Consider the following 288,358-nt stretch of genomic DNA (forward strand, 5'->3'; position numbering starts at 1 on the left):
TTAGCACTTTCTCTGTGCCAGACATTGTTCCAAGGGCTTATATATGTTTGCTCATTGAAATCATTGAGCAACTTCACTTAGTCCTTATCTGAAGATATGAAACTGGGGCATAGAGCAATAAAGCACCTTGCCCAAAGCTTCCAAAAACTTCAATGACAAGTGGCAGAGAGGATTGGAAGCTCAGCCCAAAGGTTGTCTCTCCCCCCAAAAAAGACGCCCCAAATCAACAAACTTATGTTTTCATACAAAGAATCTCTCTCTCTTTAAACACAGGATCCTGCTATACAGCCCAATCTGGTCTTGAACTCATGACCCTCGTGCCTGCCCCTGTCTCCTGAAAGCTAGGATTACAGGCATATGCCACCAAACCCAGTTTCTGTGTTGGCACACATCTGTCTATTGAATCTGCTATCAGCGTCACGTGGAATACCATGTTTAATCCTAGCCTTAAAAGCTAAAGCCGCACTGAAGTCTGTGTGGTTTTAGCAAGTAGTCTTCTGTCTCTTCTCAGGAACAGTAAGTGACTCATACGGAGGAGTGAGGGCATTTCCTCTTCCCTTCTAGGAGAGGTTGGCCTCTGTGTTTCTAAGCGTTGAGAGGCCTTCCTTAGCTTTGAAGACACTTCCGTTCTGTTCATAACTGTAAATCCTTTTTGAGGAGCTTTGCCTGAAAGGACTTTAAAACTTTGGAGAGAAGAGAAACAAACTGACTATTTGCAGCCCAGTGTCAGGCAGGTTTAGGTCTGGAATGTTAAGAACTGTCTGGGAGGAGGAGACAGGATGATGGGGCCCTGGATCTTTGTCTATCCTTAAGAAGTCCCACCTGTGTCATGTAGCCTGGATAGACTAGGTCTGAATATTAAGATGGTGCCATTGGGGTTTTGGTAGAGTATCTGGGAGGGGGACTCACTGGCAGCTCACTAGTGTGGACTGAGCAGCAGGAGAAGAGACTGTGCCTGTCCAATCTGCCTAAACTCTTGGGAGAACTGCTTGAAATCCTGACTTTGTGAATTCCCATTCTCATGAGCTGCCCATCCCCCAGTGGGAAGCTTATTACTAAGTTCTCAAAGGATCCCCCCCCCACACACACACCCTGTTATTCTCAATCTTTTATTGTTGTTCTAATTTGCAGATTACTTCAAACTTTTCCCTTACTTCTTCAATTGGATTTCTGCATCTTTCATTTCCAGGGGCTCTCTTGGCTTTTTTTTTTTTTGGTTTTTCAAGACAGGGTTTCTCTGTGTAGCTTTGCGCCTTTCCTGGGACTCACTTGGTAGTCCAGGCTGGCCTCGAACTCACAGAGATTCGCCTGCCTCTGCCTCCCGAGTGCTGGGATTAAAGGTGTGCGCCACCACCGCCCGGCTCTCTCTTGGCTTTTTAAGAGTCTTCTTTTCTTTAAGAAAAAAATAACACAAAACACTTATTCTTGTTTCTGCAACCCAATTTTCTTTCTTACTTCTCTTAATATGTTTTTGTTTTTTGGGGTGCTGTGGGGGGATAGGAGTGACGGGAGCAGTTTTCTTGTTCCTCTCAGCTCTCTTTGTGTGGGTCTTCGCCTTCCATGTTCTAGGCACTTCTCTAGTGAAGGAAGATGAAAAGCTCCTACAAAACATTATTGAATTCTGTATCTCTACAAATGTGAATTCGCCTTCTTTTCAAGCAAATATAGAAATTTATGGAGCTTGATCATAAAAACTAAATTTCAAAGATTAAAAATATACAAACAACATTGTCTGACTATAATGCAGTAAAATCAGAGAATAAGAACAGGGTTTTTAATATCTAAAACTTCTTTTTTTTTCTTTATAATTTAAAAGGTATTCAAACACCTTTTTGGGAAATGAGTAAATAAAAAATAAAATTGCAGAATTTCTTGGAAATGATAATAATGAAAATAAGACAAAATCTTTATGCTAAAGCAATTATTATAGGAAAGTTTGTGGCTTAAACACCTGACAAAAAATGAAATGTAGTTATAAGTGAATTTAATATCCAAAATAAAAAAAACCAAAGTAAACCAAACAGAAGAAAGTAATAAATACAAAATTATAAGTAATGATTTGAATAATAGAATTGTAGAAATAAATCCAAAAGCTCAATATTTAAAATATACAAACTATTAGCTCGTTAAGTTTTAAAAGAAAGAAAAAACAAATATGCCAAAATAGATATGGCAGCATAAAAATAGAAAAAAAAGAACAAAAAATAGTTTGAATAATTCTATGTAAATAAATGTGACAGAAATAGGTATTTTAAGGCCAATATGACTTATTAAAATTGACCCAACAGTAGTGTTGCAGAATATTTATTTAACTATGCAAAGATGTGTTGCATTTGTTCAACTATGGAAAGATGTGTTGCTGTTTTACAAGGCATCTGCTTGGTTTAATAAAAAACTGAATGGCCAATAGTGAGGGAGTAGGTACAGGCAGGACTTCCAGGCAGGGAGAGTAAGTCGGAAGAGGAATTTAGGGAAAAGAGGAAAGAAAAAGAGACAGCAGGGAGACACCAGGGGCTAACCAGACACAGAGGAAGCAGGAAGTAGGACAGACAGAATGAAAGGTAAAAAGCCCCGAGGCAAAACATAGATGAATAGAAACAGGTTAAAGTAAGTTAAAAAACAAAAACAAAACAAAACAAAACAAAAAACTAGTGGGACAGGGCAAGGCCAAGCATTCATAATTAATAATAAGTCTCCATTTTTTATTTGGGAACTGGCTAGCTATCCAAAGAAAAGACCAACTACCAGTAGAGACAAAGTCTTTACACATTTCTGCAGAAGAAATAATTAAATAATTTGCCTCCACAAAAGCAAAGGAACAAGAAGTATGCACATGACACCTCCCAAATCAACATCTTAGTAACTTCTCTGCAGACATAATGATCAAAACAGGGATCTCAACTTGTTTCCTATCATGGTATGACACGAAGTTGGAGGCATCAGCCAATGTCATTTGTAGAGAATGTGTTTATATGTCTTAAGCAGTGATCATACCTAGGGACCACTGGAGGTTTGGAAGGAAAACTTACCTGACCACTAATTAGTAAGGGTTTGTCTTTATTAGTAAAATTTATAAAGTTTTATCAAATTAACACATAAAAGGCCAGGTGTGCAAGGAGCAGAGTCGCCCTGCTATCTGGTGAAGATGTACATTGGTGCAGATAATTATCTCCTTTTTGAGTTTGCTTTTTGCTTTTGAGACAGGGTCTCTCTAGGTAGCCCTGGATGTCCTGGAACTTGTTATATAGATCAGGCTGGCTTCAAACTCACATTGCTCTACCTGCCTCCACCTCTCCAGGCCTGGGATTAAAGGCATGCGCCACTACACTGGGAGTTAGCTATCTTCTTAATGGATCTTTACTTGGTGGAGAGCAGAAATAAAGAGCCTGTGCCTCCCCTTATTAATTTTTTAAACATTTATTTATTTATTTAGTGTGTGTGTGTGTGTGTGTGTGTGTGTGTGCGCGCGCGCGCGCGCGCGCGCGCTTACTATGCATCTTCATGTCGCAGTGTGCACGTCGAGAGCAGAAGATAACTTGTAGAAGTCAGTTCTCTTATTCTATCATGTGGCTTTCAGAGACTGAACTCGGGTCATCAGGTTGTCAGGCTGGGCAGTGAATGCCTTTCCAGGCTCACCAGCATAATTCTTTCTTTATAAGGGGACACTGATGGCTCCATGAGGGTCTCATGATCTTATTCATTCATAATTTCTGAAGACTCGTACTCTAAAGAGGCTCACAGGGGGAAGGACTTCAGTATATTTATTTTGAGGAGATGCATTCCTCTAGTATATAACATATAGGTATCTTCTGTCCTTCTTCTGTTCTGACAGAAAAATTTATAGTGAAATTGCATGATATGCTCATCAACTCTTCTCTAGACTCAACACCACACTGATCTCTGCAATTTATTCTTCTCTATTTCCCCTCATCCCCACTAGCCCCTACCAGACTTAATGCACACATTCTGGCTTATCTTGCTATTCGAAAGCTATAGTTTTTGTTTACATATTTTTTAACATTTATTTATTATGTGTGTAGGCACACATGTGCCATGGCACATGTACATGGAAGCCAGAAAATAACCTATAGGTGTCAATTCTCTCCTTTTACTATGTGATTTCTGGGATGAAACTCAGGTTGCCTGGCTTGGTGGTAAGTTACTTTACCTACTGAGTTGGCCCACCCATCATTGTTCATTCCAGTTGTTAACCAGCAGCTCCATGCTACAACCCTGCAAAATCACCTGGCTCTCTATCTCTGCTCTGACAGGACGCAGTATACTGAAAAAAAGCACAAGGGAGGGTGATCAAAGCATGCGCAGTCCTATCATTGCAGTTTGCACCATCGACCTCTGACTTTTCACCATCAGTCCTTCTTCCCAGCTCACGGACTTGAGTCATACCCTGGCTCTCTCAGCTGTTCCTTACTGGTCAAAGGTTGACACAGTTGTAATATTTTTCCACATGACATGTGACACGTAGACCCTTAGACCTTTGTGTCTTATCAACCCTTCAAGGGTTGGAGAGTTATCTCCACCAGCATGGCAGGTTGTTGCAGAGGTATTCAAGTCATGTGGTTCTCCATGTTTGATCCCTAGAGCAGCACTCTGAGAATCTGACAAAAATGCAAATTCCTGTGCCCCACCCCAGGCATGCTGAATTTGAGATTCTAGGGCTGGTGGCCAGCAATCTTTGTTATTTGGATTCTGAGGCATGTTAAAACGTGTGGACCAAATGCCCATCTTGGTCTGCCTTCTTACCCTTGACCTCAACTATATATAGCCTTTAGCTCCTCAGGTGTCAGCCTTTTTAGTCTTTTTCTATACATAACTCTAAAATGGTGTTTAACTATGTTTTCTTAGATCTTTCTATTTGGCATCCTAACAAATGGTGAGCATTGTTTACACTTCTCTTGTAACCCAGTTCTCATGAGCATGTAAAAAAATCCTATGACAGCCTCCAGCCAATCATAAGTATACAACTACAATCACCTCTTTGTCTAACTTTCACAAACCAAGCTTGTATTCTTCCTGATCTAAATAACTCATGGTCAGTTATCAAACAACTGGAGAGGTGTCTGTGGTTTAAATTTCTTTGACATTATCCACAATCGCCATTCCCAAGATATTCCTACTTCTCTCTGTTCATTTCCCACATAAATCCCAATAAAAGCTTTTGTCTGGATTTTCCCTCCACTCCCAACCAAACCCGATGCTTCTGCATATGCCCCTGCATGACATAAGCATTCCATCTTTCATGAAATGTAAGCAATAAAAATCTTCTTTCAACACATTGACCTCTCTGTGTCATCACAGCCATCTCGCAAATTAAAATCCTGTGTGAATAAATTGAAACAATAAATAGAAATAGAAGCGATGTGACAATCCATGAAGTGAGAAAATTGGGACAAAGACAAAACAGGAATGCAGAAAATTAGATGAAGCCTGGAAAAATTCATATGCATCATGCATCCAGGAAGGCTCCTGCTTCTGTAGAAGAAAGGGAAGTAGTAACTTAGCACTTCAAACTGCCAGAGAAAACACACAGTTACCTCAAATATTCAGGGAGTCACAAGACCACAGCTAGGTTGTCCAGAGCAGCAAAGCTCTTCCTGGTGGGGGGAACTGAGGATCACCCTACCCTTCCCAGATTCTTTATGGAGACTGTTGAAAATGGAGTGTTTTGCTCAGCTCCCAGGGACAGGCTGTGGAGAGCCACTTCTGTCCCATCTCTCAATTTAGATTGTAGCACAAACTCCAAAGCACATTTAGTAACCTCATCTCGGGAATGATGTACTTCAGTGGGAGTATTTCAGGGCTCTGGGTCAGGTGTTTCCTTACCTAATGATTTCCTTCATCTTGAAAGAAATGTAGACCTAGTCTTTTCCAGCATTTTAAATCAGGCCATTATCATCCACATAGTTACATCTCCCTACCACTATTCAATTGACCAATTAAAGAGACAAGTAATAATGAAACACATAAAAAGGAGACTTATTCAATACTGCCACTTAGGGAAGAGGAGGAAGCAAAGGGGTCCAGTGATCACCAAGTCTACCTTCAGGAGTACTGACAAGAGGTTTAAGTTCAAATGAGAGCAAGGGATAAACGTAAATTGATCAGTGCTGCCTAGTTAAGGTTTTCTTGCGCATCTCACTATCAGTGTCTCAGCTCACTCAAATCAATTCTGCAAAATGGTCTGAGAATTTGTCAGAACTGCGTGAAATCCTGGGAGGCAAGTTCCTCCTCTGGATGGCACTAGGCCTTCAGGGTTGTTTCCATTTCCCCAGGATGGGATGCCTCAAAAGTTTTTAATTCTTTGGAGTATAATGTTTCAACGGTCTGGTGGCCAAAGGGAGGGGCACAAGTGTCTCCTCTTCGCTTAACAGGGTAGTTACCTCAGTGGTCTGGAGAAGTGATTTTTCAAGTTCTCTTGCAGTGTTATTAATTTCAGTTGAGCTGTTGGGGCTCGCAAGCAGAACAGGCAGTCTAGGGCCAGATAAAGAGCACCTTCAATGATTTTAATAGACAGCCAGCTACCACAGGCTTGCACAGTGACTCTCATGGACTGGTCCAACCATCTACAACTGAGGGAGAGATGGCTTATGGAAGATAGAAGCCCCGAAGGAAGTGGGGAACTGGTCCTGGCAAATGGAATTTAGATCCACAGCATCATAGGATAGCTTGAGTTCTCAGCTCTCAGTGTCTTATCTCAATCTCAGCCAGATTCAGTATGCTTGGCAGAGGCCAAAACAAAATGTAGACAGGGTTGGGTGGGAAGTCATGCTTGCTCCCGTGTTCAGATCACTTCTTTCAGTCTGGAGAGGGAGCTGACAGGAATGGACGTGGTCAAGCAGCAAATCTGAATCTAGCAGGCCACCTCGAGGTGGTCAGCCATGACACCCAAGTGAAAAGTTAACCTCAGGAAAGACCTGAGTCAGGGGCCAAAGGAGCAAGGTCAGTGGAACGGGGCGGAGCCTGGGAACGGCTGGCAAGAGAGTGGGGCGGGTCCGGAGGCGGGGCCTAGCCCACTGAGGCTCGCGCCTGCGCACGGACTTCCCGGGGGGCGGGTCTACGCACGCGTAGTGCGCGGGCCCTGGAGGGCGGAGTCCAGGCGGGCGCCGGCCAAGGGAGGGGGCGCGGCGTCCGTGAAGTCCGGCGCTCCCTCAGGCCGTGGAGGCGATGCTGGCTGCTGCGGGGCCGGCGGCTGGGCGGACGGGGATGTGACGGGACTGCCCCTCGCCTCTCTTCCATCCTCGGGCCTGCAGGTCGCTGGGCGACCCGCAGCCGGGCGGCGGCCGAGGAGGCAGCGCGACCTCCGCACGGTGAGAGCCGGGGGTCGGGATCGGGGTCGCGGGGGCGCCCGAAGGTGCCCGGCTCGGGGGGCGCGGCGCGAGCGGGTGGAGGGCCGGGCGTCCTTGGCCGTCAGCGCTCTGGGGCGACCCTCGGAGCCCCCTCTCCCGAGCCGCCTGCCGTGCAGCGGGCAGGCCGGACGCCCCTGCCCGGCGGTGCTGTGACGGGAATAGGGGCCGCGGGACGCCGGGGCTGTAGCCTCCCTGCACCGGGAAATCAGGGCGAGGCTGAGAAGCCCTCGGATTTCAAAACCAGGATGCTCATGTTGGAAAGGGAAAGTACCTGACAGCCCGGGATGAGTGGTTTGGTTTTTTTTTTTTTTAAATCACTGAGTCAAAACAAAGACACGCCCTAAAACACGTCTTGAAAAAGAACTTTGGTATATTTATACCGTATCTATAGGTTCAGGTGCCTTTTCCTCCTCCTCCTCTCTCTCTCTTTTTCTGACATCTATTTTTATGCAGTTTTAAATGTACCTACTTTCTTGACAAAGTAAAGGGAGGGGGTATTTATTTGAGATGGTCGTTGGTGCTAAAACCTGACATTGGATTTCAATAATTGCAAATTCATCTCTGCTGCTACCTAGCCAATTAGGCTTGCTGATTGTAGAGTAGGCCTTGGCAGTGGAAATTACTGGCGCACGGACTCTTTGCTGTCCCAGATTGGAATGTCCTGTTTCACTTAGAGAAGCCAGGTATAGGTGCATGCCTTTAATCCCAGCATTCAGGAATCAGAGGCAGGTGAATTTCTGTGAGTTCTACGCTAGCCTGGTCTACATAGCAAGCTCGAGGCTAGCCTTAATTTTTTTGATCGAGAACATTAAGTACCAATAGATATATGTATTTAGATAGTTGATTACCATATTGTCATTTAGACTAAAAACACTTTAATCACATTTAATTTGCAAGGTAAGCACAAGATATGTCTTATAATGTGTAGTCTCTAATTGGTAAGGATGTAAACATTGATGAACTGTTTGCATGGATTCAGTCAGTCTTCTTTCCAGACTTTCTTGATGTTTGTGTCTCTTCATTTGTTAAAGCACATTGCTCTTATATGGTGGTTTTCGTTCTTGTTCTGAACAACATTGACCTCAATCTCTAGGTTAAAAATACTTCCAAACCTTAACGTGTAATTTGTATTGTTTCTTTAATATGCCATAAGAAAGAGCCATCCTGAGAGCAGGAACTTTTTACATTACCTTTCCTCAGGTAGAAGTTTCTGCTTGTTGCCTCATTGCTTTGACTGTGTTGGGGGAAGAAGAGAATTTTAATGTCACGCTTAGAAGTCCTTCAGTGACATCACAGTCTGTGCTGGGGATATCCAGTCTTTCCCAATTTCTGGAGCTTATCTCCATTCTCATTTCATATACAAGTGAATGCATTTTGAGGAAAAGGTCCAGGCTTGAATGCAGATTTAAGATAAGTGAAATATGTTTAGACTGTCTTTCAGTACCAGAAAACTTAGAAAAGAATATCATTTATTACTTTTTAAAAATGATTTATTTATTTTTTATTTTATGCATTTTGCCTGCATGTATGTCTGTGTGCAGGTGTCAGAATCCTTGGAACTGTAATTACAGACTGAGCTGCCATGTGGGTGCTGGGAATTGAACCAGGGTCCTCTGGAAGAGGAGCCAGTGCTCTTAACTGCTGAGCTCTCGCTCCAGCCCCAGCATTGCTACTTTTATTTGTTTAAGGATGAAATAAAAATTGATACTGGTTAGGGATGACATCCTGGTTATGATGGAAAAAAGTCAATTTTCTTCAAGATGGAGAAATGAGAAGATCATGGCCAGTAAAGGGTTGGTCTAGAACTTTATTTTTAGGTTCAGTGATTTGCCCGAAGTCCTATGGATAGAAAGGGACAGAGCTGGGAATACAATCTAAGTCTTTTGACCATTTTTTGGTTCACCTTTACTCTCCTTTATCCTAATTCTAAATCCAAATTTTTTTAAAATTACATTTATTGTGTGTGTGTGTGTGTTCACTTTCACACATACTCATGCTCCTGTGCCAGAGTGTGTGTGTATTATGATGTGTGTGGAGGTCAGTTGTAGGAGTGGGTTCCCTTTCCCCAGCATGTGAATGCTGGGGATAGAGCTTTGTCAGGCTGGCAAGCAGCACCTTAATCCACTGAGCCATCTTGTCCCCTCCTCCCTTTTGAAGAGTTTCACTATAACCTAGGCTAGCCCATAACTCTATGGGTTGCTCAGCTCAGGTTGACCTCAGATCTCTGCAGCCCCTGTCTCCGCTTTCTGAGTGTTAGGATAAGAGAAACAAGCCATCAATGCCTAAGACTGTAATTCTTAGTAGAGGTTTTACCATCATGGTGAGGTCTGAGAGAGGTGGATATTTATTAGAGGACTATATTAGTAGCTATTGAAGTTGAAAGATTTCACAGATTGTTTGATTCAGCGCTAAAACTTTTTCATTTTGAACAATCAGAGCCTGAAAAAGCAAGTAGCTTGCCTCTGTGTCCATTCGACCTCTATGTTGCAGCTCCTGACTTTATATTTGTGTGTTTCTCACTGCTCTGTGGAGAAGTCTGCTTGTGCTTCCCTCCTCCTCTGAGTCCTCAGCTGCCACTCCTAGGGACCTAAAGCCCTTGAGTGGCTAAGAAACGTGATACCTCATTTGGGAAAATGGGAGAAACTGGGCCCTTACCACTCCACTGGGCTGCAGCTTGCAATTTGGTGTTGGGTGCCTCTGGTCACCATATGGAGATCCTGCACAGTTCCTTCTGATGGTGAAGTGAGATTTCAATATAATTGGGTGACAGCCTGGTAATAGCATAGCTAAAATTACATGTGTAGCTTGCATGTTGTGAGAAAAGCTGCTCTGATTACTCCTGTAATAGTTTTTTAGTGACAAAAAATGATTATTGTAGATTTATGTTTCTAAAAAGTTGGTTTTTAACTATGTGCTTAGTGTAGTGGGCCTGACCAGTTCCAAAAGGCATTTTGTTTTACAAATGGTCAAAGAAATAAAATCAAAAGAAATTGTTCCTTGTTTCTTGTTAGTTCCATATAATTTTATATCATTGATTGATTGGTGTGTAAATGTAATCTTTAACCTGTACTTTCATATTTGATAGGTTTTCTTTTTTCAGTTTTTATACCTTGGGTTATTATACAATGTTATAGAGAGTAGTTACTTATTTCTAAGTGGACATGTAAGTTGCTTATTTTGTAAGTAGTGCAGTTAGTATTTAGGTGTTCTGGATGGCCTTACTAGAATACTGCTCCCAGTCCTGTTCAGGATTCTACAGTTACTATATTGCCACATATTCATCAACTTTTTTTCCTGTAGGCTAAAGGCTCATGGGAGGAATTACAGTATCAGAGGGTATCAAGGTTTTGTCAGTTTTAAAAGCTCTTGCTAGATTTACTTTAGAAAGATTTGTATTTCTTCCAGCAGAATTCAGTTGACTAATTTTGCCAATACTTCCATGGCCTTTTGTTTTGAGTTTATCTTAAAAAAAATGAAGGTAAGAGTACTTTCTGTCTTAACAGTTAAAGGCATATGCAGGTTTTATTTTCTTCTCTTTATGAATAGGTTGTCCTTGTCCACAAATTCACTGAACTATTCTTATTAGCATTAACACTGAAATATTATCTTTGTTAATCTTTATATTTATTTATTGAAGACAGAGTTTCACGAAACCTAGGCTGACCTTGAATCCTGATCTTTCTTATTCTACCTTCCATGAATTATAGGCATGTATCAACATACCTGACTTATTTTTTAGTACTAAAGACTTGGTAGCTTTTTAAAATTTTATTAGAATCATTGACTTTAAAAAATACTTTGTAATTTTGTCTTTTAATTGTGTATGATGGTACCCCACCATCTGAAGTATTGTGTTATTTGGCTTCTAGAACTGTCCTCCTATCTCAGTCCCCCTTAGGCCGGAATTATAGGCGTGAGCCATATTTCTGTTTGGTGCTTACTTTTGAAAGGTGAATTATGGGAACAAGTATTAATTAGAACATTTAGTAGGATGCTTCTCAACTCTTTAGTCTTATAATCTTGAATACCTTAATGGTTTTTTGCTTATGTGAATTATAATTTTTGATATTTATCCAAGTATAAATATACATTTATTTTTGATTGCTTAAAGTAACAAATCTGTAATATGTTAAAATTGTGATAAATTTTAAACAAACCAAAGCCTTCATGAATGTAGTGTACTTGTTTAAGTTTTTGTTTTTCAGGGTTGATTAGAAGGTCACTTCTGATTTAACTTGAATTGTTAATTATTTAAAAGCTACAAATGAAAACATTGTTAACTGTTATTTATTTATTTATTTATTTGGGGGAAGTGATGTATTCTAGACAGATAAGATAGCCCAGAACAATAGTTATCAGATATACTTCATTAAATACCTGACATTTCAGTCTTTACTACTACTCATTGGCCACCTAGAAGTATCGTTTTATTGGTGACATATAAAGCGATCTGCTGAAGATAACGTAGGTAGCTTTAGCAAGCAATGGGATAGCACCTGGTCAGTCTTCTCTTTAAAAGGCCTTGCTCTAATTGTGTATTATCTTATTGCTGTGCTAAAGATTGGACTTCCTCTTCTGGGCATTCGAAAGATAGAATTTTTAAAACCAAACCAATAGTTCCTGACAGGTGAAGTTTTTCTTCTGTTTGCCTTTTTGTGTTGACTAGTAGTTTAATTTGAATATGGCTGGAGGGTCATCTTTGAGGATTTGTTGGTCTTAAAAGTACCCTATGAGAGATGGCTGATGTAACAATGTAGAAATATATTAAGCTGTGTTTCTTGTAGAAGGTAATTGAAATAGATCCTATTTAAAATAAAGTCTGAACTTTGAGGGAGAAGTGGAGATTGCAGGTATTTCTTGAGAGGTAAAAGACAGAGTGAGTAACCCTTTATAAGAGGGTGGGAATTTGGAGTGGTGATTTGGAAAGAACTGAGATTGGAGTGTGCTCATAGTGCTTTGTTGTGTTTTTTTTTTTCCATTGCTCTGTGATATATTGTATCTAATCTTGTGGTACATCTAACCTCTGACTGATTGTGTGCTTGTCAGTGTTAAGGGCTGAGTAGGAAGTATGAGTGAATAGTGGATAACATGACACTGGAAGAAGGAAGAGACTTGTGGGAAATAAATCATCCACTTCAAAGGAGTGACCGAGAAAGCAAGCCCTGGAATATGACAGCCATAGGAGCATTGAGGGAACCACAAATGAGGAAGCCCAAGGACATATTCGCACACTCTGCATTGGAATGCCGTCCCAGGCTATAGTTAGTTCTGGTTGATGTGCCCTAACGTGACAGTTTCTATTAGTACTGACAGCCCTCCCACCCCCATATTTCCTCAGCATTCTGTGGCTTCCTGTCTCTTTTGGTTTCTAACTTTTGATTGCCAAGGTGCTTGCTGATGCTGGGGTGTGACTCAGCCTATTAAGAGATCAGCCAGTCAGAATGCTCCTTTCTTTTTGAGTGCATTGACCAGTCAGAAAATGTTATGTGTAGTCTTTGAGCTTAGCTCTTGTCTAGTGAGTTAGTTGCTTTATGCCTCAGAGTGAATCTTTTTAGAGATTTCTGGTTGCTTAAATTGAGTCCTGGAGCTATGAGGAGGTAGAGGATTATTAAAAGCTACATCCATGAGAACTCCCCCCCCCCATTTTTCTTTGTTGATTAGTAGCTTAATTAGAATATGAGGGGATCATATTTGAGGATTATTTGCCTAAAAAATGGCACCAGTTGTTGCAAATAATCAAGAATCTCTGTTTTCTTTGTATGAGCACATAAAATGTGTGGGAGACTGTTTTAAGTTTACTTGGTCAATTCCTATCCTTTTTTTTTTTTTTGAGGTGGAGGTCTACTTGTAGTTGTGCCTGGCCTGGAATTCAGCGGTCCACTTGCCTCTGCTTCTTGCTTGGTGAAGCAGACACATGGTGGTCCATAGTTTCTGTTTTTATGTTAGGCATTGAAAAGGCCAGATGATGCCTCATGTGTTACTAGATATTTTCTATTTCCCATTATTTTCCACTCTTTAAAATGAAAAAAGAACAATTTCTAATCCTATGGTTTTGGATTGCCTGCCTCCCCGCCTAGCCACCTCCCCACTAAGATACCATAATCTCTTGATGAGTGAGCTGGTAGTATACACTAGGGACGACAAAGAGGCAGCCATCAAAGGTTCTTTGACTAGTTCTTGTCATCATATTAATGATATTTGGTTGCAGCCTGAGTGCTTTGTGGAAATCTGAGAGCTTTCTCAGACCATTATGTCTTGGCAGCCAATGTTAGGGTTGAAAGTTCCAGTTTTCTCAGAAGACCACAGCTTAGAAAAGCAGGAACTATTCATAACAGCTCTTAAGTGTGTAGAATGGGGTTGGTGTTATTTTGGACAGAGTTGGTAGGCCAGCTTACAGGAAACAATCAGGTGGTATTTCTTGTCAAGGGATGGAGAAGCAGAGAAGGCCATTTTTCTTTTTTTTTTCTTTGCCCTCCCCACTTTCTGCTTCATCATAGTGTAGAATTGTTAAGCCTTAATTTTGTCCTTAGCTAGAGTTAGGTACTTTTGTGAGTGTACTGTCTTGCAGTCAGTGTTTCTCCAGGATTTGAGAACTTCTATATTGCTGATTTCTTTAATCCTGGCTTTAAAAACAGACCAAGTCCGAATGGAATCAGTCATCACCATTGAAGGTGGGTGAGCACTTGCTTGGCATAGTACAACATAGTACTTTTTGGAGCTTACATACAAGTGAGACAATATGAAGAAAATAACTACGTGTATCTGTAGTATCTCAGCTGCTACAGTCCTGTGGACAAAGGTAAAGCAGATTGAGGTGGAAAGAGCATGGGTGGGAATAGTGCTGTTTTTTACAGGATGGTTAGGCAAGGCTCTAATCAGAACGGATTCCTGAGCAGAGATTTTTAAGTAAAAGTGTGCTCTGTGCAGACTCTAGAAGAGAAACCATTTTTTTTATAATTAATATTTTTTTAAATTTAATTTTTTAGTGTAATATGGCAGGTGCTTATTTTCATGTGTGTGTATGTTGTATGCATTTGTGTGGAGGTCAGAGGTGGGGTGTTGAGTATCTTCCTTAGTTGATCTCCACCTTGCTTTTGAGGGAGAGTCTTTCGTTGAATCTGGAACTCATTGGTTCAGCAAGATCAGCTGGCCAGTGCGCTCTAGGGATCCTGTTGTCTCCACCTGCCCAGCACTAGTATTACAGATACTTGTTACTATGCCTAGCTTCCTATGAGGGTGTTGTGGATCTGAATTCAAGTCCTCATGCTTAAACCGAAAATGCTTTAGTGACTGAGCCATCTTCCCATTCCTTAGCGAAGAGAACATTTGATAAACATGGAACAGGGGTGCAGAGATCCTCTGCTGTATACTTGGTCTCTTTGCAGAGTAACAGGTATGTTAGTGGAGGCATTGAAGAGAATGATTGGCAGAAAGTGATGCCTGATAGGTGTGTTGATTTGGGGGAGTCAGACCATATGTGGTTGTGTAGACCCTAAAAATTCAAAGCCAGTGTAGAATTTCGACTGTACTTGCTTTGCTGGAGATTAAATTTAGCGCCCCCCCCCCCAGTTGCAAACTACTGAGCTCTATCCTTAGCTTTACTTATTTTAAATGGGTTTCTTTGCTGCTAAGTAGAGAATGTCAGCATTAAGGATGAATGAGATCATTTAGCCAGCTGCAACTGTAAATCTCGTTGGGTGATGGCATTGATTTTAGACAGGAGTTGAGAGAAGTATTATATTCTGCATACATTTTGAATACAGAGGCAATGATTTGATGATGGATTGGATATGGCCTGAAAAACTGGAATAGAGTTGACATTGATAAGACTGCATAAGAAGCAGATTTTAGGGGGAAATAATTAATGAGTTTAATTTTGGATATGCCAAGTTAGCAGTGGAGAAACTGTAGATATCTGGGTATATTTGTGTCTGCAGTTCTAAGCTAGAGATACAAGTTTTCAATGATTGGCAGATAATGTTTAATGCCCTGAGAACTGATTAATATAGGTTAGGGACTGAATGTGGCTGGGGAAGTCCAGAGATATTCCTTGAGATCTTAGAATGCTGAGAAATAGTGACAAACACACAGATACACAAGTACATATGCACACATTCACACATACATTTGAAAGCAGAAAGTAAGTGGTTCCAGGACAGCCAGGGCTATGCAGACAAATGCTGTTGCAAAAAACCAAAAAAGAAAAACAAAACAAAATTTAAAAAATGGGAATGGTGTCCATTAATTCAAATGAAAAGTTTTATAAGGGAGGAGGATGTAGTTGTTTGTTTTTTATTCTTTGACTCTTTTACTCTTTTGGGGGTCCTCCAGCCAGCTCCCAAATAAATCACACATGGAGACTATTATTACTTATAAATGCCCAACCTTAGCTTGGCTTGTTTCTAGCCAGTTTTTCCTAACTTAAATTATCCTATCTATCTTTTGCCTCTGGGCTTTTATCTGTCTTTATTCTGTATACTTTTCTTTACCTTTTACTCTGTGGCTTGCTCTGTAGCGGGGTGGCTGGTCCCTGATATCCTCCTCCACTTGTTCTTTGCTCCTTCTTTTTCTCCTTCTATTTATTCTCTCTGCCTACCAGCCCCACCTATCTTTTCTCTTGCCTTGCTATTGTCCGTTCAGCTCTTTAGTAGACCAATCAGGTGTTTTAGACAGGAAAGTAACACAGCTTCACAGAATTAAACAAATGCAACAAAAGAATGCAACACACCTTTGTTTCATTTAACAAATGTTCCACAACATAAACAAATGTAACATACCATAAAATAATATCCTACATTTCCCCCTTTTTGTCTAAATAAAAATGAAAGCTTTTAACTTTTAACATAGTAAAACTACATATAACAAAAACAATTATCAAGCAAGAATTACATTATTCAGTCCATTTGTATTAGGAAACTCAGAGAAAATACTCCATTATCTTAGTGAATCCAAAGTTTTACACTTAATTTACTTTCTATCATAACTAAGGAAAACTGCAACTGTAACTATTTAGTCTTCAATTCCATCAAAGACCCTCAAAGGGATGTACTATTACCTAACGAAAGAGACATCTTGCTGCCTGGACAGCCACCCAAAGTTCCTCTGCAGCATTGGGGCATCCATCTTCATTCATCCTACAGGCCTAGAGTATCTGGCAGTGAAGCAGGAAATTTGAAGGACTATCCTACCTTGTATTGGCAAAGTTCGTCAGTTGCTTTTCTCTGTGTCCTGCAAAATGTCTGGCAAACTCTTCCCTGAAGCAGGAACCCTGAAGGATAGTCCTACCTTGTTTTGGCAAAATTCAGCAGTCAATTTCCTGTGGGTCTTCCATGACCAGTTTATACAGCATACAGTTAGGAAGGCAAAAGCAGTTTGTTGCCCAAATGTGTAATCTTGCCACTTTGAAAGCAAACAACTATGCAGTTTCTTCAATGCCCATTTTCTCTGAAGTAAATTGGTGCTGCCAGGAGCAGATGTGGCTCATTGTCATTAAAAGCCTCAGATTATTAAACATCTTAAATGCCATATTCTCTAGGTCTTTGAAGTTTTGAAGACTATGTATGATCTTGAAAACATACCTAATGTGTTATCTACAGATTTGATTGTTATAGATGATTAACTACTAACCTATGTTTCTTGATTATCCTAAATAGTTTATAATAATAGCTTTCAAAAATTAGAATTTTAGGTTACATTTTTATATGAGCTACATAGGTACAATACCTTAAACAAGTGTAGAAATACACACACACACACACACACACACACACACACATAGTGTAATAAAAGTAACTAAATTTGTATCAACACACCAAAATTCATGCCAATATCAAATATCTGAGATTAATTGTTGTCTTTTTATCCTTTATGACTATATTCGCCTAAATAATAACAGACATCTATAAACCACTAAATAACCAAAGACCACCCATACCCCTCAACTCTTGGGAATGTGGGCATTGTTTTCTCTAGACTACTTCTTGTTGTCTCTGGGAAAAGGCATTTTTAGGGGTTCCTGAGAAAATTTGAGATAATGGCCAAGTCCAGAGAAGACCAGCAGTAACCTTTGTTGATATATATCACCTGTCAAGATTCAGGAGGTCTCCCTTGATCAAACCTGATCCATATTAACCCTGAAGGAATCTACAGCCTCTAGTCTCCTGTGGGAACAAAACTCCAAAACATTTTTGATTTTCATTTGACAAATATATTTTTTGACTTCTTTTTTAAAGTTAAAGTTAGCTCTAGGTTGGTTTAATTTTGCAGTCCTGTTCACAATCCCATGTCTCCTAGCAGCTGTCTTTTGCTCATCAGCATTAAAAAATTCAAAATTAACAATACTATATAAGATCCAGATTACCTGTGTATTTCCCATATTTATATGGCTTTTTTTCTTTTATATTACTTTTACTCTCTCTTTAAAGACTTTATTTTTTTTAAAGCTATTTCTTTCTGTGACTGTCTATACCCATTTTCTTTCTTAAGCCTATACACATTATAAAACACATTGGAACCTGTTTTGTAGCACAAATTTCTAAAAGGTCTTAATAAAAACAAATCTGGAGCCAGGTATTGGCTGGTGAACACTGCATGATCAGAGAACCAGAACAAGCCACATCCAACTTCATCTTGCCAATTAGTCAGCTGATCTTGTTTCCTCAGACTGAAAGCCTCTGAATCCTCATCTGAATGGATCTCAGCTGAACTGCTGCTAAAAGCTAAAAGCTAAAAAAACGGCTCTAGTTCCTGGTCCTCACTCCTTATATACCTTTCTGCTTCCTGCCATCATTTCCTGGGATTAAAGGCATGTGTCACCATGCCTGGCTGTTTCCAGTGTGGCTTTGAACTCACAGAGATCCAGATGGATCTCTTCTCCGGAATGCTAGGATTAAAGGTGTGTGCGCCACTATTTTCTGGCCTCTATGTCTGTCTAGTGGCTGTTCTGTCCACTGACCCCAGATAAGTTTATTAGGGTACACAATATATTAGGGAACACAGTATCACCACACTGTTTTAGGTTTTTTTTTTTTTTTTTTCCATCTGGACCTCTTTTACTACATCTTTTAGCCTTTTTTGACTGCATGGGCAAACTTTAGACTGCTGAGCTAGACCTGGTTCCTCCTAGTGGCCCTCGGCTGGTTCCCTGCTTTGGGGTTGTGAAAACCAAGTCAAAAGCTTATGGCCTGGTGAGAGGTGCATGGCTAGGAACTGCATGCATCCATCCTAGCTGTAGGAATGTGGTATCTACATTGCCACAGTGGTTTTTTTTTTTTTTTTTTTTTTTTTTTTTTTTTTTTTTTTTTAACTTAGCTTGCTGTTTCTATTTAGCACTGAACAGCAATGCCTCTTAAAGGAGTAATGTCCCTTTTCTTTTTTTTTTCTTTTTCTTTTTTTATTTCCAGCTTTCTCAGGCCCTATATGGAAATATGGGCCCACATTGAAATGCCAAAATATAGTTGCTTGTTTTTTTCTTTTACTTTTTTAAGGCCTGCCAATTAAATCACACACAGTCTTATTATTACTTATAAAAGCTTGGCCTTAGCTTGACTTGTTTGTAGCCGGCTTTTCTTAACTTAAGTTATGCCATCTACCTTTTGCCTCTGGGCTTTTTCCTTTTCTTCTGTAATCTTACTTTCACTCTTACTCTGTGGCTGGCTGGCTAGCTAGCCCTTTCTTTTCTCGCTCTTTGATCTCACTTGCTCCTTTTTCTTTTTATTCTCTGTGCCTGCTGGCCCCACCTATCCTTTCTCCTGCCTTGCTATTGGTTGTTCAGCTCTTTAGTAGACCAATCAGGTGTTTTAGACAGGCAAAGTAACACAGCTTCACAGAATTAAACAAGTGCAGCATAAAAGAATGCAACACACCTTTGTATCATTAAACAGATGTTCCACAGCATAAACAAATGTAATACACCTGTATTCCACAGCCGGAGGGAGTGATCAACTATGTCAGATTAATGCATAATTGATGATTGTTAGGTTTATGGGGAAGTGGTTGAGGTGAAACTTGATTTGATTGGCATAGAGGTAGTTGGCATAAAGGAATCCGATTCAGCAGGGTAGATAGTTTTGTAAAGGAATTTGTTAATCAGTGAACTTGAAAAAGTAGCAGTGGAAGCTTGTAGAGTCAAGCAATTGTTCATTTAAAAAATATAGATATTTTATAGTAAGTTTGTATATATACTTAAATTATATACAGTTAATGGAGTGATCCAATAGAGGAAAAAATGCAAGAGTCATTTCTTTGAGGCTCATATGAAATTAATTTAAGCACTCTAGCTCTATCATCACTACACTTGATCTTAGCCGAAGGGCTGAGAAGCAAACCAACACTCCTTTTATCATTGCTATGACAGACTACCTGAGAGAACAGTTAAGAGAGGAAGGGCTGAAATTGGTTTATGGCTTGAAATGGAACAGGCCATTATGGTGGGAAAGGCATGTTTACCAATATGCTGCAGGGCATATTATGTCACTTAGGAAATAGATTCGGGCTAGAAGCTTGGCTGGGCTGTATCTGGGCTGTATCTCACGGCCCACCTCTTCAGTTAGATACCATCTCTGAAATGTTCCACAGCTTTTCAAAGTAGCACTACTAGTAGTGACAAGTGATCAAATGTATGAGCCTGCAAGTGTGAGGGACATTTTATATCTACATTGTAACATATGTCCATGTGTATTTCCTTTTTTTTTTTTTTAAATTTCAGATAAACACAATGGCTAGTTAGCTGAGAGATGGGTGAACAAACACACCCTATTATTTTATTTTCTAATAGAGGATTGATGAATTATCATCAGTTTATAATTGTAGTTTCTATACAAAGGTGATCATATTTTAATAAGTAAATAGGGAATGAGCTTAGTAGCCTCATATTTACTGACTTTATTTAGCAGTTTTGCTTATTGTTTGTCCTGTTGTAGATAGTAAAGATTTGGTAATCTGATGTGGTAGTTTTACTCTGAGGTATCTCTTAAAAAAGAAATAAAAACTAAAACAACAAAATTTAATTGATGTATAAATGGTCTACGTTGTAGAGGAACATGTAGTGGCTTTTCTCTCCCCCACTTTTTTCCTAGTATCCCTGACATGTATATAACTGTGTGTGATTACTGAGATTATACCTGAGATGAACTCAGAAACTCTGTCCAGTGTATGTATTCCATTCAGCACTTTACAGCCTCCTGTGGTTTCTTGTTTAAGTAGTCAGCACTCTGCTGGAGCATCTTCCCACTTGCTTCCTAGTGTTCTCATTGGGCCAGTCTCCACCTTTCCTCCCTTAGCACTGACCCATGTTCTTGACTTTAGGATTTCTGAACCTAAGCAGGTCCTATTTACTGAGTCTTCTGTGGCTCCTTGTCTGCAGAAGTTACTTTTCCTTCTATTATGCCTGTTACCCATTTTGTGCCCACACAAGCTTTATGGATGAATGACCATTTCCTTGAGAGTTCGGATGTTTTTCATTTTAGGATTGTAAGATAAATACAGAAAATCTTCATATGAGCTTCCTTCTTTGTTTATTGTCTGTTGTAGTTCCAGGACGATGAGACATTGACATGGACATGCTTTTGCACATGCTAGTCCTCATTTTTTAAGCAGTCCTTCAGCATCTTAATATTGCATTAAATTGCTTACTCTTTTTGTTGTTGAGACAGTATCTCACAGTGTAGTTAATGTTAACCTTGATTACACCATCTGGAGTTACAGGCATCTTTCCAGGAAAGTTTGCTTTCCTGACTGGTTTCTGTTAGCTCCAGTATAGATACTCGGTAGATTTTTGTTCATTTTATAACTAAGTAAAATATCAATATTGATCCAGTTTTGATTGACACATTTAGTTGGACATTTATATAATTTAGTTTGTATGTAATACACTGAAATAAACAATTTGAATAACATTATTTGTGCACACATGAATGTGTGTGTGTGTGTGTGTGTGTGTGTGTGTGTGTGTGTTATAAGTGTGGGCAAGTATGTGCCACAGTGTATGTGTAGGTCAGAGGGCTTCTGAAAACTGATTCTTCCCTTTGACTCTGGGTTCTAGGGATGGAATTCAGGTGGTCAGACTTGCACAGAAACTGCTTCTACATACTGAGCCATCTCTGGCTGAAGTAACATTCTTAAAGACAGAGTTATGCAGAAATAATCTTAGGGAGCTAATTCTATATTTAAGTATTCTTGTCAGCAAATAGTAAGACTTACTGAAAATTTTATTATGTATGTCAGATCTGTTTGTGTTTGAGATTTTCCTTTGGCTGTTCTCATTCATATTCATTCTCTTCCCCCTTTATATTTCTAAAGATATTGTCCTTAGTCATCTTCCACTCTGAAATTCAGTCTGTCTTCAAACTCATTCCATAAACGTGATCTACCTCCTAACAGCTTCATTAGTGCTTGTCACCATTATGTAGGTCACTCAGATTTCTTTGCTGTCTCCTCTGTCTGATAGAGTTATTGTATTCCATTAGAATTCAGCAGACATTTTTTGGGTAACCTGTTGTGGTCTTGCCTTGTTAGTACCAGTAACGAGAGGCAGAATAAGGAGAAGGTCGCATCCACAGATGATTGTGATACCATGTATGAACCACAGTAAACAGAGTCATGGTCCAACATCTAGGGCACTGTGGGAAGACAGGAAACAGCCAAAGTGTGTTTGCTACACACCACTCGCACAACCTTTAACAGATCTCCTACAGTTTACTTGAAGTCTGACAGTGTCTGCCTGCAGGCAGCATCAGATCCCACCAGGTGAAGGTTTAGCTTTCTAAGACTTCTACTTCAGATGCCCATGACAAGTACCCCTTTGTGGCCTGTGCTTATGACTGACAGGTTTTACCTGATTCCCTCTTGGAGTTTATTTAATTTGCTTATAGATGCTATAAAGGACGTTACAAAAGATGTAGATGAATAACCAAATGACTAGGGCAAGCACATGGATATCGGGCTCATGGCCTTAATGCTCTTTTTGGGCATACCTCTCTTTAAGCAGCTCTTCATGTTCAGCACTCCAGAAGCTTGCTGAACTGTGTCCCCTGTGTTTTTATGGCAATGTCATAATGTGGGGCCAGTTGATTACATTGTTGGCCTTTGGTGATCAGCTTGACCTTCAGCTCCTCTCTGGAAGCTTAGGGGTAGAGCTGAAAGTCTAACTTCTAATCATGCCTTGGCCATTTTAGTGACTCAGCTCCTGTCCTGAGGTTATATAAGGGCACAGTCTCCCCATTAGCACACAAAGGAAGTACTCATCGCATCAGTGGAAATTCTAGGGGCTTTAAGAGCTGTTTGCCAAGAACTCGGGGCAGAGACCGGTTATGTATCTCTCATTACACCATAATGTCTCGGGCATCTTGGGGTAGTGAGTATCTTTCACATATTTTTCCTAAGTTTTACTTTTGTTGCCACCAGCCACTTTTATGTCTTTGTTGTTATTTCTAGATACTTTTTAAGTTCTCTTAATAGCTTTGGTCTTAATTATCTTGTCACCAAGTTTATGTTGAGAGTATTTTTCTTGCGGGGGGGGGGGGGGGGGGGGGGGGGGAAGCTATCTGCCTTCCTTCTGTTCAGAGAACCAGAGAACCACGTCTCCAAACACCAGCTAGAACTCTGTCTTTACCTCAGCCTCCCCTGTGCTTTGCTCCGTAAATGTGCAGCCAGCAAAGCCTTTTGCATTCTATTCCAAATGCATGCTGTACTCTTCCCGTTTGCCATTCCTTGAGTCACCTTCTCTTCCGTCGACAGTCTTCCTTTGCTTTCTCAGATCCACAGTGAACCTTTTAGTTGTTAGCACCCTCTCCCCCACCGTTGGAGGTCTCACCCAGTTCTCCTTCCTCCTTTTGTTTTCATTTGCTTTACTGTTCTTTAGTCCTATATTCAGTTTTCTCACTAGGCTAAACTTGATGCTGGCAACTCAGTAGCTCCTTGACTTTTGTTCTCTTGTCTCTCATTTGTCAGTACTTGTCAAGTCTTGATGGATCTGTTCCTTCTCCTTCTCCATTTCCTTGGACTGTCTCTGACAAGACTACTGTAAAATGCCCTTTCAGAGTAAATCTACTTAGTCTCTGGTTTTCTATATAATTTGTGTTTAGGAAATGTGTTGGTGATAGCTGAATACCGAAAGCAAAGTATTTTTGTGTTGACTCCTTAGAATAGTATTTGAGCCATAGGCTAGGTCGTCTCTGTCTACAAAAGGTTACTTCCCAACATCTCTATTAGACACATTGTTATAATTTCTCCTTTTTCTGAGAAGTTTTATTTCCTGATCAGGGATATTATTTGCTAAGATTATTAGGGAAAAGTATAGGATCTGATTTCTGGTTGGGGGAATTGCTGGAAAAATCTTAACAGAATTAAAAAAAAAAGATTTATTTTTAATTTCATGTATTTATGTGTATGCCTGTGTGAGTTTATGTGCACTGTGCATGTGGAAGGTGCTCTTAAAGGCCAGAGGGTGTTGGACCCCCTGAAGCTGGAGCTGTGAGAGGTTGTGAGCCGCCTGATGTGGGTGCTGGAAAACTGAACCTGGTTCCCTGTAGAAGCAGTAAGTGCTCGTAATCACTAAGCTCTCTCTCCAGCCCCAGCAGGCTATTTTTGTAGTGGAATGGAAGAGATAGTATAAGTCAGCAAGTAACAACTTTGCTCTTAGTGCCCTGATGTCAGGAAAGGACTAATTACCTGCTAGAAGGTTGTGAGACTGACAGGAGGCAGAAATGTGAGTGTTTTAAGTGTGGAGTATTTTAAGCTAATTCTTGAGGAGGACTTTGAAGAGAAGCTGTTTGGCTGTCAGTTAATAAGCAGGAGAAACTCCTTATGTGATTGTTGCATGTTCCTGGAAGGTACTGACATAATGTCCTGACACATGAGAGGTGGTTAGCACCATTATTGTAGCTCCACATCACCCTTCAGGTGAAATGAAAGCATTGACGGGCCTGAATTGAAGTCCTCTTGGAACCTGGAGGTAGGTAAAGAAAAGCTGTTTAGTTTCTGGAGACATCTCTTTGATTGCCAACAGTCTTACACGTAATTTGTCTGATTTGTAACATTGCACATTAAGGTGCTTTAAAATGTAAGAGTTGTTTGGCATGGTGGCACACATTAAATCCCAGCACTTTGGAGGCTGAGGTAGGAGTATTCAAGGTCTGAACTACATTGGGAGACCCTGTCTCAAAAACAAAAGGAGCGAAAACTTTGAGTTCCTTGTATTTGGAATGGCTTAGCACTTACTTCAAAATAATGGAATGTATAGTCTGAACATTTGCAAAGGATTTTTTTTTTTAATAATTAGCTTTTGCTGTTGCTTTCTGACCAGTACTCATTTTCTGATGGATTTATGTGTTCATGAGGCTGGCAGTAGATTTTCTCCTGGATATTACCTTGGAAAAATCTGTGAGTACTTTGGAATATATCAGTTTGAATTCAGAGGTGAGATGGAGGTGTTATTTGGGATTATATCAGTCTACCTAGGACCTTCTCATTGAAGCAAATGAGAGAGGGAGGAAAAAGGCTTCAGAGACAATTTTCAAGGTGGACCACAGTTGAGTGTCACTCCAGCCTAGGGAGTAATTCAGTGTGTATTTTGGTGAATAACCCTGAAAGGGTATAGTGTGGTCAGAGTTCCTAAAGGTTTGGGAGAGAGTAAATGAAAAGGAACACCAAAACCAAATTTTGAGAGGTTTTAGGAGGTGAGGGTGCTGTCTGTCTGTCTGTCAGTCTCTATGTGTACTTGTGCATGTTGTGCTGGCGATTGAACCTAGGGTGTCACACATCCTAGGCAAGTTGCCCTGTTATTCAGGTATATTCCCAGCCCCATTTGTATTTTTATTTTTGAGGCAGGGTCTGGCTAAATAGCTTCACCTGACCTTCAACTCCCTCCATAGTTGAGGTTGGCCTTGAACCTATAGTGCTTCTGCCTTAGTCTCCCAGTTTCTGGGAGATAGGCTGTGCCACTAGGCCCAGCTTGCTTTTGTAATCTTAGCTGCCCTCACTAATAAGCTGTGTGTCTGTTGATGGATGATGTTTCCTCAAGGATCCATTTACTTAAATCTTCGTACTCAAATTATCAACATTTTGTGAATGTGAGATACAAATAAAGTAATATACATACCTGACACACAGGTACCTAATACCAGCTGTGTTAGCATTGCTTTGAGACATTTGGAGTGCCACAGGGAGGCTTTAAGACCGACATGCTATAATTTTAAATATTAGTTCTGAAAAACAGAAAGAGTGGAGAGCTGAAGGAAAGCAAGGAATTAAGGTGGCTTGTGCTAGAATATAGGTTTAGTGATGGTAGGTTTGCGCTGGTGAGATAACAGAACCCAGATAAAAGTGGAAGGAGAGAACACACTCCTTTGACTTCCTGCACTGTGACATGTGACTTCCCATATCATGTGTATACACAAAAATAGTTGTGATAAGTAATTTTAAAAAAGATGGTAAGGTTCTATATTAAGAAATGAGGTGATGTTGGAAGGATGAGATGGGTTTGAGAATTCTTTTTCTTTTTTTTAAATTTAATTTTATTTTACAGTACAATTCAGTTCTACATATCAGCCACGGATTCCCTTGTTCCCTCCCCTCCCCTTCCCCCCAGCCTACCCCTCACTCCCATCTCCTCCAGGGCAAAGCCTCCCCCAAGAACTGAGATCGACCTGGTAGACTCAGTCCAGGCAGGTCCAGTCCCTTCCTCCCAGGCCAAGCTAAGAGACCCTGCATAAGCCCCAGGTTGGGTTTGAGAATTCTTATATACTGTCATACATTGTATCCCTTAAACTTGGGATTCTGAAGGATCTGGGAGAATTGATGGTAAAGATGTAGGCAGAGTACTCAATGTAGCATTGCACACTGTATTGTTTTTTGTATATGATTTTTTTTTACTTTAAAATATAATTATACCGTTTCTCCCTCCCCCTCTTCCCTCTATCCCTACCATGTCTGACCCCCTGTCCCAGTTCAAGGACTTGTCTTTATTTATTGTTGTTATATACACATTTTAAGTTAAGAAATCAATACATAAATACAACCTGCTGAGACTGTTCAGTATTACATTCCCATATATGTTTCTAGGCTGACCATTTGGTATCACATAACCAATCAGGAGTATTACTCCTGGGGAAGACTAATTCTTACCCTCTCAGCAGTTATTAATTGCCTGTGGCTCTTCATCTAAGGCTGGGGCCCTGTGAAATTTTCCACATCTACGTTGGGTTGGGATGTCACCTGTTGGAGTTGTCTTCTTCAGGTAGCCATATTGTTGCACTTGTGTGAGTGTAGCTTAGCTTTCCTGTCATAGCTAGAAAGCACAGTCTTACACCGGATATCCTGGTCCTCTGTTTCTTATAATCTCCCTATCTCCTCTTCCTAGATGTACCTGGATCTTTCATTGTAGGAGTTGTGTTGAAGATGTGGCAGTTGGGACTGTTTGCCCCATGGCCAGTGTTGTTTATATTTTGACTAGTTGTAGCTTTCTGTAATGGAAAGTTTCCTTCTGCAACAAAAAGAAATTTCTTTGATGAGGATGAGCTCTACACTTACCTGTGGGTATAAAGTAATTATTTAGAATGCAGTTAGGAATTACATGGTTTAAGAAAGTGGTGGTTAGATCCTCTTCTAAGAATCATGGCCTCATTGATCAGTGTAGTTGACTGCATTCTATTCCCAATTGGAAGAGCTGAAGTGGGTAGTTAGATGTGCTCACTATTGCCAAAGGCCTGTGAGTGAACTTGGTTGACTGCCATTGCCCAGATGAGTCTGGAGTGTGTCATAGTTGGGTAGGACTGTTGGTTGCTTCCTTCCTTTGGAAGTTTTCATGGTGCATTCTTGTACAATGAAAGCTAGTCCTTAGGGAGGAGGCTTTCAGGTCAGATCCTGTTTGGGTTCTCTGGGTCCTGTGTCTGAAGACATGGTGCCTTCACCAGTAGGGATATTACTTTCCACCTCTTGGGAGAGCAACCAAGGACAACAGCAGTGAGGCTTTTTATTTTAACATAGTTAAAGCCTTCCATTTTGCAGAGCTTACTACACTGTGATGGCCGCATTTAGCTAGTAACTGCTGTATTCACAGGGCAGATATATGGATTGGATAGAACAGTCATAGAATATTTACATTGTCTTCGGGTGTTTCTGGAACAAATACTGTGTGGGATAAAATTGTTCATGAGATTGGAGGCAGGTGTAATGGTGATTTAAGCGTATATACCTTTTGAGGTTTGAGAAGCTAAATCCTGAAGGTTGATTGACGCCTAGGTGGTGGAACAGGAAAGCCGGGCATTCAGTTCTTTGTATTGGCCATTAGGTGGCAGTCTCATCTCAAGTTAGTTGGTGTTTGGAGAAGTTTGTGGGCTATTGGGTCTTTATTTTTCAAGGAATACTCAGAAGGAAACAGTTTCTCAGAAATTTATATAAAAGGTTTCATGTCACATGTATTTAGATTTTACAGTGCTCAGTATGTTTAAAGGAGCCACATTTTGAAAGAGGTTTTTGGTGGAATAGAAATTAGTTGTTCTCAGAATAGTATGGCCAATCAACTCTGGATTGATGCCTGCTTTTTGCCACTTCCCCACATCCCTAGGAAGTACTCTCTCTGGTTGTGGTGCCTGTGAGGAAGACTCCCGAACTTCATAGTGCAGTGCGGTGCTCCTTCACACTGTGTTTGTGACTCCATAGAAGTGCATTTTCTGTGGTGTATACACAGACCTAGATGTGTAACCGAACTCACTGAAACATTTGCCTTACTGTGTATGATTCCCTTTTGATATACTCCAGTCTATTCTCGTTGTTGCAAGGCCCTGAAAAGACTGCTTCAGGTATATAAGAATAACTTTAAGAACAATTGAACATTTGTAAAGCTGCTGAAACTGTAACTGTCTTAGGGTCTGTGCTGATTTTTCCTTCCTTATGTAAAACACAAAATGAAAAAGGTTTATTTAAAATAAATTCTGTTGATGCAGTTGCCAATTTGTTATAGGGTTGCTATGACAAAATATTTTAGACTAATAATATAAAACAGTGGAAATTTATTGTTCGTAGTTCTAGGGCTTGAGAACTCCAAGTTTACCTACATCAGTTTACCTACAGATCTGCTGTTCAGTGAGAGCTTTCTTTCTCAGGGACTACACTATGTAATGATAATGGGGGAAAATCGGCTGACTTGGGTACTGGGAAGAACAGCAAGTGCTCTTAGCCCTGAGCCAACTCTCCAGCCTTCTTCTTCTTTGTTTAAGGGCCACAGACTATGACCTGAATAATTTGTCCGGTCTAATCACTTACAGTACCCAAAGAGAAGTCCATATGTAACTGGTGTCCTACCTCCATCTCATGAGGATCACAGGCGCCACCAGACCTTGCTCCAGACGTCTTTCTAATGGTCAAGCTGACTTGCTTTTCTCCCTCGGCATGTGTTTCAGAATTTTCTCTTACATCAGCGAGTTGTACTTCCATGTGTAAATTGTGCTCTTACAGCATGCTTCTATTTAGAAAATGGTTTTTCATTTTCTATTATTGATTTCTTAGCCATCTCTTATTTCTTGAGATGGCTAGAAGTGTTTTAGGCTTACTGTACCAGGGATAAATTCTTTTTCTGTTTGTAATAGTTGACATTTGCTTTTTATGTTCCATAGTACTGTATTTAGCTATGTTTGCATGAAGAAAAGTTATTTTATGGTAGTTTTGGGGGTGAAGCAGGTGGGTCTTTGTGAGTTCAAGGCCAGCGAGTACTACATAGCGAAACCCTGTTTAGAAAAACCAATATGGTTTCTGTCCATGTTATAATTCATTATCCACAAGTACTTCTGTTTCCTTACCGAGATGTTCTCTAATACACCTACAATTTATGTATCATTTGATTTTAAAATTAATCTGTGTGTGGGTTTACAAATGTGAATGCAGTGCCTGTGGAGGCTGGAAACGGGCAGCAGATTTGGAGTTGGAATTAGAGGCAGTTTTGAGTCACCTGACATATATGCTGGGAACCAAACTCAAGTCTGCTGGAAGAACAGTATATTCTCTTAACTGCTGAACCACCTCTCCAGCCCTTTAATTTAATAGAAATTACTTAGCCTCTCTGTGTTTAGTGTCTTCATTTTAAAAGTAAAGATATTAATTTCATAAAACAGTTGTGAAGATTTTATATACATTAATGCATAGGAAATTCTTAGAAGACTGGTTAACATGTAGAACTACAAACTGCTGTTGCAGTTGCTGCCCTAGCTCATGTAGAGAGCCACTGGCTTAGGTTCTGTTGCCCCAGCAGGTCCTGTATTAACATGGACAAGTTACTTAGCTCCTCTACTGTATAATCTATCAAAGTTACCTTTACGGTCTGGGGGCATGTGAGGAGGTAGCCACACCCCCACACTGTGCCTTTTGGCTTGGGTGGGCAGAAATCAACCAGTGGTTGGGTATCATTATAGTGAATGAGTACAGGGTGGAGAACTGGAAGAGAGAAGGAGGCAGAATGGTTTATGTGCTAGGGAGAGTGGCAGATCTTAGGGGGTGAGGATGGTGAGGAATGGGCTGACATGGATGGCCTGCTTGCTACCCAGGTCCATGGTGATTGCTGAACATGGGCTGCTGCCAAAGGCCGTGTCATGGGCTGTGGCCCTGACACAGCAGTCGGGGTCTGTGTTGATGTCTGTGGCACCTAATACCTCCGAGGGCCCTGTGGACGTCTGGAGTCTGGACTGCCCCCTGCGACCATGTTGATGTCCTAAGAATATGCCCCCACTGGGGTCATGCTAATATAGGTGACCTGCAGTGCCAGCTAGGGTCACAATGACATCCAGGCCCAGGCTGCTGCCAAGGATCATGTCTGAGTTCATGGTCCCTCTATAGCCAGAGACTGTTGACATCCATGTTGCTGTCAAAGGCCACATGAATGCCCAGGATCCATGCTGGTTTCTGAGATCTGTGCTGCTGACGGGCCCATACAGACATAAGTGACAAGTGCTGCCACCAAGGGCCGTGACATCATGTGGGCCTGAGCAGCGGCCAAGGCCATGTCTGGGTCTGTAGCCCTGTTGTAGCCAGGGCCTGCATTGATGTCCGAGGCTCCTGTTGCCATTGAGGGCTGTGCAGCTGCCTGGGATCTGTGTTGCCACCTGGGGCCATGTTGGTGTTTGATGGCCATGCTGTCACTAGGTTTAGGTCTAGATCTAGGTCTCAGTGACCTGCACTGCCAACCGGGGCTATGGTGACATCTGGGCCCAGGCTGCTGCAAAGGACCATGCCTGGACCCATGGTCCAACCACAGCCAAAATCCGTGTTATTAGCCATGGCCTGTGTTTCCATCAAGGGCCATGAGGATGTCAGGGGTCTGGGCCACCATGTAGGGCTATGTTAGTGTCTGAGGGCTGTGCCTCTGCTGAGGCCATACAGATCTGATTGGCCTTCACTGCCACCTGGGGCCATGGTGGTATTCGGGCCTGGGCTGCTGCCAAGGACTATGTTTGGTTCCATGGCTCTGTTGAAGTCCTGATCTGTGGCTCCTGTTACCACCCAAGGCAGTGAGGATAGGCTGCACAGAGTTGGTCCCACCCCTCACTGCTGCAGCACTGGAGAGAGCTGGCCCTGCATCTTGCCTAGGCAAAGCAGCAGAGCTGGTCTTGGTGGTGTGGATGTGAGAAAGGGCATGAGAACCAGAGAACTTGCTGCCTGCTGCATTGGGTGATCTAGCTGGGGTAGTATTGGAGAGCTCACCTGGCTGGTGATGGGTGGTGACGACAATGGAAAACTGGTGGACTGACCAGCCCAGTTGTCACCCAGGCCCAGAAACAGGGCTATGAGTTAGCCCATCTAACATCCACCTCATCTGTGAACTGCAGGAACATGTGAAGGGGCTGAACCTGCAGATCCAAAACTGCAGATTCTCCACAACACAGGATAACAGGCTATCCAAGAGGAGTCCCAGTGAGGGCTCATTATTGATAGTCTAACAGAAGCCAGTGACTTTGAAGCAGACCAATGACTCATAGCAGTGAACACTTATAAGTGAAGATGTATGGGCCTGCAGGTATACTGTGTGGCTCACTGGGCCACACTACAGCTTCCACGCTGAGATTTTTGTGTTTGTTTTTTTTTTTTTTGGTTTTTCGAGACAGGGTTTCTCTGTGTAGCTTTGCGCCTTTTCCTGGAACTCACTTGGTAGCCCAGGCTGGCCTCGAACTCACAGAGATCCGCCTGCCTCTGCCTCCCGAGTGCTGGGATTAAAGGCGTGCGCCACCACCGCCCGGCAAGATTTTTGTTTTTTGATTGTTCTTTTAAAATTTGTTTTGTTTTGAGGTTGCAAGGACAGAGGGCAGATGAGAGGGGACAGGGAGATGAATGGGATCAGGAGGCATAATGTGAAATCCACAAAGAATCAATAAAAAGGTATCTTTAATGACCTCACTGTCATGTTCTCTTGTTTGAAATCAGGGACAATTAGGCCCTTCCACTTGTTTGGTTGCATAAGACTAGAGTTTCTTGTTCAGGTGGTCACAGGGTCATTGCACAGCACATTTTCTACACATATTTCTGTCTGTTGGGATGTTGATCTGAGTGAGACTGGGCCTGATTCATTTGTATACATCAGTGTTTGTTGTGCCATAGTCAGTTCTAGAACCTGAGAATTTAAAAATGATTTTTTATTAAGCTTATTTTCTCACTGCAGCTATAACTTTGAGATTATTTGTATTGCTCAGGTCTCCATGTCCTTGCTGGTAGAATTTGCTCATAGTATTTAGTAAGACCTCATCCTTGCTTCCCCCAACCCCATTTGCTGCAGGCATTATTCCATATCCTCCAAGTTCAGATGTCCAGGCTACAGTATGTGAGTGGGGCCTGTTACTAGTGTTGCTACTCTAGGCCAAGATGCTCCTGGAGTTGGAGTCAGGAGCACCAAGCCATCAGGTTGACATGTTGACTTGTGTGTAAGTTAGGATAGCTCCTTCTTTTTCCTGTCTAGTATTCTATGTCTCATAATAGAACTTCATATCTGGTACCAAATGTTCCAAAAAAGTACTATACTTTTTATTTTTAACAACTTCTTTGAGTTCTTGTATCTAAAAAGGATAAAAAATTCAAAATTGAAACCTTCCTTCAGGTTAATGCCTAAATCTTTCTTGCTTTAAAAGAATAGGTGATTCTCGACTCCATTTCCTTATCTTTCATTCTTGAAGCTATCTCACTTTGTCTCCTTAAACTTCTTTGGCAAAAGGAGCTCATACTAAGAAACTATCAGGTCCAATCGTTCTTTCACATTTTTACTTTTTCTGTGGAATTTGACATGGCTTCTTCCTGTTGTCTTCCAGGCAATTTTTTCTTCTCTCTCTCTCTCTCTCTCTCTCTCTCTCTCTCTCTCTCTCTCTCTCTCTCTCTCCCTCCCTCCCTCCCTCCCTCCCTCCCTCCCTCCCTCCCTCCCTCCCTCCCCTCCCCCTCTCTCCCTCCCTCCCTTCCTTCCTTCCTTCCTTCTTTCTTTTTATGCTCTCCTTTGCTGTTAGGTTATTCATTATCAATCTTTTGTTGCCTACTGTGCCCCATGCTTCATCCATGATCCAGGAAGTTACCTTAAGATTCCAAATTCTCGGGCTGGAGAGATGGCTCAGAGGTTAAGAGCACTGACTGCTCTTCCAGAGGTCCTGAGTTCAATTCCCAGCAACCACATGGTGGCTCACAACCATCTGTAATGAGATCTGGCACCCTCCTCTGTATACATAATAAATAAATAAATCTTTAAAAAAAAAAAGATTCCAAATTCTCTTTTGCATGTTTTTCAGGGTGAGCTCCCTTGTTTTTTATGAGCACTTGATCTCTGTCTGTCCTGACAATTCTTAAGTCATTATCCTTCTTTCTGTCTTTGCTCTTGCTTTTTGGTTTCCTTTGCTTGACCAGGAAACACTATCACCTGCATACTCTGTAGGCAGACTCAGCTTGTCAGTATCAGCTTACCATACTAAGTTCAGGGCCTTGTTCTCTCGACTTACCCTTAATAAGGCGTTCCTTGTTGTCCAATTGGATAAATCTGGAATCCTTTCAGTTGATGAATTATTCATCTATTTATTTCCCCAAATTTGTCTAATGTGACAAAATCCCTCATATTTAATATTGGTAATCTTTTGTATTTATGTGTTTTTGCCACAATCCTTGCAGTATTTTTCTTAACCCATCTCCTTTTAAATTGATTTTCTTCTTTGACAGTTTGATACGCATGTATAATGTATTCTCATTACTCTCTCCCCTCTTCCTTCTCTCATCTCCTTTGATCCCTGGTCAGTGCTCTCATCCCTACAGTTCCTTTCCTAGATTTATAACTTCTGGTTTTATTTGTGACCCTTTTAGTTTAACCAGCACCATCTATGGGAGCTTTGGATTAGAACTATCCTTTGGGCCTGGTGGGATCATCAGTGGTTAACTTTTTCTTTTAGTCCATCCTCCATATGGAAGTCAGAGTGATTTTTCAAAATTTAGGTCACTTTCTTTTTTGTGTGGTATATGTGTCTGCATGTATTTATGGGTATGCAAGTATGTATGTTAGGCCAGGAGCTGATGCTAGGTGTCTTCCTCCATCACTCTCCACTTTATTTTTGGAGACAGTAACAGACCTAAACCTGGAGCTCACTGATTGGTTAAACTGGCTGGCCAGTGAGCTCTAAGGGTCTTCCATTTCTGTTTCCTACCCCCTTAAGTACTGGAGTTGTGTATGTGGCCACATCCATCTTTTTATTTGGGTACTGGGATTCCAAACAAAGGTTCTCATGCTTGTACAGTAAGCACTTCACCCACGGAGCATCTTCCTAGCCCCTCAAATTATTTTACTTTTCTGGTTTTAGCTGTTTTGGTTTCTTCACTGCTTTATGGTAAGTCTAGATTTCTATTTTTTTAAATGAATGTTTTTTGCTCCCATATATTTCATACATGTAAACAGTGCATCCTGATCATATGCATCCCATCTTCTTCCTCCTACTGTTCCCAGGCACTCCAACATGTCCCCCTATCCCCTTCATGTATTCTCTTCTTTTGTTAATAACCCACTGAGCCTGCTGTCTCTTGGAATGTTAACTGATCTTGTTGAACTGCCCTTGTGCAGTGATGTCATGAGTTCAGTAGTGCTGTCATGCCCCAGCATTTCACAGCACTCCTCCTCCTCCAGCTCTTACTTCTTCCTACCTTTCTTTCGAGATGTTCTTTGAGCCTTGAGGTTGGGTACTGAGACTGATATAGGTTTCCCATTTAGGATTGAGTACTCAATGGAACTTAATTCTCAACACTTTGACCATTATGAGTCTCTACATTAACTGCTTACCACTGCTTCGCTGGCCAAGGTTGAGGGCAGCACTGATTTATAGGTATAGACATAAATATTTAGAAGGCATTTTGACAACATGTGATTTAGCAAAACTTTAGTAGTAGGTTCCTCTGTAGGTCCTGAAGCCTCCTGACCCATGGGCTTTTGACCTAGATTTTTGTAGCACCAGGCTAAAGTCCTTCCTGTGGAACAGGTTTCAAATAGAATCCAAAGGTAGTTAGTTATTCCCATGACCTCAATGCTGTAATTGCACCAGTGAGCAAGACACATAGGTCCTTTGTAGACTACATTTTCTCTGTGTCCTCCTTTTCTTCTGATTTAGTTCTTTGAATATTGTATTATTTTCCTTGATTAGCTAATATGTGTTTTCTGAATGTGTCATGCTGGGTTTTGTTTATGCTTCTGACTTAAAATGTATTGTTTTCCATATTTAGTGTCTTTGTTATTATTTGTTGCTTCTTTTTGAGTTCAAGCATTGCCTCTTCTGTGAAGCCATATATGATGTCTCCCTCTCCTAGACATTTTTTTTTGTCCCTGTGTGCCACCCTACAGTAGAGATTATAGTTTTGTATTACCATTTCATGTTTGCATGGCTTTTTCTTTGGGGATATCTTATTTTTTCTGCAACTTCTATCACAGAACCTGATGTATAATGGGCTTTAAATAAATGTTTAATGAATGAGTAAGTGTATTTATGTCATTTCTGTAATGAGAGATTTGCTTTCTTTTCCCAGATCATAAGTCCCTTATATTACACCTTGTTTACCTTTCAGAGTCTTGTCTTAAAGTTCTGTTTAATAAAAAAGGCATTATGTTAATCTGAGATTGAAGTATGCAGTGAATTAAGTGGGACATTCCTTCAAAGGGGAAGATAAATTATGTTAGTCCAGCGCACAGTGAGATTATGTGTCATGCCTTGTGTCTCAATCACTTTATGGATGTGAATACTGCACCTCAGTTCAGTTGCTTTGGTATTTTGCAAATAAAGACATTTTTGCATTGGCAGTGCGTTGGTCTTCAATAATTTGAAGGTTTTTTTAAAATTTTTTGAAAACAATTTAAAGATGCTATAATATGGGTTTCCTAGTTTTTCTTAAGAATTGTATACTTGTCTGAATGCTCCATAATTATACCATACATGTGTTTAGCATCTAAAAAACACAGTCATACAAAGACTAACACTGTTGTCATATCTCATTTCTTTCATAATTTAGTATTTCTAAATGTGTTTTGTGCCCAGAAGTTTGTTTCTTAGAAAAATGAAAAAAAAAAAAAAATGAGGCACCATGGCTTTGAGTAGAAATTGAGACTGTGATTAGAGTAAATTTGTAAGCAAGAAGGCATCCATCATGGAAGAAATGGATTTTTTTTTTTTTCTGTGAGTGTTAGTAACCCAGTGTGGTTTCTGTAGTAGAGGTGAGAAAAATCAATGGTGTAAATTGGTACCTCTTACACTTAGGGCAACAGAAGCTTGTAAACCATTTTGTAGGACCTCAGAAATTAATTGAAATATTCTGCCAATTATGTGTTGGGCTTCTATGTTTATATCTATATATGTGTTGATTTTGTAGATTGAGGTACAGATGAGTAAAATTTTCAGTGAGACACCATTGCTTTCACTAAACAGATGTTTATTTATTTATTTACTTATTTATTTATTTTGGTTTTTCGAGACAGAGTTTCTCTGTGTAGCTTTGCGCCTTTCTTGGAACTAACTTGGTAGCCCAGGCTGGCCTCGAACTCACAGAGATCTACCTGGCCCTGCCTCCTGAGTGCTGGGATTAAAGGCATGCGCCACCACCACCCGGCTCCTATTTATAAAGCACCAGTATGTGTCACACTATGTCCTAGGACTTAACGTGAGAAAAAAAATGGATGAAAGTCATAGATTGCAAGTGAAGAATTTGGCCTCCAGTGGAGGGAATATGAACTTGAAGTGGTCTTGGTGAACTGACATGAAATAAGAAGACCATGCTGTGAGGAATGTGAGAAAGGTGAAGAATTGTATATTCTGAGCATGAGAGACTATACATGCAAACACATGAGGGGGAACCCTAGCACTCCCCAACAAATCATATGTAAGTGGTTAATGAAATAATCTTGGGCTAATGACCACTTACACTGTGTGTAGAAGTCTTGATTCTTAACTTTTTATTCCTCCACTGGATTTAGTTTTCAGTATATATCCCCATACCTCATTTTTATAACATGACTTATACTTGTGTGTGTGCTATAATGTCTACTCTTTGCTAGACCATTGTATGAGTATGAGACTCATGTGTACCATGTATAGTAATGATAATAGTAATAGCAAAATAAATGTATGGTAATATGAGTATCATTGTACTGGTGTTTTGGAAAGCAGGTAGTAATTCTGCCAGGAAAGAGAATGTTGTTTAATGTACATTTTTAGGTATGTATTTTAATTTCAGCCTATGTTTTATTTCCTATAGGTGGTAGAATTTAGATGTGTAGAACTCATAGAGAACGTTCTTGCTTCCTTTGCTTCCAGGGATTTGGGGAGATTATTTAACTATAAAACAAGACATCTTACTCCAGATTTCCATAGCACTAGGTTAAAAATCATGTGTTGTAAAAACTGCTCTTGAAAATTCAGAAAGTGACCTCAGTTTAACCTGGATACCATTTCTTACAGCTTTGGTTGAGCACCAGTTCAAGTAGTTATATACTTTCGTAAAATATATTTATGTTTAGATGCTACCTCGTACTTGGTAGTGTGTGTCTTCCGTGATAGGCATATAGAGACTGTTGAAGGGAAGATGAGTGTTCCCTCGTGTTTACTTGGAGTGAAATGATGGAGAGAATCATCTATACCTCTAATGTTTCTTTAGCTTCAGGAAGTAACTCTACTTTGTGTAAATTAAAATTTGTATCTAATTGAGAATCTGAGACAGATTATGAGTTCATGACCACCTAGGCTGCAAATTAATCTTTCCTTCTCCCACTTTTTAGTGTGATCCGACTCAGTCTTTGTTTAATTTTCCCCAATAGTCTAAAAATATCTGTTACTGGGAATTTGCTTAAATTAGGGATCCCTTGGGTTCTGCACATTCCATTTGGTTAATATGTTTCTTCTGAGTTTGTAACAATCCCTCTTCATCTGTGGAGGAAAAACTTGTCTTTTTCCTGTAGAAGATTTCTACAGTCTAGATTTAACTGGTTATGTCCTGTGTTGCTTAGAGTTTTTCTGTTCCTACCCTTTCTTGTAAACTGGCAGGTGTGACAGGTCTAGAGACCTGAGTATCTTCAGAGTTCCATAGGCAAGGGTATTTCATAGGTGATTCTGTACGTTTCTTTTCATTCATAACAGGATGTCAGGATTGATTTCACTTTATGTGTTCTTTTACTGTGTTGGAGCCTGTCAGAATTACTAAAATTTATTTTTCTGTGAAAATAAAATTTCTATGCATGTCTATCTGGATTTGGTAGGGTTCTCTAGGGAATGAGTGAATTGAATCTATGTACATTAGAAAAATATTTATTAGGTTGGATTCCATGATAGGGATTGCTGGAAAGGCTTAGAAACATATAACTGCTCAGTCCACAAAGCTGGATTGTTTAGCAGTGTCAGTCCAGTGCAGAAGGCTTAGAAGCTCTTGGAGTCTCCTTATTAGGTAGTTTGGAAGGCTGAAGAAGCTGAAGTTTGATGTCAGCTAATAGCAGCAACAGTGATGGACACACTTGCTCAGGGAGAAACGAAGGCAGGCAAGCAACACTGTCTTTTCCTTGGACTGGAAGGTATATTATCCTGGAACTTGGTCTGTAGACCAGGCTGGCCTTAGAGATCCACCTGCCTCTGCCTCCCAAGTGATGGGATTAAAGGCGTGCGCCACCACCTCCCGGCTTACAGAATGTTTCTTATTTAGGTATTTATTATCTATACTATATAGAACAAACTTAGTGGGGTAACATATACTAAATTGAATCTGCAGAGTGTGTGTGCTACTAGTGAATTCACATCCCAGTAACCATCTATCCATCTGAAGTCACTCGTATTACTATTCTCTTCTACACTTGACTTTTTGTGGCCCTGCCCTTACTGCTCATTTAATTAAATTTGGGGAACTTGGTTCTAGCAAGCCTGGTTAGACCACAATATTATAACTGTTACATGTTGAGATTTGACAAGCACTAGTGTATGCAAAGTCTGCATTTATTTGTCATGTCTGCATACCTCCTTATTCAGGTAGCTACAAAGGTATTAATAGGCTTCATTATTACTCCATCAGTGGTATCAGATTATTTTCCTAGGCTTTAACTTATAAATGCAATTTGCATGCTCCATAGTTTGCACACTTGAACTCTGGTAACACCTGGGAGGAAATATGTTTATTGTTTGGGCAGGAGAGCTTCTGATTCCATTTTCTATGCTAGTATTCTCCCTGCCCTCTCAATTCAAAATTCAGCAAGTAATATACTTTGACTTTACACTGACTAAAATGATGTTCCTAAATCCCAAATTCCCCAAGCCTAACTTTGGCAAGTTTGGTTCCATTTCACTAAAAATTAAGTTGTAGTAGAACAGAAAAGGTCAAGCTGATAAAATAATAATGGGGCTTTATATTGAACTTTGAGTATTCTTTTTAAAACTGTGAAGAACCTGGAATGAAATGTACAGTTTTAAATCTTTGGATGTTTCCTTTCTACTTAAATGCTGTAATCAAGCATTTGAATCAGCTTATGTTGCATATGACAGACAGGAAAAACTGAGCAAAGAGGATGTGAAGGGAAGTAACTGAATAATACGAATTAAAAAACAAACCAACAAGTCATTTAAAATTATGGTGTAGAGTCTGAATGTGAAAGCAAGTTTTAGACATGACTGCCTATGCCTGCTTAGTCATTAGCATTGTTCAGTTAATTGCCCCTAGACTAAGTAGCAAATTTTTGCTTATTACATCCCTAAAATTGAAGCAATTTGTAGCCTTCTGAAAAGCTACTAGGAGTACTAAATAAAGAAGGTGAGTGGGTGGCTTCTTAGAGGATAATGTAATGGATATGAATAGAGTTTGCAAAGGGGCAGGGTTGACTGTTCTCCTGCAGAACTTATCACCCCGGCCCTGCAGGCTTCATGCTTCTCCTGTGACATTAGCCTCCTACTTCCTTCCTTCTTTCATGCCTGTCCCTCACTGATGGTGTGCCTCCCAGTATATTTCATTCCTTTGTCATTGAAGGCAGTCTGTCCTGACCCTGAAATCAGAAGTTAATCCAATCCATCTTTGGTGGTTTATGATATTATTTTAGTATTTAGACTTGAGGTAGCTATGGGAGATGGGTAAAAATTATCACCCTATAATTATGGAGATTAAGTAATTAATGATAAAGTGATAAACATGGTGCTATGTATGTACATGCTCAACAATATTTGTTCCTACTTCCCAGTTCTTATTCAGCTGCAGATTCCTTTTCAACTAAGAAACTTTGATTTATTAGTCTTTCAAAAAGAGCTTATATAGTTTTGAAAATTCTTTCAGATGTGTCATGCCAATTTGATAATTATGCCATAACTTAAAAAAAATTATAGAAATGAACTCAGGGAATCTTAGACATTTCCAAGCTCTGTGCTAGCCATTCTTAGTACCCCACTGAAACTCAGAAGCAATGTTTATTAAAGTATCGCACAGATTATATCATTAGAGATGTAGCCAACATGAACTTTTTCAAGTGATTGTTAGTAATTGCATTTTTTTTTTTTTTTGGTTTTTCGAGACAGGGTTTCTCTGTGTAGCTTTGCGCCTTTCCTGGAACTCGCTTTGGAGACCAGGCTGGCCTCGAACTCACAGAGATCCGCCTGCCTCTGCCTCCCGAGTGCTGGGATTAAAGGCGTGCGCCACCACTGCCCGGTTAGTAATTGCATTTTTAAAGACACACCAGGTGAAGGAAGCTCATCAAAGACAGCATGGCTACTGTAATGAGGCAGAGTCACAATGCTTGTTTATTTCAGAGCTATATGCAAGGAGGAGGAGGAGACAGACGGTCTCCTACCAGTGAAAATAGCAGGACTCACACAGATACACAGGTTTAGGAAATTTACATGAGACATCAAAATAATTTTATTCTAAGACCACAGGTCATTTGTTCTGCAATCATTTTTATATTTAAAACTCCATAGTATTACTGTGTAGGTAAAAGTATATTCAGATTCTAACATTTCCCCCCTCCCAGTTGGCAAGTACTAAAGCACTTTGTAGTGACAATGTGTCTGGCTTTTGAGCACCTCTTTAGAAGCTGCTGGAAAATAACATGTATCATGTGTATTTTAGGCAGGAAAGCAAGGATGGAGAATTTAAAGGCTAGCATTGTCTCCTCAGTCTACTTCTTCAGGCAGGGGATGCTGTAGTCTTTCCCTTGACACTACATGAAGGAATCTTTATTATGTATTATTTAGCAATTGGAAAATGACCATTACATGTGCTTCACTATTGTTACCAATTTTCTTACAGCTATTCTAAAAGTGTTTGTGAGTATGGAAGTATGTTTTGTGATAAAGGCCACTATCAAAAATGGGGAAAAGCAGTTGTCTGGCATGGGTATTGGTACTGTGTCTTTTACTATGTACAGCAAACATAGCTGCTCAATCTTGACACCACTGCAGAATCTAATTTGAATTCATAGTCCTTTTAGTACATTAATGGCTCAAAGTAGCCACCATCAAGCATAGGTCCATAAGACACTTTATTTTTTTCAGTCTTCATGTACTATGTTTATTACAAATTTCAGAGATGGAGAGATGTCTCAGAGTTAAGAGCATTGGCTGCTCTTCCAGAAGTCCCAGCAACCACATGGTGGCTCACAATCATCTACAATAAGGTCTATATGCCCTCTTCTGGCATGCAGAAAGAACACTGTATACATAATAAATAAAAATATTTTTTAAAAAAGCTTAAAATTAAAAAAATCAATATTAGATTTATTTTTACATTTTGCTTATTTTGTATAGAATCATGAATAATTTTCTGCCTACAACTAATAAATACATACTTATATATCCATGTAATTATACTGATATAACAATGTTTAATCTTCTTTTTTTCTCCCCACAGATTCTGTCAACTTTTAAGAACAAATGCACCTTATAGCTCATGGAAGAAAAAACACAAATCAAGACGTTTTTGGGTTCCAAGCTGCCAAAGTATGGAACAAAACCTACGAGAAGCACACTGCAGCCGATACCAAATGGGACCCCTGTGGCTTTGTTAGGGACTTCCAAGAGTAGTAATGTCAAGAGTTACATCAAAAATAATGGCTCTGATTGCTCCCTGTCCCATTCGCTTAATTGGAGACAAGCAAATAAATACCAGCTTGGTTCACAAAATACAGCAGAACTTAACAGTATTCAAAGTACACATGATAAACTAATTGATCCTGAGCACCATGCTCCTGCTCCAGGAACGCCTGATGGGAATGGGATAAAGGGAGGTTTGAAAAGTGCTTCCTTGTTCACATCCAAGTTAGCAAGACCATCCACCATGTTTTTGTCATCTACAGAGGAGTTAAATCAAAAATCCTTTTCTGGACCATCTAATTTGGGTAAATTCACCAAAGGCACATTACTAGGAAGGACTTCATATTCTTCGGTCAATGCTAAGTCACATTTGAATACGTTTTATAGGAACCGATCACCTGGTAACATGCAGAAGCCAAGAGTGAACTCCTGTGCCACCAGAAGCAGTTCTGGAGAAAGTTTAGCACAGTCCCCAGACAATACTAAATCTATTACTTGTGAAAAAATGGTAAGGTCACAAAGCTTTTCACATTCCATTCAGAATTCCTTCCTTCCGCCTTCATCTATAACCAGATCACATTCCTTCAACAGAGCTGTAGACCTTACAAAGCCTTATCAGAACCAACAGCTACCCGTTCGAGTGCCTCTCCGGTCAGGTATGCTAACGAGAAATTCTCGGCAGTCAGAAGTACTCAATGGGAATGAACACTTGGGGTTTGGTTTTAATAGACCTTATGCTGCTAGTGGAAAGAAATTGGCTTTATCCAATGGCCCAGGTGTATCTTCCACTTTGGGCTATAGAATGGTTCATCCCTCTCTACTGAAATCTAGCCGACCTCCATTTTCTGGGACTATGACAGTTGATAGTAATAAAAATTCTCCTGCTGACATATGTGTAGAGGAAGAAGCTATAGTTTCATCAAAGGATGGCTCTACTGGTAAGGACCAAGAACTAGTTGAAAATGAAAGTTATCGAACAGACAATGATCAGACCATGAAGCATGATTCTAAAATTAGGTACCTGAGTGATGATGTGGATGATATTTCCTTGTCATCGTTGTCATCTTCTGATAAGAATGATTTAAGTGAAGATTTCAGCGATGATTTTATAGACTTAGAGGACTCCAACCGAACTAGAATAACCCCAGAGGAAATTACTCTCAAAGAAGAAAAGCATGACAACGGACCATCAAAGGATATATTTGATTCTCCTAAGGAAAGTGAACAGATCTTCAGTAAAGCTGATGAGTGGATAGATATCAGTGTCTCTGGTAAGTATGAGTATCCTTAATTTATGTGCTTTCTCCTAGTGATTATAGCAGAGCTAGGATTGTCCACTGATCGATTCCAAGATGCTATTTGACTGAGAAGACTCAGTCTAGGTAAAAGTGGAGCAGGATATCAGCCTTGTGGCTTGTTTTGATCCTGTTTTCATCTTGTCTAGGATAGACTAGTCCAAGCACTCTAAACTTTGCTGTTTTGGGGCTGTCTTCTTCAGGCTGATTCCCATGTAGTGTAGGCTGTGCTTCCAGATGATTTTCCCTGCTCTGCCTTGGAGTGGCTTGCCATTAAACAATACCATTCACTGTAGCCATCATTGCAATCTGCTAAGAGTAAAGCTATAGCAAACACCAATCAGCTAACAGGTTGTGTTCAATTGAATGCTTTCTATCCTAGGGGACACTTTTGGTTAGCAGTCCTTACATTTCAGTGAAGCATTATTTACTGAGGAGAGAGAGAGAATGCCTATTCAACATTTCTTCTTAGACTTGGCTGTATTGGTACTTACTGCAGGATGAAGGTTATTTGTTCGATTATCCTAAGATGAACACTGAAGGGAGTGCACAAAGGCATGCCTAGTCAAGGGACTAGGTCACATAGTAATGCACTAAACTCCTGTTGTTTGCAACTCTTCTAAAACGGAAGATGTCTGGGACACATTTTTTTTCCTTTTAAGGATGCATCTGTGAGGCTAAGTAGTTTACAGAGAGGGAGAGGATTTCCTGAACAGTGGTTAAAATTTGGTATCTTGGGAAATATTAAAGGAGTATGAGGATGTAAGAATTGTTGCAGAGTGAGTTTTATGTTTACCACAAAATGTTTCAGCAGCTTATTTTTAAAACTCCTATTTTGCCTCCTTTTTTAAGTTTATTTAGAATTTAGGAGCAAACTACTGTTAGGGTTTTTGAACCAAATGTTGTTATAATACATTGGATTATTAGGGCTTATATTTTAGAAATGAAAAATGACTGTTTTGTAAATTCATGTTTTTTTCTTTCTTTTAAAATCATCTGAAGACAGGAGTGAATGTACAAAGCATACCTCTGGAAATAACTTGATTTCACCAGATACGGATTACAGAGCTGGGTCTTCATTTGAACTCTCTCCATCCGATAGCTCTGATGGAACGTACATGTGGGATGAAGAGGGCCTGGAACCCATTGGAAGTGTCCATCCTGTTGGCAGCTATGAGTCCTCCGAAATGAACAGCATAGTATGTATGGATTTGTGCATCCTTTTGGAGTTTTCTTTTGACTCTGTTATACAGAGACATATGACACTGATAAATATTTTAAACCTAGAAATCAACTTTCTTATTTGAGAAGTAGCAATTCATACCTGTCTGTTAATGGCTTATAAAATGTGTAGCTAAAATACCAAGAGTATGTGACATTTGACTTTAATGAACACACACACACACACACACACACACACACACACACACACGTAATTTTTTATACATCCAGGCATTTGTGCATATTGTATTGGTCAGGCTAACCTAAGAATGTGGCTTTCAAAGAGGTCAAGGGCATGGCCTATAGACATTTTTAGTTGCTATATTGAGAAGTGCCACTTGGTGAAGGGAAGTCGGGGTTGGTGCTTTACACCAGTGTTCCACAGAAAGGGTGGGGAATTGATGGAAAAGTTGGTCTATGACCAAGAATTAGCTGTTAGGCTAATAGCTCTGTTAGGCTGTGTTGATGTACTTCCATTCCACCACTGTCTCACTGTGGCTTAATACAGTAGATGGGTTTGGCTCTTGTTTTTACAAAGTCTATTGTAGGTCTGGGTAGCTCTCAAGGCCAGTTGCCTTTAGTGGCCTAAGTTGCTCTGGCCTTGAGCTTGACTTTGTCCTTGAAGCCCCTAATTCCTGTGATAGAAGAAGACAGTATTTACAGTCATACTCTTGCAGTATTTAACTTGGCCTGCAAATGGCACTGGGTGCTTTCACTCACAACCTGATAATCAGAGCTTGTCTGTGGTCCCACATAAGTCCTCAGGGGATATGAAGTGTAATCAATCCCTGTTTCTGGAAACAGGGAACTAGAAGAGCTGCTGGGCACTAATGAATGGCTCTTTTACAAAACGTACAAGTAATGTGGATAATGACACATGAATAAAATGTAGCTGGTGTAATTAAAATGGCTTAGTGTAATTATTTAGGTTAAAATAGGAATCCTCATACAATCAAACTGGTTTGTAGATATACAGCATTCTAACTGGCTCTTCAGACAGCATAACTTTATATATTCATATATGCCTGTGACATGGACAAACCAGATATTTTACAAGAGTCTTTCAAGTTTCACAGACAAAAGGAAGCCTTTGTTTGTGTATGTAATTTACAGAGTGTCTTCATCTGATTAGGTCAAAGTCACAGTTTAAGACATCACTATGTTCTTTACTAATAGGCCTTTTAAATGTATAATCGAGGTGCTTATCAATATTTTGTCCAGTAGATGGCAGCAGTAGGTCACTTAGGACATTCCTTTTAATGGTTTATTATCATAACTAACAGAAGGCCCTCTCTGCAGAGTTTAGAATGTACATGGATGATGTTGGTGTTAAAATCCATGAGTTGGGTGTCTTGATGAATAACAGATGGGAAGCAACAAGTCTTCATACTACTTTAGAACAAGATGGTGGCCCCTGATTTTTCTCTCTTGTTTCTTTTTGAGTCGGGGTTTTATAACATAGGCCTGTCTGTCCCAGAACTTTCTGTGTAGACCAAGCTGACTTTAGATTCACAGGGATCTGCTTGCTTCTGCTTCCCAAGTGCTGGTACTAAAGGTGTACACCACCATGCCCAATTTTGATATTTTTCTTTTCTGATCCAAGGGGAAGACTGTCTAAGAAAGGATGGATGTATTGACAAAAGCATGTTAAGATCTTCTTTGATAGTGGACTTACAGTTTTTGATGGAAGTTCATATTTTTTGCTTTGGCTATTTTCAGCTTTCTTTGTTTTCATGATACATCACTTAACTGTTTGGTCTTCCTTGAACTGCTCTGGTTTGGCTGATGCATTTTGTCTTTCCTCTTTTTGCCCAGATATCAGTATACTTTCTCAGTTTTATTTTGTATATTTCCCCCCTTTTGCAGTAAACCTGCTTGATCCTTAGCAAATAATTTATTTAAAAATAATTTTGTCTTTTTCTTTTAACAAGGAGTTTGTACTTGCATTTGCATTTTTGATGTACTTCACTCTGACATCTTACTGTTTTTACTTAAATTGTCTTCCTTTTTCTATTTTTCCATTTTTCTTTTACTTTACTAAATAATTTCTTTTAATATTTGTAACTTAGCTCCAAATGAACTTTAACACGCTCTCTCTTTTCTTGAGCTTTACAACAATGTTAATTCCAGTCCAGGTTAATATAAGGGAAACTTCTCTAGATTGTACACTGGTTGTCACTGCTGATGCAGTTTAGATGAAACCACCCACCCTTCCTGTTGTGAATTTAGCGCAGGGTCTTGTGCATTCTGTGTAAGCACTCCAACACTGGGCTGCATCCCCAGTCAGCTCCTGTTTCCTTCAGCTGATGCTGCTTTTAGAGTAAAACTTTTGTTTTTGAAGGAAAAGAGTGCTAAAGACACGCGTGGAAGTTCTTCCGTTGTCAAGGATAAACAGAGAACTTTCAGACCAGCACTTCATAAACAGTTACCAGCTAGAATTTTGGCTGTTGGTTTACATGCTTAGTAGTACTTGTGTATAACTACATTCAGTAAAGCGCGTGAATTTACAAACAGCCCAAGGAATTTTGGTGGAGTTGTCCAGCTTGTTTTGGGGACTATTGCCATCACTTCAGAAAACTCTCTTCTGTTTCTTTCATTGATTCTCTTATTCCAGAGAAAAGACTTCTTACCACGAGAAAGAGAGGAAAGGATGCTGAAATGTTTCTTCTGTCACTGTAGATCAGTCGTCCTTGTCCTGAAACTGTATATAAACAGAGCTGGGCACATACTATTTTGTATCTGGCTTCTTTTAATGAGTTGTAGGATTTTTGTTTTATTGTCTGTTCTTGTGTGTTGCCCCTCCTCCTCCATGATCAAGTAAACATTCTACCACTGAGCTATTACAAACCTTGTCCATTCTTCTTGTTGAATCCTATTCTTTGTGTGAATGTAGTATGGCTTGTTGCATCCCCTTGAGTGGCTTTTTAGGTTGTTTCAAGTTTAGGGCTATTTAGAGAATTGCATTGTTGAGAATATTTTGTTGTATATTTTGTGAAAATTCATTTCAGTTGGCAAAATAGAAGAGGGATTCCTTTAATTATAGGTATGCTTATTTTTATAAGGGCTGCCAGTTTCCCAAAGGAATTGTGTTTACAGTTCCCATTGGCAGCAAATAACCTTTCTGAGATTTCTGTTTTCTTTTCTACACAGTCATGTTGTTTGCCTCTTTTGTTTACTATTCTGGTGGTGATATCGCGATCCTGCTTTGAGATTATACTTACTACCTGTTAGGATAGACTCTTTTGTGAAATGCCTTTTATTGGTCTATTTACATTAAAAATTATTTGTATGAATCCTTCACATGTTTTTGTTGGTTAGTTTTATGTCAACTTGAATCATTTGGAAAGAGGGACTTTTGGTTGAGAAAATGCATCCATAATATTGGCCTGCAGCCAAGTCTGCAGGGCCTTTCTTGATTAATGATTGATGTGGGGGTAGGGTGAGGGAGGGCAGTGATATCTCTGGCTGCTGGTCCTTAGTTGTATGAGAAAGCAGGCTGACCAAGCCACGAGGAGAAAGCCAGAAATTAGCATTGCTCCATGGCTTCTGCTTTGGTTGCTGCCTCCAGGTGCCTGCCTCCAGTCCCTGCCCTGACCTCAGTGATGGAGTACAACCTGAGAGTAGTGAGAAGAGACAAATTACTTCCTCCCCAAGTGGCTTTTGGTCACGGTATTTTACCAAGCAGTAGAAACCCTAAGACACATATTAAATGTAAATCTTAGGTACCTAGTATATGTTTGTGTATATTTTCTACTCTGGGTTGCCTTCTAAATATTTTTTGGTGATAAGTTAACTAGTTTTAATGTTATTCAGTTTACTTTTTTCTTTTGTTGTTACTGCTTTTGTCCACTGTGAAATCTTTGCTTACACTAAAGTCAAAAAGATGGTTTAGCCAGACCAGTGACTCATTGCAGTGAACACTTAAAGGTAAAGATGTGTAGATTAAAGGGTGCACTGTGTGACTTGCTGGGCCACACTGCACCTGCCTTGCTGAGATGTTTTTTTTTTTTTTAATTTGTTTTGGTTTTTAGATTTTTGGGGTTTTACTTTCAAATTTTATTTTCTTGGGAAGGTTGCAATGGCAAAGGGCAGAAGCTAGGGGATGGGGAGATGATGGGGTGGAGATGCAGGATGTAAAATCCACAAATAATACAAAGTTTAAAAAAGTTGTTTCAGTATTTTCTTCTAAAACCTTTACTTATATTTAAACTTTTACATTTAGATCTACAGTCTACCTGGAAATTTACTTTGTGTAATATGTAGGATAAAAGTCAAGATTAATTTTTTATGGTATGGTCTGAAATAGAGGTTCAATATTAATTTTCTTGCAGGGGTAAGGATTGGGAATCCATTTTCCCCCATTCTGCTACGAAAGGGACATCTTGGTCAAAACTCAGTGACTACATATATAAATATTTCTTAGCCGTTTGGAGTTCTATTAAAGTTTATAACAGTGGTTCTCAACCTTCCTAATGCTGCAACTCTTTAATATAGTTCCTTATATTGTGGTGACCCCCAACCATAAAATTACTTTATTACTACTTCATTAACTGTAATTTTTTTCTGTAATGTAAATATATAATGTAAAAAAAAAAAGATAAAAGTTTGCCAGAGGGTTCGTGACAAGGTTGAGAATGTTAGTTTGGAATAAGTTTCTATGAAGGACTCAGAGTTTGCATAGGATTGCACTGAATTTATAAATAAATTTGGAGAGAATCTAAGTATTTACATTAGCCTTCCCATTTGTGTCTGTGTAGTGTAGTCTTCCATTTATGTGTTTAAGATTTTTCTTTCTTTTTCTCTTTCTTTCTTTCTCTCTCTCTCTCTCTCTCTTTCTTTCTTTTCTTTCTTTCCTTGTCCCTTTTTGTGAACTGTTACAAATATGTGGTGGTTAGCAATGATTTTTCAAGTTGACATAATCTAGGTTCACCTAGAAGTAGAATCTCAATGAGGAATTGTCTAGATAAGTGGGCCTGTGAGGGATTTTTCGGGCTAAGTGACCTAGGAGGATCCAGCATGCATGTAGGCAGCACTTTTTCTAGGCAGAGCTCTAGAGTGTATGCATTAATTTATTACTGTACTCTTGACTGTGATTTGCAACGTGACCTCTTCTCTCAAGTGTCTGTTTAGTCCGCCACAGTTCATAATTTTACAGTAGTTCTTTGAAGTAGGTATGGATTGGTTACAACTTCCTATTTTAGACTGGGGTGAATTCTAGAGGAAGTGAGTAAATTGAAGTGTTCAGTCAGGAATTTGTTACTATGTTCTGTATTCTTGGTCTAATGTTCTTAATTTTCAGCCTTTTATATGTCCAGGATACCTAAGTGTATGTATTCTCTATGCTTTTAAAAAATTACATCTTTATTTAGTTTGTGTGCATATGTATGTTTTTATATATCTGTGAGTATCTTTATGCTGAGTCATCTTGCCAGCCTTTAAACTTTTAATTGATATTTAACTGCTTTGAAGACTAAATACAGTAATTTTTTCTGGTAATTTTTGCCATAATTTCACCCACATCTGCAATATTTGGAAATTGTAAACACAATGATTCATATTTGGAATCTTCTTTTCTGTGATGCTATGGTTATTAAAGAGAATACTACAGCATCATGATGAATGATGTCCTAACACTGATATTTGAGAAGTGATAAGTTTCAGCCATATGATATGTTAGATAGCTTTTGTTTTGGAATGCTTTTTTTTTTTTTTTTTTCAAATCGAGCATGGGAGAACTGTCCCCATTAGTCATTAGTCATGTGATGGCATGGGTGGGGAGTGGGGAAATCCCTACCCCCCCCACCTTGACCAGCGGGAGAGCTGGCCCTGACCACTACCAGCTGCAACACTTGAGAGAGCAGGCCCTGCACCTCATGGGACAGCACAATAGAGCAAGCCCTGTTGGCAGAGATGTGGGAGAGCCAGCACTGATAGATATTGTGAGCATGAAAGAGATGTCCCCCTTACTCACCTGTCATGTGGTAGCATGGGCAGGAGAGAGAGATCCTTCCCCCCCATCAAAGCCTAAGCCAGTTGGGAGAGCTGGCCTTGAGGTCAGAAGAGTGGGAGAGTTAGCCCTGCCCCTCATCTGCCGCAGCACTCCGGAGAGTGGTCCCTACGCCATGCCTGGGCAACACAATAGAGCATGATGTACTGTTCCTGAAAGTGTAGGTGTGGGGGATCCAACCCTGAGGACATGAAAGCAGAAGAACTGGCCGGCTTCTTGCTCATCACTATAAGGGGTGAACTCCAGTGTAGTGCAGGAGAGCTCACCCTGGTGGTGGGAACAAGGGAGAGTTGGCAACTACTCAGGCCCAGAACCAAGGTTATGGGTTAGTCCACCCCAATATCCACCCCATGTGTGATCTTCTGCAGCACGTGAAGGGATCGGTCCTGCAGATTCAAAGCTGTAGGATCTCCACAACACAGGGCAACAGCAGGATAACCAAGAGGAGTTCCGGTGAGGGCTCAGCATCGATAGTGTAGCAGAAACCAGAGGCCTCAAATCAGACCAGTAAATCAGAGGCTCACATCAGACCGGTGAGGGCTCATATCAATAGTGTAGCAGAAACCAGAGGCCTCAAATCAGATCAGTGACTCTACAATAAACACTTCCAAGTATATGGAAAAGGGGTTACTGTGTGACTCACTGTGTCACACTACAGCTTCCATTATGCAATTTTTTTTTCATTTTTTTTCTCTTAAATTTTACTTGGGGTGGGAGCTGCAAGGGCAGAGGGCAGATACAAAGGGATAGGAAATGAACAGGATTGAGATGCATGATGTGACAGACAAAAAGAATAAATAAAAAGAAAGTTTAAAAAATTTGGAGGTATTGTCTTGCTGTGTACCATAGGCCAGCATGTACTGTGAGATCCTCTTCACACTTCCAGAGTTCTGGTATTGAGGACTTGAGCTGCTAGCCAACCTTGAGTGATTAAAACAGGAATGACCAATGAGGTGTTCTAAGCAGTCGATTGTTGAACATGTTGGGTTTTGTTTGTGTTTTGTCAGCCTTGCCTTGTTTTCAAATAGTAGGCCAGTGTAACTCCTTATTTAAACCAGTTATTTCAATTTACAAGCAAATTACTTGACATTGACAAATAGTTATGCCTCCATTTGATGATGCTGACATATTTTTATTTCAAATGACTCTTTCTCTGTTTTCCTAGGAGCAAGTGGCTGCATTAGTTTTTTTCCTCTGGTGATTGCAGATAGACATCACTGAGACTTAAGTGTGCATTAGGTCTTATGAGATTCCTAGTAGTTTATGTGGCTTTATGAATGCCTTAGGTTGCTTGTAATAAATTTTGGATTTTTTTGTCTTCTAGAATTAGAAAAGGAAGTAAAAATATCTAATCTGATATGTATTTGTCTTTGAGGTTTAGAGGAAACTTAGGAATTTTAAAATTAATCTTTAATTAATTATATACGATCTTAGTCTCTTTTAACTTACCCTTTGCTATCTTATTTTAAAGAGAAGACCAGAGATACTTTGATTATTTCTAATGTATATTTACATATATTGCCTCAAAGACAGTGGTAGCTTGTTTCCATTCTACTAGTTTTTAATTCCATTTACCAGTCTTTTTAACTACTCATTGAACCTTGGTGAGGTCTTTATTATTTTTTTTGTTATTATTACATTTCCTTTCTTGGGAGGTTGTTATACTTGTATCTGTGTTCAGGAGCTCCTTGGATCACTACACCTTGCCAGTATCCTTGTACAAAGATCATTTGAGAGTATTTGTATTTCTTCAAATGTTTACATTCTGTCTCCTCCTACAAGTTGTGCTGGAACTTAGCAAGCCTTCCTTTCCGTGGTTCCTTTGCCTATCAAAGTTTGTTCACCCTTCAAGCTTGCATTCATACCTTTTTCTTCTTATCCCTGTAAAGGCTTGTGGTTTAATGATGAGGTGCAACCCAACACTTTTAAACCATAGCCTGTTTTTCTGCCAGATTGTGAAGACTCCTCATCTGCTTTACAATGTTAGTACTGACGTGTGGCTCCTTTCATTTTGTTTTGAACTAAAGTAGTTCTTCCTCCTTTGTTCAGCACTTTATCCCTGTGTGTTATCATACTACTTTATATTGATTTTCCCACTTACCCTGAAGACAAAAGGATTTTATAAGGGTCAGACTGTGTTTCATTTCTTTTTATACCAGAGGAGAACCTACTGAGTCTTTGAAATTACATTAGTAATGTAGATAAGTTAGGAAGCTAGAGACATAGTAGTGATCTGAATTACAAATTTTATTTTTTGTTAAATTCTCATCTTTGATACTTATTGTCCTCACTGCAGTTTTTTTTTTTTTTTTAACCATGAAGCCTATAAAGTTTGAATGTCAAAGTTTGGTTTCTGTTTTATGAGGCTATTTCTGGCTAAACCTCTGTTCTTAGGAGTTTTTGATTTTTTTATTGCATTTATTTATTTGTTTATTTATTGTGTGTGCATGAGAACAGCAATTGTGCATATGGAAGCCAGAGGACAACTTGCAGGAGTCAGTTCTCTCCTTCTACCATGTGAGTCCTGTGGCATAGATTCAGGTCCTCAGCCTAGGTGGTAAGCTCCTTACCACTTCCTGAGATATTTTGCCATCCCTGTTTTTGAATTTTTTTAGGTGAATTTATAGCCTCCTTTGTTTCTCTATTGAAGCTAATGTGGAATATTATTTTCCCCATTCTTTTATACTCATGATGTTACAATGTTAACATAACACCAATAACACGGTGGTAATGGTCTCTACAAAATGATGTACAACATGGTGTGGTTTATTAAAGAGCATGGCCAGATGCTGCATGCTTATAATCTCTCCATCTAGAGGCAGGAAGTTTATGAGTTTATGAGTTTGCTACATATAGCAAAAGTCCCTGTCAAAAAAAAAAAAAAAAAAAAAAAAAAAAAAAACAGAAGCAAAACAAATACCTTCCCTCTTGAGCCACTTGAGAGTAATTTCCTTCCCTGATGTTCCCTGTCCCTCTGATGCTTTAGTGTATATTTCTTAGAAACAAGATTGTTTTCCCATGTCCATAGAATAGTCATTCAGGTCATGAAATGGATTTGTTATTGTTATCTAGTCTTTGCATCTCACTCAGATTTCTCCACTTGACCAATAACATGTATTCTTTTGTAACACGAATTGCTAATTGGTCTTTTTAATAAAAACCCATTGCCTGATATTGGGTAAATGCTGAAAGATCAGAGAGACAAAGGAACAAGCTACTGCCACATCTAATCTCTAGGACCCCTCAGCCTGAAAAGGCCTCTAATTCCTGTCTCCTCACGCCTTATATACCTTTCTCTGCCCAGCCATCATTTCCTGGGATTAAAGGCCTGTGTGTTTCCCAAGCAAAGGCATGAGATTTCAAGTGCATGGGATTAAAGGTGTTTGCCACCACTGCCTAGCATCTATGTTTAATCTAGTGGCTTGTTCTGTTCTCTGAACTTAAGGCAAATTTTATTAGGGTGCACAATATATCACTATATTTCCCCCTTTTTGTCTAAAATCATAAAAGAAGTTTATAACTAATATAAGAAAAACTATGTACAATAAGTGTATATAATATATACAGTCAAGAATTACATTAACAATATCCAGTTCATAAACATTTGACAAATTTAGAGAAAATACTCCATTATCCATCCTATTTTGGTGAGCACAGAGTATTGTACCTAATTCATTTTCTACCCTAACTTGTATTATCAACTGAAAACTATCTTTTGATGTCTTTCAAACTTAGACTTTACACCTCTTTAGTGAGTTAGTATGAGCTTGAGTCTTGTCTCTTCCTGGCCAGTGAGTACTCCATGTATTTGGCTTTTGTGTTCCACTCTTGTGTTACTTTTCGAGTGCTATGTTCCTTGATTTCTCCTATAAGGTGGTTTAGTCTTTATTGTTCTTTGTTTCCTTGAACCCCAGAATTAGCTACATTTCTAGGAGCTCTGGTTCTTTTTCATCATACTTGGAATCAGAAAGCCAAGTTTCAGGGGCCTGGTATGCTAATTCCTGTCACAGAGTTGTTCCCAGCAGGAAATTTGTGTGTGTGTGTGTGTGTGTGTTCATGTACATAGGTGTTCCCCATGTGGCTTACTTTCAAGCATCAGGCTAAATCCTGACTTCCAGTCTTCCCTTTGTATGGAAGTCTTCATAACCCCTTCTATTCTCAAGCCTGATGTAGCAAGCCAACTAGTGTGGCGGCTCTTTCTTATTATATGGCAGGCTTGACCTTGTGTGTTAGGTAAGGCTTTTTGAGGAAGTGATGTAATTTAGCTAAGTTAACCCAGGAGTAAACTAGAATAGGATGGTACCTTGGATGAATGCTCTGTGTTTGGGAAATGGGCGGGAGGGATAGTATATTTAAGGAAGTGAGAAGGCTGGGATAGCCCAAGAATTTATATGGCGGAGAGACAGAGAAGAGCCTGTCAGTGCAGAGCTCTTACCCAGGGAGAGGATTGGATTTTGTTCTGTGAACTGAAAAAGAGCTACAGGAGGACTTTAATGGGAAGGAGCATAATTTGATTCACATTCAGAAAATGTTCTCTGTGAAAGAGTGAATTGGAATACATGAAGAGTAGTGGAAGCCGTTGTTGAAGGAGGGTGGTAGTGGCTGGCACTAAGGTGGTGGTGAGTGGAAGTGTAGAGGAAAAGACAGTTTGGAAAATGTTTAGAGAGCTACAATTGGCTGAACTTCATATCCGATTGATTGTACAGATGGAAACATCATCTCTTCAATTTGAGAAGTAATATTTCTGCTTCTATACATTCTGCCGAATCACCTACAGTTGCTGGTTAGACTTGTTGCCTCCCTGTTGGCTTCCCTCTCTCCTTGTAATGTGGAATCTGCTTCTGGCGTTCATCTTCCACTCACTTTACCCTCTACTTCCTACTTCTTGTCTTGATTATGGTTGATATTTTACTTTTTCTCATTGCTCTTTTAGGTTTTAGGCTCTAAGGTCTCAGTAAATCTTTATTGAAATGAATTCCATGAAAGGCCCCATAAGTTATTGCCATTCAATCACAAAATAAACAGAAACCCCTAAACTGCAGCTCCTGTTTATTGCTGTTCAGTATTTTCCATGCATATTGTGACATAGCGTCTTTAGAAAGGGAGTTTCTAAGGCATCCCGTGTCATAATAGCAAGCTGCCAGGAACTAAAAATGTGATGCCAGTGTAGATGGGCAGGTGAGGGGCGGCTTACAGAAAGTTGAGACGGTCTTAAAATAGGTAAATGGGAATTTCAAATTCATCTTCATCCCTCTAGCTGTTCCTTGATACTGAATCACAGAACTGGAGAGAATAGAAGTGTAGTTGCTACAGATATGTATCTCTTATAGTGAGAGGAAGAAATTTGCTCTTTCACCAGATATTTTCCCATATTGAATTACCAGTCTTTCTTGTCCCAGTAATATAACTCACTCTTGAATAAGCTTAAATTTATTAATATAGTTGTTTTGACCCTTTAAACATAATTATATTTTATTTAATAACAATGAATGTTTTAATACATTAGGTACATTGCAATCTGAAGTTTAATTCAATAGTTATTTTTTTTGAGTTTCTACTGTGTTTGAGGAATACTGTTAAATTCTGCAGACATTGATGGATAAAGTTGTCTTTATCCTTAATGAGTTTGGATTCTGGTACCATATAAACAGATGGTCACATGGATTAAATCGCGTGGATTTAAAAGTGATAGGTATTAGTGTGCATGAGGGCTACAAGTAACAGAAACGAGGTGTGACTCTGTTGGGGAGGGAGAAAAGAGAGAGGGAAAGAGAATGCATTTGTTTTAAAGAGAAGTGACATTAGAATGACATTTTGAAGACTATGTACAAAGTTGATCCATTGGCCAAGGAAACCATGAAGGTGAACATGTTAGCATAGGAAAAGCATGCATAGTCGTATGTGGGTATCACTGAGTCATGATGAGGAACAACAGCATAGCTGAATATAAGTGTGAGGTGGAGAAGAGTTAGGGGTGAAGCTGGGGGAATGAGCTCGGAAGGCAGGGAAAACCTGATACCCCAAGCTGAACCTACAGATATTTGCAAATCGTATATTAAAGGCACCGAGATTGATACAGTAGTAAATACTCTATAAATATTTCTATTTCAAATGCTCTTATATACTTCTTGCATCTGTGATATTATACACAGTATTTTTCGGAATATGTATTTCTCTTTTATAAATGCAGGGTTGTTGTACTATTTAAACTTCCAGGCCAAAGGCTCTGTACCAGAGAGAAGCAAACTTAAAAATAATTTGTTAGCTGGGCAGGGGTGATGCATGCCTTTAATCCTAGTACTCTGGAAGCAGAGGCAGACAGATCTTCATTACTTCGAGGCTGACCTGGTCTACACAGATAGTTCCAGGGCAGCCAAGGCTACATAGAGAAATCCTATGTCGAAAAAGCAAAACAAAACAAAAAGTAATTTGTTAACAAAAAGCAGTGTTCATAACCATCTGTCCGTTAGGTAGCTGTGGTCCCTAACATAGATGCATGGTTAATAAGACTGACCTGACTTCTTGAAACTGGATTAGACAGGTATTAAAAACTTGTTCAAGAGGACACCGAAGTTGAAAAGCTAAATGTTTTTCACTAATTGGATGGCTTTTAAGAGTTGCAAAAGTTGCTGTTCTATTCTGAATGAGCAGTTTATATTTTAAAACAGCCCAAGCTATTCTCTTTGATTGTTCTAAAGCAAATTCCAGGACCTACTGCCTCCAAACTCTTGGTTTTTAGGGGCATTAGGTGGCGTTACCCTAGTCTTTCATTACTCTCTTTGTTGAGGAGTCAGGTAGTCTGTATTCTCAGAACCTGTGAACTGAGTCCCTTGCTTTGGGTTGCATGGAGGCAGAGATTTTAAGGTGGTTCGTGGGGGCTTCCATCTTTTAATATATGATGCAGTGGAAAGTAGCCTAAGAACATTAGGCCACAAAGCAGAACCCCAAATTTTGACCCCACCCTAGAGTTCCTATCTCATAACCTGTAGTACTCTTCCCTCATGAGAAATTGCATCAAGTTATTTGGAGATCTCCAAGCACTGAAGTTGTTTAGAGAGGGATTCTTAATTTTTAATTACATTTTTATAGTGTGTGTGTGTGTGTGTGTGTGTGTGTGTGTGTGTGTGTGTGTGTACACGCGCGCATGCGCTTTTTTATAGCCCCTTTTCTCTTTTCAGTGCTTGAAAAATGTGACATTTGTTTGAATATACATTCCTTGCCTCAACAGTTTCTTATTCATTGTTTGACACTCTTATTAGTGTTTACTAAAATTTTATGGTAAGTATGAAGGGAACAAGAACTACTTCTCTGCCCAGAAAGTTTTATATGAGGTACAGCTTCAGTTTTGGTTTTGTTCTCTTAACTGATTTTGGGTTAATATAGATTTAAATGGGAATTTATAAAATGTTACCATATACCTTTGACATACCAATTCTCCTAAGATTAATACACTAAGTTGCTATAGTGCCATAGTTGGCTATAGATATGAACCAGGAACATAAGTTGAATTTAGTTCCAAATCAGATACACACCTTTTTTTGAATTTTGCCAATGATGCTGCCAACATCTGATATCTGTTCAGACTCCATTCCAAGGCCCCTCCTCCTATTTGCTTGTCCTGTCTCCCTAATTTATCTGACCTGTGTAATGCTAGGTTTTTTGTTTGCTTATTTGTTTTTGATTTTTGTTTTGTTCTTTTATAATTTTGGTATCTTTGAAGGGTATGGATCCTTTGTTTTCAGAATAATCTGTAGACAGCTGCATAAGGAGGGGGGTTTATAGTATGTGGCTGAATAAGGAAGTGAATCTAACTAATTGTAGTCAGTCTTTGTAGGGGAGCAGTCTCAGGCTGCAGTCAATCCCAGAAGAGGAAGCTATAGTTGATAGTTGCTGCCTGCGCTGTGAACATCCGTACATGGACCAGAGGAAGATTGGCAGTTCTTATGGGTCTAATGCATTGGGATCCTTGGCATAGCACATATTCCCTTAGGATTTCCTCTGTTCCTTACACGTTCATTTAGACTTTCCTCCACTCCCTACAAGAAGTCCCACGATTTCCCAATGATTTATCCTTTAACTTTACAGGTGCTACTGTGCTTTTGCATTGGTCTGTTTCTCTTTCAGCCTGCTGAGAAGCACCCCAGAAGGATTGGAAATAATGTTTAAACTATGAAAGGTATAGACAGTTAATGGCAATAATATTGGCCCTAAAACAGGAGAAACAGAAACAAATCTGGCTATAGAATTTGAGGAAACACAATAGATTGGTTTTCTCATGCTGTAACAAATTCCTACGACACAAACCTAATTGTCTTATTGGAAAATAGTGAGAAGCAGGTCTCAGTAGACTAAATCAATATGTCAGCATGGCAGCATGCCTTCTAGGAGTTTCGAAAGGGATCATGTTTCCTTTTCTCTTCAGCTTTTAACAGTTGCCCTTGGCTCGTGGCTTCCTTTGTCCATTTCAGGTGGCTGGGCAGTCTGCTGCTGTCCGTTATCCGGAAAGACTTTCATAGTGCTGGGTTATTATGAGAGGAGAAGGAATAAGAAAGGATATTGGATTGGAAGTCACCAAGGGCTGAGTGTTTTAGAGTTACATATTTTTACTCATTAAATATGCTTTAGGTGTCTACCAACTGTTAATTACAAGCAAGACAACAGCTGTAGATGAATTTCTAAATGGACTTATTAAATACAAAACACGGAAGCAAATATAGGGGTGAAAGCCTTAGATCAGGGAAATAGTTTGGAAAGCCACCAGCCAACCTTACCTCACCAACTCTGCAGCTTCCAAATGCATACTACTTCCTGTCTACCCATGCTTTTATTGCCTTGCTGTTCTGCCCTCTGATTGGCTATCTTAGCCCAGCTATCTCACTTCCTCTTCCAACACAGCTCTGTCACTGTCTGCCTGTCTCCACAGACCTCCAGGTCTCTATGGTTGGTACTGAGATTAAAGGCGTGTGTCACCACACTTGGCTCTGTTCCCTATTGTGGCCTTGAACACACAGAGACCCTGCCTGCTAAGTGTTAACAAAGGTGTGTGTGCTACCATTGCTTGACTTCTTTGTTTACTTAAAATGGCTTGCTATTTCCTCTGATCTCCAGGCAAACTTTATTAAAGCACAAATAAAATATCACCACAAACAGCAGTTTTGGATCTTTCTTAAGTAAATATTAAGTAAACAAGGATTTTGATCCATTGTTCTTTTCCAATTGGGAAATTTCTGTTCAATTATTTTTCTCCCTCCACTTTTGTTCCCTTTCCTAGGCCTTTTGTTAGTTGACCATAATATCTCCTTTGAGTCAGTTTTCTTTCTATTGGTTTTACTCTTTTAAAAGCCTGATTCTTCTTTTGGCCTGTTTCATTGAAGGTTTTCATAGAATTTATTTTCTGTTAACTTTTACAATAAGGCAGTTCTTTAACTCTGTATGGAAACTTCAGGCTGCATTTAAATCTAAGAGTTTATGACTTGTACTAGACCAGTCCCCCAGCTTTGCTAGCAATCAAATTGTGATTTATCTTGGCTCAACTACTACTCATTCCCAACCTGGGATTAATTGGAGTGGTTTATTTTTTCATGTGTGTGTATGTGGCGTACACACACAGGTTTTGACATGTAGAAACCCAAGACAGACATCAGGAATCAATCATCCTCAGAGGACATCCTCTCTGTACACATTGAGGAAGGGCCTCTCAGTCAAACCCAAAGTTCACTGATGTAGCTATTCTCCTTAACCACCTTGCTGTGGGGATTCCCTGGTTTTACCTTTGGAGGCTGGAATCGTGGGCCAACCAGTTCATATACATAGGTTCTGGGGATCCCAACTACTATCCTCACCCTTACACAGTAAGGGCTTTAACTGCTGAGCCATCTCCTCAGCCACATTTTATTATTTCAGATGTAATACAAAATATGCAGTTTTAGCCAAGGAAGCCTGTATTCCCAGCGTTTAGGACACAGAGATAGGAAGATCAGAAGTTCAAAGTCATCTTCAGCTACATAGCAAGTTTGAGGCCTGCCTTGCTTAGAGGTGATTCTGTCTTTAAAAGAGAAGAGAAGAAAGAGAGTAAGTGTATACTTACACATTTATTGTAAATATGTTTGAGATCTTTCCAGTGATTTCTCTTCAGCTGTAAATACCATCCAGCAGATGAGATGGTTCAGCTAGTAGAAGTGCTCACCTCTCAAGCCTGATGGCCTGAGTTCTGGGTGGAACCCATGGTGGAAAGAGAGAATACCAAAGTTGTCCTCTGACTTTTGTTCTGTGTCCTGTACGCACCTGCATACTCATTCTCATCCACTTACACTCACTCTTGCATGCCCTCCCCCCTCTTATACACACACAATACATTTTAAAAAGATCATTATAATTCCAATTTACCTATAAAATGAAAAATATTTTTCTTGTGTCCCTCCTTACCTTCTGTCCCCTTCCTTCCTTGCTTCCTTCCCTCCTCTCTTTCCTTCCTCTCCTACCCCTTTCTCCCCGCTCCCTCTGTCGCTCCCTCCATTCTGTCTTTCTCTGCACTGTCTACTTTTCTTAATGGAATTCTGTGTGCAGGCCAGGTTGGCCTTGGACTTGCTATAATCCTCTTACCTCTGCCTCCCAAGTGCTGAGTAACAGACATGAATCACCACATCAATATTTCTTGATACAGAAAATCCAGTAATTTTTATGTGAACTTTTATTTGATTACAGTTTTAGATTTTAAACGTTATTATAAAGATAGTAGCAGGGAGTTTTTGTCTGTTTTATACCTAGTTCCCTTTATTCTTAATATGACACATTTGTTACATTAATTAACCATTGTTGGTACCTTATTACATGTTGTTATTTAGAGCCTAGGAGCTCTAAAACACAGTTAACAGTCATGTTTCTTTAGATCATGTCCTCTCTGTTCTGACCATGCCTGGAAAGCAGCTAATTTGATTTGTGCCCCTGTGTGATTATATTCCCGGTCCTCATAGTGCTTCTCTGTGAGTACAAGGACCTCTGGCTCCCCAACATCTCCCTTCTAATTTTTTTTTAAAGAAAAAGTGGTTGTAATAGAGGCCAGGGTTGAATGTATTGCCCCTATAGCTAGTCTAATTAACACAGGCAAGCATGAGAGAATTGTAAGGATAGCTAACAGAGGACTGAGGAAAGGCAAAAACATCCTCAGTTCATTCATGTCTTAATTTCTGCTATTATTTTTGCTGTGAGCGAAATGAGTGTAATATGGCCTATTCCACACAAACCTTCATGAACAGTCCTTAGCATGGCACAACAATATCATACTATCTCCTTTCATATGTGTGTCTTATCCTCCCTGACGAAAGGCATTTGGATTCTTCATTGACAAGAATTAACTTGTAATACAGTCATTAACATAACAGCATCATTTTTGGGTTAGTCCTTGTTGTTTCCACACAGTCTCAGCTTGAGGAGTTAAAGTCCTGCTGTCTCCCCAATTTATCAGCTTACTCTCCCCCTTGGTACATCTCCTCTTGATGGGTTTGTCATCTGCCTTCAGATGTTTTCATTCATCTGGTGGTCTCTGGATGTCCTGGTAGGATGTTTCATTTGTCTGGTGGTCTCTGGATGTCCTGGTTGGATGCACCAGATCAGGAGTCATCTGGGACTTGTTCATTTTCTGAAAAGACATAAGCATAACCTCACCTCAATGTTAAAACATCGAGCTCTTTCTTTTTATTTAGCATTTAATTTAGATTGTGTCTTCTCTAGGGCAAATGATTCTAGGCAGCAGAAAAACCATTATCCTTTTTAAAATAAGCATAGCTAAATAGTATGTGAGAATTTAAGTGGGTGCGAATAACCCCCATTTGTTTGTTTATTTATTTATTTGTTTGTTTGTTATTTGCCAATTAAGTATCTGATGGTGTCATTTCATATTGGATAGCAAGGGATTTTACTAACATGATTAATATTAAAATTTCTCAAATCATTTGCTAGCGTAAGCAGGACCATTATTAGTTTTTAACTGTAATGAGAGTCCTAGGAAGGAAATGTATAAAGAGCTATGTAGTTGGTTGGTTTGTTTTTCCTTCCTTCCTTCCTTCCTTCCTTCCTTCCTTCCTTCCTTCCTTCCTTCCTTCCTCCCTCCCTCCCTCCCTCCCTCCCTCCCCCCTCCCGTGAGCACTCAGCAGCTCTTTCTGTGTGCAGTCTTATCTAGGATAGCACAGAATAAGCGGTTACTTCTGAATCAGTCTGCAGGTCTGACTGGAGACTGCCGAGGGTAGTATAGCGTCTGAAGGAGAGGAGTGAGCACTCAGCCTGGCAAGGGAGTTGCAGAGTTTGTGTGGTTGAGTCTGGCATGTTCAGACACCCACTCTTCAAGTTTACTGTAGCTGTATTTCTTGTTGTATTCTACCATTTTTGTTATGTTGTACAAAAATATAAATTTAAAAATGAAGTTTTAGCAATAAAGACAATATAAAATGTCTTATCTTGCTATTGTTGCTTGTGTGTGATTGGATAGATGCATAATTTGACCAGGCAACTATCCATTAAGTATGCCTGATTTTAAACAAACTTTATTGGTTTTTAGTTACTTGTTTTAGGCTTAACTTTGAAAACATATAGGAGGACAAAGCTTGTCTTTTTAAATGAATCACATTTGTACTTAGTATGACTGCAAACTTAGTTCTGAGCATATTAAAGAATTTGATTATTTATAGGGTGATTAATCATTAATTTGCATGTAATGAATATCTTTTAACAGTTTACAACAAGTTAGTAGATTAGCATTTTTTATAAGATTAGCAGTTTAGTTTTAGACATATATCTCTAAGTTAATTTTTGTTAACCTGAGTATACCTTTATAACCTTAGGAATTTATCGTCATGCAAAAATCCATTCTAATCCAAAATATTCTGGTGATTTGGTATTGCCTCTTTAGTTTAAAAAGAATATATAACAATAAGCAGAGGGCTCATTAGCACTAAGTTGTTTTTAGGTCCTGCCTTTTACTAATAACAGCCACCGCTGTTCCTGGCTTTCCTCCTAGGCAGGTTTTCCTGCTAGTATTTTCTAGAGATGGCTGTGCCAATGGTTCAGCATTACTGTCATGCTTCAATAAGGTTGAATTTATTTACTTATTATTTTTAAAGCAAGGAACTCTGCCTAATGTTTGGCTGTGAGTCTCTGCATCTGCCTTCATCAGTTCTTGGATGATGCCTCTCTAATGACAGTTGGGCCAGGCACCAATCTGGTCCCAGGAGAAGGCCAGTTCAGGCTATTTATCTACTATTGCTAGGAGCCTACATGGGAGTGACCTAGGCATTCAGCATATTTGTTACAGTTGTGTAGCTTGGTCCTCTTGTGGAACTCCTAAGAGTGGGAACAAGGGCTGTCTCCTGCTCTTTTATTGGCTTCTGGGACCTATTTCTCATACTAGGTCACCTTGCCCGGCCCTAATACATGGGGAGGTGCTTAGTCTTCCTGCAACTTGATATGCCATGTTTTATTGATACTCATGGGAGACCTGCCCTTTTCTGGATGGGAACAGAAGAGGAGGGTATTGGGAGATGGGAGGGGAATGGGGGAGGCTGCAGCTGAGATGTAAAACAAATAGATTAATAAAAATAGTAACACTTGAAATAGCAGGCTATTGGCTTTTAAATAATGTGGCTGCTAAGGTATTAGCTCATAGAATAATCTCTTAATGATAAAAAGCCTACAAAAATTACTTTTCCACTAAATAAAATGCAGATATATTATTCCACACTGTTAATAATTGACAAGTCCCGTTAGCATGTTACTTGGGATCTATAAAAAAAAAAAAATCCTTCTTTTAAGATAAAAATACTCCATCGTTATTGCTTAAACTTACATCTTAAAATCCTATAGAGATTGCTTTTAATGCTTTTATAGATGGCTCTTGAAAAGGACAAAGCATGTTTACACACAAATTTCATATGCTCCATAAAAAAGATTGTACCCACTCTAGGTTATACAGATCAGTAGTCTAAACTTGCTATAATCCATTAACTTTAATAGCTGTTTCTCAGCCATTGAATATTTTAACTGACTACTGTTTATTTAAATTTGGATGACAGTTTATTGGATAGATTTAGAAGAATCACTCTTATAGTCGTAATAGATAGCTTTGGAACCCCAGGTTGCACCTCTTTTTCTGTGTGGGAACCTCATGAGTTTTTGGAATTTCTTGCTTTATAATTCATGGTAGTCTCTAGGAGTTTATGATAACTAGGTAGCTTAGTTCTAGAGGCCTGCTATGCCAGAAGGACAAAACACTGAGAATAAGATTGCTTTGAACTGCGTATTAGGCTAGCCTCTGGGAGAAAAGAAAAAGTGGTGCAGTTCAAGTTCAGTGGTGTGGACAGGAATTTAATCAGTCTTGACTTATAAGACAATTCCAACAAAAACCCAGGACTTCTTTCTTAACAGTGCTCTGTGTGTTGTTTTGTATCAGTGTGCCATGAGGATGACATATATGGCTTCATTAGGAGAAGACATGGAAGCTTTGAATTCCTGATCATCCCAGACCTTGCCTTATGTGGCTCTTTCTTGGGGTGTGTGTTCATTTTTTGGCCATAATTCTAATCATAAATATATCACTTTCCTGAGTTGAGTTCTACCAAATTGTCAATTCCCAGTAAGACTTTTGAGAATCATCCAACCTGCAGCTGGTAACGCAAATATGGTTTGTGTGAAAGCCTATGCCCTGCAACATTTTGCCTAACTATATATAGTGCCAAAAATCATTGTAGTTGGTGTCAGGAAAAGGTAGCATTTGGTATATGAACCCTGACTCTCCAAAACCTATGTTTTATGAAGTGAGGCTGAAAGGGCGGTGGATGAGATAGGTAACTTTGATTCTTAGATGACTTCCTGGTCACTTGTACTGTGAAATTACAGTGTCACTGTGCTCTGTTACTAAAGGTAAAAGGATTGAAATTTTACTCCTATGGTTAGAACATGAAAGGCAGAATGGAAAAAAAAAATGAAGTATACAGTCCTTGAGGTATTACCTGCTGTAATGGAAGCCAAGGAGAACTCTGGGGCTGATTCTGATGACTGGTGAGATGTTAGCCATTTGGATCCATTACCACCCACCCAATGGGAAAGATTACCCCTGAGCACTGGATGGTACTGTTACAATGATTGCTTGAAAGGTATTTAGTTGGTGGGAGGGTAAACTAAGAAACTCCTCAAGCCAGAAGGTGTTTTGGAAAGGTGTTATCTCAGTTTTTGGCTCTGTATCATGAGTATCCGGAAGTACTGTTATTAAAATGGAGTATGAAAGTGACTAATTTAGAAGTTTTGGTTTTGGCTGCTTTGTAGTGAAGAGATGTTAGGGTTGATACAGGACCCAGATGACAGAGCATGCTACTGAGCAAGTGTTGGTGTCTACATAGGATTCAGAAATGTAGCTGGTTATTCCTGAGGTAGCACTGGAATGGATAAAACTGCTAGACAGTGGCTGATGGATTACAAAAAAGCTATTGGAGAGTTTGTTTACATGAAAAGGACCTGTCTCTCTCCTCTGAGTGCAAAGTGGAAGACCCTAGATAAAGTGGTTGTGTTTCATATGCATGCTGTGCTGAACTGAGATATTTATCTATTGAACATACCTCTCAACAAGCTCTCACTTGTGCTGATTAAGGGGTCCACTTTGTATGGTATAACTTCCTCTATAAGTACTTTTGTAAAATCAAGCAAAAGACTGAGATCTTACCACATTTTGTCTCAGCTCTCCTTGAGTCTTAATGATGTCAAAATTTAACTAAAAATATTAGTAAAAACAGGTTGGGGTGGGGAGAAGGAACATCAGGGACTAATTTTTGTAAGGACCGCTATTTATTAAGCAATGGTGTGAAAATATCAGACATTGATGGGACTGAAACAAAGGCCTTGCATGTGGTATGTGTGTGTGTGTGAGGTGTTCATGTATGTGTTTTTTTTCCTCCTTTTCTCCCCCCTCGCTCTCGCTCTTTCGCTCTCTCACTCTCCAGTGCATTTGGGGAGTGGGGAGGATAGGATGTCTCACTCAACCTGGTGCTCAGTGGGGCTAGCTGGCCATTGAGCTCTGGGGATCCTGCTGTCTCTGCCTCCAAAGTGCTGGGATTACAAGTGTGCACCACCATGCCTGGCTTTTTGTATGTTTTCTGGGAATCCAGCTTATAAGCACGTTACTGAATGAGCTGTTTCTTCAGTCTCCAAAACAAAGGTCTTTATGCTGCTTTGTTGGGTACAGCAGTGGGTGTACAGCCAACATTCCAGGATGGTTCTAAAGCATTAAAGGATCTAAACAAGTCCACTCTCTTTTCTCCGCCTAGAACAGTATAAAGCCTAGAAGATACTGATTCTTTTGTTTACTTTGATAACTTGTGTATGTTCTTATTTTATGTGTATGGGTATTTTGCCTACATGTATGTCTTTATATCATGTATGTGCCTGTTGCACTTGGAGGTCAGAAGAGGATGTTGTATCCCTGTAACTAGAGTTAGTTAATGATGGTTCTAAGTAGCCATTTAGGTGCTGGGAATTAAAACCAGGTCCTCTGGAAGACCAGCAATTGCTCTGAACTACTGAGCTATCTCTCCAGTACCTCTTGTCTCTGTTTTGAACTGATTTCATATGATTATTTCTCTGGCTCATATTTAAATTCCTTATCTGTTTGATTCCCCTTCTTGGTCTTTGAAGATTTTTAACAAAAGTACTTTAAAGTATTTCTGCCAGTTCAGTTATTTCACCATCTTTGTTTTCTGTTGTTGAAATACTGTCAGTTTGTGGGATTGCTCTAGTGGAGTGTTAACACCCACATTAGGGGCTGGGATTTTCCTTGATGAGGTGCTAGTTTGTATTTAGTAGATGCCATGCTGGTCCTTTACAAAGTATAAATTCCACTGTAGCTATTACTTGCGGTTGCAGATATGTGTGTGAGGGTCAATAATTTCCAACCAAGAAAGCATAACCACCTTTTGTTTACTTGTTTTCAGTTTCTACTTCAGTTCTGCTTGAATTTGAGTTCTAGAAAGTTTAGCTGTCACCACAGCATGCCCACTGTCATTTGCTGTGGGAAGGCTGGCATTCTGGGTCTTCTTTCAGTCTTTGCATCAAGTGTTCTCAGACTCGACTGTTCTGTAGCCTACTCTCAACCCCTCTACTTAGTTGCTTTTATGGATTTTCTTTTTCCTTTTGTTACTTCTTCATTGACCCTTTGAGTGTCAAGAGGAAGGTAAGGTCATTTTATTTGCTGTGGTCTCTTAGTATTCATAAAGTATTACAGGACTAATCTAAACACTTCTAATTTAAGGCTACATATTTTAGTTAAATAGCAAGATACAATTTATAATTTTAATAGTGATAAACTGCATTAAACTAAGAAGCATCCAAGGGCCAGTAAAATGGCCCAGGCCGGTAAAGGTGCTTGCCACCAGCCTGACAACCTGAGTTCAGTTCCTCAGAACCTACATTCTGGAAGGAGAGAATTGACTCCCACAAATTGTCCTCTGACCTTTATACTTATCCTGTGGTATACACACAGCCCCCCTTCCTCTCTCTCTCTCTCTCTCTCTCTCTCTCTCTCTCTCTCTCTCTCTCTCTCTCTCTCTCTCTCAATGTAAAAAAGTAAAAGTTTTAAAAAACATTCTAAAGAAAAGCAGTAGGAAAAGTAAAGGAAAAAGACCTGTTGGGAAGAATAATGAAATAATAGACACGATCTCATTTGTTTCAGTAATCACTCAATATGTGTATGAACTAAATACCTTTATAGGGGTTAAATTTGATTTAAAAATATGATGAACGAATGCTGGGCTAGGTTTCTGTGGATTCTTAGTCTCCATCTCTTGGAGAACCTGATCTTTCTCCTTATGCTTGTAATTCCCACACTTTGCAGGAGGACCAGGTCTGGTTTATAAAGTGAGAGCCTGTCTCCAAAACAAAAGAAAGCAAAACAAAGCGAAAGTTCTATGAATTGATAGCTAGTTAGGAACTAGAATTAATAAAAACAGTATCTCAGAAGATACCTACGTGTACATCAGATGGGATGTATGCAGGGTATCTGAAGAGTAGAGCTGAAGAAAGAAATGAGAGTTAAATAAGAAAGTAGAGTTATGTGGCATTGGTGGGGTGTGAGATGCCATGTAATGGTGACATTATTCTACACTTAAGTGATGTGTACATTTAGAGTAATGCCATCCAAAACCTTTTGTGAATAGAGACAGACCCAGTTTATACATAAGGGAAAACAAACTACATAGTTTGAAAAGTTTGACCAGAGTTGCAAGAATTACACTACCTCCTTTTGAAGATCTGGCAGTCAGGGCAGTATTAACCGAAAGAGTGGTCTCACAATTCATTGGAACATGACGACAACATCAGAAAATACAAGGACACATACAAAGACAGTCTACTCTGACCGACTTGGACCACTCATGCACCAGACCCTCTTTAGCACACAGATGTGCACATACCTAAAGAGTGGAGGTGATAAAGCAGGAGCAGGTAGATGTTGCCTCCAAGTGCGGGCAGAGGGACTGCAGAGACACCGACAGAAGCTCTCCACTCAGCCCTCTCCATGCACATGGCTTCCTGTCCTTCTGTAGTAATGTAGTTCTCGCCCTGGGCAGATAATGCTGAGGACAAATTGCACTTCATTTTTGTTTTCTTCTTCTTCTTGCCTTTTTCCTGGACCCTTATGGTAGTAAGGCCCAGTAATACTGCTGGTGTAATTCTGAGACAGGATCATTATTCAACATCTTCCAGCTTTCATTTATTTTTGATGACTCCCATGCTGTAAATCTTTTTGCCTAACAGACCTCTATATTCAATTGTCTGCTAGAGACACATCTTCTCAAAGATGGAATAGGCACATCAGAGTTATTGAATTCTAAAACTATGTATTAATTCTCTATTTTTCTTTTTTTTTTTTTGGTTTTTCAAGACAGGGTTTCTCTGTGTAGCTTTGCGCCTTTCCTGGGACTCACTTGGTAGTCCAGGCTGGCCTCGAACTCACAGAGATCCGCCTGCCTCTGCCTCCCGAGTGCTGGGATTAAAGGCGTGCGCCACCACCGCCCGGCAATTCTCTATTTTTCTACTAGAGCTGACCTTCCTTTTTTGGGGGTGGGAGGGTGTCAGTCATTGTTTCATTTTTCTTTTTTCTACTTTCATCAAGATTGTTCTTTACTTTTTGTTGTTGTTTTTGACACAGGGTTTCTCAGTGTAGCCCTGGCTCTCTGGAACTTGTTCTGTAGACCAGGAGATCCTACTACCTCTGCCTCCCCAGTGATGTGATTAGAGGCGTGTGTCACCACCGTGTAGTTCTTCACTTTTTATGTGTTTGTTAGTAGATATCAGTTTTCAAGTATCTAGTTTGAAGCTCAAAGTCACCCATGGACTTTGCTTCTCATGTAACTCTGATGTTTTCACTCTACAATGTGTATCAGAACTGTTTTATTCTCACCAGCAGTAGCAGACTAGTGTATGTCCTATGGATTCTACAGTGGCTACAGCATTGTTTTCTCAGCCCCCAGTGATATCTATTTTCTGTATTGTAGCCACAATAACATTGCTTTGATTCAAATCACAACTTCTCAGTTCTTGAGAATTCTTTATTCTTCTTTACCCTGTTGTAGAATAGTTCTTCATATGTATTGGCATTTTATTTATGAAACTATTGGTAATACACCTTGTGGTCATGTGCATTCCAGGGTTTACTTGATACTGTCACTAAGAGGAACACTTTTATTTAATATGGAGTTCTACTATTAAATAAGTCTAGTAAAAGCAATATGTTTGTACCACAGAAACATCAGAATGAGAATATAAGCACGTATGATCTCATAGAATGGTTTATTTATTCCCTCCCAGATATAAGTGTACTTTTAAATATGTAGACATCTGTGCATATATGATCCACTCCTATATTTTGTCCTAGACTCGTCTCATTTCACAGAGCATCTTTCCATAAAACAAGACAGATGCCAGGAATAGCATATGTAATGATTTGTTGCTAAACATTAAATGTTGACACTTCCTTCTCCCCCTGCTAATATGACTGTTCATTTTTATAGTCTTGTAGGCTTTAGTAAATAAAGCAATTTATTTTAGTAGATAAAGCAATTATAGTCAGTTGTAAACTTTTTTCACATTTATTTACTGAGTGTGTGCGCGTGCATGTGTGCATGTGTGTGCTTATATACCACAGTACACTTGTGTAGGTCAGAGGACTGATAGTGGGACTTGGTTCTCTGCTTTTACAATGTGGGTCCTGGGGATTGACTCAGGACTCTCACTTTTGTGACATGCAGTGTTGTTAGTACTGAAAGCTAGATACCATTTTAGCAGTTGTTGGTAGTACTGCTTTTGTTGGTTGGGTATACCTCATTTGGTCCTGCTGTAGACTTAGAATACCATGTTTTATTGGCTTGGATTTGTTGCTCTGGCCGTAATTGTCATTTTTGGCTTGAGACATCCAGTGCCATCTAGTTTGACTTAGTTGCAAAAGTTGTGTTGTAAGGTGTTACTTTGGGTTGGTGCCCACCGTTAGTTGTTTTCTGCATTTTTGACTAATTTTGGCTTTCAGTAATGGTTTCCTGCTGCAGAAAGAAGCTGCTTTAATGAGAGGTGAACTGTACTTATCTGTGGGTGTAAGATTAAATATTTAGGCCAGGTGGTGGTGGTGGTGGTGGTGGTGGTGGTGGTGGTGGTGGTGGTGGTGGTGGTGGTGGTGGTGCATGCCTTTAATCCCAGCATTCAGGAGGCAGAGACCGGTTCATCTGAGTTTGAGGCCAGCCTGGTCTATAGAGTGAGTTATAGACAGCCAGGGCTATACAGAGAAACCCTGTCTTGGGGGGAAAAAAGAAGAACAAAACAAAAAAAGGAGTAAGTTTTTAGAATGCGGTTAAGAATGATAGTGGTTTAGGCAAGTGGCCTCAGTAGTTCTCCTCCTGTAATCTGTAATCTCAGTAGGTATGTGTAGGTGGTCATAATACCAGGCGTGATTTCCCTCCTGCTAAGTGAGCCTTCAGTCCAGTTAGATGGCTTGTGGTTACCACCAAGATATGAGTGCCACAACTGTCCCTTAGTCTGCCATGCTGGGCATCGCTGTGTTTCAAAGGCTTCACAGCTGGGTAGGACCACTGCCTGTTTTCCTCCTCTAGCAGGTCACATATCACCTTGTACTGTAATACCTAGTCCTCAGGAAAAAGGCTTTCGGGACAGTCCTGGCTTTCATCCTTTGAGTTCTATGTCCAAAATACATGGTGTCTTCAGCAGTAGGGATTTACTTCCAACTTTTGGAGGTCACCAAAGGAAACAACAATAGCCTGTGCTGTTCTGGGAGTCTCTTGGACTCTTGACCAACAACTCCGGTTTCTCACGCCCGCACTGGGGTTTTTGTTAGATATGACTCTTGTGGGGAATACTAATCACTCCAAGTGGTGTAGCTCCATGTAAACTACATAATATATGTATAGACATATACTTATATGTACTATATATAATTTTAGCTAAATATAAAATAATGATTCCCTATGTCTTTTTTTTTTTTTAACATGCTTGCTATTATTTCCCCCTCCTTCTCGCGTCTTCTGTATTATCCTCCTTTTCCTCTCCTGAGTTAAAGATCCTTCCTTATTTCTCTTGTTTCCCCCTTTATGTCATTAGCATCCTGCTAGTCCCCTTTCTGGGTGGAGGGATCCAAAATTCAAAGTATAAGTACAGATGAATTTTTAAAAATACTTTTAAAATTAGAACTACTTTATTCTTACCATACAAATGTTGAATAAATCCAAGTTATTATATGATGATACTCTCAAAACGAGTGATTATATGTATATCCCTTGGGTCAGGTCATAGTGTTTTTACTGCTTTTATTCACAGGATATTCTGAATAATCTTGAATCGTGTGACCTTGAGGATGATGACCTTATGCTGGATGTGGATTTGCCGGAGGACACACCTCTTGAAAATGGTAAGTTAACATCGATAAGTCTCCAGATGTGTGTGTGTGTGAGCGGCTGGGTTATCAGCAGTTTGGTAATTGGTAGGTCAAGACTTTTTCATCTCAGCTGAGACCATAGGCTGAGAATCAGTCTCTGTTGGTGTCTTACATAGGCATACTTGTAAGTTACACATTTAAAACCTGATTATGTGGGTCTTAAGTATAATTCTATATGATTCAGCAACATTGTATACCTTTATCTAAATGTGTGTGTGTGCCTAGTTTTTCCTCACTTCTTCATTTTGAATTCCAAAAGAAATATATATAGAGAAACATTTGTTTTGTAAAACAGTATAATGTATTAATTTGATAACTATTTTAAGGTCAGTTCTGGGAACTTACTCACCTTCTGAATGAATTATACTATGCTTTGACTCCTAATTTCAGTCTTTCTTTCTCTCTGTGTCCCAGTAACCAGCAACATAGGGTTTTAGACAATCTATACACAAAAGGACTCTTGAGTTCTCTTGTCTCTGGCATATACAGGGTTTCTGTATTAGGAACTAGTAAGAGAGCCCAAGACACCCTTGGGAATGGGGTTGAACTAAGTCCTGCTGTTCTGGAAAGAATGGCTCCAGAGATCTGAGGATTCCCATTAGTACACATTTGTGTGGTGTCTCAGGCTTCCCCAGAAAAAGTACAAAGGAAGGCTGAAGTCTTTTTTATCCATGGTGCTAGAACAGTGGGAGGATTCTTCAGAAGCTGAGTGTATTTGTTCTAGGTGAACTTTCCTCTCACCACCACATCAGTCATATTGTTCTTGGTTGAACTCTTTCTTTTCTTTTCTTTTCTTTTCTTTTCTTTTCTTTTCTTTTCTTTTCTTTTCTCTTCTCTTCTCTTCTCTTCTCTTCTCTTCTCTTCTCTTCTCTTCTCTTCTCTTCTCTTCTCTTCTCTTCTTTTTTCTCCCCTCCCCTCCCCTCCCCTTCCCTCCCCTCCCTTCCCCTTCCCCTCCCCTCCCCTTCCCCTCTCCTCCTTTCCCCTCCTCTCCTCTCCTCTTCTCTTCTTTTCTTTTCTTTTTTTCCCCCATTCCTGAAAAGGTGTTCTGTTACAGTCTAAAGAATGAGCATGTGTTTATTTCCCTGATTCATGAATCTTGAATTACCTGGGATGGCATGGCATAGCCTATGAGAGTGTGTAAAATACTGAAGGTTTCAATATTTTAGGATCTACACTACTTTGGGCTGGTTCGTCTTCTGATAAATCATAGAAGAATAACAAGGAGAGCAGAAACTCACATCTTATGACTTAGAATCAGGACACTCATTTAAACCATGTTCTTTTGATGACAGCAAGTGTTGTGACCTAGCCTACCTCACTGAAACTACTCAGTGAGAAGCTCTGTAGGCCATGACTGAGCTTGGATTTATAAATCTGTTAAAGTGAGGCGCTAAGGGTGCTTTCCATTGTTACCATAGAAGTACAGACTGTTAGACTTTTCTGTGGTGCTTCTGGCACTTGGGATACTTCTGCAACCAGAATGGAATTCCAGTCCCGAGAAATGAAAATTATAGCCAACACCCAGGAGGAACAGAAAGCTGAACAGCCAGCTTAGGGTAGTGCAGGGAGATTATAACGAGATTGCTTAGAGAGCCACTGCTTTCTAGAGCTATAGAACAGGATTCCCCACAACAGTATAGCAGTTCAGTAGGTGGTGGAAATCACAGTTGCTGTTGGGAAGTCTGCATTAGTGACCTGGGAGACCAAGTTCAACACCCTTCTGTAGCACAAAGGGGTAATAAAATGTAAACCACTGAAAATGACTGAGATGCAATAACAAGACCTAATGGTGCAGGAGATGGGACATGCTTGATTGCTTTTTATTTATTTATTTTTCATAAAATAAATAGTGAAGGGTGAAGGATTTCCTTCCTTGGGATAAGTCACAGCATAGGTAGTGCATGTCACTTTAATAGGGTAACTACAAAATCTCTTTGGAAATTGTATTCCCTTTCTGAGATGATACAGGAAGCACAAATCAAACCAGTCTTAGAACTTACCTCATTTCTAGAGCACAGCCTAGGTACCCTCATGTTAGACAGATGTGAAATCTCAGAGAAACTGCAGATCTTTGAGGTCTTCGTTGCATTCTCAGGAGAAATAGGTGCACTCCATTAACATTTCATATATGGTACAGATGTTTTCCTAGGAGAAAAAAAAAAAACTTAATAGTGACTGTTTTGAGCTAAAAGACACCAAAGAAAGCAGAGTGTGGGCCCAAAATTAGTTCTCTCCGTAGGCACCAAAATAAAGTAGTACTTAGTTTCCTCTTAAAGGAAGGTAGAACATACTTTTTAGGTCTCTTTGACAGGGGGATAAGAATGTGGAAGTGCTGGTAGGTTAGGAATCTTTTAACTTGTTGACTTTTGCCTTTAATGCTTATTAGCTTTTTTCTATTTGATGATGTTATATAAGTCTAAGAGGTTGTATTGGTTTGCTGAACCCTCAGGTGTTTCAGCTTCACAAATTCTGCCAGTATTATTGGCATTTGTGCCCAAGAAGATGAGCAAATCAGTGAGCCCTTCCATTTGGATTTGATCTGGGTACAGGTTACTATGACCTCATTAAGAATAGGTCCTCCTTACTTTAAAAAAAGTTTGTTGAGTGGCGTGTTTGTGGGGGTATACTTTCTTGTCTGTATCAGTGCAGCAGCCAGAGGTTGATAATGGCTGTGTTCCTCAGTTCTTCATCTCCTTATTGTTTGAGACAGTCTCTTCTGTGAATCTGATGTTCGTTGTTGGTTGTTTTTGCTTTTTTGTGGGGCCTGCCACCCAGCTCCCAAATCAGTCACACATGAGGCTTAGTCTAAATTATAAATGCCTGGACTTGTCTTAGCTTGTTTCTAGCCAGCTTTTTTTAACTTTAAGTTATCCCGTCTACCTTTTGCCTCTAGACTTTTACCTTTCTCTATTTCTGTATACCTTTTCTTTCCTTCTTACTCTGTGTCTGGCTGTGTAGCTGGCCCCTAGCATCCTCCCCTCCTTGTTTTCTTTCTCTTTCTTCTTTTCCTCCCAGATTTCTCCTCCTATTTATTCTCTCTGCCTGCCAGCCCCAGCTATCCTTTCTCCTGCCTTGCCGTTGACCGTTCAGTGCTTTAGTAGACCATCAGGTGCTTTAGACAGGCAAAAAATCACAGCTTCATAGAGTTAAAACAAATGCAACCTAAAGGAATACAACACATATTTGTATCATTAAACAAATGTTACAGAGCATAAACAAATGTAACACAACTTAAAATAATAATAAACAATAGATGTCCCCCATTTTTGCCTAGACTGGCTGGCCATTGAACACCAGGAGCTTCTAGTCTTCACCCACCTTGTGCTGGGGGTTATAGGCACCCATTGCCAACCCCTTTGTTTTTGTGTGGGTATGTGAGGGTTCTAAACTCTGGGCCTCTTGCTCACAGAGTAATACATTTTCCCACTGAGCCATGTCTCTAGTCCCTTTCTTGATGATTTTAAAGAAGTCATGAGGAATTGAATTATCTGATAATTGCGTTTGTGTGCAGGTCTTTTTCTATGTGCTATTTGGGAGAGAAGAATGTGTTTTAGTCTAATGATTGTTGAACATTTACAGTCTAGGATTTAGGGATATCCACTTCTGAGTGTTTCGTTGACCCTTGGCTGGGTATGTAACAGTTTTGAAGCTTAGAATAATGTTATAGTTTATATATGTTAATAGAACATTTGATCATTTGCTGGTCGGTAAGTAAAACATTTGCATACTTACAGCTGTAAGTGCTATAATATAACATGTTATCTTGTAAAGGAGACTGAGAAGGGGTGAGGACAATGTTAGGTGATACGGAAGAACAGAATGCAGGTCAAAGGACATATGCGTCATGAAAGAAGATATAAAGCCAAATGTTTTTCTAATTTTAACTCTGTTGTAGTTTTTTCTTACTTTACGTTGGATAAATACACAAAAGAATGTAATTGATAGTGAAATTGAAAAAACCCCAAGTGAAGCTTCATGGCTTCAGATGGCTATTCTAACTGCATAGAAGTTCATTAAGATGCATGGAGTTTGGAAAAGGGCAAGTGTGTTTGAGTGGCTCCTTTATCTAGCTGTGTGATGTTTTTATTTGGAGTTTATTACAATAAGTGATTTTTTAAAAATAATGAAACATTTTCAAGGCAACTTTTGGTTTTTGGAGAAGCTTATGTAGAGTCTAAAGTAAGACAGGCAGTCAAGTGCTCTACTCCCTAAGAACACTTTATTATTACCCAGTTTGACTTTCTCTTTCTGTCTTGTTGGTAGTTGTTTTTCTAATGTCTTTCGAAAGTCAAGGGTGTTCAGAGAATCTGGTGTCCATCCTCTTGTGTGACTGAAGTAGAACATCTATTAGTTCTCTCTGAGCCCTTCTGTTTTTTTCTTTGGCTCATGCCAGATCTTCAAGCTTTGGTACTCCGGTGGTCTCCTCTAACTTTTTTATAGAAGGTTTTCATAGAGAGTGAGAAAGATGGGGTAACATTTGTTTTAGAATCTTGTGAATGCTTTCTAGTGTTGTTCATCTGACCCTGATGGCTGCAATGAATTTAGCTGACACCTCTCCCCTTCTTCCTTGTAGGCCTGAATCAGAGCTCAGTCTGTATTCATAGATAGGAAAGACTTAATCAGAAAATCCTTTTCTATACTGTCTTTTGCACTTCATTGTAGGTTTTTATTTGTTTGATTTTTTTTTTTTTTGAGATAGGATCTAACTGTGTAGGCTTGCTTGTCCTGTAACTTGCTATATAGACTAGGATTACCTTGAACTCACTGAGATTTGCCTGCCTGTGCTTCCCGAGTACTGGGACTAAAGATATACACGACCAAGCCCGCCTCCCATCTTAGTCTCATAAACCATTGTCACATTCTTTGCACTGTTTTACATCTTTATATTTTTGCATATAGTGTCTTTTAGTTATGAACTAGTTAATACAGATCTACGAGCAGTAGATTATGATTCCTAAGAGCTATTCTAGATTTCCCTGGGGATTCTTCCCATTGCCATTTGAACCTTTCAAATTATTTAGCCGTGCCCTCTGAGCTGAGAACAGATTGTATTCAGTTTTCCCTCTACTGAAAATGTTTAGCTTTACCAGATATCACACTTAAGAGGCTTTTGTCTTATTTAAAATGGCAGCAGGTCAGAGGGAGAGGTGCTTCAGAGGGAAATCAGAGGCGTGGAAGAGGAATCATGAAACATTTAGACTTGAGTTGTGAGTTGGAAGCCTTGTACTTACTGACAGATTGTTTTAATTTTGCAAGCTGTTCTTTCTTTTCTTTTCTTTTCTTTTCTTTTCTTTTTTTTTTTTTAACCTTGACCTGAATTTGCAGACCAAGGAATTTCATAAGGAAACAGTTTTGCAATTTGAATTTCTTTTGGAAAGCTATTGGATATTTGCAATTAGTCCTTCCTGTTGTACAGTGCCTCTTTCTGTTGTAGGGTGTTTCTCAATATTTCTGGCATGCCAGAAACACAGCTGTGTTGCCTTTTCCTCTTGTTTAGGAAATTTTAATGGCCAGCCATCGCCCACAAACACACCTGGCATTTGGCACATCAGGGTATAATTATCCTCAGTTTAGTGGATTGACCTAGTGAATACCTTCTCGCTGGACTGTTAATCATTTTAGCCATTTTGTTTAGACTTTAGACTTTGTAAGGTGTGTAAGATGTTTTTTTTTAACCATTTCCGGAATCTCACACAAAGTTTAATTGCTGACCAAATTAAACTTATCTTATGTTTAAATTCATAAGGCCACATTTTTGCTACACTCTGTATTGAGATACATGAGGCTCATCTTATTCTTGATTGCTTCCAGTTACTTGTGTTTTTTTTCCAGCAATTTATCTTCCTGTGCCAGTACTGTGTTAAGTAATTCAGTTTATTATTATTATTATTATTATTACCTACATGATTTTTTTCTTTTTAAACATTTAATTACAGTTGAAAACTTTCTTGATAATGTAAAGCCTCCTTAGGCTTTGTCAGTCATATCATACTATCTCTCATCTAATTACTTATATAAAAATTACTCATCATTTTCTCTTTTAGGACTTGAAAGCTGTAATGTAAGAGAAAAACATCTAGGATACATTGAGTATTGTGTTTTATTCCTTTATCAAACAAGGAAAAATGACACCCAGCATGACAGGCATCCTCATAGCACACACCTGTTAGCTAGTTAGGTTCTTTCCCTCTCTGCTATCTGTCTTTATAGTGCTAGAACTAAAGTACGCTGCTTTTTGCTGTTGGAACTAGAGACCTTCGGAAGGAAGGAGACTACTCTCCAGAAGTGGTGTCAGGACATAGTAGGGTCGGTCTGGCTGAAGGATGTTTCTGGATCAGCATCTTGGCTTTCACAGTTTTGAGATGAGACGGCGTTAGGATTGCCCTCAGTCATTCTCAGAGCTTTGCCACATGTGCCATCAACTTTGCAGCAGTATACACTGAGGGCAACTTACTTTCCCAGGGAAGCCTTATCCACTGCTCTTGTTAGGCTGTAGAACCAGATTTTTATTGATCTATTTCTTGTGATTTTGTTGCTTTCCATTTTCTTTTCTATTTTCTATTTTTATTTTGTCAAGGAATACCTTAATCTTGCCTAGGTAACCACCACTATTATTTCACTATTGACATCTTAGCTAGACTCCAAAGTTTGAAAAGATGTGCTAGATGGACGGATGCCTGAGGAAGGAGTATAGGAACAGCACTCCCAGGAGAGTCACGATTGTCCATAGAAATCAAGTCTAAACTTGAACTTAATCTTTTTCAATAGTGGCAGATGTTTGTCTCTCCTGCTAACCCGCCGTTAGGAATGAATTCAAGCTTCAGTAAAGAGCCCTGATTTGGGTCTGTTCACCAAAGCCACACAGTAGCTTGTCCTCTGTCACTGCGCTAATATTTAGCTTGCTCACCTGGCTTACTTTCGTCTGGCCTACTCTTTGCACTGTGCTGATTTTTATTCTGAGAATATATCAGGTCATTCTAATAACATTGATCCCTTTGGTACTGGAAATTTCTTTTCCTAAATTAAGGAAAAACTATTTAAAAGTAGATGTGTGTTAGTACCAGCTGTATAGAACTACTGAACTGCTAGGTGGAGGTGAATCTGTGACTATAATGCAACTGTGAGTTTGTTGATGTTACCAAAGGGACTAGATTGAAATTAGCTTTAAACATCAAGATTTACTTAAAAATGTTTCCTTTGCCACCTCATTTCTACGATATTTTTCAACATAGTGGTCATCATACCATGTATTATCCATAACTGAACTTAAATTCCACTCGATTTTAACAAATAGCATGAAGTTATTGGGAGTAACTTCATAGGTTAGACTTCTTTTAAAAGCTGTCTCTACAATGAAAGAAGACTATATGTTAGTACTCACTGATTCCTCATGAATGCAGGAGCGAACTGCAGTGTTCTTACAAAAGTATGCTGAAGTTGTTTGCTTTTGTTATTTTGGCACCATCCTTTTACAAACGGGAAGCCTTTTCTTCTTCTCTGAAATGAAACAATTAGCAAATTTCAAATCCAAGTTTTTTGGATAACAGCCACTTAAAAATAAGTCATTTTTTTAAAAACCATGATTATATTGGTATGTAAAGTTTTTAATCACAAGAAATTCTGAACCTTTTCATGTAGTCTTTGGACTGGAGAAGCCCTTCCTGTTCCATGGCTTGGGTTAGTGTTTAGAAGTATTTTTAGTAACAGCCCTAACTCAGTAGCTATGTAAGCACTGAGCGAAGATGGAGTCACAGGGCCGGCTGGGCTTGCTTCCCACAGGGAGGGCTGGGAGTGGGGCAGGAAGGAAGGCCTGTTTCAGCGGAGCCTTGTGTGCAACTATGTCTGAGTAGGCAGCCGGCAGCACAATGTCTCCCTTGTACCAAGTAGCTTTCTCAGAGAGTGCTCAGAGATGTGAGAGCAGAGCATTTGGGTGAGTGAAGAAGCTTGGGTGCTTCAGGGATTCTTGTCGAGTTTTTGTGGTATTTGGATTTCAGGAGTGGACTATTTGTTGTTACAAAGCACTGGCTTTGTGTTCGGTAGCATTTCAGTCTTTCTGAACCAGCTCTGTTGCGGGCAGATTGGAGCAGCTTACTGTTGAAGTGTGAGCTTTATTTAAAAACATGATCGTCTGTGATGAAAAGTTAATTTGTGCTTCTTGACACTGAGAAACTTAATTGAGGCACTCATTTCTAAGAATGGATCCTATGCTCTTTTTAAGATCTACGTTTTCCTGTTCTGATTGCTTGTATTTGAAATGCATAATGTTGATTTCAGGGAACTTTTTCCTTGTTTTAAAACAGTCTAACAGTTAATTGTTCACTTAAGTGGCTGAAACAGAAGTATTTAAGTATTAAGTTACTTCAGTTTGTACTTATAAAGTTCAGTTTTCACTGTAAGAATTGGCTTCCTTTGAAAAAACTTTATTTTGTGATTAGTTAGTGTACATGGCTGGTGCTTTTAGAATTAAAAAAAATATTTTCAGCAGCATTTAATTATCAGGCCGTAAGTAGTTAACTTTTTATAGAGTGTGCACATATTTATAGTTTGTTGCTTTTTAATCTGCCTAGTGGAGTGTGACAATATGAACCGCTTTGACCGATCAGACAGAAATGTACGCCAGTCACAGGATGGATTTTGGAAAAGAGCACCCCAGAGGTGGAGTGGACAGGAGCATTATCACCTTAGCCACCCTGATCACTATCATCACCATGGGAAAAGTGACTTGAGCAGGTGAGTACTGCTCTAGCTGCAGCTCCACTTGTGTCCTCTGCTAATGGAACTGACAGTTCTGTCTCCACGCTGATTCTGCCTGGAGTTCAGGTTAGGCATGATATGTAATTGTTATAATAACTGTTCTTTTCTTAGCTGGGCTCTTTTCAGTAGCTTTATTGCAGATTTACAAATTGCATTTACATCTATTACAAGGACTTATAAGTTGTGCTATGACTTTGTGGGGGCGAGGGTTCTCACTTGGGCATTAATGAAGATTAACTTTGTTTATAATTTTTAAAAATATAGTAGAAAGTAACTACTAAGTTATTGGGTTTTTGTTTTGTTTTGTTTTCTTATAAGTTAAACATGTAAAATTCCACAAATACTATTAAGAGATTTGATATGACACTAGAAGTACTTTGTATTTTAAAGCTTAAAGTAGTATGAAATTGGATCTGACCATGTAGTCTAATGGGCTCACAGCCATTCACACCTGGGGTCAGAGCTTCATTCACCTGGTATAGATTAGCTTTGCAAGCTTAGTTTATTTAATCCTCTGCACACTACAGCCTTCAGTCTAACATTTGTGAACAGGCTTGAAAACACTTTTCTGTGAGTATTCATGGATCAGGGTAAATGTGCTAGTACCGTACCTGGTTTGTGGTAAGCAATGACATTTTTTTATTAAAATTTTTGTGAATATCTTGTTCCACAAGGGATTTATGTTTATCCTGAAGCATATTGTAGTGCAAATAATAAAACTGAGATGAGGAAATAATGGAGGGGAAGCATATGGTCCTCTGTACCTCCTAAAATAAGAAACAAAGTATTGCTTAGGGTCCTTGTAGCAAAAGAAAGAGCAAAGCTTGGCCTGTTGATACCAGATACAGAGTGTGCATAAGATAGAGAATTTGTTTCTCTTGGATTTGTTCACCTTATAGGCTAAGTGCAGAGGGAGTTTTCATGTGTGTGTTCTAAGAAGAGTACATGGGACATACACTGGACAGGTCCTGAGTGGCACAGTAACTTTCTTAGCTCTTCTTTGTTTTATTTTTCTGTCTTTGCTGAACAAATTCTAGTCTAATAAAATATTCTTTAGTGGATTAGGAAAAATGGGGTTCAATTAAAACCATCCGTTGGAGTAAATAAATAGAAGGATATAATTGGGCAATCTGGAAGAATTCTTGCAGTACTTCTTCAAGGCATCAGAGAGTTGATCCTGTCAGGCAGGAGCCCAATGTAAAGATCGTCTTCATCACTACTAATGGCGATCATGCTTCTCTAATCTTGCTATGTCTTTGAAATAAGTTAAATTAAGGCAGGTGTAGGAAGCCTAAGTAAGTCATAAGCAGTTCAGTATCAGTTACTTTTGCTTCACTGTCACTCCAGTACCTAACAGAAACAGCTAACAGAGGGGATAGGTTTGTTTTGTCCAGAGAGTTTGAGTCCATCACAGCAGGGGAGGCAGGCGAAGCAGCTTGTGGTGTTAGGAACATGTGATGGAGGTTCCTCACATTTCTTCAAACTAGGAATCCAAGAGTAAGCCTGGAGCTAACGACCAGGTATAAACTTCAACAGCTTAGCCATAATCATTTATTTCTACCAGATCCCCTCCCTCTACATTCTCCAGCCTCCCAGAATATCATTACCATCTGGGAACAAATAAACACAACATGAGCCTGTGAGAGACATGTCATTCAAACCATAAAAATGCTTATTTTTAAAATTTGTTCATTCACTTAATAAATACTCATTGGTAGTCTATATATTATATAGCACGGTACAGTCTTAAGCTGGTATGAATTTGGAGATAGTACGAGAGGTGAAAGTTGTGGATTGGTAATGACTTCTTGGACTATTGTAGTAAAGATGATAGGAAGAATTCTGCACTGATGCATCTTAATAGTAGACATCTTAACACTGAAGATAGGAAAAGACTTGTGCATGCTCCATTTCATACAAATATGAATAGTATACAGAGTCTGTGGAGACAAGCTGTGACAATGTGTGCCTAATAAAGGGATGGAAAAGGGATGCCATGAGCTCTCAGCAGTTCTTTCTGTTTGTAGTCTTATCTAGGATAGCACAGAATAAGTGGTTACTTCTGAATCAGTCTGCAGGTCTGACTGGAGACTGCCGAGGGTAGTATAGCGTCTGAAGGAGAGGAGTGAGCACTCAGCCTGGCACAGAGGAGTTTCAGAATTTGTGTGGTTGAGTCTGGCATGTTTAGACACCCACTCTTCAAGTTTACTGTAGCTGTATTTCTTGTTGATTTGGAAGAATGAATGACATGAATATAACTCGAGACAATAGACTATCATATCTGCAGTTTAAGATAAAGGGAGGCAAATTTCAGCATAAAGGAGACATTACTCAGCCTATCAGAAATGAATGGGTAACATGGAGGTAATTGTCTCTGTCCTTAGAAATGGCTCAACTAAGGCTGAGTGTAATCATCTATCAGAAAAGTTAGAAAGTACACCCCTCATCCCCCAAAAGTCCAGAACCCTAAACTCTAATTCCCTACATCTTAATAGGTAAGATAAATAAAAGAATGAACAAATTAAATTGTTTAAATGGTGGCTGCATTATGCCTTTTTATATAAATTGTGATTTTGCAGAAGTTAGAAAACATACAACATTTCCCCAAAACATGATCACAAATCCCCCTCAGAGTTTATAGACTTTAAGGCACTTGTAACTGTGAATTGTCAGTCCCTAGTGGTTGGTAGTGAGGGGAGAGCGATGCACACAGTGTTCTTCAGGTTGTAATCTGACTTACTGGGCATAGAGCTTTCTAAGGAGTGAGTGGTAATGCTGCTAATGCTGGGACTCATAGGTTGACTGGTTCCCTTTACCTTCAGCTTCTGTGTTTGTCCTGGCTTTTCCAGGCATACCAGAGCTCTTTACAAGGATGTGTCTCACAAAAAAACACCTTCCACAGCAAGCCTTGGAACTGTCATTTTCTGTCTCCACCTTAAAGTGTGAAAGAGTTTGAGAGTAGAAACCTCAAGATCTTTTTCATATCAGGTGTACAAGTCCCTCTTCCTGTTCCCTAACTCGAGTACTGGTCCCCTTTCTTTTCTTGCTTAACAACTATTGTTCACGATAGCAGTATATCTTAGCCATAACTTAGGCCTGTTGGGGCATTACTGATCCATATGTTCTCTGATATTCTCATCATAATGCCACTTTTTTCTTTTACTCCAGCTTATTCCACTCCTATTTTCTCCCAAGAGCCCCCCCTTTCCTAAACTTTTATGCCATATGGAGTTCTCTCTACCCTAACAAATTTACAGCCTTATCCTCCTTGTGGTTATGCCCCTAATTACAATAAATCTAGTACTTACCTACATGTATTTTTTTACAGTAGCATTTTTATAGGTGAGATTCTTATTTTTTAGGAGTCCTAGTATTTTCCCGTTTGGAGATGGGAGAGTCTTTGTCCTCACTCTTCATTGTCACTTCTGAATCAAGTATTTTTAAGTTGCTATTTTCAGACTTGGGCCTTTTCACTGATCCCTCTCTGTATACTTTATAAAAATCATGGACCCTTGGCTTGCTGTCCTCCTTTATTGTAGGCTTTGATACAGCCATGAACAACTCCATTGTTATGCAAATGATGGTTTTAACTTTTTCCTTAGCTCTTAGGATTTTCTATTTATACTTTATGTCATCTGAGAACAGATAGTTTTACTTTTTCCTTTCCAATCTGTATAGTTTACTTTCTTGCACAATTGCTATGGCTACGTCTTTTGGCGCGGTGTTGAATAGAAGCCGATATTAATGGGAACTATTCATCTTTTAATATCGTTTTGTTTTTTTAAACATATTTTCTTTACCAATCTGAAAAGATTCTCTTTTATTCATGCTTTGTTGACCATGTTTATCTTGATGGCATGCATATCTGGGCTTTCTCTAATGCTTTTTCAGTGTCCATTGAGATGTCTTTCCCCTCCTTTCATTTTGTTAATACAGTATGTCACATGACTTTTCGCTGTTGAGCCAGCCATCTATTTCTCAAAGAATTCAGGTGCTTATGATATGTAAATTTTATATTTCTATGTGCTGTGGATTTTTAAATACTCTTTAATACTAGTTTAGTTTTGCTGAGATGGATTTGGTTTGGGTTATGAGCCATTTAGAATGAATTGCGAAGTGTTCCTTCCACTAGTATTTTGGGGAAGAGTTTGTGAAGGAATGTTGCTGACCTTTAATTAGATCTGAGCTTTACTTTATGGCAATATTTTTATTACTAATGTAATATCTATAGATATTCTATAGATGTTTGTTAGGTCTTAGTGTGCGTTGTTGCCCAAGTCCTTTGGTTCCTTGTTGGTCTTCTGGTTTGATGTTTGTTGCTGAAGGCAAACTTATGGAGGCACTGAGTTCTCCTTTGTCACTGTATCTTGTAGGAACGGAGGTTGGCCAGCAACAGATTCTCACAGTTTTTATTTACTTGGAGTGTCTTCTTTTTCAAATTCTTCTATATTTTAAAGGATTGCTTTGCTAGATATAGAATGCTTTGCTAATAGTCTCTTGTAAATTTTTGACCCTTGCAAAATTTTGACCCCTTGCTTCCTGATGACAAATCAACTCTTATTTAACATTTCTTTCATAGCACATGTCAATTTCCTTGCCATTTAAAGAACACTCACTTTGATTTCCAACAGATGGATTATGGTGTGTTTAGTTTTGTCTCTCCTTTAGCTTACCATCCCCTTGAGTTTCTTGGATATGTAAATTAATATTTCTTTAATTTTTGGAAATTTCTGATCAGCACTCCAGTTTATTTCCACCACTCAATTTCTCCTTCCTCTTCCCATTATTTGTCATATTAAGAATTAAGTGACTATCATTCTTCAAGAAGTTTGAAAGAGAAATAGTTAAAATAGGCAAGATACTTCATCAGATCTCCCCTCTCTAGGATTTGTTGTTGCTATGGCTTGTTGCCACTTTGCATTTCTGCCTGCAGTGAATGGGAGCTCCTGGTGGCCACACCCTCACCAGCATTAGGCCTTGTGCTTTGGACATTAACCATTCGGTATGTAGTGGTTTCTTCTTTTAGTTCACAATTCTCTAATGACATATAATGCTGAACATTTTTTTCAGATGCTTGTTTTCCATCCATGTCTCTTCTTTGCTGAGGTGTCCAGATTTTTGCCAATTTTTAAGTTGAGTTATTTTCATATTGTTGAATTTTAAGTTCTTTGTGTATTTGAGATACTAGTCCTATATCACATATGTGTATAGGAAATACTTTTTCTAATCTGTGGTTTTTCTAATTTTCTAAGTGGTATTTTTTATTTGTAAAATTTGCAGATGACTTTTAGAAATAGAGCTTCAGTACTGTTCTTCTTCCTTGGAATATGTGTATGTGTGCGCACACACACACATGCTGTGTCTAAAACCATTTGCAAACCCAAGATACTCTAGATTTTTTATCCTATATCATAGGAATTTTATAGTTGTGCATTGAGGTCTGTTAACTGATTTTGGATTCATTTTTATGAAGGTCATTTCTTTTGCATATTGATGTCTTATTCCTTGGTTCATTTGTTCAAAAGGCCATCATCTATTGAATTGTCATTGCTGCTTTTTCAAAGAGGAGGTGACTCCATTTATGAATCCATTTCTAGACTGTTTCCTTATTTTTCATGTTTTTCTCTGTTCAGCAATTCCTTACTATTGTGATTATCACAGCTTCAGATAGGAAGTCCCAAAGTTGGTGAGTGTCAGTTTTGGCTGTTCTTTTTCTTACTTAACAGATTACTTCAGTGGTATCCACAAGGTAGCATCCTAGAATGTTGATGAGGATTGTGTCAAATCTGGCATTTAAAGAATGAAATTGTTACCACAAAACATGTATATTTAACTTCTATATGGAAGTTTTTAATGATGAGAAAAATATTAAAGATTAAATTTGAAATCAAAATTGTGACTCAGAGAATAAAAAAAAACCTCTCATAAAGCTCACATACACACATCTGCACCTGCCAGTCTGAAGTACAAAGTTACAAATCCTCATAATCAAGGTTTTTGGAAGTAGGGAAGACTAAGAAACTAAGTTATAGATATGGCATATAATTTGGGATGATCCCTTTAAAATTATGATAATTCTTCAGTAATGTGATTGTTTTTTATTTAGGCTGGTGGGTTGGATGGCAAGTGATGCTTCAAATTCAATTTGGATTTCTAAAACAAAGATACCACTTAAAGACTTTTTTCTTCTGGCTTCTCTAAATCCTGTGAGGTTTTCTCCCCTCTTAATTTAATTGGCTGACACATAGAACAATATTAAATAGTACTGGTGATGGTGGGCATTTATTTCTCATCCCTTGCTTCTATAACTCATTATTGCCCTTGCCCACATTATTACTAGTGGAATTCTTATCTGTCACCCTGTGACTGCCCATAGGTTCTGTGACTGACATACAGTTGTCATAGATTGTGGTCATGGCAGAGCCTGCGCTCTTCTGTTTTGCTATCATCTGGTTCTACTGTTAGAAATCTGTGACTGCGGGCTTGTGCACAGCTGTAGAATTAATTATCCCTGTTGAAGAACAGTGGGGTGCTGTGGGTAGAGCTCCCTCTTCTCATGCCTATTTTTCACTCTTTATTCTCTTGCTCCTGGATGTAAGCTTTCCTCTTAGAAAGTGATTTTAGCACCTCTCTGTTGTTTCCAGGATCTCTGTCATATGTAAATAGCGTCATCTCAAGACTGTCACTGCATTCCTGTCTTGCAAGCTCCCTTTAACTTTTCCATCACATGTTTGCTTTCTCTTCCTTCCATGTCTGCTGCCTCCCAGCCTTCATGGCTATGTCTGTGTTTCCCCACCAGTCTTCAGATGTTCCTCTAATGAGGTTTAATCTTATGATCAGATGGTTTAGCAACAAAACACAATTCTAAACCCAGTATGTTGATGTCCGTATTTTTACAGTTGATGAACATAAATGAAAGGGATGTGGTGGCTCCTTAGTACTCTTGACATTTCTGTTCCAAAGGAAGTTGGAAATTATTAGTAGTGTGGTAGTAATTTGGCTTTATTTAATATTTAGTATATATCATATAATATTCTAAAAACTTTAACATATTACTTGATTTAATCATTATGCCAACCTAGAGAAGTAATTATGTTACTATCCTCATTATTTTGTAGGCAAGAAAAATGAAGTTTACAGAAACTATGTCGCTTGCCCTGTGTTGTATAGCTGATAAGTAATAGCAGAGACTTCTAACTCAAGATCTGTGCAAGTAATTTAAAAATGAATAAAATATGACCCTGTTTTTAAAGGACTTATATTTTAATTAGCATTTTCAGTGGCTGTTGTCAGCTAGAATTTGAATCTAAATCCAAGACTAGGGCAGGCTCTTTAATGTGCCTTTTCTAGGTGGCAGGTCTTAATTTATCCAGTTAGTGATGAATACTTCTTAAGTTTTCTCTTGAAACTCCTGAGTTCCAGGCATAAATGGCTCTCACCTCTGTGAACCCATTCATTTCTCTGAACCCAGTGTAATCTTGTGTTCATACTTGTCACGCTGTAGAGAGCTGACTAGTCCTCCTCAGTAGCTTTCCTCTCTAGTCTTACTCATGGCACAAAATAATAAGGGTAGTATGTTTTTAACGAGGACAATTTTTAAAATATCTTTAATTTATCCTTTGACAGTTTCATATATGTATGCAGCATATTTTAGTCATGTCTACTCCATTACTCCATTCCTACCTGCTCCTCATGGATTCCCTAACACTTCCTCTCTCAACTTAATTTATTTTCCTTTCTTCCTCCTCCTCTTCTTTCCTTTTTTAAAATAACCCCTGAGTCCAGTTAGTGCTGTTGGCATGAACATGGGTGTGAAGCTATCCACTAGAATCGTGGCAACTTAACATCAGTCAAACCCTAAAGAAAAATGGCTTTGCCTCCCCCACAGCCATCAATTGCAAACAGCTCCTCAGCTAGGGGTGGAGCCTCATGAGCCCTTCCCCCGGCCCTACTGGAATGCTGACATGTTTGATTTTGTGCAGGTAACCATAGCTCCTGTGAATTCATGAGTGCTGTGGTCACGTCCTGTCCACAAGACAGCATTCCACAGCATCCATCCCCATCCTCCAGCTCTTGCATTCTTTCTACCCTCCTCTTCTGCGGAGCATTTGCAGGGTTGATATCTACGTTCTGTTTAGGACTGAGCTCAACCACCACTCCTAGCACTGTGACCAGCTGTGCATCTCCCATTGTTTGCTACTCACTGCAGTAAGAAGCTTCTCTGACCAAGGGTGAGAGCAACAGTAACTTATCGGTGTTAACAGATATTTAGAAGGTACTTTGACTCCATGTCCATTTAGCAAAATAATAGTAATAGGTTCCACCTTATGACCTCTACAGCCATGGGCTTTTGACCAGATTTATTGTACCAGGCATGAATTCTCTCCTGTGGAACAGGCCTTGATTCCAATTAGAAGGCTGTTAGCCACCTCATAACTGTCAGACACTGCACCAGTGGGCACACCGTTCCTGACAGGTCAGTATTTTATCTTGCAGGGCCTGCCACAGAATAAGTCTACTGATTAACATTATACTCTAGTAACTAGGTCTGGCTAGCAGGGAAGAAGTTTCCAGGTCAGCTCCAGCTTGATGTGTTTTTTTTTGTCCTACAACCAAAGTGTGTTGTGTCTTCAGCAATTGGATCTTGCCATCAAGTTATAGTGTGGAAACAAGAATAATGGTAATTAATAGCCTGTATTGTTTTGTGAACCTCTACACCTCCCTGACTCACAAGGGGGTATCCCATACCTGTCACTGAGATTTTCATTTAATAATTCATTTCTTCTTAAGGAAGCAATACCTACTGTCTTAGGGTTTCTCTTGCTGTGAAGAGACACCTATGACCATGGCAACTCTTATGAAGAAAACATTTAATTGTGGTACTTACATTTTCAGAGGGTTAGTCCATTATCATCATGGTGTAACATGGTGGCATGCAGGCAGACATGGTGCTGGAGATGGAGCTGAGGGTCCTATATCTTGCCTTGCAGGCAACAGGAAGTGGTCTCTCTCACTGGGTGTGGCTTAAGCATATATGAGACCTCAGAGCCTGCCCCCACAGTGACACACTTCCTCCAACAAGGCCATACCTCCTAATAGTGCCACTGCCTTTGGGGGCCATTTTCTTTCAAACCAGCACACCTACCCACTCAAGATACCTCCATTTAAACACCCCCCCCCACCACATTTACAAAGTAATAGGTTTTCATGAGGCCTTTTAATGCATCCTTTGTTTTGGTTAATCCTCCCTGTGTATTTCTTCCTGTTCTCCCAATGCTTCTCATACCCATATTTTGCTTGCATGTATGTATGTGTACCATATGCATATTGTACCTTGTGCCTTCAGAGGGTAGAATGTGGCCATGGATCCCTTGGAACTGGAGTTATGGATTGTTATGAGAATGTGTGTACTGGGAATTATCCAGGTCCTCCGCAAGAACAAAAAGTTCCCTTATCTACTGAGCCATCTCTCTAGCCCTATATCGTAATTTTTAAAGAGTGCTTTTTCCCCCATGTCTCAGCTATAGAATTTTAAAATCTTAGAGATGAATGCTTAAAAAAGCAAAACAAACAAAAAACTGGTAGTTAAAAATCCATTCTTCTTGCTCATTTAGTACCAGGCAGTAATAGCAGTAAATCCCTATGCACATCAAAGAAATAAGAATTTAATCTTTTCTTCATGAAGTGTACAATTTGCCAGGCACAAAAAACATACACAGTGTATTGTGGTGTATACTCGAAGAGGACACAGTACTGAGCTCTATAAAATTACCTGTAGTAGCACAATGGTCCTACCTTAGGGGATTAAGGAAGCTTCCCCAGAAGGAAGTATCAGCTGACTGCAGATGAGGAGGAGTTGCTGATGTGTATGAGTGGAGGGAGGGCAGGATGAGTGGACCAGCAAGAATCACTGAAAAAAATGAGTGTGTCCTTTGGAAGTGAAGGACACTTTGTAGTGTACTTTGGGAACTGTGGGTAATGAGCTGTTAAGAAGTGTGTGTAGGAGCCAGGCGGTAGTGACACATGCCTTTAATCCTAGCACTCGGGAGGTAGAGGCAGGCAGATCTCTGTGAGTTCGAGGCCAGCCTGGACTAGAGAGAGTTCCAGGAAAGGCGCAAAGCTACACAGAGAAACCCTGTCTCAAAAAACAAACCAACCAACCAACCAACCAACCAACCAACCAACCAACCAACCAACCAAGAAAGAGGTTGAAAAAGAAACTGGAGTCTGTCTGCGGTGTCATAAGCCATTTGAGATTCTCCTTTTACTTTGAGCAATTGCCCTTCTCTCTTCCCCCTATGAAGCCTTAGCCTTTCATTTCAAACTGTAACTTCCTACTTTATAGTCTGTCCTAAGATGTCGCTACCCTAGGGAAATCCCCAGGTCTGTGCCTTTGCTCCCTCAAGGGCAGCTCTTTTCATGTCTGCTGCTTACTTGCTGGGCTTTTCTGGGTTTTTGTCTTTATTCTTGTTAGTTTCTCACTAGTAGATGTTTTTCATCAGAGTGGAGTCATAGATGGGTAAATTCATACTAATCTACTGATGTTTGAAATTTTAAAATTCATATTTTAAAATTCAAAATTGATGAAAATATTTATAATTATAGCACCAAATAAAATATTATTTATGAATGGTTTAACAATTCATGAAGATTTTTGACTTGGATTAGAAAAACATCAATGGAATTTGAATTAGTAGTTTCAGAGAAAAACAGTCTTATGAAAATGTCCTACAATAAATATTGAGAGTTTGGGGAGTATTTGTTGAAAAACAGAGGCTTAAGTAGATACTATATATTTCTCTTCATGATGGTAGAAATCCAACACACCAATTTTTACATATTTAATACACAGAATTTAGCTTTATTTCTAATATGTGAGAATGGCCATCATATTGGAGAAATAATTTCTTAGTGTACTATGTTAAATATTGAGATTTCATGTATTTGTCATACTTTAATAACCATCTGCAGTCATGTGCAATGTAGATACAGTAACTTTAAAGCTATCAGTTCTGGTTAATACATTATATTTTACTTTCCTATGAAATATATTATCTTTAGTTTTTCTTTTATTCTGCATGTATATTATGCGATGAAAGAGAAATTCAACTTTTTTTTATTCTTAGTTTTTGAGATGGGTTTTGCTTTGTAGCTCAAGAAGGCCTTGTTTTCCCATTCTTCTTGCCTCAGATCTGTGATTCCAAGCATAAATGTACATACTACATCAGGCTTAAAGTTTTAAAGATAGACTTTTTTTTTGAGATGGGTTTTCATGGAACTCAGGCTGGCCTCAAACTTGCTGTGTAGCTAAGGAGGATAACCTTAAACTCCTAATCCTCTAGCCTTTACCTCCTGAGTGATGGGATTATAGGACTGGACCAACACGCCCAGCTTATGTGGGGACAAGAATCAAGCCCAGGGCAAGCACTCTAGTCATGGCTCAAAGAGTAGGTTTTGATTTTTTTTTACTGTAGTTTGAGATTAGGAAATATTTGGTGTACATTAGACTTGTAAACCTTGCTTAAACTGTTATTAGTAAAGATGATTTAGCAAAATAACTTCATTAGCTTTAACTGATGGGACATTGAAGAGATGCTAGTCTTAAGTGTGTCTACATTGGGAACTTTTGTGGCTTCATTACTTAGCTATGGATCTAGAACGGTGTGCCATTTAAGACGCCACCCCAAGTCAGAATCTGAAGAGGTGAGCATAGTTCTAACAGCTAGAGCCTTGTCAAGAATATTTTCTTTTCCTTTTGGCTCTTCAGGAAGGTTTATTTAGCCAATGTGTGAAACACGTGAAGTGAGTGGGGTTAGGCAATCGTAGAAGATAACAATTTTACTAACAGCTAAAGGGATTGTATTTTTTACTGGGAACATTCAGTGACTGAAATGAGTACAAAGGCATTGTGGAACTGATTTGTAAAGATTGCTACAATAATGCTATACATTTCTTTCTTTCTTCTTAAATTGTATATCTTTTCCTTCCTTCCTTCCCCACCCTTCCAGAGGCTCTCCTTATAGAGAATCCCCTTTGGGTCATTTTGAAAGCTATGGAGGGACCCCCTTTTTCCAGGCTCAGAAGATGTTTGTAGATGTGCCAGACAACACAGTGATACTGGATGAGATGACCCTCCGGCACATGGTCCAGGACTGCACAGCTGTAAAAACGCAGTTACTCAAACTCAAACGTCTGTTGCATCAGGTGAGTACGTAATGATTACTCCAGCTCCACCTTGAACACAGGTTGACTTTTTAAAAAAGTTACTTGTGTTTCTAACATATTTAGTTTTTGGTAGAAAAAGCCCATAAATAGTACATGCTTTGAGTTTATCTCCAACACCATAAGTCAAAAAGAGAAAGAACACGGAACTCTTGTTAGAGATGAAAAGAAAGCTTAGCATAGATAATACTTCTATTATAAGGTTGCTGAAAGATTAGAAGTATAGTGGTTAATTGAACAGTCTGTTACCAGAAACGTGCTGGGCATTCAGTAACTAATGTAATTTCTGCTTAATGGCAAACAGGATTCCTTTGATTTGTGTTTGAGACTTTCAGTACCTGTTTTCTTTAGAGAGTCTAGACCCACAGTAGCAATAGGGCTTGAGCAAAGTCACAGGATATGATGATGGAAGTCTCAGTTTGTGATTCAAGAGTACCTTCTTTGTATAAATATTTAGTGTTAGCAGATAAACAAGGAATGGACTACCAGTTTTAAACTGTGCATAGCTTTTATGTGGTTTTAAATGTTTTTTTTTTTTTTTTTTTTTTTGCCTTTGGTATTCTAGCCATATTTAAAAACCATGGTTGAGAAGAACAGCCTGACCTCTCTGTTTGCTGTTTGCTGTCCGGGTCACCTTTCTCAGGATTGTGTGTCTTTGCATCATATGAACAGGGCCGAAGTCTTAGAATTCCTTTTGGCCACCAAAACTAGACTCATCTGTTTGCTCAGTAAGGCTAGCTGGAAGTAAAGCAAGGCTCCTAACAGTTGACTCTGAGAGTGATAATTCTTTGTAATGGATGTTGTTGCATGTTTCTTGGTTCTGGCTTTTCTGGACTACTGTGGCTATTGAATACTTATTGAAAAGAAGCTTTGTGTGCTGAGCCTGGGGAAAAGAGGATACAATGTATCCTTTTGGAATCTGTGGTGCTTGGACTCCTCCTAAGCATACAAGGATTCTATGGTGGAAATGTCCAGACATAAAGATTTCAACTTAGATAAACTGTAACTACCAGATAGTCTTTGCTCCATAGTGTTTCTTTGCTGGCTGGTCTGGGAGGAAGATTTTCTGGTCATGAGTTTTAGTTTCAAAGGTACAATACAGTAGAAAAGGGTAGGAAATAGCTAAAATATACTAAATACCTTTTGTGAGCTAGTCATTGTTTTAGGGTATATTCCTCAATGATGAAGCATTATTAAATATCAAGTGATAAGACCAGGCCCTGTCCAGTAATGAAGTATAGATGATATCTGAGAAGAGGTGCATTGACAGTATCATAGGTGACCAGTATCATAGGGATTGTCTTCTTTGAAGAACTTCATGTATGCGAAGCTGTGAAGCCCTGAGTGCTTCTTTTCTGTCCCTATAGTCTCTAATTTCAGGTAGTTCACATTGGCCAAATGGACTTGTTCTTTATGTAGTGAAAACAAAATTGTGAGATTAAAATTGCAGAAGATTTTTAGGATATCTTTAGAGTTTTCCAGCTGCAAAATAAATTAAAAACTGGCATCTAAGATTTCATATAACTTGTCTCTTACATTTTTCCTTTAATTAAAAAATACTTATTATTATTATGTTTGTGTAAGTAATATGTATGTGTCTGTGCGACTGCAGAGTGTGGGTGTATGATCATGTCTGTGTGGTGATCAGAGGGTTACTTTCAGGAGTTGGCTCTATCTTTATCACGATGGTTCCAGGGGTTGAACTCAGATCATCTTTACTTCCTGAGACATCTTAAAAAAAAAATCATCATGAGGCCTATACATGGTTTTTAAAAGCTCGTATACTGTGTGATGGCTTAATCAAAAATACGGAATAGATTTTTAATCACTTTTTATACCTCAGTCAGCCTATTGAATAAACAGGTTATGTTGTATGACCATAGTTTCTGTAGTTCCATTATGCATGACTTCATTTTGCCATAGACTGGAGATATATCCACTGTTTCCTGGTTAGTACATATTCTTTTGCCTGGTACACGCCCTCAGTTTGCTGGAGTATATCCTTAATTTATTTCTTAACAGAGGATGAATATATATTTTTAGTTACTTCATAAAGAAAAATCTTTCTATTCTGTACTCATATTTGATTGATATTATAGCTTATAATTTTGAAAAAAAATTGGCTGAAATCAAAGTAAGAAAAAATAGAAGATGTTGTTTTTCTAAGATCCTGTTTTAGCTATTCTGAAGTATACTGCATTCTGACCCCATTTTTCATTGTGTTTTGCCTTAAAAAAATCTGACTGGGTGTTGGTGGTGCACACCTTTAATCCCAGCACTTGGGAGGCAGAAGCAGGCAGATCTCTGAGTTTGAAGCCAGCCTGGTCTACAGAGTGAGTTCCAGGGTAGCCAGAGCTACACAGGGAAACCTTGTCTCAAACAAAACAAAACAAAACAAAAATCTGTTTAAGAGATTGAAGATCTTTTAATTTTTACATGCTCTGGTTTCAAGGTGATTTTCAGTGTAAATTTGTTGTAGTTGGTTTCCATTTACTGTCTCAGCAGTTACTGAGTTTTTTAATGAATTCTTTTGGAGTCCATACAGTGTGACATGTTGTTAAGTTATGACTACAGTTATTTTCTGGAATTTTTAGTAATCAGAAACTAGGATTTCCAAATTAATTCTCATAATCTTTTATTTCATCTACATTACCATTTGGGGGGAATTGACTATGCTTTTGGGGTATTTCCCTAATTTTATGTTCCAGTTCTGTTTTTATTCAGCTATTTGCAATATTTCAGTTTCTCAAGCTTTATTGTATATTGTAGCATGAATTGTTAGAAGGTCTTATTAATAAAAACAAACCCAGTGCCAGTTATTGGGGTGAACGCTGGAAGATCAGAGAGAACAAGCCACAGTTTCCTCACCTCGCCAATTCCTCAGCTGATCCTGTTTCCTCAGACTGGAAGCCTCTGAGTCCTTACCAAATGGATCTCAGCTGAACTGCTGCTAAAAGCTTAAAAGGGACTCCAGTTCCTGGTTTTCATGCCTTATATACCTTTCTGCTTCCTGCCATCACCTCCTGGGATTAAAGGCGTGAGTCATTACGCCTGGCTGTTTCCAGTGTGGCTTTCAACTCAGAGATCTGGATGGACCTCTGCCTCCCAAGTGATAGGATTAAAGGCGTGTGTGCCACCATTTTCTGGCCTTTATGCCTGTCTAGCAGCTGCTCTGTTCTCTGACCCCAGATAAATTCATTAAGGTACACAATATATTGGGGGACACAATATCACCACAGTATATAGTTCATACATATATTATTCATACAAACCAGTTATTGATTTTTCAAGAGCCATATTAAGTAAACAGCTTTCTGTTCTACTTTATTAATAGTTCAGAGAGCAATTTTTTTATTATATCTTTTTAAAAGGATCAGTTTTTGTTTATTTTGGTTTGTCTTTTCTGATCTTACTTTAAACATGTAATGATTATCTATTATTATTTATTAGTATATGAAAGTGAGGAATTAAAAGTTGACTTTGGACTCTGCACTTGGACCAGGTTTGCTAATTAGCTGGTCTTCATTTTAAGGTGGTGGGTAGGTGGATGGATGCAGTGGCCCTCAGCAACAGATAAAGGGTTTTTCTTTCTAAGGTATCTATAGCATCTCCATAGAAGAAACCTCTGATTTTTGTTTAGGAGAAAAATGAAATTTCTATTAATTATTTGTCACTACAGAAACAACTTGGCTTGCAGACTATAGACCATCATGATAGGGGACACATGGTGGAGCAGGAGATTGTGCTTCTCTACTCTGTTGGCAGGTTAATGCCGGAGCCAGACACAAGCCAACCTTCTGAGGCCCACCTCTGTCACCGCCCTCCACCACTTAGTCCCCCTCCTAAGAATTCACCCTTGGGTAAAATAGTGCCGCGGGTGGAGAATAAGGCCTGATAGCAAATATGAACCCATGTGGGATATTTTGGATTCAGTCTGTAGCATCTGGACATATTAATTTTATTTATTACGCAGAATTTCATTAAATTTTCACATTAATACATTCTTTTTGGTGGAGGGAGGCAGGCAGGGGCTTCTTTTATGTGGCTTTGGCTGTCCTGAAACTCACCTTAGAGGCCAGGCTGACCTTGAACTCACAGAGATCTGCCTGCCCCTGCTTCGCAAGTGTGAAACACATAAGAGAAGTAAGAAAGGAAAAAACCGGAAGAATTAGAAGTGGACATTCTTAAGAAAAAGAGTGGTCTGTCTCATTAGTGCTCTAAGCACAGGGTGCAGGAGGTACGCAGAAGAAAAGCAGGGATTGTTTTGCCCAGTGATTTTGTGTCTGAGGCCCGATGCACATGGTCAAGGAAAGCCCTGAAGGGACAGTGTGGAGGGAAGCCTGTGGAGGGGGCTCCTCCACCCTCTTTACCATCCACCCCTCCCATCCTCGCACCTGTTCCATTTTCTTAAGGTGTTGGGGTTCACATCCATGACTGTGCACCATGTTAGGCAAGTGCTGTACCAGTGGGCCACACTACCAGCTTTTGGAATCTGTTGTATGAAAGTCCTGATTATGAGTTTGGACAAAGTCTTCCTTTCCATAGAAGTGTTTAAAACTGTTAACTGGTGAACTTGGCCTTTACCCCATTTTTAGTTGTTGTGCACAGCCGAGGGTCACTTTATACTTTAAATAGGACTTTTGTACATCTCATTCTTCAGTCTTATAGTTGTGCGGGACATGAAGGACAGTAGCTGTGACCTCATCTTGATAGCCAGAAACGGAGACCTTGAGACTTGTCTCTGAGGGTCACCTGTGTGTGTGTGTGTGTGTGTGTGTGTGTGTGTGTGTGTGTGTGTGTGTAGAGTACACTTTTAAACTATGCCTTTGCATTGTTTTAGGTTAATATTCTGTATGTTTTATTGCACAATTTATGGAATCTTGATGGTGTTTTTAAATCCTGAACTTGGAGACTATGGGAATATGATGAAAAAAATATAATGATATCTTTAATTTCCTGTAGCCTGCTTCAAAGGCTTTTGGCTGGAGCATAATACACACGCAGGAGTACTTATCTTATTGGGTTTTCACACATGGAATTGTCTTTGTGGTCAGCACCCATCCAGAAGTAGAACACTAAATGAACAGAATCTCTGCTACAGCTCATTACTCTGTTTTAACAGTGGGACTATTTATTTGGTTCTGAAAAAGTCAGTCTATTCGCCTGTTTTGATCTTGGAAATGAAGTGAAACCATGTAATAGTCCTATCTGACTTCTTTTATCGACACTGTATTTATGAGTCATTGTTTATGTTTTGTGCCCATGCTCAGTGCTGTTGAGTATTGTGTTATACAGGTACTTCATTGTTTCACAGTTGACAGGCATTGGGCAGGTTTCCAGTTTGGGTTTTTGTGACAAGTGCCACTGCAGTGTCCTAGCACGTGTCTTTGGACGAACATATTTATGCACTCTTTTGTTTTTTTGTACCTGAATGGAATGACTGAGTCTATCATAAAGCATGCTGGCATCCAGTTCTAGCAGACATTCCAGTGGTTTCCTGAGATGTGCATATTTCTGTCGTCTTCTCATGAGTTCCTTTGATTTTTATCATATTACCACGTTCAGCTCTGTTTCGATCTTAGAACAGAAAATGAAAAATTTAAGATAGAGTAATGGAAAAACACCATAATACTTTTTGTGACATTTTATTTGGGTTGCAATGTATTTGATCTCTATGATTCATGCCCTGTCTTCTCTGGGATGCTTGTCTTCAGAATAAAATAAAAGAATATACAATAGTTTTTATGAAATGCCAACTGTGACATACAACTGTTGTGTTTCATATTTCCTGTCACTCCAATATTGAGAAATAACCAGGAATTTTTCTTCTGTGTGTGTGTGTGTGTGTGTGTGTGTGTGTGTGTGTGTGTTTCTGGGCACATGTATATTAATGTACCATGTACATAAGTATTTAGGGGCTGGCAAAGAAAATAGGGAGAGCAGCAGTATCCTGGGTGGTACTTTGAATTTAGAACATACTGAATGGTTGCTTCTTGGTGGCAGAAAACCAGAAATGGGGGTGTGGCAATGAAGAATGAGGGTAGAGAAGGTATGATTTGTAATGTCAGTGGAGACATTAAAATGAATAAAATAGGGCCAAGCATGAATCAACCTCAAAGAAAATGTTGAAGGAATGCATAGAAAAATGTAGTAAAGCATTACTAATATCAAGTTCAGTTTTTCTGAATGTAACTTCTTTGCCAAAACGAAATGCACAAGCACGAACATAGAGGTAAAACCTGTCACCACACAGTTCTCATCACTCCAGGAACAAAAAGCGTATATGAACATCCCATAAAGACTGTATACTGCAGGAGGGCTCAGATATGGAAAAAGTGAAACTGCTTGACACTTAGTACCCACGTTGAGAAATGAAACACAGATAAAGGTCCCAGTGTGATCCTTTCTGATTGCAGACTCCTGTTTAACAGAATCTAGCTTTCCCTATACACATTTTATATACTGTTTCCCCTACCCTCTTTCAACTTCTTTTGGTGATAGAATCTCACTGTGTGTCCAGGCTGACCCAGAGCTCATAGTCCTCTTGCTGTTAGTGAAGTATGCTCCAGCTCCCCTGGCTTCGGTTGTAGTCTGAAGGGTAGGTTTTTTGTTTGTCGTTCTGTGACAAATGTTCACTTCTCATATATTCCTGGTGCAGATGATGCCCATTCCCTCTTTCCTGCCTTTCTTCCTCATTGAACCTAGAACCTTGTCATGCTGCCAGTCCTCAGTGCTGAGGTGTCTTTTCTACCCACTAAGTAATCCTAGTATTTTGTTTTTCTGTAAAGTATCAGTTTCATTTGTTAGATCATATGAAAGTCTCTTGGGATTTGATGGGAGTAGCATTGAACCAGTAAGTATATGGCAGGAAGAATTGACCCCTTAGAATATCTCTATGTCCATGAACATGATATTTTGGTAAGTTGATTTAGTTCTTTATTTTTTTCAGCAATATTTTATAAATTAGTTTAGTTTTATTAAGTTTACTTCTAAAACTGAAAGATTTATTGCTGTAAGTACTACCATTTTTTTCTTTTCTTTTTTTCCCACTGAGACAGGATTTATATATATATGTATATATATATATAAAATCTCCCGGGTGGTGTTGAACTCACTAAGAGGACCAGACTTGGTTTGCACTCAGTGACCAATCTGCATCAATCCTGAGTGCTAGAATTTCAAGTACATTTTTAAAATCAGTAAGCTTCTTGAAGTTCATGAGGTAGGTTCTCTGCATCAAGCCAAACATTAAAGTATATTTTCTACTATCAAGAGTATGCTCAAAACTTACTTTGGCTGTCCAGGTACTTTTATGGTTTCATATACATTTTAGGATTGACTTTACTAATTTTCTGAAGGAAGTCAGGCATTTTGGTAGGGATTTACTGAATCTGAATTGCTGTGGGCAGTTATTGTTGTGAGGTATACACCAAAGAAGACTACTTGGACACAGGTTCAAGCCAATAGGAAGTCTTCATTAGCCAGCTGGGACAGCACTGGATGTGTGGCCTGATGCAGTCCTGAGCCTTTCTCAAGGGGAGCTTTAAGCACAAAGTTGACATTCTAGGTTGGCACATCTCAATTAGCAAGAATAATTAGCCAGGAGTAGAACTACAGAAGCCTTTAAAAAGCAAGACTTTCCTAGAACAGTAGTCTTTGCTGGATTAGGTCTTTGTTTTCCGCTGGCAGGTGTTGCTGCCTATGTGCTGGATTTCAAGGCCTGAATGGTACTTCCATCATGGCATCCTTGTGCTAAGGTCTCAGCGCCTGTTACAGTATGAAAAGTTGAGAGTTGTAATTGTTTTCTTGAGTTGCTTACATTGTTACATCAATGTCCCCAAAGAGAACTATGCTTACTTTAAGATTCATTTAATTGTTACTTTATCACTCTTCATACTCTATGAAATACGGTTTGAATGCTAAAGAGTATGATAGTATTGAAACTAAAAAAAAAAAAAAGAGAGAGAGAGAGAGAGAGAGAGAGAGAGAGAGAACCTTACTTTTTATTGTAAGTCACAGTTAACCCTAGCTGTGAGTGTTGAATTGGGTTCTGTTTACAATAGTTATGCTTTTTAGTGAAGTAAGCCAATATAAAATTATTAAAGATCATTGCATGTAATAAGAATAAACACTATTTAATGGAACTTGTTATAATACTATGTATACAGATGTCTACATACATATATACATTTAGACATATTCATGTATGCATATGTAGAGTACCTGGATGTGACAGGAAGTTTACTTCATTCTGTGTGTCATGTCATACTCTCCACAGAAAAACACCATATTTAGTTAGATAAGCAGGAAGGAGTATACTCAAAGCTTCAAATCTAATAAACTGTATATGTGGGTTTTAAATGATAAATAATGGAATTTTCACTGTATAGGTAAAGCATTCAATCAGTAGTAGGTCTACAGAGTGATGATTTTGATGCTTTATAAAGAAACTGAAACAAAAAATGTTTGTTCTAAAGGGAGCCTCAATATTTAATCATCGTTTAATTCATAGAGGATAAATGCTTAAGCAGAATGGCTAGCTTATAGTTTGGGATGACATACAAGTATTAAATAATTAGAAGAATGGTGTATTACAAAGGTTAGCAAATTATGCGTTGTATTAACTGTGCAAGATTCAATCTGAAATGTATGGTGTGAATCTACAATTCCTTGCTACTTACAGGCCCAGTATAATTCAACCAATATCTTAGCAGCATTGCATTTGAAACTCGTAAAAATGCATCCAAAATTGGAGATGTTAATGGATTTGTAAACATTGAAAAAGACCAGGATAAAGAAAAACAAAAGTCAAACAAACAAACCTTTAGAGAAGGATACTGTACTAACACAGAACAGTGATTGAGAATGGGAAACAGAAAAGAACTGAAGAATTTACTAAGAAAAACAGATTTTTAAAAAGAAATGTTGAGGTCACTTAATAGTACAGACCTATAGGATACAACACATTTCTTGGAGCTGAATGTTTTCAAAGCATCAAAATGGGGAAAATTAGAAAAAAATTAAGTGTGTGTTGGTATGTATGTTTCCCTCCCTCCCTTTCTCCTTCCTTTCTTCCTTACATATTTTGGGCAGTGGTGATGAGCAATGTCTCGTTAAGTGCTCCAAGCTGGCAAGTTCCATATCGTAGCTCAGCCCTAAGTGTTAGGATTATAGGCATGCACTACCATGCCTAGCTAAAAGTAATATTTTTAAGTGCATGTGTGTGGTGGGGCGGGTAGTATAGAAAGACATGTCCGGGTTTAGAGATGCGTTACTTACATTTAATGCTAAATTTAAACATAGGTTTACAGATAGTATTTTCTCAAAATACTATGATGAGTTGTTCCGTGGATTTCAACATTCTTACATATTTTAAAATGTCAGAATTTTTCTTTTGTTTAAGATGCTTTACCTCAGCCATCTGTTAGGATCAACTCATCTAAAAAACTGAAAATCGGCTTTATAAATCTCTGCTTTTTACATCCTCAAACGTTGCTTGTATTATTAGATTTTAAACACTATAGATCGGTTACTGACATTAGTACTCAAAATTGTTAGTTGACATTGTGAAATATATTCAATGTGATTTGTTTGTTCATATATCTTTGAACTTACAAACAAACATTTTGAAACATACTTTTGAAAATAAAAAGAAGCTTTTCCCCCCATCCTCTGCTTCTTTCTTGAGTTGCCTCTATGGCTGGCTCTAGCCTGTCTGAACACAAAGCAGCTTTGTTGACATCACTGATGATGCTTGTCAGCACAGGCTGGTCAGTGCTGCCAGAATCTTTTGCTAACTAGTTCAAGTATTGATGTCCGTTGCAGCTGCTCTGGAACTCATAGGAAGACCTCAGCTTTTGCAAACACATGAGAGAACCTCCTGGGTAAGATGGTCTTTACCAGGTTTTCCAGTGGTTAAATGTGGAAGTGACGTATCAGGCTGGAAGTTTACTTTCATGCTGTCTCAAAAACAAAAACAACCAACCAACCAAACAAACAAAACCACTGGAAGAAGGCTGGCTGACAGTAACCCTTACATGCTTCCAGATGAGAAGACATACTCATTTTTAATAAAATGGCAATGTGGACTAGGGATGTAGCTCAGTGGTTGAATTCTTGCCTGCTGGGAACAAGACCCTGAATTCAACTCTCAGTCTGAAAACACATCTTTTTTTTGTTATTTGTTGATGAATACATTAGCATAAGAACATTTAGAATTCAAAGTCTAAAGAAACGGCTGATACTTCACTCAGTAAAAATCCAGAATATTCGGGCAGTCAGTTAACCAAATCGCTTATGCTTTGTTTACTTGGTATGCTTTATATCTTATTTTCTTATGTATATGCTTATGTAGAACACTGAAAACAGTGTCCAACATAAATATTACTTCCTTATTGTGTGTAATGTGAAGTAAAAAAAATCACGTGTGAAGTTATTTCTTAGTATCATTTATTAAATGAATTTATTAATTTATTGTACTATGTGTGTAGAGCAGAGGACAAAGCACAACTTAGAAGAGTTTGTTTCCTTCTTCCACCATGTGGTGGTTCTTGGGAGTTGAACTCAGGTCATCAAGCTTGGTGACAAGCGCCCTTACTGCCAAACCATCTTTAAAAATAAAATGTTTTCAATTCATGTATAATTTTCTTCCTTATGTTTCTACATGACTCAGAATTATTTTCTAATTTTGGCCCAAATACTTTCATCTTAGTCAGGGTTAAGCAGAATACTACCACTGTGAGTGTCTTATATAAGGGAGGAGTAGTCTTCCTAATTAATTCAGGTGGAGAGTATGTAGAGGATCATTAAACTCTTGTGCTTTGATCTAAGTCAAAGCCTACTTCCCCTTTGATCTTCTAAATCTAAATTGCTAGGCTTTAAAAAAATAATGCAAAATTTAAAAAAATTAAGATGTAGAAACAACTTAATCATTAATAATTCCTAGGTATCTTAGGCTAGCCTATATAGTTTCCCCCAATTTTTACAAAATTAGTTTGGGGATTGGAGAGAGAGCCCAGTTGGTAGAGTGCTTTTCTGCTGTGCGTGAAGCCTTGGTTTGGTTCCAGCTCCCCCATTAAACTAAGCATGGTGGCATCTTGTCTGTAATCCCAGCACTTGAGAGTGAGTCAGGAAGGAATGGAATTCAAGGTCATCCTTAGCTATGCAGCATGTTTGAGTCTAGCTTGGGCTTCATGGCACCCTGCCTGGGGTGGGGGGAAAATGCATATATTGTGCCTTGGTTTTTTAATTGACTTCTAATCTTAATGCCCTGATAATAAAGGAGAGTGTTGGAATGAAATAGAACTGTGAGTGTGATTGGCTCTTGATTATCAATATCTGAGAGAATTTTATGACCCTATGTTTTCACTCCTGGTACTAGTCTTGGTCTACATTTCCCCCATCTACCCTTGGCACTTATGCTACATGTTTTCATAGTTTCTAAAGAACCAGTGTTTTTGTTGCTGTTTTTTGTTTGTTTGTTTGTTTGCTTGTTTGCAGCAGGGTTTCTGGCTGGCCCTGGAACTTGCCTGCCTCACTGCCTCCCAGTCCACCACACCTGGCCAAAGAAACTGTTACTGGCTTTTTGCTTCATTACTGCCTGCTCCTTACTGTTTAGTTTCTTTTCTCGTTCTTGGTCTGTTCTGCTTACTGGTGTGACATGTCAGCCTTTCTCACCACACTTTCCTTAAGCACTGTTTTAGTTGCATTCCATACACTTTGGTCTTTAACATCATTCTCTTATTTCCCCGTGACTTTCCCTTTAGATGCATGCATGATTAGAGGTTTACTTTTCTGCTGAGAGTCTCCCTGTTACTGAGGTGAACTTGTCTTTCCAGGACCTAGTTTGAGTGTTCAGTCCTTCGACTAGTACAGAGCTTCTTAAACTCTCAGTTCCTGTGTTTCATGCGTGACTTTCTTCTGTGACATCAGTGACGATGTGGCACCTTTTGTTATTGCCCCCCCCCCCCAGCAGATGGTTAATTTCATTTTCCTGGTCACGATTTTTTCTCTTTGTGAATCATTTCTGTTATGTTTTCATATACTGATAGTGAGCCTTTAAAGTAAATATAACTTTTTTTTCAATTATTTTTACCTTATATATTTTATTTGTGGAGGAAGACATTTTCTTCTATTGACTTAAAGAGTTCACCTTTACTTTTGAAACTTTTTCTGATAACTTGTTAATATACCTTTTTTAGTTGATTGTAAATTCTGTGCCGTTTATGGCTTTGGTGTTTGTGTGAGTTGACATTTTTCTGTTTGAAGTTTTTCATCTTGTGTTAGTTCTTTAGTGAAACACACGCACGCACGCACGCACGCACGCACACAACCTTTTCCTAGAGCAGGGAAAGGTCAGATAGACTTCAGTCTACAAGCTCTGGATTGAAACCACAGTTCAGTTAGGTGCTGAGCAGGGGCTAGTTGGTGCCTGCTGGATGTGCTTTTACTTTCTTGGCTATCTTTCAAACTTCTACAAGCTGTTCAAGAGCAATAGTGTTTTGGTTGTACCTAAGAATTTAGATGCAATTTAATGTTTTTTTTTTTTTCTGGTATTTTTCAACCCTGGTATTTTCATCTTGGCTGAGCTCCCTCTTTCTTTCACCCAGGAAACTTGGCCTGCTTGCTTCCTTGCTTTATTTATTTATTTAGCCCTGCTGCATACGTCCTATACCTACACCCACAGTCATTGCAAAACAGTATGTGCTGTGTTTTCTCTTGTTCTTTGGGGTTCTGTACAATGAGCAGGAAGATGTTTGGGAATAGGCTAAATTTTCAGAGCTGCTTTTTCTCAAATATACTTTTTTGTAAGACTTAGCCTGCATTGGTATGTCATGTCATTAGAGTAGAGATAGACTTCTTATTGAGATGTGTCATGTAAAATAATCACTCCATTCCTACCTTCTTCCCTTTCTCTTTGTTTTTAAACCGTTTTCAGAATTTAATGTTCTGGGGCTAGGAGGAATGGCTCAGTGAGTCGGAGACTTGTCTTGAAAACACAAGGATCTGATCCTTGATCCCCAGTACCCATGGGTGAAATGTCAGGTGTGTGGTGGCACTTGGAAGGCAGAGAGAGGAGATGATTCCTAGCCGAACTGGTAAATCGTAGGCCAGTGGAAGACTGCCTCAAAAGAAATGGATGCCATTCCCGAGGATGGCACATGCATATGCATGCGTATGTACACACACACACACACACACACACACACACACACACACACACACACTTCTGAGAACTTTTAGTGTTCTCTTCTCAGGTCTTGGTGTCTATAATATTACTAGTAGAAATGTAATTTATCTAATGCTGAGAATCTGGCAAATGCTTGCTAGTTAATCTGTATTGCTTGTTAAGCTTTGCTAAATACACGTTCTCTGGCCCATCTCTACAGATTCTGATTGAATAGACATGATCTATAACAAATAGCCTAAATGCACCCCTCTCCTGTTCAAACACTTCTGTCTCAGTTCAGGTAAATCCATGGTCATGTGGACTCTGAACATGTGTGACTAAGGAAGGCAGTATTCTTGGTGTTGTTGAAGTTGTGCTGCATTGCTCGGCCTCAGTTCCTCAGTGTCACCTCTGGTTCATCTTTCTTGAGATTGTCTCTTTGAATGATTGAATTTTTTTTTCTTTTATAGTAAGTCAGTTCAGCAAAGACTAGAACTTAATAGTATCCTCTCATTTACAGTATGGTGTTTAAGGATAAAACACTTTGTTTTTTCACTTTTTTCTTAGCTAGGTACATTTTGTAGCTAGTAGAGTGCTAAAGACATACTTATAATAAGTTTGAACTTGTAATATGTAGATTTTATGGCACCATCTCATTAAGACATAGAACATTTCCAGCTTCCTCTTATATGTCCCTCAACGATCCTCCCGAATCAGTACCTTTGTATGTGTCTATTCCGATTTTCAGCGCTGTATATCATTTGGTCTTTTTTTTTTGAACGTCTTATGTAGAGTCATGTGACACATGTTCTCATGTATCTAGTGTTTAATCAAATGATTTTTATGGCCAGGCTTTGATGAGTTTTAAAATGCTGTTTCTGAGTTGTTTATACTCAAAAATCTACCTCAGTCAAAGAACGTTCAACTGGATTTCCCATTTTTTTCTTAGCTGGGTTAGTTTTAAATGTCTTTAGGATGTTTCCTATAGTTCTTTTCTAACTCTTAACTGTTCAGTGGTTCTGTTGTTTCCTTGGGTTGTCTTTACCCACCTTCCTTTCCCCTACCACATTTTCTTCTGCCAGTGCAGAGGTGAGAGGATCCTTCTGAAGTCTCACCTCTTGTTCTGTGCCGGTATTGTTCAAGTGAATGTTGGAGATTATTGTATTAATCTTTCATTCTTGACCTTTTTCCTGGTAGCATGATGGAAGTGGATCATTGCATGATGTTGAGCTATCATTGCCATCCAGTCCAGAGCCAGAAGACGGTGATCAGATATATAAGGTATGACTAGGTACTTATGCTGAAGATTTCAAAGTTTTTACGATAAAAATAGTATGGTGATAACATTCTAAGCTTTGAATAATAGAGGTATTAAAATCCTAGAGCTTTTAGCAGATTGTAGTGGTACATGCTTATAGATCTCACCAATCAGGAGGCTGACTTGAAATCTGCCTGTTCTACACAGTGAGTTCAAGGCCAACCTGGGCAATGTAGTGAGATACTGTCACAAAAATGTCTGAGATTGTAGCCATAAGGTAGTGAGTCAGATCAATCCCTACAACAGAAAACAGGCCAACCTAGAGCTTTGCATTTTTTTGAAAACAATCAGATTTCCTCTGAACCTTTGCCACTGAATAAAACTAAAATGATAGCTCCATGATGCTTTAACTTAAATTTATCCCTTGTCAGTTGGAAAGTAATTTGACCCTGTGTTACTACTGTTGTTTATAACCATGAATAATAGTTATCAAATAAGGTTTCCAATAAAATTAAAATGTTATACATATTCATATATATATTCTATATATTCATAAAATTAAAATATTCAGGTAATGTGGTTATCCTTCCCATGTTTGAAAATTTAATTAGTAAATCTATGTATGCTTTATGCTTTAATAATCAGTTGGAAGTATTATAATTCTCATGATCTTTAGATTTTAGTGGATAGCTTTTACAACTATTTCTTAAGCATATACAGATATTCTTGACTCATTTAATATTTTCAAGATAAAGCATTTACATCCCATTTCCTCAAGCTGTAATTGCCCATGTTTGCTAGTCATTGCAATAACAGATAATCTCAGAACATTAGTGACTTAATATAATGCTAAATCTCACTTAATTACACATGGTCTGTTTATTAGCTGAAATTCTGTTTTATTCATCTTCAATCTGAGAGCCAACTTGAATGATCAGCCCCATGGTATGACATAACATTGTTGTATAAAGGAAGAAGAACTTGAAGAAATTCATATGAATTCTGTTTGGACATAGCAAATGCTGCTTCCAGATGATTCAGGTGCCCTAGGCTGGAAATGCTGGACAGAGGCGCATAGGCTGCTTATAGGTATCTTAGTAATTCACCAAGAACCTAATGATAGACAAAGCCATCATAATCCTAAGAATATCGCACAGTAGTTACATTGGGCTACTAATCTGGCCTTTTCCACTTGTTGACTACCTGTCATCACTCAATCACTTCCCATCTGTGGGTTTCTCCATGACTGGTAGTGAGGTAGTGTTCCACACCAGCAGATCTGCAGATTGTGGCTTATTTAGAAAACCATTTCCTATTTTGCATCCAGTTTAAAGTCAGTGATTTAGATGACCTTGGAGAGTATCTAAATTTTCTTCAGCTTTCTGACTGACATTTTTTTTCTCCTCAAATTAAATGTTTCCTCAAGTTTTATCAGGTTTTATACAAAGAATTGATTTTGAGACAAGGTCTTAAGTAGTCCAGGACGCTGTGTAGCTTGTTGTATAGCTGAGGCTAGCCCCTGTGTAGCTAAAGGTAACCTTGAACTACAGATCCTCCTACTTTCACTTGAAGTGCTGTGATTACAAGGATGTGCCACCACACCAGCCCAGGAACTTGCTGTGAAGAGACAAATAATTTCAACTTTTTTACATTGCCTTGTTCTCATTGTTCCTCATTTCTAGTTTGTCCATATGTTTAGTAGTGCATAATAGACACATTGACAGTTGACATTAATTCGCCTCCCTATGCCCTTTGTGTCTAGTAGATCATTCATCATTTACATCTTATTTAAGCTGAGATGCAGTAGTTAATTGTGTCCTGTATTCTCCATTTCTTCCGATTCATAGCCATTGTCATGTCACTCAAGCTAAAACATGGATTTGAATTCTTCCTTTTGGTGTAAATTATCAAGTCTTCTCAAAGCTATGACCACTTAATTGGTTCAGGCTCCTGTTCTCATCTGGAGTACTGCAGGTTTCTAGCCCATTTGTTAAAATTTTCCTCCAAACTCTCAAGCCATCTCAAGTTCAAATCTTACCATCCTCTGTGACCATTGCCTAGTTTCTTAGCTAAAATAAAATTACATCTTATTTTTTACTACAGCATGTGTGTGGCAGAACACATGTGATTCTCTGGGTGTGCTATGCTTGTCCTCATTTCTGTATTGTGTGGTACTTTGAGTATTATATGGGAGCCAAAGTTTGCAGTTTTTCTCTGTATCTTTAGACCTTCTGCTCATTTTCAAGACTTTCCTGGAATTTATTTCCTGACAGGCATATTTTTTCCTGTTGTCTTACTTAGGGTTTCTATTGCTGTAATGAAAATATCATGACCACAAAACAAGTTTGGGAGGAAAGGATTTATTGTGCTTACACTTCAGCATTGCTGTTCATCATTGAAGGAAGTCAGGACAGAAACTCAAACAGGACAGGATCCCAGAAGTAGCTGATGCAGAGGCCATGGAGGGGAGCTGCTTACTGACTTGCTTCCCATTGCTTGCTCAGTCTAACTTCTTACAGAACCCAAGACCAGCAGCCCAGGGATGGCACCAGCCACCATGGGCTAGGCCCTCCCCTATTGATCACTAAATGAGAAAATGCCTTACAGCTGGATTCTAAGGAGGCATTTCCTCAACTGAGGCTCCTTCCTTTGATGACTCTATAGCTTGTGTCAAGTTGACACACAAAACCACCCAGTACACCTGTGATGTAAAGTGTTAGTCTGTAGAGTAGTGTCTGTTGTATTGCTGTGTACTGTATGTGAATGTCACATGGGGCACATTTTCTTTAATACTGTCGAAACCAGCCATGTCTACATAAATAATGGTTGCATAGTGTTTCATCAAGTTGTTATATTTCATTTGGAAAACAAGTTGTAAACTTGTAAACGTTCAAATAGCACCTTGATGCTAGGTCTGATATACCAGTTTTGAATAATCTTAATTATATAGGATATGTTCCTGCTTATCAGTGTCTGTAAAACAATATTTTAGTATTTTCTGTTTCTTTGACAATTACCACTTACATGTTTGTGAGAGTTGGCAAGCCTTGAATGTGGTCTCATCTTGTCCTTGAGGTACAATAAGTCCTTCATCATATTTTCACCTCAATGTTAATGATATTTATGTCCTAGGATTTTGTATAATGAGTTATATACATCAAATCATAATGACTTTGTTTTCTGTACAGGGTAGAAATGTGCCCTTAGTATATTCATGTATCTTTCATGTTCTCTAATCCACCTTTTTTCCTCTTATGAATTTTCACTTCCTAAGCTCTTTATCTTCAAGTCCAGCTTTTATGGTTTTTCCTAATTAACCTCGATTTTCCCTGTCATTTGGATGACTTCTATTATATCCCAAAAACCTGTGTTTAGTGTTTACTTGTGATCTTTTATTAAAATAATTGCATTTTTAAAACTTAAAAAAATATAATTTCTTGCATGTATGTTATGTATTTTAATTATATTCACCCTGAATCTCTATTGGATTGTATCTGAAGGCGATGACATATTTTGCTCAGTAACAACACATAATCATTATTTGCTTACATGTTTTGTTTTGTTTTTTTTTTTACATTTTATGTAGAGTTTATTTGAGAAACACATAAAAGAAATGCAGGGCACATCATAGGTCATTTTATATGGTAAAATAGTCAATAACCTGCAGATATCTACAAGCTGAAACACTCAAATATGCTAAGAACCATAGCACAGATCTATCAGTTATGAGGCTTACATGTTTTTGTTTTAGAAAATTCTTTCATGAAAATAATTCTGATTTCTTATAGTACTTCCTCAGTATATGTATATATGTGGACAATTGCATAGTGGTACACAAAATGGGCTAAGTATAGGTTAACAGTACTTGCCATTTTTGGAAATGTTGTTGGAATATTGCTTAACTTAACAAAGACTTCCATTTTACAGTATTGACTATGTCTGGTTGATGAAGTTGGCTGGTGCCTTTCACTTGAATTCAGTCAGTGCTTGTCAGGAAAGTGGCTCATTGAAGAACACTCTTTGGTACTCAGCTGACATATTTATCTTTTGCTGAGTTCTGAGCCAATCTTGAAATTTCTCCTGTATATTAATTAACATCATTTCCTCTGTTCTGCTCTGCCTTTGAATGCTTTCTAACAGACAGCTTGTAAGTGTCCCTTAAAATTTTAGCTGAAGTTATTTTTGCATGGTGATTTCCTTTACTGTATGACCTTTGGCCTAGTTTCTTTATTGTGTTAATACAAAGAATAACAGCACATATCTCTGTGTAGCCAAGATCAGCATAAATGTTAATTCAAATGAGAACTTGGTGAATGTTAGCAGTTACTTCCATTTTTGCCCATTGTTTCCATGTCAGTTGCCATTAGATCATGAAATCTTTCTAAAATTTAATAGATTTCCTTTTAAATGAACAAATCATTCATTCATTATTTGACTTCATTGACTTTATGCTTCTCATTAGACTATTTTATATAACAGTATTTTTCATATTTCAGAATGAAGATTTATTAAATGAAATAAAACAACTTAAAGAGGAAATAAAGAAAAAAGATGAAAAAATCCAACTATTAGAGCATCGGCTTGTAAGTATTATAGACTGAACACAGGCTTTTCACCAGGGAGCTGTATTTGCTTGTATAAGACTGGGCAAGAGTGGAGCGTGACTTTGTTTTGGCTTTCAGAGTTTCAAGTAGCATTGTGTTTAGAGACATGTGTTCCAGTTAAAGTATATGATGGAACTTTCACATGAAATATAAAGTATTCATGTGAATACTTCTTTGTTGGTTCATGTTGATGGCCTCTTTTGTAAGGACTTAAAATTCTCCATTTTATTTACTTTTGCTTATTAATGCAGAGTATATGGCTTTCTTTCAGACATATTTTGAGAAATGAGTACCTGGGCATTTTTCTCTCTGTAAGTAGAGTGATACCAAGTTCTTGGCCTTGAGTATTGTGTTATATTGAAAGGGATTCTAGGGAAATACTTCATTTCTGTGAATGATGATAAGTGATTCCTCAGAGTTAGGCTTGATAGGATCATCACAATTTTGTAATTGTTGTGATTTTAAATGTTCATGAGAAAACGGTTTGTATGTTACTTTGAATTCAGTTATAGGATAGTTTGTAATTAAAAGGCCAGACTAAAATGAACATACTGCATAAAATCACAAAAATTAAAAGAGAATATTTATTCGAAATCAAACAACAACATAACAGCAAATTCAGCTTTATAAAATACTACTTTGATTCAGAATGTCAAGGATATAGCATAGTGAACTCTGTGCCACTAAGGTCATATTTCAGGAATCCAACTCATGAATGAATAGGAGAAGACAGATCAGATATGGTTAAAGGGTCAAAAGCAGTTGACAGGAATTGTGTAGAGAATATATTTTTCAATTGATAATATTCCAGTACAGTAAAGATCATTAAAGAGGCTTTGTAGCACTGCACAGAGGAACAGTCACAGCATGTAGACTGTTTGTATTTAATACCCAGTATTAGTTCCATCAGAGTTCCATCAGAGATCCAATTAAGAAACTGTCTTTAGTACTTGTTGCTGGAACACTTTCTCTGGAGAGTTATAAACAAACATCTACTCTTCCTTTTGGGCATCATCAACAGTTCCACCAAAGTCCATCTTGGGGAACTAGTGAGTCTACTGAGTTTACTTTCAGAGCATGGGTGAAGGGTTGCATGAGGAGCACGGGTGAGCCCAGAGCACTCACACCACTGGAGATTCTCATTCCATAGCTGCATAGAAGGAGTTTACCCTTAGTTAATGCTCCATAGAATATAAACTCTAGCACGCCCAGGATCACATGGCCACATCCATTAGGACAGAAGTAGATATAGCTGGCTGGAGGGTTCAGAAAAGAGTGGCTAGAAACTCAGGTGAGTTATTGGACCTTCACCCCATCTTTCGAAGGAATGTCATCAGACCCAATCTTAAAGTTCTCTTGCAAGTAGTTACATCGGATGAAGATCTGATGAAGATCATGGCTGTTAGGGGCAGAGGACAGTACTCTACAACAGGATCAAAATAAATCAGAAAAGGGATATAACTTTTCAGTAGTATTCTTTTTATGCCCTTGATTGCTGTGCATATATTCTAAGTGATGTTGTACATTTTTAAATACATAAAAGTATATGTAGTGAATTTTTCAGACAGTTTAAAAGATTGTCAAAAGATTATAGTTCACTACTTTATCCCAAATCCAGTTCCTGAAAAAGAGGAGACAACTGAATAGACCTTGATGTTTGATGTAGGCATGTCTGTCATGGAAATAGCCAGAGCTGCATTGTACTATGTGACTTGGTAACTTGGCTTGTTCTTCTTAACACAGCCTCTGCCTGTGTGTATGTGCAGAATTAAATCATTTTAAACATTTTTGGTTTTGTCCAGGCAACCCGGTGTAACTGCCACCAGAAATCTAAAGAGGAAAAGTGTACATTTGCTGATAAATACACCCAGACACCCTGGAGAAGAATCCCTGTAAGTCACTTGTTCTTGACTTCTGTCCTTTGCTATTTTGTTGTGTTGCTTTTATTTTTTTTTAATCTAACCACTAATAATTTTGAATCTGCCATAGCTATTTTTTCTTTAGATGAGCTGCTCTTCCCCTGTCTCCTAGGTGTTATGTGCTTCCAAAGCTTCTCTTGTGTGCTCTATACAAGTGAATGTGCTTTTAGTAGCTTTTCCATTCTGCATATTGTGGCCCATCTTATTTAAGTGTCTACTCTTTTCTCATTGCATGTTTTTGTGGGAGTAGTAATACCGTGGTCCCACGTGTACAATATATCCTACATTGAAGGTGTATGATGTAGTATATTCCCTTTTGTGTTAAAGCTTTTCCAAGTAGGTTTTATTATTATAATTACAAACTATTGAGGGCATTAGGACATATTAATCCATGAAATTATAGTTAGGATATGACTTATTTGAAACAATAGGAAATAGCCACCAAAATATTGTTTGTTGTTTTTGAAAGTGTTATTTATCAAAATACATTTAGTGCTAAAAGTACTGTATTATTCACTCTGAGTCCCTGGAACTCACTGCAGGATGTCAGTCATTATCCTATTATATGGGGTAGGTAAAAGGCTTCTATTAATAAGAGAATGCTTAGTACACTTAGAGACTCCTTTTGTGTTCTATATTGCAACAGAGCCTCAATAATACAAATGAAAAGACAAATACATAGTTTAATATAGTCAATCCAACATAGAAAAGTTAACTATAAGTTTTAAATTTTATAAAATTGTTACTTTGTTTCTTTCCATATAATGTGTAATTGCTTTCTCTGTATGTGGGATGATATGATAATAGAAATTAACTTATTTGAAGAGCTTTCACTGTGGTTTTTGAAGGAAAAGTGAGGAATAAGAGAAAGAAGTACACACATAAATGCAGGCTCCTTGGTTTCCTAAACAGCTGAAGGAGTTGCTGACTCACTGATAGAAACCAGTGCAAGTTTTGTGGAGATTGGAGGATGTGGGAAAAGTCTAGACAAGTCAAGAACTTAGTGAAGGACAATAAAGGTAGGACTCAAATCACAGAAAGCAAATGGCATCCTTAGACAAAGATAACCTAAATTCTACTTGGATATTAAAGGGTGTGGAAATGTTTGGAGAGAAGTCCAAGATAAAATATTATGCCTGGTGCCTCAACATGGGCATTTGATCTTTCCATGGTCTCCAAATTTTCCCACAAAGTGTTTGTAGTTTTAAACATCATTGATTTAGCTTTTCTGTTAAGTATAAGAAGCTTCACTTTGTATCTTTATGGAAGTCTTTAAACTTCATAATCACACTGGCTCCCCCCTCCCCTGCCTCATTGTTCTGGATACAGTATATTAATCTGCCTCCTTACTCTGGGTAAAAGTAACTGGTGCAGAACCACCTCAGTGCATTCCTGAGTTAATTTTTACAGTGATCTTGGGAGAAGTAAAGGGTCAGGTGTATAGCCAAGCACTATCAACAACTCAGACTTCAGCTTTCTCCATTATTATTTTTTAATAGGCATCACCTGGCCACATTCCTTTATTTTGTAGATAGGAATAAAAATCAAAGGATATAAAATGGCCTATTAAGTTTCTATACTTAAGAAATAGCTGAGACAGTACTATAACTTAGGACTCCTGACTAGTGGTCATTGGTTCCTTATCCCAAAAGCACGCTGAAGAGCCTTGCAGGATGAGAGGTTTTGAAAATCCGAATGGGAGGAGTGGAATGTCTCTAACTACAGAACAGCTCCTGAAGGCAGAGGTGGGAGAGGGTTCGGGCAGTAAGCTGACAGGAAGGGTAGAGCACAGATGTGTCCTAGGAAACAGTGAAGTTAATGTGAAAGCTCATGTAAGTACAAAGTCAGAAAGTCTAATCTAAGAATTACTGTAGTTTCATGGAAGTTCATTCAATGAATAAATAAATGCTTGTTTATTAAATAATATTCAAGTATCAAGTTAAAAATGATTTTACTCTGTGATCTTTCTCCATGCTCATTGGACTTCACTTGAAATACATCATGTTGGAAATAGTTTCTGTAATGATAGTGCTTTTTTTTTTCATTCAGAAATTATACTTTGTTCCAGATGTTCTTTTTATAAAGGGAGAGTCTAGCATATTTAGACAGGATATAGGTGAAACAGATGTAGGGGTTCTTGTTTGGTAATCTTTAGTTTTTTAGGTAGGAATTTTAGAAATGGAAAGGCCAGTTAAGAATCGTTTTAGTATAAGTAAAATTAAAAATAAATTTAAAGCCTTTGAGACGGTTGCTGATTATATTCTGTGTCTTTTCACATTTTCTCTTAACATCATGGGACATTTCAGTGTTTTGACATTGATACAGTCACTTTCAGTGCGAATTCCATTTGAACATTTTCTAAACACAAAGGAAGAAATCCTGACTGCAGTGAAAGATGGAAAAGGATAATGGCCGAGAGATTTACTGAAGAGGGTTTGTTTGAAGCCACTTAGGAGGTAGAAAGAAATAGGAAAGGTAATAGATGAGTAGATGGCTACCAATGGCAGCAGAATGGTGGAAAAGAAAACATTTTGAGGTTGACATGAGTTTCCTCTGGAGATTTGTCTGAGTGGAGTTGGGTATCTCCTAATGGCTTCAAGTACGATACCTGAAGTAGAGAACCCAGCAGAAATAATAACCAAAGCAGTAGAGCAGAGAAAAAGAAAAGCACACAATAGATATCTGTGTGCCTATTGCTCTGTGCCAAGCTCTGTTCACTAAATTGCACCATCCACCAGATGCTTGCTTATGTCTTAACAGTATGCCTAGATGCCAGTCATCTCATTTCCCTGCACACAAGGAAGCTAAAACTGAGAAGCAACTTGCTCAAATAATTGCATGACTCATGAATGCTATGGGAGATTGGTACTATGAGAAACCAAAGTTCATTTTATTTTGTTTTTGTTTCACTATTTAGCCCTGGCTGCCTGATGTAGACCAGGGTGGCCTTGAATGCCACATACCTACCTCTGTTTCCTAAATTTGGAGATGAAAGGCTTGTACCATCAAACCCGGCTGAAGGCTCGTTTATCTAATATATAAAGTTATAGAGCCAGCTGTGGGTGGAACAGTCCAGCTGATCCTGGTGCTTGGAGGCTGATGGAAAAGGGTGACTACAGTTAAAAAGCCAGGCTGGGCTTTATAGCAGACCTTGTCACTCTTTTTAGTGATAGTCTTTACTGATCATACACTAGCCTCTTCTTAAGAACAGCATTACTTAATATTGAGTAATAATAATAAGAAAAAAAAAAGACACTATGAATTTTAGAAGGATTGAGATCATATGGGGAAAGTTAGTAGAAGGAGGGAAATGATGTGATTATATTTAAAATTTGCAAAAATAATTTGGATGAGAAAAAAACATAGGACAAGGACTAAATTCTATTACTCTATGTACTTCTAATATTGTTTTCAAAGCATTTAACAATACCATTTAAAGATAGAACGTTATTTTGTACATCAAATTCCAAATTATCAGGATATATTCTTTTTATCAGCCAGCATTTGCTTGAATACCTTAATTAAAATAATTTAAAAAAAATTAACTGTCAGTCCCCATCAGACAGCAGAGAAGGTCTAAAGGGTCTATGTGTCCTGTCACCTAATCAGCTTACTATCAAAACCACTGTGGGAATATGCAGACTATTATGTCATGTGAAAAGGCTTGTACATGTTAAAAATCTGTTCACAGTAGGACCTAATTCTACTTCTTTCTCCTGGTTAAATAACTGACTGCTACACATGAGGAGTCATGGGAAGATGATCTGGCATACATTTCAGAATGTTCTATTGGAGTTATTCTAACATTGAATGACGCTCAGTTCATATCATTGCATATAGTAGAGACACATATAGCATATCAACCCAACAAGTGGAAGATGGTGCCATAAGCAGTTGTTTATGTAAGAATTAGGTGCTTGTGCTGTAGACTTACTGAGTCAAATTTTCCTATTATACTTTTGTAAAATCAGAAAACTACCACAGATGCACCACAAAAAGCATATCAAAAGTGTGTGATTTCTAAAAAATGTTTATAATTTTACTAGCAAGAAACCTGTTTCCTTTTTCTTGGCCTGGGAGATAGTATATCAAAGCAACTGAAATAACAGTGTACCTCGCAGATTTGTCCTTTGAGTAAACTATCCCATGTGCTTTCCTGATCTGGAGCCTGGGCAGCAGCATTGGTAATATTTCTGCAGGACTGTCCTCCCTTTAGACTCAGATTTTCTACTTTCCTCCCGACTGGGAGTTGCCGTATTACCACTCAGATATTTATGTGTATATTTGGAGATAAGTACTCAAAGGGAATTAAAGGGCTTATTTCTTTGCCAACGGGTCTTGTTTATTTATTGTTGCATTTATATTTGTCATTCGAAGAGATTTGTATGTATGAACATACACATCAATATTTGAACAAGTAACATTTGTAAGGTGTCACACAATTGCTTTTGCATTGTGTAATGTTGGTCATTTTTAGGAGGCATTGTGTTTTGAATATAACGTGTCAGCTAGCTTTATAAATACTGGCAGGAGCCACATCTGCCTCTGAGACATCACATTCTGACAGGCAGAAGTCTGGACACAAGAATTTATTGTTCATGCTTTATGCTGTTTTTTAAAACAACCATGTTTTACATTTTGTAGTTCTATACAAAATCAATAACTGAGTGGAATTGTTTATCAAAGCCAATAACACATTACACATGACTGTTATAGCCATCTCTGATCTGTTTATAAATGTCTGTCATTAATTTGGATTTATTCCAGACCTATGGAAGACATTTTTGAAACTGTTTGAATATGTGTTGGAAGAAGCAGTGTTTGCTGTGATGAATTAGAAAACAAAAGATATAGCACCAAATTCACTAGTACTAGAACCATTTCATTTGTATTTTATAATTTTATCTGCGTGTGTGTGTGTGTGTGTGTGTGTGTGTGTGTGTGTGTGTATTTGGTTTTTTTGAGACAGGGTTTCTCAGTGTAGTTTTGATGCCTGTTCTGGATCTCGCTCTGTAGACCAGGCTGGCCTCGAACTCACAGAAATCCGCCTGGCTCTGCCTCCCGAGTACTGGGTAAGGGTGTGTGCCACCGCCACCCGGCTTATCTGTGGATATTTTGTAATTTGGCTAAAGTGGAGAGTTTTGGCAAAATGTGTTTTTTGATTCTGTGATGTTCAACATCTGACATACAGATGTCTTCCAATTTTGATAAAACATGATTAAGTTAGATTAAGGAGCCATTAGTTATCCATACTAAAATGCATGCATCACCCATGGCTTGCATGTCACACTTGGTAAGAACTTATTGTCACAATATTCTAATTGTTTCTAACCCTGGCTTTATTTTTGTGTTCTAATCTTTTGAAGATCTATGACTTGAAAAGAAATAGAAGTTTTTGTTTGAAAATGTTTCATTTTCTGATTCATAAATTAATGTTTTCTGTATGTTAATACATGTAATTTATCTTCCCTTTTACAGTTCCTTTTCTACAAAATAGTAGATAATATGATACTTTAAAAGATGTATGATGATGGATTTATTGCATACCAGAAAGGCTTATTTGTATGTTAATTGCAAAGTGTAGAGTGATATTTTCTGTAAAAATATTTGACAACTAGATTGTGAATTCTGATATGTTAATAATTTGAGCTGCCTGTGAGTTAAAAATGAAATTTACTTCTAATTAACACTGTTGCTGTATTATTTGAAGCGAAAACAAATATGACTTTGGTTTCTCTGGTTCCCTTCTTTATTGTGCCTCCCTACCCCATCTCTTTCTGCACAGGGTGGGTATTCTGCTCCTTCCTTCTCTCCTTGGCAGGGCTCCTTCCAGGGGATACCACGGACTGTTCCACCGCACCGCAGACAGAGTGAGTCTGTGTCTCTCACTCCCATCCTGCTCTGGCTTCCCCTTCATGGTATTTCCCTTCTGCATGACCTGGCCCTCCCCAGTACCTTCTTTGCCCTCCTAAGCTATTTGCAGGCACCTGCTATGGAGCACTCTGTGGTCTGCTCTCTTAACACTTCCTTGACGCATGCAAACAAATCTCCACTTATGACCTGAAAGCTCTCACAGGTTAATTTCACCTTAACAATGTCGAAACCTTCTGCCGGTGACCCTAGACCTACTGACATGCATCTGTCTTTAAATAGATCTTATCAAGATCATGAAATATGTGAATAAAAATTGTTTTTACCTAGTTATTTTTAAAATGTGCACATTATCCACAGATTTGATGGACAGATGCATACTGTTTAGGGATCAGTCTTACTAGACCATTGCACACTTCTTTAAATATTTCCTAATCAAAGGCTTTGATTGTACTTAACTGCCATCTAAAAAAATCTTTTAAAAGCTTTTCCAGGCCTTTAAAAAAAAAAAAAAAACACTACTAATATGTCTTTATAATTTGTGAGCTGCTTTGCAGCACAGAAGCAATGGCTTGGAATATGCATGTTTACTAACACTTAATGATTCAGTTATCACTTGACCTTCCACATGTGTTGACTGCTTTAGATAATGTATTTAACTATACCTGGTAAGTTGGCTGTATTTTATCTTTTTTGAAAAGTCACCTCCTCAAAAAAAAAGCTAATATTAATGAAAAATAGTCATTTAGAGTTAGTTCTACACCTTACCCATGGATTTAGTCTAACTGTGATTGCTACCATTTTTTTCACTAATTTTCTTTATGTGAAATATCAAGAGTCCAATGGGGATTTTTAATTAACTAAGAATTATAATTTATTTTTTAAAAAATTATGACTTGGTTTATCAAAATTGTAAATAATTAACATGAATTCCAGATAAGACATGATTTGGTTGGTGCCTCTCTTTTCCTTCTGTGATTTTTGTTTTGATGAAAAATAAGAGTCTGTAGAGCTGTGGACTGTAACAGGTTATTCGGAAGCTTATTCTCTTATGTGGATCAGAGAAGAAGGATAATACAGCACTGTCTTTATGAGCTCTCTGTTTTATTTCTAGAGATGCTGCATCCATGTCTTCTGTTGAAAACCCATAACATGGGGAACCAGAGAGAATCCTAGTGATAATAGGAAAAGCATTAACAAATGATGGATTTTGAGCCTTGTAGTCAGTAGCAAGCACTGCTTGACAGATTTATCTTAAATCAGCCTACCTGCCTCTGTGCTCATTGCAGGCCCCCCTTTTATCTCCTCCTCCTCCTCTACCACATGTCCCCCTGCCATGTCTCCACTAGCTGCAGTATGGAATTGAAGCAAGGTTAATTAGCCTGTTTTGCCAATGGAGCTTTTTGTAAAGTATGTATCTAGAAATATCCCTCTCACTGATTTCTTAACTGGAATAGCTTTAGAGTTTTCTTATCCTTTCCTCTGGCCATGGCCATCTGTTAGAACTTACTTCTTCCTTTTCCTCTTGGGTTCAGTGCTGTTAGGTCTGATTATGTGCTACAGTATTGTGATCAAGACTGATCTCTGATTTTTCTAGGTCAAACCTCTTTCTGCATCTCCAGATTAGGAAAAAAGTAAGGATTAGTTGTACTCTTTCACTCTGCTAGCCACTCAGGGATGGGTGGATGCATGTCTTTCTCTAGAGATGCTCATAGGAGCCATAACTATAGGATTGTTCCACTCATCTTAGCAACTCCCACTGAATGTGAGAGGTTCTTCTGGAAGAGGAGGTGTTTTAACAACTGTACTATCTGAGATTCACCCCGTGGATAGCTGATGCAGTGTGCTAACAAAGCTTATTTTTCTCCTCCCCAACCCCCAGTGTGATGAAGTAAGGCCATGAAATCATAGGAATGAATCCAGTGGTTTTACGGAGAGTATAAGAATAGATCTTTTTTGGGGGGAGGGGGTGTATACTAAATGAACATTCAACTGAATAATGTCTGTTTCTACGTTTAACTAGTGTGGTTCCCCGCACTCAGTTTTTATAAACGTTGATTCTAAATAATAGAAGGGAGCTAAGGAGTTTCTCTTTCATTATAATGTCTCATTTAAAAAGTTCTTTCTGATGCCCTACTCTAGCATTGACTAGAGTGCACTGTGTTTATCATCAATGCAAAGGTCAGGAGTTGGAGTCTTCAGTAATGGCAGTCTGGTTTGCATTTTAAGTTGTAAGAGTAGATAGTCCAGTGTGAAAATATAGCCTGTTCTAGAGTGTGAAGTCATCAATGTGTATTAGGAGTATGTAGCCCAGGCCATTTCAGAAAGCTGCACTGGCTAGAAATCTTGCTAAATTTAAGAGTAACTCTAGGAAATGGATATATAGAAGTTCCTGGCTTTTATATGGCTTTCTCTGGAAATGTTCACTTGTATTTTTGTTAATTTTTTTTATCATAAAGAATGAAGACTAATTTATTTTGTGTTGTTTTTCTTCTGATTTCAAATAAATTTTGTATAGGCTACCAGAAAATAGTTTCTGTTTAGGTATATGGAGACCCTTCCTGCTGTCAGTGGAGACTTCCGTTGACTGGCATTGGTTACTCCTGCTCTAATGTCCGTCTGTGTTGGGTTGAGAAGGATGAGTAACCCTGGTGCATAGTAGGAAGTTAAGAATTGCTTCTTGCAAATAGAATGACTGGTCTTAATGACCAGTCCAAATAGCTTCTCCTGCCACACTTGGTGCATCAGAATCATATTTAAGAACAACGCCCATTTATTGTTGCACCTAACATCCCTTTCAGAATTTTCTCTTGGTTATTTTACTTGAAAGAACTTAGGAATTCTCTGTATCTTTCTTCTGTGTGAAGCAGTTTAGATGGGAAGGAAACAAACCATATGAAGTACATCTCTATCTGTCCTAAACATCTAGCAATTTCTAGATGTGTTGCTTGATGTCTAAATTTATATCCTAATAATAATTATATTTACCAGAATTACATTGAAATCACAGAATTTATAGCTTTTGGTTTTTCCTTTTATTGTTTAACCTTCAAGTGACACTTAACAAATAATTCTGACAAGTGATGATGAATTTATTTTGCATCCCAACCCACTATGTATTTATTGGATGCAAACACATATTTGTAATCTAATACATGTGTACCTATATTTAAAATTCAGACAGAAGATTCTTAAATAGTACTTCCTCTTAAAACATAATATACTCATTTTCTTCTCTAGTGACTTAATTTTTTTTCTAAAAATGTTAGCAACTTGCAATAAGAAAATCAATGAATCGTGTCTCCCATATAAGTCTGAGTGAATAGAGGCTTAGCATACCAACTTTAAATATGAAGAGTCAGAACATTAGGATCTGGGGACATGATTCAGCAGTTAGAACACTTAAGCATGAGGACCTGAGTTCTGCTCCTGAGAAACCCTTTTAAATATCGGTGAGTGTGGTGGTCTACCTGTAATTTCAGCCTCAGAAAGAGTAGACAGGGGTCCCCAGAGCAAACTACTTAGCAGACTAGCAATATAAATAAACTTGGGATTTGATTGAGAGACTCTGCCTCAATCAATCAGGGGGAAGAATGATCAAGAATGATTCCTGGCATTAACCTTGAACATTCATATGTACATTCAAAAACATGCATACACAAACATGTACTCACCAGGTCCACACAGGAAAAATAGGAAGAAAAAAAAAAGAGAGCTTAGGCAACTTTGTATAAATTTTGTTATCATAGAAAACATTTTTATCAAAATATCTTTATCATTTTAAGTGCTTTCCCCAAAAGATTAAACCCATGTGCCAGGAAAGCTTTTTGTTGTTGAAGATGATGATCCTTGAGCAAGATACTGAGATACTGGCCATTGGGCTTCACCTGGCTCACTTGTGCTAACCTGCTTCTTTTCACGGGCTTGCTCACTGTTTGATTTTTTTTTTGGGGGGGGGGGCTCAGGAATTACTGTCTCAAAGTCCATGCCCTTAATCTAATAATTAAATAATGCACTTTGGAAATTATGTCTAAAGTATTTGGAAAATTTGATGTATAGTTTATAAAATATAGTCATGTATTTAAGAAAAGGATAAAGATAGCATTGACTATATAAGCATTTTATTTGAATTATCACTTGATCTCCACAATAACTCAGTCAGCTATTAATTATTCTAATTTTATAGTCAAAGATGTAAATCAATAAATCAGAATGATGTAATATCCTCAGGGAAGTAGATACACAAGAACTGCATTTTATTCTAAGACCAGAGCCTCCATCTTGCAATTTATTGTAGATGACCTTTTCTTTAAAATTTAAAATTTCCTCTGACATACAATATAGTGGCTCATTATAGATGAGCTAAAAGAAATAAAATAATTTTATGTGTTTCCTTCTAGTCTTTCATAAAATAAGAATCTTTTGTAGCTCTAGATACTTTTGAATCATGTAAACATATTTCACATAGTTACTGTAACTTGAAATCACTGTTTGGTGGATGACTTGGTGTAATCCTTTTTTTTTTTCTAGTCCACATAAATTACTGCAGTGGAGTTTCTCTTTGTGTGTAGTCCAGTGCTAGCACTTCCTCAAGCAAAGCTCTGGAAGGACATCATTTACTAAAGCCTGTGGTCTCATTAGGAGCAGTTACTATGCAGACATGCTGATAGATTTGATTTACATGGCCTAGTCTGACTGACTCCAAGATGTGACTTCAGTCAATTTTATATGCATTGTTACTTCAGCAGTTGTGTTAGGAGCAATTAACATTGGGAGTGACTTTTCATAAAAATAAAATATTTTGATTGAAATGGAAACTAGGATAATTTGTAGAAACTGAACTAATTCAATTGTGCATTAAGCCATTTTTTTTCTGTAATATTATATACATTTTGCAGTCAATTCCAGATGGTATCTAGCATAGTTATTGGTTGGTTAATTAGAAATATGCACCTAACTCATGGTCTAGTAGGACTTCCCAGAAACCTAGACATGTGTTTGTCTGTCAGCACCTGCACTTGGGGCAGGTGCAGCAAAGGTGTTGTGTCGGAAGCTTTTTGTGGCGCCTGCTCTGCAGATGGCAGGAGTGTTTTCTTTCGCCAGCTGTTGGAGCTGAGGCATTGCACTTGTACACCTACCCTATTGGTTACACCAGTGGGATTGTGTTATTGTCAAGTGCTCTGTCTGCATCTGCTAGGTAGTGACAGACTGTCACTAAGAGAGAGAGCTGCATGGATTCAGTCATGTCTCAGTGACTGTGCCTCAGCAGTCAATACCTCAGTCACTCTTAAACATGTTGACAACTTAAAAGCAGGCAATCGGCTGTAAGCTCAAAGGCTCTGTGAATTCCATATTTCTGTAGTTTTTAAGTGATATATTTATTAATCATATGTCCTCTTAAGCTTTCTCAGATCTGGAGGTGCCATTCTGAAATCTAGAGGGTAAAAGATTATTCTGAGTTTCCAAAAGTCACTGGGAACCATGATTGTCTTCTTTTGGAGCTAGTCCCAGAGGGGCTTATTTAAATAATTCATCTTCACAGCGATGTGTGGAACCTCACGTATCATTTATAACATCATTTCAAGGTTAAGGTCCAATTATACCTTTAAGAGGTCTTTAATGCCATTGCAGCAATAAAAACTAACTAGCAAACACTAAATTTATTTAGCTTTATAACATGCTAGAAGTTTTTTTTAATTACTAAAAAATATTTTCTTTACCTTTCTTCATAAGTGTTTATATGGGACCTAATCTCCTTAGGTCTTTGGTATGTTAGTATTAAATTATGTCAAAGTTTATTTCAGTATTGTGTTTGGTAAAATTCAAGTGATTCCTTTGTGTAAGATTATAAGAAGTGTTAAACACACTTTTCTATGGGTATGAATATTTGTACTAACTTGTATACCACTTTAGCAAAAAAGGTATAAACCTATTAAATATGCTTTACTCTATGTAAATATACTATGTACAAAAATGAATAATGCCTAGACAAACACAAGCAGAGCAGATACCATTGGCTGCTGCCCAGTTATGGCAATCCTTGGTGTTCTGTCTGGTCTCTGATGCCCTTGTCCTGTCTTTTTCTTGTCTCTGCTCTCCCATTGTGCCATTGGCAAGGAGTTGAGAAGTTAGTCCATTACTTCTCTGACAAAGCGTGGTACAGTACAATTTCAGATTTTTTTCCTACCACCTTCCTCATGGTCACTTTTTGCTTTTCTGTTTTCTCCCAGTTTGCATGATGCATGTCAGAGCGTGCATGCATGAGATTACAGGCATGTTACAGGTGGCTCCATTTCCATCTTCCTTTGAAGTATTAAAGTGTATTTAATAATACAGTAAACCTATATGTAGCTCAGAAAATGATTTTAGGTATTTCTTGTGTGTTAAACAGTAGCATTTTTATACGTGAATATTTCCTGTTTTCTACTTTACAGACTATGGAACATTTTACTCAGTACTTGACATTTTAGCTGCCATCTTTTTTTGCTAGTGACTGGAGGGGAAGGATGCTTATGAAGCCCAACATGATAATTCTAGAAACCTCTGGGGTAGGATGATACAATAATAATGAATAACTTTCCTCAGGGTTCCCTCCAATGAGTCACTGTGGAGCTATGTCTGTCCAGAGAGACTGCTCCACCAATGGGGTTGGGCTTGGTGTCTAATTGTTATCCTTTGTAGGTAAGAATCAACTAAGAACCAAAAAGTAGGGAACTTTTCAGGAAAGCTATTACCTATATGATGGTATCGAATGTGTAGATTTCTTACACTAAAACTTTAAGATAATCATCTAATTATATTGTGTATTCTGAAAGCCCATGGATTTATAACTAGTACCCAAATAACATAACAGTAATATGTTTTAGTGTTGCATTTTAAAGTCTTTGATGGTTTAAAGCTGATCTTTGCCACTTGTAGAAGTGTGTGAAATTTGAACATTTCTTCATTAAATATCACTATTCTCATTTAGAAAACGAAGAGGCTGATACCTTCCACTCAAAGTCTCAGGAAAAGTAGACAACATGCATTCAAACTTAGAAATGGGTTTTTTGCTCTTGGGTAGAAGGAAACCCCTCCTTCCCAGTCTGGAGTGGAACATTTCTCCAGTATTTGTATATGCTGAAACTCCTATATGAGACTTGCAGTTGCTGAGTCCAGTTTGACCTGATAGGCTTGCTGTTATTTGCAGAAATTCAATTATGAAATTCCATTTCAGGGCACTATTATCATTTGTTCAATATCTCACTAATTGTAAGGAGTAGATTCAGAACTCAGACTTCCTTCAGTCTGATTATAGATGCTAAGTAATTCAATACTATGTTTGACTAGCTCCTTCATGGAGCCATCTTGTAATTCTTTCAAAAGATTAATATACTTTTATGTTCTAACTCCAGTTCTTCTGTCCAGGAAGGAAGTAAACCAATCTTAGCTTTGGCATAATACTCATACAGGCCTGCTATTGATTTAAAACACATAGCTGTGATTAACCTTATTTAACTATGCATTTGAACCTAGAAACTTCATGTTCTGTAGCAACTAGTTTATTTTTATGAGATAGATATCTTGACTATTCTACTAGACCAGTTATGAAAAGCCATACTTTAAACTTTTCATGCTTAACTTTCTAATTATCATAGATCATGTGTGTCTGAAAACCCAGTACTAAGTGGTTTGCATGCATAATTAGATTGTTGATATTGGAATAGGGAAACAATTATATACATTGGGATAGTTTTCCCAGCCTCCTGAGCCAGAAATGCCTATTCAAGTAAAAGAGCACTTGATTGCTAAGTTTGTAGGTCATTATGAAAGATACTTCTGTTCAAGTTAATATGTTGTAAAATTAAATATTTTAAGAAAAGGTTTATTTCCTATTATCCAGATTTATTTGTTCATTAATTTTTAGAGGTTGATTTTTATTTAATTATTATCTATTAATGACCTAACCAGTCATCTTTGCTAGTTTATGGCCAGTTGAGCCATTCTTGAATACACAGCAATATTCACTTGCTCATTTTTATAGCAAGCATGTATTTAATCACTGTATGACAAATACTACTGACTGCTATGAAAAAATAAAGTGTAATAGTGTTTGCATGAGGAGCCACATGGTCTCTGGATATCCTTGTAAGCAGTCCAGATAGGCATCTGAGGTTATTGCTAAAGATGACTATCATAGCTTTGCAGTCCCCAAATAGCATCTATTGCTGACATATAACTGTTTAACCTGAGAATCTGTAGAATGGTATGGTGATGTTTATTTATATAAAACTCGTGTGTGACACTTGCAGTTGCTGAGTTCAGTTAGAGGCACTGGACATCAGTCTACATTTCAGAACATTTCTAGCAAACACTCTACAAGTTCCAAGGACAGAGTCCTAATTAGTGACTACTCCTGTAGTTACTAACTTGTAATTATAGGAGGCTTCCTGAATCCCCAGTTGTGCTTGGGTTTCTGTTGCTTTGTTACGAGTCTTGTGAGCTGCTAAGGCCATGAAATGCTTGGACTAGTAGGTCCTTCCCAGGTACCTTGCCCAGATAACAGGAAGTACTATAAAATTTTTCTATTCTCAAATGTGTTTGTCCTATCTCTTTCCCCCACAGTGTGTTGATTTTACACTCTAAACTTTATTAGAGCTGTTGGTGATCATTCACTTGGGCTGTTTGATAGCTTACTACATGACTCTTAGCGTTTCTTCCCCTCATGAGTTTCTCACTGGATCCACCAAAGTGAGATCCTGAAGTACTCAGTATCCCCTGGTCTCTGTTAGCATTTATCAGTAGCTCTCATCATATAGCATACCGAGTTCTGTAGCTTGGCAAGTTCCTGTAGGCACCTGCCTTGTCTGTTCTCCCAGCAGTGTTCTCTCCACATTCTCATGGCATCTAAATGGCAGAACATCGTGTTCTGTTAGCTATGGCCATGTACCAGCCCTTGTCTTAGAATTTTCCCCCTACCTGTCTACTTGGGAACTCCTGCTCACCCTTGAAAACCTGTCTAGATTGTTTCTACATTCTGTATGTTTTTTTTTTTCCAGTCAAGCTTTTGTTTTCTTTTTATTCCATGTTGTTGGAAGTGGTTTGTCATTTGTTAGCCTGACCTCCTTAATGAGCTCCATCAAGCACAGGACAGCTGTGTGCTCACTTCCAAGTTTTCCTGCTCCTAGTACTGTGACTTAATAGACACAAGTGCTTTGTGACTGTTAGTGGTACGTTGTTGTTTACTAGGGATAGTCTAGTCCATGGTAGGGTGCCTCTCCCACTGTTGTTGCCTTAGACCTCACAGTGTAGCAATTTCTTACTCTCCTTGAAAGAGACCTTTTTTTCTTCATAACAGTGAAGTTTCCCAAATCACAATTTTCAAACATAAGGCATTCATTTTAGGATAGGAAAATTATATAACTAAGAATAATTTTACATGAAGTGTAAAATTCACATTATCTTGTAGAAATAACTTATTTATTTCTAATTAGATGATGTCTTTGTTAGGTTTTAATTGCTGTAGAGAGACACCATAACTATGGCAACTTTTATAAATGAAAGCATTGAATTGAGAGGCCTCACTTACAGTTTCAGAGGTTCAGTTCATTATCAACCTTGGCAGGGAGCATGACCTTGTGCAGGCAGATGTGGTGCTGGAGCTGAGTGTCCTACAACTTGACTCAGAGGCAACAGGAAGTTGACTGACTCACTGGGTGGTATTCTAAGCATAGGAAACCTCAAAGCCCACCCCCACAGTGACACACCTCCAACAAGGCCATACCCACTCCAACAGAGCCATACTTCCTAATAGTGCCACTCTCTATGAGATTATGGGGCCAATTACATTCATGCTACCACATTCTACTCCCTGGCCGCCATAAGCGTACAACAGTATCATAATGCAAAACACATTTAGTCCAACTTTGTCATAGTCTATCACAGTCTGAACCATGTTTTAAATTCCAAAGTTCAGGGGTTGGGGATTTAGCTCAGTGGTAGAGTGTAGCTAGAGTTTTTCTGGTCCTGCCTGGTCCATGGTCAGGACAAATCTCTCTTACCCAGTCCCGCAGCTGCATAGACCCAACCAAGCAAACACACAGAGACTTATATTGCTTACAAACTGTATGGCTGTGACAGGCTTCTTGCTCACTGTTCTTATCTCGTAAATCAACCCATTTCCATTAATCTATAAGTTGCCACTTGGCTTACCAGTATCTTACATGTTGGTACTCATGGTGGCAGCTGGCAGCGTCTCTCTGACTCAGCCTTCCACGTCCCAGAATTCTCCACTCTCCTTGTCCCGCCTATACTTCCTGTCTGGCTACTGGCCAATCAGTGTTTTATTTATTAACCAATCAGAGCAACACATTTAACATACAGAACATCCCAACAGCAGTAGAGCGCTTGCCTAGCAAGCTCAAGGCCCTGGGTTCGGTCCTCATCTCTAAAAAAAAAATAAATAAATTCCAAAGTTCAGAGTCTCTTCTGAGATTCATGCAATCTCTTAACTCTAATCACCTGTAAAAATCAAAATCAAGCCGGGCGGTGGTGGCGCACACCTTTAATCCCAGCACTCGGGAGGCACAGGCAGGCGGATCTCTGTGAATTCGAGGCCAGCCTGGGCTACCAAGTGAGTTCCAGGAAAGGCGCAAAGCTACACAGAGAAACCCTGTCTCGAAGAAAAAAAAAATCAAAATCAAAGAGCAGATTACATATTTGCACCACATAATGGCACAGGATATACATTACCATTCCAAAACACAGGGAAGGGGAGCACACCAAGAAAAGACTGAACCAAAACAAGATCAAAAACCAGCTGGGCAAACTCCAAGTTCTGTATTCCTTTTCACAAGTTGGAATCTTAGCTGGGTGGGATCTTGCCCTGAAGTCACCATTCCTTTTATTCCATTTCTTAATCCATTTATCTCCTTGAACACAGGCTTTAGCTCTGTTTCACTTACTGGTGGTCTTTTTCTTCTCAAAATTTACATTTTCTAATTTACCCTGTTCAACTTGCTTCTTTTCATAATAAATCTCCATCAAAGTTACCACTAATACCCACACGACGGAGTCTATACTAGGCTATTTTGATATTTCTTCTGCTAATGGAATTAATCCAAAACTCTTTACTTTGGCCTCCAGCAACAATCCAGAACTCTTAACTTTAAGCTCAGGCAGGCTATTTGGACAAGGACAAAAGGCAGCCACATTCTTCACCAAATATCACAAGAAAGATCTCTAGGCAACATACTAAAATTCTTCTCTGAAACTTCTTGAGTGAGTCCCCGACAGTTCAGATAACTCTTAGCACCTTTGTCTTCCATTCTCCTACTTGTATGGCCCATTAAGTTGTGCTTAAAGCATTCCACTGCTTTCCTAACATGAAGTCCTTGTTATTCCAAACAAAAACACAGTCAAGCCTATCACAGCAATACCCTAGTCCCTGGTACCAACTTCTGTCTTAGTTAGGGTTTTTATTGCTGTGAAGAGACACCATGACCACAGCAATTCTTGTAAGGAAAACATAATTGGGGTAGCTCACTTACAATCCAGAGGTTCAGTCCATTATCATCACGACAGGGAGCATGATGGTATGTAGCATATTTTGTGCTAGAGCTGAGAGTGCTACATCTTGCAGGCAATAGGAAGTCAACTGAAAGTCACACTGAGTGAAGCTTGATAAAAGAGACCTCAAAGCCCACCCTACAGTGACATACTTCCTCCAACAAGGCCAAACCCACTCAAACAAAGCCACACCTCCTAATAGTGCCACTCCCTATGAGATTATGGGGCCAATGGCATTCAAACTACCACAGATGATAGTTTAGACTTTTGTTTGTGTAACTATTTAGTCTTATTTCCTCAGATAAAAGACTCAGCATGGTATATTCTTAGAAACTCTGTCACTTTCTAATTGTCAGTCTTGTAAATGGAGCTTTGTTATGTTGAGTACGTGCAGCACATCTTTCTGATTCTGCTGTTTGCATGTGTTTCTCCCTGAGAAGTAGGGAATGTGAATAATCAACAGTGCAAATGGCTGTGTCACATTCAGGTCATGGTGGGCCTTTTCTGGAAGATTGGTGCTCTGATTACCTTGTCTTAATGCAGGCCAGTAGCACCTTTTTTATGTCTAGAGTAATATACAAACATACTACAAAGAAGTCATCTTTTAAAATTGTCACTGATATTTTTGGTTCTTAAATTGCTTTAAGATCTTTTAAATTGGTATGAGAAAACTACTCTGATTAGAGGTGAAAAGAGAGAACAGGTGCTGTGCACTTGGCCATTAGTGCTGTCCTTCTCCAGGCCCCCACCTTCCATACTAAGGACTGTGATTTCCTTAGTATGGCCCTGCTTGTTCTTTCTATTAAGTAGTTTTGATTTTTGTGATTGCTTTTACATGCTCACTAGGAAACCTTCAGGAGAATCTACTGAATTAGTTACTAATGATATTTTAGTACCTTTCATTTTGAAGGATAGTTTATTATCTCCATGGTAATAGATTGAAAAATGCCCACTGTCTTTAGAGTCTGGGTAGTTAGCTTTAGGCAGTAATTGGGCTAGCTTTATTTTGAACATTCTACAGCTAGAGTTAATGTTAACATTCATTGTTTTATACAGTTTAATTTTGATTATTCTGCTTTTTAAATTTTTTTTATTCTTTAAGAATTGCATGTTTACATACAATGTGGTTTGATCATTCTCACCCCCTCAGTCCTTCCACTAACCACTCCCAGATCTACCCTCACCTCTCCACCTCCTCCCAACATTGTATTCTTTTTAAAGACTAAAAATAAAATAACCTATCAAGTCCAGTTTGTGTTCTCCCTTTGTGTAGGGTCTTGCACTGGAGCTTGGTTAACCTATCAGAGGCAATACCCTTGAAGAAAACCCATACCCCTCTCCCAAATTTATCAGCTGTGCCTAGCTCCTCAGGAGTTGGGACTTGCTGGCTCCTCCTTCCTCCATGCTGGAATGTTGATTGGTATGGTATCTTATGCACCCTTCCCCCTTTTAAAGTACTGCTCAGCCTTCAGCCATCCCTTCTGAGTGGGGTCCTGTTCTCAATCATTCCCAGCCATGCATGCTACTTCAGTCTCTTACTGCTGATCCTCAGCAGCCACTTCTACTGCTGGCAAAGGAGTGAAAGAACACAATGATGCAGTCAGAGAGGTCGGTCCCTTCAGTAGGAGATGTGAGAGATACTGTGTAAGGTTTCTTTGTGGATTAGCATAGTTAAAAAGTATTTTTATTAATGAAAAAAGACCTGTTAAAAATCCACATTTGAAACCCACGGTTTTTGACATTTTAGCCTAAATTATGAAATAGGAAGTATATATGTGGGAGAGAAAACAGATGGTTACTGATTTGTTCTAACTGACCCCTGTGTACTGGATAACCCAAAATAAAGGAAGTTGCATGTTCTCTTGAGTTGGCTGCTGAGGGTGCGCAAGGCTACTAGGCCTTGAGAACTTGGCTGCTGGGTTTTGGTTCCAGTTCCAGGTGGCTGCACATTGATGCTCTCTCAGCTGTCACTGAAAAGACTGTTGGGCTATGAGGGGCTCCAAGGGTTGAATTTAGTGCTTTGAACATACTGGTCTAAGTGTATCAGACACTTTTGTGTAAATCATTAGAATTTCACATAAACTAACATTATAATCTTTTCTAAACTTTGTGCATCTCTTGGTAAAAAAGAGAGCGTTTGGCAACTCGCACAAAAATGAACTTTTAAATACACACTAGCTGGAGAAATGACTCAGTGGTTAAGAGCTCTGAATGCTCTCACACAGGACCAGGGTTCCGTTGCCAGCAAACACATGACACTTTACAACCATCTGTAACTTTCGTTTCAGGGGAACTGATGTCCTTTTCTAGCCTGCAAGGGCACCAGGGACATGTGGTACACATACACACATATGCAAAATGTTGTACTTAAGTGGGCAATATCCTGAAGGTTACCATTAAATGTGAGTGCCACTTAAAGGAAATTAAATCGAAGGCTAATGAAATTTTCCTCTGTATCCCTTGTAGATAAGGTTGAAGATAATAAATGTAATGATGCAGGGATTTTTTTCTTCATTAAATACTTAAAGGCTTTCTTTTGTTCCATTTTATTTTGGCTCTTGTTCAGTGTTTGCTGCCTGTATCATTTTTGTTTGCATTATCATTTTAATGTATGTCATGAGTTTGTTTGGATCCTCCAATTCATCCTTTACTTTAAAAAATCATATATTTTCCATATGAAAGTATAATAAGTGGCAATTTGCTTAATTGAAATTGAACTTGCATTAATTCTGGGTAAATTTCTAATATAAATTGTTGGTTTTTTTTTTTTTTTTTTTTTTTTTATTTTAACAGCCTCAAGTACTACAGCCTTCCAGCAGCCTTCCCAGACCTACAGACCACGCCCAGGGAAAACTAATAAAGCCACAACATATCGAGGCCCACAGTGAATATACAGTCCAAGGCATGTGTCAGAGTGGTGTACATCCAGATGGAAGCCGTACACATGGCTTGCAACAAGAAAACAGCTATGGTTTGGAAGACCGTCCTTTTTCATCAAGCCCACAGTTCACAATGGATGTGGTGAAGAACACACCTTCTGAAACGAACCTGAGCATGGCTGTGAATGCTCAAGAGCCTTCTTATTTGGCAAAGAACCAAACTAGTGACGTGCAGTTTGTACCCAAACCTCAGACACCTTCCCAGTCAAGTACAGTGGACCAGACTAAGAGAGTAGGAAGAAGCCAGTCTCCTCAGCCCAAGTCCTTGCAGCAGTTAAAGCCATCCATCTTGAGTTCTTCGGCACCACCTCCAGATTCTGATTCATCATCAAGTAGGACTTCCACATGTAAGAAGCCACCAGTAATTGCACAAAGTAATTCAAAACATCAGCCAACGTCTAATCAAAACAATCTTGCAAATAATTTCAATCTGAAAGCGTCTAAACTCCGTCCCCCTTCTGGCTCTTTCAAACAAAAACAAATAATCAGTCCCCAACTAGAGTCTCAAACCAAGACAAACATCCCAAGGCCATTAGTACGACCAAAAGAACTGCAGAATCCACACAGCAGTTTGCATTCTGGGGATTGTGTGGCCTCTAATCGATATTCTCGTCTTCCTAAACCAAAGATACATTAAGTGCATAGCCATCATCTGCCAATTTGTCTTTTGAAAACAGTCTGCTCTGTAATAGCTTTATGTGCAGTTTATTACTATGTTGGAGGTTCCATTACAGCAAATCTTAAAATTAAAACGGAGAAGCTTCTACTAGTTTGGCTCTTCCATTTTATATCCTAGTTGAACTATATACCATTTGCACATTCTTGTCTCAGGTAAACACAAGTTTACTTATCCATCTCAGAGGCCAAGTCATGCTATCCAGCCCTCTCTCTGCACACCAGAAAAGTCAAAGGATTCCATTTATCAGGCAACATATGTACTTTGCTAATTTAGTCCTGTTGTGGTCCATAACTGTGGTTATCAACCCCCCCCCTTTGCTTACTCTTACTGTGAATATGAATATGGTTACTATTTTAACTAAAGATCCATAGTGATGATGGAAGATGATTGTCTGTAAGCAGGATCCTGGCCAGTGTTTTGTTTGTGAGGTCTATGCAAAATCTCCACAATAAATAAAGAACAGGTTTTTAGTGGGGGAGTCCTTATAGGTTTTCTCTCTCCTTTCTAGGATCAGTAATATAGTCCTACGGTTTCTCCATTTATCAGACAAATCCCCCAGGCTGACAGTTTTTATTATTTTATGTAAACCAAATATATGTCGTTATAACACCTTGTTTCATTCACACATGTACTTTTTGCTTATATTGCTATTGGATAAATTTGGAGAGCTTGAGATGCTTAAGGGTATATTAGTTGTAACCTCTGTTGGTGCTAGAGTTTTGCTGGTAATTGAATTTTAAACCCTATTAACTTATGGATCCATCATATTTAAGTTTCTACAACATACATTGAAAATTTAAAATTTAGTCTTTACTGTAATATTTGTATTTATTTTTGACTATTTGCTAATATCTGAAGACTGGAATAATGGACTTGAAATATTTGCACAAAATTTTGATGGGGTGTAAGAGGAATTTAAAGCTTATTTTCTATAAAAATGAGTTAAAACACTGAGAATATATATATAAATTTAAGACTATCATAATAAGTTACTTTTCTGGGTTTCCTGAGTTTCCCTTTTCTATTTTGAATGGCAGTTTCTTGAAAAGTAGATTTAGGGAAAATTGAAATTGTAGGTAGGAAGTGTACTTCCTCAAGACGTGCTGCAGATGTGCTGCAGAAGGTAGCTGTGGGGCCTCCAGGTAGCCGTGGACAGGAACCCAACCATGCCACTGAGTAAATTTACCTTACATTTGCCCAAATCATGCTGTCTTTAGGCCGGTCATCCATAATTCATGTCATTCAAGTTAAGAGTTTTCAGACAAATAACCTTACAGGATCTGTATCTGATTAGCTGACCAAAAAAATGTATCAAAAGGAATTATGGCCAAAACAAACTGGTAGGGCTTCCTTTTTAAATGTAACTAGGTTACAAAGAGAAGCATGGTAGCAAATGTATTAGTGGAAAGCTTCAAAGTCACATTTGCTGCCATTTGGGGGCAGTCTTCCCTTATGTGTCACAACCCCTCAAGTGAATTTGCCATTGGAGATGCTGACCTTCCTTGGGTTAGGAAATGGGTGAGCATAGTCTCATACCACAGCACTTTAGTCAGAGAAGATCCAAAGCTCAGGACGCCCTGCACATAGGCCAGATGCTATTGAGTCATCACTGCTGTGGGTAGACGCACCCTTTGTTCATGAAAGTGAGCCAGGCTGGCTGCTGCTGTATGTGAGCACATGTGCTTTCCCCTATAGAGAGTGAAAACTAATCTCATGCATCGCGTATTGGCTACAATCATACTCTATTCCCTGCAATAAAACATACTGATGAATGTTGTTGTTTTTTAAATTAGAGATTTGTATAGACTCTTGTGAAATACTTTTACAAGTTAGCCTTATCCTTAGGGGAAAGTTTAAAATTGTAAATTTATTTATAACACTTTTGTCTGATGGAAATGTCGTCATTGTCTATTAGGAAAAAAATGTTGACTCCAGTAATTTGTTTATTCTAATATTTAGCCCCTTTAATTTTTTTCCCTGATGAATTTGCAGAAATGTTTATCAACCAGTTTACTCTCTATACCTGTGTTGGACCGTTGGACCTGAGGTTTTTTTTTTTTTTTTTTTTTTTTTTTTAAAGACAAGAGCCTCACATATCCCAGGCTGGCTTCTAACTCACTGGGTAGCCAAAGATAACCTTGGACTTTTTATCTCCTGCCTCCATCTCCAGAGTGCTGGGGTTACAAGAGTGCACCACTGCACCTGGTTTTATGTGCCACTGGAGGTTGAATCCAGGGTTCATGTGTGCTAGGCAGGCACTTGGCCAAGTGAGTGAGCTCCATCGTCAGCCCTCATCAGTACCCTTTTAAAACATAATGTATGCTTCAAATACATTACCTAGAGAAAATACCTAGGATGCATTCACAAACAACATAGAATATTTGCTGCAGTTTTCTATAAAAGCTGCAAAACTATCATGTCTGCTCCTAGTAATACTGAGAAGTGGAGGTGAGGGCACAGCACTCCTGAATACACAGAGGTCACTTTCTCACATTTGGCTTGATCTCCTGCTTGCAACTGTAAACCAACACTCTGCCAACTGTCTTTTACAGAAACGTAGCTCGTTCACTCTGATCTATCAGCGAAGATAGTGGGAGTGGGTGAATTCCAAGTGCCAAGGATGAGTTGGGTAATTTTTACATGTATGAATAGAAAATAGAATTGTTCATTTGGCTTTTAACAGGATGCATTTCAAATGATGGTTTTTTTGAGCTAGAGTTTTGCTATGTAGCCCTGAGTTTGTTCAAAGAAAGCTTGGGCTAAGATGTCCATTGGCATAGGTACAGCTGATTCCAAGCCTTCCAACAAAGGATTATAGATGATTTCTAACCACAGACCATCTACCTGTTACTTTTCTTTTGGAGTCTCATTTTTCATTTGTGCAGTATTTTCAGGCACATCGACTACTGTTCCTTGTATTTATATAGATGTTAGGGAACTCACTAAGCATTTTAGTGAGGAAAAACCTGAGTATGAAAGACAATATCAGATATGCACTTTACGTGAGTTTAATTGCTTGTAGTTGTGCCTGGAATATCAAATTGCCTCCTGTGGGTGTGGCTTTGTTTAGTGAAATGAATATCTCTGTAAATGTTGCTGTTTGAAGGAAGCTGTACAGCCTTTCACCAAACTGTATCCCAGCATGCCACTTTGCCCATGATAGCACTAAGTTTTCTTGGAATGTCCATTGTCCCTTTAAGTATTTTACTTAATGTATCAAAAACAACTTGTTCCCCATAACTGTCATTTCTGAAAGGTTCCAGATATAGGTGCTCCTGTTTGCCATCAAAGTAGTTTGGTCAGCTTCCTGAGGATGCACTTTGGGGTCAAATGAGCTTGACTGAAGGCCAGTAAGACTGCAACACCATTCCCACACCCTCCATCCTACACTGTAGCTTCTGTGTTGCTGAGTTAGCTTGGGTAGTTACGTTTGCATGCTTATGCACACCTTTGAAATTGAAGAATAGCCGTAATATAAATACATGAGGTTTTCCTTGGAGATGATGGCCTTGCTGTGTTCCTGATTCTGATGCTTGAGTTCTGTTTTCTTTTGGTCTTTCCACAGGTCCCTTTAAGTTTCTGCTGCAGCAATTTGAGAGGATACATTTGGACAGATGATTATGAGGTTTCTATAATTATGTAATTGATTAAAGATTGTGTCTTCACCTTGTCGAGTAAAAGCCACCCCCTTTCTTGGTAGCTCATTGCCATGATGAGTAATGATGGCCTTGAGAACTTAGTCATGACTAAAACCAGAAACAGTATCTGCAATGTCGTTTCCCCCATTGATTTTACAATCCAGTTCAGAGTACATAATGTATATTAGAATTTGCCTGTAAAATGAATTATGGAAACCAGATGTAAAGTCTTTCCTGAACGTGTTGGCTTAGTAAATAAAAAATAAAGTTCATAATCATAAAAATATGCATGTCTCTCTACAGTTTTTCTCTAATATCTTTCCCCCACTAAAATATAAGATACTGTTAAATAACAATTTTCAAATTCTGATGTTTTATTTACACACATGTTATACCTCAAGCCATGATACCTGAGAATTTCAAAACTGAGAATTCACATCTTCACTGTTTGCAGCAGTTCAGTATTTTGGTTTCCATTTGAATTAAATACCTGCTTTAAGAAAATATTAGGATTATCAATGACTGAAGAAACTGCCTTGATTAGGAAGCTGTGCAAGGGAGAAAATGACATTTTAATTTTCAGTCATTCTTAAACAGTCCACATACAAAATACCTTGAATCAGAAACTTGTTTAATACAATTTTACATACAAAAAGGGAATATATAATTTTTATTTATTAATCAGATATTTTACAAAAAATCGATAGAAGGATAATACCATTGTATTGATCCAAAGTGGAAATTGTGTGTGTCCCAGAAAAAGTTGAGGAAAACTTCATTAATAAGTTTGGCAATAGCATTTGCTACCTCTAAAGATAGCTCTCTAGCCTTCAAAGCTGTCTATTAGTGGTTACAGGCTTACAGCGACTCAGATCTTTCATTCAATGGAACATGATCACTCCAGTGCCTTCACTTACGTATTTGCTTCTTATTTTCATTCTAAAAAGAATCTTTCCCCACAGAAAGGACAGTGATTCTCCTGTTGGTTTGAGATGAAACATCATTCTGCTGGCTTCTGTGTGCTTGGGACAAGTGGTCCCCTGCCTGGAGGCCACTTCAGGAACAGCCACCCTGGTTCCTGTCCCTGGTCCTCCCTTTGAACACAGCAGTAAGGCGACATTATGCTGATTCCTATCAAGCTCTGTTCCAGTCTATGCTTTAATTCCCACGTACTGTTCTACTTGATGTTGTATTATGTTTGTTTTTGGTATTATAACTTCATCACCCACTGAAAACACACACACATATGAATATAAACAAACGTATGTCAATATTCAAGAACTCAGCCACATAACACAGTGTCCTACTTTCTACTGTAGGTTCATAGAATTTAACATGGTGGGTTCTCAACCTTCCTAAACCAACTTCGCATTTACCATCTCATACCACAGATCTCATTTCTGAAGTCCTGCTGTGGTATTCAGATCTGTGACCATGCCTTTCTCCCTCATCCTCTTATTTAGACAAAATTGAGACTTTCCCACACTCCCCATGTGAATCTCTGAAGAGAGACTTGGTTTATCCAAAGACCCTTTTCTCCATTTATGAGTCATCTCCTCACCATAACTATCCACCTAATGTCTATTCTATGTAAAACAGATAAAAGGAACTTCCTCACAGGCTTTTCTGCTCCTCAGCTATAAGCATGGAATTGCTATTTCCAAGATTCTAAAGCATGACTTGTTACTTTACTCATTCGCAGTCAACTTTGGGTCTGCAAATTGCTTCTTTGGTAATATTTCAAGTGACTATAGAATGGATGTTTTCTAGAGCATCATCACATCTCAGATGTCAATAACTACTGTGATAGGAACACTGGATATGTTTGGTGTGTACCTGGCTCCCTGGGGTCTTGTGGGAGGTCCAGTAGCAACATGCCACAACCTGCAGAGCTTAAGTGGACACTACAGGTATTCTGAGCCACAGAGTAATTCACTTTGACTGCTTCTTCCATAAATAATACTTGCGTTTAGGAATTTTAAAATGACACACAAAAATAAGACTATTTGCACATACCAACACACTGACCAGTCTGAACCTTTCATAAGCACATTGTGTCACAGATCGTTTTAAATGACAGGAAACAAATTTCCATGATGATTTGTACACATGACAGATGAAGGTAGGCCAAGTGCAAATGTGAGTTGCACTGACAAGAGTAATACAGTGTGTGATGGGTTGTTAATGTACTCATTTGTTTAATTTTGTGACTAATGACGTGCATATGAGATGGTCAGAGTCCTGGTAATGGAGCATGCTTTGGCTGGATCCAGGGTTCGACAGAGCCCAGGAAGGTGCCCAGGAAAGGACTTGCACCAGCCATGAGCACCCTGTGAAGCCTGAACCTTGTTCTGGCTGCCGTTATTCATTCTGAGAGAGTGGGGCAGTGGGGGAGCTTTTCAGAGCTACCAGGAATTCAAGGGGAAGTCCACGGAGCCATAACTTCCAACACTTAAGAACGATGCAAAAAGTCACCCCATGAAACAACTATAGAAGTACCAAGGCATTGACCCTGGCCAGCTGCTTGAGACACACACACTGCCATGACATTCTGCTTATAATACATCTTTGTGTTCAATGGTGTGGAAAGCCAAAACAACCCACATCTCAAAAGAATGACAAAATTCCATACACAAGATAATTTCACAGCCAAGCAATGATCTTAAATATTTACCGGAATATTCCCATTATATTCACAGTATTCAAAATACCTGTATTATAACAATTCACAAGCAAGATAGAGGCATTGCAGTCATGCATATGCTTATAGATACCTGTATAAAACAATAACAATAATGGTGGTACAATTTTTAGATAGTTTGCTTTTGTGTCTACACACTTTTTAGTTGTGAGAGTACTTTCACGGAGAAAAGCTTGTGTGTGTTTTTTAATAAGGTCATTTCTCTAGACATTCAGTAGCTGATCTCCTCAACCACAGAGTTAATGAGCTATCTGTTTTTAACTTCCTGTAATATGATTGCATTTTAAGTCACTTATGCAGTGACACAGCTGAGGGCCTGTCTACCTGACATCAGAACTCGCACTTAGCTTCATGTATTCATTCCTTGTTTCACTCAGGTTATTGAAGTTGAGAGTGTTGTGTGTAAGAGATAGCTCAACTATGAGTAACAGACTTTCTTCTGAAACTTGGGCCATTTGTTCCCTTGGTGCATACAAGCTGGCCACGGGGAAATTCACCCTACCTTACACCAGCCCGTCTCTGGGTTCTCCTTAAATGGCCTTACTTACTCATCATTGGTTTGGTCCACACCCTCCCAATAGGAGTGCCATAGATGTAAATCGACATTGAGTGGTGATTTCCTGGGTCCCATTCCAAGAGGACTGTTTCTTATTATGTTAACTTCACCTTCATGCCTGGAATGACAGAATGCATATACACATGTACACATGGACAGGTTTTTAAACAATGGTTTGATGGTGCTAGACACTAGAACATGCCAAGTCGGGGAGTTGGGGTTGTTTGGCTCACAACTCCCTTTGGCTGAAGACTTGAGGCTTTTGTGGCTTTGTTCATTGATGCCTGCTGCCGCCCAGACTTGGATGAGCTGAAGGGCAGACCACCCAATTCTGCTGCCTCGTTCTGAGCCAAGGAGGGAGAGCCCAGTCTTTATGCTCTTTATTTATGCCAACCAGAGTCGGTCTGTCCAGCTTTCAGCAGCATGATGCCTGCTTAGAGCTTCCTTCTTGAGCTGGTTTACTGACTGCATACTATGAGGCAATAGAGGGGCAAAGCAGGCTACCCTGCTAAAACTGAAGCCACTATTGACTTATTTTGTGGCAGCTATTCTCCTGTTACCATTTCTATACTCACTGGCCAGCGGCCAGTCTTACCAGCATCTCTCTAGTATCTGCTAAGTGCAAATGAAATTCTTGCAATTATTTTTCTCTGCCCGAGAAAATGGATGTTTTCCTTTCTTTTGGAACAAGCTCTAGTTCTGTCACTCAACAGACTAAGTGTGACAAAGTCAAATGTCAAAGATAGGTGCCTTACCCATGTATACTCACTGTTTTGTCCTTTGCTTGGTCTCATGAGAAGAAGCGATTTCTGCAGGGCCAGGTGTGTGTATGTGGATGGCTTCACCGGGGTCTGGGGCTGAGGAAGTGACCAAGAGAAGCTCTCTCTTCCCTCTTCTGTCTGAAGGCAAAGAAGATAGAGTATTCTGGATGCCTTTTAACTGCGTGGTCTGAGCTTTCTCCAGCATTTGAGTAGTCTCATCAGGTCAGAGGATTGTGCTCAGTTTTCCTCAGTACTTTATACTGTACATTGTATATTATTTGAAAATTAGGCATTTTTCAGACAAGGTATTATTCCCTGGGTCCATCCTGCTCCCCAGACTCACTGGAGGGAAGATTAATCATCTTTATGTAGGTTTGTTCCCAAAGCTACCTGTTCTCATTTTATACTTTTATTTTTTTCCCTGAGCTGATAAGCCAGCTACATATATATGCAGGTTTCTTATCAAGGTTTTGAAAAGATCCAAGGGAAAAATTGTGGTCTTATTGAACTTGTACTGATTTTATGTGCATAACATATGTTTACATATGATTTACAGCATATTAGGCATTGTAAGTTATCTTGGAGTCACAAAGTACTTGAGGGGATGTGTATAGGTTATATGTAAGCAGTATGCAATTTTACTTAAGGAATTTGAGCACCCATGTATTTAGATATCTTCAAGAGCCCTAGAACCAATCTCCCTCAGACACCAAAAGACAACTGTACCTCACTGAGTCATATTTTACATATATAATTTAACCTGTCCAAGTAAACAGTTTGAAGACATCATAGTAAGTTTACTAGCCCTCATTACAAATTAATTTTAGGATATTTCTATCACTTAGTAAAGACCTATATACTCATTTATTAAATGCCTCCTCTTTCCTGGCAGATACCATAAACCTCCTTTTTGTGTGTGTACATTTTACTGTATTTTTATATAAATAGCATCATACAGAGTGTAGTATCTTACACCAGACTTTTTCCATTTAGCAAGTCCTAGCAACTGGCACTTCTTTTCTTTCCTTACTAAATCATATCCCATTGTATGGGCATACACAATTTTTCTATCCATTCACCAACTGAGAGGCATTTACTTCTTTTCCATTTGGGGCTATTATGAATAGAGATCCCAATAACACCCAGGATTAGACTTTTATATGGATATACTTTCTTTTCTCTTGGTGTATACTTATGAGTGGAATTGCTGGGCTGTGTGATACATTTATGTTGAATCTCTCAAGAAGCTGTCAAACTATTTTCCAAAGTGAGTGCACAATTTAGTATCCCTACAAGAAGTACTTGATGGTCCCCATTCCTCTATTTCCTTGTCAAGATTTGTCACTGTGGTTTCTTTCTTTTTTTTCTTTTTTTTTTTTTTTAGTACATCCATTCCACTGAGTGTGAAGTGGTGCCAGATTATGGCTTTGTATTTTCATTTTTTCTAATAACTGATGTGTCCAGCATCTTTCTGTGTTGTCATTAGCTATTCATTTATAGCCTTTGGTGACAGGTATGTCTGCATCTTTGTGTTTTCTTATGGGGATTTTTATTACTAAAGTGTGAAGATGTGCTGTAAGTTCTAGATTCAAGCCACTTATCAGATATGTACTTGGTACAATATTTTCTCCCAGATGGTGACTTATCTTCATATCTTAGGGAGCACAAATGTTTAAATCTTGATAAGGCCAAATATATACATTTACCTTATTGCTCCTTTGATGTCATACCTGAATTATTGCCAAGGCCAAGATCTTGAAGATTGTCTTCTGTGACTTCTTGTAGCAGTATTGCTGGACTCCTGCATGAAGCCTGTGCTTCATCCAAGATGGTTTTGGTACCCAGTATGAAGTAAAATCATCTGCATATGACTATCATTTTACATTTATTAAAGGCCTCGCCTTGGCACCTGCACTGGAAATCAATTGAGTGTAAGGAGAATAATTTGTTTCTGTAAAGTGAGGTCGGTCCTAGGATTCTCTGTGTTCTTGTGTCCATTCCTACTGTTCATAATGATGGCATTAGAACCATAGATGTTAGGAAGGAAGTCCTCCCTTGTCAGTCAAGGATGTTTTGGCCATTCACTGTCTTTTATAGTTCTGTGTAAATTTGTGGATCATTTTGTCAAGTTCCTCAAAAGCACACAGAATTTCAGTAAGGACAGCAAGCGTCTACTGTGTTTGGGTTGAATCATCATGTTAACATGACTGATTTTTGAGTCTTCTGCTCTACAACATGAACTGTCTGTCTCTTTCTTCAGTCACTTCTGTTTCATAATTGTCAGGGTACAGATCTTATATTTCTGCATTTCTTTCCAAATATGTGACTCTTAGATGCTACAGTGGGTGAAATTGTATCGCTGTTTTCTTTTTTAGATTTCAGGTTGCTCAGCATTTGTATACAGAGATGCAATTGATTGCTATATAAGGATCTCCTACTGAGATTGTGCTGAGTTCTCAGTTTTAACAATGTTATTATGGGCCTCCTGGGGTTGTCTGCTTACAGGATTATGTCTCTGCAGATATCGAGGTACCTTTTCTTTTCAGCGTGGATGCCCCTTTGTCACCTTGCTTAAGTGTCTGATTGCACAAACCGCTTTTATCCTGTGGCTGAGCATGCTAAAGCTGGACACCTTGGGAGACCCACTGGCTTGCCATAAAGCCTTGCCTAGGAAAATTACTGCTGTGGCTCAAAGCAGCCTCCCACCTTAGGGGCGAGACAGGCAAAGCTCCGGCTTGCTCTCAGAGGCTGTCATAGGGATTCAAGGGCACAGTGTGAGGTGTCTGGGCCACTTGTATTTGGAACCATACGTAGTTCAGGAAACCTCACTAGTCATGGAATGTCCTGTGCCTACCTTCTTTTCTCCAGCACACATTTTATAGCAGAAGACAATACTGGGCCCCAAATAGTGCCCTGGAAATGGTTTAATAACATTTATCTTATCTCTTATCAATGAGGGAAATAGTGACACTTAGGAATGCAGCCAGAGCATTTGGAAGGCTCAGCTTTTAGACTTCCAGACTATCTACGGCTTTAGATAAATGCTCCCATAAAAGCATTCAGTATCTGGTGTCTAGCTTAAACACACACACACACACACACACACACACACACACACACACACACACGAGAGAGAGAGACAGAGAGAGACAGAGAGACAGAGAGAGACAGAGACAGAGAGACAGACAAACAGAGACAGAGACAGAGAGACCTAGACAGAGAGACAGAGAGACATAGACAGAGAGAGACAGAGAAAGGTACCAATTAAGAGATAGAGAATGGATGGGGTGCTATTTGTTATGGGTGCTTCAGGAGAGGGTTAAATTGCTTTTAGTGGGAAGACTTAGCCTGAGGGAGGTGGGATTTAAAGAAAGAATATTCTATATAATTTTAATATTGTTCTCCAGCTGTGAACTTTTTTTTTGCAACATGAGGAGTGAAATACAACAAAACAAAGTATATGGTTGAAAACTGCAGAAAACAGTTTCAAAGGCAGCCTGGCCTTTGGGGATTCTAATTGTCAGGGTACAGAGCTGGCAGTCCTGTGGGTGCAGACTACAAAGGAAGAAGCCACTATTGTGGTCCTAGGTAGAGGCGAGTGAGTGGAGAGCCTGGTGACCAAGAAGGACTTACAGAGTTAAGCCTGTACCAGTGTGAACATCGTGGGTGGAGACTGGAAGCCCCTGTTTGTTAGGATTGATGCTGTGTGCACTGGACAAAGCGTGTTTTCTTATGCTTTCTTAGAAACTTGTGGGATCAGAAACGCATTCTGCATGGTGAAACTCAACTCTTAACGATAGCTGCTCGCTTCTCCAGCTTGTTTCACTGGATCGTATGAGTCCATGTTAATTCTAGGATTATTTTGGCAAGTTTGGCGAGACAGTGTGCGGGAACTTTGATGAGGACCATGAGTAATCTCTGCAATGTGGGGAGAAATGAGAGTGCAGCCTGGTCACAAGTGCCTTTCTTCATCGTCCACTTCCCTGGCACCATTCTCCTCAGGCTCTCTCCCCAGGGAACCTCAGGGCCCACACCAACCCTGTCACCTTGGTACATAGACCAGTCTATGGGTTATCTAGAAGTCACAGAAACATCTCCAGCACACTGGTAAAGTACTCAAAGAGCTCGGTGAGGTTTGTGGTGACAGTGACTTGCGTGTGAGGAATAGTGGGGGATGGTCCCAATGTGTCTGGTGGTCTCAGCTTCATATACTGCTATCTCATCTTTACAAGAGTCCTACAATGTAGGCCCTAGCACCTCCATTTTGCAGGGAGGACACTTGAGCTCAGGTAAGTTAAGTAACCTGCCTGAGCTCACAACTATTAAACAGCACAATAGAGGTAAAAGTGAGTTCTCTGCTGCAGAATCCTTGTCCTTAGTCACAGAACTTCTGTGACCTCTCAAGGTGCATTTCATTTCAGTTCCATTTTGCAATAGCACCCCCTCTTTGGCATATAACTACAGTTCTGGGGAATAAAGTCACCTGCCTGAAGTCATTCAGTAGCCAAATAAGCCCTAGTGGAGTTGGAGCCTGGTGTCTTCTATTATATAATGCTTCCACCTAGCGGTCAAATTGGCAAACAACTTCCATATGCATGCATACTGTGTCTGTTCCCCAAAATGATTTGCAGTTTCTTAACTTTTCCGAATCAGAACCATTCCAAGAGATGTAAAACTAGAGCCTGGGAACCAGGTCAATCTCTTCAGTAAGAGTAGATATATACCCGTGTTTCCTGGCCTCCAAAGCAAATATGGAAGCAGGCATCCCATTGCCTGCACTGCCCAGTGAAAAGGAGGACAGTTTATAACAGTTTCTGTCTTGGAATTAAGTAGTAGATCAACAACAGCACCGAGGGCACTGGGTGTGGATACTGATTTACCCAAAGAGCTAGCGTAGGCTTTTGATTTAACTTCTAGAAGAGCCATGGTCCAGCCTGGTCCCTCTTTCCCAGGACAGTCAGTCTTGAGATGGGAACACCCTGTAATTTGGGCTCAATTATGTTTCAAAGGCAGCACTGAGGGTCTAGCACCATGTGGCTTGACTTAGTGGCTGACCGTCGTGCTCTGTGCCCTGGATCAAAGATGAACACAGGTTTTTGCTCTTGTGACATGTGATGGAATCAAAGCTGCTCTGAACTGAGATGTCTTAGAATTGTAAAATCCACACCACGTCTCTAATCAAAATCAAGTTAAAATATCCCATTTGTAATTTTGAATCATTACATTTGGAAGTATATTATTTCATATTAGATTATTAGAGTGAATTTCACTTCTCATATTTTAAATGTGACTTCTTAAAAATTTTACAGTTGTATAAGCAGCTGGGCATGTCGACATGTATCTGTAATTATGGCTTTTGTGAGGCTGAAGTAATTGCATCACAAGTTTGAGGCCAGACTGGAAAACACAGCAAGATCCTGCTTCATAAACAAAATACAGCAAAACATCACACACGTGACACAGACAACATAAAACAAAACAATAAAACAAGCACAAAGCAAAACGCAAACCTGACTGATACTGTATTTCTTTGCCTTTAAGAAATGTTGCATTTATTCTTTCTGTCTCTGTCTGTCTGTCTTGTTCACACACACACACACACACACACACACACACACACGCACGCACGCGCGCGCGCGCGTGCGTGCGTGTGTGTGTGTGTGTGTGTGTGCGCGCGCGCGCGTGTGCATGTGCATGTGCATGTTTGAGCAAGTGCGGAGGTCAGAGGAGAATTTGAGGCAGTCGTTTCTCTCTTTCGACCGAGTGGTCCCAGGGAGGGGACTCAGGGTGTCAGGCTTTCCTGAAGAGCTTTCACCTGCTGAGCCACCGTCCGTGGCTCTGAGTCTGTTAGCATTGGTTCCAGTGATTTGGCAGCCTCCTTCTGCGCTCAGAGAGATGGTGAAGTAGACTGGGCAAGGTCTGCACACAAAGCCTAAGTGCTTCCCCAAAGTTCTTACTGTGGATGTGAGGGCGGGGCAGCACTTTGCCCTTAATCTTCAGATTCCGGCTAGCTTGGGAGATTCTGAGATGTCTTCAGTGAACTACAAGCTGGGTGAGAGAACTTGGCTGTAGTAGTCACTGTCTCAAATCCTGCTCTGTGCATGGGGACATTTGATTCTTTGTGTATCAATAGCCCAGGGGTAGACAGGTTAGAAAGGAAGGGTATCATCGATTGACTGGAAGAAAGAGGGAAAGCAAGTGTGTTTTTCTGGAGCCCAGCATGAGCAGACGGGTCCCTTTTGAATAGGGTTCTGCCCTCTCTCCCGTTGAGTATCATTTACTCCAGCAGTAGGCAGGCCTGGGCACCCGAGTCTGGACTTAATTGGCTGCATTTGCTTTGCTTGTTGTCCGCCATTGTTAGCCTTCAGAGGCCAATCTTTGCAAGCTTCCTTTGGCTCCTAGGAAAGGCTGGAAACAGTCAAGTAAAATGCCCTTTATGTTACCCAAATCTCAATAACACACATGTAGCCTGTGTTTCCAAGCACATGGGGATAGCCTCCACCAACCCAGACAAGCTCATTATCCTTGGTATTATGTTTCCTCTGCATTGTGTGTTATAGTATTAAGAGTCAGTTCCCCAGACATTTCAGCTGCCCTTCTCTGGCTGTACCATTTATGTTATCAAACTCAGCAGGCTTTTTTTTCCTGCTCTAGGTGATAACTGAGAGGAGCAAAATTCCTGGAGAAAGTCCTTGACATTTGTCTTACTGTTCTGTTGCTGTGATAACATCATGACTGAGACAACTATAGAAGAGTTTATTTGGATCTTATGTTTTTACAGGATTAGAGTCTATGAACATGCTGGAGGAGAGCATGACATCAGGCAGTCAGGCATGGTGACAGAGCAGTAGCTAAGATCTCACATCTTGATCTACAATTGGGAGGCAGAGAGAAGGATGTTGGGAATCACATGAGTATTTTGAAACCTCAAAGGCCACAGTCTCTGAGGTACATTCCTAACCTTTATTTATTCTTAATGCACCTTACAGTATACTCTAGTTCTTAGGTAGAATGGGGTCTGGTAATGGCCACTTAGGTGATCAAAGGTGTGTGGTCCTGCCACAGTGAGACTGTCATTCAGTATGAGTTCATCAGAGTACATATAGATGGGATCAGGTGTATGTGCAGTCTTTTCTTGGGGTCCCATGCAGGGAAGGTATGATGGCTATTCTTGATTACATATAGAATTAACTAAAACCCAAATGGCTGGGCACACCTGTGAGGTTTTTTTCTAATTAAATCATTTGAAGTGGAAGACCTACATCTAATCTGGGTCTTTGAGGTAGGAAGATCCACTTTTAATCTGGGATGCACCTTCTGCTGGCAGCTTATATACAGGACATGTAAGAAGGCAGTCACTGTTGGATTAGCTGGACCACAGCCAGTAAATAAATCCACATATGCACATATATTTTATATATATATATATATATATATATATATATATATATATATATATATTCCCATATATATACACATTCACACATATAAGTGTGTGTGGGTGTGTGGGTGTGTGTGTGTTTTCTTTAAGTTCTGTTACTCTAGAGAACTATGACTAATACAGAAGGAAATGTTAGACATTACTCCACTGGGAGTGCACAGGACTCCCTGAAGGTTTGGTCTTGTGGCAACTTTCGTAAATCTGAATTTCCGTGATTGGTTTTGAATGTCCCCAATAGTGTGCAGAGGACACAGCCTCAGAGCAAGGTGGCTGGCTAATGGTTGGCACTTACTAAGCTCTGGAATAAAAGTAGCTAGATCGCAAACTTTGTTTTGCTACCTATTTCCGTTCTCGGAGCTGCACTTCAGGGCAGCGCTGGAGGGGCCTTGCATGTGACTCAGATTACGGCTCTCGAGAGAGAATCAGTTACTCCTGATCCATTGAGTCTTTCCTGAGCTTCCAAAAGAGAACTTTGGGGTACAGGAGTCTGGACTGTGCCACTTGCAGCCTTCCCTGTGGGAAGGGGACACAATAAGAAATTCAGTTTTGCTAAGGGTCTCTCAACACTCCAAATTCAAGGAAGAAGTGTCCAGGGGGCGTCTAGGTCTTTTTCCTTCTGCTCCAGGCAGGGCTTCCTTCCCTCAAACCGTGGTCAGACCTGCGTTCCCAGGCACGGCCACACGAGGGCGCGCGGCTCACTCTTTGAAGCAGTCTCCAGTTGCTCTCAGGTTTGAAGAGAGGCCGGCAGTCAGGTGACTCTTCCCAGCCTACTGGCGGGTCCTTTGGTGTTGGTGGCGGTCTGAAAATGTCCTGCTGCAGACAACTCTATTTCCAAGCAATAGAGCAGCTGGTTGGTCTGCAAAAATGGCAACAGCGTCCTACCTTCAGGATGGTTGAGTCACACAACACTGGCCCCTTTTAGGCCTTCTCAAATGCAAGGAGAACAGGAGGTGCTGGCAGCTAAGTCCTTGGGATGACTGATGGCCCTCCAGACTGTGTTCTTGTGGAGAGTGACTGTGGCATGTGGCTCCCAGGCCAATGTGATGTGCTGGCCACATCTCCTGGTATACATTACCCCTACACGTTCCCCTTTTCATTCGTCTTTGGGAGGGAAACATTGCCTTTGGAGAAGGATTCCTAGGCCTGGGTCCTGCCCTTAGAGTCAGGGAACCAGTAGGGTCCCGCTCTGTGTTCCCAGGCACTCACCCAGCGACAGGCTGGCAGACCTCAGGGCTTTAGTGGGTTGGTAGGATGGGGACCAGCTAAATAATGGCCTCGAGCCCCGAGTCCTTGCTATCTGCGGTTCATGTGTGGGTTCTGTGACTGCACACAAACCAAGGCACGGTAGTCCTCAGCTGGAAATTTGAGGAGTATGCTTATACCAGCCACAAATGGCAGAGCAGGGAGCTGCCACCCACTATTAATCAGGAGTGGAGACTTGGGACCCAGGTGCTGGTGGTAAACTCTGTCTGCCCTCATTTCCTGTCTGCCGTGTTCCCTAGGCCTGGCAGCATGGCTTGGGCAGGAGCTCTTTGCAAGGTGCCTGGGGCAGTTCAGGCTGAGAGAGAGAAAGCTTCAGAGAAACTGTTTTCTTTTCCTCCCCTTCACGAACCAGTGACCATGGGCTACTGCCCAGGGCCTGCTGACCAGAGCAACCCAAAGGGGATTTTGTTTGTTTTGTAAGTGAAATTCTAGGGTGACCATTCTGCAAGTATAGAGTGCTTTCTTTCTGTGTGTTCCCGGGTTGAACTCATTTCTAATACCAGGGATTATGGGATGGCAACCACAGTAATCCTAGCCTTCATGAAGCTTATGTTCTGGCACAGAAACAAATGAGTATATGAATACGCTATTAAAGGTACTTTGGCCTGTCCACACGCATAGGAGATGAGGAGCAGAGTGTGTGTTGTGTGTCCTACTGTGTTATGTTCAGGCTGTGTGTTTGTGAGAGGTATGTGGCTGATTCTGCCTTTGATCTGGGACCCGGGATGGGAATTATGCAATAGATGCTATTTCACTGGCCACCCACCCAAGGGTTGGGAACCAGGAGACCCATGCTCTTATCCATGACATCCAGGGCTGATGGACTACACTGGCAGGTGAAGTGCATATGGGGATCATTCCCAGGGGCCCTCGGAGCTCTGAGAACTGCATCTGTAGAAAAATGCTCAATTATGGTCTAGAAATTTCCAGAGATTGAGATGCCTGTAAAAACAAGGCCACCCGTGCATTGAGATGAGCAGCTACATAAAGGTGAGTGTCCTCAGGATGGTGGGCAGCAGGTCACAGTTGCAATACCTTGAATAGACAACACCCAGAATGTAGGATTTTGGAGAATAGGCAGAAACGCTTGAATTTGAACATTTAATCGGTTTTATGTCCCAGAATGAGTTCTGCCAGCAGGGGGAGCTGCAGGGCCACCAGGTAGGCACCAAGTGCCTCTTCCATAATTCCTGATACAGGATCTTGCCAGCTGTCTTCTATGGAGTTACTGCCAGGCACCCTTGGAAGTCAGGCCTCCTGCCTAGGACAGCTCTACCTCCTCTGATGTCCTTTATGCACAAGCGTCTTCCTTTTTATGATGGAGTTAAGAGCTTAGTTTCCCTAGCCAGTGACCTCTGAAGCTGCCATTTTGTTCTAATCTGACCCAGACTTTCCTGACTCTAGCACCCAGAGTCCCATTTCCAGAGAGGCCTCCAGACCTGGGCGCGTATGGGGGATGGGTTACTAAGTTGCCTGGTGACAGTGGCTACACCTTGAGAGGACCAGCCACCCTCCTCAAGCCTATGCTTGTCCTTCTGCCTGTGACCTGTGGGTAATCCCCAGCACTGCTTATAGGATGCTGGTTCTCCCAGAGCAGTACACTTGACTGGACTGAAACCTGATGGAAGCCAAGGCTGTGAGGTCACCAGTGGCTGTTCTCCCCTGGGCTCGCAGATGTAGGACTTTGAGCTCTGAGTTCTGACCAGCCTCAATTCAAATCTGCTGTGTGACCATGAGGAAGCGACCTAAGCTCTCTGAGCCTCGATAGGCTTGTGATGCTGAAGCTGTTGGAGGCAGCCACACCTGCCCCATCCTTCCTGAAAAGTTCCTGTGCTGTGTCTCATGCAGGGTCTTACCTCCCAAGCCTCTGTCTAGGGGTCTGCTCAGTCTCATTCCTCTAGGAAGTGCAAGCTGAGCTCTTTCTGTGACAGGTACCCTGTGCTCCTCTCCGACTCTTCCACCCCACAGTTAGACTGCTAAATGGGAGAATATATCTTCATGGGGGGAGATTTGTCTGTCACATGGCTTCAGCATTCACACTACTAAAGAGCTTTAGCTTCTTGTTTCTCCAGCTCTGTACTCTACGGGAACTTCTTAGATTTTTTCTATCAAAGCCTTCCCCCGTAGTGGTCTTTTTCTGTTCCATCACTCAGCTCCCAAATAATGACACAGAGACTTCTTATTAATTATGAAAGCTTAGCCTATAGCTTAGGCTTGTTCCTAGGCTAGCTCTTATAACTTAAATTACTTAAATTAACTTAAATTAACCCATTTATATTAATCTACATTCTGTCACCTCTCTTCCATCTTATATCTCCTGTTTCCTCTCCTTGTGTCCTGGTTTCTTCTGCATGCCTAAATTTCTCCTCTTCCTTTCTTTCTCTTCCCAGAAGTCCACTTATCCCCTCCTGCCTAGCTATTGGCTGTTCAGCTTTTTATTACACGAATCACAGCAATACATTTTCACACAGTAACACAGTATACAAATATCCCACAACAGTCCCCTCCTTAATTCTGGTAGTTCCTGAACCAGAACACAGGCTTTGCTGGTTAGGAACAGAAATCAGCTTCCCCGTGAAGAACAAGTCCTCACTTTCTCCCTGGCTGTCTGTATCACCCAGTGGGAACCCCATGGGACCCTCAGGAACTGGATGTGTTGTTAGAGGAGGGCAGATCTAGACACTTGGACTGTGGAGATGAGTAGGTTGCATCCTGAGTCATGTGTGAACAGGCAAGTAAAGCTGTGGTGGTATTGTGTTCCTCAAAATATTGTGTACTCTAATAAATTTATCTGGGGTCAGAGAACAGACAGCCACTAGATACAAAGGTTAGAAAATGGTGGCACTCACACCTTTAATCCTAGCATTCCAGAGATAGAAATCCCTCTGGATCTCTGTGAGTTCAAGACCACATTGGAAATAGCCAAGCATGGTGACACACGTCTTTAATCGCAGAAAGCCAGCCTTTAATCCCAGAAAGCCAGCCTTTAATCCCAGGGAGTGGTGGTAGAAAGCAAAAAGATATATAAGGCGTGAGGACCAGAAACTAGAAGATTTTGGCTGGTTGAGCATTCAGGCTTTTGAGCAGTAATTCAGCTGAGACCCATTCCGGATGAGGACTCAGAGGCCTCCAGTCTGAGGAGACAAGACCAGCTGAGGATCCGGCGAGGTGAGATAGCTGTGGCTTGTTCTGTCTCTCTGATCTACCAGCATTGACCCCAATAACTGGCTTCGGGTTTGATTTTATCAATAAGAACTTTTAAGATTCATGCTACATAAAGCTGTGGTTTTGGTGGGACTGTAAATTTGAGTTCCCCTGTAGATTTTTTATACATGTATATGTGTATGTTTTCCTAAGTGAATGTACATGTATGTGTGTCAGAGCATGTGTGCAATTTTCTAGGCACGTTTACAGTCGTTTGTTTGTTTGCTTGTTTTCAAGCATGGTCTCATGCCCTTAAATTCAACTTTTGATCCTCCTGCCCCTATCTTTCAAGTACAGGGACTTCAGCCCTGTACCACCGTGCCCAGTTTTATGAAGTGATGAGGATAAAACACAGGACTCTCTGCACACCAATGCAACGCTCTCCATGCTGAGCTGCACCTCCAGCCCTCAGACATCCAAGCTGAGCTGAATCCCCAGCCCTAAGACATCCAAGCATTTCTGTGGGAACAGGTCATGCCATGTGTGATACGTGAGCCACATGTGTGGCTCCAGGATGCCAGTAGCTACAACACAGCAGGCCGTTTCTATTCCTCATTCTGCTTGATGTCACGAGCTGGCTCTGAGTTGTCTAGAGTTCTCACTGGCCTCTTTGTCTTTCTGAGGACTCAGTGGGGCTTGCTGGTAGGTGTCTGGCTTTAGTCTGGGCGCTGCTGGTTGCCTCATCTCCAGGGAGTGGGGCCAGAGCCAGGGAAGAGCCCAGTGCTCAGGGCTGAGCTGACCCACTTCAGTGCTCTTTCTTGGGACACTGACATTCACTTACTGACCAGCTGCAGACAAAAGGAGAGAAGAAATGAACAGTAAACCCCAATAGGCTATGCCCCTCCCACCTCTCCCCATGCTTGGCAGAGCCTGTGTGAGAGAATCTGACTTTGACTCCCTTAGTGGCATTGGAATAGTGTAGTCCTAGGCTTTGATTTCTGGTTTTTGTTCCTGGTCCTAAAGCACAGGGGATGCTCCTGTTCTCAGACCTCTCAGCCTTGGCCAGAGAACTGCCTGCATTGTTTTCTTAGTGGAATGAGTTAGGGGATTGGAGCTGAGGCTTTGGCTGAGCAGCACAGACAGAACCTATTCCTCTGGGCAGCCAGAGCACCAGCCTGGGGCCGGCCACATCATCCTTGGACAAAGGAGGCTGTGAGCCAGCCCAGATCAGAATAGGTGGGCTGCCTGTAGGGGGACATGGAAGGGATACCCCCTTTGTCTTCCTAGCCTTCCAATCAGGCAAAAATCCCATGGGAATAGAGGTTCAGTGGTCCCAATGTGGAATCCCAGAGGAACCTGATTGAGCTATCCTGTAATCCCTGACAGTGACTGCATGGGAGACAATTGCTTTAGCCAGAGCCATGTCCAGGGCTGGTATTCCTGTCCCCATTTTGCAGAGGGAGCTTGAGGGTGACATGATACCTGATCCAGATCACAAGGCTGCTGTGCTATAGGGAGCTGAGGTGTGCCGAAAGCAATTCCAGATGATTCCAAAGTGTTCTCCCAGTCTGGCTAGAGAGCCTGTGACATCATCCTGGGTAGATACTGAGCATGACTACTAGGCTGTCATCCCTAGTGAACCTCTGGATGTTACCCTTGTCTAATCTCAAGTCTCTAGCTGTGCAATGCCTCCAACTTTTGCACAAAAACCCTAATCCTGTGCCTGTCCTTGCTCAGGTAGAAGGGAGAGGCCTTCCTCTTATAGGCTCTAGGTCTCCAAATGTAGTTTGGGATGACCCGCGAAGACATTGCCTCCTGTCAGTATTCAGGCAAGTGGCCTGCAGTCTGAGACAGGGAATGACCCCTGCTTCCCTTGGGATGGAATTGCTCAGACTCTCCAGACAAGCTTGACTTGATGCTGTGAGTCCTTTTCAGTCCTCTCTGAATGGTGTGCCCATCTCTTGTGGAATAACGACTGCCCCTGTGGGTAGATAGTGGTTTCTACTCTCTCTGCTGGATAGGGGTGGACAGGTGTGTCTTCATTATGAGGCTGTGGAAGATACTATGCTACCTAGACCAATGCCTTCCAGCCTTGGCATGGCCTCCATCAGTGGCTTCCTAATGCTGCAACCCTTTAATACAGTACAGTTTAATGTTGTGGTGACCCCCAACCATACAATTATTTTCATGACTACTTCATAACTGCATTTTTTGCCACTGTTAGGAGTCATAACGTAAATACTTATGTTTTCTGATGATCTTAGGTGACCCTCAGGTTGAGAACCACTGTCCTACACTGTGATTTAAGATAAATGATTTGTCCTAATCATCCAGACTAGCCTCAGGTTTGAAGAGTAGATAAGTGGTTTCTTTTCTGAGAGTCACAGAACCTGTAGCTGAGTCCATGAAGCAATTAGCCTTGGTGAAGCTGTTACGTGCTCAGGTTGCTTCCCATGTGGCATCCTCCTGGATAGATGGCCCATCATTGCGGCGAGCTCCTCGGCCAGCGAGGAAGAACGACCACCACTCGAGGATTCTTCTCAGATCACACTTTATTGGAGCACCTCTTAAAGGAGAGCAGGAGGTGAGGGGCCCCGAGAGTCAAAATGCAGCTGCCTATATGGGGAATCAGGCAAACGTGCCGTACTGTGATTGGGTCCCGCCAGAATGCAAGCACGGGGAGCCACGGGATAGGCTGAGGACATGGAGTCAATTACCATACTCGCGCATGCTCGGACCTGAGGACTCGTAGTCCTAGGAGCATAGCCAATTATAGAGTTGTTTACAGCTAGGCTACCAGGAAAGCCAGCGCCATCTTAGAAAGGCGGCTCCCTACACATCATGCTCTCTGTGTTGGGGTTACTGTTGGGTTTCCACCATCACTGCCGTTCCCTTCCTCTCTTGCTGTGATTCCGACACAGTGGATGATTAGGAAATTCCTGGCCAGGTCTGGGCCCTCCTTTGTCTCTACACTCTCCTAGTCCCTGTCTTTCTGAGGCTTCGCTTTGTGCAATAACAAAACCTTCAGGAAGTTGTTAGAATATGCATCCCTACTGCTTTATGGGCTCCTAGGCTTCAGTACACCTGAGGTCTTAGGGGTGTCCTCTCTGAGTGCCACTTCTAAGGCCTGAAAACAGCAGATTTTCAAGCAGCCTCCCAACTCTTTTAGTGAGATGAAATAATGAGGGAGAATTGCTCTGTGACATGTGATCCTCTGTTTTGAGTTTACCCAAAATAACAAGATCATTTTGTTTATAATGGGATAACCAGGGAGCCGTGCTTGGTAGGCCTTGGTGTCATTACAGAGCCATTTCTATGTTAATGGCCATGAGAAGAGAATGCAGACATGGCTGTCACAGATTGAAAAGGGTGACATTAAACATGCCAGTTACAATGCAGCCAGGCAGGCCCCGTGCAGTGAAGAGGGTGAACAAGCAATTTTTATATATACACCTGTATTTCTAGATTAAAGAGTATTGGTGCTCCTTTTAGGACCCACCCAGTCAGTCAACCTTGTCTTCTCCCATCAGGCATTAGGCTCTCTAGGCTAAGGGGCAGTAAGTAGATCCAGGACAGTCTTAAGAGGGTCGTGGTGGGATATGTAAACCCCAGATCCTCGCCCTGGGTACAGCCGATCAGTGAGATAGGGCCTAACGAGGAGTCCTAAAGGTGATGACGGGGAAGCTGACTCTAGACAGGTGAAAGATGAAGCCTGAGGATTTTGAGAACAGTTGGAAGAAAACATCCACACTGGCTGAGGTGGGAATGTGGCTTACAGGGAACCTGGGGACTCATCATCAATTTTCTCCTTTGAATTCTTTTCTCTTCTGGGCTAGGTCTATTCCCAGCTCTCTTCATGACCTGGTCCTGTCCCTGGCAATGCAGTGACATCTTGTCAGGCCCCAAGGATAGCAGGAAGGACCTTTTCTAGAAAGCCCAGTGCAAGAACCATTGCCTACTTTTGCTTCACTTGTGCCATGCTTATTCCTGACCTACTCCAGTACCAGTCAAAATGCAAAGCTCTGCTGGCCAGGCCTGGGCTGCGGGCGCCACCTGGGCCTCTGTAGGACACAGACACAGAGAAGAGCAGGGCTGTGCAAACGGTGACTCTAAGCTGCCGTTCACTTGCCTTTCCTTCCTCGGGGAGTGGGTGAGTCCCCGGCTCTTGACATCGCAGACCTCCTGCCACGGGAGCGCTGGGCTGGACCTCCTGTTCCCACAGACCGTAGACTGTCAGCAGGCACAGCAAGTGCCTGGCCCCCAAGGGGGGGCATAGTCACCCTGACCACACATTGCTGAGGCCTCGCCATGCCCGTGCATGCCTGTTCTTGTGCTCAGTGTGGGACTTCAGTTCTCGGTTACCACAAACCTCACAGACACTTACTGTTAGGAAATGTAAGAGAGTTTGTTGACTTGTGTTGTGGAATGTTCCTTTACCCTGTGTAAAGATATGTCACTGTGATTGGTTTAATAAAAAGATAAATGGCTAATACCTCGGCAGGATTTTCAGGGCAGAGGGAGCCCTGGGAAGAAGAAGACGGAGTCACCAGCCAGACAGAGAGGAAGCAGAATGGGCAATACAGAGATGAGGTAATAAAGTCATAAGGCAGAAAGTAAATTAATAGAAATGGGTTAATTTAAGTTATCAGAGCTACTTAGAAACAAGCCTAAGCCATTGGCTGAGCTTTCATAATTAATAATGTCTCTGTGTCACTTTTTGTGAGCTGGCAGCCCAGAGAAACATCTGTTTACAGATTTGATTGGGAGAAAATGCTGTTTTGTGTTCTACTAGCAACCTTATCCCTGTGTTCTCCCCAGTTTCAGACACGGGCAGCTCGCTTGACTCTTCCCTATTCATGCACAGCCTGCTGGGAAAGGGTCTGCTTGGAGCTCAGACCTTGGAAACTTGAGAGAATAGACTGGGCAGGAAGAGAGAAGGAGAGCTACACTAGTTAATATGTGGCCCAAGTTAACCCTTTGTCAAGTGTAGCCTAGAGAAGTCAAAAGGTTGGACACCTTTGCTGCAAAGGATGCTTCTGGTGGGTGGGCGAGCCAGGGAAGTAGGAGCAGAGACAGCTGGTGCAGAAGGATGGAGGAGACCAGGGTGACCAGGCAAATCCCCTTCCCAAAGCGCGTCGTCAGAGACCACCACTCAGGTTCAGGTTCTGCCGCTATGCTTGATGTGGGGGAGGACTTGGCAGCTCCTGGATGCTGAGAGATTGTGAGCAGAGGTGAAGTCTAACCATTTCCTTACTTATCAAGAATCACCTGCAGTACTGGTGGCCAGAGCTCAACTCTCAATTACATGTGTACAGTTCATTAAAATTCAAAATCAGCTTTAAGAGGACAGTTCCCAGTACCTAGGAAACCTCCGAACAATTATAAAAGTGGACAAAGTAGCCACAATATTCAAAACCAAAGGTGGCAATTCCCCCCTGGAGTTTATCTATGAGTAATATCCCAGCTCAAGGAAAATATCCCCAGGGTCTTATTTTGTTTTGAAAGATTGAACCAGGGAATGGGAGATGGCTTAGTGGTTCAGAGTACCTGCTGCTCTTCCAGAAAGTCAGAGTTAGGTTTCCAACTCCCAAGTTAGAGGGCTCACAACCACCTAGAACTACAGCTCCAGGGGATTGCACACCTCTCTGGCTTTTGAGGACACACATGTACAACACACACACACACACACACACACACACACACACAGAGAGAGAGAGAGAGAGAGAGAGAGAGAGAGAGAGAGAGAGAGAGAGAGAGAGAGTAAAATAAATATTTAGAGAAAAAAGTATCAAATGAATACTAAAAATTTAATATAACAACTCACATAAAAAGAACAGTCATGGAAATCCTCATATGAGAAGTGTCCAGACATTAAACTTGCTTTGGATATTAAAGCCAACTGAAAAGGGACAATAATAGAAAGAGTCAACTTACTGATACAGAAGTAGGTATATCATGGGCAATATTAAAATACAGAATTTAGTTCATAATGCAAATGGTATTTCAAAGCAATGGAAAAATGATAATACAAGCAATGGTGTTGCAACCTCTGGCAAAATATTTAGAAAGCAAGAGCAATTAGATGCGAGTCTCATGCCATGCACTAACGTTCATCAGAAGTCCAGAGGGAAGGCTTTTCTAGAAGGCAGTTCCCAGTTCCATGGCTGCACAGAGGCATCTTGCCCCCATTTCCTCTTCCCTGGTGCTCTAGAGATTCTGAGCCCCCAGCACTGATAGATGTTGTCTCTGAGGCCACATGAGGTGTTGTCCTGTGGGGTTTGAGAGGTTTGGGAGCTCATTAATGAAGAAAGTGTGACTGCAAGAGGCAGCAGTCCCAATTCTTTAAGCCGTACTAGAAGGTGTGGGTGTCGAGGTCTTTTCAGCTGCAGTATATGTGCAAACCACTGAACCCTTTGGTGATTCCTAGAGGAGAAGGAGGCCACTGAAGCCCCCAGGAAGGAGGGGGATCTGAGGAAGATGCTTTTTTTTTTTCCTCAGGATGAAGGCAAGTCTCTGAGCCCAAAGCTCTGTGAGCCTTAGCAACTTCAAGCCTTGTGATTGCAAAGCTGTATCTTATCAATGTTTGGCAGCTGGTGAGTGAGGTGTAGGAGAAAACAAAGAAGGAAGTCTCTGAACAGTTAACAAGTTCCTGTGTTGAGCTGTTTTCAAAATAATTAGACATATAATACTTCGAGCTTGGTGCTAGCTGGTTTTTTGAGCTAATTCATCCAAGATCAAGTGAAGTGGAGAAATGAAGAATCCAGAAGCCAGCATACATAGGGCATCTGTATTAGTCCATTTTTAGCTGCTATAACAAAAAAGACAGGAACTGCACACTTTATTTTTAAAAAGAGATTTATTTAGCCCACAGTTTTGGAAATCTCAGCTTGGTTTGGCCTCTAAAGAGGGGCTCATGACAGATGGCATCCGAGTGCAGAGTGGAAGCTAAAATGAAGTTGAAATCAGAAGCCAGCGATTTGGAGTCCAGACTTACTCTTTTTATAACCAACTCTCAGAGGAAGAACCCATACCCTGTGAGAACTACATTAATCCCTTTGATGGCAGCTCCTCTCCCTTTCCAGAATGGGGATGGAGTTTCCAACACACACATATATTAGTTCTTTTTCTGTGTCTGTAACCAAATGCCTGGAGTCTGGCTTCTGGCTTCAGAAGGATTGCAGTCACCCATAGAAAGGAAACCATGGAGAAAGGCTCTGTCCGTGGTGGTGAAAACCTCAGGCAATGGTAGTTCACAGGACATGCCCTAGAACACATGTGCAGCCTACCCCCAACGAACAACTTTCCCCAGCCGGGCACCACGTCCTAAAGGCTCAAAATAATACCACAAACTTGGGACTAGCATTCAAAACACAAGCCTGTGGGAGCCATTTCAGATTCAAAACCTAACAACTTGTGTCTTTGGAGAATCACGTCCAAATCCTAGCGCTGTATTTGTTCCACTTATGCAAAAGCCGCCCTCAGAAGGGGCAGTGCCTGGAAGTGGGGGGAGGGTTCCAGATACCTCCTGTCTTGCCAGAGGAGCTGTGTGTGAACAAAACTGTTCTGCTTCCCAGTGAGGGTGCAGGTTAAGCCCCAGGCCAGGTCGCCAGCACCCAGAGTCTATTGTGGCCACTTAGATATCAAGTTCCTGACTTTTGGAGAATCCTAATAGCCTGGTTCAGTACAAAACAGATTACAGGTGGAGGGCTTGCCCAAGAGAACTTTGAAGGTGCTTAAGATACAAAGCAAGGGATCTGGGAGATGGGGAGGAACTCCTGCCTGGGGGCTCTGTGCTTAGGGGGAAATGTAACTGGAGGAGCCTGGAAGCATGGAAAGCCAGCCTCAGCCTCAAACCCTAGTAACAGGAGGAATGGGGAGCATGTTCAAGAGTCATGTGCTGACCTGTCCAGGCAGCCTCTTATGGGCCAGTTCTGTCCTCCACTCTCTGGCTTTTGGGCCAGCTGTGCTGAGCAGATCACTTCTGCTTCCAGCCATGGCTGCTCTGACTCTAGCTCACAGGAGCTGGCCCTGTGGTCATGGGAAGACACTATTTTACTTTTGTGATATATATATATATATATATATATATATATATATATATATATATATATATATATATATATCACCCTACTTCTTTCAATTAGTCTCTGGAGAAGACGATGATGACTGACATATTTATTAAGCATTTCTATGCCAGGCATGCTACTACATGCTTCCATGTAACATTAAATACACAAAGCCAATTGATGAGGTGAGGATTTGTATAACCCCAATTTTATAGGTGAAGAAACTAAGGCATAGAAAGGGAAAGCGACTTTTCGAAGGCCATACAGAGAACAAAGAGTTTGGTTCTTACCCACTGCAAGGTGGGCTTTAATACCTCCATTTCCCTCTCATCCCCCCAGCCCTCACTTCTCATTTCTTCATCTCCTTGTGGTACAAGTGTTTCATGAGGCTATTGGTAAGCCTTCCATTAGGTCTGGTCCATCCTTCTTCATCAGTCAGGATCTCATCTGGAGACAGAAATCATCAGTCATTTGAGCATAGAGAATTTAATATATTATGCTGTATAAAGTTGTGAGCTGTGTAGCTGAAAGGGCATGCAGAGGACTCCAAAGCATCTCCAAGGTAGGGACTGTACTTTCCTATGGCTGGAGGAAGAAGGAAAGAGAATGTGATTATGAATTCCCAAAACAAATGAAAGAGCCACACAGAGCAGGACCCCAGGATGTTGACTGGGTTACTGATTGGTGCGGGGGTTCCTCCAGTGGACACACAGAGGGGACATGGGATGAAAACTGCTGTAGATTAGATGCAGCTGAAGTTGTAGATAAAGAGCCATCTGTGTGTTACTCACCAGAGTCAGAGGCCAAGGGGAGGAAACAAACCCACTCCTCCAACCTTACGTCCTCCCACCTTGTGTTCCTTCTCCAGCAGCCCCTTCGAGGAGAGTCTGACAGAGTGGCTGGCAAGGTGAGCCTGAGGTCAGAGCCTGAGTTGGGATAGGGGTGGGCTTTAGAACTATGAGACACTTACTAAGCAGCCCACCTTCTCAAGGCCAATGTTGGGGACTTGCCTCTCATACTCCAGGCTAGGCTTATCATTTACTTCCTCTCCGCCCACCGCTTATCTCTAAAATGCTTTGCAGCCCGACATAGCCACTGTGCCTCTGTGGGATACAGAGGACAGGGAGACAGAGTGACAGATATGCACCAGATTACTCATGAGACCTTACCTCTTATTGAGGAGATATTTACAGTTGATAGCTCCTGGGAGAGGGAGAATTGTTCTTCTCTGAGGTGTGTCCATGGAATGTTACCCATACTACAACGGACAGCACCACACTCAAGCACGTATGGGCAGAACTAATTGCACTTAGTGGGTCAATATAAAAAGAAAGAAAGGAAAAGACATGAATTTTGGAAGGAGGTTTTAGAATAAGCTAGAGGGGAAAGAAAGGTGGATATCTAGAATTTTATTGTGTGTGTGTATGAAATTCTCTAAGAATAAACATAGTAAGTATATGTATACCTTGTATCTTTGATCTTTCCAGAAATTAATAATTAAGTTTCTCAGAAATGTACTGAACACAAAGTGGACTTTTTCAATACCAAAGTAACACATCAATTTAATATCTACCCTTGAGTTCTCTCTGACTTTCCATATTCCAAAAGGCTTACAATAAAATAAACTCCAAAGTTACTGAACTGAGAAATTTACATTACTGTCCTGGTGCAATAAAATAGAAATGAGTGTTTAGGCATTTAATTGACACCCAGCAACATCCAATCATGTGTTAATTAGACATCAATTATGGCACAGTACTAATTGACATTTGATAAGCATTCTAACTGATAACCAACGTTAGCTCTACCAAATTAAATGCTTCGGTGAGCTGGGTGTGACAGCTGGGCGGGGGTGAGTGGATGGCTGCAAGTGCCTGGCAGCCTACAGATGGAAGAACCTTTCTGGAGGACAGGAGCCATCCCCTGCTAGGAAGTCAATTGTAAGGGTTAAGGGATTGGCATATCATCAAACATTGCTTTGTGAGAAAGAGGCCATATTTTTGATACAGCCAGTCTTTGCAGAGGATCCTATTCTTTGTCTTCCTCTCCTCCTATTTGGTCCCGTATAGGAGTCCCATTTCTGTAGGCTCTGGAATCTGCCTACCTATACTCTAAGGTTGGCTTCCCCACTGTCTAAACACTCCCTGACTCTGGGTTACAGTTTCCAGTTTCCTCCTCTGTAAATCAGGAGTCAGTCTTTTGCATAGTATAAGAGTTCAGAATGCTTTGGTATCTGGACTACTTATATCCGTTTCCCTTCTGGCCTCCTATTCTTACCTTTGTTCCATTCTTGGGCTGTAGCTCTGACAGTCTTTGTGACCCTTCAGCTGAATTGAGGTCAACTTCTGATCACTACTAGAGAGTCCGTAGACTGAAGTCCTAAATGCCCATTCAGTCACACTACGTCGGCCACTTCACTTCTCTGCTCGTGGTTTTCTCCTCCGTGTTGCCATCATAATAGTGCAGCCAACCCACTGTATCTGAGGATTTGGTACTCAGATTCAGCTGACAGAAGATTAAAAATAGTCTGAAAAATTTTCTTCTGTATTGTGTGACATTTTGTTTCTGTTCTGACAAATAAAGTTTGCCTGGAGATCAGAGGGTGGAGTTAGCCACAAGTTAACCATAGAAGCCAGGCAGTGGTGGCACACACCTTTAATCCCAGCACTTGGGAGGAGGAAGTGGGAAGATCAGGAGTACAAGGCTACCCTGGGCTACACAAGACTAAACCAGTCTAAAAGAGAAACAGAGCCAGGCAGTGGTGGCGCATGCCTTTAATCCCAGCACTAGGGAGGTGAAGATAGGTTCTCCGTGCCCCATTTGGTCTGGTGTTTTGTAGAGGTAAGAAGTCTCTAGTGGCTGCTTCTCTGCTTCTCTGATCTTTCAGGTTATTATCCCATTATCTGACTCCTTGTTTAAATTAATAAGACGAATTAGGATCACACTTCACTTCTGTAGTTTTATCATTTCTTATTATCATTCCTTAAACAAAATTGTGTAACAACTAACGTAACCTTTATGTTGTGTTAGGCATTAGCAATAATCTAGAGATAAGACACATCTAGAGAGAAGGCCACATCTGGTAACATGTAGATACCATGCTGTTTCACAAGGACCTGGAGCATCCTTGGGTTTGGATATGGTGTGTGACTGTACTTATTTTTTAAGAGTTGATGCCAAGATTTAGGATAGTGCCTATGCTTGTTGAGGGCTTGGTGTTGGCTGTTGTAATCATCAGGCCCAGTTCTCTGAAACCACTGAACTTGGCTCTCAACTAAGTGATTTTTTTTTTCAGCAACCAACTCAGTATATTCAGGCTTCTGTAAGCTCCTGTTTTTGGGGGCAAGGTGCCAAGTGGCCTCCTTCCATCTTCTTTACCTCCCTTCTCTGAGGACTGCTGGGTCATTATGAACAGATTCTGGCTGCTGAAGTGTGTCAGCTGTGTGATTTGGAAGAGAGAGAGAGAGAGAGAGAGAGAGAGAGAGAGAGAGAGAGAGAGAGAGAGAGAGAGAGAGAGAATATTTTATACACACTGATTAATAGCTATTGAGTCTTAGTTTTTTTTCTGAGTATAAGAAAATGAGATTCATTGCTCTCAGTTAATATTCTAATTAAAATATTACTTAGGAATTTAGGTTGCACATGGATCTAGGTCAATTCAATGAAAGCTAATTTATTGAATGGCTTATTTTCTGACTGTCAACTCACAAGGAGTTAATTTGCTGGAAGTCAGTTTGCTGAGTCATCGGATTGCTGAATGGTGATTCACTGGGAACTGTCGGAAGCCCTGTTGGCTTAGGACTGGCCGTTGCTTCTGTTGCTCTGCTCTCAGGACAAGAGCACCTGTAAAAGTCAACTCACAAGCTGAGCAAGGTAAGTCGTGTCCTTAAAAGTAAGGAAGACAGCCACTTGCGTTTAAGAGATAGCCAGACCGTTCCTTCAGTTAAGAGATGTCAGTTTTAGAAGCACTCTGACTTTGAGCCAGGAAACACATTAAGACTTCATATCCGGCTGAGTTGGTCAGACTATCTGTGCTTAGATAGAAAGATAAGAAAACGTTGATAAAACTAAAACAAAATGTAATTCTTAATAATTCAGAGCCTCTATCATTTACAAATCAAGCTTGGCATACTGATGCTCAGTGAATCAGTCTATCTCCTTCTCTGGCATAGCCTTATCCTTAGGTATGCGAATACTGGAGAAAGTAAGTCTGTCAACATGTCCTCAGGAAAGATGGCCTTTGGTCTGGCAGCTCCATCTTAGCCAAAGTAGGGAGGAGTGTTGTAGAGCAGCTTGTAAGGAACTGAAACATTCCCTTCTGGAGGGAAGAGTGCTCACAGGCTCAAGAAGTAGAAATGCTTCTTGGAAAACCAAACTGGCAAGAGTCAGGAGAACCCCTCCAGAGTTATAGAAGCAGTGAACACTTCCAGAGGAGGAGACTGTCCAGCTGAGTGGCCCAAGGACATTGTTAATCCCACTGAACAAGAGTAAAGACCATCACTCAACTTTCTATCAAGCTTTATTATATTTTCACGATATAGCCAGTTAGTAATATGGCTCTCCCTAAATGTGGGATTTGAGAGGACAGTTCCAAACATGACAAAAGTGGGGAATTTAGCCTCAAAACTGCAAGGATCAGGGGTTTCCAAGGGTTGAGGATTTCCAGAGGAATTTTTCTTACATAGGAATGGGGCAGAACACCTCAAAATCATTGGACAGAATATCTTATTAGGTTGGAGATGATACAGTCAGACTGAGTCAAATTCCATAGACTGTAGAACATGTCAAATTCCAGAAAATGGGTCAAGTCATGATCAAACAAGCTTTACAGAACACAAGAATGAGCTTATTTTGACCTTGTAATAAGATGGAATTTAATCTTAAGATGAAGTCAGGCTGTTTCATCAAGATGCCAGAGCATCTCTGGTTTCTTAGTTGCTGCAAGCTAGAGAGCTCTAGCATTTTGCAGCTTTCATGATGTCATACTGGGTTGGGCTTTTCTGAAATACAGCCACATTTGACTCACCCCTGCTCCTCTAAGTAACCCCGATACCCTTGTTGGTAACCCCAATAAAACTAATTGGTTTACCAAGTTGGACTTCAATGCAGTTGTTACTTTGGTCTATGTGGGTTCCCTTTCTGGAGTGAGTATGTGTGTGTGTGTGTGTGTGTGTGTGTGTGTACATGTGTGTGTTTGTGTAGTGCACATAAATAAATATAAGAAAATCTGCAAATATGGCAAATTCAAATACTATAAGATACAAAATCATCCTTTCCTTAACATTATTTTTTAAAAGAAACTGCTACTAATATTATCTTAATATTAAAGTATATTAATATATATGAATATTTATTCCTTTGTATCCTTTCCTGTCATAAAATACATATGAGAAGCATACCATTCATCCTTTTACTCCTTTCAATTAAAACATGAATGGAATTTCTTCCTATGTAAGCGTATATAAATACTCAGTCTTTAACAGAAGCCAAGTGTTATCTCACTGTGTGAATCTATTGAACTATATTTTATTTAAACATATATGAGTTTTCCAACTGTCACACTTAACAAAGCTTGATGCTGCCAGCCTTTTTAAGTTTAAGCATTCTGGTTGGTGTGGTGCACGATGATAGTTCATTGTGGTTTAATATACAATTTATTGTGTGCTTATAGGCCATGTGTCTGCCTTGTGTGTGATGGACCTGCACAGTTACCTTTACTTGTAGTGGGTCTTTGTAGATTCTGAATCCCATCATCTCTCATACTACATCTGTATATTTCAGATGTTTTCTATTTTAAATTGATGTTCATTCTCTTTTAGTGGATTGGCTTCTCCAGTTTTAATCAGGTCTCATTCAGGAATTGCTTTTTTTATAATTAGTGACTTTGGAACTGTATTGGTTTAATCTTTCTTTATCTGCATTCCCTCTTCCCACACCATTTCCTGTAGTCCTACTGCTGCATGCTTCTCTTTACAACTTTACTAGTTCAGTTCTTATGAGAGGTAGAAAGTGTATTGAAAGTCTTTATCCAGGTGACCCAAGGCCAGGTTTATTAAAAGACAATCATTAAAAACTAATTAATTAGTTAGATTTTAGATATTGGATTCAGGGCTTTGCACATACTAAACTCGTGCTTCAACATCAAACTTCATCCCAGCCTCTGGGTTCCTTTTTAAACTGATACATTAAAGATATCTTAGGACTGGAGAGATGGTTCAGTACTTCAGAGCATTTTGCTTTGTTTTGTTTTTGTTCTTGCAGAGGACCTTAGTTTGATTTCCAGCATCTGCACTGGGTGGCTGTCAATTGTCAGAAATTTTATCTAGGGGAGTCTGATGCCCTCTTTGGCTGGCCTCCATGGGCACTTGTACATATACTGTGTATATAAAGACACACAAAAACACACATATACACATACTTTTTTTTTTAAGTCACAAAAAATGACTGCTAGCTGAAAGGAAAGAAAAATTCAAGCTAAGTTACAGCTTGAATTTTCTATGTCCTGTATCCAGAATTATTTATGTTTTGAGATAGGATCTCTCCTATAACCTTGAGCTCATTAATTTGGCTAGGCTGCCTGGCCAACAAATTTCTGGCATCCACCTACCCCTTCCTCTCCATGCCTACTAGTGTTGAGGTTACAGACATACCCTGTAGTAACTGGGCTAAAAGTGCAGTCCATTTAAACGTACTACCCTCCTGCCTCTGCCTCTTTAATATTTCTTACCACCATGCACTACCACAGCCAGGTCGGGAAATTCTTGAGCCTTGTTTGTGTGAAACTCACCTGCCTCCTGAAGGACTGGGCATTTGCTCCAGTCTCCATGACTGGCTTTCTTTTCTCTTCTCATTCAAGAATTTCTAAACAAGACTGTTGCTTTCTATGAACTTGCAATCATGTGTACTATTGGTCACTGGTTGGCCTCAGGGCCCAAGTTTGTTGGGAGTCTTCCGTTGTTGGATTGTTACTGATTCAGTTGAAGAGAACAAGTCAAGCTTGTTTCTCCTCAAAGTCTGTGGCTGACAGACCGTTCTGTATGTAATAGAAAGTACCTACAAAGACTTTCTCTGGGAATGAAGTAGCCCTAGAAATGTCACACACACTCACCATTCTGTCGTCAAACACAGTGGCATTCTTCCTGACTCCAGGCAGAATCAATATGATGTGACTAGACTCAGTCTCACATGTATTGCCTATGGCCACTGACTGTAGACCATTGTGTCATACCCTGAATCTAGTCTAATGGCACCCTTACAGTGCTAGAGTAGAACAAAGGCCCACACTAGTATGGGCTTCCAACTGTTGAGTTGGATTCATAGCTCAAGACTGTTGCTATCATCTAGTGGTGCTGCTGACCAGCACAGAGGGGTGATACACAAGACCACGTGACTTGAGGACTGTTCTCAGGCTCCATCCATAGACACTGGCTTAGGGAAAGGGATCATTAGAATCTGTCCATTGTTAGACACTACCAGTCAACACTTACTTTTACTCTCTTTTTCTATATCAGTGAATAGAATATTGCTTCAAGACATGTTACATAAAACTGGGGTAGTGCTGGTGAGCGGACCCCGGTTATCAAGGTTGATACTAAATTTGGTTGCACTCAAGTCTTGCAGCCTGTATGAGTTCAGAGAAATGCTTGGAACCCCATCACAGTTGGTGCTCATGCAGGCCAAACATGGATCCACTTCACCAGAGTACACTACTATGCCTGGTAGCTGAGCAGTTGTGCCGGTTCTGACTGTCAGCAGTGGTATCGGGGTAGATGTCCCATCTGGGGTTGGAGTAGAGGCGCTAAAGACAGCAAACGAAGGCTGACACTAAGCTATGTTCTGCCTGAGTTTCAGTCATAGGGACCTGAGAAGTTTTGAGGATGGGGGAGTCTAAGCCTCATGCTGTGACTGACTATGATGCAGGTCAAAATTTGAGTTTGTCTCACTGACATGCTTGTCTCTACCTGATGCTGTGTAAGTCCAGAGGCTCTGCCTGCAAGCTCTGATCGATGTACAGGACCCTTTAGTCTCTCTCTGATACTGGAACTCACTGTAATATCCTTGCAATTATCACTTCCCCCTTTGATGTAGAGTATCATTTGTTTTAAAAACTAGATGGTCATATCAAGAGTCTGTTTCTTAACACCTTGATATTCTACCTTACTTGTTTAATTAGCACTTTAATTACTCTGGCTTTCTAAATATTTTGTTGAATAAGTTTTCATACAATGTATTTTGATCATATATTTCCCCTCCTCCAGTTCCTCCCAGCTCCTCCCCATTTCTGTACCCAACTTTATGTTCTACCTGGCTCTCTCTCAAAAAAAAAAAAATAGGAAAAAACAAGAAACAAAACCAGGAGGTGTTGTTGGTTGCTTTTGCTATTTATTCTTTGGAGCTTGCCACCCAGCTCCCAAATAAACCATACACGGAGACTTTTTCTTACTTATAAATACCTGGCCTTATCTTGGCTAACTTCTAGCCAGCTTTCCTTAACTTAAATTATCCCACCTACATTTTGCCTCTGGGCTTTTTCCTTTCTTACTTCTGTAATCTTACTTTCACTCTTACTCTGTGACTGGCTGTGTGGCTGTGTGGCTGGGTGGCTAGCCCCTTCTTTTCTCGCTCCTTCTTCTCTTGCTCTTTCTTCTTTTCCTCCCAGATTTCTCCTTCCATTTATTTTCTCTACCTGGCAGCCCCACCTATCCTTTCTCCTGTCTTGCTATTGACCATTTAGCTCTTTATTAGACTACCAGTTGTTTTAGACAGGCAAAGTAACACAGTTTCACAGAGTTAAATAAATGCAATGTAAAAGAATTCAACACATCTTTGCATCATTAAAACAAATGTTCCATAGCATAAATGTAACATACCTTAAAGTAATATTCCACAATAAGGAGGCAAGATGCGGTGGTGCACACCTCTAATCCTAGCACTTGGGAGGCAGAGGCAGGCAGATCTTTGTGAGTTCAAGGCCAGCTTGGACTAAATAGCAGGTTATAGGACAACCAGGATTAAAAAGAGAGACCCTGTCTCAAAAAAACAAAACAAAACAAAAACAAATAATAGCAACAAAAACAACCAACTAAACAAAATATATCTAAAACACCAAGCTCAAAACCAAATCAAAATGAAACAAACTAAGAAACAAGCACCCACAGACACACAAAATGCCCAAACTAAGCAAGTGTATAACAATATCATTGAGTCCATTTTGTGTTGGTCAGTTACTCCTGGGTATGAGGTCTGCTCTGAGGTATGGTTGGTATAGTACCCAGTGAGACTCCAGTGGGGGAAAACAGGTTTTTCCTTTGCTAGTAGGCGCCAATTGGAGATAGCTTCTTGGTTAGGAGTGGGGCTCCATATCCAGTTACCCTTCTCAGTGCTGGGATCCTGTTAGACTTGAACCTGTGCAGATCTATCTCAGGGGTGCTACCACAGTCTCCATGAGTTCATATTTGTATCAGTCCTGTTTCTGTACTGCACCTCAAATGGCCCTGAATTTTAGCTGTCTCACCCCATATTCCCTCCCTTATCCCCTCTTTGTCCTCCTCTCCACTTGATCCCCCCCATTCTAGTCCCTGCCCCAATCCATCCATAACTATCTATTCTATTTCCCTTTCCTGGGGAGATCTATGTGCCCACCCCCATCCCTTACTCTATACCCAGCTTTTGTGGTTCTATGTATTGTAGTTTGTTTATCATTGACTTAACAGATAATATATACATATAAGTGAATATATATCATATTTGTATTTCTGGATATGGGTTTCCTCACTCAGTATGCTTTTTTTCTAATTGCTTTAATTTTCCTGTGAATTTTATGTTTTCATTTTTTTAACAGCTAAATAATATTCCATTGTGTGAATGTGCAACATTTTTTTAATTAGTTTTTCTGTTGAGGGACATCTCAGTTGTTTCCAGTTTCTGGCTATATTATGAACAAAGCCACAATGAACAAGATTGAGCTAATGTCTTTGTAGTAGAATGAAGCATCTTTTGGCTATATGCCCAGGAGTGATATAACTGGATCTTGAAGTAGATTGATTCCTATTTTCCTGAGGAACTGACACACTGATTTCCACAGTGACTATACAAGTTTGGACTCACATCAGCAATGGATGAGTGTTCTCCTTACACCACCTTCTCACCAGCATAAGCTGTCACTTGTATTGTTGATCTTAGTCATTCTGACAGGTGTAATATGAAATCTCAAAGTAGTTTTGATTTGTATTTCCCTGATGGCTAAGGATGTTCAACATTTCTTTAAGGGTTTCTCTTTAACTGCTTGCATTTCCTCTACTAAGGATTCTGTTTAGATATGTACCCCTTTGTTACTGGGTTATTTGTTTCCTTGATATCTAACATTTTGAGTTCTTTATATATTTTAGATATTAGCCCTCTATTGGATATGGTTAAGATCTTTTCCCATTCTGTAGGCTGCTGTTTTGTTGGTTTGACACTGTCGTTTGACATGGAGAAGCTTTTCAGTTTCATGGGGTCCCATTTATTAATTTTTGATCTTAATGCTTGTGCTAATAGTGTTCCATTCAGAAAGTCTTTTCCTGTGCCAGAGTTCAGTGTTATTCTCCACTGTCTCTTCTATCAGGTTCAGTGTATCTGGTTTTATCTCAAGGTCTTTGATCCATTTGAACTTGAGTTTTGTGCAGGGTGATAAATATGAATCTATTTGCATTCTTCTACATGCAGACATTCAGTTTTCCTAGAAACATTTGTTAAAGATACTTTCTTTATTCCAGTGTGTATTTCTGGCTTTAAAAAAAAATAAAAAAATCAGGTGTCCCTAGGTGTATGGATTTATGTCTGGGTCTTCAGTTTGATCCCATTGATCAACATGTTTTTTTAAGCCAATATCATGAGGTTTTTATTATAGTTCTTAGTACACACTGAAATTAGGGATGGTGATACCTTCAGCAGTTCTTTTATTGTTCAGGATTGTTTTATCTGTCCTAGTTTTTGTTTGTTTGTTTGCTTGCTTTTTCATATGAAGTTGAGATTTGTCCTTTCAAGGTCTATAAAGAATTGTTACCAAATTTTGATGGGGATTGAGTTGAATATGTAGATTGCTTTTGGTAGCATGGCCATTTTTATTGTTAGTCATACCGATCAATCCATGAGCATGGTAGAGATTTTTCCATCTTCTGATATTTTTTTCCAATTTCTTTCTTCAAAACTTTGAAGATTTATATCATACAAGTCTTTCACTTGCTTGGATAGAGTTACCCCAAGATATTTTATATTATTTGAGGCTATTGTGATGGTATTGTTTCCCTGATTTCTTTCCCAACCTGTTTGTCATTTATATACAGGAGGGCTATTGATTTTTGTGAGTTAATCTTGTATTCAACCACTTTGCTGAATTTGTTATCAGCTGAAGTAGTTCCCTGGTGGAAATTTTAGGGTCACTTACATGTGGCATATTCCTTTATACTGTGTGAATATATGTTGCTATGATTGGTTTAATAAAGAAGCTCACTGGCCAATAGCTAGACAGGATAAGTTTAAGTGAGAGAACCAGATGAAGGATACTGAGAAGAAGTAGGGTGGAGTCAGAGGAGCCAGACACAGAGAGGAAACAGGAAATGCAAGATGAAAGAGAAATAACACTATGTGGCAGAATGTAGATTAATATAAATGGGTTAATTTAAGTTGTAAGAATTAGCTAGTAATAAGCCTGAGATACTGGCTGGCATTTATAAATAATAAGTTTCCATGTGGTTATTTGGGAGCAACTGCTGAGGCACAGAGAAACTCTGCCTATACTTATGTATACCATGATATCATCTGCAAGTATCGATACTTTGATTTCTTCCTTTCTGATTTTTATCTCCTTAATACCCTTCAGTTGTCTTCCTGCTCTAGCTAAAACTTCAAGTACTATATTGAACAGAAATGGAGATAGTGGACAACCTTGTCTTGTTTCTTATTTTAGTGGAATTGATTTGAGTTTTTCCCCATTCAATATGATGTTGGCTGTTGGCTTGCTGTAAATTGTCATTATTATGTTTAGGTATGTCCCCTGTATCGTTAATCTCTCCAGGACTTTTATCATGAAGGGGTGTTAGATTTTGATCATGGTGGATGATCTTTTTGATGTGTTCTTGGATTCAGTTTGCAAGTATTTATTTATTTTTTTTTAGTATCTTTTCTGCTTTTTTGGTTTTTCAAAAGATACAGGTTTCTTTTCATAGGCCCGACTATCCTGGAACTCCCTCTGTAGACCAGGCTGGCCTAAAACTCAGAGATCTGCCTGCCTCTACCCACTGTGGGCTGAGATTAAATGTGTGAGCCACAACTAACTGGCTTTTTGAGTATTTTTGCATCTATGTTCATGAGGGAAATTGGTCTAATTCTCTTTCTTTGCTGAGTCTCTCTGTGGTTTTTGGTATTAATGTAACTCTGGCCTCATAAAATGAATTTGACAATGTTCCTTTTGTTTCTATTTTGTGGAATAATTTAAGGAGTATTGGTACTAGCTTTTCTTTGAAAGTCTGGTAGAATTATGCTCTAAAACTGTCTGGCCCTGGACTTCTTTTTGCTGGGGGACTTTTATTGAGTGCTTCTATTTCACTGATCTTGATTTAACATTGGTAAGTGGTATCCACTGAGAAAATCATCCATTTCTTTTAGATTTTCCAATTGGTGGAGTACAGGTTTTTAAAATGTGTCCTTATGACTCTCTGGATTTCCTTAATGTCTTTTGTTATGTTCACCTCTTGGCTTTCTGATTTTATTAATTTGGATATTCTCTCCCTCTTTTTTAAAGTTAGTTCCCATAAGGCTTTGTCTATTTTGTAGATTTTCTCAAAGAACTGACTCATTGTTTCATTGATTCTTTGTATTGTTCTCTTTGTTTCTATTTTATTAATTTCAGCCCCCACTTTGGTTATTTCTTGCTATCTCTTCTTCTTAAGTGTGCTTACTTCCTTTTGTTCTAGAGCTTTCAGGTGTGCTGTTCTGTTCAGGTGAGTTGCTAGTATGTGCTGTGGGATGTTGTCCTGTTTGCTGTGAATATATGTTGCTCTGATTGGTTGATAAATAAAACATTGATTGGCCAGTAGCCAAGTAGGAAGTATAGGCAGGGTGGCAAGAGACAAGCAAAATTCTGGGAAGAGGAAGACTGAGTCAGGAGTCACCAGCCAGACATAGTGGAATCAAGATGACAAGGCAGAACTGAGAAAAGATACAAAAGCCATGTGGCTAAACACAGATAAGAATTATGGGTTAATTTAAGTGTAAGAGACAGTCAGTAATAATGCAGAGCTAATGGCCAAGCAGTTATAATGAATATAAGCTTTTGAGTGATTATTTTATAAGTGGCTGCAGGACCTCAGTACTGGGTGGGACCAGAGAAACTTTCAACTACAAGTATGAGATCTCTCCAGTTATTTTTATGTAGACACTTAGTGCTATGAACTTTCCTCTTAGCACAGCTTTCACTGTGTCCTATATATTTGTTTATGTTATGCATTCATTTTCATTGTAGTACATACTTTGAATCTATCTGTTGGTTTGTTTTAATCTACTAAAGGATTGCCTGATCTTTCCTATCTATTCTATTATGCAGTAAACTATTTTCATTTCTTTTCACATGATAACCACACCTCCTTCTCTGGGATGTACATTTCTAGGTTATGATGCCTTGTTTTCTAATTTGCTATATTTGTACAATTTTTAATTCTATCCTTTAAGAGACATTAATTTGTGAGTAGTGTTTCTGGAAGATGTTATATTCTTTAACTATAACTATTATGTATTCTTTAAATGTTTGAAAGAATTTACTATTGTGACCAGCTGGGTCTAGAGTTTTCTTCAAGATAATATTAACCAAAATTTTATTTATTTATTTTGTGTTTCTCTCTGCATTTATATATGTGGATGTGCACATGCCATGGTGCACTTGGGAAGGCTTGAAGACAATTTTAGGGTATTAGTTCTCTCTTTCCATCATGTGGGTCCTGGAGATTGAACTCAGATCATCAGGCTTGGTGGTAAGCACCTGTACCTGCTGAGCCATTTCACCAGCTCTGGATTCAACTTCTTTAAAATTCATATCACAGTTCAAATTCCTAGTTCCTTCTTGAATTTTCTTAGAAACACTATTTTCTATTTAAATATCTTAACAAAAAATGCTCATTACTTTCACATAAGCTTTTTAATGCTTGGCAGGTGCACACTTGATTCTTTTCCATTTTTAACAAAAGTTTCTTGGACATTCCCTGCCTGTTTCCACCCTTCATCATTTCCCCCAATGACTTACCAATTTATTGTTGGTGTGTTCAGAGAAAAGGATGTGATTTTGAATTTTGACTTTCTCAGCTTTTCTCTACCCTTATTTTTGTCTTTCTTGGTTTCTGTCTTTATTGTCATTTCTTTTTCCACTTTGAGCTTTTTGTTCATCTTTCCCTCACTTCATGAGGTGGATGTTTAGATCCTTGCTTCTTGGCACTTCCTCTGTTCTGTGCATTTAATGGTAAACATCACCCTGTATGCATAGCTTCAGGTGAATCCCATCATTTTTCACATGTCCCTGATAATGTCAAATATTCTTAACTTTCGATGCAAATGATGTGTTTCTCTTTTGTGCCATGTGAAAATATCTTGTTAATTTATGAACATTTGAGATGTTTGTTATCTTTCAGTAACAAAAGATTTCTCGCTTATTTCATTGCAGTTAAGGAACATACTTCATTCAAATTCAATAACTTAGTTATTGTTGGAACATGCTTTATAGGTCAGCAGGTGGCTTGCTTTTATATTAGTTTTAAAGTAAGAATCCATTTTAGAGTTTGAGCTATAATGTAAATTAAGTAACATCTATTAAACATTTTATTTAAATATTCTCATTTCTAACCATTTTCTACTTATTATATCAGTTATGGAGAAAAGTGTATTAAACTCACACTGTAATTATATACTTGTGTTTCTTTTTCCTTGTAGGTTAGTCAATTATTGAATTCTATATTTTGGCCTTATATTATTAGGGACATAAGTTTTGATTGTTTTTTATTTTACTCATTGTTGACTTTGTCAGCATTATGAAGTCACTATATTATCATATAAAGTATGTCAGTCCTAAAGTTTCTCCTTTTTGATAATATGGAAATAATGCCAGCTTTCATCTAAATATTTGTATTGTATATTTTATTTTTACTTAACATTCTTTCTATGTGTTTATCATTTGGAAATATATTTTGTGGAAACCATAAAATAGTTGATTTTTAATCTGTTGAAATTTACCTTTCACTTGGTGTATTTAGTTTGTTATTTAATATCATTTCTGATATATTTGGACTTATAGCTATCATCTTAACTGCTTTTTCTTTCTGTTGGTCACACCTGAATCTGTGTTCACTTTTTTACTTCCTTGTAATAAAACAAAGTAGGTTTTATTTATGTTTGATAATTTTATATTTGTTCACAGTTAAGAAAATTTATTTTCGATACTCATAAGATATTTTAAATTTATTAAAAGCTAGCATAAAAGATTGTGCATATGCCAAACATACTAACAGCTTTTGAGTACTTTACAAAATGCTGTTTTGTTTTAACTTTTCTCATGTTTCTTAATTGCAGCTTTATTTTTAAGCCTTGTAATATGACATCATCATTACTGTTTATTATAGTCAATACTCATTCAGATCTCTTTGTGTTTGTTTGTATATCTAATCTATTTTCTCATGCCTTTCATTTCTTTCTGGAACTTTTTTGTTTCACTTAGAATTATTTTTATTCTTCCTGAGGCATTTCCTTTGGTTTTTCTACCTTGTACAGATTCCTTCGGGCTTTGACTATGTGAAATGTGTCATTTTTAAAGGATTTCTCTCTCTCTCTCTCTCTCTCTCTCTCTCTCTCTCTCTCTCTCTCTCCTCTCTCTGTGTGGGTGTGGGTGTGATCTCTAGTTACAGAGAGCTAGTCCTCTGTATTGCTTAATGATTCATTTTCATGTGCCAACAGATAATTTCAACTTCTAGTGTATCTGGTAGAAAACTTTTTCCCTTAATAACTATGAGCTTTAATCCATCAGCACTTCACATGGTGAGAAAAGAAAGGAAGTATTTTGTGTTCAGTAGCTGGGTACATTTCTATAGAATTGCTTTATGGATACTGGCCAACAGTGAAATGAACTAAGATAGAAACTCTATGCATCACCTGTCTTTCATAAGCCTCAGCTATGACTCTTAAGGTGCTGTGCCATTTTGAGGCTTCAGGGACAATTCTCAAATCAGCTTCCATGTCCAGCAATCTCTGAAAAGCCTGAGCACTATCAGTCCATTTGCAGATCCTAGTAGGAGATAGAAGGCATAGTTTACAGTGTGAGACTGTACTAGTTTTCTTCCAGTCAAGTGCTCCATGTTTGTGAAGTGGAAACACCCAGGGAATTAGGGGAAAAAAAAACTCCACTACACTGTCATGGGACCTAATCTCCAGTATTTGTGTTCTGCTAACTGTTGTTTGTTTACTGAGCAGATAAATTAAGGCTTTAGTGGTCTGCTAAGCTATTTCAGATCTAAGGACAAGACTGATCATTAACAAATGTCTCCATATATGAAAGTATTTTCTTGAAATCATTTAAACTTGCTGTTCACTATAGTGACCATATCTCTCCAATGTCTATAGTTGAATTACCTGCTTTAGTCACTCCTTTTGATATGTTGAGCCACCCTATGATCATCACCTAGGAAATGCAAAATTTTAGATTCCACCCAGACATACTGAGTCAGAAACTCTGAGAATAAGGCTCAGCACTTTGTAATTAAACAAACCTTTCATGTAACTTGGATATATGTTTAAATCTGAAAAACACCAAAATATCTCGATATCTCAACTACAGCGAAAAACTCATTTCAGTCATGGTATCCACGAATATTGTTCACAACCAAGGAAGACAGACATTACAGAGCTCTGCTAATGATGCTGGTATTCCTGACCAATATATTTTTAAATATCTTGCTGTCATTTCTGGATGATGCATTTAGGTTATGTTGATTAGCTGACACATGATAAATACACCCCAACATTTAAATCCCCACAATCATTCCCTTGTTTTCTCTATACCCAAGAAGTCTTAGCACTCACTTAAGATGGTCCATCACTTAGTGTGGGTTCCAGGTAACCAGCCTTGCAATCTGCCAGAATCATCCCCGCTTTGTCTAATGCATTGGATCAGAATGTCTGGTTAGATTATCCACATCTACAAATTAGTCTGGGACCACAATTCTCTTTTTTCATCACTACTCTAGTTTGTCTTGATTATCTTTCCATGAATTATCTGTAAGTACTTACTGATACAAGATAGCAAAATATTTTAATTCTGTTTGTGTGTGAAGATGTATGCATGTGCATGTGTGATGGTTACACTCTTATCCCTAGGTTATGTTGGGATCTGATTCTGGTTATACATCTTAAACAAGAGTATGTGTAGGGGTATAGGTCTTAAGGAGAATGAAACTTGTTTGACAATTAAAATTCTGTCCTTTGTAAAACAGCAAATTGTTTTATTAGTGTGTATTTATTGTACATAATGATTCATTAAAGATATTTTCATTCACATCTATCATGTACTTTGACCATATTCACCACCCTATACCAGCTCCTTTTTTCCTGTTCCTAGTTCACATTTCTCCTAATAGTTTCTCTTCAACTTTCATGTCATTCATTGTGTGTATATATGTTTATGTGTGTGTCTATAAAGAGAGTCTTCCTGAGTCTTATTTATTCTACTTAATGTGATGATCTCCACTTCAATCCATTCCCCTATGAATGACCTTATTTCATTCATTTTTATGGATGAATGAAATGTTATTGTATATACATGCTACATTTTCTTTGTCTACTCATCTATTGATAAATCCTTAGGCTGATTTTATACACGAGCTAGTTTTAATAGTGCCACCATGATCACGGATATGCAGGTATACCTGTAGTAACTAAATGTGAATTATGCAGATATCCCCGTAGCCTGCTGATTTAAGATTACTTTGGATATATTCTCAAGAGTGGTATAATTGGATCATATGACATGGCTATTTTTAGATTTTGGAGGAACTTCCATAACAATTTCCATAGTTACTGGATTAATTTATATTTCTGCCAGTAATGTATAGGGCTGTTTTCCATGCATCCTTCCAGCATTTGCTATTTTGTTTTAATGATAGCTATTCTGATTAGGATAAGATAGATACAGTCTTTATTTGCATTTCTCTAATGACTAAGGATGTTGAACAATTTTCATATATTTATTGATTATTTCTTTTTCATCATTTTAGAACTATTTACTTGATATATTCATTTCATGATTGTATCTTGCTTTATGTGTACTTTTTAAAGTTCTTATAGATACTAGAAATTAACACCCAGTCAGATATATGGGTAGCAAAGATTTCCCCCCATTCTGTTGGTTGTAAGTATAATAGGTAATTATTTCCTTTGATGTGCATAAGCTTTCTAATTCTATACAGACCAATTTGTCAGTTCTTGGAGTTATTTTTGGAGTAATTAGTGTTCTTTTCAGAAAGCCTTTGCTTGTGTATATATCTTGAAGTGTTTTTTCTATGTTTCCCTCTAGACACTCGTCTTACAATTAGGTCTTTGACCCAAAGTAAATTGATTTTTTCATTGGGTGAGAGATAGGGATCTAGTTTAATTATTCTATATGTAAGTATAAATTTTGCAAGCACCATTTGTAGATGAGGGAGTCTTCTCTCCAATATATGTTTTTGGTTTCATTGTGTAAGAGGTTGGCATAGATGTCTGTTGCTGTTTTTTTTAAATCATTACAATGGTTTTGTTTGTTTGTTTTTGTTTACTATTTATCTGAAGTACAATTTGAAATAATTTATTGTGATACCTGCACCATTTCTCTCTGCTCAAGATTGCTTTGACAGAGTATTCAGGACAGAAAGCCCAGGATCATCTTAATAGATTCAGAAGGCTTTTGATGCAGTCCCAAATCCCTCCATGATAAAAATCTTGTGGAAATTAGAAGTAGAGAGAATACATTTGAGCACAATAAAGGTCATATGCAACAAATGAATATTCAAAATTCTTGATGGAGAAAAAATAAAAGCAGAAATGCTGGAGCTCTTACAACTGCTTTTTTAAACACCTATGAATAAACCTAATCAGGAGGTGAAAGATCACTTCTAGGAAAACTAAACAACACTGAAGAAAGAAACTGGAGAAGATTCTAGAAAATGGAAAGACTTCCTATGTTAATGGATTGGAAAAATTAATATTGGGAAAATTAATATCAGGAAAATAGCTACTCACCAAAAGAGATCAAAAGATTCAGTGTAATCTCTATCAAAATTTCAATGGCATCCCAAACAAAAGAGGAAAAAAACCCCACAACCTTAATATTCACATGGAAGCACAAAAGAGCTTGGGTAGTAGAAGTGGTCCCGCTTTTCTTCCTCTGGTTGGCTGGTGCCTTGTGGGGAAGCATAACTGTCAGTAGTGTTTAGCTTCCTGTGTTGATCTTTGTTTTGTTTGTCGTACAGTTTCATTTGTGTGTGTGGTGATGGGCGTTGTCATTACTTCTTTGAGTTAGACAGCTGTGACCTGCTGTGTGAGTGCTGGGACCCAAACCTGGTTTAGGTACTCTTAACCACTGAGTCATCTGTACAGCTGCCTCACTGTGTTTTTTACTTCCAGAATGGAAATCAAATTTGTATTCCTCAGAATACCAACTGTGTGGAAGTTTGTTTCGATAATAATAGAAAAGTAATGCAACAAAAAGAAAGGTAAAGCAAAGCAGAACAATAGGGAAAAAGCAAGCCACGGATTTAGCCAACTACTATACAGAGTAATGTGCAAGTTTACTAATGAAGCTGGAAGTGCAAATGGAAATAATGAGAAGCCATACTCCACTCTTCAAACTGGCAGTTGTTAAAGCAACTGATAACACTTCTTGGTGACGGTGAGAAGTAAGCTCTCAAGTGCTGCCAATGAGAATGTGAATTTCTCTAACTTTTGAGAAAGTAAGATGATACATAATATTATAAACAACATAGAAATCCTTTGATTAAGCAGGTGTGAGCCATCATTCTTATAGAAATAATAGGATCATTATTTTTCCTGTAGATGTCTAAGAAAATTTATCATGGTGTCAAAAAGCCAGAACCAATCTAAAGGTCCATCTTGAGGAATAGGGGAATAAGTGATGGTGTGATGCATGAGATGGAATTAACTAGATTTCCACATAGATCTCTAGTAGATTGTCAATTGTGTGCTATTGACTGAAAAAGCAAATACCAAGAAAATGACAACTGTAGGACCCCATCAGAATGAAAAACAGTACAATACTTACATAAATGTAATGAATAATGAACCAATACTTACATAAAAGTATTTATGTACTCATGTTTGTGCAGAGAAAGATGTGTGGGCATACTCAGCAATTACAGCATTGATGCGGGGAGCCATGGGAAAGAGGAAAAAATAACACTGTCTTCATACAACTCTGTTGGTCAAGTTTTACAATGAAAATATCTGCAAGGTTAGACACATTTACCACAACCTTAGGAAGTGGAAGAAATCTTACAATATTAAACATGCCCCCTTCCTAAGAGCTGATTGATGATTTCTAGTTGGCATTGGGCTCTTTCCACTGACCAGGAATACAGTGCAGATTGCAGCACGCCATTTTTGTTCACACTCAGAGCACCTTTATGAACCTATCTGAACACTCAGTGGCACCCCATTCTTCTTTTCTAAAGATGAGAGGCAATCAAAGTGCAGATAAAAAGTGTGGGTCCCATAAATCTCAAGTAATAGAGTCAAAGATGGAAACCCTTAGGTATGCCAAGAGTACCATGCCCTATCTGAGGCGGGTGCAGAGTGAGCTTCAGCTGTTTGGCTGTTTGCAAAGGCAAAGAACAGAAATTAAGAAACAGAAGAAAAGCCACTCTCTCCCTTTTTTTTTATTAAGAAATATTTTATTCATTATACATGCCAATCACAGATCCCCCCTTTCCCTCCTCCTGCCCCTCCAGCCTTCCTCCAATCTCACTCCCCCATTCCCTCCTACAAGAAGGTAAGTACTCCAATGGGGAGTCAACAGATCCTTGTACATTCAGTAGAGGCAGGTCCAAGCTCTTCCCCATGCCTCAAAGCTGTGAGAGGTGTCCCACCATAGGTAGTGGGCTCCAAAAAGCAGCTCATGTGGACCCCAGCTTAGACTACTAGCAATAGTGGAGAGGGTGCCTGAACCGGCTTCCCCCAGTAATCAGATAGGTGAATACTCTAAATGTCATCACAGAGTCTTTCTCCAGTAACTGATGGAAGGAGATGCAGAGACCCACAGTCAAACACCAGGCCAAGCTCCAGGAGTCCATTCGAAGAGAGAGAAGAGGGGTTCTATGAGAAAGGGGCATCAAGATCATGATGGGGAAACCTACAGAGACAACCAAATGAAACTGATGGGAACTCATGAAATTTAGACCAACACCCGTGGAGCCTCCATGGGACTGGACTAGCCTCTCTGCATAAGCGAGAGGGTCTAGTCCAGTGTAGGACTAGTAGTACAACTGAGTAGCTTGATCTGCTCAAGGGGCCCCCTGGCAGTAGGATGAGGAGCCACTTTCTCTTTTGAGAGAGGGAAGTGCACATATATTCTTTTCCTTCTAAGATGGATCTATCTCTTAATACCCCAAAAGCATATAGGTGTCTTTCAGACTTTTCTCATATTTAACATTGTTTCAGATACATGTTTTGTATGTGCCATGATAATCTCAAATGTTACACACAGTACCCCACCTTTCCTTCTGCATGTTCCCAATCCTGATCTCTAATCAACCAAGCTATTCATGTGCTCTTCATGAGAAGTTAGATAAACATAAAGGAAAACAGCAAGAAATAAATAGTCACATTATATTTGATTCCCCAAATAGCCTGTTGTTCTAGTTGGTTTTTGCCAATTTGACACAAATTTGGTGTCTGGGGAGAGGGATCTTAATTTAAAAAATGCTCCCATAGAATTAGCCTGTAGGCAAGTCTGTGGGGTATTGTCTTGACTAATGATTGATATGGGAGGGCCCAGCTCACTGTTGGAGGTGCTACCCTTGCGCAGGTCAGGTGGTCCTGGGTTGTATAAGAATGCAGGCTGAGTAAGCCATAGGAAGCAAGCCAATAAGCATCTATGGCTTCTGCTTCAGTTCCTGCCTCCAGGTTCCTGCCTTGGATTCCCTTAATGGGCTGTGATCTAGGATATGTAAGCTAAATAAACCCTTTCCTTCTTAAGTTGCTTTCAGTCAGTGGTCTTTACCACAGCAAACAGAAACTTAACTGGGGCATCCTTTAAGATTCAAAAGACAGTGTTGTGTTGCCCCTCAGTTGGTAGAGTACTTGCCTAGCATGCATAAAGCCCCATATTTCCCCCCTAGCACTGTATGAAATGAGAGGTGATGACTGGCCATGCTGGTAGAAGTCTGTAATCCTAGCACTTGTGAAATGGAAAAAGGAGAGCCATAAATCCAAACACCCTTGGATATGTATTGAGTTTGAGGCCAGCCCAGGACACACAAGACATTCTATTAGGAAAGAAATCTTCAAAAGGGAAACCTGAATAAAGCAAAGTTATTTATATTTATTTACTGAAATGTATTGTCCAGGCCTTGAACTCATGTGATCACCCTGTGTTAGCTTCCTAAGTAGCCCAGAAAACAGACACACACCACCATGCCCTGCCTATGGTACAGAATTTATATAACGATGATAGGACTGTAAAGGAAAGGGAGAAAAAAGTAGACTACCACACCCATACCACCACCCAGGACTGATTACTAGTGGCTGGCAGGGAGTCTTCCATGGGGGCCTCTGTATGATCCAGGCAGGATGCTATGGTAGCTATTGGTTTTTGAATTGACTAGTGATTAGATTTATATGATGATATAAAAAATATATTTTTAACACTGCAACTTTGTTTAATGGAAGCAACACTGAAATGTTCAATAAAACTTACCCTGTAGTATTTGTATTTTTCACATTTCTGTGAATGTTTCCTGGCCTGGGTACACATGCTGTGTCATGCACATCTCTGGCCATAACTGGTGGTATCAGATGTTGACACAGCTCTGGTTTGTTTATGTTAGAATTTACAGTATGCACTGGAGTCCCTACTTGTTGAATACTGACTATTATTTTGGGATCCATGGTGACTTGGATGACCAGGTGAGACTAAGTGGTGAGAACTGAGACTAAATGAACCAAGACACTTGAATATAATGCTGGAGTAATGACAATAGGCAAAGCACATTGAATCAAGAGAATGACTGGAAAAGAGAAGAATGAGGAGTCCCCAATGACCACTAAAATTGAAGTGTAGATGCTAAAATTTTCAGCAAGCTGAAACAAGAAGACAAGAGCAACATGGGAAATATCTGTTTAGCCTGGAGACCTATAACGCAAGGCCTTGGAAATACTAAGCAAATATATTCATGTCTTATTAACAATTGTTAAGATCTTTTGGGAATGAATATCTACCACATGTGGTCAATGAAAGAAAGGTATGAAGACAAGGTATTCAATATATTTGAATTAAGCCTCTCCCTCCCAATGTGCATGTTTCCCTTGCTTGCTATCTTACAATGATTTCTGCTCTTTAAGTTTCTCCTGCATCAGAAGGCATTTTGTACTGCGCCTTTGTCAATGAATGTGTTTTGTATTGAGAATGACCAAAGGGCTGTCTTGGCTTCAGCTGAGAGAAGGTTAGTGGAAAACCAAGGTCATATTGCAATATTGTAGTGTGAGGAGAAATGACTAGTGGTCTCTGAAGAGCTGGTGAAATGAACTGCTGTGTACTTCCATGATCTTTCAGGCAGTATGGATTATAGAGAAAATAACCATGACAGAAGTCTGAATCATATATAGTCCAAGGTCTGGGACTCTGGATAGGATCAGTGTAGACTGACAACCTCAGTTGTAGCCAATCAACATTACATCTAGAGTTTCCTAACTGCTTCCCAGATAATCTGTACTAAGGTCTTAAGGAGACGAGGTATGAAAGCAAAACAAAACAACAAAAAACCCAAAACAAGCCGGGCGGTGGTGGCGCACGCCTTTAATCCCAGCACTCGGGAGGCAGAGGCAGGCGGATCGCTGTGAGTTCGAGGCCAGCCTGGGCTACCAAGGGAGCTCCAGGAAAGGCACAAAACTACGCAGAGAAACCCTGTCTCGAAAAACAAAAACAAAAACAACAACAACAACAACAAAAAAACCCAAAACAACAACAACAAAACCCCTGACATTATGAACCAAATGAAAGAGATGCAAGAACCACATTCATACTGATGCAGCATGGCTCGGAAAGAGAAAACCTACGTAGATAAAGTTTGTGTAGTGAAGATTCAACTATGAGAGAGGCAAGTCTGTAATTGATTTTAAGAAAGGAGGAGCCACAGCTTTAGCCAGGAAAGATACAATATTCATTTTTTTCATTATTATACTGAAATACTGGGAGTGGTCTCATCTTATAAAGAAAAGGGGTTTATTTAGGCCCATGGTTCTGAAGGTGCAAAGTCTAGATACCTTCATCTAGCATTGGCCTTCTGGCTCACAGAGTCTTGGGCATTATACTTCCCCTTATGTTAATAAAATTGTATGTGGTTTAATAAAATCACTATGTTTAATTAGGGTTGCTTGCATGTGCATGTTTTGGGGTTACTTAAGGAACCATGGAAGTTTACCTATAGTTACATCCCTGAAGAAAAAGAAATCCCTTTCCTCACCAGCCATTAACTTCTATAGCTCGTTATCTAGAAGTGGAGGCTCATGTACCTTTCCTCCATCCATGCTGGAATGTGGATGAGCTACATTTTATGTAGGTCTTACTAAAGCAACCACGGCTATTGTGACTTCATGAGTGCAATGACCCTTTGGACCCAATAGATAGTGTTTCAAAGTCCGCTTTCTCACATTTCAGATCCCTTTCCCATGATGTTCCCTGAAACCCGAGGTGAGAGGTGATAGAGATGTCTTGTTTAGGGATGAGCTCTCAAACACCACTTATTCTCAGTACTTTGATGGGTTATGAGTCTCCATTAATTATTGCCCACTGCAAAAAGAAACTTCTGTGATCAATGTTGAAAACAGCACTAATCTACAGAAATAAACATAAATATTTAAAAGGCAGCTTTAAAACATGTTCATTTAGTCAAACAACAGCAGTAGGTTTTCCCCTAGGGTTGGTCTATTACCTTCCTGGTCACAGGCTTTTGACCAGGTTTACAATACTTGCCATAGGTTCTGTTCTCTCTTGTGGAGTATGAATCAGCAGATGTAACCAGAAAGTAGTTGGTTACCTCCACAACAGTTATGGCACAATTCCACTAGACATATTTTGGCCATCAGATCAGTGTTGTAGCAATTGAAGTCTACCATTAATTACTTTTCTCCTCCAGTGTCTTGTAGAGGACTTTCTGGTACTATCAAAGACAGCTAGCAGGGATTGTGTCTCCAGATCAGTTCCAGCTTGATTTATCCATGCCCTGCAACAAAAGTATGTATTTAATATGTAAAAGTAATGTATTTAGCAATAGGGTCTGGTTGGAAACCAAAAGCAATGATGATGGGCACAACTTATAGGGAGGTACTCCATGCCTGGTACTAGGGTTTTCATATAACCCATGACTTATAGAATCAGCATTATTTACCCATGCAGACTACCTCAATTCAAACTCCCTTTCAAAAAATATTTTAATTAGTGTAAAAAATTATCTATCCTGATGATTTTTAATCTAGTGCTAATTACTTACCAAAGCTCCCACCTCTAAGCACTATGACCAGATTACATTCTGCCCTTTTAATCCTATTAGTATATAACTTTGGATATTAAACTGTTAGGTGCTCACTTTGGGGATAGTAGATGGGAAAAACATAATCAAACAATGGAAAAGATGAGATATACTTCAAGTTCACAAGCCCAGGTCATTTACAGAGGAGTCCATGAAGAGGACAGTGAAAGACATAGAGTGAGGATACATGAGGGGTGAAACATGTGGAAAGGCAGAGTCTTGACTGATGGGGTTTCAGGAATTTTGTTCTGGGGGCCAAGGTGAAGCTGTTGTAACCATGATCCACATTTCATGATGATAATGTTGCAGCCTAGTTTGTGGAATGGGCACTACTTCTGGATCTATAGAGTAATGCTCTCTCTGGTCCTTTAACATGTCCACATCACCTTTGTCATAGTTTAAATTTGAAATGTTTCATAGGATTATGTTTTGAGTTCCTGTTCTCTGGCTGATGGTGCTCTTTTGAGAGGTTGTGAAGCCTTTAGGAGGCAGTGCCTGGTTGATGGAAGTAGGTCTGTGCCTTTTAAAGGTGATAGCTCAACCTCTGTTTGGGTCAATTCTCTGTTTCCTGGTCCACTGACATTTACACAACAGTACTCTACCACAAGCTCCCACTCATGTGACTGAGGCTAACTCACTACGGACTGATGCTTCTAAAACCATGAGCCATAATAAATCTTTCCTTTCTTAAGGTGTTTTTATTAGGTACTCTAGTGATAGTAATGTAAAAGTAACTAATACTCGCATGATTTTTTCACATATGTATATTGATCACACCTCTGTCAGGTACTCATGGAGATACTCTGCACGTCACTGGTCTCTGTTCTGTGCAGATCTGTCCCCCTTCACTCTGACTTGACAGCTTGACTACCCAAGTCTCCCTGGAGTCAGTGGTGCTGTCCTTCTTGCACCATAGACTTGGATTTCACAAAAGGCAGAAGGTATTTGTCTTAGGGTTTCTATTGCTGTAATGAAACACTGTGACCAAAGAGCAACTTGGGGAGAAAAGGGTTTATTTGGCTTACACTTTCATATCGCTGTTCATCATCAAAGGAAGTTAGGACAGGAACTCAAATAGGGCAGGAACCTGGAGGCAGAAGCTGATGCAGAGGCCAAGGGTGCTGTTCACTGGCTTGCTCTCCATGACTTGCTCAGCCTGCTTTTTGGTGGAACCCAGGACCATCGCCCAGGGATGACACCATCCACAAGGGGCTGGGTCTTCCTCATCAATCACTAATTAAGAAAATGCCTTACAGCTGGATCTTGTGAAGGCACTTTTTCAATTGAAGTCCCCTCCTTTCAGCTAACTCTAGCTTGTGTAAAGTTGACATGAGACTAGCCAGCACAACGTTATTGTGTGTGTGGGGGAATCAGGGTTCTCTCTTTGTGTTCTTAGTCATTAATGAACAAATGAAAAAAAAAAGACTCAATAGTAAGCTTGGGGATAATTTTATTAGAGTTTGAGGGGAAGCCACCAGGTAGGCAATCTGACAATCTTGACAATCACTGAAAGGAGGGATATGGAGAAAACGCCAAATCTTTTAGGTCAGGCTGGTATGTCCAGCAATGGAGGTCAGCAAGCAGCCACATGGCAGTACACAGCTGCATGGTGAAAGGAGGGTAGCTTCAGAGAAAGAATGGGAAATCTCAGAGTGTCAGAGAAAAAAACTACTTAGGCTTTGGCTACTATCCACACACACATGAAATAGAAAAGAGTGAAAAAGAAAAGTTAAGCTCTCTTGAGTTAGGACTCAGGCAATTGGGCTAACGTAGTAGAGCTGCATGGCCGTAGTTCCATCACTGATTTCATCAAGGGCAGAGTTTCTGGGAAGGAAAGTACTTTATATCATTAAGGGAATAATTGCTCTTCCCATCTCTTAGCTTGACTTTAGGTGAACCGGCCTTCCCTAGGAGTGGTTTCATAGGCAGGTGGTGAACTGTCCAGCTGGATTAACTTTTAGGGGGGAGTCAGTGTTCTATGAAGTTCTAATCTCTCTCTGAACAGATCAGAATGTCATGTCTCAACCTAAGTCTAGTGGTATTAGGGAGGCTTCCACCCTCAATGACCTTTAAGACTCCTATAACAGTGAGTTGGTGGTAGAACTTGGCAGTACCATCCATTTTAATGGCATTGATTTTGGCATGAAACATGCATGGAAGAAAGATGGGGTAATGGAAGCTTGTGCCAAGGTTCCAGAAAGCCAAGGAACATGCGACAGGGACAAAGTCCATGCAAGGAAGGTCCTGGAGGCCATTGCATTAAGCTGAGAAAGTGAAGCCAAGGATGATGGAGATCCTAGGATGCTGGAGATGCCAGGGCAATTGGACATCTGCCAAGAAAAGCTACAGAGTGGAAATGGTTTAATATAAAGGCTACACGGGCTATGGGTAGTGGGAGTAGTGTTTCCCATAATTGTTGGGGCCTAGGTGATTCTACCATTAGCCCCAGATATTGAGCACAGACCTAAGGAATGTGTTATTTTTCTATCCTGCATTTGGTTTTGCTTCAGTCTGATCTTTGCTATCCTCTATTCTGCAATTTTGGAATGAAATAGGGATACTTGTTGTCTGCTATTGAATATTGGGCATATGTAATTTAAAATATTACAGGGGGTTAAAGTTATGTATCACCTTAATAATCAAAATAAACTTTATATTTTGACCCTTTGAACAGTGTTAAGAGTGGTAAAGACTATGACGGGCTATGAGAGGTGGACTAAATGTATTTTGCATTGAGATGAAAATGAGACATCAGGAGTCAGGGGTGGAATATCATGATTTAAAGTAATGTGTTGGAGTGTCAAGTTCACAGGGCTGGAGTTGTGATAGCTAAATTTTATTGTCTATTTGACTGGACTTAAAATCACTATAAAAATATGCCTCTGGCTCCCTGTGAGTATGTTTTCAGAAAGGATTCACTGAAGGAGGAATCCTCTTCTAAATGTAGGTAGCATCACTAAATTGGCCGGAGCTCCAGACTAAATAAAAACTAGACAATATGGTCACTGGTAGGATACATCTCTGTTTCCTGATTGCAGCCACAAGTTCCTGTCACATACCTGTCCTGCCCTGATGGATTTTAATCTCAAATCTCAAGCCAACAGAAGCAATTCCTTCTGGAAGGTGCATTTGTCAGCTACTTCATCAAGGTGGAGAGTAATGTAACTAATACAATAGCTAACCTGCTCTGTGGGGCGACAGAAGTGAGCATGGAGTTGGAGCATATTCAGCATGATTTACAAATAACTAGAAAAGTAAATATGTATGTATATGTATATATATCAACAATTACACATGCATTATGTATAATATACACATATGTACATATATATTAAATTTTAATTTAATTATATAAGTGTATAAAATGCAATAATTAAATACATATATATATATGTGTGTGTGTGTGTGTGTGTGTGTGTGTGTGTGTGTGTGTGTGTACAACATAATCAGTCTATATAATGTTATGTATATTTGTTTCCAGGTCTGATTATTTGGTATTGGATATCCAATTCATGTGTTCTTCCCTGGGGAAGACTATTTCTCCTATTCTCAGCATTCGTCAGTTGCCTGTAGTTCTTTGTCTGGGATTGAAGCCTCATGGGCTTTCCTCCATTCACTTTAGCATGCCATATTGCTGTCCGTGTTATTCTTGTTCAGCTCCTGTTTAGACAGGCATGTTGGTGAGACTTTATGGCTGTGGCTTCTGGTAGTCCTAGAAAACACAATCTCACAACAAACTCTCTGTTCCTCCGGCACTTGCAATATTTCTGCCCTCTCTTCCAAAATGATCCCTGAGCCTTAGGTGAGGGAGGTATATTATAGATTTGTACCCCTTAGGACTAGGCTCCACAAGTCTGCATTTGGATTGGTTGTAGTTTTCTGTTATGGCATCTGTCTGGTGCAAAAAGAAATTTCCTTGATTTGGGGAACACTTTTAATTTTTTAAAAAGTATTTATTTATTTTATTTTATGCATGTGACTGTTTTGCCTGCATAAATGTCTGTGTACCACATGCATGCCTGGTATCCATGGAGGTCAGAAGAGGGTGTCAGAGCCCCTTGAACTGGAGTTACAGATGGTTATGAACCGTCATATGGGACCTCTGCAAGAGCAACAAGTGCTTCTAACTGCTGAGTCATCTCTCCCACCATATACTTTTAACTGTATTGTCACGGCATATAGCAGGCATTTTTAAAAACACCGTATTTTTTGTACTACTGAACTGAATATTAGTAGCATTTTTTTTCTTTGAAGGAACCCACCTACAAATCACTTTCATAATTTAGTTTCATCTGGTTTAAAACATGGTTGACTTGGTTGATTATTCTGTTGAATTTGGACCTGACCTCTTTCCTTCTTCTTACCCCTGGGGTGAGGTGAGGGTGGTTTCTGCATGCATTTCTGTGTGATTGCAGCATTGGAGGTAGTCTCCAGCATGAGGCTTAGTCGGCTCACATCCTGAAAACCTAGGGCTTTGCAGGGCACTGCTGGTTCTCTGGACAGTGGCTGCTGACAGCTGAGCCCTCCTTACTGGAGCCTTTCTTACCTCAGCCATGTGCAGTGATCAGGGTGATGACTTATCCCACCATGAAAGGATTAGCCACCTCTGCCCGACTCCCTGTGTCAACCCCTCAGTAACTGAGCCCTGTTGATAGTAGCCCCTGATAAGCCTTTATGAGAAATGGGTGGGAAAGGGGCTGTCTGCAAGCCACATGCCTGCTCTATGGGAAATGGGTGGGAAAGGGTTATTTCCCTATTCTGTACTACCTCACAGCTTCAGAGATAGAGTGTGGCTCTCTTAAAACATGAAATAGTCTTGGAGTCTGAGTAACCCAAAATGGGAGATGTCCTTCGGAGCCAGAACAGGACGGAATGATCTTCTTCCTAACCCGCTGCAGCCTCTCTCGGCTCCCAAAGAGCCAGAAAAACCTACACCAGTCTGTACAACCCTCAGGGGAGGGTGACAACAGCGGCAGAGAACTCAGAGACTGTCTGTCTACTAGAAGTCACTGCAGGGTGGACCATGATCCATCAGCCTCAGGTAAGCTGAGGAATAGGGTGAGTTGGCTTGAGTCTCAGAGGGCAGCAGCACTTAGGCAGGAGCAAGCAGGAGACACCCAGTAGTGACAAATGTAAGGGTTGAGGCCGAAGGCCAGGGAGCTCCAGGCTGATCTTGCTATTAAGGACTGTTCACCACTGGGCTCCTTCTATACATTCCAGTCTCTGACACTAGTCAGAGGCTAATAGCTAGCATAGTATCTTGGTGTTTTGAGGGTGCTCCAAAAGTGATACCCTAAGGAGAATCCTCAGAGACAGAAATTTCATCTTTGCATTTTATATCTTAAGGCTCTAAGGCCATACAAAACCATAACTAAATAAATCTGTTAAGACTTTCTCCTGTTAATCTATTATGAATTTATTTTAGCAGACTCAAACATGTAACCTCCTAGAGGGAAAGTTTGGAGTTCCTTACAGTTTGGACCAGGAGTCCTGATAAACATGTTGCCTAGGTGTGCTGTGCTGTAAGATCCTCACTTTCAGAGCTCCTATGTTTCTGGAGGCCGCAAGACATTCATCTCCTTCCAGAAATTCCTGTTAGAAAAATAGTCTATTGACCCATTGACATAGCTCTCTCAGTCTCCTGTAAAGAACTTAGATGATGTCCACCCTCAGTGCTCAGCCTCAGGTCCACGTTGATGACTTCAATCAGGGGGACATTTCTTCATTTTGTCCTGCTTTCTTATTCCATCTAGCCTCCTCTCTCCTGGGGATTGAACTCTACACTGTATCCTCAGAGCTCAGGTTCCCCATCAGCTAAGTCAAATAAGTCTTTTGAAATCCAAAGGATACCCAATTTGCCTTTAAATACAGGACTCTAGGAATCATGCTCAAAAGTAGAAATTGAACTCTTTGTTCTGATCTGACATTTCACCCTCCTCCTTGCAGGTATTGCTGGGAAAAGACAAGTCTCTCTGAAAGATGAAGAGAAGGACCATGGCTAGGGAAGCCTGGGAGCTGCCTTCTTGTAATATGTAAAGATGCCATCTCACTACATTTTACTTTTAAAGTTCTGTTACATTTTTATTAATTTTCTCTGGAGGGCTTATTAAATTTTGAAGATTATGGTAGAAAATTATTAAGGATGATGTTACAGATGCTAACACATTTTAGAATCCAGATATTAAACTCAATCAAAGGAAGCTTGGTCCCTGATGAGACACATTTGCAGAAAATCAGCCCATGACCCCACACAGCCAGCATGAAGGAGTCCATGTGTCTATTCCCTCTTCTGGGCCTTTCCTGCACCCTAGCCTGGGACTCCTTGCTGCTGCTGTTCCTCTAACTAAGGGTCTCTCATCTCCCCTCTCCCAGCACAAGCCTCTGGGGTAAAGAAGTAAAGGAAGACATGCAAGGCTGAGGAATGGATAGATTGGGAGAAGGAAGGCTGGTGGCTGCCAGGAGAACTAACACAAAAGTTTTTGTGTCTGATTCCTGTGGCCTGCAGCCACATTATAGTGGACCTGGAATGATTCTCACACTGGGTGAAAAATAGCCTTGGGAAGTGTGAAAGCTGAAAGCAGGAGGGTAGGTCGGATGCTGGAGGCAAAAGGGGTGGACTTGGCTGTGGTCTCAGTCCAGCTCGGATGGAGCCCGCTCTCCTCTCTGTGCAGCCCATGTTGTGAGGGTGAATCAGGTGGGAGATCATGGCTGGATTTACGAAGAATAAGTTCAGCCCCTAGACAGAGAGAACTGGGCAACAAGGCTGGGTGTCAGCACCATCCATCAATGTTCTATGTATCCTGGGCTGACATTATAATGCTTGACAAATGTAAGAGCCTAACATTTGCAATTCAGTGACCCCCAAGAGAGGCTGGGCTTAACTCAGTGCTGACCCTTCTGTCTCTGCTGGCTTGCTGCTAGGTCCACCCGAGGAAGAAAGTATATGGCAGGCAAGCGTAGAGTCCCTTCTATGTCCTAGCTGGTGGGAAGACTAGACATGTGGGCATCAGAGTTCCGGTCTTCAGCAGTGATCCCAGAACTTCCTAATGTATTGCCTGGGGTATTACTATAGTTCATTGACCTTCTGTGTCCTAAACTGTGCAAGAGACCTAATGGTACCCTCCTCATACCAGAGTTGTGATGGCTGAATGAGTTGCCAGTTAAGCAACTGTAGCATCAGTCTGTCACAAGTTGGTGTTTGAGGTATCCATTTGTGTCCCCTCTTCCTGATCCCCAGTGAAATGTTTCTGCATTGGGTAGCAAAATCTCAGGAAGAACTGTTGTTTTGAATAAGAAATAGAAGCCTATTTTTCCATGCTCCTGTGCTTACATTTAAAGGGGAGAATGTGTTTCAACGAGAATGTTCTGACTTCTTATGGATATAGGGTTGTTTATGGCATTTGAGATTTGTGACTGCAGAAGAATACCTTGAGTCCTACCCCTGGTCTGTTCTCTACGCTGCATTAATATGATCAGAACTCTTGGGTCAACTGGTGCCATTCCCTCAGGCTGACCTCAGGATGGGCAAAGGCTCCTCTGAAATTTTGTCCTCAGAATGAGAAGGCAGAATGAGTACCAGACCTTGCTGGAATTCAAATGTCTGTTAAGGGAACTTCAAGCATTGGAAGAGGGAGGCCATTTCTTCCTTTCCAGAGCTGTTTCCCATAGAAACAGACTTTCGGTTCTGCATTAGCGTCTGCCTGAAGATCAGACTCCCTGAAAGCAGCTTTACTGCTTCAGAAAATGATTTATTCTGCAAAGTTAATGATCTGGAACGATAGATTGGCCTTGGTCAAAAATCAATTTTTATTATTTGGCGAAGGGCTGGATAAAGTCTCCCTTTCATTATTGGGCCCACAGACGGCAATCCCAAATTATGCCTTTCCAAGGACAAAGCTGCATTTGGATTGGGGTTCAGGCATGTTCATGAGTTTTTTCTCTTTCATTAGTTCCTAAAGCTTAAATCCATACCTGGTGATGACTTGTGTAACTCTCACCTAAAATAAATCAGCAGGATTTGCCTCCCACCTGTGGTGGGTACTCCTGGATGTGAGTCAGAGGGAATGGTTATTAAGTGGTTGTTTGTTTGCTCTGTGCTGCCCAGAGCACAGAGGTGGCAGGTGGCTGTGAGTGTTCACAGTGACTCACTGCCCTGGTGCTTGTCACAGGGCTGGAACTAGTCCCAGGACTCTCACAAACCACAGTTCACTGGGCCTTTACAACATAGAAGAGGAGGAGGAGGGGGAAGAGGAGGAGTTATGTGGCTCCCATTTAACAGAGTAAGATGGAAGTCCAGCGGAAGGTGGGAACAGCTGGATGTAGCTATGGCAACACCACACAGCTGTCTTATTTCTCAAGCTCCAGGTCCCTGTCTAGCACTTCTCCCTCACTGAACAACCCTATCCCCTCTTCTCACCACTGGGCAGAAGTCCCGTGGTCGTTCCTGGGCACCTTTTGGCTTCATCACACTCAGGGATCTTTGGGATCTGTCACCCATCTTTTCTCCTGACCCAACTTCTCAGTTCTCATGCCTAGCTTCCCAGGCCCCCGATCTTGTGTGAACAGACTTTTCAAAGTTTGGTATCTTATCCCCTTTGCCCTCTGCCTGGGCTGGCCATGCACATTTGCTTTAAGCATGCATCACCTAGTGAAGACCAGCATCAGCGTTCTCCTCCCGAGCTGCTCCCATGCTGCCTGCATAGACCTGTATCTGGGGTCCCACAGCCATGAGTGCCTCCCTCCAAGGTTCTGAGCTTCTTGGGGATGGCTCTGATGTTTCTATGTCTCCAGAGCTCAGAGCAATGCCTGGCACACTCCTGGGAGGTGCTCTATAAATATTTAGAGGAAAAACAAATGTATCTTTTTTTTTTAGTTACTTCTCTGGGGTTCTCATCACTGCTGACCTTGACCTTTTCTGGATTTCACATATTTTGTTCCCTCTGCTGTTCCCTCAGCCTTAGATTATGACCAGCTGTGTGTAGCTGTAGCTGCTCTCCTGAGTCAGACATGAAGTCTTTCCTGCAAGGGCTTTGCCCTAAGACTAACTCAATACCCATGATGGTGTGTGCTCTTTTCTCTGAAATTTCTCTAGGGAGAGGTGGTTACCCCATAGACATTGTGATCTAAATGGCTTCCAGGAACATCAGAGTACATTTGCAGTAAGATAATTTCAGTGTTAATAATCTACACACTGGTTGCTGATTACTTGCCTTAGAAAAAGCAGGGGCTTGACCTCTCACTTGCACTTAGAGGAAAGCCTGGTGTGCACTCCACCAGGGCATTCCTTGACTTCTTTTTGGATATTGCTCCGAGGAGGTACCTCCATTCTCTCTCCCTTGCTCTTCTTTAGTGACCCAATTTTCACACTAGATACTGCACATTGGAGCCCTGCAAATAGCATGACTTCCCAAGGATCTGAGTCTGTGGAATATACTTCAGTCTTGCAAGTCAAAGAGGGTCCTGTGCCAGGAAGAAACAGTATACATTGTACCATCTTCTCACCTTGTCCCTGGCACCCCAGTCTCTGTGTGGATACTCCAATTGTGACAATGAAAACAGCTTTTATTTGCAGTCACATTGTCCTTGAAGGCAAAGGCAGAAGATGGCATCAATCAAGCCAGCCTTAATGTCTTCATCTTTCTTTCTTTTTTTTTCTTTCTTAGAAACTCATGTGTAATCGATTCAGCAAAGTCCTAAGTCGGGGAAGGAATTTCTGTCGATGGAGAAGGAAGTGGAACAGATATAAAATCTCAATTTGGGCATGACAGTGACCTTTTGGTCTTTAGAAGTTGATTCCATGGATCCTTTTAATTTGTTCACTTAAGTGTTTTCATACCTGAGATCCATGTATAAGATTATAAAATAACTGTGCTTTCTCTCTCTCTCCTTTTTTTTTCCAGAGAAAAATGCCAGTTAGCTCCTACCAGTAACACAGGAAGAAAGTTGTACAGGCTGATCAAATAGGAGCAGAAACGTGTGCAAAGTCAATGAGAGCAGAATGTAGAGAGAGCAAATCAACAATGACTAACTGGCTTTGTACTCCTGAATCAGCTCCATTACCACGGTGGCTGCTCACTTACTGGGAACTAGTGACCTGCCTTGTGGCTCACTAAGATTGGTGGTCCTTATCCATAGCAAGTCACGTTGGCTATAGTACTTGTATCCTTGACAGCATGTAAAGATTCTCTTTCCCTGTGAGTCTCCTGTTCTATATCACCACTGAGTCTCATTACCATTCCTTCTGCCAACATCCATTTACAATTGGGATGGCCTGGTCTCCGTGAACACTTCCTCTGTGTCTGTACCCTCTTCAATATGTACTTGCATCATCTAGCTTCCCCCCAAGATCTCGTGATGTAGGTAACCCAAGGAACAAAGCTGGCTAGAGATGGAGTGAAGATCTGGCTGACCTAATAGCTCAGGATGTATGCCTGGATCCCACTCCTGTTCCTGAGCAGCCGTTTTCTATATCGTTTTTATATAGTGAGGCAGAAATGAGATACACTTCCAGCTTCTAGGTTGGAGAATATTGATCAGAAAAGCTGGAGAGTTCATTAAATAGTTATTTCCTTTTATGGAAGATCAGACTTTAGAAAAACATCTGTGACAGATGTTGTGAGTAGGAGTGCTAGAAAATGCTACTCAAAACAGAAATTTAAACAAGTGGGAAATTTTTAGGTTAGATGAATATGTAAAGGGAATGGATGTTAGCATGTATTTGTATTTTGTATTTAGAAGTATTTGTGTGTGTGTGTGTGTGTGTGTGTGTGTGTGTGTGTGTATGGAAGAAAATTAAGATATATTAATTTAGCTGTCTCTGACAAATATAACTAGGTAAACAATATACTTAAAGGGAAATACGAAAAAGTATATGAGACTATCTTTGAAATTTTTATTAACATTCTAATTTACTCTTTGAAACTTCATGTATTTGTATACAATGTATTTTGACTGTATCCATCTGTCACTACCTCCCTCTAATTCCTCCTAGTATACCCATCCTGTCTCCTTCTCTATTTCATATCCTAGTTTTTTTATTATCAGTAACTCTCTGAGTCCAGTGAAGCTAAAAATTTAAGGAAAATTTAAAATTTATACAGAAGCAAGTGAAGATATGTCGGTTCTAGTTATTAACCACAGCCAACCTCGCTTCTCCTAATTCTCCAGAATCATCTGGAAATAAATTAAAGGCAAAAGATAAGGATTTTTAAGTCACAAAATTATAATTATTGCATGTAAGAACCGAGCAACAATTTCTTGAGCATCAGTAGATAGGCAATGTTCTCATGTCCCTCAATGTTTAACAGATGCTATTTAGTTTTGCAGTTTGAATTAGGCTCCAAAATCTTATATTGTGAGTTTGACAGGTGCTGTCTAAGTCTCCCTTTTTCCTCATGTATTTTCCCATTGAAGAGAATTGCTTATCTCCTATGCAGAGTTTCTCATAGTCTGTTTTGCTGTGTATGTGATCATGGGATTGTAACAGGTGTCCATCTCTTATACTGCCTATAAATAGATCTAGAGGCTCTGACAGCCTTAGAGGAGAGTTGTTGGCAAGAGTGCATCCTAAAGGTGATGTCTCCTTTAGGAGACATATATCTGGTTGCTTCTCTTTCATGATTAGCATCCACTGATGATCATGGTTTAAACATATTCCATGGGTATCACAGCTTGGTGCCACTCAAAGTTTACCACACTTCTCATGTGTAAGTTAAAAATGTTTACTATGAAAATTACTGCATTAGTCAATTTATCAACATAGCTATATAGATGCTTGATCACGGTAGAATATATGTTTGATCCTTCCACTTTACTTAGATGTTTCCAAAATAGTGAGCTGATTTGTTTAACTTTCTCCAAAGGTAGCCAGTGTTGTTTTCTTTTATGGAACCGAAGGCTGAATCGCAGTCAGTAGTTTTCAAACAATTGTCATATTCAAAATGTCTTGATCCATTCTAACCATTATCTCCACTGATGCTCAAATTGCCTGCCCCATCAAATTGCTTGGGGGTATCTATTTAAATAAGCTTCCCAGCTTTTCAGATATCATTCTACTGCTCAGCAACTTCTTCCTTAGCTCTAGACTGGCAGCATGCAGCAGACTCATTCTTTACATACAGGTCTGGCACCTGCCATTTCTCTGTGGAATCTGTCTCTCTTCATGGAAACCCTCCTTTGACTACTATAGTTCTTTGTTGATATTGGGTTGCCGTTGTTTCTAGGTCTCTGCAGTGTAGATGACTAGGAGACGTGCTTTTTTTTTTAAACAATTAAATCATATCACAAACTCAATGCTACTTTCAATTTAAATTCTGGATTGCTGAGTTCTTGCTTAATTTGATCAACTTGATTATTTGTGTCTCACTTCTCTATAGATGCAAGACCAAGGTCGTATCCACCAAAATAGTTACTATTATATTCCCTATAATACATGCAGCAGAGACAGAGATTTTAATTTTCTGTAGTTACAAGAGAGAACTGAAGTGTGCTGCAGTTTGGAAGAGTCTGTGGAGGCTGCAATGACTGTGGATGCAGGCTGACAAGCTTGATTTGAGGACACAGGAGAATGAATACATTGGTCCTGAAATATTCAAAACTCTTGGCCATAAATAAATAACCCATGGTTCATTCTGATGACTGGATCATGGTTTCACTGCTTCTGAATCTGTCTCTGAAGTCAGTTGTTCTACTGTATGAGGAAGCTCTTCTCTGGCAGCTGTAGAGGTCATCCTCCTGGTGACTGTAATATAAGGGAGTTACATTATGGAAAACTGGCAGTTTCAGTTAATCTTGCTGTCCTATGATGCCACTAAAAAGAGTTGAATCCCTCATGGGTAGGATAAATGACATGACCCTTCATCCACAACTATAGAAATACACTGCCTGATTGACATTGTCCACATATTTCTACCAAAACTCTCTCCAGTTGGTTTTCTGGATTCATTCCCATCTATACTTGTACTATGTGGTATATATCTTTGAACTCAATTTTTCTTTTTGACTTTTCAAGACAGCATTTCTCTGTGAAGCCCTGGCTGTCCTGAAACTGATTCTGTATACTAGGCTGGCTTTGAACTCAGAGATCTGCCTGCTTCTGCCTCCCAAGTGCTGGTATTAAAGGCATGCACCACCTGGCTTTGGACTCAATTTTTATCTATTAAAGACACTAAACGTTACAGTGGGGTGGAAGAAACACCAATACTTCCCCAATGGCAAAGCTTTCTCATCTTTCACAGTTTTGTTAGACTTTGAAGAAGGAGTGAAGACATTGATTTGCCTTGTTCATTAGAAAGTGGGGCTGCCATTCACTAAGGGTCTCATTCTTTGTCACTAAATGGTTTACTCTGTAGAGCTGCTTTGCATAACCCAAAGATCCTGATTGTGACATGGTAAAATGATGGTGAAGGCATAATAGCTATAAGTCACATAGTTTTGTCCTTTGTTCTGCTTGTAAATGTATCCAGAGGGAGATATGCTGGCAAGCCTAGTTTCTAGGTTGGTGTATAATGTCCACTAGAGTGTACATGTCCTGATTAGTTTTCATTGTTAACTTGGCATAACTGAGAGTCACTTGGGAAGAGGGAGCTTCAATTGAAGAGCTTGCTCAATCATATTGGCCTCTGGGCATGTGGGGCACTGTCATGATTCCTAATTGATGAAGGAAGGCCCATCATGGAAACTACCATCCCTAGGCAAGTGATCTTGAAGTGTATAAGACAGCTATCTGATTAAAGATATTGGTGTCACCCAAGGGACAGTGGAGCTGCTTTGAGGAGCCTGAGAGGCCATGGAGACATTGAAGGAAGACAGAAGATGAATCTGTAGAGTGTGCAGTATCTCCAGATCAACTATAAAAGGCAGGTCTTATGGGAAGGTGCTTTTATTTATTTTTATTCTTAATTCTTTTTTTCTTTATTAAGAAATTTTCTACCTCCTCCCTCCTCCCACCCCCAGCCCTCTCTCCCAAGCCACCCCACATCCCCACACCCCCCAAATCAAGGTCTCCCATGGGGAGTCAGCAGAGCCCAGCACACTGAGCTTAGGCAGGTCCAAGCCCCTTCCCACTGCACCAAGGCTGCGCAAGGCGTCACACCATAGGCACCTGATTCCCAAAAGCCTGCCCATGCACCAGGGAGGGATCCCGATTCTCCTGCCTGGGTGCCCCCCCAAACAGTTTGAGTCAAACAACCGTGGGAAGATGCTTTTAAACAGTGGTCTCATGGAACTATAAAAATGATGACTGAGTGGAGCCATGTGTGCAGCTGCGCTCAGGCTAGTAGACAGGATGCTGTTGCTGCCGCGGCTCACTTTGCTGGCTCCGTTGGGAGGAGGAGAGAGCAGGCCTGTGGTGTTCCTTGAGAGTTGAAAGCAGGATGGCTGTATCTGGTGAGCCAATGTGGTGGCTGGTGCTGAGGCCAGGGAGGTGCAGAGTGCCCTGGAGCTCACTCGGGTCCTGTGCCAAGAAACCCTGCCCAGCCGCAGGATCACCCTGACTCTGGGTAATAACAGGATATCTGAGATGAGTCTCAGTGATGATAGTCCAGTATCTATGGTGCTCTAGAAACCAGAAATCTTGAGCCGGACCAATGACTTATTATTACAGTAAGATTTCGCATGTAAAGCTGTTTAGGCAAAAAAATATACTGTGCGACACTCAGCAGTTTGCAGTGCCACTTTGATGGATGAATATAGGATGGAGAGGTGGGAAAGATGGTAGAATGGAGTGACGAATGTTGGAAAGAGGGAGAACTAGAGACACAGCAGTGGTGTTGACAGGTAGGAGAGTATAGTCATGATGGACAAAGGAATACGTCATTGCCAGGTAGCACAACCACACACCCCCCCCCTCTCCCACCTCCTGGAACTCGCTGCCCAGCTTCATGAGCACCCTGGTTCCGAGCAACAACTAGATATTCGAGATGAGGAACGATTTATTTTCTGGATTAACCCTACTAGATAGACTTCTCTGGTTTATGCTGCCACCCAAAGCCAGGTTGATGTCTGTGGTCTGTGACGTCTCCTGTAGCCATGTTGATGTCTGTGGTCCATGCTGTTGTGGAGGCCATGTTGATGTCCATGATTCACGCTGTGGCTGGAAGCCATGTTGAGGTCCATGGTCCATGCTGCCTCAGAAAATCATGTGGAAGTCCCTCCTGCTACTAGCTGTTACCCGCAAGGAAGCTTCTTTTTCAGTGTTATCAATTGAGAAAGAGAGACATGGAAGGTTCCTATGACATGCCCCTCCCCCCAAAAGAAGCAGTCCAGACAGGAAGCGATTGAGGAGAGTCCTTAAAAATTGTGATAAAGATGCTGAAATGTAACTCGTCACAGTTGATGGCTTCTGGCAAGGGTGGCGCGGGGGAGGACTCGGTTTTCTTTAAGAGACTGGCCACTGGGAGTTTGACCATGCTCCAGTGAGTATATGGGCAATACAAATTGGATTTGGTGTTTTGTTTTTTTTTTTTCTTTTTGGGGGGAGGGCACAAAAGTGAGAGGGTAGACCTGGGAGGAATGGGAAGTGAGTGTATGAAATTCCCAAATAATCAATACAAATATGGTGGGGAAAAAAGGCTACCTGAGCATAAGCCAGTAATCAGTCTCTTCCTGTGGTTTCAGCTCCAGGTTCTTGCCTTGAGTTCCTGTCCTGATTCCGCCAAAGACAGACTCTTTTCCCGTTCCTCTAAGTTGCTGTTGGTCTTGGTGTTTATCACAGCAACAGAAAGCAACCAGAACAACACATTATGTCTGTTTTCTTTCATAATTAGTAGCCATTGATGTTCAGAGGGGAGGAGTTTAATTAGTGAGTGATTGCAACATGGTGCCATTCTGAGTTTATCATTTTCTTCATTAAAATTTGGAAAATAAGTACTGAGGAAAATATTACTTCATTGGCCTGGGATTTGTTTTGTGACATAAATTTTCCTTGTAGCATACAAAATAATTGAAGCACCAGCTTGAGCTAAAATTTAAATCAAATATGGGAGTCAGATTTCTTAGACATTCTATAGGTTCTTGACACTCTCTTTACAATAATAAAGGGATATTTTAGTACTTGTTTTTTGTGTAATTGTCTGGGCCTTCAGGATCCATGGAATTGGGCAAGATGTCTCCATCTTATTCCCTTAATGTAGTTTTTGATAGCTTCAAAACATAACTCTGCTTTTCTGACAATTGAGGAAAAGTATTTAGTTTTGCATCCGAATTTAAATATAAATAAAAACTCCTGACATGGTCCATAAGGCCCTGTATAATCCATTCTGTTCACCTCTTCATACTCATATTATTTATTACCTCAAAGACTTGTTCTTATATCTTAAAATTTTATTCTTAAATAATTTCATACATGTGTGTAATGTGTTTTGGTCTAAGATTATATACCCTATTATATTCTCTTACCCACCCCCCACTCCACTGAAATCTTTCCTCTTCCCAACAATCTCCACTCTGCTTTCGTATCCCTTTTTAACTATTGTTTGTTTTTAGTGTGTGTATGTGTGTGTGTGTGTGTGTGTGTGTGTGTGTGTGTGTGTGTGTGCAGAGTTTAATAAGGATTGCTTGCATGTGCAGGGGCAACTAACTAATCAGTGGTTATGCCATAGCAGAAAATGACCTCTTCAGGTTGCTCTTAACTGTCAATGGCTTCCCAGAATAGGGGTGGAGGAGCCTCCTAAGCTACTTTCCCATTGATAATGGGATGTTGATGGGCCCATTATTGCCAGTATTGTGCAAGTATTGTGCAGCTAACCACATCTGTGGTGATTTCATGAGAACAGAAGACAGGGTTTCACAGCTGTGTACCCCCCCCCTCCGTCCTGCAACCTCTGGCTCCTAGTGTCTTTCTGCTGCTTCTTCCAGGATGTACCATGAACTTTGGAGAGGCTGATGTAGATGTTCTATTTATGGCTAGGCTGGTATTTATTCTCAGCATTTTGACCTGTTATGAATCTTTCTAATACATGTTGCCTTCTAGAAAACGAAGCATCTCTGACCAAGGCTGTAAGCAGCATTAACCTGTGGATATAAACACAAATATTTACAAGGAACTTTGACTGCACATCAGTTTAGCAAGTGCCAATAGTAGATTCACCACTAGGTTCTACAGTCTCCTTAGACACAGCCTTTCAACAGGTGCACAGTCCCAAGCATGGACTCCCTCCTGTGGAGTAGGCCTCAGATCCAGTCGGAATACAGTTGGTTACCCCATAACATTTGTGCCACCTATGGGCATATTTTGCCTAACAGGTCAGTATTGTAACATGTGGTGTCCCTCACTGAGTAAGACCATTGATGGCTTTTTCCCTCAGTGGACTGCACAGAACCTTTCAGAAGTATTAAAAACTAGCCAGCAGGGAGGAAGTTTCCAGTTTAGTTTCACATTTGTTTCTCTGTGTCCTACACTGCGTTGTCGTCTGATGGGCAACCAAGAGCAATGGTAATAGCTTGTATTACTTTAGGGACCGCTGAAGCCTCCTTCATCAACACCTCATAGGGAGGGATCCCATTCCTGGCACAGGGATTTTCATTTAAACCCGTGGCTACTGGGAGAAGCATACAGGGTTGTTTTTTGTTGTTTGTTTGTGTGTGTGTGTGTGTGTGTGTGTGTGTGTGTGTGTGTGTTTTAAGGTGGAATTCTGCTCTTCAGAGAGGCTGAATAGCAAGTAGCTCACCTCCTCATGCTGCTCATGTCCTCCAAAAAGCCCTCAGAGAAGCATTGTTTTAATATGAAAATAAATACAAGATTCGAACTGTAAAGGAATCATTTAATATACAGTAATTTTTCACCTTATATGTCAGCCTATAATTAACTGTGGAGGTGGTACTCATATGTTAGTATAACATCTTGCAGTGGGATAGGATGGAAAAGGATTCTGACATTTCTACTCACTTAGCTTTGGGACCCAGGATATATTAGCTGCCTTCATCAAGTTCATATTTCTGATCTATAAACAGGACTACTAATATATATATTTCACAAGTCCTTAAAGTTCAAGGACTCCATGGAATAGCCAGGGCACACACAGCAGTGTGAATTTTCTTCACAATCTGGATTCTTGAATAAGAATACTTCCTGCCTAGGAGCTCTCTGAAGCACACTAACCTTTCTCTTTCATCTAATTACTGAAGGCATCATTAATTATCCGTTGACCCCCTAAAAGGGCCTAGCAGGTCTGAGAGGAAAAGATCTTTCTCTCTATTTCTTACTTTGAAATAATTTCCCACTGTCTGGTGTATTCCTCTTCTTCCAAATCTTGTCTTCCTCTCTGGTAGCTCTCTTACCCTCCCTTCATTTCCCCTCTCCTCCCTCTACTGAAGTTGAGCATGATCACATGACACTTAGTGATGTGACTCTTGATATGTTTTTCATTAAAGCACTAATGCTACATGCCTTGAGATGCACTGCTCTGGGAGCTTTGCAGAGTTTCCAAGATGAAATCTGATGATTTCTGTTTCTTTTCTTTATTAGAAACCCAATGAATTTGGCTGTATCACAGTGCAGGGTACTCAGAGATACCACATTCCATGACAAATCCACTTACTTAGTGGCTTGTGCTCTGTGTTTAGGGACAGTGGTGGAGGCTTGGCGAGATTGCTTGGCAAGAATCCACAAGTCTTATTTGTCCCTTATAAAAAAGATAGTTTCTTCCTCACTCAGCCCTCTTAGATGAAATTGAGAGGTCACTTCTGTATGAGAATTTGGTATAGAAATTCAGTTAAACTTATTTTCCTCAAATCGAAGGAGAAGAAACATTTGCATCTTCATTTCCTCATATGGTTGGTATTGTTTCAAGTCCTGGACTTCACATTTGTTTGGGAAAATTTCAAAGACTGAGTTAGGTCATGTGAAGCTCCATTTTAATTTAATCTACAGAACTGTTAGACTCATCTATTTATCTATCTACCTAGCAAGCTAGCCACCAGCCATTAATTCATATATCTGTTCATATGTTGAACCATTTACTAATACTTTAGGAAATATTTATTAAACAAACTCTTTCCTGTGTTTTTAAATTTTTAAAATGTTTGTAACATATATATATATATCCTGGAACTCCTTGTGTAGACCAGGCTGGCCTCAAACTTACAGAGACCTGCCTGCATTTGTCCCCTTAACACTGAAATTAAAGGCATGAGGCATTATGCCCAGTGTGTGTGTTTTTTTAAAAACAATTTTGTGTATGTTGTGTTGTGTATATAGTACATATGGTGTGTTTACTTGTTAGTATAGCATTGCACCTACGTGTGTATTTGCTTCTCTACACTAATTTTTTTTTTGAGATAGGATTTCTCACTAAACCTGAAGCCCATGAATTTGCTTGAATGGTTGACCAGACAATCTGTTTGCCTCTGCCTGTGCCTTTCCCCAAGCCCTAAGATTACAGATGTGTGCCATCACAAATGCCTTTTTAGGTGGTGCTTTGGAATCCAGAATCAGGTCTTCATGATTTCACAGCAGTCCTTTATTGACTGGACCATCTCCCCAGATCCCTGTCCTGTGGTCTGCTGGAGATTTATCCTAGGCACTTACAGGAAATATTGAATACATTTCATTCATATTATTCCACCAAGGTGTTCGCCATCTGGTAAAGAAGTGGGTGTGGGGAGCCAGTCTGACCTAAGACTTTCTCAGAGGCCCTGATGGAAGGACAAAAGGGGCTTTCATTCTGTGTCCTTGTCCAGGGGTGGACTTGGCAAGGCTGCTCTAGGGCTTAGAGCCAGTGTCTTGAAGGAGTTAAGGTTGTGCCTTCTGGGAACCCAACTCTTTCCCCTGGGCTTTGTCTGTGTATTCTGTGTTCTTTTTGCCAACATTGTCTGTCATTGCTCTCTGTTGACCTTGGCAGATTTTTTTCCCCCTGCAAATAGTATATGTGATGCTATACTTCTTAATTATGTTGTTTGGCACCTGAACCCAGTGATTGCTTTTGTCTTCTTTATTTCTCCTTTTCTTGATTTCACATGCTTGGACTTCCAATCAACACCTCACCTTATGGGACCCTTACTCTTGCTGGTTCAGGACAAGTGGGTACAGGCATGCAGAACTGAATCAATCAGGAGTCTGTTTTCTTGGAGTCCTGCTAGGTAGGGAGCTTCTGGGATAGGCTGGTTGGAACAGCAGCATTTATAGCTCATCCTGGAAAGACCCAAGTCAGCTATGAAACTCACCAGATTTGTGGAAGATTCCAGTATCCAGAAAAACATGCTTTTAATCATCAAAGTTCTAGATCAGAGGTTGGAGCTCAGAAATCCCACACGCTAGTTTTCACTGGATATTTGATTTGATTTTAAGCCATAGCACTTGAAATTACTGAAACAGACGTGATCCCACTAGCAAGCTGGCAAACACAGCCTATGAGGTGAGCATGCTCTGGGACAGGATGTCACCAAGACGCTCTTCTACTGCCTTTCTTGTTAGGATAAGGGCCTTGTAGGGATCCTCAGTGGTGAGAGGCTGGGTACCAGGCCAAGCTTTCCTTGCCTTTTTCAGGGGCACAATTTCTCTCCTGTATTGTCTTACTTATGGCCAAGACATCAGATAAGGGAATACTTTAAGAGAAAAGTACAGTGAACACCCATATATCTGTCACTTAACTCCAATAATTGTTAACATCCTTTCGAATTTGCTTCTTGCTGTATTTTTTTTTCTGAACTGTTTGAAAGGAAATTGCAGGCATCATAAAACTTCACCTCTAAACACTTCAGCATGTACCTCTTAGAAATAAATAACTTCTATCACAAAATCACAATACTATCTTCACACCTGAGAAAATTAATAATTCCCCATATGATTTAAAACAGTTCGGTTATTCCTAAAATGTCTTTTCTGGCTTATTCTTTTTCTTTCTCAGGATCCAATTAAAGTTCATACCTTGAAATGCCCATTTTTGTAAGGGACATGGAAGCCAGTTCCTCCCCTGGGGTGGAGAGGAATAGAGGTCATTTAAGCAGTAGGCTATGAACCCAAAGTTCTGGATTATGGTGAAGGAATTCATGGCCACGGAGTCTGCCATGTGGGAAGTTCTCAGATCTAGTTTCCATAGAATAATCATACTTCTAAAAAGTATTTTAGATGCTGTGCCATAGTTGCTGACATTTTATTTTATCAAATGTAAGGAATCAGAAAAGAGTCTGTCTTCTGATAGTGTGACACTGTTTAACAAACAAGTGACATTTTAACACTAAAGTCAAGGTCATGGTTTCAGAATATAGGGCATTTTCACAGACATCAAGGGGTCTTGCTCAAGGTTCTACATCTGTTATAGGCTGAGCTGGTACATGAGGGGTGAGGGACTTGGTGTCAAGAGACACCTATAAGTGAGGAGTAGGTGGAGCAGATTTGAGCAGAATATTGGAACTTCAGAGATTTTCATGTGAACTATTAACCTTGTCCCTCTTCTCTTGGCATCTTTAAGTAAAAATGTATCCCTGTCTGATGGCTGTTCTTGGTTGTCAACTCGACTGGAGCGAACTATAATCCCGAAATAAAGAGCATACTTGTGATCCAGACCTTGAGGCAAGAAGACAACAGGCCTTTGATCCAGATCTTGAGGTTGGAAGGCACACCTTTAATCTGGGCCTCACCTTCTGCTGGAAGGACAAGGGAAGAAGGAGGGTGTGTTCCTTCTTTGCCTGCTTGTTCTCATCTTGCGAGCATATCCATTCCTTTACTGGCATTGGAGCCTACTTCTTTGGGATTCCAACACATACAGAAGACCAGCTGAGGCACCCAGCCTTGGGGTACTGAGCAACTCTAGATTTTTGGCCTTTCCATTCATAGATAGCTGTTGATAAACTGCAGCCTGTAAGTCATTCATATATATATATATATATATATATATATATATATATATATATATATTCCATAAGTTTTGTAACTCTAGAGAATCCTGACCAATACACAACATACCCTCTGCCAACATTTTATTATAAAAATTTAAAATACACAACAAGGATTATATAATTTTACAATAAACACTCATATTCCTGCCATCTATGTGTTGACATTGGGGGGGGGGCTCTCCCTCCTGGTTTCACCACCTGTCTCTCAGATGTGGGATGTGATTGCATATTGGTCTCCCACTGTAGTGGTATTTGCTCTGCCCATGACCTTGGGGTATCTGGCCAGAAGGAAGTGGTGCTTCTTGCTGTTTTACATGACCTCTTAAAAGGAAAGGGAGAGAGGTCATGAGGTCCCTTTTCCCTGCTTCCTGCTTCCTGGTGTGATCAAACTGCCAGGTGGATTTGCTCTTGGTCAGATCAGAGGACAACTCTAGCTGTCTACTTGGTTCTGTATTCGTGAGTGTATTTCCTCAATTTATCCTAATAAATTTCCTAATCCTCCTTAAGTAGACTCCTGTGGATTTCTAGCTTTATTCCACCCAGTATAAAACCCTACTCTAAGCTCTTGTTTTCACATATCACCTGATTGTGAACTCCCACTTCATCTCCCATACTCCCAGTATATTGTATAAAGTCTTGCTTTGTATGCTGGTCAGCAGGGTGAAGGCTGGCCAGGCTCAATCCACAGAGCAGGGGCTCCCTCAGGTTTTTTTTGTTTGTTTCTTTGTTTTTCTTTTTCTTGAGACGGGGTTTCTCTACTTATCCTTGGCTGTCTTGGAACTCACTGTGTAGACCAGGCTGGCCTTGAACTACCACAAATCTGCCTGCCTCTACCTCCTGAGTGCTGAGATTAAAGGCATGTGCCACAATGCCCAGCTTCCTTCAGGTATTCTTGATGGTCCAGTCACAAGGTTGTGACATACATATAGACACAACAGACATACAACGTGGGACCTTGTCCCCAGCTTCATTTCTGCCCAAGCCTGGCTTGTGTGAGATACATGCATTTCCTGATTTAAGTGATTAATATGAATTTTGCTGTACAAGTGAGACAGCCTTTAGAAGAAAGGAACACTAGACCAGGTAGAGGTGATGACTTACTGCCCCACAAGAAATCCAACTTGGTTTGGGCCAGACTGTCCTGTACATTATACAGGACACAGTAAGGCCAAAACACCCATCCCTGAATTCTCTTAGGTCCCTTACCACTCTGACAAGCTGCTAGAATCACATGCTATCCTGTGAGATAGGCTGTGTTCTGAGATTCTTTGAAGTGTCTGATTTTCTGTGTGTTTCCGTCTTGAAGACTAGAGTGTCTCCAGATGGCAAAGCAGCCTCTTTTTATGGGCACACAGAGATTTGTCTCTCCAAGCCTCTTCCTTGAGCAGTCAGCAATAGGTGTTCATGGAGTGGAAACATGCCTGGCTAACATGGGTTCAGGAGTATGGTAAATGGAAACAAACCCGAGGATTTGGCCTGGAAGAGTGGAGCCAGCCTTTCTTCACTGGAGGCTTAAGCCACACTGGACTATCAGAACACATTGGGCATTCTGCTTCCCATTCAACAGTGGCTTTCAACACTGGGATATTCTCTATCCCCACCAGGTGTGGATTCAAAACCCTTGCAGGATGCTAAACAGGAATTTCTTAGAACTTAGGATCCAAAAGAAAATGGAACCTCACACATAACTGGAACCTTTCCCCAGGTTTTAGGCACCTTCTGTAAGCTCCTGGAAAGTTTAGTCCACTACATACATTTCTGGAGAGAGCCAAGGTATTCTGTGACCTTAGCCCTCAGTCCCTTTGGTGTCTGCCTGGCATACATTGCCTGTTGGGTATGGAGAAGCAGGCAGTATGGCTTGGTGGGCAGCGCTGAGGATACCTACCAGAGGTGGACAGTTCATAGAGGAGCTATCAAAGCCCTGTCAGACAGCTCCTCTTCTCATATATTCCCAACTGTGCTCGGTCTTACCGCTTCCATAGTAGAGAGTACCCAGGGAAACATGATATACATTCATAGACTCATCACTCACACATACCACACATAACACATTTGTGTACCATGGCACACAGCATGTACCTTCCATATCCTCCACATACACATATTCCAAACTCACAACATAATCACTCATTTATACACTCTTCACATCCTCATGTGCTCCACACATGCTATTCATGTCCTACACATGAATAGTATATACCATCTCACGTATCTCACACACTATGTATGCATACCTTATACTCCACACACTCTACACTTACCATGAACACATACTACATACATCACATCATACATACCACGTATGTACATGCATGCATATTATGTATACATATCATATACACTATGTGCATCACAAATACCACGCACTTATACACAAATACACCACACACACAAATATTCCATACACTGCACACAAATACTAATACTGTGGTAGTTTAAATGAAAATGGCCCCATAAGCCCACAGGGGATGTCACTATTAGGAGATATAGCCTTGATGGAATAGGTGTGGCCTTGTTGGAGGAAGTGTGTCACTGGGGGTGGGCTTTGAGATCTCAGATGCTCAAGCCATGTCTAGTGTGGCATTCTCTTCCTGCTGCCTGCAGATCCTGATGTAGAACCTTCTGCTCATTCTCCAGTACCATGTCTGCCTGCACACCACCACGATTCTTGCCATGATGATAATGGACTAAATCTATGAATTGTAAGCCAATCCCAATTCAATGTTGTCCTTTATAAGAGGTGCTGTAGTCATGGTGTCTTTCACATTGATAGAAATGCTAACTAAAGTGTATACACAGATGGCAATACATATATCAAATACACCATATATAATAGCATCACATACACCACTCCCATGTTCATATCACCCCACACATACACCGCACTATGGTGCACATACACATGCATACATAGTTTCTCCTCTTCTTACATCTTTATCTTTTCCAGAGCTGACTTGTCTCTGTTCTGAATCTTGTTAAACACACACACACACACACACACACACACACACACACACACACACACAGAGAGAGAGAGAGAGAGAGAGAGAGAGAGAGAGAGAGAGATGCCAAATAGAACAACTGTGGGCTGCATTTCTCAGCTCAAGATGACAAACAGTTGCCTGAAGCTGGCAGTCAGTGACATCTGAAATTGTGAATCCTACAAATGCTTGGTTGCCAGGAAGAGAGAACTATTTTTTCTCTAATTTTTACATTTAGGAAAGTGTCTGTTTCAGAGAATTACTTACCCACACAAACAAACAGGCAAGAAAAAAAAAAAAAAGAATTGCAGACAACGAAGGGAGAGCTTACAGAGATAAACCCTCAGCAAGACGACTTCTGAAACATGTATTCAACCAGGGTTTGTGGGTGAATTCTTGTGAGGTAGTTTCTTTTTCAGTGGCTGCAACTAGTCATTCAGGAAGGCGAAGGACTGTGAATTGAGAGCCAAGCCTGAATCTGCTGAGATGCCCTGTGAGGTTCTGTACACAATGGCAAACCCTTATTTGAAGCAGAAACAGGCATGCAATGTCTTCACAAAGCATCAGGTTTTCTTTCATCTGATATGTTATGTGAATTTTAAAAATACTAGCTTGGAGAGCTCTGTGAAGTTAGCTCACCCAGAGGTTGTGTCTGGTTTTGTTGCCCTGGTGAGTCTGAGGACATGGTCTCTCGCTCAGCTATTTCCTTAACTCACAGTGGCTGGCTGTAATTCCACGACTCTTGTGTTGCTGAGGTAGGTAATACTTTTGGCCCAATGTTTCCCTGTTCCCGCCATCAGTGAGAAGCCCTGGTCCCTCTCTGGTGTCCATTGTAGAAAGAAAGGGGACAATGACAGTCCCCGAGGAGGTGCCCAGTATCCTTAGTGACTTGGTCTCTGCCTTCAAGAGCCATGGAAGAGGAAAAGTTTGACATCTAGGATACTTTAGGATCTAGAGGAAGTCTCCTTGGGTCTCTTGAGCTTAGAGAAGGGAGACAGCAGTGGGGACAGGGTCTGGGGCTGCAGAGGAAGCTGGGTTCTCTGGAGGGAGCTCTGAGCTGGTCTTTGGCCTTCCTTTCTTGCGCTATATTGTGGCATCCATACGGTGGTTGTGGACAAGGATGCATGTGTGTTATGCTGTCCTGATGTGGCCTCATCCATCTATGGAGATGGTTGAAGGGTGACAGAGACTTTGAATCCTGAAACACTTTGGAATGGAAAAAGAAATGATGTCGTAAAAGTTGGAATGATGGTGGAGTCTGGAACATATTGAGTACTTAATACACCTTCAGCAAAGATAGAAAGGAACAGGTTCACCAGAGATGAAAAAGAGCTATTTGTAGCCTCTCACCATTAGGAGGGGCATCATGTGCCCTGGGGACTATAGGATGAAGAGTTTTGCAGGAAAAAAGAGACACCTTCATGGAGTCAGCTTTACCTCATCCCTTTTGCTGTCGTGGAAGCTGTGTGAACCCCTATTTGGCACCTTTATTTCTGTTCTGAACTTGGAGTCTACTTGGTAAAAGGCTTCAGGTCATCACTTAGAAAATCATTTAGGGCAGTGGTTCTCAGCCTTCCTAATGCTGCAGCCCGTTAATACAGTTCATCGTGGTGTGGTGACCCCCAACCATGAAACTACTTTCATTGCTACTTCATAACTGTAATTTTGCTGTGGTTATGAATCGTGTTATAAATATTTGATATGCAGGATATGTGATATATGAACTCTCAACTGGTCTCTAACCACAGGTTGAGAACCACTAGTTCATGGGCAGAGATAGGGGCGGAGCTTTTGTGCAAACCAGAATTGGTCTTAAAACTAAACCCATATGGAACTAAAAAAAAGGCAGAAAACATGAATTGAGCAGGAACCAGGGTAGTGGAGGGAATGTACCAGCTGGAGGACATTTGAATTTCCCCTGAACCTTTGGGTTGTGTCAAAAAACAAAACAACAACAAAACAAAAACAAAAACAAAAAACTGTGGCGACCACATTGTCTGAAGAGGCAGCCATCATGCCTTGGCTGTTTTGGAGATTCTTTCAGTTCAGAAATCCAGAGAGTTCAGAGACTTGGGGCTGCCACAAGGTTTTTCAGGGATGGAGTAGCTTTTCCAAATACCTGCCTCGGCTGTGCTGTGGCTGCTCATCCAACAGAGGTGGGATGAGAACGAGCTTGTAGTGGGAGCCGCAGGGCTCCATCTACCTGGAACAGCACATATGAAGCCTTATCAACAAGAGGCTGCACCTTCTCTTACTTGGGAGTCTCTTTCCAGAAGGTAGCCCTAGTAAGCTGTGCCAGGCTGAAGCTTGGAGGAGCCCACTTCCTGTTCTGTGATACGGGCCAGCCAAGATGCAGCTGCACTGAAACCTGAAAATCTGGAACAAATTTGAAATCTAAACAAATTCTTCTTTTCTTTTTCATTTAATGAAAAATGTTTCAAGCTGCAAATGAAAGTACTTCTGAACTTGGCAGAAAATGTGTGGATAAGGAGGTTATCAGTTGAGGGAAGAAGGGCTCTGGAGTGCTATTGACAAGTCTGGGAGAAGCATGCCTCTGCATCAGCCTGGGCTCATCTTCTGAAGCTGCCACCTGTTTCTGTCCCTTATTTGCTTCTGTTCCTGTCAGCTGCCACTTCTCAGAGGCCACAGAAGCCTCTCATCATCTCATCTGCGGGCCTCAGAGACTCCTTTTCTGTGTTTGCAGGCCCCTGAGGCCTCATGTGGGGCAATTCAGTGCTGGTTACCCACCTAAATTTTGGGTTGGAGCAGAGGCCAAGTAGAGCATTAGATGGCTAGAGCCCTCTGTCTCCTTCTCATGGGGAAAGAGGGCCTAAGACAGCATGGCACGATTTGTGGGTAGGTGTTTGTGTAAAGCCAATTCAATCCCCTATTGAAGTTCATAGGTGCCTTGGGAATGTTTGTAAGGGAGTAATCTGTGAATAATTGATCTTGGCTAGCTGGCAAAACAACCACCTTCTGTCTGTTGACATCATTCAAATAATTCTGAAAGGGTCCAGAAAGATGACTTTTGGCTAAAACCTGCTGCTCTTGGAGGAGACCTGGATTTGGGTCTCAGAACCCATTACCTGGCAGCTCACAAGTGTCAGTAATTCTAGTTCCAGGGGATCTAATGCCCTCTATTGGCCGCCAAGAGTACCTGCATAATATGGTGCACATAATCCTCTCAGAACTTGGATTACACATATACTCATGAAATTAAACAAACAAACAAACAAACAAAAAACCCAACTAATCTCCAGATAGTTGAGAAAAATACATTTTTTTTAGTTTCATTGTTCTGACTTAATTCCAGCTAGAACTCTTTCGACATTTTCTATAGCTTAGGCCTTTCTGATCGCAAGAAACAGAAACCAAACTGCAGTCATGAACCCAAAACAAACCTAGAAGTTGCCCAATTATGTCCTTCCAGTAAAGCAAGGGCCAAGAGAGGGAGGGAACAGTCCTGACCCACACTGGTACACTCTGGGAACAGCCTTTGAGAAGGTTGCTGTCATGTCAGGATGGGTTAGAGGAACGACTGATGTCCTCAGAGGTGAAGCCAGCCACCTGGCAGCTTGTTTTAGGACTGGCTGTCCCCATTAAGACTGCAGAGCCCAAAGCTGAAGACTGGCTTGAAAGGGAGGGTGAGATTCTGGCTGTAGCCTGTGCCTTCTCAGGGATATTCAAATGAGGGGTGAATGGAAAACGGGTAGATCTCAAACCTGGGCAGTGTAGGACTGTGTTTTTGTTCTTCCCTTCCTTCCCTGGCTAAGTTCCATCTGGGGGGGGTACCCTTTGAAGTGCATGGGAAAGGGGGTGCCATTCCCAAGTTCTCAATAGCAATTATATTTTTAAACAACTTTGCCTCCCATTAAAAAATGTAGAGCATACCTCTTTTGAAAAATTATGAAATACAAAAGGGACCCACCCCCATAAACACCTGGAAGTTTGCTCTACAGAAACAAATACTGCTAGTGTGTGTTGACTTCCCTTTATGTTTTTTCCTATTAATTTTCACACTGTTGGTCTCAAGCTGTGAGTATAAAATTGTATCCTTTATTATCATCATTCGCTTTTGGCTAAAGGTATGATTTTTAAGATATCCAGAATATCTTGGTCCTCCCCCCCCCCCATATCCTAAGAACTATAGTTCTCTGAACACTTTCAGGCTAGGATCTTCAGTACGTCCACAGCACTACCCTTGCCTGTGGGTTTTGATGAAGGGGCTGTGATATCCAGGGCTAGCTGATTTAGTCACAGGAAGGATGCCTCAGGGGCTGGTGGCTGCAGACTCTGGTCACAGTGGAAGAAGCACAGCACAAAGGAACGATTCCGGCTTTGGGAAGATGTGGATTTCCATGTTTGCCTCATTCACTGCCTACAGCTTTCAATAAGTTTTCTCATCTGAAATACAAGGTGATAAATAACTGACTGGAGGATTTTTCTAAAAGTATAAACTATGTAACGAGCAACACGGGATATATAGCATATAATATTTAAATATATATCAAATATGAAATATGCAATGTAAGTTATGTGATAAGATTTTATCATAAGTGACATGGCATATAGAAAATATAGGCTAGCTTACGGGAAAGGGTGTAACTTACGTGAGAGAACAGGTGGGGTCTCCGCTCATGATCAGCAAGGAAACTGCCCTCTACCAGTTAGAGCGAGTAGTGCTCTTTGACTTAGCTGAAAGGGAAGACGGGAGGAACATATGTGGAGGCTGTTCAGTAGATGGGAAAGGCCATGTCAGTGGGCTTTGGTAGTGGCTGACCCTGTGCAGTTAACCAAGTTCTCAGTGGTTCCTGCGGCACAGGGAGAAGCTGGCAGTCTTTTTCTAGTTTCCTCCAAGTCCTGGCTTTCTGTTTCATTTCCTGACAGGCCTTTCTAAAAGACTGACATTTCAGGTTTGTGTTTTACTGTTAGCTTTTGGAATTGCAAGCAAAGCTCTTCAGAGGAAAGCATCCATTTTTACTTAGTGGTGGATTTGTGGACTAGCATGGTGGGATCTGCCTGGGTAATGAACACCATCCTTTGAAATTCTGTGAGAAGAATGTGGGGTACCTGGGATGAGCTGGGCTTCCAGATATTGTACCCCAACTCTCAGGTTCCTGTGGAGGATTGCTTGGTCTGGAGTATAGCATTATCATCTATCACCATAATGTTCTTGGACAATTTACCTGTCTTTTCCTCAGAGTGAGTAAAACACCAACACATGATGAGGGTTTTGAGGACTAAGTAGACATTTCTAACACTCCTAGGTCAGCTCGTTTCCTCTTTCTGCTTAAGAGACATTCTCTTGACCCATCACTACTGAACTGTTACACAGCTGCACATGCATGCATGCACGAACTCAATACATGCACATGTACCACACAACACATGCACATGTGTTCAGACAGGCACACATGTACATTAATTGCATGTATGTATAGATATATCCAAACATATGACCATCCATACACATGTGCCCTTAAACACATAGACAAATACACAGATGAATTGACATATGTATATGTGCACAGACAGCCCACTCATGCCCTCACACCTGTGCCTGTTCATATATACACACATGCATGCATGAAGACTGTGGTCCACCTACACTTTTCTATCTGGTTCCCTAAATAAGCCATGCATTTTCTCAGTTGTATGATTTTGTAAGCATCCTTCTCTCACTAGGTAGGTATTTTCTCTCACCACCCAGTGAACTCCTCCTCATTTTGTATGATCCATGTCAAATGTCACATCTCCTGTGAAACATTTCCCTAGACAAGAACTATTAGCTCCTTCTTCATTCCTCCTGGAAACTGAGCGGGTTGAGGAGATGGATCTCATCCATCTTTGGGTCCCCAGCAACTGACATAGGGTCAGGGCTCCTGACATAATTGCCAATGCTGTAAAGGCAGATGCAGGCTTTATTCTAGCAGGTTCCTCAGTTTGTGATCTCTTTAAAGAAGATTAGGAGAAGTGCTGCTTAGGGAACCCTGGAGGGAAGGGAGGCAGGTGACTTGCAGGAGGCAGACTCAAGGCCATCACAGGTGGAAACAAAACTAAGGAAGAAACATTCTGTCCCCACAGCATGTCAGCTCAGCTGCCTGGGGCCAGCGACACAGGCTGTGAGGGAAGGGGGAGCAGGGAGTCAGGGGACAGGGACTGGTAAGTAGGAAAGGTAGGTATCCTGGAAGAACAGAGGGGTGAAGAGGAGCACTGTCTTCTAAGCTGGGGACCCCATGGGTGGCCATATGGAGTTGTGGGGATGGGGTGATAAGCAAGCAGGGCAAATGAGCCAGACTTTGTCAAAGCTTTAATCTCAGGACCTTCTTATACTGTGAAAACATTGTTGGAGACCCTGGGGAGTTTGTGCTTATGTGGTTTATACAAAAATAAATATTTACCAATTATTAATTACAGTGTAGCAATTTAAAGATATATACAAACTTATTAAAATAATAGAATAAATTAATTGCTTGTAAATATAGTAATTTGTATTTAAGATTATGTATACTATAATAAAATTGGGGAGAAGGCATGCTCTTGCAGCCTTTACTGCCTGATTTGATAGATGGCTGCTGGCTCCAATGTTTGCCTTTGCATTCAGATGAGCAGGTTCAATGAAGGCAATCTTTGTCTGCATTTTCGTCATCCAGTCATCACTTCAGGAGCCTCATGTAATCTTCGAGATATCCTGTGTCAGCCTGTCTCTGGAAAATCCCATGTAATGTAAGAAAAAACTAAAGTGTTAGGAAACCAGTTGGACATTGCAGACTCATTGAAAGGGTCATGGAGACTCTGGAAACATGGTGGATGAAGCCATGTTGAAGTGCTGGTGTTCATGGTTTCCTTTTTCCAGGTGGAGCTTTGTGTCTTAGCTTCCACAGTAGACCTCCTGTCTTGGTTAGGGTTTCTATTGTCATGATAAAACACCATGGCCTAAAGCAACTTGAGGAGGGATGAGATTAACTCATCTTACTCTTCCACATCACAGTCCATCATTGAAGGAATAGGGATAGGATTTTAAGGCAGTGACCGAAGCAGACGCCATGGTGGAGTGCTGCTTGTGGTTTGCTCCCTCCTGTTTTTGCCTCCGTTTATTTCTGTATACACCCAGGACAATGTACCCAGGAAGAGCACTACCCTCAATGTACCAGGCCCTCCCCCTGGATCATCACTCAAGATAACGTGCCTAACAGGTTTGCCCACAGACTGATCTTGTGGAGGCATTTTCTCAGTTGAGGTTCCCTCCTCTTTGATGATCTAGCTTGTGTCAAGTTGACAAAAAGAAAACCAACTAGAGCAACTTCCTGGCTGCATGTGTTCTAGAGACCTGTGAACTTGAGGTTCCTTGCTATGCTGTGGAGAGTTTCTGGCCACACCCTTCATGGGAAGTGGTAAAGTTAGTGAGAGGATGAATCCCTGAGTGGGAAATAGGAAGTGAAAGCAAATCCTAAACTCCACAGAGTATCATGTGTTCTTGGTTGAGCCATTTCTCTTCAAGAAACCGTGTTCCGCCCTGCCCTTTTCTGGAGCAGGGATAGGATCAGCTTCGTTGGGACCCTTGTGGTTTGTCAGGGGCTGAATTCCTGACCACATTTTTTTTTTTTTTTTTGGTTTTCACTCAAGTGACACAGGTTTAATGCCAGGAATAGGAACACTGATTTAAGGGACTAAAAAGCCCATGAGGAAAAGATTCTTGATTTATTCACTAATATACACCAAATCCAAACAGGGTCTAGTATATTTCAGGCCATCAGTTGGTAAATAAACAGATGAAACTGAAAAAACAAAACAAAATTTTAAAATATATGTGAAATGCAACTAGCAAAAACAAAATCACATGACACATAAAAGCAATTATATACCAGAGACTCACACAGGAAGAATTCTCATGGACATAACTAAGGAATGGTGTAGTCAAGATGACATATGACAGGTATATATGAGTATACCTGGTATGGGTTCACAGGTAGATAATTGATTTGCATATCTTGTTTAGAAATCTATGATTCACCCACATGCATACATACATTTGGTATTTCTGTGGATGCTTGAAAATGTATATTTTTCTTTTTTTTCATTTTTCTTTATTAAGAAATTTTCTACTCACTCCATATACTATCCACAGGTCCCCCCTCCTCCCTCCTCCCACTCCCCAGCCCTCTTTCCCAAGCCACCCCACATCCCCACATCCCTCAAATTGAGGTCTCCCCTGGGGAGTTAGCAGAGTCCAGCACACTGAGCCTAGGCAGGTCTAAGCCCCTTCCCACTGCACCAAGGCTGCGCAAGGCGTCACACTGCAGGCACTGGATTCCCAGAAGCCTGCCCATGCACCAGGGATGGATCCCGATCCCCCTGCCTGGGTGCCCCCCAAACAGTTGGAGCCAAACAACCGTCTTCTGTACCCAGAGGGCCTAGTCCAATCCCATGGGGGCTCCACAGCCACCAGTCCACAGTTCATGGGCTTCCACTAGTGTGGCCAGTCATCTCTGCATGTCTTCCCATCATGATCTCAACGTCCCTCGCCTGCAGAATCTCTCCTCTCTCTCATCAATTGGATTCCCGGAGCTCAGCCTGGTGCCTGGCTGTAGATCTCTGTATCTGCCTCCATCAGTCACTGGACAAAGGCTCTATGATGACAGCTAGGTTATTTGCTAGGCCGGTCACCAGAGTAGACCGGTCCAGGCACCCTCTGGACCACTGCCAGCAAAACAAGGTGGGGTCAACCTTGTGGATTCCTGAGAGCCTCCCCAGCACCCTGCCTCTTCCTATTCCCATGATGTCCTGCCCACATTTTATGTGAACCCTTTGTCCTCGATGTTGAGAGGACCATCTTTGTAGAGGAGACTGACAGTCTGCTTTATGTAAAAGTAACTTACATTGTCGAGGTAATGAAAACAGTCATTAATTTGTTAAGAATGTAAAAGGAACACAAAAAGAAAATAAGACAAATAACACTATTGTACTTAGCCCTAGAGATAACTCCCGCTAGCAATCCGATGATGATTTTTTTATTTTCTCTATGAAAGCACATAGTTCATTCTTTATGCTTGATAGACTATTTCTTCTTAAATACAATCTTATCATGTGACTTCCAGAAAATACATGACATTTGATTTCTTTATTCCAGCAGTCAAGGCTCCACTATCCAGATCTTCTTTGACTCTTACCCTGTCTATGATGCCTCATAGACAGTGTAAGATGTATCCCCACCCCCAAAAAATGTTCATATGTCCCCTCCACACCATTGAAGCTAGCCCGCTCCATGATTGAGCATTCTTGTAAATGGAATGCATCTTGTGAGGCCCAGAAATTCAGATCTGCACATTTCCCCCTTACTTCTTGGGCCATGCCAATGTTTCCTGACCCAGTGCCATTTTGGAAATCTTACCCTAGAGAATCTCTCTCCTCTTAAGTAGCATATTGCTTACTGTAATCGATTGCAACTGCCCATATATGGCACCCTGAGTAAATACTCACTGAGGTGAGCCTATGTAGGGCAGGGCAGATGCTGTGTGCTCTCTCCATCACCCAGTGTACATATAGTTTTGGTCACTTAGTTCTCTGACTGGACTATGAGCCATCTACAGGTTGTGTTCACGGAGGATTGGTCACCCCACCCGTGTGGTTGGGAAAGCCTCATGGGCGAGCCTGCTCTGGCCTGTGACTCTTGGGCCAAACAGGATTCTAGACCACAAGATGTCAGTATTGTCTCAGCTACAGAGGAAGCAGTGAGGGTCACAGGCTCACATCTTGACTTGCCTGGTGCTGGCAGTCCTGAAAGCTTCCAGGAACCTACAGACAGATGCATCTCTTTGCTTCTGCTTCGGGTAGGTCTGGAGGAAAGTGAAGGGTAGGGCAGCAAGGAGACTCCAACAAGAGGAAGGTACCGAAATTGCTAGTCAGTGAGTGCTGTCATTCTGCTTTCCATGTGGGAGATGGGATAGCAAAGCTGAAGCCGTTGCAGGAAAACCACTTATTATCCTGCCACATGTCCAGCTGAAAGCACTAGAGGGTCAGAAAGGGCTGCACAGTGGCTTGGGCTGAAACAGATTTAACCAAAATGCTTGGGTCTCTGTCGAATCTTTTGTTCTAACTTCCGTTCCAACAGCCAACTGACTTCACTAGTAGAAGACAAAGAAAGCGCTTGTTTTCTTGGAGGAGTTCAGTAGACCACTGTCCTCAGCCCTGATCTCCGTTTGTCAGCAAGCCTAGGAGCCTTCCAGGTTATGGATGGCTGAGCCTCTGAGATTTTGCCTCTAGCATGGAATGTTTGAAGGGTGCTGGGTTGGAAATCAGAATCTATCCAGCTCAACTCTGTGAGCCACAGATACTTCCAAGCCTCCGATCCCCTGATTCCCACTCAGCTGTTTTGCCCCAGTCAGCAAAGAGCTGCCTGCTCCCCAGGGTGCGGCTTCTCCCTACTTCCCTGGCTGGTGATTGGAAAGCTTCTTCTTCGAGTTGGATCTGCTCTCATGACCTAGCTATAAGTATTTTTGTGTCAAAAAACAGCATACGCATTCTCTTTGATGTTCTGCTATTTATTAACTAGGAGGTAAAATTGAGATTATTCCAAAACTTCAAAACCTTTTTAAGTTTGAATGCAAAACATAATTTCCGTAAATCTATTAATTTTCCCTGAATTGGGTCTAGCAATTTATTTTTCCGGTCTATTTATGTGCCTGACCTCTTCTGATCCCCTTTTAAGTCCTAGAAAGCCTAGTACCTTAAAGCCTCAGAAATCCAGTGACTTCTGTGCAAATGTTCTTGAAGATATAATCTTCATAATAAAATTCAAGTTGATTGTGTTATTTAATATTGTCTGAAGGCATCATGGATGACTTATTGATTTTTCAAAATTAAAACTAAGAACAAAAAGAAAACCCACCCAATTGTTTGCAGTCCCCCAGCCGTTAGGGAAATGTTGAAAAATATTTCAATGTAAAATCCATGAAATCTGACAGTCATGAAAAGATGAGTGCCGATTTGAAACAGCCCTTTACCTCAGAACTAGCAGTACTCCCCAGAAACTTTGAAAGCAGCCATTTTTCCTGGCAACAAGGTTAAGGTTGGGACTGGGAATGGGTGGGACAAGAATGGAAGAAACATATACTGGGCACTTTCTGTGATGTGGATGTTGAATACCCAGGATTCCCAGTTGTTTATGCTTCACATATGAATGGATGTACTCCTGGGCTGCCGTGGCAACCCCTATCCATTTAGCTGGTTAGATTCCCAGTGCTCTGTGCAGCCCCATCTGGCTCTGGGTGAGGCTGAACTTGAGACTTGCATGAGATTGGAATGCGAACCCTGGATATCTTAGCTCTCACAAGCTGCTTCCTTCTTTCCATGCCACCTTTTCTTCTAAGGACTGTAGTTACTTTAACATTTCCATGTGTTCCTGTATCAGCCAATGAGGACAGGCTTATGTTAGTGTTGTTAGTTTAGAGGGGGTCACGTGGTAGCTCAGAGGTATTAGGTAACTTACTGGAGGTCTCAGGGCTAGGATGAATAGTAAACAACAGAACTCTGATCTGAAGGTGGTGTCAGGCTCGAGAGGCTGTGTATGGGACCACTCTGCTTGAACATCTCTGTAAGAAAAGGACCAACTGGCTCATTCTTTGGAGTCTAAGCAGTTGGATTCTGAGAACTGGGTGTTTTTCAGAAAGGAAACAAGGATTTTTGCTTCTACTGTCCTTGTAATGGCTAGGATGGGCTGGTTTCTACACTCACAGGTGGAGGCACTTGAATATGCCTGGTAGGTCTGTCTTTCCCCAGTCTCTTAAAATTCTTTTTTAGCTGAGACTGCAAACATTTAAGGTGGAAGTTATATATTATAAGGTTAAGTGTATATCTTTGTTTGTGCACATGGACACTTGTGTAGGGGTTTGTATCTAGAAATATCTTCTAGGGAGCTGACATTTAGTTCAGCCTACAGGGATGAACAGCAGACAACTTCAGAGAGAACAAGTTTCCATGCATGTGTTGGGGTTAGAGGGTGGCCTTTGGAAGGAACGTTCACCTTGAATAGAACAAATATCACAGTTTTGAGAAGTGAAGTAGTTACATGTTAGCAATTCAGCATCAAAGCATAATACCCAGAAATATGCAGTGAGCACATGGCAAAGATTGATTTACCCCAGTGAAGGAGGAACAGACACAATGGCAAACCCGGTTCTAAAGAGAATATGAAAGCCCAAAGTGTATTGTCAATGACAGAATGCTGAAATAGAATTTTGTTAGACACCCAATCGCTATCTTACACTGAAACTTTAACATCTGCTTATCTTTTATGCTCTACAAAATTCTACCAAATACAAATCTCTTATAACTTATCAGCATTGTCAGGTTGGCATTTACCTTGACAAACTCCTAGCAGCAACCAGTAGGAAATAGGAAATTAGATATTCCATCAGAATATCAGGTGTGTGTGTGTGTGTGTGTGTGTGTGTGTGTGTGTGTGTGTGGTATAAGCTTGCTACACAATGTGCCAGTTTGACAATGAATGGTTTTATAAGTCTTTTTGTCTTATTTCCAAACCTGACTTAAGTCTTTATAAATGCCCAAAGGTTAGAAGTAGGAGGCTATGAGACTGCTAAGGGAGGTAGGTGGATATGGGTGGCTTTGCAAGCTGTCATAAGGACTGCAGATGTCATTCTAGCAAAAGTAGTTTCTATCAAAGAAGTGAAATGATTCACCTATCCATCTACTCAACCGTCCATATATCCATCCATGTCCCAGTCCATGTATTCACTCAATCAGTCATGTATCCACCTTTCCACTTATTTACCTGTCCACTCACTCATTCATCTTTCATCTACTGGTGCATGCCTACATCCTGCCCATAAATTTTTATTATAATTTCCATGTACTCCTCTCAGATTTGGCAATAGAGAGGTGAATAGGACACTATAGCCATAGATCTACTCTTGAGCAGTGTGATGGTTATTCTTGGTTGTCAATTTGACTACATTGAGAATTAACTAAAACCCAAGTGTCTGGGTACACTTGTGAGAGATTTTTCTTAATTAAATAATTTCTAAGTGGGAGACTTACCTTTAATCTGGATCTTTTGAAGTGGGAAGATCCATCTTTAATCTTGGCCACACCTTCTGCTGGCAGTCTGTATAAAGGACATGGAGGAAGGAAGCTTCTGCTCTTTGTCTGCTTGCCTTGAGTTTTGCTGGGATGTCCATTCCTTCACTGGTATTAGAGTCTACTTCTTCAAGATTATTGTGTATACTGAAGATCAGCTGAGACATCCAGTCTCATGGACTGAACAACTAACTACTGGATGCTTGCACTTTCCACTGATCAATAGCCATTGTTGGACTAGCTGGACCATAACTTGTAACCCACTCTAATAAATTAATGAATGGGAATATATATTTAATAAATTGGAATATATATATTCATTTATCAGTTACATTCCTCTAGAGCAGTGGTTCTCATCACTTCTAATGCTATGACCCTTTAATACAGTTCCCAACCATAAAATTATTTCATTGTCACTTCATAACTGTAACTTTGCTACTGTTATGAATTATAATATAAATATCTGATATGTAGGATATCTGATATTCAAAACCCAAAGGGGTTACAACACATAGGTTGAGAACTGCAGCTCCAGAGAACCCTGACTAATACAGGCAGTTTACATTTAATGGTAGCATATATATCAACAGTTCTGGTGGTTTGGCCAGCCCAAAGTGATAGAGGAGATTAGGGGAACCAGTTACACAGTATGTGAGGAAGTGGATTCAGTAGTAACAAGGGCAATGGTAACAAAGGGAATGAACTGGGTGGATCCCACAGACAGACAAATGGCACAAACATGGGCTGACCATGGTGAGCATCCACAGAACAGTAAGAAGGAAAGGACCTTTGATCCAAATTCATCTCTAGGAGTAATGGTGCTTAAGTTGGGAAAAACATGGTCTAATTTTGCTTTGCAATGGATCATTTTGTCTATTGTGTTGGACATGGATTATGAGGTACACACAGGAGGAGAGCAGGCTCAAATGGGCCTTGGCAGGAATGTCATTTCCATCCCATGAGCAATGATGGGTTTCTACCATGGTGCTAGGCCAATGAGGGTTCTCTTTTTAAAGGATCATGTTAGTAGCTGAGGCAGAGGCCTTCTGAGAGACATAGCTAGAAATAAGGGATCAAGGACATAGGGAGGAATTGCTAGCATGCAGTAAAAAGAATAAACTGAAACACAAGTTTCAGCTCTACATGAATCAGAAGTTGCTCGTAATGGGGACTTTTGCTGTCAGATAGAGGTTTTACATGTATTTGCAGTTCAACCAGCGGTAGGACCCAGGGGTTGCCCAGACACTGACATCTGTAGAAGTGGAAGTCTCTTTGTACGGGCATGACATTTTGAGTGTTCCCTAGGGAGGCAGTGACTAAATGTGTGGGATTACCCATGGATGATTTCAAAAGGAGAAAGAAAGGTGGCCATTTTCTAATTCACTCCTGTCCATGGCTGAGATCCCACCCACAGTCAAGTGGTGGGGCCCCGTTTTTATCCAAGTCCTGGTCTCCCAATCTCACATTCCTGTGCTACTCTAATGCCAAGCTGGCACTGTTTCCCCAGGGGTGTTGCTTTCAGTGAGTTTGGAAGCAGTGTGGTTGCTCAAGGTCTAGGTTGCATGGCAAAGCCAGGTTCATTTAAGCAGGGTCCAGAGAGCTTCAAACTCTGGGCTTGCTCTCTGGTTGGAGTTTTCAAACACTGACCTTACATGAGGAAATGGCATTTTCCTATTCCAGAAAAGAAAGGTGTGTGTGGTCTTGAGCTAAGTGGCTTTGTATTTATGCAGGAATCTAAATGCCAGGACTTGGGGAACACAGCAGAGCCAGGTGAGGTCTCATTTGCTCTAATATGTAACAAGGAAAATGTGATTGTATTTCCAAGTTCTATTCTCTCTGGGTAATTACATACAGTGTTATATTTTCCAAGATCAAAGGGTGACTCTTTGGATCTGTGTTGCAAATGAGTTACTGCACTGTGCAAGCTAACTCATGCTTTCTAGGCTCTTTGTGGCATGGGGCATGTGCACCAAGAGCCAGGAGCCTCTGAAAGGAGATACAACAAACCACTGAAGCAGACAGCATAGACTCAAGCAAATTAGTGGGGGAGAATAAAGGTTGAAAAATGGAATATAGGATGTGAACATGGAATTAGTAATCCCAAAGAAGAGAGATGGTTAGGAAAATTCAGCTTGGAAGCTGTTCTCTTATTCAAAGGTATAACCGTCAGCAGTACTAGTCTCCCCCCCACCTCCATGGAGCAGCCAAGAGGAGAAGGTGTTCTGTCATAGATATTTACAGAGTTGTTTAGAAGGCAGTGTTCCTGGATCCCAGCAATTGTGTGCATCTGTCACTAACAAATGGAAAATGGAAATAGCTTGAGAAATAGTCTTACACTTGCAGAAGCCAATGCTTACAAGGCCAAACCTGAAGCAATTTTTGACACAGACTATGAAATCTCTCCAATGAGTATATTGAACCCAATATAGCAGAGAGATTAATTCAGCTCAAATCAGTGAGAACTATGTGTAGTCGCATGTGGAGGGATGTATATTCTTGGGAACCAAACCTGCAGGATATGTTACAGATGAGGCACTGTCTCACTAATTTGATCAGTAAGGAAACTTATATGGAGAGAAGATAGTCAACTTCTGGTCATAGTGGATCAAATCCCTGTCATGAGTTAATGGTGGGGGCTAAGGGTGTCCCTAAGATAATTCAGGAGTGGGTACACCAGACAACTTGAGAAGACATTAACAAGACCAGAGTAGGCATGTCCCTCACTCTTTCTGGTGAATACCATCAAGGAGATCAGGTAATACCAATCTTCCTTGAGGTAATCCTTTAATTTGTTGCTGAATTTCTAGCATTCCATGAAACATTAAGAAATACCTTGCAAAAAGGCTTTATGCTCAAAGAAATTTGGGCTAAGCTGATCCATTAACTGCAGAACTTTTTCATCCTTTTAATAGGTTTGGTGCAAGATGAAGAGGAAGTGGAATATGCAGCTAAATACAGTTGATTGTGCTGCTCTTCTTCCCCACCCCTGCTTTTAATCTGTGTCTGTAGATCTATCAGTTAGTGACTTATAATATGTGGTTCACTCTACAGAGTGGGTTTGGGTCTTGTTGGTTTTCGGTTTCCTTTTCTTGAATATATTCCACATTGTAAAGACCTCTACATCTTTGGCAGTTCAGAACCTTGTTAGTGCCTGGAGAGCAATGAGGAAAGGACAAGGAGAAGGGCTTGACTCTGGGGGTTGGCAGTTTGGGCTGCACAGGAAGAGGCTGTGCAAATTAAGAGACTGATGTGGCAGTTACTTCCCTCGGTGATTAGTACTCTAGTTAAGGGGGATGTAGAAAAGCAAGTTAGGAGACACAAGATGCTTGCGGTGAAGCACAGGAAAAACAGGTAGAATAAGGAAGAGGAAGTCCAGCCTGATACACCATGCTCCTTTACTCCCTTTCAGAAGGACCCTGTGTGAACTGATTGGCTCCTTTGGATCCCACATAGACTTCTGTTCTGCAGGAGTGCAGAAACATTAGCTGGGTTTTAGAGCCAAGCAGATGTACATTAAAAACCTCATACTCATTTCCTGATTTGTGACTTGGCATAGAGTACCAGGATTCTCATCTCCACTGATCAGAACCTTTGCCAGGGTTCAGGGAGAAATGAGACAAAGGCCAGCACCTTCCTTCTCCTGTTGGGAAGCCCAGTGTGGCAGTTTGAATGAAAATGGCCCTATTGGTGCATAGCAACTTGCACTATTGGGAGGTGTGGCCTTGTTGGAGGAAGTGTATCACTAGGAGTGGGCTTTGAGGTCTCAGATGTTCAAGCCAGGCCAGTGGCACACAGTCTGTTCCTGTTGCCTGCCATCCAGATGCAGAACTCTCAGTTCCTACTCAAGCACCATGTCTGCCTGCATTCCTCCATGCTTCCCGCCAGGACAATAATGGACTGAACCTCTGAACCGTAAGCCAGCCCCAAATAAATGCTTTCTTTTATAAGAGTTGCCATTGTCATGGTGTCTCTTCACTGCAATAGAAATCCTAACTAAGACACCCAGGGTACATCCTTAGCTCCATGTACTCTCTCTTGCTTGGCCCTCAGTTCTTTTCTATCTGCCATAGACTTTGCCTCATTTCCTCTTTTGCAGTTTGTTCTGCCTCCTGCTCCACCAAGTCTCTGCCTTTCTGTCTCTTGGGCTCAGAGCTGCTCAAATCTCATATGTTTTGATCAGCTCCTTTCTGGGGAATCTACTACTCAGGTAGCTGTTGCTTCCTGGACTTTGGATCTGAGGTTGGAATCTGAGTGCAAGGAGCAGCTTCCCCATGGAGTAGAGTGCATGTTCTAAATGCTTTCTCCCAGACAGAAAGAGAGCAGCTGGAACTCCCTCTATAGAATGGTGCCTGCTGTGCGGATAGATCTTTGTTCTGTAGCATTGTATTCTGCCAAATCAACTGAAGGAGGAATTTTATCTCCACTTTGAGAAACCTACTGGTGGTGACATTGTTTAAGATTTTAATGGCATATTTTTTATTTATTAATTTTTTTTGCCTCTTGAAGCTATTTGCTGTACATACTCTTCCAGAACATGAATTAATGCTTCCGTGGTGTACTTCTTTTCGGTTATCATCCTTCTTAATGTTCTCTGTCTGTTACATCTGAGAGGAGAGCAAGCTGAAGGCCTGAAGTGGCTGTCAGCATCTAGGATTCTGGACAGATGATTTTAATCTGTCTGAGTGAACAATAATTATTTAGGAGCATTGCTGAGAGGCTAACCTTGGAGAACTGAGCTTTAAAAATATTGAATTGAGTAAATTTTGAAGATTTATTATTTTCCCTCTGATTTATATGTGTAATATATGCTCAGAGTAAAAACTAGAAATACAGAAAATAGAACTACCATCAAAGTTAAATTTGAGTATATTTTCTAAGTCAATCTCTATTTCCTTCCCATATCCCGCCATAAACCAATACCCAGTTCCCCAAATCAACTAGTGATTAGCGTGCATAAACAGGCTGGTTTTCCCCCCCTTAATTTAAAAAATACATTCATTTACTTTGTGTGTGTGTGTGTGTGTGTGTGTGTGTGTGTGTGTGTGCGCGCGCGCGTGTGTGTGTGTGTGTGTGTGTGTGCACATGTGTCTGTTTTCATTCACACAAGTTTCGAGGCCATTGTTTGCGTTTCAGAGTACGTCTTGTGGGAGTCAGTTCTCTTCTTCAACTTTGTGGATGCAATGTAGTTCATCAGGTTTAGGAACAAGTACCTTTACTGGCTGGCCTATCTCAACTGCCCTGGATTTGTCTTTTCAACATTATATACATATTTTCTTTTTAAAGACTGTCTAATGTCTGCCAGACTGGTCTGGAATTCCTTGTGTAGCTTTCACCTCCTGAGTGCTGGAATTAGAGACATGCTCTACCATGCCTGCTTTCATGCAGTACAAACTGGTTGGTTTTGTGTGCTAACATAACACAAGCTAGAGTCATCCGAGAGGAAGGAGCCTCAGTTGAGAAAATGTCTCCATAAGATCCAGCTGTAAGGCAATTATTCAATTCAATTAGTGACCAATAGGGGAGGACCCAGCCCATGTTTGTATCCCTAGGCTGGTGGTCCTGGATTCTGAAAGAAAGCAGGCTGAGCAAGCCAGGGGAAGCAAGCCAGTAAGCAACACCCTTCCATGACCTCTGCACCAGCTCCTACATCTAGGATCCTGTTTGAATTCCTGTCCTGATCTCCTTTGGTGATGAACAATGATGTGGAAGTGTAAGCTGAATAAACCCTTTCTTCTCCAACTTGCTTTTTGGTGTTTCATCACAACAATAGAAACCCTAAGACAAGTACTGATGGTTAGACGAAGGACTTCCTATATGTGTAAGAGCCCTACCAACTGGTCTGTAGCTCAGCCTTCCCCTGGAGTGTAACGTCTTTTAATTTTTCATTGATGCCACCTTCCTTTTGGGGACTAGAAAAATATTCATCTATGGCACTTAACAACATTCTCTTGTGAGCTTTCTGCCTCCTCTTCTCCCAAGTCCCCTGAGCCTCAGGGGTGGGGTTGTGTTGTAGATGTATCAATGGGGGATGGACACCCACAACCAGTTGTTCTCTGCCTTTTGATCAATTGTGACTTTCTTAGCCAATACCAATTAGTCAGTCTTGAAATCATATACCTACTAAGCAGACTCAGCAGGTCATGTGTACGTATTTATGCATTTATGTACATGTGTAAAACAATAATAACTAAGGAAAAAGAAGCCATGAGTTTGAGAGGGAGTGAGAAGAGGATATGAGAGGGCTTAGATGAAAGGGAGGAGAGAAATCATGTAATTGATTGAAATAAATAGCAAAACAATTAAAAACTTACAGCCACTTCTCTACCTTAATTCTCATATGATGTAATATATTTATTTTGATATGCTTCTCAAAAGCTTTTCATGGTTTTGATTAAATAATTTTAGTATTCTATTAAAATGCAAGTAGTTTAGCACTTAGTTTTTGTGACCATTTATGATACAGTTTCCATTTTTAAATCTTTTTTTATTTTTACAGAAAATGTTAGTAATTTTCTTCATAGTTTCTCTATATTTCTAAATTAATTGAATACTAGATGCTCTATCTCACAATCTGTATCTATTAATGACATTCCTCCCTACACTGAATTATCAATTTTTCCAGGTATAGTTTTTTTTTAAATCCTATAATTATCCAATTTTCTGAAATTCTATTATTGGTTGTATGTTGGTTTTTTGGTTGTTTTTGTTGATCTTGGAAAATAATGGAATATATAATTATATGTAATTATATATGTTTACATCTAGTACATAGAATGTATATACTTATTTATATTTTCTTTTCTGATTTTTTTTTCCTTATTGTGTCAATCAGTAATCCCCAAACAATGGCACACTAATGGTAATCTTGGCAGGCATTTTTTTCTTGCTCCTGAATTTAATGGAAATGCCTTTAAAATGAATCATGAAGAATAATGCCTGGTGTTGGGTCGTGGTGTGTGACTTTTGTCACAAAGAAGACATATGTTTTAAATTTTGGTTTTGCTAAGATGGCCCACTTCTTACCATGAATAGGGTGCTGATTTAATCAAATATTTTTTTTCTGCTTCTGACCAGGTAATAAAGTTATTTTTCCTTTCTCTAAGTTATTGAGGTCTTTCAACACTTTAACAGATTTACAAACACTAAATGTCCCTCACATTCATGGATTATTTTTGACATAGTCATGTTGCATATTTATTTGAATATATTCAGTTTAACAAATATTCACATTCACACTTGCAATTGATTTATGGTGTTCTTTAGTTTTATATTTGTTCACAGATATTTAGATGTAAAGTCTCTCTCTCTCTCATATGTGTATATGTATATGGTGTGCAAGTGCCACAGTTCATGTGTGGAGGTCATAGGATAGCTTGAAGGAATCTCCTTCCACCATGTGTGTCCCAGGGACTAAATTTAAGTCATGATGATTCATGGCAGGTGCTTTTACCCACTGAGCCACGTTGCCAGCCCAGTAGTTTTTTCTTGAGAGAGTTGAAGAAACTCCCTTAAAAATATTTATGTTCATGGTCATTTGGGGGCTTACTTCCCATTCCTGTAAGATTTCAAAATCCACATAAACATGATTTAAAGAGCTACAATCCTCTGTTAAAGGGTCTCTGCCTCTTTCTCCATTCCTTTTCTCTCTGTTTCTGATAGTGTGCATGTGTGATTTTTATTCCTTTTTTTGTTTCATATTTCTGTTACTCTGTAAATGTTTCCAGACCAAAGAGTTGACAGAACCCTCATCTGGCTTTTATGAGCACTCAGTATGTTGTAATGCACAGTTTACCTGTTCCCAACTAGATATACTTAAAAGGAATTTTCTGGTTTTAACAAAAATAATTACCAACAATAGGAAAAGTAGATAAGTAAGACTTTCACAAAATAAGCTTAGATGAAAAATGATTCTAATAACCTGAGCAAAAATAAATAGTAGCAAAACCTGAACCCAGCCCCTCATATAGAAGCACAACATTCCCCTTTATTACATCAGCAGACTCACTGCAGTGCCATCAACAGTTACCCTTAGAGCAACGATGACAACAGACCTCACCGGCAACACACCTACAAATGGGCTGGTAATTCTATCTTCAGGGAGTAGGAAGACAACAAGAGCAATCTCAAAGAACTCCAGGTTGTATGCTCCCTGAACCCGAACCTAAGTGTTGGTACTCCCTACCATATTGAAATCTACCTTCTGAATTCAAATGTGTTAAAATAGATAGCTTATTTTTGAGATTTTTTTTTCAAATGAAAAAACAGATATCCATATATCATAGGGAATATACTTTTGTATATTGTATAATCTTACTTTGTAGACCAGGCTGGTCTTGAACTCAATAGGTTCCGGCCTCAGCTTCCTCAGTGTAGAAATTAGAGGCATATACTACCATGGCCAACAAGAACAAATTCCTGGAAGATGAATGCTGTGTATGCAATTGGCTAGCAGTATAAGAGCCGGTCAGCTGCGTCTGTGGAAAGTAGTTATCAGATGACCTCTGAGTAGCACATGTTCAAAGTACATTGGCTGCATGCACTGAGCTACTCTGAGACATTTTCTGAAAGTATAGATAGGACAGCCCCTCAATAACCATTAACAGCCCCAGTGTTTTATAGGAGTTGAGTGGAAGACTGTATCCCTGAAGCTACAGATGGAGAGGCTGTTTCTGCTGTACCAAAATGGATCTCCCCACCACGTGAAACATCATTTCTCCATCTGGGTAAGGAAATGGAACAACTAAACTAAGCTCAGGCCAGGAGGGTCATTAATGTAGTTAAAAGAAAGTATTAGAATCTTCATTACACATCAAAGAGGATGGTAACAACATACACATACATATATTTATACATACATACACACACACTCACATATATTGTGGAACACTTAGTAAAATGTTTCATAGATTCATCAGACTTTATGATAAGAAAAATGCATGTTTTTTCTCACACAGAAAGATAAGCAATCCAAGTTTGATGATTTTTTTCTTCCAAGCAGACATTTTTGAAGAAACAAACACAGTTAATCTGTCCCTTCAAGGTAAAGATGATATTTTAACAAGTGAGAATCTGTTTTTATTATTATTATTATCATCATTGTGTTAAGGACAGACAGAACATTTTGAAAACAGATGTCTGGGCTGTTTCATTCTCACATGATTTTGTAAACAATGTGTTCCATAGTATTTCTCCCTGAAATCAGAGAAGAAAAAAAGTCTCACTTAAAAAACCATTCAAAGAATCTTGTTGGTTTTAGCTTATTTGGTTTTTAAAAAATCAAAACACATTACCTCTCAGTTATTTGGCATGAATAACTGATTGACAGCTGGGATGATGGAAATTTACTGACATAATTTTAGCAAAAAAACCTTTTCATAATGGATTCAGAAAGCACAGCAAACAACATGATTCTTGTATGTGGCTGTAGGCATTTATCAGTTGCTTTTCCATCACCATGAAATCGAAATATTGATAGACTTGAATCTTGGAATAGTGTCATGGAGACTTTTATGTTTTTGTCTCTGTGCCTTCTCAGGGTTAGTTTCTTCAAATGTAAGGTCATTCTGAACACTGTTGTGTGCAGGATGGGCAGTCCAACCTTTGCTTCCTTGGAATCTTTTCTCACACTCATCATAGCCACTCTTTGGAAACAGTTTGAGAACATTACTTTATAGCCTTGCCTGTAATAGGTATCTTCAGGCTGTAGTGGTATAGGAGTTACTACAGCACAAGGTAGTGGTTATTCTAAATCTATGGATTTTGCTTGATTACAATTACATGTTTATGTTACATACGACACATGCTTTTTTTCTTTGAATATTAGAATACCATTATAGAGTACACATTTCCAAGGGTAAAAGGACCCGAAGTGCTTAATTTTAACATTTTATTTTGGCTTGGAGTTCACATTGGAATGAAGCAGAGGTATTATGTTGGAAAGAACATCACACCCCCACTTTTACTGTTTGGTTTATTTGAATTGATATTGCATTTTAAACCTTCCTATATCATATTCTGTGTTAGAACTTTGGAAAGAGTTTGTAGTTACAGTCCCACCTGCAGCTTATCGTAGTCTTTTGCTTTAGAATGGCAATTTAACTGATTTGTATACTCATTGTCAGCAGTGTTTTCAAACTCATTTTTTTTTTCATCTAAATGTTTGCCTTTCTCTAACCTATCCACTTTGCAGCTCTTCAATTTATGTACCATTTTCATTTGATTTTCTTTCTATCCAATATAGCAAATAACAGGCTCTACAGCTAATTTGTAACTCTACAAATAAGCATATTTAATCGAAACCACCTCATTATAGTTTCCTGTAATTGTCTGCACCAAACGTTAAAATAAAGGGGGATTGGAGATTTAGCTCCAAGATAGAGTGCATGCCCTGGGTTTGGTCTCCAGACAAATAAAAACAAATAAATAGAAAGTTAAAGAAACAAGTTTATTGTTCCTAAGTTTTTAAGGTTTCATTTCTGGTAGGAGGATGTCACATCTGTCCACGGTGTTCCTGGAATTGCACTTGGGTTACCAGGCTTCCACTGCAAGTGCTTGTACCCACCCAGCCATCTTCTTGGCTCAGTCTTTATCTAAAAAAAAAATTCAATGATAATTGTTAGTTTTGCTAATTATCTTCAGTTTTAGAATAAAATTTGGCATTTCTTTGAAGTCTACTTACAACAAACACCCAGCCAAGTCTTTACTTGAGGGATTTTATTCAGTAGCTACCAATTTTTCATATTTTTGTCTCTGAATATCTTAGTTTCTACTTACATTAACTCAAGTACATTTTAAAAAACATTCTGCCAAGGATGCTCTAGTCATCTGCTTGTTCTGAAAGGGAAAATTCTGAGTCCGGCTTTATATTTCATTCCTTTTCTGTGCTGTCAAATTCTCCCTCCTACCATGTACGGAGTTCTTTCCTCATCCTTGTCATTCTGAAAGTCACCACAGTGGAGTCACGTGCCATTGCTTTTTATTAATTGTATGGCTCACAGAGAACATTTTCTCCAAGATGTCAGGGAGGACTGCTTCTGTATAGAAACATCTTCCTGTATTATAGCTCTGATGGATGTTTGTGTTCAGCACAGCTCAGTCCCTTCCAGAAGCATTGCTTATATCTGAGTGGCTTTTCATTCTCTGTAATATAAATATATGTCTTTTAATTTCTTGGCTCTGCTTTTCCTGAGGTGAAGCACTTATGGGACCTAGACACTGTTGACCAGCTTTGTTTTCTGTAATCTACAAAGCAACAGTAAATTTAAATACAATTTGCTAATAGCTTTATATATAGTCTTTCTTGAGCAGGCCCCTATTCCCTTCACCTCTTGGTTTATAGACTTAATATTTTTTTTTCAAATGGAAAATCAAAACATGTGGTTATAAAAACTTTAGGTGCTGTATTCTCTCTCTCTCTCTCTCTCTCTCTCTCTCTCTCTCTCTCTCTCTCTCTCTCTCTCACACACACACACACACACACACACACACACTCACTCACTCACTCACTCACTGGCAGCCAGGATGTGATTTGTGGTTTGTGGTCTTGTTCTTGGGATGCAAAGAGGAGGAGACATATGGGGTTATCTTTAGAAGTGTTGCCAGCAGCAGTGGTGCAGGGCTGATATTGATGGCAAGAGTGAAGAATGCCCAGGATGTCCTGCTCAAAACACTCACCTTAGGCTGTTGGCGCTATGGTCATCTCTAATTTTCTTATCTGCCTAGCAGATGCCCTGAAGGAGGAACTAGGTTAACTTTCCATGAGGGAAGCTGAGTAATCAGTATAAAGTTACAGGCAGGTCTTGCAGGAAGCCTGGGCTTTTAATAGTAAAGTTAGAGATTCCAAGATGGGATAGAGAAGAGAATTCACAGGCTGTGTACAGTGGTATCATCCACAGATAATTTTTAGAGGCAAAAGCATTGGGCTGGAGGCTCCTCTTGATCATTCCCACTTGAGGCCAGGGTGGTGCTTGGCACCCAGTGTTCAGTCTCTGAGGTGGGTGTGTTGCACCCAGGCTCATCCTATGGAGGGTTTCATTTGTTTCTCGCAGCATATTTTCTTCATACAGACCATTTCTCCAGTTTCTGCTAGTTCTAGCACCCCAACATACACTGTCAGTAAATTTATTTTCACTTAAATCAACCAGAAGCAATTTGTTAGTATTTAAGGAAGAGTCTGCCTGATGCATTCTGCATCCTGCTCTTTGGGTCTGCAAATCTGGATTTCTGCTCCTTTCAGCCCTTATCTGCCAGGCACATGTGAACGCTAAGTGCCAAGCTTTGCTTGTGCTAATCACCATTGCTTTCTAGTTAATGCAACCAAGATCCTTGACCAAGACCATATGTTTTTGTATTAACTCTGATGGTTTTCTGGTTTATTTGTAAAGCAGTCTGGTGTTTTCTCCTTAGCTGGTGGATGAATTTGCTTTAATTATGTCATGTTTACTTTGCTATTAGAATCATCATCTTGGATTTTTAGCTATGGGATGACTGACATATATAACTCTGGTTTACTTTTGCTGAGATTTACAAGTCACACATTTAGTGAAAATCTGTTGAATTAAAAACAATCCTTTGGATTTTTCCTTCCTGGATAGGATGCATATGGATGAGATGGTAGATTGGTATTTAGAAAATCAGAATGAGAAAACTCTTCTTAAATTTCTTATATTTTGTTCAGTGTACTTCCAATGTTATGGCCTTCTGAGTTCTGTCCAGTGAGCTCTTTAAGGCCCAGCCTCTGACCCTGCTGACCTCGGCTCTCTGAGTAGAGACCCTGACAACAGTAACCTACTTATCCTTTTGTGAATCTGTGTTGTTGAGCTCACTTATAGGACTCCCTGGGGGAGAAAACAAACCGAAAAACAAATGTGGAGATGAAACTTAGCAGGTTCACCTTTGCAGCCTCAGAGAGTACTTTCTTCTCTGCCTGTCTGAGGATTCCCCCTTGGCTGGCAGGAAATTCTGTTTGAGGATGGAGTTGCAGGGAGGTGGGGGCCCGAGGCCACTCTCTTACTTTGGGCAGTGGACCATCTTTTATGCATCTGGCAGGTGTTTACCTAAACCGCAATTTTGATTCCTGTGGAAATTCCACAAATCCTTTTATATTGTGTATTTTTAGTTAATAAAAAGGGTGGAAAGGAGAATTATGTGTCTTCAGCATGCTACTGGCATAATCTGTTCCACACTGCTGAGAGAAATTTTAAGCTTTCTGAGAGCCTGATGCTGCTAGCCCTGAAAAGGAGCTCATAACAGTGCCCTGTGGCAGAGTATGAAGGCTTTTATTATCCAGGCACTGAGTTAGGTGGAAAATAAAATTGTATATCTACTTCACACTTTATGCCAAAATAAACATTCCAGATACACTGAATGCTAATGTTTAAAAAATAGGGAAAAAAGAAAGCGAGAAGAAATTATGAAAGGGAACAGTCGTAATGTTAAAGTAGAGAAGACAGTTGAAAGGACTTCACAAAATTCAGAAAGCTTAAGAGAAAAGATGAATAAATATGAACCTATAAAAATGGAATGATTCTTCATGGTGAAAAAAAAATGAAACCAGGGCTTGGAGATCTGGCTCAGCTCTTCAGAGCACTCGCTGCTCTTGCAGAGGATGTCATGCAGCTTATAACTACCCTTTCCTTCAACTGTTAGGGTTCAACGCCCTCTTCTGGCCTCTTCAAGTACCTGCACATAACATGCACACACACAGACACGGACACAGACACACACACACACACACAGACACGGACACAGACACACACGTATGCATAAATACAAATAAAATAAATCTTAAAACCCTATGATGAAAACATTATCAGGAGACAAATGGAAAAACTATAAAAATACTCAGACACATACAATAGTGTACCATAAATATGAAGATCATTTATAATCAAATAAACAAGCAAACAAATACATAAATAAACCACTTCCTAAATAAGTAAAAGACCTAGGGAATAGTGCACAAAAATTGTTAAAAAATCTTTTTTATATTTATAGGCAAAGTACTCAGTTTCATTTTTAGAAAATAAATACAGTTTCAATCAGTGAATTGTACACCCATATGCTCTGACAAGATACAATAGGCTTTAGACTAATACAGAAATTGTATAGGTTTTTAGTGGATATTGGGAACCAATAAAGATACAGTGGCTGCATTTTCTCAGAAGATGAGGCAGCTTCCTATGTCTCTAGCTTTTCTGGCCCCTTCACTAGCACGGGGCATACATAGGTATTGGGAACAAGCATCAAGGTGTGCAGGGGCTTAGCTTTAGTGGTGTCCTGAGACCTGTGTTCCAATTCTTAGTTCTATCTGGTCAGGAGCACTCTCACACCACAGTAGAAGGAGTCAAAACATTCCATGTTTACTTAAATCTATACTTTCTGAGCAGTCAGTGCTCTGAGGTCCTGGGTTAATGCAGTTTGAGGTTAATTCTTTCCTCCCATAGTGAGAGCTGGGTGGACTGTAGTCACAGGAACTTGGGAGGGCAGGTTGATCACACTTATCTCAATTTCCAAAGCACATTCCCTTCAACTTAACAGTTTCAGTTGTGGGAACTGATCCTAAAGATAAACTTGCTGTATTAGTACAGCGATAGAAACAACCTAAAAGGTTGTCCATAGAGGTTCTGATTATATGAAATATGGTAAGTCACTTTAGAGAAAAACCATACTGTCATTTCAAACTGAGAGAAAGCTCTGCATACACTGAGACTGAACAATTTCAGAGCTCTGTGCAATAAGCAAGGAACAGAGCAGCATATGGATGTCAACTTCTGTAAAGTAAAGGAAATACATGCTGTGTCACTGTATGTTTGTACAGCCTGCCTCTGGAAATACTAGCAAGACACTGTTAACTGGAGAATGGGAAAGAGACAGTTTCTTTCCCCTTTCTGTGTTTTAGGAAAGCTTTAAAAGTGATATATGTCATTAACTATTCAAAATATAGGAATATATATATACAGAAATATATAAATATAAACCATCACATATTATTTACATATAATATTCATTTAATAAAATATATAAATTTATACATACATAATCAGTGTATATGTATATATACTTTTTAAATGTATATTGAAAAGTATATATTGAAGTATATATAAAAGAGTACATAGATACTGAAAAAGTAATTGGGTTAGGGTTATTGTGGATGATAAGAAAAAAAATCTCATTTTTCTTTGAATGAAAATATCGAATTTATCTAAAGAATAGAAGTAGAAGTAGGAAGCATAAAGCTGTTGTCAAAATAACTACTTCCATCAGGTTGACTCTCATGATAATGTTGGTCATATGTGTGATATGATGGCGGCAATACTATTGGTTGACATTTTGGATAGACTTAAGTGTAGAGTCAGTATTCATTTCTTCAGTTTTCTACTTTATTTTTACTGAAGAGCATCCTGCTGCTTGCTTGCTCAGGAGTTGTTGAACTGCTCAACAACAATTATTTCCCTGTGTTGCCTGGCTCCAATTTCCATGGGGAAGTTGTTAATTTCCTTGGCTTTGATGATGTACTCTGCTTTGTCCAAGGCAGGACTTCAATGGGAGGAGTCCTAGCATTTTCTGGAATGACCGAGCCTCCGTCATGGCTACAGAAACCTCAGGAACTGGAAGGAGAGATGGAGTCTCTTCCTCCCCCTAAGACATTCCTGTGTCTACCAGGCATTGGCACTTTGTTTCTTTCTGTAGGAAGAAATGGTCGCTAACAGTTCCTGAGAGTTGAGTTTGATCTCTGAGCTTCAACACTAAAGCTGGATGGATTCCTTCCTTTCCAGGACCCAAGTTTCAGAGAAGTGATTAAAAAACTCAGCTTCAGAAACTTGTCTTGGACTAGAGGAGGAGAGCCAGGCTAGCCCATAGCATCTTCACCCCCCCCCCACTTTGTTTGGCTAACACTGAAGAGGGTCTAGAGAAATAGGCCTGCCTGTAGCGGTAGGATCCAGATGTCCAGACCCTGCAGCATTCCCTACCCAGCTTGTGCTGTGCAGCACATCATACATCAGGCTGTCTCTCTTTTGCTTCAGCGAAGTAGTCTTCATACTGTTTTGATCCTTAGCACACAGTGCAGAAGTGCTAACCATTTTCCTGCAATTTCCTGGTCTTTCTACATATGCATGCTGTTATTATCCCTTATCCCTGTTTTGTTTTGTTTTGTTTTTTTTTAAACACTGGTTTATAAGTCTCTCTGAGATGGTAGCCATCCAGCCTTTGCTAATATCTCTACTTCCTCTGCTCTGCATTGTTATCATTTAATAAAGAGCTGTTATTAAAACAGAGAGGAAGGAGGAAAGGCCTGCTGAGTCCTAGCCCATAATCCTCAGGCTTGCTCTTCTTCCCTTCTCCTTTGCCGTGTGGGTGAATCTTAGTGCACTGGAGGCTGGAAGCAGCACTGAGGACTGAGGACTAACACCCTTAGAGATCTTGGCTTCTGTCATTTCCTGTGCTAAGAACAACGCACATGCCTAGCTAAGGAGACCTGGCGGGCGGGGAAGGATACTGAGCAGAAATGAGATTCTCCGGGGAGGCACACAGCACATCGGAAACCGTCAGTCCTGAGCCAGCTTTCCCTCCTTGGGGACCTGGATTCTATTAAAATCACACCCAGTTTTCACGAATTAGACCTCTGAGAGAAGAATTTCCTTCTCATCTCCGTAGGAAAGATGTGATGTTGAAAATGCAGCCAGCTTAGCTGCTGCCTTGGTGAGGCTGTCCTTCACCCTTGACTATCCTGGGAAGAGTATTTTCTCTAGAGAGCTTCTCTGGTGCTTTGTTTGGCCCATCAATCCTGCCAGGTGTCATTTAAGCACATGTAAGTCCTTGCTCAGTGTCCCTTTGTCATTAAAACTATCACACTGTGAAGGTAAACGTGAGGACGAGGACGACAGAAACAGAATATTGTGTACACACCCAGTTCTTGCTCCATGAAGAGGAGTCTGGCATGGAGAGTAGAGGAACAGGGTGATGCTTGGCTTCGTGAGTGTCATTTTGATTCCAGAGAGCTCTGTGTCCAGAGGCAAGTTCAGTGTCATGCTGTCAGGTCCAAAGGACATGGACTAGTCGGTGCTATGGGCAGGAAGGCCAGGAGGCAAGTCAAGGTGAGGGGTCAAGGGCCCCTGGCTTCCCAGCAGGTCCACTGCTCTCTTATCACCCTGCCTCTGTATTCACATCTTCATCTGACAGATAACATGCTTGGAGTAGGTCTCCGGAAGCCCACTGGGGGATAACCTCAGCCACCCCTCACCCTGCTCGGCTAGAGGCTGTACTCTCAGTGACTGCACTCAGGCTATTTCCAGTCTTTGGGTTAAATAGCTAAAGGAGTTCACCATGGGGGACTTTCCCACCTTTTGCTTGTGTTACGCATTGCAATGAGTGATGCTTTGCTGCTCAGAGTCCTAAGAGCCTTTGCTCCTCCTCTTCTTTTCTAGACACATTGAATTAGTCATTAAGTTTTTTTCCAGTTTCTCCAAAATATGTCTCTGGAATCCATCACTTTTTGTGTTCTCCTAATTATTAGGGAGATAACAGCCTCCCTGATATCTAGTCTTTACTTATCCCCATCAACTCACTCCCAGACGCCCATATGATTAACCCTAAACTGATGCTACAGTTAAAGGAGATGCTCCTTTGCCAATGAGTCCTAGTGGAGCAGTCCCAGCCGCAGGCCCCAGAAATCGTTCTAACACCTGAACTGTAGGAAAGACAGCGAAGGAGTTTTACTGACAGCTTGCCCATAGCAAGATCAGAAATCTTATGACCTAAAAAACTGCCTTCTTGTCCCAAGGCAAGGACTGAGGGCTTCCATAGTGGTGGTCCAGGTCATCTTGGTCTGGTCAGTTCATTACCTGGCACTGTCATAAGGGGCTGTGTTAGTACCTCCAGTGCTCATGAGGTAGTCTTGGTCCTTGGTCTTTATATGTTCATCAATCAGACTCTTGTTCCTGGGATCCAAGATAACAACAGGTAAGAAAGACTCAAGGAAGAAATGAAATAGGACAGGTCAGAAATGGGGTTAGATAGTTCAGTGACTGGACCCTCCTTCAAATTACATAGGTCATTTTGTGCCTGAGAATTTCTGTGCTGCCTTGGTCCCTGTCTGAAGGTCAGGGTTGAGATGGCTATGTATACTCATGTATTTAAAACCACAGTTCTCTGGCTACATGCTTCTCTGACCTCTGGGTGATATGCACAAGTGTTTGAGGATGGTATCAATGTGTCTGAATCTGTGTGAGTCCAAATGAATAGGTGCTGGTTCTCTTTCTGTGCATTAAGTCTCTGTACATTTGTACCTTAGGTTTGTGGTTACTGAGAATTGTTTGCCTGTGAGTTTATGTCTGTGTTGGTGGCCATGTGAGATCTTGTATCTTTTCTGTCTTTTGTTGTTTCTCTGAGTCTGTCTCCCTGGGAGAATGAGTGATTGTTGTCGATGGGGAATGTTCCAATAAGGAACAGTGTGAAAGAAATCATTTCACACTCTCCATAAAGCAGACCATGTGCCCGTTCTTAGCAAGTGAGTAGTTGCTGAGTTACTGGGAGCCAGCTTCCTTTCTCCCTTGTGATGATACACTGCCTGATGGCTGGTTGTTTTTAACACATACCAGCTTCCCTTCTTTTCTGAGCTCCTTCAGGAATGGGAGCACAGAGCTGGGAAAACTCTCATCTTTCTTGGTGATTTACTCTGTCTAGGAGAGGTTGGGCAACCCACGGTGGGGCAGTGGGGGCAGTGGTGATAGCGGGGAGACTGACCATGCCTGGGTAGAGAGATAAGGTGCTATGTAGGATTTGGGGCAGGGAGCAACTGTTTTTATTGCTGTGGCTCTTCTGCCTTTAAAGCTATTTGTAACAGCCTTACAGAGAAAGAGCTGGTTGAGAGAAGGTAAAGAGTGATCAAGTTCAAGCCAGATAAATCTGCACTCTCAGGAGTCCAAGACTTGAGAGCACCCAGGCAAGCAGACTATAGCCTGAATCTCAGGCCAGTATTTTCCTTCAGGGACTCCTGGATTTATTACTACATGAATGGAATAAAGCCTAGTCTATCTCTCTTTCCTAGTCTGTCTTTCTCTGTGAGTACTTTGAATACCAAGTCCTCTCCCTGTCACACACATAAAGATGCTAGGTAAACCTCAACAAGGAAAGAGCTTGACAGGTCAGACAGTGTAGCCCCAGTCTCAGCTCACCTAGCCTAGGCATTGTGGAAATGAAGAGGAAGAAGACTTAGCATGGCACTGTGCCACTTTATCAGATAGAATATCAGCTGCACAGCAGTGAGTGTAACTGTAGTCTCCAGACTCCCCAGCGAGTGTCCTTTCCATCACACAAAGGTCACTCAGGACGACTTTTGGGTACCCGGTGACTTTTATTTAAAAACCAGAAAATAACTTCCACTTATGGGACCATACAAGTGAAGTGGAAACTCATGTAACGAGAGTTAGGAAAAGAGGCTGTCGCAGTGGAATAGAGGACTTTCATCTGGAAGGAATGTTCCTGCCTTTGAAGAGGCAGTTGTAGGAAGGTTTGATGTAGGCCAGATATGGAGAGTTCTGAGAATGAGCGGCATAGTGGCCAACTTGACAGTCAGTTCAGTGCAGTTCAGCCATCATGTACTCAAGACCCTTCATAGCTAGGGTCTGGGAAGGTGCCAGGCATACAGAAAAGGTGAAGACATATCCATGCCTTCAAGGATCTTAAAGGCTTGTGGGAACCAGAAAGAAAAAAAAATTACACCTGGTGAAATGTGCAGGTAAAGCTCAGCTACATCTTGGTTGGGATGTAGTTTAGTAGCAGAGTATTTGCCTGACATGTGCTAGGTCCTGAATTTGATCCTGAGAATGGTCAAACAAAGAAACAAACAAATAGAGAAGAAAAAAACCCTCACAACAACAACAAACTCCAGATGTCTGGTAGCTATAAGGTTATTAAGGTAATTAAAAAAAAAAGATGTGTGTGATGGCTATTCTTGGATGTGGAATTAACTGAAACACAAAAATGAAGGGAAAACCTGTGAAGGATTTCTGCTTAATTTGAAATGGGAAGATTTATTTCTAATCCAGACCTTTGAGGTAGGAAAACACACCGTTAAGCTGTATCTTGAGGTGGGAAGACATACCTAGAATCCAGATGTGATCTGAGCCACGCCTTCTGCTGGAAGCCTATATAATGACAGGGAAGAAGGAAGAGTTTGCTCTTTGCCTGCTTGTTCTCACCTTACTAGCAATTCCATTCCTCCACTGGCATTAGAGTCCATTTCTTCCGGATTCCAGTGTATACCGAAGACCAGCTGAGATATCCAGCCTTATGGATTGAGCAACTCCTGGATTCTTGAACTTTCTCTTCATAGGCAGCCATTGTTGGATTAGCTGGAGGACAGCCTGTAAATTGTTATAATAAACCCCCTTTCTTTCTCTCTATGTATAGAGAAATTCATTCTATAAGTTCTGTTGCTCTAGAGAACCCTGACTAATACAATGTGCTTTATCTGTAAGGCCCACAAGATGGACAGATGTAAATGCCATATATGGCACAGAGGGGATCACAGAGCTTTTGTCTAGGAGAGCTTAATATGCAGGGTGGGAAGTAGAAGGAAGAAATTATGACAGGCTTTTGTTGTTGTATTGTTCTTTGAGGCTATTATAAAGAGCTTGAAAATGGGAATTTGTCCAAAAGTTTTAAGCTGGGTGGTAGATGGAGCAGATGTGTATTTCCTATCTCCCTCTGAGATCATGTACAGGATCAAAAGTAGAAGTCCATGAGGAGATGGTGGCAAGCCTCAAGTAAGAGAGGTAGAGTCAGGACAACAGAGAAGGGCAGGAAGAGGTGGGCAGGGCCACATTCATATGGTCAAATTTAGAGAATGTGGTGTGTCAATGGCTGGAGAGAATGCTGCATCTTAGGTGTGGAAAGTCATATAACCAATGTAGTAAGGAATGTTGAGTTTGAGAACTGGTGAGTAAGGAATGATGGTAAGGCTGAACACACATGTAAGGGCTTATAATACGCTCAGTTGAATGCTTCAAACAACCAAGAAGTTCAGAAGTTTCAGAGGGAAGCTCAGGTTAAAGTCAGGAATTTTGAGAATTTATGTCTATACAGAAGGATAAAGTCACCAGGAGTGCATGCAGTGTAAGGGAAGAAGTGAGTCAGAAAAACAAACTCAGGTACCCTCAACCTTTAAGGGGCAATTAGAGGAAGAAGGCTGTGTAAACACAAGAGAATGGAGACAGTCAGAGTGGGACCAAGAAAACCTTGAGGTGCTATTGTTATAGGCAGTAAAGCTAGTGCTAGAGTTAAGAAGCCGGAAGTTCTGCAGCGACAGGGAAAGGCCATTATACCAGACTCAGGGGTTGAATTGTAGAAGGATTGATCAAAACAGAATCACACAGATAACGTGGACTGTGGGTGGTCTTGGGATGAGTGGGACTTACAGTATGCAGAGTGGGTTAGACCAGACTTTACAAAGTTCTGATGGGAAGAAGAAAGAAACATTCCCAGAGTGAGCATAGCCAAATGAGAGAATTTGATGGGATTGAAACAGAAAGAGAAGAATACAGCTAATTGTAAGATGAATATACAGCCAGACATCTATTCCAACACTCCACTAGGTAGAGAGACTTGGTCAGAGTATAGGAAATTCCGATGATGGAGGAAGTGTAGTTGAAGTTTTCTCCAGTCTTGTCCAGCCCCACGGACCCTGCAGCCACTTATAAGATAATCACTCACAAGCTTATATTAATTAAAACTGCTCGGCCATTAGCTCAGGCCTACCACTGACTGGCTCTTACATTTAAACTAATGCATAATTCTTACTTATGTTTAGCCACATGGCTTGGTGCCTTTTCTCAGTTCTGCCTTTACATCTTGCTTCCTCTGTGTCTGGCTGGCTACTCCTGACTCTTCCCAGAATTCTCTTCTCTGCTTGTCCCACCTATACTTCCTGCTTGGCTACTGGACAATCAGCATTTTATTTATTAACCAATCAGAGCAACATATTCACAGCATACAGAATGATATTCACAGCACTTCCCCTTTTCTTTTTTCTTTTTTCCAAAAGGAAGATTTTAACTTTAACATGTAAAATTACATATAACAAAATAATTATCAAGCAAGAATTATAGTTATAATATCTAGTCTATTTGTATTTGGCAAAATTAAAGAAGATATCCTATGTATACTATATTTGTGAGTCTAAGGTTTCATATCTAACTTATCTTTTTCTCATAACTAAGGAAATTATAACTATTTAGTCTTCAACTACATCAAAGACCTCAGAAGGATATAATATTACTTAAGTAAACAGGAAGTACATTATAAGCAACTTTCAAAAATCTAGAATGACAGAGACAGCTGGCTGCCTGGATAGTCATCCAAAGTTCCTCTGTAAAGTTGGGGCATCTGTCTTCAGCCCATAGGTCTAGAGTCTCTCCATCACTTTTCTTTTTGTCCTATAGAATGTCTGGCAGTCTCCTCTGCAAAGCAGGAATCCGAAAGACCATTTTGCTTTGCAAAGTTCAGTGGTCACCTTTCTATGGGTCCTGAATGTCCAGTCAACACATTTTTTCAAGCAGTCCAGGCAAGAACAGTTTCTTGCCCAAATGGCTATATTTGCCAAGAAAAAGATAAATTCCTTATGGAGTGTCTTTAATGCCCATCTTTTTCTTTGAAGTAAATAAATCAGTGCTGCCAGGAGCAGACATGCCTCACTGTCCAGTCAGTCAAAAATTTTAAAACATTTTAAATGCCATATTCTGTAGGTCTTTGAAGTGTTTGAAGATTATCTACCTAATTGAATTATATCTATATATATCTAGAAAACTTAACATGACTATAATTTGACTATCATAGAAGACTAATTATTAATCTGTACTTTAATTATGCATTACAATCTAAATGAGTTACATAAACATAATACCTCAAACGAGAGTAGAAATATATATAAAGCATAAGAAAATTAAATTTAAACTTATATCAATAACCTAAAATCCATAGCGATGTAAAACATTTCTAAACAAGTTGTTGTTCCTTGAAAGTAGGTTCATTAATCTACCCTTTCATCCTATCATATCTATACTATACCCCCTTTTTTAGAAAGAGATTGTATTTATAATCAACTGATTTAAATAAAAATAAACATTCATAAACAATATTTTGGGAATCTGGGCATAGCTTCTCTACTACTTCCTTCTGGATGAGGGTGCTGTATTCTTATGGGGACACAATGAAAATTTTAGGATTATGTAGTAGTCAATGAGGCTGTATTCTCTGAGTCAGTTGCCTTGAAACCATTCTGTATGTTGGATCATCTGGGCCATGGTGTCATCGGAGACCTTTCAGGTGATCTTGGCTGGTCAAACCTGATGTATCTTAATCTGAAACGAACCCATAGCTTCTTGCTTCCTGTGGAAACAAAAACAGAGCCTCCTTTCCAAAGCAACATATCCTTAGATCCAAATTTTGAAGTCAAGTTACCTTTAAAATATACATATTGGTTTAACTGAGCAGCTTTTACAATCTCATGTCTTTCTGCAGTTAAAAATCCCAAAGACAATATAATCCAGACTCTCTGTGTAATATCCATCTTTACATGACTTATTTTTTATATTACCTTTACTGTCTCCTTAAAGACTTTATTTTTTAAAACTATTTCTTTATATAACTGCATATATTCCTTTTTCTCTCTCTTCCAAGCCTATGCACATTTTTACACACATTGTAAACTATTCCATCTGAATCTGTCTTATTGTGTAACTATTGCTTTAAATTTCAGTGGCTAGTAGTGAACAGAAGCCTTGGCTGCTACCTCCGCCCAACCCAGCTTTCCAACATGGTGGAGATAATTCACGGGCAGCTCTGGAAGCCATGCTATCTCCTGACTCTGGGAGGCAGTGGGTCTATGCTTCTATCAAAGCAGTGTGTAGCCCAGAAACTTTTTCTTTTCTTTTCTTTTTTTGTAGCAAAACCTATATCCACCACGCACCATGTTTCACAGCTTGCAGAAACATCTGTGTAACTCGGTGAGAATGTGTCATGTTGCAGGTCAAGCCTGCAGCTGTGAACCCACCATAGAGTACCTCAGGCCTGCTTGTTGCAGTGTCTTGCTGCCCGCATGAGACATGAAGCAGGAACCTGTTTGGTTCCATTTAGAATTGCTTATTAAGTATTTTCAGGTTTTAGGTGGAAACTCGAGCCATTTGTAGCTGAAGTTTTCTCTAGTCCTGCCCAGCCCCACAGACACCACAGCTGCTTATAAAATAATCACCCAGAAGCTCATATTAATTAAAACTGCTCAGCCATTAGCTCAGGCTAACTATTGACTAGCTCTTACACTTAAATTAACCCTATTCTTATTTATGTTTAGCCATGTAGCTTGGTACTTTTTCTCAGTTCTGCTTTCACATCTTGCTTCCTCTGTGTCTGGCTGGCAACTCCCGACTCTTCCCAGAATTCTCTTCTCTGCTTATCCCACCTATACTTCCTGCCTGGTAACTGACCAATTGGCATATTGTTTATTAACCAATCAGAGCAACACATTCACAGCATACATAGTGATATTCACAGAAAGGAAGGACCTGAAAAATGCTGAGGAAGGATGGACATGGGGACTCTTAGCCTTGAACAAGAAGATGTTGGACAGAAGGAACCAGTTTTATGTGGCTGCAAATCAGTTTTCCAGTTACAGAACTTAGAAGTTGAGGGAATTTATGCTTGTAGTTTCCCTGCCTTTAGTGAGGAAAGAGGTAAAGTTTTATGTTAGGTGTGTTTGGGGTTTGTGTTTGTGGGTTGGGGCAATAATTACAAATATTTGTATTATAAATTAGGGAAATTCATGTAGGAACTAGCTATAGACAAGGTGTAGTCAGCAGAGCCCAAGATCCAGCAAGGATTCTCATGGCTCATTGGCAGTGATAGAAGCTTCTCAGTATTATAGTGTTTCTTCAACATATAGTGTAACTTCAATAGTGTTAATTTCCCAGGTATAAGATACTATTTCCTGAGTTGCTATAAATCATGATACAGGGATAAAGGTAGGGACAGAAGTGATCAGAATGGCTGACATTGAACACATGCTTAAGATCCTTCCACACCTTGTTCTGATTGAAATTCTTAATGATTCTAGGGTGTTGGAATTACTACCAGATTTATTTAAAAGATGAGGAATCTATGTCTCACTAAAGTCAAATTTGTCCAGAGTTGAATGTGCCAGAGATAGGATTCAAAACCAGGCTATCCAATTAATTCTCAGGGAGTAAATAGTGAGATTCTTGCTGTACTTGGAAGACAAAGGGGACTAGCAACAGGCTGGTAGATTAGAGAATAATTAAGGCTGTCAGAGACATGTGTCTATCTGAGGCCAAACATTCCATGGGTGAAGAAGTAAATCTGGAAGAATAATTGGTTGTGAGGGTAAGACATTGCCATCTGGAGGTGAGAGGTCAAAGAATATAATGATGGTGTGTTGGATGGAGTGAAGATGTTGAGATGTCTTAGGATGTTGTAGCTAAAAGGCAGTAAATTAATAACTGGCACATAAGGTCTGAGGTTAACTGTGCTGGATATTAACTATGCTTTGAATTACAGATTGGAGTTTGTTTTTCAAGCATCATCACCCTGTCTATCATCTCCCGGTTGGCAACCACAGTTGCCATCTCCTTCTAGGAAAGCAACGACCTTCCAGTGAAGGTCAGTATCTCTTCTCCCAGACTAAGGAACCAGAGAAGTCACAGCCATGAGAGACAATGGTAGCACTCAAGTCATCACTGCTTCTCCCTGAATGTTCTTTGTTGGTTAATTGACATATCTATGCCTGATAAAGAGTGTGAGGGAATTCATGTGCATGTGATTGTGTGTCCACAGGTGTGCATTTGTGTACTTGTGTGATTTGTTGATGATAATTCTCCCAGGAGGTGAAATAAATATCCAGGCCTACATAAACAATTAATTCCTTAAGTCAAGAAAGGCTCCAGGTGGGTCTTAGTGGGAAGCAGCATGTAAGGCTTGGAAATGTGTCTCTACATCAGGCTCTACCAAGGGACAGAGAGCCACTTAGAAGGGCTAGAAGGTGAGGGAAAGAGTTGAGCCTTTGAGAGTGACAGTAGCAAGGCTACTGAGCCCATAAATAGCCTGGCCAAAGAAATAGCCATCCAAAGATGTAGTAAAGGCTTCTGGAATTCTCTGCCTGTCCCTACATCTCCAATGGAGACTTTTAGATTATTTGTGTAATGTTTCAGAGCCACCAATCCCATGATTTATTCCCAAAGCAATGCTGTGGTTAAACGAATACAGTGTATACAACCCAAAGTCATTCAAACCCATTCATGTACTTCGTTTGTATCTTCCTAGGCCCATGAAGCAATGCCTTCTAATTCTCTCTTTTCTTCTCCCTTGCATTGTTTCCTCTCTGTCCCTGCCTCTCAGGACTTGATCTTCAAAGTCCCTGAAGGAGGCCATGGACTCTCACTGGGCAGGACATATGCCCAGTCTCTACTCCCTCCCTCTCCTTTTTCTGACATAAAGGTCCTTGCAATTGCAAGGATGGTGATCTTAGATGTAGCCAGATTTAGAAATGGCATCAGGGCAGCTTGAAAACTATTGCTGGGGCCACATTGGGGCACATCTTTGTTCCCTCCTTTTCTACCTAAGTGATATGAGATCCAGAGACATTCTGTTGTTCAGTAAGCTCATGAAGATTCCTGCTGCTCACATTCCAGCCATGGCTGCCTTTGACTCTGTGTGTATATTGTCATGGTGGTAGCTTCTAGAAAGTTGGTTGAGTTTATGCCAACATTTATCACACTTTTCAGGATCAGGAGACCTAATAATTCTGAAACGGGTCTTTAAGACAGTTTTAATGAGAGTAGGAAAGAGACCAGGAGAACAAGCAACCATCCATTGTTCTGACTGTCGCAAGCATAGAAAGTGTGGGCCACCCGCATTCTTTGAGTCAGTTCCTGCTTACTCTGACATGCCAGGTGGCAAGCACCCAGTGCCTTAGGATTTTAGTTGGGGCCCATCTTCTTCCTTGGAAGGACAGTACAAGCTGAGTCTCCATCCAGCATTGGCAGAAGCACAGCTTGTCTCCATCTGGTAGGATCTCGCCTGTCTAAGCTCTGTTCCTGAGGTGTGAAACTGAAGTTGCTTTATTTTTTAAAAAAGATTATTTACTTATTTTTAATTGATGGATAATTATATGTCTTTTGGGGGGCATAATGTGATATTTTGGTACATGTGTAATGAAAAACTCAAGATATTTAGGTTATCTGTCATCACAAACATTTATTCCTTCATGAGAACACTCAATATCCTGTCCTCTAGCTATTTTAATTGTTGCAATACATTCTTGTTAACGACACTCACTCTTCTATATGATAGCAATGGAAACATAGTCCTTCTATCTGGCTGTGTTCCTGCCCCTGTTGAATGTCCTTTCCTCCTTCCTGCTTCTTTTCTACTCTCTAGTAAAGCACAGTCATGCTTTTATGAGCTCATGTATTTTAGATAGCACCTAGGAGGGAAATCCTACTGCATTTGTCTTTCTGATTCTGGCTTATTTCGCTTAACGTTATGATATACAAATCCCTGTATATTACTGCAAATTTCATTTTTCTTATTTCTGAATAATATACTATTGTGTGTATGTTACATATTATGTCCATTCATCTATCTATCATCTATCTGTCTATCTATCTATCTATCTATCTATCTATCTATCTATCTATCTATCTATCTATGTTTGTTTTGTGTGTATGAGTGTTTTGCCTGCATGTATGTGTGTATACCATGTGGGTGCCTGATGTCCCAGAGGTCAAGAGAGGCATCAGATTCCCTGAAACTGAAGTTATAAATAGTTGTTAGCCACCATGTGGGTTCTGGAAATCAAACCCAGGACCTGTGGAAGAGCAGTCCGTGCTTCTATCCACTGAGCCATTTCTCCAGCTCCCCTAAACTCCCACACTGCCCCATTCATCTTTTGATGGTTTCTTCAGCATGCATGGCTCAATTCCTTTGTCCGGGCACAAGCATTCATCCCATCTGCTTCGTGACTGCTGTCTCTCCCTCCCTCTGCCACAGCCAAAGCCACTTTTGCTTCCATGTCTCTGTACCAGGATAGATTGTGTCCTTAAACTGTAAGCCAAAGGAAACCTTTCCTTCTGTAAGTCACTTTTGTCATGCATTTTATCACAGTAGCAAGACAAGGAACTAATGTCTGAGGCAGGGGTGCTGTACCTTATATCAGCTGTTTATTTTTCATTTTCACGTCCACACTTCTGTCCCTGTTCCTCGGTATTGGGCCTGGGCCTTTGTTCTGGTTTCATCTCTGTTATGACAAACACTGTAGCCAAAAAAGACTTGCAGAGGAAATGTTTTATTTCATCTTACAGGTTAATATTCTGTCATCAAGGGAAGCCAAGACAGGAACTCAAAGCAAGAACTTGAAGCAGACACCATGGAGGAATGCTGCTTGCTGTCTTGCTGTCATGGTCATATTTACCTACTTTTCTTATATTGTCCAAGCCCACTAGCCTGTGGATGGTACTGACTACAGTTGGATGGGCCTTCCTATATCCATTAACAATCAAACAAATGCACTACGGTCATGTCTACAGGTCAATCTGGTGGAGGTAGTTCTTCAGTTGAGGTTCTCTCTTCCCACGTGTGTCAAGCTCACAGCCAAGATTAGACATCACAGACTAGATAAGTTTCATTCTTGTTCTGCCTACTGTTATTTTATGCTAAGATTTTCTGTGAGGGGGAGCTTAAAGGAAGCTTTGGTTGTTTGAATAAGAATGGCTCCCATACACGTATATATTTTAATGCTTTAATCATCAGGGAGTGGCACTACTTGAGAAGGATTAGGAGGTGTGACTGTGTTGGACTAGATGTGGCTTTGTTGGAGGAAGTGTGTCACCAGGGGTGGGCTTTGAGGTCTCAAAAGCCCAAAATAAGCCCAATCTCTCTCTCTTCTCCTGTTGCCTGTGGATCCAGATGTTGAATTCTTTGCCATCATGTCTGCCTGTGTGCTGCCACAATCCCTACCATAGTAATGAACTAAACCTCTGGAACTGTAAGCAAGCCCCAATTAAATGCTTTCTTTCATAGGAGTTGCTTTGGTCATGGTGTCTCTTCACAACAATAGAATAGTGGCTAAGACACCCTGAGGGAGCACTGGGAAAATATTCCTTCCTCTGCAATGCTTCTCCTGTACCAGTGGTTCTCAACTTGTGGCTCGTGGTCCCTTTGGCGTGTGTGTGTGTGTGTGTGTGTGTGTGTGTGTGTGTGTGTGTGTGTGAAACAATTCTTTTATGGGGATTGTCTAAAAGCACTGGAAAGCACAGATATTTGCATTATGATTCATAGAAGTAGCAAAATCACAGTTACAAAGTATTAACAAAAGTAATTTTATGGTTGGGGGTCACCATGACATGAGGAACTGTATTAAAGGGTCACAGCACTAGGAAGGTTGAGAATCACTGACCTGGGCAGATGTAGTTCCTCCTAATAGCAACAGTATTATCACTCCATGGCCCAGGCACTGACTAGTGGACCCTACTCTGAATCCTGAGTTTAATCTTAAGGGACTCCTTAAGATTAATGACATGTTCATTCACTAATTCTTCCTTTGTTCCTCCTGCCCTGGCAGCAGCTGCTGTTCCAACAGTTGTGGTCTCAGCAATTCCCTGGTATTCTCTTTCTACCTTCAGTTACCCAGTTAATGACTTTACATCAAGGTACCAATTATTTGCCTTAAATCATATCTCTTCATGTAGCTAGTTTGGGCTTTGTCTTCCAATGGATGCCTGTGCACATATTGGTTTACTTATAAGCCCCAGGCTGTCTACACCAGAACTTGCAATCCTTACAGTCTCATGTCCATGAATATCTTTTAGTTCTGAGCCAGGCACATCAGCCCTCCTGAGGAGTTGAAGATTATCTTAGTGTCACTTTATACATGTAGCATTTCTGTAGCACATTCTAAATATGATTCTAAATTTTATACAAACCCTTGTATCTTCCCGTTTATTTCTTAAATTTGTGTTAAATCTCTGCAGTGAGTTTCTCAGGCATAGCTAAACCTCCAAGGAGTCCAAACCTAGCTGTATTCACAAGTTCTGGATTTGTAAGGTAGGAATTTTTTTCTGTATTGACCAACAACTAACATACAAATCTGGGTTTTAAGAAGTTGGGGGTAGCTATTTTAAATATTTTAGAGTTTCTCTACTTAGCTTTCATTAGGTTATGTTTACTTGTCAGGATGCAAATAACAAAATCTGAGAAAGAAAGGATTAAAGAAGGAGGGGGTTTTATTCATTTTCATGAAACTAGATATCAGAGATCAGAGTATGTAGGGTGGCCCAGGAGTATTGACATCTGTATGTTCACAACTCTTTTTGCCTTGCCATTTTTGCCTTCTGACTTCCATCCTCCTTTTCTATATTGGGTGGAAAAGCCATACTGTTCCATGACAGGGGCCTCATGGCCAGGGCCGGAAGCAGCTACAGGATGAAACAATACTCTGAACTAGGAGAACTTTTCCAAATATCCCCCAAAGCCATTCTGTTGTGTCTCATTGACCACAACTTCAGCATATGGGTATGCCATTCCTAGCTGCAAGGGAGGTGGGAATATATAACTACCTAGCTGGTACATTTCACCATCCATTCTCTCTGAAATGATCCTGTTAATGAGAGAGAAGAGGCTAATAAGCACTGGATGGACATGTCTCAGTAATTGCCACAACATGAGAATTTGTGCCCTGAGTTCAACATATTTTCCTGAACATTTCAGTCATTCCAATTTTACCTCCATGTTCAGCAAGGCCTCTTCATAGAGCTATCATGACTTTGAAGGGTATTCCAGGAGTTCTTATAGCCAATACCAGGACATCTTTATATCAGATCCTTGAAGCAGAATTTATATACTGTGGAAAATGAACCATCAATATCTTAATATTCTTAATTTGTCCCAGTAGTGTCAGGCTAGTTACTTTTCGGCTGCCATGATAAACTATTATGACCAAAAACAACTTGGAAGAAAGGGCTTATTTAGGCTTACAGTTCCAGATGTATAGTATCCATAGTGGTGAAGAAGGCTTGGCAGCAGGGGCCAGAAGCAGAGAGATCACATTTCATCTATACAGAGGAAGCAGACAGGGAGAACAGGAAGTGACCTGAGGCTATAAACCCTCAAAGCCTGTTCATATGACCAATATTCTCCAGCAAGCTCCTACCTCTTAAGGGTTCCATAACTTCCCCAAGCAGTGCCACTAACTGGGTACTAAATATTGAAATAAATGAACTTCTGGGGGAGATTTCTCATTCAAATCACCACATGTATACACAGCATCTTCCCTGCTTGACTTCTTTGCAGTGGGCTACCTCTCTCCACTGCCTGCCTGGTAGCTACTTTCACTCTCATGACAATCTCTCATCTTCTCCTTGGACTCACCTATTGTATATCCTGTTGATTTCCTATATTTCATTCCAATAGTCTTTCACATAGCCTGAGGACTAGTTTGGAAAGTAGGACATTGGTTAGAGGTTAATGGGCATGGAGGCAAAGAAACTGAATCTCTAGCAACCTCAGGCAAGAAACGATGATGGGTTCAGAGTTTCATTATGAATATTTCTCCTGAGAAGCCTCAGGAAAATGGCAGGAAAAGGAACTGAGGTCTATTGGAGAATGACTAGTGGGACTGGGGAGTCCCTGAAGGGACCAGGAAAGACTCTTATGGTAAAACTGTTGTGGCAAGGAAGGCAGGGATGGCTTGTTGGGGACTGGCTTAGTCAAGATCTCTGTAAGTTGCATTGTGTCAGACCTTAGACAAGTCAGCTCATCATGGCCTGTGGCCTCTCCATGATGTGGCAGCAGAGATGAATTGGAAAGCCTTACTGTGGCTTTTGTTCCTCCCTTTCTGCTCTTTGGTGTTGCTTCTCAATCCCTGTCCTGCCCCCACACACTTCCTCCAGCACCTTGCATAATGCTTGAGGCCTTTGCCAAGATTCCAGGGGATTCTTGGAGCTCCTTCTCAGATCTTAAGGTCTGTAAAAATGAACCTCCATCAGTGCTACTATTGGAGACTTCTTGCTTAAGTGAAATCAAAAGAGCTTTTAATTATAGATGACCTCTGAAGGACCATTTATGACTCAAATCAGTGTTTACAAATGGATTTGAAATTTTGTCAGTACTGGGAATTAATTCTGTTACTTCTCAGTGCCTAGAAAAAGCAAACAAAAGAAAAGGAAGCCTAACTATTTGTTCAGTAATATGGAAGTGGGGCCTCTGGCCCAAATTCTGCAACATTTGGATTTTATCTGGTTGAAACACAAACTTGTTGGGCTTGGTAGCACAAGCCTTCAGTCCCAGTACTCGGAAGGCAGAAGCAGGTAAATCTCTGTGAGTTTGAGGACAGCCTGGTCTACAGAGTGAGTTCCAGGACAGCCAGGGCTACACAGAGAAACCCAGCCTTGAAACAAAACAAAAACACCCATGAACTAAGAATATTTGATTAGAGAGAAATTGGATTGCTTCTGAGACAGTTGCTGTTCCTACTCAGTGGGATACATTTGGGTCAAAGGAGTGAGGATGTAGACAGTAGGCATTATACCTTCTTTCCATAGCTAGATACTCATTGCTGACAGACTCCAGGAAGCATAAGCAGCACAATTCCTGAGTCAGAGAACAGGCTATTCTATCCAGGAAGAGATGGGTCTAACTTAAAAAGCTGAGGCAAATGACTTGCATGTGATGACCATGGTGATCTTGTACTCCAACAACAAGAACCTCATATAAGTCATTTGCTAATTTTTTATTTTCCCCATTAGCTAATTGATTCATTAAAATTAAAACTGTCCTGAAATTTTAACTATTTTATCTGGACTTTGGATGCCATTCCCACCTTTGATAATTGGTTCCTTTATTTCTAATGGAAGCCAAATATGAGCCTCATCATTGATTTGAAACTCCTGACTAGCCACATTTAAAAAATCAAAAGGAGATAGATAAAAGGAATTTTAATGATGCATCTTATTTAAGCCAATATGTTAAAATATTAGTATGTAATTAATGTAAATACTCTAAATATTGATTTCTATCAGGGTATTCTAGAGGAGTGATGAGAGATAGAGATAGATTGAACCAGCTCACTTGGTTATGTTGCCTAAGAAGAGCCATCATGGGACATTCACAAATAGGAGAACCCTGGAAGCGAAGTTGGAAAGTTATGGAAGTTGGTAGTATGGCTTACTTCAAGACTGAATGCTGCAGAACCAGGGCACCTACCTGCTGGTGTAGCTCAATCTAAGTCCAAAGGCCTTAGGGCTTAAGACTTTCCTATGGAAGGGATAGCATGACTCAGTTCCATTAAAAGCCCTGCAAACCAAGGAAGATGTTGTGTTAAGTCTCAGACTAAAACCAGAGTAGGAAAGCCCAGAGGCAAGGCTGGGGGCTTGCTAGGGTGACTTCCAGGACCAAACACAGACCTTGGAACTCTTGATATCCAAGGGTAGGAGAATAGGGCACTCTGACCGTGAAAGACAAAGAGCAAGATTTTACTTTTTCCACACTTTCATTCCATGTGGACCTCCAACTAACTGGGCAGTGTCCATTCGTACTGAAGACACTGAAGCTGGTGCCCTCAGCCAAATTCATTTCTTCTGGAGACACCTTACAGACAGACTTAGGGCTGCCAAACCACTGGGTTGTTTCTTCACAGACAGAGGAATCAGTCCAGTGCCTACTGAAGCATTGAGAAAATTAAATAATGTATTATCAGATGTCTAAATATTTATTTCCATTACATTGGCACTCAAAATTGACCATCACAATGAGATATCTTACCTTTTCAGTTAGATTCTAAGTCTTTGAAACATGATGTTTTGCTGTTAAATTTCTTCTCAATTTAGAAGGGCTATATTTCAAGTGTGTAGCTACCCTGTAAAACAATACAGTTGCAGAAGGCAGTGTCTCCAGGACCTCTAAAAATGACTGAGGTCATCATGGTTTCTATGGTACTTAATTTTATGTATCAGATTGATTGGCTCCAGTGCCTATGTGCCCAGATATCTGTTGTGTCTGTAAAATAATTTCTGAGTGAGATGAACATTTTAAAATTAATCAAGGAAGTCCCCATTCCTTAAGGTGGTTGAGTGTCACTTAATTCTCTAAAGACGTGAAGGAAATGAAGGATAAGTAAGCAAGAGTTCTTTATTTTCCTGACTGTGTTTGAGCTGGGATGTGGGTCACTCCCGCTTCTGCTAATTTAGTCTTAGACTAGAACCAATATCATCTCTTTTGACTCTCAGCTTTTGAGCTCAGACTGGAGCTATACAATGGGTTATCTTGGAATCCCCACTTTCCAGACTGTAGGGTTTGCTAGTTCTCAGTCTTTGTATAATTATTTGGGCCAGCCCCCCTCCAAGTGTGTGCATACAAAAATTTTTTTGGCTTTTATTGGTTTCCCTGGAGAACCCAGACTACCATTCTTAGAACTATAAAACCAATGATCAACCTATTATGAAGATACCAGTTGATAGACTCCCTCTTTCTATAAAAAGATGTAACAGGGGCAGCATTCTAAGCTACTCTGGGTCACAATCCAAGAAGTTAGCAGATACTTTTGGAATGCTATACAAATCACATCAAGGAGCCATCTGCAGAAGATGCAATTCTGAGAAAGAAGCCAGAAATCCAGAAAACCAGAGAGCTAGGAGGGTTTATCCTAGAAGTGAACATGATAAGTGAGAGGGAGTTTCTGTCTTATGGATGTTGAGGGAAGTTCCAGAGCTGTGGCTAACCTGGGGTAAGCCTAGAATGTCATCCTTGAGGAGGATTAAGTAATCTCTTTCTCCTTAGTGCTGTGGTAACCAAAGCCTTGGGAATTCCAGTCTTTAGCCTTCCCTTCCCTTCTATCAGTAAGGTGATGCTCTTTCTATCAGTAAGCTTTGCTTTCACATCTATGCCTGTGTATGTGGTTTTCTCCTTGGCTAGAAGTCACCGCCCTTCCCATCCCATCACTCAGTTCTCTATTTCCCTTCCAAGGAAGTTCATAGGTATCTCTTCCATGAATCTCACCTGACATTTTGTTTAATTTTCATCCTTAAGATTTTTAGAGTTTGGTGCCTTGTGTATCCAAAGCTTTCTCAGCACCCATGTCATAGCCCCCATCTTACTCCACATAAATAACTTCTTCACATATTTGCTGTGCTGTCAGTTTTAAAGGACTTGGAGGTATTTGTATATTCTCAGGACACAGCATAGGGTTTGGCATCTATCCAGTTTCTATAGAGATCACCAGTAGAAAGCAAGGCCTAAACCAAATGCTGAACTTTCTGTCTGGTTTGTACTGTGATTCCCCACTTGCCTCATGGCTAAGTCAGCTTTGACTAGGAACCACCCCTTAGAGAAAGCAGTGTGTCCGTGTATGTGCAAGAAAAGGCAACATGCCTAACAATGTTCAGTGCAGCGTGGCCTCTGATAGAAAAGTGGAAGAAACAATTACATTACAATGAATAAGTAAATTATAGCGTGTCAATGGGTTGGAATGTAAGCAGTGGTAAAAACCATGATTATCAAGACAGTGGAGCGGCCTTACAGAAGAGTCAGTACTTTCTGTCCACCCCTCAGAGAGAATCTAACTCATTAAATACCCTCCTTTTGTTCATTCATTCATGAACTCAACAAATGTTTATTTAAATACTTGGAGTGTATATATGGCCTTGGTCATTAACAAGCACTCCAGATTTTTAACAAAGATTTTAAGTGGAAATGGAAGCCAGAGCTTCATCATAGCATCTGAGGTGAAGATCTCACTCATTATTTCTCCTGGAAGGAAGTTACTCTTAAGTACTCTCTAAACCTTCTCTGTACTTGCACAAGGATAACTTGCCTTGATTAGTCAGTTTTCTGTTACTGTGACAAAGTATCTGAGACAATCAACTTAGAAGGAGAAAAGGGTCAGAATGGCCCTTGATTTCAGAAGTTTTAGTCTACGGTTAGTTGAAACTATTGCCTTGGGCCTGTGACAGCACAGAGCACTATGATAGAGTGTGTGGCAGGGAGGACTGTTCATCCCATGATGGCTCAGAAGTAGAGTGGTGGAGAAGTCAGAGGGAAAGAGAGAGGAAGGAGCTAGTGTCCCAATCACCTTCAAGACATGCCTTGATTTGACTTCCTAACTTTCTACTTAAAGTTCCACCACCTCCCAGTAGCACCATAGGCTGGGGACGAAACCTTCAACACATGGATCTTTGGGGACATTCAAGATGCAAACCATATATAGCACTTAACCTCACTCACCATCTTGTATCCCTTCTTGCCTTCAATGAGCAATTACAGCAATTTCCTAGCCTTGCCTAGGTTTCCCCACCCTTGATATTCACCTATTTATGTCCATTTTCCTCTCAGCAAAGACACAGTTTTAACATTTTGTTTTAATTAGAATCAATGGAGATATTATAAATAAAACATTGTATTTACTGCTATGGCACATGTTCTCTTCTGCCACAGATTGGCAATGGGGTCATGGCCTCTAATTGGAGATGTCAGTTGGCTTGGATCTTGGTTCATTTGAAACTCACTACAGTGCTGTGAAGAGCAATCTTTAGAAGTCTTTGCATCCCTACCCTATGACAGGAGGCACTTGTTCCTGTGTGTTTTCAGGATGATCTGATGCTCAACCAATAGTACTGATTAGGGGTCTTATGGGAGCATATCATGGCTAAGAATTTTGGTTATGGCTGTTTCTCCCTGTCAGGGCTGGGAGGAAATCGCCTGAAGAGGAGAGAGTCAGCTGCCCTAGTTCTAAGTACAGCCCAATGGTATTTAAATAATTCATATATTTAAAATAACAACATAAATATTTTATGGGTCTTTAAATTTTAGTAGCAGGCTGTACCCTTGAAACCTACAGATTAAAAGTAGATTTTAGTCACAAATACAAATATAATTGTCTAGTAAAATGTTGCTATTAGTAGAGGCACATAATTCAGGGCCAACATAAATTTTTTAATACCCAAGAGCTTAAAAATCAAACTGAATGGCCTGGCTAGGGATGGGTTAGGGGTGTATGTTAAGGGGGAAACATTTCCTTATGTCATGATGCTTCTGTGTCCTATGACCAATTTTTTCCTTAAGATGGGGTAGGGTCCTTCCTGCATACTGATATCTCCTAGAGAAAATTACAGCTCACTCTTGATCGTATGGGAGATATCTGAGAATCCCTGTAATAAAGCTTGCTGGGAGAATAGGTAGTTACAGAGCAAAACAATCATGTTGGTGGGTGTTGCATAATTTTTCTGTTTGTCTGTACTTCCCAAGAGGATTTCAAAGACAATGTAAAGTAGTCGCAGCAATGTGACTGGAATATTGCCTCAGAAGGGCTGCTTTTTCTTATTCTGTCTGTTCTAAAACATAATGTGTATTGATTTTTTTGGTGGAATTATAGTAGTAATGTATGACCATTATATAAAATTTGGAAAATATAAAGAAGGAAAGAAAAAGCATCCATGATTGATCACACGATAATAATATGATCATTATTTGTGTGTGTGTGTGTGTGTGTGTGTGTGTGTGTGTGTGTGTGTGTGTGTATCTGTGCACAGGCTCACATGACAGGGGGTACATACAAAGGTCAGAGGAGAACACTGAGTGTCTGATCTTGTCTTCTGCCTTGTTAGAGCCGGAGTCTGTTCTGTGCTGTTCACCACTGGATACAGGTTAGCTGCCCAACAAGCTTCTGGGGGATTCCTCTGTGTCTCTGCTTCCCATCTCACTAGTAGAAGCAATGGAATTACAGACACAAACTACTGCCTCTAAATTTCACATTCTTTCTGGGGATTTGACTCAAGTCTGTAGCTGGAGTTTTCTCTCCCGGTCCTGCAAAGCCCTGGCAGTCCCTTAGCCCACTTATAAAATAAACATACAGACACATATTATTAAAATTGTTTGGCCATTAGCTCAGACCTATCACTGTCTAGCTCTTAGTCTTATATTTAGCCCATTTTTAGTAATCTATACTTTGCCACGTGGCTTGTGGCTTATTGGTACCTTACATCTTCCTCAGAATTCCACTTCCCAGAATTCTCCTCTCTCCTTGTCCCGCCTATACTTCCTGCCTGGCCACTGGCCAATCAGTGTTTTGTTTGTACAGAACAATATCTTCAACACAAGTCTTCATGCTTGCATCACAAATCTTTAAATCAAGGGACCATCCCACGAGCTTCAGCTTTAAAACATGCGGGTTCTTGGGATAAAACTCAGGACCTCATGCTTATGCACACATTACCTACTTAGTGTAGACTTTCATCGACCTGGACAGATCTTGTCTGATGTGGCATCTGAGGACCCAAAATAACGGAGCAGTCTACAGTCTAATGCTGTAGACAGTGGCACTTCAGTGCATAAATGAAACAAAGAAAGCAGTGATCCATGGAAGGTGTTTGAGTTCAGAAAAACATGGTCAGGAAAACATGATCAGAAAAACATGCAAATAAACTCAGTAAGCACATACTAAATATTAACAGAGCAGCCCTTTCCCAGAACTTTCTCAGGACAGACCAATTTAAACACAATTGCCAGGTACCTACCTTTTATATGGGGAAGCATGAAAGCAAGGCAGAAAGCCATATCCAGATCCAGGGCACACTGACCAAATTGGGTTCTATAGCTGTGTTCTGACATCAAACAAGAATGAACATGTCTATAAATTGAATGTAAATGTTTGTCACAGGAGGCATGAAATCATGTCCCAGAACAAAATACATTTGAGGTAAGAGGCCCTCTCCCTTTTTCCTGGAACCTCTCTCACAGTTCCCCCAAGGCATTGTTCCCCATGTGTCATTCCTTTGACAGTGTTCTGTCACTTAGTAATAGCCCACTAGCCGCTTTCCTCTTGTCCCAGTTCTCTGATTGGCTTTCCTCTTACTGTCCATCTAGGTTAAGAACATTTTGAAGAGGGCACTCTCCTCTCCATTTCACATGCATCCCTCATCTGTGTCACAGGTCTCAAGTAGGGCTGTTTTAGAATTAATTATAAAGTTTTATTTTTCCTTATCATGTGGCAACTTGAACTTTCCATCTAATAATACTCAAGGATTGATGAATTATACTGAAGTAATATTTTTCAGCCTTTGTCACAAAGGACATTTCAATGAGAGATTTGTTGTGTGGTGCTTTCTCATGCACTTAGCATCAGCTCTGCCTTTTTATTCTCTAATGATCATAACAAATCCCCCCACAGACTGAAGTAACTTTTAGGTGATCAATAAGTATTGCATTGAAAGTCTAAAATGTAGGAATACCAGAGTTTCTACTTTCTTAATTGGTTTTAGATCATAGGCTGTCAAGAAGATGAACATTTAGATGGGATGTCTGAACTGACAAATACTGAAAATTTGTTTTCCTTTTCTCTTTTGGGATGGTCCATGCTATGAAGACACAGATCTGCATTGGAGATCCTACTATACAGGAACCAGTCACAAGAATAACTTATCAGGTGTTTTAATCATGAAAGGATTTACTACAGCAAAGGAGGAGCTGGTAGGCCCCGTGCAGAGCTAGGTAAGAGCCAGGGTTGGAGAAATCCAGAAACTAGGACCCTTTGCAAAGCTTTCTAGGTGATCAGAAGCTACATGACTCCCAGGGGTTTTTCTGCTGCTGATCCCAATAGCTCATAGCAGCATCATGAATCATTGTTAGAAGAAGCTGGCAAGAGTCTGGTGTAGTCACGGATCTGCCAACCATAGACTCCCGAAAGAGCCTGCATGTAGCTACACCTTCCTTCTGCATCCCAGATCTCTGAAGAATGTCACTCAGTAGCCTGATCAACCAAAGAACTGTTGGCAAGAGGGTCTGGAAATGTTTCCAGGCTTCCATCCTGGCAGTATTAGAAGTCACTAAGGAAGGGAGTCGGGAAGAAATAGTTGAGGAGACATTGGCGTGTGGTAAGTAAGCAAGGACAAGACCTTTTTCATTATTGAAAAGGCACACAATATACTCTTGTGGCACTATACTGATTCTTGGGAACCATTGTGTTAAAAAATCTGAGAGTTAGGAATTCCAGAGTTTCCAGACTCTTGGTTGGTTATATTTTAGACCAGAGAGCACCAAGAAGATAAACATTTAAATGAGGTTTCTGAAAACACAAATACCAACAGCTGAGCTAGGGATGAGGCTCAGTTTGAATGCTTGTCCAACACACACAAAGTCCTGAGTTTGATCCATAGTACTGCATTAAATGGGACTTGATGGTACATGGCTGAAAGACAAAAACAAGAATAAATAACAACATGAGTTCCTACTTCTTCTAAAGCAACAAAACCATTTTGTTTTAAATTAAAATATAATTATATCATATTATCCCTTCCCTTTCCTTCCTCCAAGTCTTCCTGTGTGCCTTTCTTGCTCCCTCTCAAATGCATAGCCTCTTTTTCTTTAATTGTTTTACACACACACACACACACACACACACACACACACACACACTGCTCAGTCTTAGTGTTACTTGTATTTCTATGATTTTATGGGGCTGTTCACTCCATATTAGATAACCAGTTAGGGGACTCTTCCCCTGTGTCTTCTGCTCTCAGCATTCCTTAGTTGCCTATACTGCTTTGTCTAGGAGTGGAGCCCTATAAGATTTCTCTCTTCCATGTTAGCAGGTCAATCAATGTTATACTTGTTCAGGTCTTATTTAGGGAGCCATATTGTTGAGGTATCATACATGAGAGATCTTTCTTGACAAGGGTTTAAAAGAGTCCTTCATTTAACTGACTGCCCTTTCTTATGCATTGTCAAGGGATGTGGGCTGTTGGGCAGGGTTGAAGTTTCCTAGTTCATATAAGACAAATGAAGCTACCCTTACATAAATATGTAAAAATTGGGACAATAGCCACATATGTAACTTTGTATACTCTTTGCTCATTTGCTGTTATCTCAGATTTTCCTGCAAGCATTATTTTCAGTGTTCAGGTGTTATTCTGTTAGAGAGGGAGCACCATCAGTGGTGTAGTCACAGATAAGTTAGCCATGCTCCATTAAATAACCTCCTACACACGCTCAGGAAGTAATTCCTATTAAACCTGTGGGTCACACACAAAAAGAAGATGTGAAAGTAGGAGGGGACTTGGTGAGACGGGTCCCTGTGGGAGAGGGAGCAGGACAGAGGAGAGAAATGGGGATAACAATGATGAGAATTAATTACATAGATGTGTGAAAAATGTTTTTAAATGTAAATTTCAAAATGCATTACTGCTATTAAGAAAACCCCAAAGCATGCTATCTATTTGTGTGCATACACACAGACACACAAAGACAGACACAGACAGATGCGCACGCGCGCGCGCACACACACACACACAGACACACAGACATACACCATTGTTTAAAAGCTTTACATTATTTAACATTTATGCATGAATCTTTGTTCTTGCTGTGGTTAGTTCCTTCAAATGAGTTTTAGAAGTGGGTTTGCTTACCCAAAGCTGTGTATTCACTGCCACGCCAAGTGTATGCAGTGACTAATTCTCATCAGTGGCATGAGATGCCCTATTCTTAACTACTGTGTGAATGCTGAGGTCACACTGTTCATTTTTAAACCAATCAAATCAAATCAAACCAAATCTTTTTGCTATTTTAATAAGCCTGTACATGTAATTTTGCCCTTCTTTGATATTACCAATGAGATTGAACTATGTGGTTCTATCTAGATAGATCCTTCACATCTTTAAAGATACTCATTATTGCATAGATAATGTAAGCCAGGGGTAAGAACTCTAACAAAATGACATATGCTAAATGAATACTTTCTGTCCTGCTCCAGCCAATCAGGTTTTCCTAACAGCATAACAAGGTTGCCTATTTTTAATGTGTGCTCTAGACACACACACACAAACACACACACACACACACACACACACACACACACACACACTAAAATAGATGTAGATCACATACGTTTAATATTTTTGCCATAGGATACAGTATTATGATATCATTTAAAAATATTTTACCAATATAATTTAAATATATTTCCATATATTAGCATATAAAGAGATATGATAAAACATTCTGTTCATGTAAATGCTGATTTACTTCACCAACCCATTGTTAATCATTCTAGGTTGTTCTGGTCTTTTTAAACAAGATTTATTTATTTTTATTTTATATGTATGAATTCTTTGCTAGCTTGACTATACCTGCACCATATATTGCCCTTGGAAGCCAGGCGAGGGCATAAGATCCCCTAGATCTGAAGTTATAGATGGTTGTAAGCCACCATGTGAGTGCTGGGAATGGAACCCAAGTCCTCCATAAGAGCAGTAAGTGCTCTTAACCAATAAGCCACCTCCCATCTCTTCATTTTAGGCTTTTTTTTCTTTGTACCTACTCATCTTACAAACATGCATGTCAATCTCCAGAAAAAAAGGATAGATGCTGTAATTTGGGCCTGGATGCCCCCTCCCCCAAAGCCCATTTGATACTGGCTTGGTACATAGTTTGGCCTTGTCAACAGGTGATCAATAGAAGCATTAAGAGATGCGGCCCAATGGGAGACCTTCAGGTCATTTAGGATTTGTCCTTGAAGGGGATTATAGGACACTACTTTCTGCCTCATGTTCTACTTCCTAGTCATGTGTCAAACAGTTTTGCTTCACAGTGATATGGCACCAATACCCAGGACAATGGGGCTAATGTACCATGGATTGCAACTTCCCAAGCTATTACTGAGTATTGTTGCACATGGTTATAATCTCAGTTCCCAGCATATTGAGATGAGCTGATCGTAAGTTCAAGACCAGCTTAAGGTACTTAGTAAGTTAGTGGGCAGCCTATGTGATACAAGAGACCATGTCTCTAAGCAATGCAAAGCAAAACAAAATACAAAAGAATTATATGAGCCCAAATAGATATTTCCCTTTATAAGTTGATTGATCTCAGATGTTCGTTGTAGTGATAGAAACATAACAAAATATGTAATATGTACTTACATTTTTAATAAAGATCTGTACAGATATTTAGGTTAATTACAATGTCACTGGTGTTTGTTATTGAAAGAAAACAAGTAAGCATCATCCCTTGAATCATACAGAGATGCTATCCTGAGAATTTATTCTCACAGCAATGCCTGTGATGGCTCATTTTGTGAATCAACTTGATCAGGCCATGTGATGCTCCAATTAAACATTATTTCTGTGTGTCTGTGAGAGTGATCTAGGTGCAGTTGGCATGGGTATCAGTGGACTCACTCTTGCAGGTTTTCCTCCTAGTGTGGGTAGATACCATCCAAACTACTGCAGGCTTACTTAGAACAAAAACAGAGAAAGTAGGAACTCATTCTATTTTTGTTGATCTGGGACAACTAATAACCTTTCCTGCCCTTCAGACCAAGATTTACACCATCAGCAGCATTGCTCTCAGGCCTCTAGACTAGATCAAATCATACTCCTCGCTTCCTCAGGCCTCTCTACCTTTCAGACTATAGCTGATTGGCTTTCTTAACATCCATAGCCATGTGAGCCATTTTCCAAGAATAAATCTTTTCCCATACATCTCCTGTTGGTTCTGTTTCTCTGGAGAACACTGACTAGTACTAATACCTATTAATACTGTGAATTATCTGCAGGTCACTTTTCTGAGAACATTACAAATAAAGAGCTGTTTAGCCATGTACATTATGCATGATTACTAACATCAGAAAAAAGCAAAGCATAAAATTTAAATAACATGCCTAAGGCTATGAAGAATAGTAAATGAGGGGGCTGGGACCTGAATGCAGGGTGTTTAGTTCCAGAGTTCAGGCAGGATAGTACTTGGGTACATCACCAGGTAGCCTAAGCTAATTATTAAAATCAGTAGATCCTGTGTCTATGTGATTTATTTGTTGTTTAAGGCAATGATCCTTAGGTTCAGTGACTATGAGGAAGTGACAGATCACATGCAAATTTTTGGTAGGGTCAAAAAGCACATGTTTTGGGGATGCAAATTATAACCTTGGTGCTGCTCCCCAAACATTTTAATTAATCATTTTAGATAGACAACCATAGAGTCATGTTCTCTATGCATATTATTAATCTGATCTTCTTTACCATAGTCTACATATTCTATTTTCTCTGTTTGTATATTGGGATAGACTTCTAGACTCTTCTGATTTAACTTTCGTGGTCATCTATCTACCTACCCTTGGATCTTAGTGGGAATGAGCACCTATAGTGGCCCATGGTGTGAGAGCAGATGGTTGATATTTCTGGACAGAAACCAATGACCCTATTGGAAGGCTCTTCTCTTCACTTACTATGATTTCTTAATAAGGAATGAATATTTGATTTTGTTAAATGCCTTTTGTGGGTCACATATGGATATTATTTCATATCATTATGCTAATCGATTATATTTGATGAGTTCCTATGTCCTAGTTCTGGGTTTTTCTATTTCTGTGTAATGAAATTCTCCAATGCAGTATCTGAAAAATAGTCACCATTTATTTTGCTCTTGAATCTGCAAGTTGACCAAGCTTAATTAGACAGTTCTAGCTGTAAAGCAGAATGGGAAGTGTGGAATTGGGCATGTGTGGGAGGCAAGGGTGTGTAGAGCTCTAAGGCAGTTAGGGTCAGACCAACCTGCCCAGGTAGGGTGGGGCCTCCATATGGTCCTGCCTGTGGGGGAAAATCTTTGAGTGGTCTTGGGAGTGAAACAGCTTGGCTTTCTTGAGATGCAGCCAGAGTCCAAGGGAAATAGCACACTACCCACGCGGAGCAATGGAAGCCTTACGGCCTGCGGCACAGAACACTTGTTCAGGCAAAGAGGGGTTGCTGTGGAGAAATCTAAAGGAGGACTGGACTGGGACCACCAAAGCTCTCAAGTTGTCTGTGACATCTTGCTTCTTGTTCAGGCAGACTCAGATTTCAAAAGGATCATGCGTCAAATTCATTCTGGAGTCAGCACAGAGTGCTTTGCAGAAAGTCACTGTCATGCAGCAGGATATTATTTTTAAGAGTATTTGGGATGCAAAGAATAAATACATAAATGAATATATGAATAAATATAAGTCATGGCGTTGGGACATTGCCAGAGGGAGCTTCTGATATCCCTGTCCCCACTTCCCCTTCAACCTGCAATGGCATGTTCCCCAGAATACCAGTGCACAGCTCAAGTGCCAGACCCTCAAAGTTCAATGTCCCAGGCTCTTCGCTGTGAGCCCAAACATTTGGTTTCATCTCTCATGTCTCTGCTCCCTCATTTATAAGGTGGGCCTGAACTATTAGCAACTGTTAGGAGTATTAGGACGACTTAAATGAGTAGCCATAAAATCCCTGATTCCCAGAGCAGATTGCCAACACCATCAGGCATGCTATAAGCATTTTCAATTAACACCAGTTATTATTTTTCCAGTTCTGTGAGCAGTCATCAAGTCACTTCAAGTCTTTCCTCTAAATGGGTCTCATTCTTATGCATCTTTGTCTTGTCAACATTATGGCTACTCTGGTACCCTCATATCCCCCGGACTCTGAATCCAGCCTCAGCTTCCTTCTCTCATTCTAATGACTTTCCACACCAGCCACTGGAAATCACAGCTCTTCAGTGAGTTCTATTATTTATTTATTTGTAGCCTGGTTATCTTTTATTTTACAGCTAATATCCACTTATGAGTGACTACATACCATGTTTGTCTTTCTTGGTCTGGATTACCTCTCTCAGAATGATTTTTTTCTAATTCTGTCCATTTGCCTGCAAATTTTCTGATGTCATTGATTTTAGCAGTTGAGTAATACTTCATTGCATAAATGTACCACATTTTCTTTATCCATTCTTCAGTTGGGGGCATCTAGGTTCTTTCCAGGTTCTGGCTATGATGAATAATGCTGCTATGAATATATTTGAGCAAGTGTCCTTGTGGTATGATTGAGCATCCTTTGGGTATATGCTCAAGAGTGATATCACTGGGTCATGAGGTAGATTGATTCCCAGTTTTCTGAGAAACACCATATTGATTTCCAAAGTGGCCATATAAGTTTGTATTCGCACCAGCAGTGGAGGGGTGCTCCACTTACTCTACATCTTCTCCAGCATGAGCTGTCACTTGTGTTTTTGATCTTAGCCACTTTGACAGGTATAAGATGGAATCTCAGAAGAGTTTTGATTTGCATTTCCCTGATGGCTAAGGATGTTGAGCATCTCCTTAAATGTTTCTCGGACATATGAGATTCTTCTGTTGAGAATTTTCTGTTTAAATCTCTACCCCATTTTTAATTGGATTATTTGATTTTTTGATGTCTAGCTTCTTGATTTCTTTATATATTTTGGAGATCAGCCCTCTGTCAGATGTGGAGTTGGTGAAGGTCTTTTCCCATTCTGTAGGCTGCCATTTTGCCATTGACCATGCCCTTTGCCTTACAGAAGCTTTTCAGTTTCATGAAATTCCATTTATTGTCAATCTTAGTGCCTGTGCTGTTGGTGTTCTTTTCAAGAATCTGTTTCCTGTGCCAATGTGTTCAAGATTATTTCCCACTTTCTCTTATATTAGGTTCAGTGTATCTAATTTTGTGTTGAGGTCTGTTATTCACTTGGACTTGAATTTTGTGCAGGGTGATAGATATGGATCTTTTTGCATTCTTCTGCATGCTTCCCTACAGTTAGACCAGTACTATTTGTTGAAGATGCTTGTTGCATGATATTTAAATGATCTTAATAATAAAAAACCCAGAGCCAGAATTGGGGTAAATGTTGAAAGATCAGAGAGACAAAGGAACAAGCCACAGCTACTTCTAACCTGGCCAACTCCATGAATCTGAATCCTCTGACTGAATGTTTTTGAGTCCTCAGCCAAAAGGGATTCAGCCAAAAAAGCCTTTATTTCCTGTCTCCCCACATCTTATATACCTTTCTCTGCCCAGCCATATTACTTCCTTCCTAGTGCTGGGATTAAAGACATGTGGTTCCCAAGTACTGGGATTAAAGGTGTGTGCCATCACTGCCTGGCTCTGTTTTTCTCCTAGACTGAATCAATCTCATGTAGTCCAGGGTGGCTTTGAACTCACAGAGATCCATATGGATCTCTGCCTCCTGAGTGCTAGGGTTAAAGGTGTGTGCCACCACTGCCTAGTCTCTATGTTTAATTTACTGCCTTGTTCTGTCCTCTGATCTTCAGGCAATTTTATTAGGGTATACAATATATCACCACAGATGCTTTCTTATTTCTATTGTATAATTTTGGCTTCTTTGTCCAAAATAATGTGTCCATAGGTGTGTGGATTTATATTGGGGTCTTTGATTTGATTCCATTTACCCACCTGTCTTTTTTTTTAAATGCCAATTCCATCCATGCTGTCTTTATGACTATTGCTCTGTAGCAGAGCTTAAAATCAGGGATGGCAATACCTCCAGAAGTTCTTTTGTTATACAGGATTGTTTTATTTATCCTGGGTTTTTTGTTTTCCCATATGATGTTGAGTATTGGTCTTTCAAGATCTGTGAAGAATTATGTTGGGATTTTAGTGGGGATTACATCGAATCTGTAGATTGCTTTTGATAAAATAGCCATTTTTACTATGTTAATCCTACTAATCCATGAGAATGGGAGATTTTTTTTCTTCTTCTGATATATTCTCCAATTTCTTTCTTCACAGATTTGAAGTTCTTGAGTTCTGTTATTATGTAATATTTCAAGTCAACTCTACTTGACATTCAGGCTTCATTTGTCTTTTATCATAGAAACATGTGTGCATGATTGCATGCACACACACACTTGTGCACATAGTTTTGTGTTTTACATAAATATTAATTTGTCACATTCTTGTCTTATGGACCATTTTCCCCCTTCACTTGGCCTGTTTGTTTTCTGTTTGCACCTTCCTTTGCCTTCACCCCTCCCTCCCTCCCTCCCTCCCTCCCTCCCTCCCTCCCTCCCTCCCTCCCTTCGTTTCTTTTACAGTGGCTTCCTGAAACCTAGTTTCCTGGTTTGCTTCTGGTGTGTACCCTATTCTACAAGAGGCCTCTATGTTAGGTAAGATGGACTAGCTCCATGCCCAGGGATGTTGGATTTCTTTTTGTCCATATGGTAGTTTTCTCCCTCTCTCACAGAGGCAAATTACATAGTTGTTACCAAAGAAGGAGCCAGCCAAACAGAGCAAATCATGGAAGGTTCCAGAAGAAAGATTCCATTCTTAGGTGGTAAGTTACCATGGGCAGTGATTGACAAGACCAGGAGGCATAATTCTGATCAGTGAAATGTGGAGGGATGTCTTCTCTGTTCTTTGAAAGTGGCACAAGAATGACTTTCTCCATCCTGTCTTAGAGTGTTGGAGCTGAACCATGATGCTTACAGCTGCTGAAGGTACATTGTAGTCATGAGGAGGCTTTGTGGGGATGTAGCCAAGGCATGGAGGAAGCAAAGGGTGTGTGTCTGTGGTGTAGGAGAGGGACAGTTGTCTGTGAGAATTTGCTTCCTTGGGCCTGAAGTGATAATTGGGCTTTCTGTACTTGATGCTGATCATCTGAACAAAGCATCTCTTAAACTGTAGCCTTTGTTTATCTCCTCAAGGGTTTCTCCAGCCTGGTGTGGTCTTTCTCTGGTCCAAGGCTCTGTGTCACTGCTCCAAATGCAGAGGATTCTTCTCAGGCTCTGGGAGGTGGCACTCTGCAATGTCCTGTCACATATTTATGTGACCACATGCTTCTAACTGTTATGAGATGCTAATGCTAGATTGAGTGAAGCTAAAGCATGAGGAACCCTGCATGCCTTTAATCCCAGCCCTTGGGAGGCAGAGGCAGGCAGATATTCATAAGTTCAAGGCCAGCCTGGTGCAGAGTGAGTTCCAGGACAACCAGGGCTATCTTGGGAAAAAAATAAAAAGGAAGGGTCAAGGCAGCTTAGAGGCAGGTGGGAAATCCAGGAGAGGACAAGAAAAAGAAAGGCAGAGAGGGGAGACACCATCCCACCGTCCAGGAAGCAACATGTAATGGCACACAGGTAAAGCCACGGAACATGTGATGACATATAGATTAATAGAAATGGGTTGGAGGAGGGGCTTCGACCTGCCTCAACTGAATCTACCAGGCTCTGCTGACTCCCCATGGGAGATCTTGCCTTGGAGGAGGTAGTAATGGGAGGTAGATTTGAGGGGAAGGCTGGGGAGGTTGGAGGAGGGGGGGTCTGTGGTTGGTATGTAAAATGAATAGAAAATTTCTTAATTAAAAAAAGAAATTAAAAAAAGGAATGGGCTGAGTTTAGTTATGAGAGCTAGCTAGCAAGAAAATTGAGCCATAGGCCATGGCCTTGCAATTTGTAATTGATATAAGCCTCTGGTGTTTACTTGGGCCTGAGTGGCTGCATGACTGGGTGGAACACAGGAAAACTTCCAGCTACAGAGCCCCAAAGAGATGATAGGTCCAATTTCCAGTTAAACAAACCCATCCTTGCCATATTTTCCCAGGCCTCTGAGAAACATTCCTTGGATATTTCTGGATAAAATTTAACCTCTCTTTGTCTATACTATTTTTTTTTAAGAATACTTTGGGTTTGGGGTATATAGGCATCACTTATTGGGAAAAACACTGTAATAAGCTTCCCCTTAAAAAAACATACACATCTCATTTAATCTCTATGACAACCAGTTCAGCTGGTGTTATTATTGACATTTTACAGTTGGAGAAATGGAAGCATGGAAAGGTTAAGTGGCTTGCTCAAAATTACACAGCAAGTGCATGTCAGAAGTGATATTTGAGAAAAGATCTGCTTCACTCCAAAGTTTTGTTGTTAACAGCGGGCACCCAACAGACAAGCACATGTAGATATGTACATGTGTGCCCTGACGTGGAGATAATTTAACTGTGTCTCCCAATAAAATTTATCTGAAGATCAGAGGCTAAATGTCAGCCACTATTAGTGAAAACAGAAGTCATACAATGTTAGCATGCTCCCTGCCCTTAATCTGTCTGGATCTCTGTGTGTTCAAGGCCATACTAGGGAACAGAGCCAAGCATGGTGACACACACCTTTAATCCCAGTCCCAACCATAGAGACCTGGAGGTCTATACAGACAGGCAGTGGCAAGGAAGTGAGGTAGCTGGGCTAAGATAGCCAATGAGAGGACAGAACAGCAAGGCAATAAAGGCATAGGTAAGACAGGAAGTGGCTCGAGCTTTGGAAGCTGCAGCTTGGTGAGGTAAGGTTAGCTGGTGGCTGTTCTGATTCCTCTGATCTCTGTCAGATTTTCACCCCTATTTTTGGCTCTGTGTTTTCTTATTTAATAAGACCTCTTAGAAATTCATCTACACCCTGAGCTTCTGGAAGATGAGGATTAAGTCTTACCCACTCTCTGTAACCCAGGCTCCTCACAGTCCTTAGTATATAGGAGACACAGAGAGTGGGAATATTGAAATAGAAGAGTAGTAAAGAGTGCTTTGAAATTATTCTGCTGAGGATAATGAAAGCTTACCTATGAGACACCATGAAATTCAGTTAAATCTCCGGTATATGGTCTCAAACACTTTCTTTTCTAACTCATACACAAGCCAATATGCACCTTGTTCTAAATCATCCTAGGGACAGGTACAAAGATAACAAAAGACTTTGTTAACCCCAAATCATAAAAAAAAAGCCAACCACAAGGAGGTACTCAGCCCTACCTTTCTTCTTTGTGGAGACATAATAGAAGCCTTTACTTTTTCCTTACTCCTGCTTCTACCCCTGACCAGAGCCCCAGTGCTTCCCCTTTGATTCTTCTAGGAGGGAAGGTACTCCCTTCTTTGGGATGAATGAGTTTAAGAGCTTCCTCCTTTCTGGCTTTGTTCTCATCTCCTCCTGTGGCTCCATGGACTTTACTACAACCATACCCACTGTGGATTTTCTCACAACAAAGGAAAGGGTATAGAAGAGAAGGTTAAGCAGGGGAGATGAGGGCACGAAACACACGGGCTTGGCCAGATGGAGAGGTCAATTTTGATGCAGCCTCAATAGAAGCCTTAGCTTCCACCAGAAGTTCTGAATGTGGGACAAGTCTTCAGAGATGCATTCTCTTAGAGAGAGAGAGAGAGAGAGAGAGAGAGAGAGAGAGAGAGAGAGAGAGAGAGAGAGAGAACTAAGCTTCATGCATCTTAAGGATGTGGATTATGCTGGCAAGAGGTCATGACCTGAGCAAGGAGTTGGGCTTTCTGCAACTGGGTAATAACACCCTGAAGCAGTTGACAACACAGAGCATTTGGGCAGCAGTCCCAGCAATTGGGGGAAACAGGTTCTTCATTCCTGAAGGGATCTGGCGGTGTCTCACAGCCTCTGTCCCTCCCTTGCAATCCTCCACTGCTCATGACGTTATTCCTGGTGTGTTTATGCTGCTCTTCATCTCTCTCAGAAGGAGGTCTGTGCTAGACAGAGAGGAGCAAACATTTTCATGCATTGACAAGGATCGGACTTCTAACAGTAGAAGCATCCAAGAACTTACTTGCTCTGGTTTCTCTTCCTGGTTTGCGTGCTTCCTGCCTTATATTCTCAACTTTGCCTTCTCTTGCTTTGGTGTCTCTCGGAGGCTTCTCTTGAGCATTGGGCTCCCCAGAGTCTGATGGTGTGAAGGACAGACCCTGCCCCTAATCACCAGAAGCCTTCATGTTGCTTTCTCTTCCCTCTCCTGTGAGCAGGAAGGGCCCTGTCTCACTCCCCAGATTGGCAGTTGGTGACCATGTTGCATGGAGACTGAGCACAGCCAATGTCTGGCCTATCACAGTGCAAATGATGCCAAGACCACCTGGGGAATTCCTGCACTCTCCAGAGAAGGCGGGCCTGGCCACCTGAGGAGGACATCTCAGCAGGAGGTAAGAGGATAAGCCAGTTGTTCAGTGTGAGTCCATTCTTCTCACAAACACAACACGCTGTTGGCGCACAGGTTTGTGGTGCTCTAAGTACAGGAACTGAGTTCAAATTACCCAAGGAGCACCAGATCAGAGTGGGAAAAGACAGAAGCAAGGACTCTGGGATGATGCAGCATGTCGGAGGTGCTGCTGCTCTCAGCTCCCCTGCTGGGACACCCATCATGTTTGTGGCAGTAAGGTAATCAGTCAGCAGTGGGGCGGTTGGGAGAAAAGAGGGCAATTCCTTTGCCTTTGGACATGGCTTTCACGCTCACTACATTATCATTCAAAAATACTGACCATTCTTTTCTGTACCAGTTACGATGCTGGTAGAACAAAGGCCAAGTGGAGACTAAGAAGACCTCTGCTTTCAATGTAGGAATCTAAGCAAATGAACGCATCGCTTTGAGGGAATATATAGAACATTTTCATTATTACAGAGTCTTTCAGTTGCATATAGAAGTTATAAATAGTAGAATGACCTCTGTGAATACACTGCCATTTTTGTATTTAAATTTTATTTTGTATGTGCACGTGTTTGTTTGTGTGCGATGGGGAGAGGGGTGTGGTGGAAGGTGTGTCATGGAGTATGTATAGGGGTCAGAGATCAACTTGTAGGAGTTGGTTCTTTCCTTATACCACATGAGTTCTGGGGATTGCACTCAGGTCATCAGGCTTGGTGGCAAGTGTCTTTTCCTGTAGTACTGGCTGTTTTTGTGTGTCAACTTGACACAAACTAGAGTCATCAGAGAGTAAGGAGCCCCCCCAAAATGCCTCCATAAGATCCAGCTGTATGGCATTTTCTCAATTAGTGATCAGTGAGGGAGGGTCCACCTCATTGTGGGTATACCATCCCTGGGCTGGTGGTCCTGGGTTCTATAAGAGAGGGTTCTAGCCTTGTAAAGCAAGCCAGTAAGCAGCACCACTCCTCCATGGCCCCTGCATTAGCTCCTGCCTCCAGGTTCCTGCCCAGCTGGAGTTCCTGTCCTGACTTCCTTTGGTGATGGACAGTGATGTGGAATTGTAAGTTGTATAAACCCTTTCTTTTCCAGTTTGCTTTGTAGTCATGGTATTTCATTGTAGCAATAGAAACCCTAACTAGGACACCTGCTGCTGTGGGATGATCTTTCTGTACATTATGAATATGTATTACTCTCATTGGTCAATAAAGGAGCTATTTGGCCAATAGCTAGGCAGAATAAGGTTAGGTGGGAAAACCAAACTAAGGAGAGGAAGAAAAAGGGCAGAGCAAGAGGGAGATGCAAGCCAGCTGCCCAAGTAGCAAGATGCCAGAGAACTGGTAAAGCCACAGCCATGTGGCAATACATAGATGAACAGAAATGGGTTAATTTAAATGTAAGAGCTAGTTAATAATAAGCTTGAGCTAACAGCTGAGCATTCTGTGATTAATATAAACTTTTGTGTGTTTATTTGGGACCAGGCGGTTGGGACAGAAAACTCCGCCTCTGTATACAAGCTGCTGAGCCATCTTACTGGTCTTCTTTTTAATAATTATAAACACAATACTAAAGTACATTTCTTATTCCTTCCTTTATACTGTCTCTCAAGCAATCCTACCTCATAGCACTTGATCCTTGAATAGCTTAGCACAGCTCTAAGTGACACACATACAAGAAAAAAACCCAAACCGAAACAAAACAACAAAAAAACCCACGTAACAAATAACTGCAGTGCCAGTAATTCACAGTACTGTAGTTTCCTCAAGTATGTACTGAGTGTTCACATTTTCCCTCACTGTCTTTTATTATGTTTGTAAACAGTTTAGATTTTGAATCAGTATCCAAGTAAGATTAAATAGTTAATTTTGCAACTGGCTGTGTTTCATTGCAGAAATGTGGACATAGAAATGAATGTCCCTGGCAGAGATGCCAGATATCAACACGAGGGACTCCCCGGCTTTCCCTCCTGTGAGCTTCATGGTGGCTTTAGCACTGGATTTGGGATCCCAGGTGTCTGAGTCTGAGGCATTAACCTCTCCAGATTGAGCTCCTTGTATGTTTACTTGTGAGGTCACTGAGAATATTAACTGAGATAACATGTATTATTTAACAAAAAGGGCAACCTATATAGTAGGCACTCAATGCTTCTTTATACAATGACAATAGTAAAAAGGAGATGACATTTACTTTAAGTCCTTAAGTATACAACCTTGTACAAGTTAGAGAAGAAATGGTGTGTATTTTCAGACTGAGACAATAAGACAGCTTTATTTAACTATCATACCATCTAGTAATTCCACTCTGGGTATGTATTGAAGGAAAGGCAATATGTTTGCTTTAAAATAGTATTTCTGGAAAATGATGAGAAGACTTATGAGAGGGGTCACTGGGAAACAAGGCCCAGCAAGTAGGCTGTGGATAGATCACACATCAAGAATTTTATGGTGCTGGGAATGTAGCTCAGTAGATTGATTGTAGAGTATGCATGAAACCCTGGGTTTGATCCCAAACATTTTATAAATCATGCATGATAACACACACCTGTAATGCTAATACTGGATAGGTGGAGCCAGAAGGATCAGAAGTACAAGATTACCCTCTGTAACTCACTACACAGTGAGGTTGAGTCAAGCTTGGGGAACATGAGATCGTGCCTCATACACACAAAAAGAGTTTATAAATAGAAACCAAGTGTGATAGTTCACTCTTAATTCCAGTGCTCAGGAGGCTGAGGCAGGAGGGTTATTCTAAGTTTGAGGATAGCTTGGGTCATATAAACAAGCAAGCAAACAAGTCTTGTGACTAGAACTAAAGCCTCAGGGCTTAAGCTTGTAGGCACAGAGTAAGCAGAGGTTTGTGGAAGATCTGCGACATTGGATTCCCAAAGCAGCAGTGCTGTGGCAGCCTGCAGAAAGAACTCAGGACATAGGTTACATCAGTAGCCCTGTGATCATCTGATGACTCCCCTAACTGACCAGTGGTTATGGGACAGAGAAGAGGCGCTGCTGAGTCAGTCTAACCAGGATTTATTGAAGGATTAAATATTGCTAGACTAGCAGAGATGGAGAATTGAATAATAAGTATTCTAAAAATTTTGGCTTGGCTTCTTTGTGGGAAAGGATGTTGGTGCCAATTGAAATTTCATACACAAGAGTCTACACAGGTTTCAGTGGAGAGGATAATGAATTCTGCTTGCAATGTGTGCACTCAAAGCTGCTGTGGACACCCGGGGAAAACTGCCCTTGCTTCTTTATCTTTAAATGCAAGCTTGAGGAGTCATTTAGAAGGAAAATTGATAAGGACCAAAGGTTGCATTTGGTGTGTCTCCCCTGTCTGCTCCACACCATGACAGAAAATCTGATATCTGCTTGCACCGTGAAGATTTTAGGAATGACCGATGACCTTCGTGAAGGCCAGGTTATCAGTGTTGATGCCAAGAGAAAATCTAGACTCATCAGGGTATGTTGTTTTGATAGAGACAAAGGACCACTTCCACCAAGAAACAGCTCTCTCTCTCTCTCTCTCTCTCTCTCTCTCTCTCTCTCTCTCTCTCTCTCTCTGTGTGTGTGTGTGTGTGTGTGTGTGTGTGTGTGTGTGTGCCTGAATTGTGCTTCTCCTTATTTTTTGAGACAGAATTTCTCACTAAGTGTGGATCTCATTGATTTGGCTAGGTCTTCTGGCCAATGCACTCCAGAAATCTTCCTGTAATCATGTCCTTTATAGATACACACCAACCAGCTTAGCTTTTACAAGGGTGCTGGCATTATCAGATCCTCATATTTGCATAGGAGTTGCTTTCTCATCGCAACCATCTCCCCAAACCCTAAGCTACTACTCTTAATCATTACAGCCTTTGAACATTTGATGATGTTGATTGAGCAGCCCCATCATTTGTTCTTACTTTCCCACTTCTCAGCCTCATCAAAGTGGCCTGACAGGAGGCAAAATATTTTGCATGGGGTAAGGACTGATTTTGTAAAGCATGTAATCAGATATAAAGCAGTTATTTCAAAAAGAGAGAAAGATTCCAATCTCTGAAGGCCAGTTGGACATTAAGCAGAGGTATCTGTAGGAGATTGCCACCTTGAGTTGTTGGCAGTGGGAAGACTCTGACATAAGATCTTTGCTGTGAACCAAATAACCATTTTTCCTTCTTACTTGATGTAAGACCCTTATTTTATTCAGCTGTTAGCCCACTTATCAGAGTTCTCCCATCCTCTTTTGTCAGAGACTAGTTGAGGGGTGGATTTAAAAATGACTTCCAACTTCTTGACATAATTCACATCAGTTGCAAGGGTTTATGTGCCTCTTCCTACCCCTCTTTGGAGCTGGGAGATTGTGACCTCAGCTAGAGGAATGTAGAAGCAGTGACACTAAGTGACTTCTGAGGTTGAAAGATACAGATGATGAGGTGTATACCCAATCCTACTGCAAAATCTCCCTAGCATGATCCTCCCTCAGTATTTTCCCATGATGTTTGAGAATGCTCATGTCTTGTGGAGAAGATCTACATTGGAGTACTTCTACACTCTGGTCCATCCAGGTCATGTGCATCACAGCTTGGTTTTGGAAACCTGACTGGGACAAAGAATGAATGAAGAAAGAACAGATGCACAGACACATGTGCAGAAAATCTGGGATCAGCTGTGGAACGCTGGCTCTGAAGGAGCAGTAAAAACTAAGCAAAGTCATACTGGTGCCTTAGCACTTTTACTATGTATACCACAGGGGCAGGTGCTAATCAGTCTTGACAGGATGTTCCTGTAGGCAAGCACTCTCAGGTTGCAGTTATCCTGGAGGAGGAAGCTGCTATTGCTAGTTTTTGCGCATACCACCAGCATTCACACTCAGACCAGAGGATGGCTTTGCCACTCCCATGGGTCTGAGGCTTTGGTTGTTGACATGGCTATGCCCATGTCAAGCAATACACATTCACTCAGGACTTCATCCACTCTTTACACATTCTCTCAAGGCTTCTTCAGCTCCCTAAATACTGAGTTGCTGGTCCAAGTACTCCTAATCCACAGATTGTCTCTTTACTCTATTCACTGTTTGCAGTGCAGATCCTGTTTCAGCAGAGAAATCCCATTTGCATGTTTTCTGCCTTTGTTGCCTGTGCTTTTGGGTTCATAGCCAAGTAATCACTTAGTTAGACCAATATAATTTTCATGAATACTTTCCCTATTGGTGAGATGGTTTGAAAGAGAATGGCTTCCATAGACTCATATATTTGAATACTTGATACCCAGATGGTAGACCTTTGTGGAAAGGATTAGGAGGTGAGCTTATTGGAGGAGGTGTGTTATGGCCTTTGAGGTTTTCAAACACTTGAAACATTCCCTGTGTCTCTCTGTCTGCTTCCAAGTTGCAGATCAAGATGTAAGCTCTCAGCTGTTCCTGCCTCCATGCTTTTGCTCTGCTATCATGAACTCTAACTCTTCAAAGCCATAAGCCCCAAATGAAATGCTTCCCTTTATAAGCTGCCTTGGTCAAGGTGTTTTGTCACAGTAAGAGAACAGTAACTAACACAAGTGGTTTTTATAGTTTCAGGCCTCATATTTAAGTCTTTAATCTATATGAAGATATATTCCAAATCTGGAATGGGTTGAGAGTCTATTGCATTCTTCTGCATGTAAATACCCAAATCTCCCACTCATTTATTACTGAGACTATCCTTTTCTCACTGTGTGTTCTTGGCACCTTTGTTGAAAATCAATTGAGCATAAATGCATGGATTTATTTCTGTGCTCTTTACTCTGTCTTCTTGCTCTTTGTCTATTTTTATGCCTCTCCCAGGCTGTCTGGATCACTATAGGTTTGTAATAAAATTTTAAAAGAAAGGCATGTAATGGCTCCAGCTTTTCTTTTGCTCAAAACTCTGTCAGCTACTTGGGGGTATTTTGTGATTTCAAATGAACTTTTATGATTATTTTTGTCTATGTGGACAATGTCATTAGAATTTTGGCACCAACACTGTAGACAGCTATTTGAGTACAGACATATTAAAAATTTCTGCTCTTCTAATGTGTTAATACAGAGTCTCTTCTCATTTATTAGTGTTTTCAGTAATTTTCTTAATCATTTTATAATTACTAGTGCACAGTTTATTTTTTTATTTTTATTTTTTTAGTCATTGCAATTGGGATTGGTTTCCATGTAGTTCATTGCTAATGTAGAGAAAACCTGTGTTTGCAAGTTGATTTTATGTCCTGCAATTTAATTGTGTTCTACCATTTTAACTAGGTAAACTTTTTTGATATACCATGTAACAAGGAAAACTGGACATTTAGCAAGGATTCCAGCCTTACCTGTGAGCTATGACCCCTGCTTTGAATGTGATTGCATAGATGTGTAGCATTCAGATCCTGTGATAGTGGTGTTGTATGAGAAAACTTAGATTTTGTTTCTTTATTATTTCCCCTCCTTTTCCCTCTCTCCTTCCACTCTCTTTCTCTGCATGTGTCTCTCTTTCCCTCTCTCTTTCTGGGTATTTTTTTCTTTCAAGATACTTTTCTTTAAGTTTTTGATTTTGAAATCCATATGTGGTGCATGCATATAGTCTTAATACTCAGGAAGCTGAGTTAAATGGGTACTCTTATGTTCAGGGACAGCCTGGTGACTTCAAGGCCAACCTGGGCTACATAGTAACAACTGTCTCAATTTTGTTTTTCATATTGAGCCATTTTTTGGTACTGACATAGTAATATAAAATGATGATACAATGGATGGATATATGGGCGTCATCTAGCTTAAACAGCCAAACATCAATTTAGTTGAAAAGACAGTTGGTATACTTTTCTCTGTGGTTTGTCCTCTAGAATGTTCAGATTTAGTTGGCTCTGGATTGGGTGTAGTTTCTTCCTTCAGATTTTCATGTGTTATAAGCCTGGTCTCCAACATAATGGAATTGAAAATACTGGGGCCTTGCTTTTTTTCCTTGCACCTCTCAGGCAGTCAGATGTGTCAAGATGAAGCTGAATATATCTTTCCCTGCCACTGGCTGTCAGAATCTCATCAAAGTGGGTGATGAGTACAAGCTTTGTACATTCTATGAGAAGCACCTGGCCACAGAAGTAGCTGCTGATGCTCTGGGTGAAGAGTGGAAGGGTCCCAATCAGTGGTGGGATTGACACACAAGGTTTTCCCACGAAGCAAGGCATTTTGAACCATGACAGAGTACGCCTGCTGTTGAGTAAGGGGTATTCTTGTTATAGACCAAGGATAGCTGGATAGAGGAAGCACAAGTCTGTTCGAGGATGCATTGTGGATGCCAATCTCAGTGTTCTCAACTTGGTTATTGAAAACAAAGGAGAGAAATATATTTCTGTGCCTTTTGGTTGGGACCTGAAAGAGCTAGCAAAATCTGAAAGCTTTTTAATCTCTCTAAAGAAGATGGTGTGGTTAGAAAGCCGTTAAACAGAGAAGGTAAGAAGCCCAGGAGCAAAGCACCCAAGATTCAGTGTCTTATTACCCCATGTGTCCTGTGACACAAACACTGTTGTATTGCTCTAAAGAAACAACGAACAAAGAAAAACAAGGAGGAGGCTGCAGAATATGCTGAACTTTTGGGCAAGAGAATGAAGGAAGCCAAACTAAAGTGCCAGGAACAGATCACCAAGAGACGTAGTCTGTCCTCTCTGAGAGCTTCTACTTCTAAGTCTGAGTCCAGTCAAAAATAAATCTTTAAGGGTAACAAATAAATGATTGTACTACTTTAAAAAAAAAAGAAGAAGAAGAAAATGCTGGGGCCTTTAAGAGGTGGAGCATCTTGAAGGTGACTGGATCATGACTGTCCTCAAGACGAGATTAACACTGATCTTACAAAGCAGATTATCTATTGGGTTCTTTTAAATCAGTCCTATTCTTCTCTTACCACAAATGTGCTGTTAGATGTTCTCTAGCATGAGGAACTTAACAGAAGCAAATCTTTCCATTTTCTTTAATCTCCAAAACCAGGACCCTGACAAACCTTATTTCTTTATAAAGTACCTAGTTCAAGTATTTTGACTAAGGCCCCTCTTCAAATTTTAGTTGAATGTCCCTTAAAGTGTTTGTTGGACTTATGAGAAATATTCTGATAAAACAACATTTTTGATTTTAATTCAATCTCTAGCAAATTGAAGCTGGTCTGCTCTGCCTTCTCTTTATACTTATCCATTTAGTCTTCATTGCTTTATTTTTCTCCTAGGGATGACTGGATGAAAAGTAGAGACAGTTTACCAGGACAGCATGGGTGACCCATGACCTCACACAGGATTGTGAAGCACCACTCCAGAACTATCCTAGCTTTTTTTCACATGCAGATGATATAACTAGAAAGTGCCAGAGGATACCAAGTCTTTGCATATTCTATGGCGCCTTCCCTCCGGACTGTCCAACAGTATCCTGTTTTTCCAGTGCGTAGTCTAGTAGAAAGGATACACACTCACATGGATGATACTCAGAGCTTTGGATTTATAGGGCATAATCATTGAAAATGATGTTTAAGAGAGCAATGTGAAAATGTGGACTGAATTCACACTCTCAACATGTCCAAGATTTGGTGAAAATCCTCACTGAAAAATCATTCAGAAAACCTGAGAGATCTGCTCGTCCCAGTTTTCATGCATGGAAAATACAGGGCCAGGGAAATAATGAATTCCTACTCAGCTAGAGTCCCCAGGGTAATGGCAATGCAAGCTTTGAGTGCTTCCCTTTGCGGACAGGCTCTTCAGGAGCTGATGGCATTGTCCTTCATGGGTATTGCTTCATATTTCACTTTTGTGTATCTTGCTTCTGTGTTTTTTACTTGTGTCATGTACTTTGGTTGGACTGACACCTCATTGGTGATTTCTAAACTTCTGTTCTATCCATCCTGGCTTGTTCTACAGTGAATATGGGATATTCCCAAAACCTTCTCTGTTCTAGGCTCAGGTATGACTCCAACTCTTTGTTAAGGGGAAGAAACAGTGTCTCTAGATATTGCACTCAGAGTTTGAGGAAAGGACAATGCCATAGAGTAGAAGGAGCTTGGGACCATTTCCCTTCTGCTATCCTCAGGGCTCAGCCCTGAACATATGAACCTTGTGGAGGATAGTTGTAGTAGGACAGGTGTGCCTATTCCATGGGGACCCTGGGACTATCCTGTAGACTGCCTTGTCTATCTTTGAGTCCTTCACCTTTTCTGCTGTACAAAAATGGGACCCTGAGCCAGCAAGGTGCTTATTCCTGAAGCTTAAGGGGAGTGGATGCTCTTTAAACCAAGCCTGCATTTTCCTGTGGCCCTGCCATTGTGGAGTGCTGAAGCCCTAAAAGCTTTTTAAGTACCAGTTCTAGGCATTTAGCTTTACTTTCTGCCTTTTGTAAACAGCAGTGGAAACAGAGTGTACTTTAAGGACAAAGCAGCAAGAAGTCTTTGAGATTTGAGGTCCTTTCAAGAGCTGAGATGGGTGCTGGGGAGCTATGTGTGTGAGTTAAGAGTCATTGTGTGTCACTGTGGCTCTTACAGCTGATGGTGCCCGCTGTCGGGTTCTTGCCTTTCTGGCTGCTGCCTATGCACCCAGATGTGTCCTTGTCTCCGTGGTGAGCACTTGGATGGACACTTAGTGGACACTCCTTACCAGTAGCCTGTCTGTCTCCTGGCTTGTCATAGGCAGCCCATCTCCTGTCCTTTTTGGAGTGTAAGCTCACGAGAGTGGTCTCCTAGACACCTTGTTTACCACTGTAGCCCCAGCTCTTATAACGGTGGCTGGACCACATTGCTGGTCAATAATAGCAAGTGATCTGTTATTTGCAACAAATGTCTCGCCATCTGATTCTCAGTTCTTACGCAATGACAGTTTTGTCCTATTAGATTTACTTGGTAGCTACTTAGATAATAGAGGACTTGGAGGTCATTAGAGATAAATCCACCCCTCCTTTTCTTTCCTTTTTTTCTTTTTCTTTTGACAAAATTTCTCTATGTA

General features: G+C 40.2%; 1 protein-coding gene, 1 long non-coding RNA gene and 1 pseudogene across 9 annotated transcripts; 2 read left to right on the plus strand and 1 right to left on the minus strand.

Moving 5' to 3' along the window:
* Positions 1-7,103: 7,103 nt before the first annotated feature.
* Ccser2 (coiled-coil serine rich protein 2) lies at positions 7,104-139,265 on the plus strand. 7 transcript variants are annotated; one of them, XM_028883024.2, is made up of 12 exons: positions 7,104-7,325; positions 41,703-43,155; positions 44,182-44,378; positions 72,263-72,353; positions 80,948-81,110; positions 93,143-93,338; positions 107,722-107,805; positions 112,279-112,365; positions 114,189-114,278; positions 120,091-120,223; positions 126,294-126,333; positions 134,517-134,675. In XM_028883024.2, the coding sequence occupies exons 2-12, from the start codon at positions 41,742-41,744 to the stop codon at positions 134,578-134,580; spliced, it is 2,559 nt and encodes an 852-aa protein (XP_028738857.1). In that variant the 5' UTR covers positions 7,104-7,325; positions 41,703-41,741; the 3' UTR covers positions 134,581-134,675. The 7 variants fall into 7 exon arrangements, with proteins under 7 accessions (XP_028738857.1, XP_028738859.1, XP_028738858.1 ...); XM_028883026.2 differs by having other exon boundaries at positions 120,091-120,175; XM_028883025.2 differs by lacking the exon at positions 126,294-126,333 and having other exon boundaries at positions 134,517-135,044.
* LOC119088548 lies at positions 60,881-80,098 on the minus strand. Of its 2 annotated transcripts, XR_005092216.1 has the most exons (5): positions 80,007-80,098; positions 79,762-79,877; positions 74,381-74,525; positions 68,411-68,454; positions 60,881-62,045 (listed from the first exon to the last, which is right to left on the minus strand). It is a non-coding gene; the product is annotated as an uncharacterized LOC119088548 (long non-coding RNA). The 2 variants fall into 2 exon arrangements; XR_005092215.1 differs by lacking the exon at positions 68,411-68,454.
* A 146,117-nt stretch (positions 139,266-285,382) lies between the features above and the next one.
* On the plus strand, positions 285,383-286,111 carry LOC114702564 (annotated as a pseudogene).
* Positions 286,112-288,358: the final 2,247 nt, after the last annotated feature.

This window comes from Peromyscus leucopus, chromosome 9 (genome assembly GCF_004664715.2).
Source record: "Peromyscus leucopus breed LL Stock chromosome 9, UCI_PerLeu_2.1, whole genome shotgun sequence".
NCBI classification, from domain to species: Eukaryota; Metazoa; Chordata; class Mammalia; order Rodentia; family Cricetidae; genus Peromyscus; species Peromyscus leucopus.

Bases quoted from the DNA above. Each gene is read 5' to 3' on its own strand.
- Ccser2 (XM_028883023.2), top strand. From the start codon at position 41,742: ATGGAAGAAAAAACACAAATCAAGACGTTTTTGGGTTCCAAGCTGCCA. The intron at 72,354-80,947 runs GTAAGTTAACAT...TAATCTGCCTAG, and splicing joins GGACACACCTCTTGAAAATG to TGGAGTGTGACAATATGAAC. The intron at 114,279-134,516 runs GTAAGTCACTTG...TTATTTTAACAG, and splicing joins CACCCTGGAGAAGAATCCCT to CCTCAAGTACTACAGCCTTC.